Raw genomic sequence first — 288,358 nt, 5'->3', positions numbered from 1 at the left:
TTCCTCAGTGAAGAAACATGAAGCTGCAGAGTTGATGGTTTGAATGAGAGACTAAAGGAAAACAAAGGTATTTTCCTTCAATGCTCACAGGTTTGTGATCCGTCTCAGTGGTCTGATCCTGGAAGTGAGCTCCTCAACCCAAAATAAACACACCTGGCTTTAAAGTGAATAAAGCAGCACTCCTCTGACTGACCTGACCTTCTTTTCACCTCTGAATCTCCCGTCACAGTCATTCTCTGTCACTCTCCGTCTGCTCCCCGTTAACTATCCGCAGTAACCTTTCGTTTTCACGCTCTCACCCTCCAAAAATACTTCCTCTTAACCCTCATCTTCCAAGTAACAATGAATGTGTTTAAAATGCGCTGTTTACACATGCTTAAATGTAGTGTTTGTGAACATGTATCTGAAGCCCTATTAACCAGATGAATCTTACACTTGTTTTGTGTTAAACCGTGGACTAAATGGACTGAGAGTCAACGATTTTGTGTGTGCTGCTGTGCAAAATTCTTCTGGAACATTCTTCATCTCCTCTTTAAAAGCCGTTGATGTGACAGTAGGCCTCTAGGCTGGAGAAGAGGATGTAGAGGAACCACAGACCCAGGAACAGGAGGGTGGTCAGGAGGCGGGACACTTTCGGGCCGCCAAGCTCTCCGCCGATGGAGGGCCGGCGTCTGAACAATAGCACGGACATGCAGATGAACGTGAAGATGGTGAAGAGCGTGACGGAGAACGCCAGTGATCCAGGATCCACCCGGAACTCCTTTCCTTTAATTCTCCAGTACACGGCGGCCACTGACCATGCCACTCCGATCCCCAGGAACACGTTGACTGCGTTGCTGCCAGTGACATTTCCAACCGATGCGTCGGCATGCTGGTCTTGTATGGCAGCCACTTTGCTAGCAAAGGTGTCTGGAGAAGGAAAAGGTGGAAAATGTGAGTCACACACCTTCACACCCCAGAAATTTTTTAAATAGAAAGCAATTAGATGATTCCAAAGAGACAAACAATGACCAAAAAGATACAAAAAACAACTGCAAAGGTACAAAATGATTGACAGAAAGTCAAAGCAACTACAGAGAGATCCAAAATTACTTTAAAGAGGCGCAAAGCTTGTGTCCAGTAAGATGACTGAAAATGATTGAAATGATTCAGAGACACAAAAATGACAAAAAAGTGACTAAAAACAATTAAAAAGATGCAAAATGACAAAGAGACATAAAATGGCCAGAAAGAGCAACAAACCACCTACAAAATCACACAAAAGATACAAATAGATGATTATAAACAGATGCAAAATGATGCAAAATGACTGAAGGACACAAAACAACTACAAAGTTACAAAGTGACACTACATGCACTCATAAATCTGGGTATTCTCCCATAATCCATCCAATACTCAAAACAATCAAATCATCCACGCTCCTTTCTGCCTTTTCTTGCTCTCACACAGTGAAACGGGACATTTACTCACCTGGAATGGAAGTTCCCAGCGCCACAAACACCACGGCGGTCACAGTGTCCCGCAGCCCCACGGTGCAGCCGAAATGCGATGCCAAATCCCCGATGATGGCGGTGAGGAGCCCGATGGCGCTGATGGACACGAAGAAGCAGGCCCAGCCGTTCCAGTACTCTGTTGGCGGGACGCAGGCAAACAGAACCTTCCAGAAGACGGTGAGGAAATGCATGACGTAGTCGTAACAAGATGGAAGGCGCTCCTCACGACCTTCCTCCTCGTCATCATCGCCATCACCTGGAGGAGCCAAACACACAGTGATATTTTTTACAAGTTACAAACAGCACGGAGGTCATACTACTCAGAGTACTCAGGGGTTTGGACACAGTAGTGACCTGGGTTTGAACCGTCACGAGGAAGGACTTTTTGATTCTGTAGGTGATGTGTGGGATTTATGTCCTGCCAGTTTCATGGCGTGGCAGGATATTAATCCCATAAATGTTCTGTTGTAGTCGTAGCTCTCTAACCCTGAAGTGACCAAACTATTATAGCACCTTAAAGGACAGAGCGGTCTTTGACTTTTGCACAGGAATACTTTTAAAAATCTTTATCATACTTTTACTGGGTCCTTTACCTATTACATATTTCTAAATCATCTCTTACTTCATACAAACCCGATTGTCCTTGTTTTGTGGGAAAAAAAATCTTTTATTTAACATAACAAAACACAATGAAATCAAAACCCATCATGGCAAAAACACAACATTTTTCATTATCCACTCCATAACAGGGGCTAATTCCTGTAAAAAGCTATGAAAAGTTGTAATTAATGATATAGGAAACATTTTTATAATAAAAATATCACAGCTACACATGGAAATATGCTTCAAGGAATACAGTTAACTGACTGTCTGCAGAGATCTGTTGCTTCCACTAGATGGTGGCCTTCACTTACAAATCTGACCTCCACCGACCTGACCCTTCATGCCTGAAAAAGGCGGCTATTTAAAATATTAGATTTATTATTTTTATTACACTACAGACTAGAAGCATGCTAATATGTTTTACTGATTGGAGGAGCAGTTTACAGCAACATTTGGTGCTTTGTTTTTAGGGATTGAATTACGTCTAATTCAAGCATCTTTTTCTCCTTTAGCATAATTTAGCTGGAATGTTATTACGGTTTTACATTTCAGTTAAATCACACTGTCACACAGAACTCAATGACAGACTGACAGATTGGTGTTTCCATAAGAACAGATGACTATTTTCCTCAATGTGTTTTTTCTATAAAACATTTACAGATCAATGCCTTTGGAAGTGACACAATAAAACAACAACATTACAAGCTAGCATGTTTTTGCGCATATGACATGCTGTAGATGCTGTCTGAATACAATAAGAGGAAACACACTGGGCTACAGGGACCAGGAGAGGTGGGTGTAGGACTAGACAATAATGATGATTAAACACCTCAGCGACCCGGGGTAGGGTGTTCCCACAGCTCTGCTGCTACTCTGCTCTCTCTGGCTAAGGGCAACGTCTCTGTGATGAATCAGCTGTTTATGTGCTGTTTGTGTGCAAGAAGAGGAATGAATCTTTTCTTATTTATCTGACTAACTTTTGGGGCGAAGATACAATGTAACAAATGCACACTGAGTACATACTGTGTATAAAAACAGATGTAGCTACCAGGTCTGGAAAATAAAGCCATTCTGAATGAAATTCTTTTAAATCACCAGAAAGGTGGGAACTCTTGAGGTTGCAGAAATGAGACTTGTACATGAGCTCCATCACCTTGCTGATGCATTTATGCTCTTAATTGGTAATTTTAGATGACATAAAAAAAAAAACATGAAGGTCATTTTGTAGCTTTTGAGGATAGAGGATAAAGCAGGGTATGCTTCATCATGGGATTTACAAGTCACCCACGTAGGAAGAGGCAGTGTCCCTTAGATTGTAATTCAGATCCACCCCTCCCTTGGCTGATGATGCCACAACGCTAATCAATTGGTGAAGTCACAGTATATCTTTTATATAAAGTCTGTGACCCTGGTATAAGGTCCCGCCTTGGTGAAATCGCCATTTTACCCACAACAATTGAAAAACTGGGAAAACTCTGACACCTCATTATTAAAACAAAACAAAGAGGGCAGACTTCATGTTGCCTGAGTGATTTTGAGCTCACTGCTTTGAGCATTAAAAGTTGATTGGACATCATTCAGGCCAAAAACTAGTCTGAAACTGTAAAAGTTGGGGTCCAATAATCCACCTAGAATATGATGCACCTTGTTGTACATTTTTTTACTTGAGCTCTGGCTTAATGTGGAGATAGTTAACTTGCCAGTGAACACAGACAGGAAGCTGTATTACAGATGATGGTGCTGAACTCTGAACTGCTGTTTAGCTATAGCTGTGTTAAACATCCCTGTAAGCGGGAGCCCAGGGAGGGAACTTCCCCTCCTATTTATCTTTATTAAATCTTACTGTTACCGACCAGGTTGGTAACCATTTAGCATCTTAATTGGGAGGAGTGATTTTCTGTGTATTGTACCAACAGACTGTAACTTGGCTAAATTCTAGTCTAGACATCAAATGAAAAGTAGGCAAACGCCTATGGTTGAAATCAAATGTTCAGTGTTTGCCTTTTGTGCTTTCTTATCAACAGTGAACTAAATGAATAGTTGTATACAGAACTACAATAAGATGAAGCGTTACATTGCCTGTAACTGTTTATTTAATGTCCTTTGCTTCTGGGCTTCATCTGTTGCAGATGACAACTTACAGCAACTGGATTAACAAATCTGACAGGTACTTGCATCAGACAAGTCTACTTAGAGCCCTCGGTGCGACTGAAAAGGTAAAGACAATCTATTTGGTTATGCAGCGAGTAAGAAATGTCTGCGGCTAGATTTCTAAAGGGAGGGGGAGTTACAGTGAAACTACAATTAAAAGAAAATCTTGATAGGAATGAAAAGTTCGGTGGATAATTTTCATTGTTAATTTAAAAAATAAAAAAACTTCTCCTCTTGCCCCTGGGTGGGGTGGTGTTTTTATTTATTAATTTATTTTTAATTCTTCAAGCTTGGGTCCTCTACCAGAGGCCTGGGAGCTTGAGTGTCCTGCGCAGTATCTTTGCTCTTCCTACACTGCAAAAAACGATTTTCAAGAAAGTAAAAAAAAACCCTTGTTTATGGACATTTTTTCTTATTTTTTGTCTAAAAAGAAAATATATTCTTAACAAGCAAGTTTTGCACAAGAAAATAAATCTTATTCTAGGAAAATATGTCTAGCTTTTCCTTAAAAGGATATTTCAGCTCATCTTGAGCTTTATTTACCAGTTACAAGGTATGAAAACGGTTCGGTTGAAATTCCAGAATAAAAACAAGATTATTTTTCTCATTTCAAGAGTAAGGCCACTTAAACAGCTGCTTAGTTTAAGAAATGTATTTATTGACACTAAAGTGTAATAAAACTGCTGTCAAGTTTGACACAACACGGGCACACACTGTCTGGATCATGCTGTATTGCGTTTTGCTCAATCACTGCATCTTCTCCTGAGTTCAATCTGGTGTCTACAGCCGCATCCATTTTTGGCTGGCTTGTTGGCTGGTTTTCGACCACTGGATCAGTCCTGTAGGCCCACATGTTACTCAGACCTCTCACCAATGATGAGGGTTCCCTCCTAGAACTGCAATTGAGATTAATTGACTGGTTAAAGATATTAATTACAAGCTACACTGATAATTTCTAAATAATTCTATTCTGCATTTGATAATTTACTCTAAAATATGTATGTTTTCAGACTGAGTTTAATAAATTGTTACTAATTTAATGCTGATTGACATTTGGCAGCTTAACTGTCATTTAAAAGCTTTAAAAATCCTCAAAAACCTAAACCTGGAAAGCTAAACTTGCAAAATATTGCAAAAACCTTACGATCTGGAGCAAGGAGCATGAGACATGAAAACCTCGGGGGGGGGGGGTGGGGGGGGACACAGATGACAGAGGAGAAAATGCAGACGATCCGACAAAGAACGGAGGGAAGTACACACTAATATATACACACACACAGGGAAACGAGGAGTTGGCAGACAGGTACGAAACACAGCTGACACTAATCAGATGAAAAGAGACCAGGGGGAAGCGCAACAGAATACACGGATGCAGGGCATGGGACTATCAAAGTAAAACAGGAATAAACATGAACATCAAACCATCAGGGACACTTGACTCAAGACAAGGGAGGCACGGAGAACACCTAAACACTGGAAATAATTAACAAATTACCAGGAAACTAACTGAAACAATGAATATTAATAAACACAAACAACCAAGGAGACTCTGGACCATGCCCATCGGTTTATTTAAAACAAAAGTTTAAAAAAAATAAAAAATGCTGTTTTCTCTATTAGGAGAAATTAAACACTCAGAAAGTCTTTATAAATAGATAGCATTGTTGTGGATCATAAGGAATTAGCATTAACATATCTACTGTTAAGCTGTAAAAACAAGTAGGAATGTAATATGAATACTTTATATGATTATTTACAAAGATATCAAAGTATATAGTCAGTCTCACCTTACAGATTTTTGTGTCATAGTCGATCCACTGCATAGTCCATTGCCAAGGTGGTCAGAGTGTGTTCGAAGAATGTGATACCAAAATGAATTGTAAACACGATATTCTTTGACACATCCATCTATGCCACAAACTACACGGAAATCTGGACTATGGCTATGTGCAGAATTAATATGACTCTGTAAGGATTTGAGGGTCAGACCCACAAAAACGAAGCCGATAACACAGCGCCAAATCATTTTGTTTCACTGATCTGTGAACCGTTTTTCCCATAATGCCAAGATGACCAGGATTATTCCATTAAGGGGTAGGAATGGCTATCCTAATTCGCTGCCTTATAACAGCTGTAGTAGGTAATAGTACCGACATGTCAGTATTTACTGAATATACTCTAACCAAATAGTCAAATCTTTAAATATATAGAATTTTATAGATATAAAAGAGCGAACTAAACCATTTCTGTACACAACCCCATACTTCTGAGTTGGTACAGTCCACCTTCGCGCCTCTAGCTTCGTGCCTCAAATTTGGATTGCAGGATTAGTAATATTTTGGGGTACAGTGGTACAGTGTGAAGAAATTAAGGCACGCTATGGAGAAACTGGACGAAATAACAATTGCCACCCTGAAAGGTATGTGACTCTTTTGTTTTTTATATGTTTTGTGTTCTGCTATGTTGCATGTTAAGTCGCTAGCATGGCAGGTTATACTCGGTTGTTAGCTTAGCTTGTGCGGTTAGCGTAGTTGCATTAGCATATTTAAATATGCTAGTGCTATTACACTACGTACATGGATATTTTTGAAAACTGAGATTTTCCGTTTTCGTTTTAAAAAATAATCCCGTCCACAAGTAAACGCAGAAATGAAGGAAAACGCTGCTAGGAGCATGCCAAAGCAACAGGTGGCGATATATTCCCAACCGTGTAGAAATGTTGGCCAATCAGAAGTCTAGAAGCCTCGTGGGAAATAGCAAACAAAGATGGGGCATAGAAGCAGAACCCAGTCCTATGTGTGGAGGGACAGTAACTGTGTGTGTATATGTAAGCATTTAAACCCTGCAGAGAGTACAATTAACAGTAACAGTATTGTAGAAATTAATTTCACCGGAACAATAATGCGGCGCACAGTGTGACGTCAAAAAAGGCGCACACCTTTGACGCTGCGTCTTCTCCGTTTTTCTCGTCCACATGTAAATGCAAAAACTGAGTTTTTGAAAATATCCACCCTGGCAGGCGTTTTTAGAAATCTCCGTTTTCAGTGACCGAAAACGCCGTTTACGTGTGGACGAAAGGTGCAAACGCATACAAAAATCAGCTTTTTCAAAAATACCCGGGTAGGGTAGGTGTGGACCTAGCGTCTGTGAATTTATTCAACAAGTGTGCAAAATGCCATAATTTAATGCCAGTTTTACAGAAATTGTGGGAGTTTCAAATTTCCATTAGTAAAGTTATTTCATTATATACTTTAGCACAGGAAGTTAAAAAAAGAGACATTTATATGTATACACTTATATAATTGATGTATCACAAATATAATACTTTTTCCAGTCAATGGGAGGAAGGTAATTTAGAACCTGTGGAGCAGTCAGGAGGGAATATAATGAAATAGAGTATTGTTTTTAAATGGTAAATATTAAATTATGTTTCTTGTGTATCCTGTGTGTTACCCAAGCAAAGCTGTCAGCTGGCTTGCACATGAGGATAATGCAATGTAGTGATAATTGGAAACTCCTATTGCAGAAGCAAATGTTGGAGAAGACCTGCTCTCATCACTGTCACGAGATGACATCAAAGATCTGTTTCCTGGTCCTGAACATTTCCTCAGGCGTCGGGCTCTATGGCTTGCAGTGCACAAATGTGAAGAAGTAAGTTCTGTCCTATCGTTGTGTGACAAAACTGTGAACACACCAGCTTGTTTTATGCAGTTTCAAGTAATTCCACCAATATTCACTTAGCAGATAGACAGTAGAATCTTCTTTAGTTTTGGTTTAAATCAAGTGGCCTACACATTTATTAAATATACATATTTTTTATTGTTCAACACTTTTCCTAATATTTTGTTGTACTTTCTTTCATGTTTAGAGACCTAGTTCTTGTGCAATTTTATGCGAAATTAGCCCTATGTACACTGTATTTTAGAACAAGACTGCTGCTGAAAAAACGCTAACAACTACTGGAGATGGTCTATGTGTATATATTGTTGAATTTTGCAGTTACTCATGTTTTCACTTTATATATTTTACTGTGGAGTCAGTCAAATATTCTTAAAGTTCAGATCCCCATAACATGTTGATGTTAAGAAAACCTACAAAAAAAGTTGATCTATTTTAAACTGGAATGCAACTCAAAAATTGTGTTTCTTACGGTCTTGTTCTAATCCTCTTTTTTTTTCTGTCATGTAAACTTCAGAAGACCCTGAAGGCTACCTGCGTCAGCGACCCCTGGGTGTCCAGTTCTGCTTGTCTCTGAAGGCAACTGCATGATAGCTGTTGGAAGCACACCGGTGAGCACTTTTGACCGGAAGGATCTTAATGAGGGACTGCTCTATCTGATGGCATATTACTATGCCCTCCACCTCACATATCCAAAGTGCATTTCCACGCTGCTGTCTGTCTTGCAAACTGAAATACTCAAAGACTCCATCCATGACTGAGATTCAACCCCCTCTTACAGGAAGGCTCTTGGTGAGTGGAAGTCATTCATTGAGTGAGTCTCTCAGATGACAGACTCCATCTGCCTTGTTTATCAGACTCAGTGTTAGTCAGTGAGGTTGTTTTTTTTTTTTTCTCTAGAAAAGTTGTTCAAATGGAAAACACATGTTTGTTTGTGTGGTCGTTAAACTTGTTCTTCTAAAATGTTATGTAATATAGGATTTGCAATAGAGCTGGGCGATATAACGATATGTATTGCGAAATAACTTTTTCTCGATAGAAATATTAAACTATTGCGATAGGCCTCATCTCTCTTGTCCTCTAAAAAAAAAAAAAAAAAAGAAAAGAAAAAAAGAACAGCCAATCCAAATTAAGTAGCGCAGAGCCGAACCAATCACAGCCGCAGCGTCGCGTCACGTGACTTGATACGTACAGCACAAGTGCCAAGGCACACATGTGTATTTGTTTTTGCAGCCGGGCTGCCCGGGTAATGGAGGAAATGAGTTTGCCGACTAGAGAAAAATCAACCGAGAGCGTGACCGAAGGTTACCGAAGAAAAAAACGATGATGGTTCCAATGCCGGAGAGCTTGTCGAACGGAAGGGCCACAGAAGTTCTGTAGTGTGAAGGTATTTCGGCTATTTCAAGTCTGACAAAAAACAGAGTAGCGCGCACTGTAAATTGTGCCGAAAGCAAGTCTGGAAAGACAATAAAGCGGTGCATGCTCAGTCTCTGACTGAAAGTGCTAATTCGGCTTTTGTCAGACTAAAGTAACTGTTAAAACTGTTTGAAAAGATAAGCTATACAACAAGGAGAGATTGAGAATTTCCTTTTAGTTCTCAGTTTATTTGATATTGACAAAAGTTAGTCAATTTTGTCTGTTCTTCTGTAAAACAAACTAAGATTTATTTTTAGAATTAAAATTTTGTTTCTAAGTGGAATTGACAATTTAGTTTTGTCTGTTTTGTTTGTTCTGTTTTGAAACTTAAACGCTTTAGCGGCTGCCTTTTGTGTAGTTTGCGATATTTGCCTTTATTTATCTGAAACTGAAGTCTCATGTTCCTTAAGTACATCTACCCTGTTGAACTTCTTATGGGAAATAAATATTTAAATCAAAACAAGCTGCTGATTATTTCACATTTTACTTGTGAGCAAAAATTTAAAAAATTTAAATCTTACAAATATAGTTATTTGGCTTATATCATGATATATATCGTTATCGCCTGAAATGAAAAAAACATATCGTGATATGAAAAAATCTTATATTGCCCAGCTCTAATTTGCAATAGTGATTGTTTTAAGCTTCAGCAAAATTTATTTTTGATACCAGCCATGAGTGTGTTATACTGTTATTATTCATGTTAAGAGTATCTGGAATATGCACTTCTTGTATTGGCCATGTTACACAGTACCCTGCTGAAATGTATAATTTTAGACATGATTCTCCTGGAACAGACCTCAGTGAGTTACTGACCCATTGCTGTGTCAATAAAGCGCAAAAACTAAGAGTGCTTTTGATGTCTTAATTTAAGATAAATTCCCTTATTTTTAGTAGCTTTTTGAAGAGATGGTGTCTTATTCTCAGGAATTTTGGCTGATTATTGTTCTCAGAGTCGAAACATAATTCTTATAGTTAGCTCAATCAAGAAAGAAACAATTCAGTTTTAAGAAGATTTGTCCTATAGTAAGGTGTTTTTTTTTTTTTTTTTTTTTTTACGTGAAAAATCTAAATTAAGGTGTAGAATCTTAAAGTAAGCAAATAATTCTTGAAAACAGCTTGTTCAAGAAAGCATAATACTCATTTTAGGTACAGATTTTCTAAATATAAAAGTGTCTTTTACTTATAATAAGTCACATTTTCTTGAATTAAGCATACATTTTAGACAATTTTGTCTAGTTAAAAGGCATATGTCAGTTAGGATAATTTGCTAGTTTTAAGAATTCTAGTCAAGCAACTTTTGCTTACCCCATTGGCAGATTTTTTTTTTTTGCTCAAAACAAGAAAATTTTGTCAGATTTAAGAATATTTGGCTTGTTTCAAGTATAGCTGTTTTTGCAGTGTAGGACTTTCAGGAAATATACTCTAACATCTATCTTTGACTAGCATCAGGCAAGAAAAACAAGGTTTAAAATGAATTGTTATATCTTTACACCAAATGAGCAATGAACAGAATAAATTATGTAACAGTTTCAGAATTTTCATCATAGAATTACGTTAAAGGAAAAAACAATTACTTGAATGAAGTTTTCAACCAGCTGTTAAGGTTAGCTAACCGTAGCCGCCAGTGCCAGTACTGATGATCAGAGCGCACAAATGCAGCACTTTTTTTCATACTTGACAACACAATAAAACACAAGAAAATCAGAATGTATTTGTGATTTGGATTTTTATTTGATGCTGAATAATATTTTCTTCATGTCAGGTTTTGATTCATTTGAATGAAGTATACTTTAGTCGTTTAGTTTTACTTTGATGCTATAATAGATGTTTTTAAAATTCAGTTAAATTCAAGATTATATAGCATCGCGGCAAAACAACAGTCTCCTCATGGTGCTTTATACTGTAGGGTGAAAACCCTACAGCAGGGGTGGCCGACTCCAGGCCTCGAGAGCTGATGTCCTGCAGGTTTTAGATAACACCCTCGGTCAACACACCTGAATCAAATGATCACTTCATTACCAGGCCTCTGAAGAACTTCAAGAAATGTTGAGGAGGTAATGTAGCCATTTACATCAGCTGTGATGGATCAAGGACACATCTAAAACCTGCAGGACACCGGCTCTTGAGGACTGGAGTTGGCCACCCCTGCCCTACAGTATTAGCAAGAAAAAACCCAACAATCAGAAGATCCCCTTTGAGCAAGCACTCGGCGACAGTGGGGAGGAAAAACTCCCTTTAATAGGAAGAAACCTCCAGCAGAACCCGGCTCAAGAAGGGGCGGCCATCTGCTGCGGCCGGTTGGGGGGGTGAAAAGAAAATATAGGGAGACAAGATGAAGTATACTTCTGATGGCCAAATGCTTCAAGATCTTTAAAGAAGCATGCTAGTGGGGAAAAAAGTCAAGATGGTCATTTAGTCATCACTGCTGCCCTTAAAGCAGCAGCTGAACGGCTTCATTAAAGCTTTTCCCACTGCTCGAAAGAAACTTGCAATTTTAGACTTCATTGGGGGATTGAGTACAACCTCAATAATGATTTCCAGATGAGCCAGAAAAAGTTGAGCAAATGTTGAATCATCTGGTGTAAGAGCAGAATGTACGAACTGATCTAAAGAGCCAAGCTCCTTTCTAAGGGCTTTAGTCATTTTCTTTACAATCTGAAGTTTGTTATTTTCAAGAGCACTCAGATATTCTGAGCTTCTGACGTTATCTAAAACCAGATGTGTAAGACGCCTGGTGATGGCCTTTCTTTTTTCTGTATTCACTGTCTTTCTTGTGTCAAAACTGCATTTCTCGAGGAGACTCGATAACAGAACGGCGCTGAAGTCTTTGGCAATTTTCTCAGCAGCAAAAGGTGATATAAAAAATTCTGAAGGTTCCTCCTGTAAGTTTTTAGAGATTGATGGCTGACTTTGACCTTCTGTAGGCCCAGTGTCAGCGACTGGCTCAGGCTCGGGGCTTTTTTCTGGAGGTAGGTCCTGCTCTAGTACACTCACACAGGAGATGGGTTGATTTTTGTGAGGAGAAACTGGACTTGACTCTGGTTCAGACAGTCTGTCGCTTTCTCTTTGCTCTGTTGGGGTTAGTGCTCGTAAAATCACATCCTGGATGTCTTCCACGGCACCAGAAACTTTGTCACTTTGGACAGTTTCATCCAAAGCAATGCTCGTTGAGAGAGAGTCTCCCAGCGACGGAGCTATTTTTACCACAGGTATGCTAATATCTGTTTGGGACGCATGTGTCATAAACTTCTGAACTGCGGGAAGTGCCGATTTCAGGATACCAGTAGAAACTGTCTGAATTATTTCCGTTATCATGTCAGCCAGTGCTGCTTGGAGATCAGAGTCCCAGACTCCATGTTCAATCGTCCCCCATTGTACTCGGGAGAACCGATCGAAACACTCGCTGACAGCAGGTAAAATATTCTCTGGAGTAATGAGGACAGAGGCTACAGGCTGAAATTCAGCCATTGCGGACTCTCTGTATTTTTCCTCCATGTCTTTGAGTTTGCACTGCATGTCTCTTAGCTTTATGTCTTGTTCTTCCTTCTGTTGAAGGATTTCTCTTTTTTTTTCCAGAACTTCGTAGAGCTTTTCTTGGAGATCCTTATTAATTTCGTGTCCGTTTAAGAGCCCTTCTTGTAACTGATCTATAGTAGCAATATCCGCTTTAAGCTGCTCGGTCAATTTTTCTACACAAGCGTCCAGTGTCTTTTTGGTTTTTCTCAGGGAATAAATCTGTTCTTTGGCTCGACCAAACTTGATTCCCCAGCCTTCATTAATGATCTCTATGTCAGGCTGGCGTTTAATTTGTGCTTCCATTTCTATGCACTTCTCCTGTAGTTGAAGTATCTCTTCTTCAGCTTGCTTAATTTTGTTTTGTAGATTGTATTTTTCTTTCCTCCTTTTCTCTAATGCCCTTCGAATGTATAAGAAACTTTTTCTTTTATTCTTTATTATTTTAGGGCTTTTTACAACTTTTTGCATTTGATCACCAGAGTGAAGAGAGGACAGGGATGCTATTTGTCTTTTTTGGTGTTTTTGTAGACACATGGCTGTATACACTACAGTGACTTTGAAAAGGTTTTTAAATGTTTCTCTGGTGAACGTTTGAAAGCTGTGAAAACACTGACTAGAAATTGCTGCTTCTCAGTCCTATTTAAGGAAAAACTTCAAAGGATTTTAGATTCTAAATTTGACTTTATGACATCATCACTCTAAGCCAAGGAGTGAGGATGTCATACAGAAATGGTCACATGACATTTTGGCTGGCCTTGCCTAAAGGCCGTCCACTGTAGGTGTTTAAACCTTTCCAAAGGGTTGATTCTGTTTTCAGTGATAGAAGCGTTTCGTCACTCATCCAAGGGACGTCTCAGCTGACTGCAGGTTTCCCCCGAGTGTACTGTTTATAAGGGCACAGCTCTCTCAGTTATTGTGCAAGTCTTGCACAATAACTGAAACCAGCCCAGTGAATGAACAGTGGGCTGTGAGGTCAGTTCCTTGATTATTAGTATGCAAAGCAAGACATGTTTGAACATTAAATGTCCTCGTGTTCGGAGGGTTAAGGACATACAGGTAAGCGGTTTTTTTGGGTATGAAATGTAGCATATGTGTATATTATGCACCATGGACTTTTAGCTAGTCTTAGCATTTGATAGCACGGGTATCAAGATGGCGTCAGGCAGCTAACCTAGCCTAGCGCAAGGCCCGCGATACCGGGCGGGGGCAACTGCGCACGGTTTTACCGGCTGTAATGCCAGGTCTGCTGTGTAAATATAGGCAGGCATGTGTGGTGCACTCAGACTTCTCAATCTCAGCTAAAAGCTCATAAAAAGATTTCTACAACCACCAAACACAAGTCAGAGTTTTAATTGGACAACGCGGTGAGTGTCAAATGTATTTCTCGCTTTGCAACTCGTGATTGGTGGGACTGACGTAACGTAACCTTGAATATACAGTGTAAATCAGCGGTCGCCAACCGGTACCGACCCGTGCGTCGTTTGGTACCGCACCACGAGAGTTGAGGCTCAGCATAAAATTGATGGTTTTCAGGGTTTCTTTTTGCTTTTATCGTTAACTCTGTTTCCCTGGGTCTTTTCTTGTGTTGTAGGTGTGTCTTAATTTTAAAGAAATATTTACGCGTTACCATAGCGACCAGAGACCATTAAGGGGCAGAGAGGAGGACGTTATTCTCAATGTTGTTGGAGGACACTGCTAATAAAGTTATACACAGTAAATTCGCGTTTATTGTCATATTTACAAAATACCACAGGTTTTGTCTTGGTCGCATCATTTTATTTCATCATTTTTATTTTATTTATTTATTTGCTAAGGAGTTGCCATTTGGTGTGTAGACTAATGAACAATGCACCTCGTAGGACAAAACATAGTATGCTGTCCTTTTGGTATAGTGTGTACAGTTATCAGTAAATAATAATAATGATAAATAATAATATAATTTAAATTGCCCAAATTAAAAGGTTAAATCCAACCTATACTGCACATGTTCTCTTTAAATGGCTCAACTTAAATACTTGCCGAATATGTCAGGTGAACAAGTGCTTAATATTTATTCATCAAATTTGGCACAAATAGGATATTTACAAACATATTTGCAAATGCAAACATTTTCTATATGCTTTTCAAGGTTCCTTTGTTTTGCTTTCTTAATTGTCTTCAGAGGTTCCTTGTTCCAAACCTGTTTCCCATTTCCTGCTTAGCCCAAGTGTGTCAGTTTGTATTAATTGTCTGTGGTCCTGCCCTCTTCTTGTGTTCTCCCTGCTTTTCAAGATATTTAGTTCCCTTTCATCACGGATATTTATTTCATTTAGCTTATAAAATCGAGGATTTTGTATTTTAGACCCAATGCCTGAAATACATGTAGTTTTAGGTTATTCCTTCTGGTTTGTGAGCCCTGTATTATTTTCCTCCTCTCACAATATGATAGTTTGGCTGGCAGTAATAGGTATGTGTGTTTTAAAGGACAGGGAAACAAAGCTTACAAACTGTAGCTTGTTTCTGAAAGATAATAATAGTTAACTTTCAGGAACAGTTTAGCTTTTGCAGGACATTTGTTGTTTGAACAGTTTGTTACTGATGTTATTCACATTGTAATTTCAGTGTCTATGAGATTTCTCACTGAAATGATATTTACTATTAATTTCAATTCAAGTTATTTTTTCTTTGTGCGCAACGCAGATTTTCTGTGCGCAGAGACCGTGCCAGCAGTGCGCAGTTTGACCCATTTAGCAGAAGCCAGCCTGTTTAAGGCTCTGATATCTATTCTGTATGACTTAAATCAGTTATGACATGGTAGGATTTTCTCACCCAATACAGGAATACTTAATATATCAGTCTACTCTTTATTCTATCAGAAATAGTTATCAGAGCTCGTACACTTTCTTTTTACACATATACGTAAGCATTGAGCCAAATTTAGTAATGCCAACATATTAAAAGAACAATATTTGTCTCTTATGTCTCAGCTATCTTTTACGGCGTGGTCTGCTGGGGCGGCAACATCTCTGCCGGGGACAGGAAGAGACTGAACAGGCTGATTCGAAGGGCCAGCTCTGTTGTAGGATGCCCTCTGGACCCAGTGGAGGTGGTGAGTGACAGGAGAATGTTTGAATGGTTAAGCTTTCATCCCTGTTGGACAACATCTCCCAGCCCATGCAGGAGAATCTGACAGCACTGAGCAGCTCCTTCAGTGGCAGGCTGCGGCACCCACGGAGAGGTTTCGCAGGTCTTTCCTCCCCACTGCTGTCAGACTCTACAACAAAGACTTTTGTAGCTGATCAAACCCACACATGTGCAATAAGACTGCTATAAGTGCAATTCTTTTTCTGACAAAGTTGTACTTTTGTATTTTCTTACTCAGCTGTATATAGCATTTGTATTCTATTTTGTTCTATTGTATATATTATTCTATTTCATTATTTTGTTATAGTTTTACCTTATCTTATTGTATATAGTATTTTATTTTATTTTATTCCATTCCAGTGTTTTCTAATTTCTGCTACATAACTTTGCACTTTTGCTGTAATGAAACAAATTTCCCACCTGTGGGACTAATAAAGGTCATCTTACCTTATCTTATCTTATATATAATACATCTGTATATACACTGTCAAAGATACTGGTCTTTGAGTGAAGACTTAAGTTGATAGGAAATATAAATAACTTCAACTTGAATCTTTACTGAAGCTCAGTATTTGTCACAGAGTTCATGTTCACTGCTGTAATAACTAATAATGATATAATTGATTAAATATAATAATAACTTTAATATTGGCCAGTAAAAAATATATTACTATATTGGAACATAGTGAAGACCAATTATTTAAGAGAATAAAGAGAGGTTAGTTTATTTTGGAGACAAGCTCCACTTATTAAGAAAATTTTAAAAAGGCAGGAACGCTCTTTAGAGGTATGTGGGTGGCTCTTAAAAGAGCCCTTGTGGGGAAGTCACTGGGACTTCAAATAGGCTATTCTTTTGGCTGCCAAGACACTGCTCCCTCTGCCGAGAAGTGGGCCATGAACTTCTCCCTCACCGGGACAACCTCTCTGGAGAAGATGTTGGCTGCTACACGACCCAGGCCTTGCAACGGCCAGAATTAAACCAGGTCTAAATAAAACAAAAAAAAGGACTTTATAAGATAGACCTTTGAGTTAAGGCTGGGCGATATGGCCTAAAATCCATATCACGGTATAATTTGAAGCGTGTGCGCTATATCGCAATATATTCTTTTTTCTGTATAATGTATTTTGCACACTTATGATCCTTTAATTTTCTCAAACATCGACAGTGTGCTTTATGTATGAATTCTGGGTGTGCTTACTGACGTCTAACCGATTTTATGTGGTACACGGCGCGCAGAAATCTGTCAAAAATGTTTTAGTACGACTTTGGTAAACTATGGAGGCGCACCACTTGATGGATTATTGGAGCATTACGGCTGCCGTAGTAAGGAGTCTCGCGGAGTAATCTGGGTCCTAAACTCCGTTAACATCAGGTCCCAAAGTCAAACGAACACAGCGGCGTCACTGAGAGTTAAAACTGTCTTATTTCATCTTTAATAAAATGATCGGCGTTGCTGCTTTACCAGGTGTAACAATTAAATTTAACATCCAGACATCCATGAAATCAGAACTTATTAAATTTAACGGAGTTAGAAGTTAGCAGGAAGTTAGCTCGCTAGTTTCCACCTAAACAGATATGCCATGTTCTGACAGATTTCTGTGTGAATGTGTGCGTGAATGGGTGGATGACTGGATGTGTAAAGCGCTTTGGGGTCCTTAGGGACTAGTAAAGCGCTATACAAATACAGGCCATTTACCATTTTTGAAAAATTGAAAACGTACAGCTCTGCTAATGATGTGCTACGTGACCACTAGCAAAACAGCTACGTTAGCATAACATTAGCACAGTGAAGCTGAAGGATGAACGCTAACTTCTTACCACTCGATAAAAGTTAACGTGAGGAGTTCTGGTGGTTAGGGACAAATGCAGTTGCATGGCAGAATGCTATAAACAGACCAAACTTCAGTCAGGAGAACAACTGAGATGATCCATCCGCAATAGAGGTTAGTCATTAATGTAGCGGGTAAAAGCCACCGAGTGTTCGCTAAGGGCCTCTATATGACTTGTGCAAACTTTCAGGCCCAAAGCTCTTACAGGAAGGAGCCCAGAATAAACGGGACAAGAGGGTCAATATCAGTCAAATATGTCAAAATTTATTATTTTAAAAGAAAACACAAGGGGTTTGTAAAAGGCCTAAAACATCAAAATAGAGAAAAAGTCACTAACGACTGCAGTATAGTTTTATTGGTGCAACCTGCCAGCAATGCAGCTATCACCTGAGGGCTTGCTCTACCCCGGTGGTCCCAGATGCTCGTTACTTTAAAAGAAAGAAATCCACCCCAAATAAATACGAGCCCAACAGAACACTTATCGCATGCACTAAGTGTTTTAGTCCAGGCAATAATCGGTGGCACTAAAATCACTCTTAATAAAACTTGTTCACAGCAAATCCACACGGAGCACCTCTAAAAGACCTAATTCCCCTAAGGTAAGAGCCCAGCTCAGGGATTGCACGTTGCCCGACTAATATTGCACCAGCCCAGTAGAAATAAAAACAAACCCAGCATAAAAAACAAACAGTTTTAAAAGGTGACCCTACTAAAACCAAAAACGCAACAAAAAGAGGAGGAGGGAAAAACAGTGACAAATTCACATGTGCAGCCTGTCCTGCAGGAGGCAATACAATATAAATTAAAGCTGCAAGCAGCGATATGAGGGCCCTCGCACCCCGGCGCGTCGAGCCACGCCCAACACGTACAACCAGCGCTTCCGATCTGATGTCACATTGATGGAATTCATGCATTTAACCACCAGCTAAAATTTCATCTCATTCAACCATTATTATAGTCGTCCCACTAGGTGGCGCTCTAACCATTACTGACAAATGGCATAACAAACATTTCCGAGCTCGAGTCTCATCACGCCTGCGACCTTTGGGAGAGATTGGACATTGTGTTTTTGAGCGACAGCAGGTTACTGCTTTTTGGCGAGTGATTGAAACTCCACGTGCCGCCATGACCACCCCGTTTCCCTGAACGTAAAAAGCTTCGCAATTTAACATCACCAAGGTCTTTAGATTCCACACACAGGAGATCGCGTAAATCTAATGAAATCCCTTGGAGGAGTTCGTCAAAGTATGAGGCCTGAAAAGAGGGGAAAATGTCGCCAAATTTACACATTGATTTTAAAATGGCTGACTTCCTGTTGGATTTGGGATATTGCTCCAAGAGACTTTTTTGTACATCTTGATATCTCCAATAAGCTTGCCAGGTTTCAACCTCATACATAAAACACAGAGCAGGGGCTGTTGTTTTGAAATTTTGTAGGGGGCGCTGTGGAGCCATTTTGCGCTGTTCAAGGAAAATGAACATATAAAAAGAAATCCCTCATCACATTAGAGGTGTGCGCCAATTTTCAAGACTTTTTAAACTTTCCAAGCCCCTCAAAAGCCACTTCATTGGTCATGGTGAACCGCGATGCCACCAGGGTGCGCCGTTCAGTTTAAAGTCACAATTTTCTCACTGAAGCATCACGAGGGACTGATGTTAATATTCACCGCTTTTGAGGTGGCCACGATGAACCTGTGAAAATCAGTACAACAAAATGAAAGACATGACATTTCCTGTTGCCACTAGGTGGCGCTCTACGTATTCCTGACAATGGGCATATCAATCTGTTCAGGGCGGGTCTGACATCATCCCTGTAAAATCTGGTACTGATCAGATTGGATTTCATTGAGTTACACTAATTTGTTTCTTCATGGCGAGACCTCAATGTTCGCCATGCAGCTGGGGTCACACCCTTCAGCGAAAACTCAGTTTTCTCTGTAACCCAAGACCAACTCCTTAAGGCTTTCCTGGAGAAATTTGAGGCTGCAGATGTCACCCATTACAATACTGTACCCCAAAGTGTAAAACATGACATTTCCTGTTCCCACTAGGTGGCGCTGTCCCTGATGTCAAATATGGCAGTTGAAATATGTTCAGGGGTGGAGCCTTATCATATGTGTCCACTTTGGTCAAGGTCGGACAATGTATGACAGAACGAGAGGCAATAAGATTTTCATGGCGAGTCATCGAAATTCGCCGTGGCGCCACGGCCTCACAGTAACCCGAAAACTCAAAAGCTCCGCAATTTAACATGGCCCAGGTGTGTAGTTGAGACTGACCAAATATGAAGCTTGTACGATGAAATTCCAATGAGGAGTTCGCAAAAGTTCGAGGCATGGAAATGGCAAAATTAGAGCCAAAATGTCACCTTCACTTCCAAATGGCGGACTTCCTGTTGGGTTTAGGACATGGCCATAATAGACTTTTATGTGCGTCTCCGAACGTTAGATATGTGTTCCGAGTTTTATACATGTAGGTCATACCCATCTCGGGGGCTCGCGTTTCTCATTTTTCTAGGTGGCGCTACTGAGCCAATTTTCCCTGGACATGTCTACGGACATTAAAATACGTAAATTTTCACCAGACCTGACGAGTCTGCAAAATTTCATGAGTTTTCGAGCATGTTTAGGCCCTCAAAAGGCCGATTCATTTGCCGAAATAATAATAATAATAATAATAATAATAATAATAATAATAATAATAAGAAACAGAGCAGATACAATAGGGCCTTCGCACTTTTGTGCTCGGGCCCTAATTAGATTATAGTGCATAAATATACTTTTTTTAATGTCAAATATATTAAGTTAACATACCTCCAGCAGACAACTGTGTTTGCTGCACACCTGGCTTATCTTGGCTTGTCTTCTAAAAATCACTATTAAAAACATAAAATACAATAAACATCAAATACATTTCAACAAATGTAAAAAAAGAACTAAAAGAAAAACAGCCTGTACCTCGAACCTCTGCTGTAGAGGTTTAAAACAACTGTTTGTGTAGCAGACAATTAAAACTTCTCAGGCTCTTCACCTACTCACACAACCATTGTTCACAGCCGCTCGTCAGTGGGAATGAAGAGCACCTGCTGCTACTTCCTCTTTTATATCCTCCATTGGGTCCCCTGGGTCCTAAAGCCTTCCCCATTACATTAATATGCTGCAACAACATGGGAATAGAGCAGCTGCGAGAGAATTCAGCACTAATGAATCAATGGTAGGGAAGTGAAGGAAACGCAGTTTTTGGCTTTCCCCATATTCCAAAAGTGCTTGTCTCTTTGCTATTACTGTCGCCCGGCATAATTTGCTGATGATGTTGTTTGCAGCCGCTGCAATGTTTTCGACCAAAACAGGCGCAGCTTGATGACACCATCAACATGCGCTATCGCGGTAGAGCGGTATAGTCAAATCTCTACCGTTGGCCAAATTTATATCGTTTCTACCGTATTCCGTTTATACCGCCCACCCCTAATACAGAGTATACAAAGGGATAAATAGAATAAATTGGAATAAGAATACGAATACAAAGGAACAGGGGTTATGCTAAAAATCCAGTATTATTCCAATATTAATCCTAAATCTAAACATGCAGATATGACCTTTATAATAGATCTGAGAGTAAAGTATAATTGGTACAAATTGTCCTCTTTAAAAGGCACTTCAGAATTTGAGTTTATCTCCTCTGTCTTGTTTCAAAGCTTCCATTCTAAGAAATTCAGAGAAAACTTTTTTATTGCAATACAATGTACAGGTCCTGTGGTGATAATACAATATTATAAAGGCAACGCATGCAATGAAAATGCCTTCCTATATCGTGCTTTCGAGGTCTCAGTGGCATAATTCATCACTGTATGCTCCAAAGGTAAAACTGTGTGTTGTGAAATATTTATTCCCACTATACAACTTGTAGTCTGCAGAGGTTATGTCTGACCAATAATTCAGACAAAATAATTACAAAGATCTGTTAGTTTATACTTAAACCACAAAGGAGCTCATTTCAGTATCCAGTCAAAGACTCTTGGTTATAGAAAACTTTAGCAATTTTCTTTAGCAGCTGAATTGAATTCGAAACAAATATCACACACAATGGCCTTCGCTCAGTGTTTTACATTGTTTCAACCACTTTTTTTTAACAGTACACAACATCATTAAATCTCACAGTTTACAAAAAGACTTGTAAAACCTGCTCATTTTCTTGCCAAAGATTTTATAAGAAAATGGATATCTCGAAGCCATAAAACCAGGGCGTATATTAATATAGGGTGTGTCCTTTTAGTTTTATTTTCCTCATAGTTTCTAGAGAAATTTGTTTTAGGATGAACTTTGTTTTTTCTGACAAAGTGTGTTAATCACATTTTTTTTAATGTGAGAACTTTTTTTGGTCAAAATGACTACAATAATAAAACACGTTCGTACAAGCCTCACTGTTCAAATCATACTTAAGTGGTGTGGTCATAGCGTGAATGCCAGGTTATGTAATCGTGTCTGTGTAAACTCTAAATCTCCGGAGCAAAGTCAATGATAACGAATGTTCCAGAAAAATCACCCCGAGGCAGTCTAAGCACCTTCCTCTGCCCTTCCCTCAAACAAATGAACTGATTTAGAATCTGTCCGGGACTTTTGAGACTGAATTAAATGTCTGGAAAGGTCTCTTGTGATTCAAGTTTATTTTCTAATGTTCTCCCAAATGTAGAGTAAGACATATTTCCTAATAAGCTCATGAGAAAACAGCTTCTAAAAATATTTATCTATAACATATTTTTATGCACGTGTGTCAGGCTTAAGGCAACGCACTTCGGAGACTTTCTTTCGGTACTTCTTTTTAATGTTTTTAGAAAACCACCTTCTTCCTCAACATCCAACCGGTGTCAGAAAAATAAGAGCACGACTCACCTTCCGGTATACCTTTTCCAAAATAAAACTGTAACCGACATTAAGTTTAACAACAATCCCAGACAATTAAGAATCTCGAATGCAACGAAAAGATAGGGGTAGAGTAGCTTCCAGTGAGCTTTTTAAATTTTATAATACAGAAAAAGCAAATCGTCGTATTTCTAGCAATTATTATTTCACATGAGTACCCCATATGCACGTTAGGTTAACTGGTGACGCTAAATTAGCTGAATGAATGGTTGCCTGTGTCTCTGTATCGACAGACTGATCACCTGTTTCAGGTAAAAAAGGTAAAAAATGTATAATGGTGGTGGCACACCATTGTTTATTAATTATTAGCTCTAAAGACAAAGGTATTTGTGTGTGTGTGTGTGTGGGGGGGGGGACTCAAAAGTACCATATGCACTTTCATGGCCATGTGAGGCCTGTTCCCTCATTATCACAATAAAAGCAGATAAACAATCTGGGATTGATTCCGAGGGCTGAATTTCCATTTCATAGCTTTTCACTGACAAACTTAATATAAAGTTGAAAGAAATGTTGATGAAAGTGAAGGAGGCCATCAGGTTTCGTCTCCTGTCCAAGCGCCTTCTTTAGTTTGAGAACAACTGTGGAGACACACAGACCAATATCTCCTCTTTGACTCCCATCACCCACTGAAACACAAACATGGGGTGATCAGGATCCAACACCACTGAGCAGAGAACGTTCCATGTACCTGAGGATTTATACGGGTAATCTACGCTGTAGCTACGTTATAGCCACAAAACTCTCTGAAACCCTACGCCAGGGGTCTGCAACCTTTTACACCCAAAGAGCCACTTGGACCCGGTTTCCACGCAAAAGAAAACACTGGGAGCCGCAAATACTTTTTGACATCTAAAATGAAGATAACACTGTATATATATTGTTTTTTGTACCTTTGTGTGAACAACTAAGGTGTGCTGCTTATGAAATCCATGAAGTGCTACAGAGAAAATTACATTTTATTTATGTAATCAACACATTTTGAACTCTTAAAGAAATATAACAAAAGCAAAGACACCCAGCTGAACTAAAATGATCCATGTAGCAAACAAAAACTGTTGTGAGCCGCCTCCCTTATATCTCCTTTGGGCTTTTGGAGCCTTGACCTGACTTTTAAAAAATAATTGGTAAAAAAAAAAGCTCTATGCTGCTGAAAAATTGAAAATAGATATTTGCAAAATTCTGCCTAAATATGTATTTTACCTGGTTAATTCGTGCGGCGGGGGCGTGGTCTGCAGCGCCGCTGCAGGGAAGGCGGACGCACCTGAGCGGCACCCGCAATCACGCCTCGCCGCCTTAAAGTCTGCGCTATCTGTGCTGTTGTGTTGGTGGTGTGTGTCGGGCTGTGAGCTGCGAAGCTACAGCCGGCTGTATGCGTACAGCAACCGCGTGTGAAAAGCGCGTTCATGCAAACATCGTCGGGTCTGCCGTGGTATGTTTACAATGGGACTTCTGCTCCTGAACCTCTGCGCACAGCGTCTGCTAATCGGTGCTGTGCGAAGTCAGTTTACGCAGGACTGTAAGCTGTCATCTGTCGTCTGTGAGGCGTGAGCAGTGTTTGTCTTTAACATAGTTCACGGTGCAGCTGCTGACATAATGTGGATCCGAAGATCCATAATTGGCCTACCCGGGGTTGAAAGTCTCGATAAATGCACGGTGTTTCGGCGGGAATACCGGCTTCCGCGAGTGTGACGCTTATATTGAGCGAGGAAAAAATAATAGAATATAATTTTATATTTATATTTCAATATCACAATAATCTTCCAATTTAGAACTACAAGTTTAAAAGAACTAACATAAATAAAATACACTTCAGCGAAATACTTCTAATTTATTTTCCCAAACCACGCGGAGCCGCACTATAAGGACTAAAGAGCCGCATGCGGCTCCGGAGCCGCGGGTTGCCGACCCCTGGTCTGGCCTAATGTCTGTATAGCTATAAGTCAGCACAGGATTAGGGATAGGAGGCTGCTGAATGAGTGAGCTTTCACCCAGCCAGCAGACTGGTGTTGATGTTACACCAGCCCATCCCATAATTTGTAACAAGAACAAATAGCATTGTTAGCTACTGACACCTGATTGTTTGCATCGTCTGCTGTTTATTAAAGATTCTTCAGGAAGACAGTTTTGGTATCTCAGATTTGTATGCACTACTTTTCATTTGATGTCTAGACTAGAATTTAGCCAAGTTACAGTCTGTTGGTACAATACACAGAAAATCACTCCTCCCAATTAAGATGCTAAATGGTTACCAACCTGGTCGGTAACAGTAAGATTTAATAAAGATAAATAGGAGGGGAAGTTCCCTCCCTGGGCTCCCGCTTACAGGGATGTTTAACACAGCTATAGCTAAACAGCAGTTCAGAGTTCAGCACCATCATCTGTAATACAGCTTCCTGTCTGTGTTCACTGGCAAGTTAACTATCTCCACATTAAGCCAGAGCTCAAGTAAAAAATGTACAACAAGGTGCATCATATTCTAGGTGGATTATTGGACCCCAACTTTTACAGTTTCAGACTAGTTTTTGGCCTGAATGATGTCCAATCAACTTTTAATGCTCAAAGCAGTGAGCTCAAAATCACTCAGGCAACATGAAGTCTGCCCTCTTTGTTTTGTTTTAATAATGAGGTGTCAGAGTTTTCCCAGTTTTTCAATTGTTGTGGGTAAAATGGCGATTTCACCAAGGCGGGACCTTATACCAGGGTCACAGACTTTATATAAAAGATATACTGTGACTTCACCAATTGATTAGCGTTGTGGCATCATCAGCCAAGGGAGGGGTGGATCTGAATTAGAATCTAAGGGACACTGCCTCTTCCTACGTGGGTGACTTGTAAATCCCATGATGAAGCATACCCTGCTTTATCCTCTATCCTCAAAAGCTACAAAATGACCTTCATGTTTTTTTTTTATGTCATCTAAAATTACCAATTAAGAGCATAAATGCATCAGCAAGGTGATGGAGCTCATGTACAAGTCTCATTTCTGCAACCTCAAGAGTTCCCACCTTTCTGGTGATTTAAAAGAATTTCATTCAGAATGGCTTTATTTTCCAGACCTGGTAGCTACATCTGTTTTTATACACAGTATGTACTCAGTGTGCATTTGTTACATTGTATCTTCGCCCCAAAAGTTAGTCAGATAAATAAGAAAAGATTCATTCCTCTTCTTGCACACAAACAGCACATAAACAGCTGATTCATCACAGAGACGTTGCCCTTAGCCAGAGAGAGCAGAGTAGCAGCAGAGCTGTGGGAACACCCTACCCCGGGTCGCTGAGGTGTTTAATCATCATTATTGTCTAGTCCTACACCCACCTCTCCTGGTCCCTGTAGCCCAGTGTGTTTCCTCTTATTGTATTCAGACAGCATCTACAGCATGTCATATGCGCAAAAACATGCTAGCTTGTAATGTTGTTGTTTTATTGTGTCACTTCCAAAGGCATTGATCTGTAAATGTTTTATAGAAAAACACATTGAGGAAAATAGTCATCTGTTCTTATGGAAACACCAATCTGTCAGTCTGTCATTGAGTTCTGTGTGACAGTGTGATTTAACTGAAATGTAAAACCGTAATAACATTCCAGCTAAATTATGCTAAAGGAGAAAAAGATGCTTGAATTAGACGTAATTCAATCCCTAAAAACAAAGCACCAAATGTTGCTGTAAACTGCTCCTCCAATCAGTAAAACATATTAGCATGCTTCTAGTCTGTAGTGTAATAAAAATAATAAATCTAATATTTTAAATAGCCGCCTTTTTCAGGCATGAAGGGTCAGGTCGGTGGAGGTCAGATTTGTAAGTGAAGGCCACCATCTAGTGGAAGCAACAGATCTCTGCAGACAGTCAGTTAACTGTATTCCTTGAAGCATATTTCCATGTGTAGCTGTGATATTTTTATTATAAAAATGTTTCCTATATCATTAATTACAACTTTTCATAGCTTTTTACAGGAATTAGCCCCTGTTATGGAGTGGATAATGAAAAATGTTGTGTTTTTGCCATGATGGGTTTTGATTTCATTGTGTTTTGTTATGTTAAATAAAAGATTTTTTTTCCCACAAAACAAGGACAATCGGGTTTGTATGAAGTAAGAGATGATTTAGAAATATGTAATAGGTAAAGGACCCAGTAAAAGTATGATAAAGATTTTTAAAAGTATTCCTGTGCAAAAGTCAAAGACCGCTCTGTCCTTTAAGGTGCTATAATAGTTTGGTCACTTCAGGGTTAGAGAGCTACGACTACAACAGAACATTTATGGGATTAATATCCTGCCACGCCATGAAACTGGCAGGACATAAATCCCACACATCACCTACAGAATCAAAAAGTCCTTCCTCGTGACGGTTCAAACCCAGGTCACTACTGTGTCCAAACCCCTGAGTACTCTGAGTAGTATGACCTCCGTGCTGTTTGTAACTTGTAAAAAATATCACTGTGTGTTTGGCTCCTCCAGGTGATGGCGATGATGACGAGGAGGAAGGTCGTGAGGAGCGCCTTCCATCTTGTTACGACTACGTCATGCATTTCCTCACCGTCTTCTGGAAGGTTCTGTTTGCCTGCGTCCCGCCAACAGAGTACTGGAACGGCTGGGCCTGCTTCTTCGTGTCCATCAGCGCCATCGGGCTCCTCACCGCCATCATCGGGGATTTGGCATCGCATTTCGGCTGCACCGTGGGGCTGCGGGACACTGTGACCGCCGTGGTGTTTGTGGCGCTGGGAACTTCCATTCCAGGTGAGTAAATGTCCCGTTTCACTGTGTGAGAGCAAGAAAAGGCAGAAAGGAGCGTGGATGATTTGATTGTTTTGAGTATTGGATGGATTATGGGAGAATACCCAGATTTATGAGTGCATGTAGTGTCACTTTGTAACTTTGTAGTTGTTTTGTGTCCTTCAGTCATTTTGCATCATTTTGCATCTGTTTATAATCATCTATTTGTATCTTTTGTGTGATTTTGTAGGTGGTTTGTTGCTCTTTCTGGCCATTTTATGTCTCTTTGTCATTTTGCATCTTTTTAATTGTTTTTAGTCACTTTTTTGTCATTTTTGTGTCTCTGAATCATTTCAATCATTTTCAGTCATCTTACTGGACACAAGCTTTGCGCCTCTTTAAAGTAATTTTGGATCTCTCTGTAGTTGCTTTGACTTTCTGTCAATCATTTTGTACCTTTGCAGTTGTTTTTTGTATCTTTTTGGTCATTGTTTGTCTCTTTGGAATCATCTAATTGCTTTCTATTTAAAAAATTTCTGGGGTGTGAAGGTGTGTGACTCACATTTTCCACCTTTTCCTTCTCCAGACACCTTTGCTAGCAAAGTGGCTGCCATACAAGACCAGCATGCCGACGCATCGGTTGGAAATGTCACTGGCAGCAACGCAGTCAACGTGTTCCTGGGGATCGGAGTGGCATGGTCAGTGGCCGCCGTGTACTGGAGAATTAAAGGAAAGGAGTTCCGGGTGGATCCTGGATCACTGGCGTTCTCCGTCACGCTCTTCACCATCTTCACGTTCATCTGCATGTCCGTGCTATTGTTCAGACGCCGGCCCTCCATCGGCGGAGAGCTTGGCGGCCCGAAAGTGTCCCGCCTCCTGACCACCCTCCTGTTCCTGGGTCTGTGGTTCCTCTACATCCTCTTCTCCAGCCTAGAGGCCTACTGTCACATCAACGGCTTTTAAAGAGGAGATGAAGAATGTTCCAGAAGAATTTTGCACAGCAGCACACACAAAATCGTTGACTCTCAGTCCATTTAGTCCACGGTTTAACACAAAACAAGTGTAAGATTCATCTGGTTAATAGGGCTTCAGATACATGTTCACAAACACTACATTTAAGCATGTGTAAACAGCGCATTTTAAACACATTCATTGTTACTTGGAAGATGAGGGTTAAGAGGAAGTATTTTTGGAGGGTGAGAGCGTGAAAACGAAAGGTTACTGCGGATAGTTAACGGGGAGCAGACGGAGAGTGACAGAGAATGACTGTGACGGGAGATTCAGAGGTGAAAAGAAGGTCAGGTCAGTCAGAGGAGTGCTGCTTTATTCACTTTAAAGCCAGGTGTGTTTATTTTGGGTTGAGGAGCTCACTTCCAGGATCAGACCACTGAGACGGATCACAAACCTGTGAGCATTGAAGGAAAAATACCTTTGTTTTCCTTTAGTCTCTCATTCAAACCATCAACTCTGCAGCTTCATGTTTCTTCACTGAGGAAGTGGAGGAGCACTGCATCAAATAAGGAGTCGAATGTTTACAACAACATTACATTTGTTTACTACTAGAGGTTCTTGTATAGTGGTGATGCTTGTCTAATACGCAGTATAGCTGAAGGTGGCTCTCCACACGCGCTGTAAATAGTACAAACCGTTGTACATATAGAGTGTAGTAATTTCACAGGGCAGGCTGCCACACAAAAGGATGCAGAGACAGAAATGCCAGGTTTCTACTGTCGCTGTCAGCAAAGCTTCGATGATTTTCATTGCACAGGCTGGAACACTGGTAGTTGCAAATATTACAAATGTCAGCGGCTTTAGTTTTAGCGACATGCTAAGTGGAAAATAAAAGTTTTAGCAACCAAAACAAGTAAATAAGAAGCTGCATAAGTGTAACACTGACTAAAAGAACATCTTTGTACTAATCTCTTTACCGGACCACAGCCTCTGACAGGGGCTTGCATATAAAGCTGAAGGATTAGTTTTTGCATGTATAGCCATGTACAGAGCATCTTCACATTATATGTCATGTACATGCTATGAAAAAGGGAATAACCAGCCTAATTATCCACCTGTAAATTACATCCCTGTGTTTTTGTGTCGACTCGGTGAACAGAAACTGTCAGCTAGTCCTTGATGTTAAATCTTCCTGTATAAAACAGAAGAAGCCGTTTGGTCCGGGAGGAACAAAAGGACATTTTCCTCTCCTGAAGGACCAAATATGCGCTCACACACTCCTGATGTGTGCAGTGTCATTTAAAAACTTTGTCTGAGGCAGTCAGATGGGCTGATGAGCTGCAGTCAGCCATCGCTGTGTTACTGTTAGTGGCAGACTCGTCCATTCCTTTATCTTAAGTGACAGCAGCATGGGCAGACAAACATGTACGGGTGGTTAACAAGACTCAACAGTGTTAGTTTACTCTCAAAAATAAAGTCTCTAAAGTTGCTGATTGCCATCATCAGCATCCGGTCTGCAGCGTTTGTTAGGAAAAAGCTAATAATCTACACATTAATTAGGCTGCAGGACTGTAGTCTACAGCACACTAATGCTTTAAGATAGCAAACAAAGAATGCCTTAAGGGAAGCTCAAGTAAAAAATCTAGTATTCAAGATTTCTGCTGTACAAACTGCCCAGGCTGCACTTTATTTAACGTAACTAAAACACTGTGTTGTGCTTATCTTTTCCTCCATCATTCTATAAGTGGTTACTGTGCAATATACGAAGGGAGAACTGTCTCGTGTTTCCACTGGTTCGGATAACACCAGATCCAGGTGGACCCATCATGTTGTCTATTCATGTCTGCTTAGAGCACATGTACCAAACATGTTAAAAATTTACTTTCCTTCTTTATGGAAAGCCAGCGCATCGTTTGTAATAACAAAAAAGAAGGTTCTGATTAAAGACCAGAGGGTCTACCTGAAACGAGGATGTCTACACGGGAGCAGCACAGTCATCATAGTGCCACAGCAGGAAACATGGCTCTGCAAGGCATGCATGTGTTGCTCAGTATTGCATGGCAGACTTGGAACAAATGTTCACAAGCTACTGAAGAAACCGGCTGCTAAATACACCATAAAACACTGGATGGTGTGCGAACACGCTCTAATTCGTTTCGACATTTCCACGCTGGCACTTCAGGGCTACTATGTTCAGCACTGAGATGCATGAAGCAGGAAAGCCAGCGTGTGAAAAATGTCACAACAAACAGCAGTAAGATTGTCTTATAATAATAATAATGACTAGAAGCTTTAATTATTATTATTATTATTATTATTATAACTGCCTAATTTCAGTCCCATTAAATATATTTCTTTGAGGACATTGCATTATAAACCTCTCACCCACAGATGATAAGTGCTATACAAGTGGAACTCTTTATTATTGTTGTTAAACATAATTTGAAAAGGATTTGATTGGTTAACCCTGACTAACTTTGTAAACTTTCTAAAATCCAGTTTTGTATCTTTTTCCTTGCAGATGTAGCCAAGGTAGATTATTTTGTATTTCTAAACAACATTTAGGATAGTTTCAGTGTATAAAGCTGGTATGTAGACTACATGGTGTCTGAATTTAGTGGGTTAGACTTTGATATATTTTCCACAGTGAGAAATCTCCCCTTTAACGGTGTAGTAGTGCATCATAACCAAACTTTAAAGCATCTAATTTACTGAAATAGATGGTCCGCTAACTCATTTGTGTCTTTGTTTTTCATGTATAGTAGATAATTTATATATTTATTTATTTATAGAAGATTATTTCTCTAAGCATAAGATGTGCTGCAGGTCCTTGAGGAGAACAGTTTGGAGTTTATTTGAGCAATTAGGTTTCAATGTGCAATACGAGAAAAGGTTCCGCTGCAGCTTACATTGTTCGAGCTCAGTCCGTGTCTTTTTTTCTGCCGCAGTGTTTGTCATAACCCTCCGCCAGTGTACACTTCTTCATGTCGTCCTTGTGACGGAGGAACTTTGAGTGTAAGTAGCATGTTTACATAAAGAAACAGTGTGGAACATTGCCAGTATAATTGTCAGTCTCAGGCTGTTGTGAGCTGAAGTTTTGTAGATATTAGCCGTGGCTGTGAGGCAGTTTGTTGTGTGTGAGGTTCAAACAATCCCCTGAACAGTAGTTTACTCACTCAAACCACCAGGTGGGACCAACAATAGATATGACACACACACACATGCAGAGGTCTGCTGAACTCTTGTGTAATGACCAGCACCAGCAGGAACAGAGCGAATCACCTCCACAATGTGTGCATTTGTGACCTCGGTGTGGCCCAGGAGCCAAAAACAGAACTGTCTACAATGTCCGGACAATGTTCCATGTTTCCACAAACTTCTGTACTAACTGTCGGCCTTTGGCCTTCGCTGTTCTGTAGCTAGATGTAATGCCCCCACCCCCCAGCTCTTTTCAGCCTCCCCTCCTTACCTGATCCTTCCCAGTGTGCATCCATGTTTGCTTCCCCTCCTGTGTTCCCCTGCACATGCATGATGAAGCCCGGTGTACGTACGTTATAGCAGCATGGTCTACTGTGATGGATGCCTGTAGGTTATTCTGTCGGATCGATTCCCCACAGTAGGATTTCAAAACATCTGAGTCTTCTTGTGAAATAAAGTGAGCAAGTGTGACACGCACAACCACAGCTCGGTTCAGACAGACTGAGCAGAAACACAAACAAGCGCCATTCCTGGAGTCAGTCTCCTCCTCACCTGTTTCTGTAGAAGCTGTGAAAAGAGATCCTGCTGTGCTGGGTCCAGGCTACATCCCAGGTCATCTTTTTGTTTTTTGGTGTATGATATTTCAGTGTCTGTGTTTGTGTTCAGCCTCCTCTCCTCCCCTCCCAGGTCTTGCTCTCTTCAGTGTGTCTCTTTGTGAAGTCGTTTCCTGTGATGATGAAAATTTCTCTCTGCCTGAATCTTTGTAGGGAAATATTGACTGAAATTACTACAATGTCATGTGATAGACATATACATTTATTCGATACTGTAATAAATTAACTGAAGATGATATTTAAGGTTTTCTTTATGAAATGCAAGAAAAAAAAATCTTAGAAAAAAACTCGGTTTTGAATCATGGCATGAGGTGTAACGTGTTCCTGAAAGAAAACGAAGGTCTTTAATCAAGTGAAGTTGACCTTATTTAAATATAGTTTATTTATTTTCAAGGTTCAACGTGTCTGAGTCATTATTTTATAACTGAACAATATAACAATCAAAGTCAGTGATTCATCGAGTCATCCAGCTATCAAACACCTGTAATCTGAAACTTAGAGGACATTTTTCATGTCTCGACTCATAAATACAGTGAAACTTTTTGCAGATTAATAAGTAGTGATGGTCGCCTCACAGTAAGAGGGTCCTGGATTTGAATCAGTGAGCTGGGCCTCTCCCATGTGTACGCACATGAGTACCCCATATGCACGTTAGGTTAACTGGTGACGCTAAATTAGCTGAATGAATGGTTGCCTGTGTCTCTGTATCGACAGACTGATCACCTGTTTCAGGTAAAAAAAGGTAAAAATGTATAATGGTGGTGGCACACCATTGTTTATTAATTATTAGCTCTAAAGACAAAGGTATTTGTGTGTGTGTGTGTGTGTGTGGGGGGGGGGACTCAAAAGTACCATATGCACTTTCATGGCCATGTGAGGCCTGTTCCCTCATTATCACAATAAAAGCAGATAAACAATCTGGGATTGATTCCGAGGGCTGAATTTCCATTTCATAGCTTTTCACTGACAAACTTAATATAAAGTTGAAAGAAATGTTGATGAAAGTGAAGGAGGCCATCAGGTTTCGTCTCCTGTCCAAGCGCCTTCTTTAGTTTGAGAACAACTGTGGAGACACACAGACCAATATCTCCTCTTTGACTCCCATCACCCACTGAAACACAAACATGGGGTGATCAGGATCCAACACCACTGAGCAGAGAACGTTCCATGTACCTGAGGATTTATACGGGTAATCTACGCTGTAGCTACGTTATAGCCACAAAACTCTCTGAAACCCTACGCCAGGGGTCTGCAACCTTTTACACCCAAAGAGCCACTTGGACCCGGTTTCCACGCAAAAGAAAACACTGGGAGCCGCAAATACTTTTTGACATCTAAAATGAAGATAACACTGTATATATATTGTTTTTTGTACCTTTGTGTGAACAACTAAGGTGTGCTGCTTATGAAATCCATGAAGTGCTACAGAGAAAATTACATTTTATTTATGTAATCAACACATTTTGAACTCTTAAAGAAATATAACAAAAGCAAAGACACCCAGCTGAACTAAAATGATCCATGTAGCAAACAAAAACTGTTGTGAGCCGCCTCCCTTATATCTCCTTTGGGCTTTTGGAGCCTTGACCTGACTTTTAAAAAATAATTGGTAAAAAAAAAAGCTCTATGCTGCTGAAAAATTGAAAATAGATATTTGCAAAATTCTGCCTAAATATGTATTTTACCTGGTTAATTCGTGCGGCGGGGGCGTGGTCTGCAGCGCCGCTGCAGGGAAGGCGGACGCACCTGAGCGGCACCCGCAATCACGCCTCACCGCCTTAAAGTCTGCGCTATCTGTGCTGTTGTGTTGGTGGTGTGTGTCGGGCTGTGAGCTGCGAAGCTACAGCCGGCTGTATGCGTACAGCAACCGCGTGTGAAAAGCGCGTTCATGCAAACATCGTCGGGTCTGCCGTGGTATGTTTACAATGGGACTTCTGCTCCTGAACCTCTGCGCACAGCGTCTGCTAATCGGTGCTGTGCGAAGTCAGTTTACGCAGGACTGTAAGCTGTCATCTGTCGTCTGTGAGGCGTGAGCAGTGTTTGTCTTTAACATAGTTCACGGTGCAGCTGCTGACATAATGTGGATCCGAAGATCCATAATTGGCCTACCCGGGGTTGAAAGTCTCGATAAATGCACGGTGTTTCGGTGGGAATACCGGCTTCCGCGAGTGTGACGCTTATATTGAGCGAGGAAAAATAATAGAATATAATTTTATATTTATATTTCAATATCACAATAATCTTCCAATTTAGAACTACAAGTTTAAAAGAACTAACATAAATAAAATACACTTCAGCGAAATACTTCTAATTTATTTTCCCAACCGCGGGTTGCCGACCCCTGGCCTGGATGAACCAGCTCCCCCTGCTGGATTCAATCCAGTTTCAGCAGGCATTCAGTCTGGCTGCCAACGTCACCCTACTAGCTGTCAACATTCGTAATGACAGGCTCATCATGACAGGAAGTGGCATCTACACCCCTTTTTCTGCCACCTACCACCACGCCAGGAAAGGGGACCCAGAGGAGGGCAGGCTGCTGGTGGCCAGAGTGCCAGTTTTGGAGCCACTTGAGGTAAAACAAAGTGCAGCCAAAGAGGTGGAGGCTGGTGGTGGGGAGTCAACAATATCAGCGGCTACAGACTCTGGATACTGCTACCAAGATAGCTGTGATGACCCTCCTCCTCCCTCCTACCCCACCTTCATCTCCTCTATGATGTATGACACATTTACATTTGTCCTCTTAAATGAGACACAAGGCGACATTAAAGTGTGCAACGGCACTTTCTGCTGCCGCCTGCAGTACAGGTGGTTACTGCAAGACCATAAAGAGCTCTATGCTTTCGGCGCACTTGCAGGAACACACACCGTCAACGGACGTTACGCACTGCAGGCAAGAATCACATGAATTTGAATATTTCTAAAAAGGTTAAAACTGACAACTCACTACTTTTATTTGCCACATGTTAAATATCTACAGGTTTGTGCAGTAGTCTGTTGTGCAGGGTTGGATCAGAGCTCTTGTGGACAGGAAGCGGAAGAAGCAGAGTCTAAAATGGACTTCCTGTTGGAGGGGAACTTTGACACCAAATACGTGTACCCATCTATTCTGACAAGCCGAATGTTCCTGGAGCAGCCAGAGAGTCTGGAGAAAGCTGCAGACGGGAGACTGACCATGAAACATTCAAACACGAAGGGTGGCCTGGTCACTGCCTGCCTGTATGGACGAATGTACCACCTGGACAATGAATAAACTTTAGAGGGATCAGGAAAATAAAGTTCAGTGTTATGGTTAAGAGCTGCTCCAACCTTCAGCTGTTACACATTTCTTTTATCTCTTATAAAATAAACCAAAACAAATGTCTTTATTCATCTGTTACTTAATCTTTACAGTACAAACATTCCACCAAGTAGCATTTATCCTCTGTTTGAATGTTGCATATTCCTCAAAAGGCAATATTTAATAGTTTCTCTCTCTCTCACACACACACACACACACACACACACACACACACACACACACACACACACACACACACACAAACAAATCCACACAGTGACAGCCACCTTCTCTTGTCTCCTGTACACAACACAAACATTAAGAAGTTACAGCATTGCAAGTTATCCATTCCTTGGGCTGCTCATTCAGTTCATCAGTTGTACAGTACATTGGTCTTACATCCACCTGCTGTCACAATCTGCTCTCAACGATTCAATCTCCACCTGGAATAAATACGTAGGTTTCAATATTGACTTTCTCTCCTAGGAATCAAGAAGTCGATCCTAATCATGAATGCAGCATTATAAGTGTCCCAGAGTGACAGTCAGTGGCTGCTGTGAAAGCTCAAAGAACTCTGAATAAAATCTCAAGTACAGTAGGGAAAACGCTTCTTCAGCTGGTCCCATAAGATTGTCCCTCAGTTTCTGTATCTTAACAAAGAAAAAAAAAAGCAGTCCTCTGAGCTTTTCTTCACCAGATGCTCCATTAGTAAATGTGAATGAAAAATCTTTGAAAAGATTTAAAACCGTATCCTCAAACAGAAAGAGTTCAACGTAAAAATAAAACCACTGCTTTACATTGAAAAGGACGCTGACCATGTTACTGATCGTACAGTGATGCCGTGGAAAAAAAAAGTGGCAAATTATTCTTTATTTTACCAAATTATTACATTAGTGCATCTTTTCCACTGTGTATGCACCTGAAGGAAGCAAGCATGTGGTTCAGACGAGGATTATTTTTAGATTTGAAGAGACTTACCTAAGAATACTCTGCTTGTATTTACTGCCCTGTCAAGCTTTTGTCAGTGATCTATTAAGGCTCCTGAGTGGCTGGCTAACCTGCCAGTATTGAGGTTCCACTAGTCCTCAGTACGTTTCTGAATCTGAGTCATTCATTTCATCATCTCCGGAGACAGAGGACAGCAGGCGTTCTGGCCTGCAGTAGGAGGCGTGGTCAGGTCTCAGTGGGGCTGGAGTATCAAAGGCCACACCTTTGGAAATGTGGTTTGAGATAGGGTGGTGGTTGATGACTGTTTGAGTAAGCGAGAGAGTGGGCAAAGCTGCTATGGTGACCATGGGTGAGGTGGGCATCATTGAGTTGAGGATGAGGGCCAAGCAGTCAGCTACATCCCGATTGGGAGCACAAGCCAAAGCTGGAGTGTAACCTGGGAATAAAAGGAGGAAAAGGGTTCATAGTACACATTAGAATTACACCTGAAGAGTATGTGTGAGTACAGTGAGATGAAAGCTGACCATTCTCATCCACAGCTAACACACTGGCTCCTTTCACCAGCAGCTCCTGGACCACCACTGTCAATCCCTTCCTGGCTGCTACATGCAAGGGCCTGCAGGTAGAAGAGTGTTACAGTAAGTTCACAGTGGGTTTTGCAGGTTATCCTACTGTTTACAGTAGGTGCAACCTTCAGGTTCTACATACGTCTGCAGAGCAGCGTTGGTGCAGTTAATGAGATTCCTGTCGCTGATTTTCTCCAGAATCAACAAGGCACTTGTCTCGTGACCCTGAGAAGAACAGAGAGTACCAAAGTCATCTGCAGTGACCACATGAGATGTGCAACAATCCTGCCTTTGTCAGTATGTTAAAGAGATGACGTTCTGAGCTTCACATAAACGTTAATCTCGCGCAAAGCTTTAAAAGCTCTTTGTGTGACAGTTACGGACCAGTGCGTGTGTGTGTGGCAAATATTATTGTTCACAATAATATGACATTCTCCAAATTGTGCCTTTAGTGATGCAAGTGAAACATGTGATGATGTGGTTAAATGTGTCTGCCAGATGTGTCCAAAGTGATACATAAATGTTCCAAGGGCCAGGGCCAAAACATACACGTCCCACACATTGCAAAAATATAAAATCTGAATTGTAACTACTTTCAACTTTAAATTTTTAATACTGAATGACTAAAGAACATTTCCTGTCTCTGAATAGCCCTTACCTTGCTGCAAGCCAAATGCAATGCTGTGTTCCTGTCTGCATCTTGCAGTGCCAAGTCTGCCTTAGCACCGCTCACCATCACCTCTGTAACACAACACAACAGTGGAGATAAATACAAGTGAAAGGTTAAGAAATCAGGGACCATTATTTCCACAAGTTTATCCCAGGATCAGTTAGTGTACTGACCCACAGCATTGGTCTGTCCATTTAGAGCTGCCATCATCAGTGGTGTTCTGTGCATGTGGGTGTCAACAACATTTGCCTGAGCTCCATGGCTCAGAAGAAGGGAAACGCACTCCACATGGTCAGAAAAAGCTGCAGCATGAAGAGGAGTCCTGCATCAACATCAACACAGTTATTGTAAATACGTTCCTGCTCACTAAGAACAAATACAAAAAAAAAACCCCTTCCACACAAGATGTTAAGTCTGTCTGCATCTCTTACCTGCCCTTGGAGTCCGTTGCATTCACAATATTTGCACCCAGGGAGTCAATTAACATCTCTGCCACTCCCTCATTATCGTTTATCCTAAAACACATAACGCAGCCTGTCACACACCCTCAGAGCAAATCGATCCTCATAAGCATTCGTGGATACAAACAGACAGAGCCTTACACAGCACAGTGCAGTGGGCTGAATGAGTTCCCTGTAATTTTCCTGAACACCTCCTGATCTAACAACACCTCCACACATGCGTCATACCCTGGAAAACAGAGAAAGACAGATGTAAAAACAGAAGAAAGTACAGTGCTGTGTCTTAACAAAAAAAAACCCCAGGTTGACATGGTTCTCGAACATTTCATGTTGTGTCCCAATACCGTTATAGCAGGCCCAGTGCAGTGGTGTGTAGCCCTTGCTGTCAGTGAGGTGTGTGTGACTGTGTGAAGTGCTGGTGGCCTGCAGCAGGGCACCCAGGGCACCCACACGGCCAGAGGCAGATGCCAGGTGCAGGGCGGAGCGGCCCCGGATGTCCTTTACACTCACGCTGGCTCCCCGCTGGAGAAGGGCCTCTACACATTCCTCCTGGCCTGTCACAGCCTATGTGAAACCTACAGAAAACGCTAGAGAGTATAAATACCATAAGAAATTTTTAAAAAGCATATATTAAAATTGAATATGTGATCTCAGTAGGCACGTGTGCCTATCTCACCCCTCGGTGTAGTGCTGTCCTGCCCCAGCGGTCCTGATTCTCCACACTGGCTCCTTGACTGAGCAGAGAGTACACACAGTCTGTATGTCCGCTCAACACTGCCAACATCAGAGGAGTCCTGAACACAGTGTGGAGATCAGGCACAACTCAGTAAGAATATTTAAGTGATCAGTTGAATCGCCAAAAACAGTAGCCTACAATTTAAATTTTTATTTATTTAAACACACATGCACACACTCACTGTCCGTTGCTGTCTTGTGCATCCACATCAATGTGTTGGTCATTGTTGTTCAACAGCAGGCGCAGGCACTCTGGGTGGCCATTCATAGCTACAGCAAAATGAAATTTTAACTTTAAAAGCCAGAAAATTCCCCCTTTTCACGCGATGGGAAGGCGACTGCCTGCTTATATACCTGCGGTATGTATGGCTGTCTGTTGGTGAATGTAATCCCGAGTCATGGGTGAGGCGCCGTGGTGCAGCAGCAGAGACACACACTCCTGATGACCTCTTGAGCAGGCCAGAATGAGGGGGGTGCATCCCTCTGGGCTACGAACGTCCACATCAAGCAGGGATGACAAGAGCACCTCTAAGGCTCCACAGTGTCCATGATAAGCCTGGACAAAGGGAAAAAGCACACACACACTATGTTAAATGGGGTGAAAGTGGCTTACTAAACTGAATTTTGGTGGTTCAATACCCAGCTCCTCTATCTAACGCTCAAAGGATGAGAGTGTGACATTAAAATTGCTTGAGCGTAGGAGAAAGTGCTTGTATGAGTGTGTGAGTGCTCAGATAGAATAGAAAAGCCCTAAATAAGTACTAATCCTTATTTAATGAATGCAGAGTCGAAGATGGATAGAAAAGAAAACATGCTTTAAAGAATAAATCTTAAAACTCACTGCCAGATGGAGTGGACTAATGGGAGCGTGGCTCTCTGAATCACTCAGCATGTCTGTTCCTGATGTCTCCATTAGCTGAAACAGCAATATTACTCATTTCAGATTCAGGTTTGCACAAATGCCACTGCTGTATGTGCTGGAAGAGGGAGGCAGGAGATGGGGAGGGAAGGAAGGGAGGGGCAAGTGACCCCTCCCTGGGGCCAGCTCCCCCCTGACCCCAGTAGGCACCCCATACTCTGCAACCCGCCAGGGAAAGGGGGCCCAGGCCCATCCGGACCGGGGCCCAGTTCAGCAGCGCCGCCCGGCCCCACAGAGCCCGGGACAGCCCACCCGACCCCACCACAGGGAAAACTGCACCCACCCCGTCATCCACTCATCTTCCAGACTACACAAGACAATAGACGCCCAGGCTGAGATCTTCCTACACCTCTTCTATATCTCCCCCTCCTGCAGAGTGAGTTCCTGAAGAGAGGAGACCTCCTGCAAGATGTAACAGCCTCCCCCACCAGTTGAAGAGCCTCCCAGGTGGCTCGATGCACCGGCAGCACCCTGCGCCAGGGCTGGGCCCCCAGACACCCACCTGCCCGGCAACACACCAACCAGGACCCAAGCCCCCAAGGCCCAGCCAGGGCCCCAGCCCAGAGCCAGAACCCCACGCCCGTCTCGGACCCACCCAGGGGCAGCCAGGCTACCAGGTCAGTAACCCACGTCCGTCAGCACAGACCCTCCCCTAGCCCCGCTGCACGCAGCCACGAGGAAACCGTCATCTAAGAGCCAACAGAGCCCTTAATAGGCCATGACCGCAACCCCGGGTTGAGCCCTCCAAGGAAGATGCTCCTGGGGAATCCCCCGACGCCCCAAGTCTGTCCCTACCCCCACACCAATCATAACAGCGATGGTGGGACCAAACAATGACCCCCCACTAGGTGATGGAGCTGATCAAAGGAGCCCAGAGCAATTGATCTGATGTGGTGGCAGAGGCTGTATCAAGACTAATGTAATCTAATAGATAATTTCTATATTGGATAGAATTAAGATTATTTTGATTTTTCCAGTTCATGAGGACTGTTTTCTTGGCTATGCATAGGGCAGTGAAAACCATATGGGCTATATTCTTTTCTGTAGTGACATTATCTAAGCTGCCCAACAAACACTCTAAAGGGGAAGTTGGGATGTTATATTTCAGACACTTCGATAAGTCTTTACATATCTCGCGCCAAAACTTCTGAACTGGTGGACAGAACCAAAGAACGTGGATATAATTGTCTGGTGAATTGGTTTGGCAGTGTGAGCAGTTGTTGGTAGACGTAAAGCCCATCTTGAACATCCGATGACCTGTATAGTGTACTCTATGTAGTATTTTGTATTGAATTAATTGAAGACTTTGATTTCTAATTAAATGAAAGGTTTTTAAGCATATCTGAGACCAGAAGTTTTGGTCTAAGTTAACTGATAAAGCCGCTTCCTATTTTGCAATAGGAAGTGATATTGATTCATCTGTTTTAGAAAGCATTCTGTATATTTTGGAAAGTAATTATTTTACATGAGCTAAGCACTAACTGTCACGGTTCTGGGTCAGTTTGACCCAGTATTTTGAGTTATGTTTTGGTGTGTTTTTGCATTTTGGATTCTTTTCTTATTGTGGTGCTTTTGATGATGATGATGATGATGATGATGAATCTATGTTTCAGTTATTCTTGTTTGGGGATTAGTACTTAGGTTTTGTGTTCTCATGTTTATTGCAGGTTTAGTTCACTGTCTAGTCTGTCTCTCAGTGTCGTGTCTGCGTCTTTGTTAGTGGTTTCTTGTTTCCTGTTTTATTGTGAAAGTCTATGTCTTATGTCAGTGTGTGCAGCTTTGCTCCTCCTGTCTCGTTCGTCCAATTTCTCCCAGCTGTGTCTCCCTCCTGTTGCCCATTCCCTGATTACCACCCTGTGTATATTAGCCCTGTGTTTTCCTGTGCTCAGTGTCGTGTCATACCCTCAGAATTATGCCTGTGTGTTTCAGTTGTCAGTGTTATTGTCCAGTTCATGTTTTTGGTTATCACCAGCAATAAGCTAAGGTTTTCAGTTTCAACTCAGTCTCAGAGTCCTGCGTTTGGATCCTCACCTCTGTCTGCCCGCACACAGAGCCCTGACACTAAATCAGATAAAAAGTCTGCGAAATCAGAGAGAAACTCTGTGTAAGGCCCAGGTGAGCGATAGATGATAACTAGTGATGGCCAAATGAAGCTTTCTGAAGCATTGAAGCTTGTATTGAAAAACGGTTACTCGAAGCTTTTCAACACAGTCCTCTCCGGTGACATCTTGTGGCCAAAAATATGAAGAGCAGCTTGAATCCACAAAATAAAACCAACTGCTTCATAATGACTGCCCACTCTACAGAGTGGAATTCTGTCTGATATTGGGCTGCTGTTGTGTTGCTTTGAACGGATATTTTTTGGGTGAAAAAAAATGTTGTTTATTTGTTCAGTAAATAATTTTGACCAGTAAAATTTCCTTGTTCAAACATGCACCATGGTGTGGTCTTTCTTTACTTGTGACTTCTTGATGTTGGCAAATAAAATAATTGAAAAATACCATGTTACATATAATATAATAATGTACAACACATTATGGAGTATACTTCTGCTGTGAGGTCCTGGCTCCATGTACTTATCGTTGGACGGATATATTTATAAATAATATTATATTAGGTAAATTTTCTTATACATATTTTTGACCTGGGGGTAGAATTGATTGTGAACTGGGAAGGGAAAATGCTAATGAACTTGCAAATTAAAAACATGATGCATTTAAGGTAACCGTTTTTCATTTTTATTTAAGAAGAGAATTTGTTCCACTGTGCGATGGCCGAACCTGTTTCTCTTCATAGAGATTATTTCTCCAGCCTTAAAGAAAATCCCCTCACATGGAACAGAAGAGGCTGGAGTCCACAGAAACTGGTAGAGATGCAGTTATACAGTCTACCTGGGTCCCACAAACTATCAGCTAAAGAGAATAAATAAATTAAATTGCTGCACAGTTTGCAGACTAATATTTTAAGATTATTTAAAAAATAAAATATATCTTTTTATAACATTAAATATAAACCCATATGAAAAGATATATATATATAAATCTTATAAAGTTTGTATCTGTCTTGTGTGAAACTTGTATGAAAAGCATACAAGAGTGAAAACAGATATAAGATCCCTTGAAAAATTATATAAATGAAACTTGTATATTTTGGATACTTCCTAAAACAATGTATGAAAGTAATGAAAAAGTGGCCACTTTCATGAGTAAATCATATAAGCCTTATATGATTTACTCATGAAGTAGGCCACATCTTATGCAAGTCTTTTATAAGTTTTTTCTATTTATTTTCCATATGGGAAGAGTCAAATGGAAGTCTTTCCTAGTTATTTAATGATATTTATATTATGAAAAGCAGATTTTTGACATTTTCAGTTTTTCCCGTTTTCAGATAAAATAAACACACACAAAACAAAAGCAAACAACAAGAACACAAAGCTGGAAAACCCACCCGATTGACCAAAATCAACTCAAAATACTCCCACACAACAGAACCTCCTCTATTTCTTGCTGGCTCCATATCTCTCAGTAGAAATATCAGTGGTTTACTATCTGTCACCATCGAAACACTCCACAAATCACGCGAATGATTCACTTCCTTATTGTGTGGATGCCCTAAAAGGGCTTCCACACTATTGAGTTCCTGTTTCTCTTTATTCTTTATTCCACCATAATCTAGTTGCTTCCGTACGTTTTTCGGCACTTAACTACTCCCTCAGTTTTCAGCCGATTTTCTCCGTTCAAACTCTAAACTGTTCTGCTCGTTCTGCTAATTCCTGCTATGACTTTTGCTGTTTATTACTATTATACTTTTTAAAATATTACACTTTTTTCCTTTAATTTGTCCCATTGAAATGAATGGAAAACTTCCACAATTCTGCTAAAACTTGCTTGTTTTTGAAACTTAACTACTTCCTCATACTTTCACCTAGAAACTCCATTCAAACTTTAAAATGTTCTCAGATTATTGGGCTATTCCTGTCTGATTCAGCTTTTTCAGATCTTCTACCATTTTAATCTTATACCTCTTTAAGTTTTCAGTTGCAAAATTGTGATTTTTCAGAAAATACATGCGTTGCTATGGTTGCTATGCAATTAACTCAGAGTGAGGGCTGGTCTGTTCTGAATTTTCTCTTCATGTCTGAACAACTTCTTGCTACTCACTCAATTTCCACTCCACCTCCACAAATTATATATCAAAACGTAGGTATTTTTGCTGGCTTTCAGAAAATGTCACTATCATTGTTGTGGGACTTTTTTTTATGCAAATCTTTTTTTGCAAGATTTTTTGCAAATCTCCTCAGAGCAACACAAAGTCTGAAAACTCTCCATAGAAACTCAATAGAGAGTTTCTTCAAAATCAGCGCTGGAATTCTCTAATGACAGGCATTTTCAAATCGTCATATCTCCTTAACGAAACAAAGTTGAGACATGACGCTTGTGCCAATATATCTTCAGACATCCCTGATGCTCACAATTCAAGAATTTTTTCCTCACATATTACCGTTTGGCCATGAATTACACTTGTTTGAGGGTAGGAAATTTGTCCCTCGCTCAGATTTCGTCAGATTTCAAACTCTGGAAATGAGGCACTTTTTTCTCTCGTCATATCTTTTTGATGGATTTCAACAGAGACCTGAAAATTTCCATGACTGTTCACCAAAGCCTGCTGTCTCTTACGGTGAAAGAATGATTTTGATGCTCCATATAGATTTAGAGTTACAAAACATTGTTTGAGGGCAAGTCAAGGCAGTTTTGCTTCGCCTCTACTCAGTTACAGTGTATTACAAGTCATATATCTTCAATAATTTATATTTTATCTCTGAATTATGAAGGCCTGAAGTTTTCCCCATCTCTTCTGAACAAAACGGTGTCAGAATGACCGTTCTAGCCCCTACGGTTAAGAAATTATGGCCATTTGTTCGAGGGGAATCCTGAATGTGAGAAATACACTGAAGAAAACTCATAGCTGTCTCTGTGTCTGTGTGTGTAAGGGCTGATTATAGCAGGTGCAGCTAATTTAACTGACCTAGATATACCAAGCCCAGACTCTTAACAGCCACTGTTCCCTTTAGGCTCTGTGTAGGTGTATGTTTGTGTGTCTGTATCAATATTTCTCCCATGTTAAAGTATTACTCCTCCATAATAGTATTTCTGTTAAATCAAAGTACTTCTACTACATCTTAGTACTTCTGCTCAATCATAGTATTTCTGCTAAATCATAGTATTTTTGCCAAATCATGGTTTTTGTGCCAAAACAAAACATTTCTGTTATGTTATAGTATTACTAATAAGTGGAGGAATTTCTGTCATGTTATAGTATATGTGCTGATTACAGTATATCTGCCAAATCATAGTATTTATCTCGAATCATAGTATTTATGCCAAATTACAGTATTTCTGCTAAAAAGCAGAAATAGTACCTTTTAGCAGAAATTTCTGTCAAAAGATATTAGTTATATTAAAACATAGTATTTCTGCTAAATCATAGTATTTCTGCCAAATCATAGTATTTGTACTAAATCATAGTACTTGTGGCTATTCATAGTACTTGTGCCCAATCGTATTATTTCTGCCATATCATCATATTCGTGTCAAATCATGGTATTTTTCTGCCAAATCATGGTATTTGTGCCAAATTATAGTATTTGTGCCCAATTAAAATTTCTATTATGTTATAGAATTACTACTAAGTCGTAGAATTTCGGTTATGTTATAGTATATCTGCTGAATATAGTATGTGTGCCAAATCATAGTATTTATAGCAAATCATAGTATTTGTGCTAAAACATAGTATTTCTGCCCAATTGTAGTATTTGTGCAAAAACATACTTGTGCAAAATCACAGTATATCTGTTATGTTATAGTATTACTACTAAGGCATAGTATTTCTACCAAATCATAGTTTTTGTACTAAATCATAGTACTTGTGCCTATTCATAGTATTCATACCCTATCATAGTATTTCTGCCAAATCATGGTAGTTTTTTGCCAAATCATGGTATTTGTGCCAAGTTATAGTATTTGTGCCCAAGTAAAATTTTTGTTATGTTATAGTATTACAACTAAGTTGTAGAATTTCTGTTATGTTATAATATATCTGCTGAATATAGTATATGTGCCAAATCATAGTATTTATAGCAAATCATAGTATTTGTGCTAAAACGTTGTATTTCTGCGCAATTATAGTATTTGTGCAAAAACATACCTATGCAAAATCACAGTATATCTGTTATGTTATAGTATTACTACTAAGGCATAGTATTTCTACCAAATCATAGTATTCCTTCAAAATCATAGTATTACTGCAATTTCATAGTATTTGAGCAAAATCGTAGTATATGTGCAAAAACATACTATGTCTGCAAAATCACAGTACATCTGTTATGTTAAAGTGTTACTACTAAGTCACAGTATTTCTGCCAATTCGTAGTATTTGTACTAAATCATGGTACTTGTGCAAATCATACTATTTTTTGCAAATCATAGTATTCGAACCAAAACATAGTATTTGTACAAAATCATAGTATTTCTTCTAAATCATAGTATTTCAATCAAATCTCAGTAGTTGTGCTGAAACGCAGTATTATTGCCAAATCATAGTATTTGTACTGAAACATAGTATTTGTGCCAAAAGAGTATTTCTACTAAATCATGGTACTTGTGCCAAATCATAGTATTTCTGCCACATTGTGCTAGTTGTGCAAAAACATAGACTGTCTGCAAAATCATAGTATATCTATTATGTTATAGTATTATTACTAAGTCGTAGACTCTATTTTGTTATAGTATATCTGCTGAATACAGTATATGTGCCAAATCATAGTATTTATAGCAAATCATAGTATTTCTGCCACATTATAGTATTTGTGTAAAACCAGAATGTCTGCAAAATCATCATATATCTGTGATGTTATAGTATTACTACTAAGGCATAGTATTTCTTCAAAATTATACTATTTTTGCAGAAACATTGTACTTCTGGTAAATCATAGTATTTCTACTAAATAATAGTATTTCTGCCAAATCATAGTATTTGTGCCAAAATATTGTATTTGTACAAAGTCATAATATTTCTTCTAAATCATAGTATTTCAATCAAATCTCAGGAGTTGTGCTAAAACGCAGTATTATTGCCAAATCATAGTATTTGTACCCAAACATATCAGTTCAACTTAGTTAACTCTTCTCAACAGCCCAACACCTCTTCTTCACCCCGTTTCAGCAGAATTGTGAGTTTTTTCACCCCTTTTCAGCACAAATTCCAGCTTTTTCAGGTGTTTTCAACAGAAATATCTTTTTTAGCAGACATTCTGCTGATTCACCTGTTTTCAGTGCAACGTTCTACTTCTTTACCTCTTTTCAGTAGAAATTCTGCTGATTCACCTATTTTAAGCAGAATTTTCAGCCTTTCACCTCTTATCAATACAAATCTCAGTATCTTCTGCTCATTTCAGAGGAAACCTTTTCACCTCTCCTCTTTTCAGTACAAATTTGAACTTCTGTACCCCTTTGAAGCAGAATTTTTGCCTTTTCACCTCTTTTCAGCAAAAGTTTCTGTTTTTTCACTTGTTTTCAGCATAATTTTTCAGTTTCTTTACTGCCATACAATTTTTGCAGCTTTTCATCTTTTTCAGTCATTTTCAGCAGACAGCTTAAGCGTTCCGGCATCCACACAGCATTTTCGCAGGAAATGCAAATTTTTCTAGTAAACCATTGAATCAGATACTGAAGCAGTTAGGTCAGTTAGCTCTGTTCTCTCTCTCTAGTTCTGCATTACCCAGACCACGCCACGTCAAGCTCTACGTTTTATTTTGCTTTTGTCCTTGCCACATTACCAAAGTTTAAGCCTAACCAATAAATATTGTTAAATCACCTGCTGTGTCTGGGTTTCTGCGCCTGAGTCCGGTTTCAGTACAAAACACTCGGTCCTGTGACACTGTCTGCATACTCGCAACACATGAGGCTGGGCATTATCATGCACCAGGCGAAACCAAGGACCGTCTGCTAGGGATGGGAATAGTAGTCCAATTCCTTGGAATCGTTAGTCTGCCTACCTTTCAATGCCGTTTATCTCGAGACCTCAAGAGCCGGTGTCCTGCAAGTTTTTGATGTGTCCTTGATCCATCACAGCTGATTTAAATGTCTAAATTACCTCCTCAATTCTTGAGGTTCTCCAAAAGTCTGTTATGAACAGTGTTGGGAAGGTTACTTTTAAAATGTATTCCACTACAGATTACAGAACACATGCCCCAAAATGTATTTTGTAACATATTCCGTTACGTTACTCAATGAGAGTAACGTATTCTGAATACTTTGGATTACTTAACATAGTATTGTCACACAGTGGAAATTTGTATTTATCTTGTATATTGTTTTTATTCTGATTTTTAGTGGTTATTTATGAGTGTCATTTTATTTGCATGGTTTTATTCTATTTCTATTGCATGGTTTTTAGTGTTTTATGTGACATGGTTTTTATCCACTGTGGACTGGCTACACCTGGGACAAATTAGCTGATAGGTACCACCTGCTGAGGCATGGGTGTGTCCAGAGGTGGCCTATCAGCTGTGTAAAGACCTTTTAAAAGCAGGGCTAGCTGAGCACTGAGAGAGGCCTCAGACTGGAAGGTTAGTGCTAGATGGCCAGCGTGACACGGCGACCCGGCGACCCAGTCCTGACCTCATTGAATGGCAACAGTAGGAGACAACGCGTGTGACTGGCAGCAGGGCAGAGGTTTACCTCTGCCTGCATTTGTGAGTAGGGTCTCTACTGTTTACTGGGTGCAGCTGGATTGGGAGAGGGTCGCCATGGCCATGAGCCGGGCCGCTTCTGGGACCATTGTTCTGGCCCCTATTTGTTATGTTACAGGACACCGACGCAAGGGGAGCTGTGGCGGTGGTCGCATAATGGATTCGGGTGCAGAACGCAAGCCGGGCTGGGAAGTGATGGGCCAGCGGAAGGACAAGAAGATGGGAGGCTCTTTCTTGTCTGCCGAAGACGAGGCTGGCGTGGACTCAGCTCTAAAGAAGGAATTCCCGGCCTGCTGATGGACCCATAATGAACATGTGGCATAATTATAGCAGGGGGCTTTTAATGAATGTAGTAGTTTTACGAGTTTTAGAATTGTTTTATTTAGTTTTAGTAGATAACATTTTATTCCATACATTTTAAGGGTGTTTTTATTTGTGCTCCCTGGCCTAGTAATAAACTGTTTCTGATGAGACCTGCTGCATCTCTGTGCCCGTGGTATCTGACTCGCTTGCTCCCCCTTGTATTTTAAAGAATCTTTCTTTTTAGCGTAAAAAGTCCGCCCGTGTTACATTTGGCGTTGTCGACAGGATACAGGTTTGGGAGCAGCCCACCCAAGGACACTGTACAACGAATAAAAACACAAAAACTGGAAATATACACAGTAATAAGAATAACAGATAAAAGTTAAGAGCATACAGAGGTTTAAACATAAGCAATTTTAAACAGATGAGTTTTGAGGGTGGATTTAAAAAGAGGGAATGAACTAATATTTCTGAGGTCAGGGGGTAAGGAATTCCAAAGTCGAGGGGCAGAGCAACTAAAAGCCCTGCCCCCCATTGTAATCAGACGAGCGGAAGGAACAGAGAGAGAAAGAGAAGATGATGATCTGAGGCACCGGGATGGGAAGTTCATCTGTAGTAAATCAGAGCGGTATGGTGGAGAGAGAGAATGAATAGCCTTAAATGTATAAAGGATTATTTTAAAATGGATGCGAAATTTAACCGGGAGCCAGTGTAGCTGCTTCAGGATTGGGGAGATATGGTGGGTAGAGGAAGTCCTAGTAATAATACGGGCAGCAGAGTTCTGGACACGTTGGAGCTTGTTAATAGATTTTTGTGTAAGGCCAAATAATAATGAATTACAGTAATCAATCTGAGAGATGACAAGATTATGGATGAGAATGGCAGTGGCATGAGGAGTGAGGAAAGGGCGGAGGTGATTGATGTTACGGAGTTGAAAATATGCTGCACGTGTGACATTATTGATATGTGAATTAAAGGATAATGTGCTATCGAGAATGACACCCAAGCTTTTCACAGAGGGAGAGATAGGGACCGACGAATTATAGATAGTGAGAGAGAAATCGTTAATTCTGGATAGCAATCGTTTAGTGCCGACCAGGAGAAGTTCTGATTTATTGCTGTTGAGTTTAAGGAAGTTGGAGGAGAACCAGGAATTGAGTTCAGCTAAGCAGAGGGTGAGAGAGGGTGGAGGAAGAGTAGAATCGGGTTTGGTAGAGAGGTAAAGCTGGGTGTCATCGGCATAGCAGTGGAACTGAATGTTATATTTACGAAAAATGTGTCAGAGTGGAAGAAGGTAAATGATGAAAAGGAGGGGCCCGAGGACAGATCCCTGGGGCACCCCAGTAGATAGAGGAGAAGGCTGAGAAGTGAAGGATTTTAACTGAATGAACTGAGTGCGGTCAGACAGGTATGATTTAAACCAGGCTAATGGAGTATGAGAGAGACCAATAGAAGCTAATTTGCTAAGAAGAATGGGATGAGAGATGGTGTCAAAGGCTGCACTCAGATCAAGAAGAATAAGTATATAGAGGAGACCAGAATCAGCTGCCATAAGAAGATCGTTTGTTATTTTTATAAGAGCAGTTTCGGTGCTATGCAGAGGACGGAAACCAGACTGGAACTGTTTGTAAAGGTTATTATCAGTTAGGTGTAGATGGACTTGTGAAGCAACAATTTGTTCAAGAATTTTTGAAAGGAATGGTAGATTGGAGATAGGGCGAAAATTGTTAAGGTTGTTGGGATCTAGACCTGTTTTTTTCAGGATTGGGGTAATGGCGGCAACTTTGAAAGAAGCAGGAACAGTTCCAGTGGTGAGTGAAGAGTGAATAATAGCAGATATGAGGGGAAGGAGAGGGGGTAAACAGGCTTTGACAAGGACAGTGGGGATAGGATCAAGCTGGCAGGTAGAAGGCTTTGATTTGTGGATGAGATCAGCAATATCAGTTAAAGACGAAGTTGAAAAACAGAGAGGAAGTGAGAAGGGGGTGGAATTAAGACAGAGGAGATACATTGGGCATTAGGGACCAAATCTAGGTGTATTTTATGAATTTTTTCAGTGAAGAATAGCATTAGAGAGTCGCAGATGTTAGATGAATAGAGATGAGCGGGCAGAGAATCAGGTGGCCTGTTAAAGGAGTTGAATAAAAAGAATAGGGTCTTGGTGGAGTTCTCACTTGAACAGACAATGGTAGAATAATAGGCAGATTTGGTTTGACTGATACATTCCTGATAAAACAGAACATGGTTATTAAACATATCCTTATGAATAGTAAGGCCAGTTTTCTTATAAAGACGTTCAAGCCGTCGACCTTTAGCTTTCAATAGTCGGAGTTCAGGTGTGTACCAGGGTGCAGAGCGAGAAAAGAGTACAGTTCTGTTTTTTTGTGGAGCAAGAGAATTCAAAATACTACTGAGTAGGGCTGCACGATTAATCGTTAGAAAATCGCGATCTCAATTCATACTTATGTGCGATCTCATTTCCAAATGACAATGATTTAAAAAAAAAAAAAAGACGACGACGATTGTACCGCATTTTGATCCGGGACGTAATCTGCATGAAAACAAGCGCTCACTCTTCCTGCTCAACAAATGACAAGGGCGGAGCCTTATACCACGTGATACAGAAGCTGTGCCGTGTGATGCTCAAATTGGCAGGGAAAAAACAACGGAGAACATGAGAAAGTGACAGGAGAAAATCCGTCCCGGTCAACCACCCAAACATCAATAACGGGAACCGTATACAGCGTTTCCCCATACACGTCGAACTCCCGCAGGCACAAAGGAATTACGGAGGCTATCACTTATCACCTGACCAAAGACATGGCTCCCATCAACACTGTGCAAAACGAGGGATTTAGGAAAATGATCAACACCCTAGACAAACGCTACACAGTGCCGTCCCGCAACTATTTTTCTATTGTTGCACTACCTGCTCTATACACGCAGTGTCGAGCAACGGTGGAGACGGAATTTCAAGCAGCACAACATTTTGCGACAACCACAAAATGTGAGGCATTTATTGTTTTTATGTTTATTTATTGTTTTTATGTTCAGTCTCAACTGTTACGAAGTTGATGTGCAGTTAATAAGTGCAATAAATATTTATATTGGAAAAGAAAATCGTGAGAGAATCATGATCTCAATTCTAAGCAAAAAAATCGTGATTCTCATTTTATGCAAAATCATGCAGCCCTACTACTGAGGCTATGATTATACTATACTAAATACTAGATCGTCTTGAATAGCCAAATTGTTAGGAGACAAGCAGCTAGAGAGAGCAGAAGGAAGGATATCAAGATTTATATTCTTGATATTCCGGAAAGAAATAATACGAGGATTGTTAATTATAGAGAAAGTTATGTGAACATTAAAGGAGAGAAGTAGATGATCCGAAATTAGCAGCTCGTCAGCTGTGCAGTTGGAGGGGGTAAGTCCAGAACAGCAGACTAGGTCCAAAGTATGGCCCTTAGTGTGGGTAGGGAAGTTTATGTATTGTTTAAGGCTGAAGCTATCAAAGCAGGATAAAAGGTCCTTGGTAAGAGGATGATCGCAGTTATACACATGGACGTTGAAGTCACCGAGCAATATTATATTAGGGGAAACAGTAGCTAGGTTGGTCAGCAGATCAGCAAAGTCACTTATGAAAACAGAAATAAATTTTGGGGGGCGGTAAATGACAGCTATGACAGTTGGAGTGGGTCCTGAAAGTTGACAAACAACAGATTCAAAGGAGCTGTAGGTAGGGACAGACAGCGGCAAAACTTTCCAATTCTCATGATAAATTACCGCGAGGCCACCACCACGGCCGGACTCGCGAGGTTGGCAGGTGTAAACAAACCCCGGGGGGTGGAGTCGTTGAGTTACGAAAAGTCATTGGGCTGTTGCCATGTCTCAGTCAAGCAGAAAAAGTCAAACTTACGGTCTGTTAGGAGATCCTGGATGAGATGTCCTTTGTTCGTAAGCAAACGGATATTAAGCAGGCCGAAGTTGACGGAAGTACTGTCAGACTGGATGAGAGTGTTGGCCGACCTAGGCAGGTTAGCCAAAACATTGTGGTCAACGGACCTGTCGGGGTTCCGTTGAGAGCGACCAGAGGTGGACCAGAAGGACTGAATTGGCTTGGAATTATCCTGATGGAAATACCGACGGGAGCCCCGATGGACGTACTTTCGGCGAGGGAGGAAGGCAATGTCCGTGTGGAGATGAAGAGCAGCCAGTGGTGGGGCAGCCAGGGAGAAGCAGAGCCGGAGGAGCTCATCAGCTGTATACTGATGGAGCCCAGTGCCCAGTCGGTAGATCGATGACATAAAGATCCAGACCCACACAGACAGTGCATAGATCCTGAGAGGCCACATCACGGACAGGAACAGCCGGACAGAGACAGAGACACCGGTGGGCCGCAGAGACAGGAACAGGACAGGAATCCGAGCGACAGAGATGGCGGTGAGTAGCGGCAGCAAGTTGCGCCAGCGTTGACTCAACCGGAAGCAGACTAATAAGACTGATTCAGGACAGACAATTAGTTATTTTAAACTTTTCTAGCAGTCCTTCACAAACAGGGAACAGTCTGTCTATTCTCTCCGTCTGTCAGCTGGTGCTGGCTCTTCCTCCCCCTCTTCCTCACACACTGCTGAGTTTGTCCTGGTGGATCATCAGTGGTGCAAAGCCTCACAGATGATGTGCAGCAGTGGGTCCCTCAGTCTGTCCTCACTCTGGACACTTGCAGTTGTCACACATGGAAATCAAATGTGTGATAAGCTGCAGGATTCAAACACAAATGTAACTTATAAATACATGTTCACACTTTTATTACCCAATCAGAGAGAAAGAAAAGAGAGAGAGTGCAGGACAGACAGACAGGTGACAGTCTCAGGTGTATACACTGCTACAAAACAGCACAAGAGAAGGAGGATTTAGTGTTTGTGTTATTACGAGTGCTAAACAAGAAGAGTTCCCAGATGGTGCAGTGGACACATGTGTGACTCCTGTGATTAAAGCATCTTTCTTTCAGCTTAACGAGTGAACCGTCAGCTCGTTCAAACACACGTTAAAGTCCGTTTGGCTCGACACCACCGAACAGAGGCAGCAATATAACATAGCTAACATTAACAGTGCAGTGAATCCTGCTTGTGCCGTCATATTCAGGACTGCAGAGTAGCATTCACTGACTTTCAGCTTGTTGTGTTTGTGATATATTACTGACTTTAAAAATCTATAAAATCAACACATTCTCTGTAAGACTAAGGTCAACTATTGAATGGCGTATATTTTAAAGTAAAGGCTTTAAAACAAAGTAAACGCTGAAAATATAAACATCACTGATGTCACATAACTTTGCCGACATGTGGCCAACAGTAATGTTTTAATGTTCTTCATTATTAAAAATTTGCACATAAATAAGTGACATAATATTCAGTACTTACTTTTAAAAGTTTACTTTTCGGCTGCACATCAGCCAAAAATTATCCAAACCCACCGCCGCGCCAGGAATTCTGGGATAGGTTGGGCCACAAAGGATACACCGACCCATCCTTCGAATTTGGGGAAATGAAGGACGCATTTGTGGGCTGCATTTGGAGCAGCCTTTGAATTGGGACAGCCTTTGTCGCGTCGCTGTGACGTAATCAGCCTTAAAATGCAGCCTTTAGGGCTGCAGACCCTGAATTGGGATACAGCCCTGATCATTTGATTCAGGGGTGTTGACCCAGGGCGATATCTAAAATCTGCAGGACACTGGCTCTCGAGGCCTGGAGTTGGCCACCCCTGGAGTAGTATGACTAATGTTTTCTCCTGGGTGTAATTAAGTAACGTACTGCATTATTTTTTAAGTTTATTAACTTTGTTACTTTAGTTTTTTTGACTAATGACCCTGACACTGATCACAATAAAGATGGGAAATACCTCCAACAATTAATTTGCATGGATAAAATGACTTTGATATGCTGCTTAGAGATGGTTAGACATCACTGACCTACCACCAAACTAGTCATGCTGAACGATGTTACAGGCAGATTCTCCAGGGTGTGAACATGCTCACGTCTGTGAAAAGCACAGAGCACCAGTGGTGGACCTGCCAATTGTGGAATTCTACGGCAAATAGCAAACAGGTTAGTGGATGTCAGGACCTCAGACGACCCTCAAGAAGCCTGTTTCTGCTTCTGTAATTTGGTCAGTGACATTCACACCAGTGGCCTGCTGGAGGTCATTTTTAGTGCTTATTTCATTTGTTCTTGCACAGAGGAACAGATACTGGTCCTGTTGATGGTGCCCTGTCTGCCTCTCACAGAGTAACTACATGTCTCCTGGAATCTCCTGCATGATCCTGAGACTGTCCTGGGAGACACATCAAACCTTCTGGCCATTGTGTGTCATCCTGGAGTAGTGAATACCTGTGCAACCGCTGCAGGGTCCAGATATGGCAGTGAGCCCGGGCAAATATTGAATCGTGTGTAACTTTGCCAAAACAATGTCGGACTCTGTAGTTTTCTCAGGTCCCCTCCCCAATCAGACCAGGAGTGACATGTTTAGCCGCATGTTCTCCTTAAATTGCTGGCTGTCTGAGTGGTGTCCCAGAAACGATGTGGGCTTCATAGATAATTGGCAAACCTTCTGGAGGAAACCTGGTCTTGTTAGGAGAGACGGCATCCATCCCACTTTGGATGGAGCAGCTCTCATTTCTAGAAATATGGACAAATTTATGAAACCCCCCAAAATATGACTATCCAGAGTTGGGACCAGGAAGCAGAGTTGCAGTCTTACACGCCTCTCTGCAGCTTCTCTCCTCCTGCTACCCCCCCAAAAACCCATCTCCATTGAGACTGTGTCAGCTCCCAAACACACAAAAAACAAACTAAAAACCAGCAATAAACAACTTAAACATAATAAATCACAAAGACAGAACAATACAGTATCCACATCTGAACCAAAGAGTAAAACAGTGACATGTGGATTATTAAATATTAGGTCTCTCTCCTCCAAGTCTCTGTTAGTACATGACTTAATAATTGATCAACAAATCGATTTACTCTGCCTTACAGAAACCTGGTTGCAGCCGGATGAGTATGTTAGTTTAAATGAATCAACACCCCCGAGTTATTCTAACTACCAGAAACCTCGAAGCACAGGCCGAGGGGGCGGTGTGGCAGCAATTTTTCACACCAGCCTATTAATCAACGAAAGACCAAGACAGACTTTTAATTCATTTGAAAGCCTGATGCTTAGCCTCGTCCACCCCAGCTGTAAAACTCAGAAACCAGTCTTACTTCTTATCATCTATCGTCCACCTGGGCCTTACACAGAGTTTCTCTCTGATTTCTCAGACTTTTTATCTGATTTAGTGCTCAGCTCAGATAAAATAATTATTGTGGGTGATTTTAACATCCATGTAGATGCTAAAAATGACAGCCTCAACATGGCATTTAATCTGTTATTAGACTCAATTGGCTTCTCTCAAAATGTAAAAGAACCCACCCACCACTTTAATCACACTCTAGATCTTGTTTTAACATATGGCATAGAAACTGAACATTTAACAGTGTTTCCTGAAAACCCTCTGCTGTCTGATCATTTCCTGATAACATTTACATTTACAATAATTGATTACACAGCAGTGGAGAGTAGACTTTATCACAGTAGATGTCTTTCTGAAAGCGCTGTAACTAAGTTTAAGAATATAATCCACCCACTGTTATCATCTTCAATGCCCTGTACCAACACAGAGCAGAGCAGCTATCTGAACGCTACTCCAACAGAGGTCGATTATCTTGTTAAAAATTTTACCTCCTCACTACGTACGACTCTGGATACTGTAGCTCCGGTGAAAACTAAGGTCTCAAATCCGAAGTACCTGACTCCGTGGTATAATTCTCAAACACGTAGCCTAAAGCAGATAACTCGTAAGCTGGAGAGGAAATGGCGTGTCACAAATTTAGAGGATCATCATTTAGCCTGGAGAACTAGTTTGTTGCTTTATAAGAAAGCGCTCCGCAAAGCCAGAACATCTTACTATTCGTCACTGATTGAAGAAAATAAGAACAACCCCAGGTTTCTCTTCAGCACTGTAGCCAGGCTGACAAAAAGTCAGAGCTCTACTGAGCCAACAATCCCTTTAACGTTAACTAGTAATGACTTCATGAACTTCTTCACAAATAAATTTTTAATCATTAGAGAAAAAATTACCAACAATCATCCCACAGATGTAATATTATCTACAGCTACTCTTAGTACCATTGATGTTAAGTTAGACTCTTTTTCTCCAATTGATCTTTCTGAGTTAACTTCAATAATTAATTCCTCCAAACCATCAATGTGTCTTTTAGACCCCATTCCTACAAAACTGCTCAAAGAAATCCTGCCATTAATTAATTCTTCGATCTTAAATATGATCAACCTATCTCTAATAATCGGCTATGTACCACAGGCCTTCAAGGTGGCTGTAGTTAAACCTTTACTCAAAAAGCCATCTCTAGACCCAGCAGTCTTAGCTAATTACAGGCCAATCTCCAACCTTCTTTCATATCAAAAATCCTTGAAAGAGTAGTTGTCAAACAGCTAACAGATCATCTGCAGAGGAATGGCTTATTTGAAGAGTTTCAGTCAGGTTTCAGAGCTCATCACAGCACAGAAACAGCTTTAGTGAAGGTTACAAATGATCTTCTTATGGCCTCTGACAGTGGACTCATCTCTGTGCTTGTCCTGCTAGACCTCAGTGCAGCGTTCGATACTGTTGACCATAATATCCTATTAGAGTGATTAGAACACGCTGTAGGTATTACAGGTACTGCGCTGCAGTGGTTTGTATTATATCTATCTAATAGACTCCAATTTGTTCAAGTAAATGGAGAGTCCTCTTCACACACTAAGGTCAGTTATGGTGTTCCACAGGGTTCAGTGCTAGGACCAATTCTGTTTACATTATACATGCTTCCCTTAGGCAGCATCATTAGAAGACATAGCATAAATTTTCACTGCTATGCAGATGATACGCAGCTCTATCTATCCATGAAGCCAGGTAACACACACCAATTAGTTAAACTGCAGAAATGTCTTAAAGACATAAAGACCTGGATGGCCGCTAACTTTCTGCTTCTTAATTAAGATAAAACTGAGGTTATTGTACTCGGCCCTGAAAATCTTAGAAATATGGTATCTAACCAGATTCTTACTCTGGATGGCATTACCTTGGCCTCCAGTAATGCTGTGAGGAACCTTGGAGTCATTTTTGACCAGGACATGTCCTTCAATGCACATATTAAACAACTATGTAAGACTGCTTTCTTCCATTTGCGCAACATCTCTAAAATTAGAAATATCCTGTCTCAGAGTGATGCTGAAAAACTAGTTCATGCATTTATTACTTCCAGGCTGGACTATTGTAATTCTTTATTATCAGGATGTCCTAAAAACTTGCTGAAAAGCCTTCAGCTGATCCAAAATGCTGCAGCAAGGGTACTGACAGGGACTAGGAAGAGAGACCATATTTCTCCTGTTTTGGCTTCCCTTCATTGGCTTCCTGTTAAATCCAGAATTGAATTCAAAATCCTGCTCCTCACATACAAGGTCTTAAATAATCAGGCCCCATCTTATCTTAATGACCTTGTAGTGCCATATCACCCTATTAGAGCACTTCGCTCTCGCTCTGCAGGCCTACTTGCTGTTCCTAGAGTATTTAAAAGTAGAATGGGAGGCAGAGCCTTCAGTTTTCAGGCCCCTCTTCTGTGGAACCAGCTTCCAGTTTGGATTCGGGAGACAGACACTTTCTCTACTTTCAAGATTAGGCTTAAAACTTTCCTTTTTGCTAAAGCATATAGTTAGGGCTGGACCAGGTGACCCTGAATCCTCCCTTAGTTATGCTGCAATAGACGTAGGCTGCCGGGGATTCCCATGATGCATTGAGTTTTTCCTTTCCAGTCACCTTTCTCACTCACTATGTGTTAATAGACCTCTCTGCATTGAATCATATCTGTTATTAATCTCTGTGACATCAGTTTTCTGTGGCAGAAACGTGACACATTGGCTTCAGTTTAGTAAACATCTTCCCTCAATGAAAAGGAAACGATGATTAAACTTAATCAATGAAATGGATCAAAATATAATCTCAGCATTAAAACAAAGAAAATAATGATTTGGTTTTTATCTACAATTAAGAAAAAATAAGAGTTAAATATTAGTGCTGTCAAAATTAATGCGTTAACGCAAATTAATCCATGATGGCGGTTAACGCAATTGACGCATCTGGAGTGTGTCTGGAGTGGAGAATGACTCAAAATCCCTGAAATATTTCTGTCAACACATTTCGGGCAGTTTGTCCAAGTAGAGTTACTTTCGCACATGCGCAAAGGGGCAGTTGATCTGGTAGTGACGGGCAGCTGAGCCAATCAACTCAATATGGAAGATGATAAACGCACAAGACAGAAGAGTATTATGCATATTGTGCAAGAAGGAATTTTATTTTTCCACTGAAGCACTTCCAGCTTAAAATATCACATTGACGCGAAGCATATGTTAGTCGGGATTGTTGCTAGGACTTTGGCTAACGCGTCACCCATCTTGCGACAAACCACTCACGGGGCATCGGGGACAGAGTAGTCTACTTCAGACATACAGGGAGTGCAGAATTATTAGGCAAATGAGTATTTTGTCCACATCATCCTCTTCATGCATGTTGTCTTACTCCAAGCTGTATAGGCTCGAAAGCCTACTACCAATTAAGCATATTAGGTGATGTGCATCTCTGTAATGAGAAGGGGTGTGGTCTAATGACATCAACACCCTATATCAGGTGTGCATAATTATTAGGCAACTTCCTTTCCTTTGGCAAAATGGGTCAAAAGAAGGACTTGACAGGCTCAGAAAAGTCAAAAATAGTGAGATATCTTGCAGAGGGATGCAGCAGTCTTAAAATTGCAAAGCTTCTGAAGCGTGATCATCGAACAATCAAGCGTTTCATTCAAAATAGTCAACAGGGTCGCAAGAAGCGTGTGGAAAAACCAAGGCGCAAAATAACTGCCCATGAACTGAGAAAAGTCAAGCGTGCAGCTGCCAAGATGCCACTTGCCACCAGTTTGGCCATATTTCAGAGCTGCAACATCACTGGAGTGCCCAAAAGCACAAGGTGTGCAACACTCAGAGACATGGCCAAGGTAAGAAAGGCTGAAAGACGACCACCACTGAACAAGACACACAAGCTGAAACGTCAAGACTGGGCCAAGAAATATCTCAAGACTGATTTTTCTAAGGTTTTATGGACTGATGAAATGAGAGTGAGTCTTGATGGGCCAGATGGATGGGCCCGTGGCTGGATTGGTAAAGGGCAGAGAGCTCCAGTCCGACTCAGACGCCAGCAAGGTGGAGGTGGAGTACTGGTTTGGGCTGGTATCATCAAAGATGAGCTTGTGGGGCCTTTTCGGGTTGAGGATGGAGTCAAGCTCAACTCCCAGTCCTACTGCCAGTTTCTGGAAGACACCTTCTTCAAGCAGTGGTACAGGAAGAAGTCTGCATCCTTCAAGAAAAACATGATTTTCATGCAGGACAATGCTCCATCACACGCGTCCAAGTACTCCACAGCGTGGCTGGCAAGAAAGGGTATAAAAGAAGAAAAACTAATGACATGGCCTCCTTGTTCACCTGATCTGAACCCCATTGAGAACCTGTGGTCCATCATCAAATGTGAGATTTACAAGGAGGGAAAACAGTACACCTCTCTGAACAGTGTCTGGGAGGCTGTGGTTGCTGCTGCACGCAATGTTGATGGTGAACAGATCAAAACACTGACAGAATCCATGGATGGCAGGCTTTTGAGTGTCCTTGCAAAGAAAGGTGGCTATATTGGTCGCTGATTTGTTTTTGTTTTGTTTTTGAATGTCAGAAATGTATATTTGTGAATGTGGAGATGTTATATTGGTTTCACTGGTAAAAATAAATAATTGAAATGGGTATATATTTGTTTTTTGTTAAGTTGCCTAATAATTATGCACAGTAATAGTCACCTGCACACACAGATATCCCCCTAAAATAGCTAAAACTAAAAACAAACTAAAAACTACTTCCAAAAACATTCAGCTTTGATATTAATGTGTTTTTTGGGTTCATTGAGAACATGGTTGTTGTTCAATAATAAAATTATTCCTCAAAAATACAACTTCCCTAATAATTCTGCACTCCCTGTATGTTTCAATAGATAGTCATTAATTTTTGATTTTTTTTTTTTTTTAAATTCTGTTGTTAGACAAAGAATAGTTAATGGCAACAGCAATGAGCATCGTAGGCAAAAGTATAGTCCATTGAGTTCCTGATGGAAAGCTCTTGGGGTCCTGCTGCTCTTGTACAGTTCTAGGCATTCCAGAATCCATGTGTGGGGCGTTGAGTCATAGGCCTTCTTGTAATCAATCCAAGCAGTGCACAGGTTGGTCAGCCTGGTCTTGCAGTCTCGGGCAACTGCTGTATCTACCAGTAGCTGTGTTTTTCCCGTCTGGTATTCTTGCCAATTCCTTTCTGTGCCCAACTCATGCATTAAGCCATGCCTGACAGGAGCTTCAATGTGGTACTGAGGCTGGTAGTTGGATGGTACTGGTCCTTTCTGGCGGTCTTTACTGATCAGGACTGTCTGACCTTCAGTTAGCCATTCTGGTTCTGTTTGATCCATTAGCAGCCTGTTCATCTGTGCTGCCAGACACTCATGGAATGCAGTCTGCTTCTTCAGCTAGTAGGGGTGAACCATGTCGGGGCCTGGTGCTGTCCATCTCTTCATACTGGAGACCCTTTCTTGGATGTCTTCCATTGTGATGCTTACTGGATCCTCTTCAGGGAGATTGCTGTGGTCTAGTTTTAGATCCACTAGCCACTGAGCATTGCGGTTATGGGCTGGGCCAAGGCTTAAATTATTGCTTGGTAGTATAAAAGGCCTTCGTGTACTTCCTTTTTTGCACCTTTCTGCAACTCTGATAGTTGTCTAACTTCCCTCCTTGTTACCTTGATCTTGACCACTAGTCTCCTTCTCCATGGAGAGTACTGCACCTTGTGGCTGTTGATCTTATAGCAAAGCATCTCACTGATCACTGCTGCTGTGGTGATGGTCTCAGTGATGGTCCCAGTAGGGATTGTCCGTAGTGCTGCATTCACATCTTCTAGTAGACCTTCAGAGATCTTGGTAACCACCTACAGAGTTTCCAGGTTTCCAGTTTTGCCATGATCTCCCTAATGACTTGTCGTCCTGGCTCCCCCTTGCTGTAGCATTTGTGTTGTACCTTGTGTATCTCTAGCTGTGAAAGCAGTTCCTTTTTCCGAATGCTGGAACACTGAGCTACTAGTTGTTTCACCATCAGTCTGGATGCTGGGAATGAAAGACTCCATAGGTCCCATATCCTTTTCATGTAACCTGTTACACCGGGGTTACTTGCCTGGTAGCATTCCAACAGCGCCCTGTTGGCATCTCTTGCCCACTTGTGCCTTCTTGTTCCAGTAGATAAAAGAACTTACTTTAAGGCATCAAAAATGTTTCTTTTGCATTCTTTTTGATAGCAATGGTTAGATACGTACAAGGAAATAAATTTAAAAAACACATCCATTTTAGGAAGCCCTTTATCTTTTTAAACCACTAGGAGCTGTGACACGAGTCAGTAGATGCAGTATTTCTTACTTTTTTTCTCCCTCTCTGCTTTCCTGGATACAAATAAAGATGAATAGAAAGAAGATTTATTTTGTTTCTTTTTTTTAAGAATAAAAATCTGTTCACTCAAACTGACATGTCTTAAAGAAAACTGCCATTAAAGCCATTCATTTAGACTCATTTTTAGACAGATACACAATGATCCATAAAACCAGCCTTGTCAAATGAATTATTTACTGCTGTTGATGAGATGGCGTGGTTTTCCTTTTGTTTTAAATTCTGCGAACTGACTATTAGGTTTTTAGGTAAATGGACTGGTCCTTATATAGTGCTTTTCTACTCTATCTGAGCACTCAAAGCGCTTTACACAACTCGTTCATTCACCCAATCACACCCATTCACACAAGCACTTTTCTAAGTTTTTAGTGCTGTCTAACTAACGTTCATACACACACAGCAACCTGGGGTTAGTATCTCGCCCAAGGATATTTGGCATGCAGACTGGAGCAGACTAGGATCGAACCACCAACCTCCTGGTTAGTAGGTGACCTGCTCTCCCACCTTAGCTAAAATAAGAGATTCATTAGGAACGTAACATCATAATATACTAAAATAATAATAATAATATCCTAACCCTTAATCCTAATCACAACAAATGTTAAAATCTCATTCTATCACTTTGAAAAGTTTTGTGTACATGCACATACAGGCATCAACTTAAAATGATCGACATCAGTTGACAGCTAATTTTAGGAGACTGGTGATTGCTTGGTTGCTAATTTTAATTATAATTTGAAATAATCTGTGAGAAAAAAAAGCAAAAACTGTCTTGTCTCTATTTTTAAGACTCAGGCCCTTGCCATACTATCATTACTTGTTGTTTGATCTTTTTAATTTTTCTTAAAAGTCTCTAACCTTGAAACCATTGGTGCCTTATTTTTTGTGCCTCTTCAGTTTAAATTGATCTTGTTTGAAGTTTATTCCTGTCACAGCTGCTAGATGGCAGCATGACCTAAGAGAGCAGAAACACACTTAAACTCATATTGATATGATTGATGATGATTGATTACAACTTAAACAGTGCTTACAAATTTGATTTATATCTGGGTATTACTGATTGAAAATGTGCTCTGTTTCATTTGGAAAGCTCAATCTTGCAAGAATAACTTGGATTATTTGTTGCACAGATTGGAACCGGTCATTGAGTCTGTGATTCATACAGAAAGTCGTGACATTTAGAGGGCTTGTTACCTGCTCCTGGAGTAAATAGGTGGAACTGGGCTTGTCCTGTGTACAATGGTGATCGGTATGTTAAGCACATTCCAGATGGATGGAATGCAGGGAAAGGAAAACACCACTACCTAACTAAAACAATTCTTCCAGTTAAACCAGTTTATCATGCTTGTTCATGTGTTAATCACTTTTTCAACACAAGTACACCTACAACCTGCTGTTATTTTAGCCAGAATGACTGTATCTGTGTTGCTCCTATGCCTTGTTTAGCAGTCACCTACCTCAAAAAGCAAGGGTTTTTAGGAAAGGTAGAGTGGATAGGCTGGGTGTGGGCATCTAAATGGATGGAGCTGGTAAAGGAAGTCGGGGAGGGAGAACATGCAGAAAGGAGCCGAAACCTGCAGAGGTAGGAAGATCACTAACTTTCAGCTACTAGCCTTTGATTTGAGTTCTTCAGTGCACTGATTGTGTGGTGCTAAACGGAGGATATGTCAGTGTAGTAATGGCTTTACAGCAAGTTTTAAAGCCAAGGTTTTCTGTGGGAGTCATGTCTTAGAACTTACCATTACATACAAGGCAAAAGATCTGAAGTGATTATAAATTAGTATACTGCTATTTCCAGCGTTAGCCTCTTTGACACAACTGGAAATACAGCTGGTCTGTTATTGTGAATTTGTACCTGCCTTTTTTAATTTGGACTTTAATATTTCCAAGGATACCAATATTTGTAATGTTCCATCACTATTCATGTGCTGTTTTAAAAACAGGACTTTGTAAATTCCAGTCATTATGTGGCAAGCAATGATCAAACTTTAATGTTTATTGAAGGGAATTTTTGTCTGTAAAATTTGTGCTGGCATGACAGAACTTTCCCTTGTACTTCCCATTTAGCAACCATTTAGTGGTGTTTTTAATTATTAGGTAACTTGATCTCACACTGTCTTGGTTTTGTTTGCTCTCTCATTTACCTACAGTTCAGCTCAAACACGAGCTGATACGCAGTCCCAGCACATGCCATGGTCCCAGATTGTGGGCACATTGCGAGCCTGGTATGGCTTTACTCCAGTTTTTGTAATTTGGTCAGTCTGCCAAGTGGAGGCACTGCTGCACCCTTCTGTACTGATAGTGGATGTGTGCTGGAGGCTACTCTTTGTGTGCCTTCTGTTGATTTCTCTGGGAGGATGCATCCATGCCCTGAAGTGCTGCCTGCAGCCAGGACAGAGCCAGGTGAGCACAGCCTCCCGGACTGGATCTGCCTTGAACTTGTTTGTGTTTTTATTTTTGTGATATTTATTCACTGACTTTTTCTCAATTCCAGGGAGAGCCTCCAGGGACTGAACAGGAGATTGTGACTGAAATCAGGAATGACCAGTGTTCACGGTGAGGCTTTATTATTGTCACACTTACATCGTCTTTAGTTGGTAGGAATGTTGGGGTTTTTTTGGCAACAGTTTTCTAATAAATTACCCAAAAATTGTGTTGCATCTAGTGTAACATTTTTTGCTCTTTTCTTCAGGATGTACCAGGCAAGAAACCCAGGTGTGAATATTAATCTGATTCTTGCCCTGGCTGACAGCCTGCTGCTGTGTGTGCTGCAGGAACCTCTGCCAGACCCCGATGTTCCCCACATTCAGGCTCTTCTCTCCAGACTCGAGGTAAAACAAAACCAACTTAAGGAAAAAAAATGCACCCCACCCCACCCTGATGCCTCTCTCTCCCTCTCTCTCTCTCTCTCTCTCACACACACACACACACACACACACACACACACACACACACACACTTGCCTCAAGCGATACTTTTCATCTCCTGTGTGTTCAGTTGCTTTTTGCATTTAGATCAGTGTAAAGTCTTTGTTCGTAATATAGATCAGACCCTCCACTCAGGAATACATAGATATTCTAACCGCAGGCAACACATGCCATCACTGAGCTTCTGTCAGTGCCGCTCTGAATTAAGTAGACTAGAATGAGAGAAGAATTTAATGTTTTGTCTCTTTCTGCCTTCCCTGTCTGTCTTTCTTGACAAAACAAACCCATAATACTAAGAATCAGCCTGTCAATCCTCTCTTTTTTTCATGTTAGTCAGTGTCTCACACACTGGAGGCGACTGATGTGGGATCAGAGGTGGGACTGGATGAGGTGGACCAAAGCTCTGTAGTGACAGAGAAACTGAAACTCCTCCACACCTACCTGCAGCAGAGGTGAGCTGCTAGTGTACAAACCATCTGCTTCCATGGAACCATAGTTTAGTTGTATTTATGAGACACTCTTTTTCTGTCTGACAGGAGAGTGTCCCTGCGCGCTCTTGTCCAGGTGCAGGGGGACTTTGAGGCCAGTGTGAAGAACATGCTGCAGGGCTTAGATAACCTCTGGGCTCAGCTGGAGGAGCTGCATACTGGGGTCACACTCTTCAAACAGGAGACCCAAGGCCACATAGATCTGGCCTCTGCTCAGAGAGACACACAGGTAAAGACATGTGGAAACCAGTCAGCAAACTCTGGTATAGTTTACTTTTTTATTTTCACTTTGAAGTTTTTATTTTTAACAGCTGTTGTTAACATTGCTGTTTCCCTTGCCTTTGAGTGTTGTTCATGACATTGTGTGTTTGCCATAGAATTTGTTGTCGGTCTTGGGCGACTACAGGAACAAACTTCTGTCTTGTCAGGTTCATCTGAAGGGCAGCACACAACTACTGCAGGTAAACTCCTCAAGAAAGACAAAAAGAATATGTTATTTCTGTTATTGTTGTCTTCACTCAGAAATTTAATGCACTGTTCCACAGGAGTTAACCTGGGGTCACACTCACATGAGCAACAGTGTGAACAGCAGCAGTGAGTCGGTTTGGCCAGAGCTCTTGCTTCAGTCTAATATTGAGCAGGTACACTAAACTTGAGACAAACAGCTTTAAAAAGGTTTAAAAACTCACCAGGACTAAAAACATGTTTCTTTGTGCAGTTTGACAAGGTGCAGGAGAATTTCACATCTCTGGAACAACAGATCTCTACCTTCCAGGCCCACCTGGAGGGACTCGGAAAAGAAAATCAGGAAAAACATGCCAGGTCCCTCACTCATGCTGACGGGGCACATTTATACTCTGTACCTCCACAGACTTCTTATCATGCCCACAGTAAATTGTCTGTGGAGCACCGTAACTCCACCTCTTCCTCCACGTCTGCTTCCTCGGTGGATACAGGTACAGCCACAAAAACAGACAATACTTTCTCACTGTGCCAGAGGTCGGCACGACATTTCTCTTCCACAATCGGACGACGTCTGCGCATATCTGGAAGGAAGAAGTGATTTGTTAAAAATGTATTTAAACACAGAAGGTTTGCTATTGAGCTAGGGAAGGAATATTCAAATGTTGATCATTTGCTGGTTGCCTTAAATTTTATTATTTATTGCTCTTTGTCATTGCATTGCTTTGACTTGTATGTGCACTTTAACTTAGCTTGCTTTATCTTTTCTTCCTCTTGGATTTAAGAGCAGGCAAGAACAGATTTTCACTGTAAAGCACATTTCAAACACTAGGGGGCACACTTTCATCAGTTATTTCGAGAATAAACAGGTACGACGTGGACATGTACACTGATCTCAGGTTGACTGAGCCCAGTGTGAACCATGTGTGCTGTCAACAAGATAAAAGTATTGGACGCATTCGTTCAAGCATAAACTTAAGTCAGTCAAAAATAGTTTTGAAAATTTGAATTTGGGCCAATATTTCAGGTGTGTTCTGTTATTTTAATGTCACCAGCTGTTCTCTATGTGGTTGAAATGTGATTTTGAAAGTTGTATTGAAGTCTTATCCTGTACAGCTCTGTGAATTTAAGAAGTATGTTTTTTATTGAAGGAGCAGGTTTCAGGTTAAAAACATAACCTAGGGGAGAGGAGGCCAACATGGCAAGTATTTTTATTACTAAAAACTGAGCAACCCTCTAGACCATTTTTAAAAGAAACAAATGTCTTTGATCCAAATTCAGTCACCCTGCAGCACTACACCAAAGGTGATGAAGATGGCATGGTTTTCTCAACCAGATTCCTAACGTTTCAGGCTGGAGCGTGCAGGACTTCTGATGAGAACCTGTTCATCCATGGCCGCAGTTAAGCGCCTGTTGCATGGACTCTGTACAGCATGTGTGACATAGATGTCATTTTGACCATGGACTTTCCTACCATCTGCCAGATCATGCATCTGTCTGATTTTCTCACACTGTGATTGGGAGTGGTGGGGCCGACCCCTGAGGGATCTGGGATGAAAGGAATGTGAACTGAACACTGCAGGATTTGAGCTGTCACAACACCAAAGACACAAACACAGTGTGTGTGTGAACTTTGTTGTAGAGAGATGTAAAGCCTGTGGAAGGAGAGATGCGTGTCTGGTTGTTTGGACTTAAAAGAGACAAGAGTTTGAATTAAAAAAATAAATCGTTATGACATGCCTCATGAGTTTGTATGTAACATTTTCCACTAATCAGTAATGGAAACACAGAACATAACTGTCTTGGATCCTTGGTTGCAATAACAATGACCACATCTGCTTTGAGGTCCAACAGTCAAAAGATGTTTTATTAAGTGATTTAATAAATAAATTAAAGAGGTGAGAAACAGAACTTCAATACAAAATAGTGGGGCACAACCTGGCTGTGTCCAGATAAACTCATACCTCACATTGCTGGCGTGTGATGCCAAGGCCATCAGAGGGATGGCATCTGGGAGAGCAGATGGCATCAGATATCTGCTTGCTGAAAATGCAAGAGTGAGCGAATGAAATTACCACAGGCTTTGTTTAGTTACACTAAAACGTTGATGGCTGGCTTCCTCACAGGCTACTCTGGTCCTGTAGCAGAGGCTATTTCAAAGCCAGCTCAAGTATGTGTTGTTTCAGAAAATATGGTTCATGGCAGAGGTCAATCCCTCGCCTTATCCTGACAATTACTCAAGATCAGGTTTCACTGGTGTACACATAGCACGCATTTGTGCTGATCCCCCCGCTGATGACACCATGCCGTAGTATAAGCAACTGCTATCTGATATCAACAAACTCAAGACCTTGTCAAGAAACTTTCTTAAGATCACAGTTAATTAAACAGTTTAAAATCCACATTAAGTTTCCATTAAGATTTAAAATGGTTGTGTGTGTGGGTGTCTGGTTGGGGTCTTGTTAAGCTTTTATATTAACGGCAGTGACATCCTTGGTAATTTATGCAGACCTACATCTGAAGAGTGCAGCCGTGACATCACTCTGTAATATATCATACATAACGTGTGTGCAAACAAGCAGTTCTTAAGTCATTTTTTTGAACACATGAATACATGAATCATCTTAGTATGTGATTAGATTTAATTTCTAACCCATTTTTAATCTGACTTGACATCATAAACATTTTTAAATCCTGTATATCATTTCATTTTTTTAAAATAGGTTCTATGTTAGAAACAGTTGTTTTCAGGTTTTAGGACTCAATAATGAATAAAAGTATATATTCAGTATGTTGTCAGATATCCCTGATACGGCCATAAGAAGTAGGCTTGAAGTGATCGTGGCCTTGTTTTAGAGAGTGTGCAGGCTGTGGAGGTGCTCCATAGCAGAGTATAAATAACAAATAAGGATTATTTTAACTGTGACTCTATCAAAGCTACTTTAATAATGTCCAAGAATAAAAATATGGAGCTGGAAATCAGAATTATAGTCCATGTATTCTGTGTGTTTTGATTTCTGTAATTTGATATAGCTGTGACATCAGCAAAAACTGCCAAATTAAATATTTTACATATACAAGATACAAGGTAATTTCAAAAAGATGTGTGTTTTCTTTTCAAGTACTGTTTAGTTATGGCAACTATGAACAAACAATAATCTTGGCAAATAACTCTTACGTTTGTTACAGTCAGTAAAATGAATCATTGGTGGTTTGATGCGTATTTTTTTCTCTTATTTTGACTTAAAAATGAGCTTCTAAGTCGAATTTCAGAGTTTGTTCTAAAACACAAAAGCTGTTGCATGGCTTCTATTAGGGCTGAACACAGATAACAGGAGGGCCATGCCACTTTTAATCAGAGTTTGTTGGAAATAGAATGGACAGCTGCACATTGTGACAAAACATCAAAACGAGAGCCACAGATGTACGCAATTAGCAACATGGTAGACATTTGGGGAGCAAAGGTCCATAAACTCACAACTTATTATGGCTGATCTAACATGGCTGGAGGGAAGCCTAAACTCAACAGCATTAATGGGCTCTTAGTTTGGGTTGAAACATTCCACCAACCGGAGTTTAATGTCAAAGAAGGCTTAACTCCTCCTAAAATCTTTCTCAAATCTTTCGTGCCAGTATAATGCCAGCCTGTTCTGATACTACATACCATCCAGTTCAGTGCACTTGTAGCCTATATGTGTGCATGAAGGGGTGTATATGTGCGTGCTGAGTGAGAGGGCGGCACCAATAGCCGGGAGGGAGGGAACAAACGTCACGCTCAACATGTTTCCAATCATTAGGAAATGCACAGCTTCCTGTTTGTGTAAATATTTTCTTATTTTGTTTTTCCAAGCGAGCAGGGTAGAATAATGAAGGCTGACCTCTCTGGCCTCTTGTTTTTTTTAAAAATGTAGCTCACCTGCAGTGCTGACACTGATGACACCGCCGGCTGCAGGGAGCGGATAGTCAGAAAGGGAAGGGACTCGATGGGGGCAGTGCACACCACCAGCTTTTGATACCAGTTAGTAACAGATGTGAGGCCTTTCAATAACGTTTTCATTATTTCACAATAAATTGCATGTACTTACACCACTTGAGCATCATCTCGAAGTATGACTATAAGGTTTTAGTTGTGTAATAAATTTAAAACAAAAAAGTTATTCTGCATTTGGAAGAAAAGATCTGACCAAGGGTAAAAATCTCACAAAGTTATAGGATTATTCCAGATGTTGCTGTCTGCAGCATTAAATATTACATAATAAATCTTTTTAGTTTTTTTAATGGCACTGAAAAACCCCCAGTATGCACTACATCACCTGTCTTTAATCATTTTGTTTTATCTCTGTTGCCAAAGAAACTGATGGTTTGATTTCTCAACAATCCTCCCCAAGAAATAACATTTCTTTGGAAAGGTTACGAGGCATCTGTGGCCAGATGATGCAGTTCTGATGTCCAGATTTTCTTTTTTTTTTTTTTGAACTTTTTTGTCAGTTATCACGAGCTCCTATGTTTAACGAATAACTCTATACTATAATGTAGAGAGTATTTTGTTCTTCACCTTTGATTTTTACAAGATAAGTTATCCTATTTTTTGGATTTTTTTTATAAGACTTCCTTTCTCTGTGTCTTATTTGATGGACTTCTTTTAGGTGGTACAGCTAAAAGAAGTCCATGGTGTGCCATAACTGATAGGAATATTAGAAGCTGGGTTTATTTAACACAAATGCAACACAACAACTCCTTTCCTCTCAGAGTTTGAACCTGTCTCTTTTTTCATCCATACGAGGCACCAATGTGTGAGGCAGCTCTCCGAGGAAAGGCTAAACAAACAGGCTGGCCCAGGCACAAAGAGGCCGCCACTCAGAGCCATGTGGCAGCGAAACCCTCTCAATCCATGTCCCCACCCCCCGAAAGCCGCAATGCTGAACCCCTCACACTCCCACTAGAGCCACACAAACTCCTCCGCATACCCTGCGCATGGAGCCAGGAGGAGAAAAGTTGGAGGAAGGGAGGAGGGAGGGCAAATTCTGATTCCTATTCACCGAATGTCACCACCTTACAAAGGGGACCGCATGACACTGCCACTAAATCAGAGTTAATGGACTCCTTTCTCAGTCCTGTGAACATGACAGGGGGCGTGTGTGTGAGAGTAAGGGGGTGTGGAAGAGGGACAGAGGCTGTGAGGGTGCCTGTTTGCCCCATTGAAGGGGCACATGGGCCAATGAGCCTTGTGTGATATAGTGAAGGTAGTGGAAGTGTGTTTTCCTGGGGCATTAGCAGCTTGTCCAATAGGAAGCTTTGTGTCTCATTCAACACTTCTTTGTTTTAAGCAGTCTATAAGTCAGACAACATGTCGACTCGGTGCTTTCAGTAAATCATTAAAAAGACAAATGTTAATCATATGGTTTGTTTGACTTTTCGGTGCTACTCTTTCGCCACAGCCGATTAGTGTGTAAGACACAAAACAACATAACATCAATCACAGGCCACTTTAACACTAAGCACCTACCTACACAAACCATGTTGGTGTAAAGGCAATCAATCAAACTAAAGTGAAGGTACGGGGCAGAACCATCCACAGGGCTTGTGGGGCGATTGTCAATTTGCATGTGAACACTTATTTCACAATGAGGAGCCAGACTGGGGGACAGCAATTTTGGAGCCGTTTGTTATCTTCCCTATGGGGCAGTACCTAATACAAGTAGCCCCTCCTGCCCCATACCAGGCTCAAAGTGCACGCCTCAGAGGCCAGGGCGAAGACGAGTGAAGATGGCATTGGTGTCACTTGGTAGGCATTCATAACTGCCGAACCCCCCGCCTTTCACTACACAGAGGAGAGGCAGAAAGACAGAAGCGGGGAGACGTGGAGCCCCAGGTAACGACCTCATTAGCGGATAAAAGCAACCTTTCTGTATGACCCCTGACCCCGGGAGTTGCCATGGAGCCTTCCAGTCGATGCATAGTTGAAGCATGCTGGTATTGCGCCCAGCAGGGTAGGGTGAATATTGACTGCTGTGAGAATTATGAAGGTCCCACCCCCGCCTCTCTCATGCTCAAATCCACATTCGACCGCTTCACGATCGTCTGAACTCACTTTTTGGAGCGCATGAGCTGTTCTCTCTTGTTTCCTGCTTTGTTTAAATCGTCTTAATACCAGTCAAAAAGTTAAGCTCATTACATGCTTGAGTTCACCTTTGATGTGTAGGGAGGAAAGGTGTTATAGTTTACATAAGGACAAAATGAAAAGCTTACATGTAACTTTTGCCCTCCTTGTTTCTACTCATCACATTGGACACGGGGAACTTTTAGATGAAATTTAAACTAAAGGTGATTGCTGTGATGGCTCACAAAATCTTGAGCTGTTTCTCTGATTAAATTTGCCTCTCAACTTTATTTTAAAGAGCACTATAAAATTAAAAGGTATCATTTGTATTATTATTGCATTAAAACTGCTTTATGCATAAAACTAAGAGAGACTTCATTGGTGTAGTCATACCTTGGATGATATAACCTGTAGGAGAAAGTGTAACAGTACAGGGTGTGTGCTCATGCGTGTGTTGTGTGTAAGTATCTGCATGCGTGCATGTGTAGTTGTTGAAGAATGGTGGGGAGGGGGTTATATCTTGGTCATGCTGACTGAGTTTTATAAGCTGTGGCTAACCCCACTCCCCACAGCTGACTGAATATTAAATAAACAGAGCCAAGTGGCTGAATTCAGCGGAGTGAGTGCTCAGGCTAGAGAAGCACTATTTCACCAGCGCTGGGCCTCCCCCATGGGGCCCCCACATCAGCCTGTCTTATTCTTGGCAGCTGCAGTGGAGAGAGGCAGCCTATAGGGTGGGTGGATGCGGAGTATTTGGCTTAGTGTACAAGGGGGAGGTGAATGGAAGGAAAAGTTGGAGGGAGTGAAGAAAGAGGGATGTGGGTAAAGAAAACTGGAGGCTGGTGTTTGTTTCTGTGCAGCTGTGGGGATGAAAATCACAACAGCGGCAAGACGAGAGCTGTGAGTTGCGCTGTCACTGGCAACTTGGTGGAATTTGTTCCCCATCAGCTCAAATTTAGAGTATGAATGTAAGGTGGTGTTTCAGTGTCAGCAGGTCAAACATGATCAAACATGCCGGAAACACTGCAGGCCTATATTTAATCCGGTGCTCATGTGTGATGTATCTGAGTTGATGGCATGTGTCAGAACATAAATAGACAACAATACCATCCAGAGGCCTTTCCTCCCATTCCCATTATTTTTCAAAAAAAAAAAATTCAAAAGAAAAATCTGCTGTTCTTTGAGAGCTGCAACAAGAGCCCAACACAGAAAAGCACAGGCATAAATGATGATGACAATGCACAGAAACTAGAGGAAGCTAAAAAAGAGGTAGCCATGGCTGTGCATTGGTCCTGTGCAAAGCCTGTACACAGATCTAAAGAGAGCGTCGTCTCCACATTATAGCTGGGTAAAAAAAATATGTGGAACAGCTGGACTGTGGGCTGGTCTTGCTTGTGTTTGTGCTCTTCTTAATCCTTTAGTTTAGCCCCTGCCACAGGGAAGACCGAAGTCATAACAGAGAAGAAAATAACTTCTTTTTAATGAAGTGAAGCAAACAAAATGTTAAAAGAAACTGTCCACCGCAGCTACTGTTAGTGATTCTCATCCTGCTTTGCTTATTTTTTGGCACTTGACTCTTTTCTTGGTGAAATCCCCAATCACTGTTGTTATTAAGCACACCTGATTTTGTTGCCATGAGGTTTAAAAGGCTGATAGCCAGTCTGTTCCCACTGAGGAGCCTTTAACACCTCACATTAGAAAAATCACATCCGAATACTACCATTAATGATGCCTAAATTCCACTATGGTACTTCAGTTTCAGACTTGCGTTAAATGCTTGTTTTGTGTTGCAGGCAGCTTACAGTGACACTTAAACACCTGTATTTTCCCACTATGGGTGTATAGCACAGAAATATTGTGTAGTTTTTTAAAATGTATTTGACACTTCTCATCTTTAATTGTTATAAAATGCCAATAGGATTACTTTTCACCACTGCCATTACTCACACCCTGCCCTTTTCGCACACATGTTACTGTACTTTGTCCTTTGGGAAACAAAAAACCGACCATCCCAGACTGTGACTTCACCCATTCTAGACACCGAATAAAATGCATTTGATATCAAGCTCCTATTTGATTTATAAAGAGCCTCCACATGAATGCTATCAAGTCACAGCAAGCATCTGGGCAGGTCATGGGAGTCATTTTCTGGATGGAGTGAATCCGCAGGGCTACAGCCTCCCACACCCTGCTCTATAAACACAGCTGTCAGTCTTGTGTCTCCTGTCATTGCCAGCTCCTGTGTTTTATTCTCTCCTCTTTCACATAATTTGAGCTGCACAGCTGAGCAGGCAGAGAGCTCCCAGTCAGCATCCTTCACTGTTGTTGCTGGATGTGGGAGAGTTTTGCTTACATGCTGACTGAACCGATTAAGCGGCAAAGAAATATATTAGGGATGCACCCCTGTGTTTACAGAGCAGGATTCGCCAGGAATGTAGACTACAGCAAAACACTGGCCATCTTTAATGGCTCACGCCAAAAAGCACCCTCGCACGTAGAGCGAGTTCAGCTAATTGAAGCCAGTGCCTGTGTTTTTTTGATGAATTGTTGTCCTCTTCATATTCCTCCCTAAGCGTCCACCCACACTGTGCTTTAGACCTCCCACAGAACACTACAAACATACATTCACATGTATTTGTGGACGCACACACACGTGTACGCACATACTCAGCAGGGCAGGTAAGAGCTGTAGTTACAGAAATGTTGTTTCATCTTGACCTCAGGAAAGCAAAGGCATGAGTACAGCTGAATGGTTTTCAAAGGGTGAATGAAAAATGAAAAAGGGAGCAGGAAGACTGAGAGTGAAAGACAAAGGGAGAAAGTGTGTGTGTGTGTGTAGTGGAGGAAGACGGAGAACGAAAAGAAATACTGAGAAGTAGAAAGATAATGCCTGCTAAAAACTCTCTGTGGACTCCCGTCTGCTTCTCTCTCCTGCAGAACGGTGCAGGTCGGCATTCCCCCTCGCTCTCCTTGTGTGGTCCACAGTTCCAAGTCATTCCCAAACAATCGGCATTAATCCAGAGTATGAGGAGCTGGGAGCACAGTGCTGCCAGACTGCCGGAGCGCACTCACCCTGGCCTGTACTGACACATGCTACACTACACCTCACACACTAATAGACTCATGCACCCTTTGATCAGACATGCTACAGTAGTAAGTTGCATTAAAATGGTAGAGTGGGCTTTCTTAGCATGAATACTATCCCAGAGCAACATCACAAACATACAAGATTTATTTAATAAAAAGTTACAATTCATTAGCACTTTGGCAGAGCTGTTTTTTTTAAAGAATAATTTATTTTTGTTTTCTCCTATAAATGTGGTTTTGGTTATATGCGTGGTTATATATATTGGTTATACAGATTTCCCTACCTTGGATCTAGGTTGTGAGTCAACATGAGCTAGTTTTATGGTAAAATTTAATTCCTTTTAGGGCTCAAACTGTAGTGAAAAAATTTCATAAACACAGAGTAGTATGTTCACTTATTTCTAACCTATATGGTTGCTTGGCTGTTCCTGTGCTCTGCTCAGAATTAACGCATTATTAGCTGCTTATTAAACTGTATTTAGTTCCGAGATGAGCTGACAACGGTGCGCTCACTCACGCACATGGCGTTCAGAAAGCCCCTTAAAAATGTATTTGTTCTTCTGTATGAGCTACCATAATTGCTATAGTTTTGCAGCATGTGTGTTTAAATGCCTTCCTTCTTAAGGGTCATCTTTTTTCTGTTTCCACAGGTTTATTTCGCATCAGGCAAGAACTTAATATTGGCTGTGTATGTCTAACCCCCACAAAAGCTTCGTGTTGACCAGAACTTGCACTGCTCTCAACCCTCCTCCTCACTCACCTGCAGGCCCAGAGATGTGGGATCTGCCAACATTGTGTGCTGCAGCCTGGAATGTACACTGCTGGCAGTACTAAGGGCAAATTGCTGTAATCATCCATTACTCTAATTTAGTAATTTACCTGACTTTACACATTCATCACTTTCATAAAATACTAGGCACATGGATGATGAGGCCCAGCCCCCAATACAGGGCCCACAAAACATCTTAGTCTCACTAGGGGACCAAGCTGGACACCCCCTTTAGCCTCTTACAGCCTAATCACCATCTCTGACCAGCCATTAGTCAGCCAGTTCAGACTGACCCTGACACCATGTCTGCTATCCAAACTCCACCCCACCTTGTTTTTTTTAATCCCACATGCAGAAGGTGGATGTGCTGCTAGGAGGCTGGCTGGCTGGAGTTGTGCTGAGGAACCAGGTCACTAACCCCCTTACGACCATTACTGTAATTAAAGTTGGCATTGTTAATTGTTTTTTGCTGGGCTTAATGAGTTTGGGGGGTGAGGGGGGTGCGGATGTGGCAACGCAATTAGGGAAACTGAAGGAGGGGGGAGGAGGTGAGGGAGTTTTGTGAGAGATGGGGAGTCATTGGGGAAGCCAGGGTGGGGAGAAGGAAGCGGGCGTTGGAGTACAGGATTGAATTGTCAGCCCAGGTTATGATTAGGAGGCACAGATGCGGCCATGTGAGAAATGAATTTCATGGCTGTTGATTCTGCGATTTCTCCTGGAATGTGGGGGTTTGCTGCTGAGAGAGAGAGCTTCTCAGACGGAGGACTAACACTCTTCATGCTCTGACACAACACGACAGAGGCATGAAAAATGAGAGAGGAAATGGATGTGCACAGCAACTAATGATGTTGAAGTTGTGCTTTGATCTCCCTTTTAAATATCATCTGTTCAAAGTGGTGGAAAATGAATTTTTTCATTATGATGCCAAAATGGGTGTCAGAAATCTTTACATATATACTGATTATCTTAAAGCACCTTTGAATTATCATCATTCTCAGTTATTATGAAATCCAATTATTAGTAGTGTTGTGCATCCAAATGCGCTTCTGTGTACACCTTTTATGCCTTACTTTCATTTTCCCGTACATGTGCAGAGCGATGAATACCTGAAGATGCTGACTCAGTTTGATCCATCAGTCAAGGAAAAGGCAATCACAGGAGGAGAGGTTACACTACAAGCCTGACCAGTTAAGTGACAGTTAATCAGGGTGCCACAGATAATTACTCCCTTTGTTTTTGCAGGGATGTGTTGGATCAAAGGTGAGAATCTGAAGAAAATGTGGCAAGTATTTTGTATTCCTCGCTGAGGGAACACAGTGCAAACTTCTTTCTGTTTTGACTTCTAATGTGAGCACACGGTTTCCATTTCTATTTGGAGGGTCAGCATGTGTGACACGAAGGGAGAGCAGGGTGGATGTATGGGAATAGGCTGCCAGGCATAGTTTACTCTGGCCAGCACCAGTCTGGATACCAGCCTTTAGCCAGCTGCCAACCTGCCATTTCTCCATAAGCTTCCCAACCCGCGTAATTACCCGACCTTGCTACCTCTCCCAGGCCAGGGTTTGACGTACTTTACATTTCAGGATTTCTGGGGCTAGACAAGTCGCAGAGATGTTGGCCAGTGAAATTCATTATAATAAAAGCATCATGGTTGAGATTTGTTTGCCCTAGAAGTGAGCAATGGTTGTTATTCAGCTTAGAAGAGCACAAAACATCATAAACGGTAAAATGAGAGATGGGGTTCATCATGGTTCAGTGAGACCAATTAAGACATTTACAGTTATTCCTAATTATACTGGATTTCCCACTACAGCTCACTAGTGTTGGAATAAATGACGCTTGTAATTATTTGTCCTGACCAGGGGAACCAGAGCGTAGAGGTGGGAATTAAGAGTGAAGGGTGAGAGCACTTTGTTACTGACATGATTTTCCTTGTCTCAGCCTATTTTTCACTGAGCCAGCAATGTGCTCCCTAACAGAAAGGGCTTTACAGCCCTGATAATTAGAAGCTATCATGATGAAATAAAAGCTGAACTATAAGCCTAAAAATAGCAGCAAGGTTTGTCAGATATGCTTAAAAGTTAATCTAATTCTGTCCAGTTCATTCTTGCCAGCTAGTGAGTTCAGTTAGAGGTAAACAACCACTGTGTTTTTTCTTTTTTTAACATTTCAACCCAGTTTTTAAGGTGGGCTTTCAGTTTCAGTTCATAGTATAAAGTTTGCTTTTTGAAATGTTAATATATTCTCATATGTGGGGTTTCATCTGAATTTGCTGCAGCTGTGAAATCTGCAGCGGTTTATAAATGTGAGAAGAAGAGAAGAAGAATTTTGAAAAGTCAAAATGTTGACTTCTGGTTATTGGTGGTAGAGTCAGCCTGGGGGTGGTGAGCCTGAGCAACGGGTTCCTGAGGAATGAGGTAGTACACTTACTGTAACAGGGTGTCACAGCGAGAAAAATGTTGTGTCTGTCCGCTGGGGCCATCGCATCATGGAAAAATGAGCACAGAGCTCAGCCTGTGCAGAGCTGGACAGGCAGGTTTTCAGCAGCCTTGTCGGAAATGACTCAGGAAACTCCCAAAAGCATTTGCAGCGCCATCGGTCCTGTCTACAGTCCCACAGTGTGGGAGAATACACAGGTGCAGATTTCACGTGTGTACATGTGTGTTTGTTTGAGCGTGCAGCTGTGCATAGGGCTCTGTTTGTACGTCTCCTGCTGGGTTTGTTAATGAAGGAATGTAATTGGATTTTTTGGGTCGGTGCCGTGGCGTTCAGTAGAGGGCGGTGCCGGTCTGAACCCCCTGAAGAGTGGATAGATGAGGGAGACAAACCTGCAGGTTGGATTACCACTGTGCCCTTTTCTCCCTTGCTCTGTCTTCCCAAGGTAGGGGATTATGGTCTGTATGAGCAGAAAGACTGGCAAGGGAGCATTTCATGAGTTTAGCTTGTTAAGAAAAAGGGCAGATCATGTGAGGCTACACAAATTGTGCTCTGAATGGGAATGCTAAAGGTATAATCTTGCATAGGTCAGCTAGTGCTTTTCAAATTACACCCACAGAGTTCGTGAACTTGCACAAAGTTATTCTGTGCATGCCAAATCAAACTTTTATGATAACAAACTTATGAAACACTTGTGTGACTTGAGTCCATTACAGATGAAAATCAACCATAGCTGGCTGTTCATTTGCTGAACTCTTTACTGCCTTGTACTCTTCCTGTTCAGTGAACTGACTGAATTAAAAAATGGAGGCTGAGCCTGTGAGACATGCCATGACAATGGTAAAAAAGAAGAGGGAGGATCTGCAGATTGTTTTTCTCCAACTAAAGCAGTAAAACAGAGGGAGACATGGAGCGAGGGTGAATACAGGTTCGCCCTCACTCTCACTCATTCCCACCCTCCCTTGTTCCCTTTGCCTCGACTGGGCTATTGTTCGTGGTCCCCAACCTCCTTGTCTTCCGGCTGGGACTGGAGTAGTTCCCGATGGCCGCAAACTGGATTAGGAGCACCCATGGCTCTGGTCATTCTCTGTGGATTTGGGAGTGTTACTGCAGCTTGGCTGGGCTATGGTACTTTAATTACCCTGCCACCAGGGGGCCTCAGAGCAGCCCAGCGGGTATCAAGCAGGGTCTACAGGAAAAGCTTCTGTCTTTACATGGGAATAATCCCCAAGAGCCTCTGATCAGGTCACTTTTTACTAAACACTAACAGCCATTTTTAACCTTGACTGCTAGGCTTGTGAATGCACTACACTTTAAAAACACCTAAAAGCATTTGTGTTTGTTTAGTATTATCCACCTTTAAAATTTCAAAACTACTTAAAATCACTCTAAATGTCATAAACTTAAATTTGCTTTGCATCACTGAACCACAGCAAGGCCAATTTAATAATTAATAATTAATCCATCCATCCATCCATCCTTCCATCCATCCATCCATCCATCTTTGTTTGATTGTTGATTGTTAGAGCCTATCATATCTGTAACAGGGTGAGACACTGGGGTAAGGCCATTAAATTTAGAATAGAATAGAATAGAATAGAATAGAATAGAATAGAATAGAATAGAATTCAACTTTATTGTCATTGCACATGTCACAGGTACAGGGCAACAAAATGCAGTTTGCATCCATCCAGAAGTGCTTTAGCCATGATATAGATATATTACAATATATATTAGCAATAATATAGATATGTAAGTATATTACAGAAATGGGTCTATTATGGTATGTTATAATGTACACGGTATGAAGTATGTTATGAATATGCTATAACTATAAGTATGTACAGGCTGTAGTGAGTACAAGCTATGTACAGGCTATGAACAGGATATAAATATGAAAAAAACTATACAGAAATATGAGATATACAGTTATACAGAAATGTGAACTATGCAAGTTATAAACAGTTGTAGGATTAAAAATTATTGTATGTACAGAATGATTATTTACACAGAACTATACAGTAGTGCAGTTAAGATAAGTGAGATATGTGGATAATTTCTACAGAGGCTATATAAAGTGCTAGTGGTTGTGAGTGGTGGTTCAGTCCATGTTATTATTGTGTGTTTGATCTAAAAAGCTATCTCACTAACACTGCAATCAATTTATGTGGGCCAGATAGCATTCAAGTGTTTTTGTATTTGAGAATCAATGAAAATATATCAATCAGTGTATAGATTGAAGACGTGTAGACTTGTATGTATATACACAGCAGTGGTTTATTGTTTTCTGAGTAACTAGATGAGTGTGCTGCTCCCTGTTTGAAAAAGGAACCTTTCTTTGTGAACGCTGAGATTTTTTCATGTGTCTGTGACGTCCATATCAGACCTGCTGCACCTGCCAATGGCCCACAGACTTCCAATGAACAATCAATAAAGCCAACAATGACGTCAGTACCATGAGACTACAGCTGTAAACTGATTTTACAAATTTCACTCTATGTATTATTTTATGTGATACTGCTAAGAGACTCAAAATGCAACTTTGGGCCAAATGGCTGAGAATGGAATGAGAAAATATAGACTTTAAATGCCAACATCTGGATCTGGCTTAATGTCAGTGTTTGCTCTCTGTGTGTGTGTGCGTGTGTATATTTGTGAGTCTCTGTGGGTGTGATATAGCAGATACAGTGAGTGTGTATTTACTTCTGAAAGAGCAAGGTCTGAAGAGAAGGAGGCAGAGCACAGGCACAGACAAAGGTAGGCCTGTGTAGCCTGTCCACCGAGGTCCTGTGGAAAATTCCCTGTCAGTGCTGTGCCAAGACGCCTGGCCCTGCGAGGCGGGACTCCAGAGGAATGTGAGAGGCAGACATGACCAGGAGAGCCAGCACTTACCCACAGCCAGGGAGGGTAGAACAGGGTTACCCTAAAGTGGTGGTTTAAATTAAGTAAACTAATTTCTCTTTATAATTTAAAAGAAAGTTACAGACTTTATTTTGTGACATTTGTCCATCTCTGATAAGAAAAAATGTATATGTTACTCAAGCAGAGAGCTGCTGATTTACATCTAAATATACAATACGTAAACTCCATGAACACATGTCATTTTGGCTTAGTAACCAAATGCAGTGCAGCTCAGCAGTAACATGTTTGGTGTTCTTGCATGTTTCTGGAAAAGTACCGCAACTCTGTCCTCCTGGAATATACAGTACAGTATGATGTGGAACACAATGCACAGGTATGACCCTGTGGGGATGAAAATATAATACAATTTAAGCTCTATAAAATACAAAGGAAAAGAATGAACAAAACATAACAATGTTTTTTGTTTGCAAATAACTCATCATCTATGCAAAACTATATCTTGTCATGAAGGCTTGAGAATAATTTACTATTCAAGAGAGGAATTAAAGATTTTTTTATGTATGAGGACAGAGAGACAGTGGTCAGGTGTGTGGTAGGCGTGATGGCTGAGAGATGAGTTCAGACAGGAGTCTCCATGGACTATGATGTTTACAGACAACACTGTAATCTGCAGTGAGAGCAAAGTGCAGGTGGAACACAGTCTAGAGAGGTGGAGGTATCCTCTATTGAGAAGATGTCTGAAAGTTAGTAGAAGCAAGACAGAATACATGTGCAAGAACGATACTCTAAACCTGGGCTGGGCTGCCCCATGTGCATTTCATTTTCACATCTTTAAAAAGACTTATGATTCACAAATGACTCACAAACAAGTATAATTTGGATGACCACCGTTTAAAAAAACAGCACAGTGAGTCAGCTCTTGTGTACGTATCTAAATAGTAGTTGCATGTGTTCACTTTTCACAAGGTTGGTGCTTTGATCTCTGGCCCTCTGCTTGAAGGTAAGCCAGAACCATCCTTGGCAGCTCACCTACTATTGGTGTGTGAATGGTGTGAATGAGAGACATGGTAAAGTACTTTTGAAAGGTGATATGTAAGTGAAAGCCTACAAGATGTGATCAAAAGGATCTGGGCACAGGTCCTTAAAATCTAAGTTGATTTAAATTTCACCAAAGTCACATTGAAAGGCATCATGACCAGTTTCCAGCAGCTGCTATTTTTATAATCCTCTAAGTAAACCCTATTCTGATCACTCACACTGTAAACTCCCCAATCTGACCACAGACCACAGCTATGCTAAGAGACAACATTCCCTTTCAAACTGACCCAAATTCCACATGACCTTTCATGGTGGTGATGAGTGCTGGGTCTCCAGGTATGATCAAGTATTTTTCAGCAGTTTTCAGGTGAAGAGTCATTTCCTAACCTGCAAGTGCATGTGCAGGAGCATGTGCATCTTCACTCCCCACCTGCACCACTCACCAGATTTGGTTTCCTGCAACCTTGCCGACTTCCTGAAAATGAAAATCAAGTTGAAGGACTGTTTGGACAGACATCCACCACCTATCACAGAGGCAGAAGTGCAAAAAGACACAACAAGATTTTATCTAAGAGATATAAAAATAGCATCTGCATTGAAAGCAGTCCAAAGTTGCAAAAGAAGATGGCCTGATAAGCGGCAGCAGCCAAATATAAATCAGGTAAGGCCTTTGATTTGTATGGATCTCTACTCAGATCTCTACTACTCACCTGCATAGGAAGAATCATCTTATTTAACTCCAGTTGAAAGAGTTAAGAAATAAACAAAAGGTGAAAGAATTGCTAGTTTAGTTTTGGGTTTATTTGACTTAATTCAGTGTTTAAAAGTAGTTTTCTCGCTTTTCTAAAGCCTAAATATTTTTTTTCATTTTAGCAAATCACATATAAGATAAAACTGTTTCGACTGTAACTTCTGAAATCTCCTTACTTCTTATATTTAGATTATTTTTGCAGTGCAGGTGCCAAAGTAATTTTCTTCTGCTCGATGTGCTTTGTGCACCATTTCTAATGAGCCAGGTAACAATAATTTTAAGACAATTATTGTGAATCCAGTGACTGTAAATGAAGCAGTAAAGCTAGGGATAAGCAAGTGTAAATATCAGGCTTTATGTTGTCCATTTATTTCTGGTAATCTCTTAGAAACTCATATTTGCCTACTCATTAAAACAACTCAGATCCACCAATCGCTTCTACTTCTCTTTCAGTGCAGCCTAATTTTAGGGAGCTGTCCTCAGGCACTTCACCTGGGTGTCTGGCTCAAGGTGTCAGCCTGGGCCAGGTGTCCACTTGTACCCATCACCTCTTTGGTGAGGCATTTCTGACCTCAAGGAAATTGTCAAAATATCCTGCCCCACCTGCACTGGAGGACTTCAACCCCTCCAGCATCCAAACCCCTCCACTGCTGATTGGTAGAAGGTACAATCTGGTAATTGTGAACTTCCAGGAACGGAACTGAATAAATGTTCATCTTCACTAATGAGCGTGAGTTATTGCCATGGATGGACATTAATAATGAATAATGAACAATTATCGAGTCAGCAGGGTAGAGTAGTGATTAGAAAGTCTCTCAAGCAGAAAGCTTGAATTCAATCATGGCTGACAGCTAGACCCCTTGGGGTGCTGTTCTGTTACTGATTTGGTGCTATGATGGCTCCTTAATGAGTGAGAGGCACAAATTGATAAGATTCTTCTTCTGAATTAAAATGGTTGTTATTCATTGTTTGTATATGACCTGGGAATTATGACAGAGATTAGTTTGTATCGAACAGTGATGTAGTGTACGATATTCATTGTGTTGATGGGGCGCAGAGAGGAAATCATCAGGTCTGTGGCTCCAGTGGGGCTACTGAGCCTGCTTCAATCAGGCCTAGGAGCTGCCAGGACCCTTGCATATGGTCCTGCTTAGGGCAGCCCCCAGCTTCTCCCGAGTAACGTAACAGTCGCTTGCTTTTGCTCAGCTTTCTAACACGTCGAAGCTACAGAAGGGAGCAAAGGCAAACTGCTGGGTGTACTTCTGTGCCGTGCTACCAAAGCATGCGTGAAAACAGTCAGGGTTTGGAGGAAACACATGCTCAAATACATAAATAAACACACATATGGAGACTCACATACACAATGGAGAGAGAAAAAGGTCAGTTCAGCCTTGCCCCCACCCTTGTAGACATTCCTGGAGCACCTGCACTCACTTAATATTTTGGCAGGAGTGGAAAAAAAAGCTCTTCTGCTCAGCGCCTGTCATGTTTGTTCACTGAAGGAAACAAGTTTGGTTTTAATTAGAATCCCTGCCAAGAGCTGAGGTAATTGCCACTCTGTATATCTTGCCTCCTTTTTAAAATTTCTTTTCTTTTTTTTGTTGGTTCATATACTTTAAAACAGAGCTCAGTGGAATCCATAGTCTGAAAGAAAAAAAGAAAAACACAACAGCATTTATCTAAGCATGTTTTAAATGCAGTCAGAAGGTGCATCCATGCTTGATATTGAAAATTTAGGAGGAACAAAAGGTCAGCAAATGTAGAGTACATGCAAACCTGGTTTGACATTTTTTTATACAGAACATGGTGTATGTGGGTATAATAATTTGGGCAAAAACTGCCAAATCCCGCCTCCCTATATGTGTATTTCTTTCTCGCTGACTGTTTTTGGCCTCAAACACAGTTTTGTCCCCAAGGGGTCCGGGGTTCCGCTCTTACTTAGCCCTCCCCACCTCCATCCATCCATCTCCCCTTGTTCCCACCTGTAACCCAGCTGTGGCTCTGTGGAGCTCATGAAAATTCCCACCAAATTATTCTAACAAAACACCAACATCTGCTGCTGAGAGACACCCCTTCATTAAACACACATGCACAGTCATTTACATACAGAAAGTCAAGTTTAGTGGTGCATAAACAGTCTTGGTGTATGGTAGCCACAAGCACCATCAGTACACTGCAGGGACACAAATCTTTTTTGACAGCATATACTGTATGAAATATAAATGAACTTTGTGAGAGTAAACAAAAGCAAACACAGACATATTTAACAATAGCTTCTATGAGTGTACTAGACTATAAGTCTAATTTCAGGTATAACATTTCTCCAGTAATATCTATTAATAAACCCCCTGCCTGAATATGTCAACTGAAACAAACAAACATTGTTTGCCCACCTCACAAATTCTGGGAGGGGGCCGACTTCACTGAATCCCATTCATCTGTTTGTAATGTACCGTGGAAGCTATGTCTGCATTTGGTCTGCACACTTCATGATATGGTGCACAAAACTGTGAATAGTTACAAATAATTTGTAACTTGTAATTTGTAACTTTCTCTAATACTAATTATTAGAGATGGCACAATACCACTTCTTTATGTCCAATACCGACATCATAAATTTGAATGTCTGCTGATGCCAATATGAATCCAATATAGTCTACTTTATAATCAATGAAACAGTTTTTTTAATGTCTTGCTGCATTTTGTACAAGTTCGTACTTTTTAATAATAATAATAATAATAATACATTTTATTTAAAAGCGCCTTTCAAAACACCCATGGACACTGTACATAAAAACAGGAAATAAACACAATAATAAAAGAAAGTTTTTCACGTTTTCACTAAAACATCACTACTTCCACGTCTAATTGTCTGTAATGGAGGCGGAGTAAACTGGCGAATGTTCGCGACGCAGGGGGAACAATTTTTGTCGGGGATACCTACCTTGGCACAACACCTGGTTTGGCAGCACATAGCGAGACTCCAGACTTTCAGTGTGAACTTCAGACCTGGGTTATGCCATGTTGCAAGTTTTGTGAGGTGCTTTTGTGATATTTAATGGATCGGATTACATTTTTTTTCTCCCCCATATCCGATTCAGTAATTTAGTTCAGGATCATGCCGATACTGATACTGTACATTGAATCAGTCAATTCCTACTAATTATTAACTGCAAAATGAAAATAAATGACATCAAAGACAGCAAAGAAGTGAAGAATTTAACTGAAAGAGCACACATTATTCATTGAAAAAGTGTAGGATGAACCTTTATCCTATTGCACCTACAAGAGATTAATAATTTACTCAGATTTATTGTGAATCATTGACTGAACAACACAAAACATTTTTACAAAACATTTTTGTAAAATAATAATAATAATGATAATGATAATAAAAATGATGATAATAATAGCATCTTTGAGAAAAGCCCTGGCAATACTAGAAATCATAGTTTTGCGATGTTCAGTCACTGAACCCCGTTAATGTTTTGTTAAGTTTTCTTGTTTTTTTTTGTTTGCTTCCATTTTCTTAGGGGGACTGAATAAATAAATCTCATGCATGGATAGAGAAATGCACAAAACCAGACACCACTTGGTGATGTGATCAGCTGTGAAGCCAGTGAGTTCTTGGATCGCACCTCTTTCAAAAACTATTGTATGGCCACTCATCAGATAAAGTGACCTTAAATGGGGCATTGCAAAAACATTCAAAGATCAGGATTTAGTACTTTAAAATGAAATGTGGGGAACTGTCCTTTGCTTGGCGGTCACAGGATCATCATCTTCATACTTGACTTTCATTTACCATCTCTGGTAAATATGACAGGCTTGTCTTTTATCACACCCTCTGCAGCCAGTCAAAATGTAAAGATTGAGTGGATGTGCTTCAAACCGGAAGACGCTTTTGATTTGTCTGCCTGCCAATACGTGAATGAAATTTGGGAATGTGTTTTCTCTCAGGTTATTCGCGCCGGGGCCTCAGATGACTTGCGCACATGCTGGGGCTTTCAGAGGGGCTTTTATTTTGATTTGCACCAGCAGGGGATGGAATGAAGCCTGCTTGGTCTCTCTCCATCCAAGCCCCTGCGGACCCATTAGAGCTGCGCTCCAGTCCAGAGATGAGACGCCATGGTGCTGATTTACTATTCAGAGGTTATTCATCGCCTGTGGATAAAAAGACAATTGAATTATGCTGTTGGAACAGAAAGACTAGGGCAGAACAGTTCACAGCATACGATCTCTGTGAACTGAGATCAAATGACAAGAGAGCAGGCAGATAGAAAGAGACGTCTGATTCATCTGATTGCTCAAGGCGACTTCCTGTTTCTCTGATCAGGAAGTGCTGTTTGCAGTCAAGGCTGCTAATACTCCCTGAGACGTCAACACAAAACTCAAGGTCAGTGATCAGATCTGAACTTAGACAACATAATCGGGCTCAGGTGTGTCAAGTTCAACCCCACCCCCCCAAAAAATCAGACATTTGCCATCTATAAAATTGATCATAAAATAGAAAATAAATTTATTAAATATTTGTTGTTCATATTTGGTACACAAAAGCTCAAAACCTGAAAGGCTTTAAATTATGGCAGTGTAATTCATTTGAATGAACAGTTTTTTATTTTAATGTTTTCTGGGGCTATTTTGCAGACCTTCCATCCATCTAATTTTTACTGCTTATCTAAGTTCAGATCACAGGGCAGAAGATGTCATTCTACCTTTTTTGCAGATTTTCTGGCAGAATAGCGAGGCCTAGAAGCTAGAAGGCATCTAGGAGGCATCCTGCTCACATACCAGAACCACCATAACTGGCTCCTTTCAGTACAGAGGAGACTTGACACCATAGAGCTGGTATAAAAGATGGAATTTAGCATCTGAATCTAAACTAATCTAATTAGCACCATCACTCAGTCTCGGTCGTTGTGTCCTTGGGCAAGACACTTCACCTACCGCCTACTGGTGTTGGCCAGAAGGGCCGATGGCGCGATATGGCAGCCTCGCTTCTGTCAGTCTGCCCCTGGGCAGCTGTGGCTACAACTGTAGCTTGCCTCCACCAGTGTGTGAATGTGTGTGTGAATGGGTGGATGACTGGGTATGTAAAGCGCTTTGGGGTCCTTAGGCGGGGTTAGTAAAAGCGCTATACAAATACAGGCCATTTACCATTTACCATTTACTAACAACAACTGATGCTTGCTTCTATTTATGTATGTTTTAACATTGACCATGAACACCACAGCCTGCTGAGCATCATCATTACAGCAAAGAGCATCACTGTAAACTTTGTCACAGTACTGTAAAGTAGCTTGTTTAGCCAGCACTACACTGTCTGCTATTTTTGTGCAATATTTGAATAACACAAAACCAGTAATCTTCCATGTTTTACAAAACCATAATTCAGCAAAACATCATTTATGGATCTAACATCTTATTTAAAAATTGTAAAAATGAATTGGTACATTATATGATTATATATTATTATAAGATTTAGGTTTAGCAAATATCACCTGCTGAGGAGTACGTACCTTTGAAAACAATTCCCCATCTTCCTCTCCTTTCCGGTCTTTTTTTTTTACATCTTTCTCCATCTCACTGTCTTAGGTTTAGCTACCAGACACAGCTAACAGACAAACTGCACAGAAACAATTTGTCTGCTAGCTAAATGTAAAAAATTCTACATATGTACATATTTGTCATATTTGTTGAGCAGTTTAAAAATTTGAAATGACCTGTCACCTATCTTTTTTACTCCATTTTGTTCACTCCTCTCCTGTATCACTAGCTAAATGCTAATTACCATGACTGAAATGTATACATCTGTACCAGGAATGCCTCACAGGGATGGGAAAAAAAGTGTGAGCTGTGAATGTAATTATTTTCTTATTACACGTATCTCTATGCTGTCATCTGCAGAATGTGAGAAATTAGCTAATTCACTTGGTAACATGCATTAATCTACCTGCTCACTGACTGAATGTTTAGAATACTGAAAATTGCTGACTTTCTCTAAAAACTGTGGAATTGGGGTGTAAAGCCTAAAGGAACTACCAGGAGAGTATTGTTGTTAATAATGAATATAAACAAACAGTATTCTGTTATTACACGACCTGTTAGACCAACTGAGCACCAACTGATCATTTTTGAGTATTTAATTATATTGTTTCCAGACACAGTGTGGCCTTTACTGTAGACTACAAGCTGGAGATTTGGGATTGGGTAAGTGGGTTCTGAATTACCAAATAAATATGCTTTTGTTTTATTTTAGAAATAACATTGCATACTTTGTTTTTTCTCAAGCTTTTATTTATTTTTTCCGCTACATGTGGTACTGTAGCTATTAGAGAGGAGTGTTTAGACCTGGCAGCTTCTCCATTTCCAAAGACTGTGTGCACACGAGCTTCTTGTTTAAAGGAGATCATGTCATATTTGACAAATGTCCAACATATACAGTTGTTGCTGCTGTAATGAAACAAGGATGCGGTCAGGTCTGAAAAGTCAAAACACTGGTCACACACCCAGCAGTAAAATTGTTTCTTGGATGTTCAGCTTCCTTCCCCTCAGTGACATCATGCTGTCACTGTTGAACTTCCAACTGTACAGCAGTAGAGAACACATTCTTTACCCTTAGTGAGAGTTTAGACAGTTGTTCAATTAGACGATCATCTGCAAGTGATACAAAATAAAAGAGACACTCAATAAAAAAAGAAAATGCCAGGTTGGTGCTTTCTATTAGATCACTTTTAATCACTCCTGCAGAAATGTCTATGCCAGATGAACTGAGGTGTTGGCAGGACATCCCGGTTTTTGAAGGGATGTTTTACCCATTTCCCATCACCTGTTTGGACTCACTGATATTAAATTGAAAATACACATTGAAATCCTGGGAAACACTCAGACTGCAAAAATCTAAAAACATAAACAAATGGAAAAAACGTTGAACAGCACTAAGCTGTGTAACTACAAGTTAAGTCCGCTGGGTGGCCTTTGCGCAGGGGGTGGCCCATCCTGGCATGCTATGAGTGTTGATTGTATACAGTGTGAGTAGCAATTGTAACACCCCGTGCCCTGTTCGCCAAAGGGGAACATAGTTCCCCGTGCACCTCACCTCCTGGGACACAGAAGGTGAGCTGGACATGAGCCTGGATAAACGCAATGGCTGATCCAGCTGGGGTTGTGTCAGGATCGCCTGGGCGGTGGGGACAGGCCTGTCTTTGTCCAACAGGAGCTGCGTGTGGTTCAGTATCTTAAGAGAGTCGTAATCACGTTGGCGATCAGGGTGTTAACAGGCCTCCACAGCTGTCAGAAAGCAATGCACCCTGGGAATGCATGACGAAGGAACCGCTGGCCCTCGATGCGTGGGTTGCAGTATGTGTTAATCTCTGTACACACACAGCATGCATATGTCAATTCATTTCAACAAGGGTAAAATGGGAGGACGCCTCATTTCTTGTCCAAACACACCAACAGCTATGGCAGCACATCAACAGCTTCACCCTGTGTAATTTAAATGTCTTTTGAGATCTATCTGGGACACTGTGTCAAGGCATTCCTCCTTTGAACGAATTCTGAACCACAGAAAATGACTGGATTCAAAAATAAACAACAATGTCAAACAACGATATAATTTAACAACCAAAAAAAAAAGCGCATACCGCAAAACATTGTCAGCTTTAAATCAGCCCAGAAACATTCCCTCTTCCCTGAAGAGACATTTGAAGGCCGTTTGATGGGTAAAGGGTGACCCAAAAATAGCCAGGTGGTGAGACAAGGAGATCTATAGGGCACTGCAGCGAACTCTGCTCATGACCCATGCTCAATACCTTCTGTCTAGGGTCTGATTCATGGGCAGGGGTCAGTCCTTCAGCGTATATATCAGGTTCTCGGTTTGTTGCTTTTAGCAGCTGTTATTGCATTTAGAACACTGAGCTCCCTCCACTGAATCACAGGAATAAACAGAGGAGGGGGACTTTGCCCTCATGGGCCCCAGCGTGGAGACGAACAGGAGACAGGATTGTCACAGTGACGCTAACATACTACAGCCCGGCCCAGGCAGAGATACGTTAACACGAGCCCATGCCAAGCTGTTTCTAGGCTGGCAGTCAGTGCACCACAGGCTAGGTGGTCCACCCTTATTTACCCCTTCAGCTGCACGCACAAGCTTGTTTAAACAAAGTGGGTGCCTTTGCTCGGCTTGTGGACGTCATCAGACCAGGGAGTGTTGATGTGGCCTTTCCCTGGAGCACCCTGGACTGTGTACTCCGGAGAGAGAGAAGAGATGTTGCCAGCTGCAAAAGTCAGACCACAGCAGCCCTTGTCCCAGTTGTTTGACCAGATAACTGTATGCCAAAAAAGATGGTGGAACTGCATCAAAATCTTGGCTCTCTGGCAGCTCTGATTAGCATTTGGATCCTGAAGTCAAACTCACTTGCCAACAATTCAACATTCTTCCACTCCACAGTACTGCCAGCTCCTTCTGTGATCACTTTAGACTCACTCCATCACCTGCTGCCTACTCCATGCAGGTGAACACAGCACTAGAAAGAACAGTTACTTTTTGTATGTTCCAGTGGAGAGTTATGCATTCATCCAAGGGTTAAAGAAAAGTAGGTTTGAAAACTAAATTTCTTGCGGATATATTTTTGACTGTCTGGACAAAATGTTTAACTAAAATGAAAGAAAACCTTAATTATGTTGATTAAAAGGGATGTTCTTTGATAAAGCCTCTCATAGGCAAGATTTCATAAGTGGAAAAAAGCAAATACAGCACCACACAGACAAAAGTTTTTATTAACTTTAAAAACAGTCATAATACAGGAATTAGGTCATTTCACCCCATTCATTCAGTAATAAACTGTTTCTTTTTTCATGTCCCTAAGTTTTGCTACCTCTCTTTACTTCATTGCAGTTTGTTTCTTTTGTTCCTTATTGTTTCCTGCATTTCCTCATCTTGTCCTCATCCCCTATTTTGTCGATGTTTTAGTGTCTTCCTCGTCTTCTTTCACCTGCTGTTTTAATTTGGTTGTTTCCTATCCTTGTGTGTCTCCTGTGTCTTGACTCTCTTTGTCTAGATTCTGCACAACCTCAAAGTCCCCTCCATGGATAATAGCAAGGTGTTCGTTTCATTAGGCACGTCTTCTTCATTCTAAACACATACATTCTGTAATTGTAGCCAAGGAGCCCAGCTTGAACCTCATCTTTCTGCACACTTCAACACAACTCTGTATTATCCAATTATTACTCTACAGACTTCATACATTGCCTGTTGTTTGTTCATGAATAGTGGACTATGGACCAGTGCAATAAGTGAGTTTCTCTTTTCCTGTCTGCCCAGCAGATGTGCAGTTTTATTGGGAAAATAGCTTGCTCCAAATATTCCATTTCTTGTCCTGACCTCCTCAGAAACTGCAATATTTCATTTCACAGCAACTTTCCAGAGAGTGAAACTTTGGATGGAGCTTCTTTGATATGTCTCAGATACCATCTCTTGATTAATGGGCATCTAGTAGCTTCAGTGTCATTTTGTTAGAGAAGCCAGTGATTGTGCATTGTTACTATGAAGTTTAAAGCACTTAGAGAGTTGAAATTGTTTTCAACTGACAATTTCTAATAGAAAATGCTATTCTCATTAGGAAATGAGAATACCTGAATTTTAATTCAATGAAAAAAACTTTTGCAGCTCTGCAAAAAGGTAAAATTGCCCAACCCCCCACCCCCTGTCACTTTTGAAATCAACATTATACAATCAGATCCATAATGTTTTGGACAGTGGCACAACTTCTGTGATGGTTTGTCTGTCCTTGCTGAAGCTCTCTGCCTCATTTATCTGCTGTGCCAGTATGTGTGTTTATGTGTTTGTGTATCTGGGTGTGATGGTTTTTGTGCAGTAGCAGGTCTCAGTGGAGATGTCCCGCCTTCTCCTGCCACACACCTGCAGGTAATCACACACCTGTCTGTGATGAACTTATGAAGAGCCATTACTAAGGAGTGGTCTGTGCTGGATTGTTGAATGACTACAAAACCTGTGGTGCAGAGGTGTGGAGAGAGTGGTGAGCAAGTTGTAAATACTGAATGAGGTGCAGTGGAGAGCACCCTTCTGGAGTACTTTTGTACTGTTAAGCCATTTGAATTAAAGCTAAAAGTCTGCACTTCACTCAGTCTTGATTTAAAATCCATTAGTAAAGTGTACAGAGGCAAAAGTTTGAGAAATGTGCAAAAACCTTTAGACCTAACTGTACATTGTCCAACTTTCCCATACTGTCGTATCACCAGGGAAATCGTCTGATCAGCAGTACCACATGACATATGATAATGCCACACATATAATTTTATATGTACTCTGGATTATGAACACATGGTGTCAATCTGAATAAAAAAGACTATTGAATAAAAGTTAATTCACTGGGCTGATGTGTGGAGTTTCTAGAGACTGGCATGGCCTTCGAGGACAGAGGACTGTACTCTCACGTCATGCTTAAGCCATTTACTGTGGAATTTTACCTACAGACCATCTCCTAATGGCCCACTGCTGTCACTGATACAGGCCACATCCATATCAGTCAAGAGCAGTAGGGTGACTCATTAGTAGTTGCCATGAAGGCCACTTGGCTGCCCACTTTATCATTAATCAAATTCACCATGTCCCTTACTGGCAACCAATAGAGTGTAACAAGCAGTGCTATCTGATTGCTTTGATCAAGCATCTGCCTGTTCTCTATCACCCTTTTGGCCCCCCAAGTGGCCTCGGGTGGGCTAATGTTATGGGCCCAGCTAGGTCCGTTGGGACTGGGTTTGAAAAAGGTGGCTATCTCATATGTCCTCCCCTCCTCCATGCCATTCTTCTGTGTCCCCCCAACCCACCCTGCAGCTTCTCCAGCACATGAAAGCTAACAGAGGGCATGCTGCTCTGATCCCAGCCACTGACATGATTTTTTGATCAATGGCTGGTGCCTCTGAAGGGCCTTTTCCAACACTGCTCCTCTTTCCAGCCTCCTCACCCTTAATAGTAAACCCCCACCCCTCCTCATTCCTCTCACTCTAAAGCTTGGGCAACTCCAAATGTCAGTGATGTTAGTTTAGCCATTGTACACGGCTGGCCGCATCTGAAAGGGTGACTTGTCCCCAGGCCAGCCCCCTACAATGGCCTCCTTTCTCACTCTGACTTGTTCTCAGCATTTTCCCCCCTCCATGAAGAGAGGACTCTCTCTCTGGCTTTCTTAGGTCTTTGGCTCTGCTGAAGATCCTGGTGCCAGAGCTAAACTGGAGGAGAGGGAGCAGGAGATCAAGTGAGAAGGACAGAAAGAGAGAGAGAGAGGGTGTGAAGAAAGGATGGAGGTTGGAGGGTCAGTGGGGATGTGGACCGTGACAGGGCAGTAAGCTGTTTTATAACCAGAATTGTTACAGTGCACTCTGCCAGTAATTACCAGCACAGAGGAACTGCGGTAAATCTGTCTTTCACAGACTGGCTAAGCTTGTTAGTGTGCTTAATCGGACAGGGAAGGAGTTTGTTGTAGTGCTGAAAGCTTTGGCGACTGAGAAAATCTGCGTCCACTTCCTTAATAAAGAGTGACGACAAGAGATGGGGTGTGGAGGTCATTGACAGAGAAAGCCATACATATATGTTGAATTTGCGGATCAGCATGGGTTGAAATTCCGCATCTGTGAAAGATAGAGCGGTACGTAAGGACTGACAGAGAACTGAGGAGCAGGAGAGGAAAAAAGTTCAGAGCCCTTATTTGGGCCCCTTATTTTTTAGGAGGCAAAATTGAGCCCAGATGATTGGTCAGTGGAGACGAGGGAAGTTTTTTGGGAAAAGTCCATGGTGAGTCTGGAGACAGCTGAGAATCCTTAAAGGCAAATCCAGTCCTGTCAAATTTTTCCAATTTATGATATGAGTCTAATATTTAAATATTAAAGCTGTCGGGATCTGCCATGCCATAGTTTACTTCCATGTCTCTTTTAGTGTTTAGGAAACTGTGAGTAAAATCTCACACTGTCTTCAGACAGTTCACTTCATTCAGTGGGACCGTGTAGTTTTATACTCTAAAACATCCTAATGTATTAAGTATACAGACAGTAGCTGCAAAATACATATATATTAGATGATCACTTGATGTTTTACTTGTTCTTCATCTTTGTATATTTAGGAGGCAGATCCAGGTGCAAAGTTTTGACTCACCTGGAGTCATTGTATCTGTTTCCTAGCTACTTTGTAAGCAATCAGAGAGCTTTTAAAATTCATTGCCTTAAGGCAACTTCAGGGCAGCTTGGTCTCAAAGCTTAACTTTCACGATCCAAGTTTGAGTCTTGGATCATGTCTTCAGCTCACAGCCACCACCTCAGTGCTTTCAAACTGAACTGAGCCTACTGACACCACGTTTATTACCGTTTAGTGACATAATTATTGTCATTAAATAGTCTTCCTCATTTCCCTTGAGGGAACGGATCTATTTTTTCATATTAAAAGAGGAAAAAATAATTGCTATATCTTCTTGAGCAGCTGCTTGCTGTGGCTCTGCCAGATGTTCCAAGAGGCGACACACACACAAAGATAGCTTACAACTTTCTCTCAATTAGCTTTTTATTGACACTGAACATCTGGAGCAGAAAAGGCGATGGTGTAGACAAGATGAAGCTTAGACAAGCAGCAAGGCAAACACTGTCACTGGCATTATTTTTAAGGAATGAGGTAATTACTTTGGCCTATATCATGATCATCATTTATGAGCTTTTAATATTTTCAGTCAGTGAGTCTTTTCACTCTCAGCAAAAGAAATGTTGAATGACTTTGTCCTTATATTAACATTTTCCAGTCTGTCATATTTAGAAACCACTTACTATCTTTATTTATTAAGCCAAATTGTTTTTATACCAATGAAAATGAACTGAAAGCCCAAATATTCACGAAATAAGCCAAACCAAAAATCCAGTGGTTGACTTTTTAAAAGTCAACCTTGTGCGCTGCCATCTACTGACGGATTAATGAAGTGCTTGGAGTTTTGCAGTCTCGGGGTCAGGTATTTCCACATCTGGAAGGCACATGGCCTCTAAAACAGATGTATGAGGGGTGAGGGGGTCACCCGGGCCCTTTAATGCAGATTAAAGAAGAAAAGTGATGAACAGCAGAGATGAACAAACGTCTGTAGTGGCTCCAGGGCTGGACAGACTCTGAACAGCATCACTCAGGTGTGCCTCTGACAATGCTACAGCCGACTGAAAGAAAGAAAGAGAAAAATCGGCCTTATGAAATTACAATATGTAGATATTCATGATGTGTGGTAAAATCAGTGCAGAAAGACGAATAGACTTTTGGCTTCTGTTGAGCCTTTGTTCCTTCTGCTTCTTTGCTTCTCGCTTTGCTCAGACATGTTTCTCTCTCCCTCCCCTAAATTCCCTCCTTTCAGAGAGAGGTCACAGGCCAAGGACTGTGACCTACCCTGGGGGTGGGCGAGGGACCTCCCCCTCCCTCTTCCTTTAGAGATACGCTGTGTCTCCCCATCTCTTTATTTTGTATACACCTGAGTCCCTTATGCTCTCTTGGATCAACTGACAGCGCAGAAAGAGCCGCTGTATCCAGTTTCCTGCTCGACTTTAGGTTTTTTTTCTTTCTTTTTTTCTTTTTGGCAAGTTGTGTTGATTTATTGTGTATACAGAAAAAGACAGAAGATGATTCAGAACCAGTCAGTTCATAAGTCAAATTTGTGTGTACTTTTTTTTTAACACTAAAATGAAAAAAAATATACAAAATTTTCTTAAGAAAGATGATGCCACTATAACCTCTTATGATAGAGTAGTTGAGATCTCAGCAGTAACATGGTATGACTGTTTCAATATTGACCTCTCTCCCTCTTCTGGTACCCCCTGCATCTCTTTGGCACTGGGTCTACATTTGTGTTAGCTTAGACCTGCAGGAGAAACATGTTCCACTACACTCCATCTGTCTCCTATGCATTTGGTCCAAAGTAAAGTGTTGCTGGAGCTCTATCTGCTTTTCAAACACGTTTAAAAAACATGCCCCTGCTACACTCCTAGTGCCTCATTTTTGACAAACCAGACGAGCAAAGTTTCTGGAATAAGGCTGGCCCCGACCCAAGCTTGCGTCCTTGCACTGTCTGGATGATCAGTATTCAAGGACTAGTGTGTTTCTGTGTACGTGCTCGAAGCATGTTTTTCTGGTTAAAATGCGAATGTTATTAAAGTGATTTTAAATGTCCCAGTTTTACATTTTTTCTCCATTTATTATTTTTTCTTTGCACTTTTCCACTGTGTTTGTTCAAACTGCAACGATTTATCATTTTTGTGTCTTCTGTAATTTTCATCATTGCCTTCCAAAGCATATTTTTGTCAGATCCACTTTATGCACAGATAAATAAAGCTGAAGACTAATCCAGATATTTCTACAGAAACAGACATGACCGGAGGTGCCTTTGAGTCGTCATAAACTGTTGAACTTGGGTTTGCAAAGTTTTATAAGTGGGATATGAGATTCTGCTCCTCAGCTGGTGGCATTCCTTTCCTCCTCAAATGCAATTGTCTTTTCCCATTTGTCTGTTTTTGTTTTCCCTGTGCTTCCCTCTTATACTCATTTCCTGTTTTGAGCTCCACCAGACTTTTAGCCCCCTCCGCTCCCCCTCCCGTAAGTATGAGAGCATATCTGCTATTTACAGCCCGCAGGGGATACCTGTCATTCTCACTGCCTCATTGTGATAGCTATGGTGACACCCAAATTCCATGAAGTGCACGTCTTGACCTCCACCCACTCCACCATAAAGCTCTGACCTCTCACCTCCGCACCTGGGGATGCAGGTCACAAAACTTATTGCTGTTGATTAGAGGGAGGAGGAGGAGATGCAGGAGGAGACAGAAAAACAGACAGATATAAATCCTTTGTCTGACAATTTTTCAAACTCTCAGTAAAAGTAAATTAAGAATCCTTCCTGAAGTCAAGTGACTCCTTTGAATATAAAGAAGAGTTCTTAAATGTTGTTGAGTGTGTGGTATAACAAACTGGTAACAATCTCCTTTTTTCAACCTGTTTTAGGTATGCAGGTGTTTTTATAAGCTTTCAGGCTTTAGTCCAGTTTAGAAGTAGACCATTGCTGAGGTTATAGAGACAACCTGCAGAAGTAGACACATAAGAAGGTGATAAGAGACTCTTGCGAACTCTTGACCTCCTTTCAAGCACAAAGTTACAGATTTACAGACTGAAACTGAATTTAATCTCTTAGCAAAATAATAAAATGCGAGGACATAATTTAACAACTTTAGTTAACAGTGGAAAATCACACAGCAGCAGGGATTCATTTTCTTCTCATGGTCCAATTTCTGTAGTTTCTAAAAATATTTAATGAGTCTGACTACTTGTAAAACAAGCCGAGTCCACTCTCAGGCACCGTGAAAGTCTGTTGTGTGAAAAGAGAAGAGACCTGCGCTCGTGTGTTAACATTTAAAGTCAGTTGAATTAACCCTCCAGCCTTTCAGGCTGCATTAGTACATAATTACGTGGTTTCACGTTTTCCCCAACTCATACTTACCCATGTAATGGTTTACTTCTGCAAATATTTTAGTCCGCTATATGCAGTGAAGGGGCTACTTGTGAATGGGATGTAATCTGAGAAAAATCCTGGCAGACATGCATAAGTCATTTAGAGAAATGATCTGAGAGAATAATATGTCACAGACAGGAAAGGAAGGGTGATATTAAACTTACTTGGGTGCTGACTTTTTAAACAACTTGTTATAAAATCCACTGTCAGAGTTACTTTTAAGCGTTTTTTCACATTTGACTTCACCCACCTTTAAAAAGCTTTCCACAGTTATCTATCTCTTAATCCCCCGACAAAGCTTTCTGACGTCTTAAAGAGATTCAGGTCTTTACTTTATATGTGGGAGAACAATCTGAGACAATAACTTTGTAAAACCGAGTTTTACAAGTGAGAGTCACACCCTTAAAAGCACCACTGAATTCTGCTTTTTGTCAGTGAAAACATTAGAGTTTATCCTACAACAGAGTTTATCGGCTGTTAAACTCTGATTACTTTTAATGTCGTCAGATTTGTTTATGGTGATATTGTCTCTATTAGGCTTTGTATGATGATGAAAATAAAATGAAATATACAAAACAAGACAAGATGACATCACCATATATAAATTTAATACTGAAAATCTGCACTAATGCAAAGTAAAGGCAAAGCATGTTGACTGATAATCTAGTAAAAATTAGTAGACACAAAAAGCTGGACATAATATAACAATGAGTTTCATGTTGCCATAAAGAGGAACCAAAGCTCTCTTCCTTGTCATTTAACTGCGTGTTAACCCATCTGTTACGTTTATAAACTTTACAGTCCTGACCAGGAGTGCTTTACGAGCTCTTTTCCCTCTGGAACAACCGGTCAGCCTCATGGTCTCGTGGTCTAGATCTAATGAGGCAGACATTATTGTTGGCTGGGAGACTCGAGCGTCAGTCTAAACCTTTGTGCCAAGATGCCATTCTGAGTCCTCTGCTGCTGCTTTCCATTCGACTGCCAGTCTGGCTGCAGAACACCCCTGTGACGCCCACCTGTCCATCACTGTTTGTTTTCCTGTCTTCTGGGCTGTCCACTCTTGGGCTAAACCACACAACCATCTGCCCTCTCCCTGGCTCCCGTCCTCTGAGACATGGATCATGAAAATGTTATTCCAGTGTAAACCTCAGTAGAGCTACTGGAACCCCGATGCTCTGGCACACTCCTGTATTGTCTCAGAGAAGTGTGGAGAGAAAGTATGAAGGGAACTTTACTGTAACAGAGCTTGCCTCCCCAGGATCCTGAAGCCTTCAGGGCGAGCAGGACGTCAGGTCAAAGGCCACCAATTCATCTGCTACAAAAACGCTGAGAACACATGGTCAGACACCAACACCTCCTGTTTCTTTGTCCATGTGTACTTGTTTTACTCCTTGCTACAGTAGCACAGTCTTTCCATTTCTTCACCCGCATGTTTGATTTCTATTCCTCTTTTGTATTTAAGTATTTATAGACTGCTTAAAGTCTTCAGTTAATATCAGTCTTGTTTGCCTTTATAAATGCAAATGCATTTTTTTTTGCTACCACATTGTCAATGTAGACGTTCCTGTGCTTTTTCATATTTATGATAACCAGCATGCTCTTAATTCAAGCAGGCCATGAAATCAAGCACAGCCACAATCAGATCAATCAGATCAGTTGATCTCAATACCCACATCAGCTGATGGCTCAGCTGATACACATCCATGCGTTCAATTGGAAAATCTCTGCTGTTTAAGTTGTTTTAGCTCATCTATAGATTCTGCACATGTGATCTGAGTTTTCTGGCTGTACAGTGTACATGTATCACTGGACGAAAAATAATGATCCAGCAGTATTCATACAAGTTTATAAACCTGCCATGTATCCATAACATTTATGGAGAAAATATGGGGAGATCTGATCTGTCGCAGATATTTATATGGGTCTTATCTGAATATGAATATCACGAAATATTTCGTAGAATGCAAGACAGGTATATTCCAAAGATTTCAGATCTGGCAAAATGTCATCAAAGATTTTTCCAGGAAACTTCGTATATAGTGAAAGAAAATTTGATTACATTATTCTGACTTATCTCTAATACTGACTGAAATACTCTTCTGAAAATATCAAGAGTCAGACATCGATCCTTCCTTGAAGTGATTTCTTGTTTGACAGAAATGCTAACTTACAATTCAACCCTTAAATCTTACCTGACAAGAGACAAAAGAAATAAATCTCTATAATCCCCAAAAGATCAATTTTTATGCATTTTTTTAATCCCACACATATAGGAGCAAATGGAATATCCATGACTCAGTGCATGTATTTCTTTGGACATTTTATTAGCCACTAAATATTGAAATGCAACTAACCATTCTTATGCTGAAGAAAATATTTGAAAAATATTAATTATTTGTGGCAAGTTGTCTAAAAAATAAAATTAATCAGTAAATATAATCAGTAAAATCTTTCTCTCTCTCAGGTGTAGCTGTGGGCTGGTTCCTGCTAGTTCATCTTCGGCCAGAGCTTCCTCACACTGGTTGTCCTTCCACATGTGTTCTGAATCATCTTGTCAAGCTTCTCGTATTCAAAGGCTGGATGGTGTTGTAGAAATCTGCCTACTGTTAACGCCTACATGGTGATAATCAGGCCCCTCCTTGATAACCTTTAGTTGTCGTATTTTGCATTCACTAACCCCGTTTCTCTGCTTGTGTCCTAGTTGCCCATTCTAAGCCTGCTCTTGTTTACTTGCACTCCTGAGGAGGAGTTCAACTCTTACCGCCAGCCAGCTACTCACCTGCCTGCCCATCACCAATTGCCTTGGATACCATCCTGCCCATTTGTAACACTTCCTGTGGTTCAGTTGTGGGAACTGACAAGTAAGACTGTTCAGTCATATAACTGTAATCACAAAATCAGTCTGAATTTACCTCGACTACTTCTGTCTTTGTCTCTTCTCTTTAACAGCGATGCCAGTTGCGTTCTTCTTGTTGCTAGACCGTTCCCCGAAGCTCCAAAGCTCTTTATTCAATAAACACTGTAAAATTGCTGTTAGTGTGCTGAGTCTGTCTTAATCCAGACTTGAAGGTGCATCCAGTGTGTTTTCAGGGTCAGTAGTGAGCTGTTGTATTAAGCGCCTTGAGGCAACCGTTGTTGTGATTTAGCACTATAGAAATAAAACTGAATTGACCTGAACTGAGTCACATTTTAACCTTAAGCCTTTTCTAAATCTTACCAAAGATTTTTGGTACTTCAACCTAAACAAACAGCTACTGAAAGTGAAAGTAAACATGTAAAAACTTAAACTAACCAGTGAGAGAAAAAGTACACATTACCAGTCTTGTGAAAAACCACAACCACTCCATCTGCCTACTTACACATGCTTTAAGACAAACATCAGATGATTATTGCAATCCTTTACCAACCAGCCATCTTAATTACTGCTTCATTGTTTATTACTGGTAAATAAGTGAAAGTTAATTAACTATCAATTTACTGTTTATTAGTGAAGATGATCAAGTATTACAAGAGGACCACGTCTTTCTAATAACGCTAACCGGCCAAAATAACTTTAAGATGAACTCTGAGAGTGATTCGACTCTATAACAACAGCACTCACAGCAAAAATCTGTTCACTTCTACGAAGAACTTTTTGAACCACAAACCTCTCCATCACATCCCTTTCAAACTACCCATTTTTGCAGTGTCTGTGCTCTTCTCTCTTCTCTTGTCTTTGTTTGAAAACAGCTTTCAATTTCCTGGGTAGCTGCCTTCAAAGGGAACGGGAGGGGGTGAGAGGCCGAGCGGGATGCCAGAGGCACAGTGACAGCTGGGAGGCAGGAGACTCTGAGACGAGATCAGAGGGTTTGAGTTTCTGACCGCCACAGACACGCTGTCATTCTGTGAGCTCCTGCCCCTGCTGCTTTCAGACACACACACACATGTGACACATGCACAAGCAACCACAGGCAAAAAAGTTACCAAAACTCTTTTGCATTTAAACACATGCAAATGCAGAAATAGTATGTTGAGAACTGTAAAAAAAGAAACAAACAAGGTGCATACCTATGCACTCCACAGCAAATATGCAGCTGAAACAAGTACATGTAAGCAAAGACAGTTGTTTATTGAAAGCTCACACATAGCAAACTTTCCCAGGAGCACCTGCCCTGACTCGACGCCCTTCATGCCGCAGCCAGAGGTCTTCTCAGGCTGCGGCACAAGTTGCAACATCAAGCTTTTATTCCCAGGTGATGATGTAAGCGCTGAGGGAAGAGCGAAAATAATCGTATTCAATTTGCATAATGTGTTGACTTTGGAACCGATACCATTCTGCTGGAAGGAACGCAGAACCTTTTCATTGGCAGCACTCTCACTCAGCACATTTTAGTGATTAATGCACTCAAACAGACTTGAAACATCTGTCCCACTTTCTCATCTAACTGTCTTTAGCTCCTGCATTTGGCTTTCCCGCTCGATATGGGTTTCAGCACGTCTGCTGTGTCGTGGCTTGGTTGGTTTTTCTTCAAAGCCGGCCAGGTAATGGCTTTTGTGATGCTGCCACCATCTCACAACTATAAAGAGCTTTTGAAGGTTGTGGCGCCACATTACAACAGTATCTCCACTGTATAATCAACCTTTAAAGTGGCCCGGGGAGCTCACTGAGAAGAGAAACAAATTACATCCTGATAGCAGTGGGTAAAGTGATGCCAGCCTGTTTTGTTGCTGCCTGACGTGTGGCCTGGCAACCCCGACCAACCCCTAGAGTAAAGTGACATCAGCAACCACAAAGCACCCATTTGCACACGAGCAGGGAGCGGGAATAAACAGAGGATCTGTTTGAAGAGGTTCACTGATGCTTTCCTAAGTCTCACCTCAAAAACCAGAGTGTTGACTGCTCTCATATTCCAAGTGCATCTCGCACTCAGAAGGAAAAATATGCATGCGCAGTGCAGGCGAGCCTGACACTGAGTATGAAAGGAAGAGTGGAAGAAAATGAGACAGTAGGGACTTGAGCTAGAAAGGGGGAAGACGAAAGAGAGGTGGGTGAGAGAGGGAGAGGCAGAGTGAGGGAGAAAGAGAAGGGGGGAATGGTCTTTGTTAATCCTTCCACATCTGGCTTCTATTAGGATGTGGGGGCCGCTAAAATAATGTTTTTCACCCTACAAGCCTTTCTGTGCTATAAATTACCCACCAGCCACTGTGCCTTCCTGACTGAAACTCCTTCAGTGGGCCAGTTTGCGTTTCTCAGGCAGTCGGCTCGACTCCTCCCCCTCCTCCTTCTTGCTCTAGTCTTCTCTGCTTTCTCCATTTCAAAACTCCCTCTTAACACTCCCGCAGTAAAATCAGGCCTTTCTTCCTGTCAGCCTTCCACACTGTCTGTCTCTCCTGGTCTTTATATCATTGTTGATGCCAGGTATTTAGATATTTCTATCCAGCAGGGCAGTGTTTTGCTCTCTCAGTGACCTTGTGAGCTATCCCAACCCAGTCCTTTAGTTGAGCTAAAAAACCACACGGTTCTTTCTCCTCTTCTTGCGTATGACAGGTTGGAGCACTGCATATAGATTACAGCGTCCAAAGGTGTAAATTGTGAATCATTTTAGTTGAAAGATTCCTAGCCACAGACATTTCACGTTTTGTCTAAGCTAGGTGATTACATTTTTTCTGAAATGCATGTTTGTTCAGCATGTTGATGGTTCGGTTTTCCAACATAAATCTAGGAATCAGCACCGTATTATGATTCTTTCTGTAGCTTATGAGGTCTGTAAGTAAGCTTTATTTGAGGAAACAGAGTACTGTGTATAACCACTTGGCTTATGGTGATGTTTTTAAGTGTTATTTATGGTTTGAGATGCTCTTAAGGCAATGGAAACCAACCTCCCCAAACATCTGACCACACCTGCATATTAACTTTTCAAAACTGACAATGCGACATTCAAAACCACTCCAAGCCCCGTTTTTTTTTCTTAACTATTTCTGTCACTTTAAATGTTTGAAATCCAGTAAACACCAATAATATCTTCCTGGAAAGACCAGACCTGAAAACAAATGTGCTTATGCCCGTTTTTAAGACAGTGTCACATATATGGAAGCGAACCCATGTTTGTATTTTTGCATCCAGAAAACCTGCCACAAAAAAGAGAGCATAAATATTGAATTTTAATGCTGCCTTTGGCAGCATTTTATCAATCTTGGGGACGTCACTGTGATTTAAGAAGTAAGTTTGAGGATGTAATGTTCCTGAATTATATGAATTCGTGATTTCTTTTTCTTTGCCATGGTTTGCATTGTCAACTAAATGTCATAATGCACAGAGCCTGGAGTTCACTGACCGAGATAATCCTATTTCAGCTTTTTCAGCACGACTGACAAATCAAAGGCACATAACAGCCAGAATAGCTTATAGCTGATACCGTGAAATGTTCTCTGAATTCTCCCTTGCAAGTACTGAGAGTTACTAATCACTTCATTAGGTACTTAATTTTTAATTGTTCATGGCATGGATTCAACAAAGTGCTGGAGACATTCGTCAGAGATTTTAGCTCTAACAAGTATTAATATGATGGCAACACTTGGTTGATTTGTAGGCTGCAAATCCATAATGTAAATCTCCCATTCCACCACATCCCAAGGTGCTCTATTGGTTTCATTCTTCCATTCATTCATTTTTTTAGGAACAAGTCTGAGATGATCTGAGCTGACACTGTATTGTACTACCAAAAGCAGCCATTAGAAGATGGGTACTCTGTGCTCATAAAGGGGGACATGGTCAGATACTCTGCCAGACCGTGGCTTTTAAACAATGCTAAGGGTACTAATGGGCTCAAAGTGTGCCAAGATAATATCACCACCGACATAGACTGTTGATACAAAAATGGCATGAATCCATGCTTTCATGTTGTCTACACCAAAACCTTACAATCTGAATGTTGCAACAGAGCTTGAGACTTATCAGACAAGATCTGTCCAATCTTCTTGCGTTTACTTTTGGTGAGCTTTTGGAAATTGCACCCTCAATTTCCTGTTGTTAGCTGACAAGAGAGGCAGCCGATATAGTCTTCTTCTGCTGTCACCCATCTGTTTCAAACTTCAGTGTTTTGTGTGTTCGGAGATGCTCTTATTGTAGGTCCTGTATCTTCTAACAGCTTGAAGCAGTCTGAGAATTCTCTTCAGACCTATGGGATCATCAGCATTTTCATCCAGTGAATTGCTGCCTTTCAAATCCACTTAAATCACGTTTTTTCCCCATTCTGATGCTTGGTTTGAACAAGTCATTTTGACCATGTGTACATGCTTCGATTGTGTTGCTGCTATGCGATTTACTAATGAGATATTTACATTTATGAGAAGTTGAAAACTTCTGGGAGTGCAAGAACATATTATTTCTGCCATGACAACTTCTCAGAACTTTAAATCTTCAGAGGGGTATAAATAACTAGAGAGTCTTGGCATCCAACAAGTCTTCAAACTCGACTTCTTTGTTTCTGTTGGTCCGTATTATGAATCTACGGCACCCTTTAGTCTCTTAGCAATGAGACAGCCAGTTCTGATCTGTTAGGAGCAAAGCACATCACTACCAGGGGTTAACCAGAGTTCAATGTGCAGAAGCGCATAAAATTAGCAGCGGGCCTGCACGTATGGAGTCGGAGACATTAGGTCTAAGGGCCAAGGCAGGGCCGCGTGGAGGAGGGAGAAAGGTTGCTGGAAGAGGTGAAGGGCAGCGGGTCAGTGCCTCTTCACCAGTAACACCAATTAGATAAATAAGAACTGACAGCAGAGGATAAAGGGGAGAGGACTGACTAATGCGCAGATTCAAGAAGCACAAGTGAACTGAGCGAACCTGATTTTTATAGCCATTAGACACCTGTTTGAGGAGGGCAGCTGGTTCTGCCAGGAGGCTGAGGCTTCATCAGGTGGTCCCCTATACCCAGGCACATCTGCTCTGAAACCAGAGCCCAGCAGGCTCTGGCGGCCTTCCTCTTAATGAGCCCGATCACTGTTGAGATGCTTTTAGAGATCAAACTGAGTAAAGTAAACCACAGCCGTTGTGCACTGCTGGTTACTGTTTGCTTTATGTACTTGATTGATAAAAGATCCTGTTATCTATCTGGTTTTTAGTTCACAGAAGAGCCATCACAAAAGAGCAACAATCCCCACCTCACCCTCTAAAATCGCTGCTTCACACCTATTCTGTGAGCATCAGGAAGAGCCATTCAGGAACAGAGAAATGGAGGTATTGTATATCTGTTCGGCATGATTTATGTGCTTCAATTCAGCAACTTTTGGCAGAAACAGCTCAACTTCTTACTGTTTGAAGTCATTCTGAGAAGCAGCAGCATCAAATGGAATATATGGCCAGATTTCAGCACAAGGTAATTCTAGCTGGTCACGGGCTATCATCGAGATGGAGTGAATGTCATCCCCGTGCGGGCATCCACTGTACCAACAGGCTCTTTGTTACATACACACATGGCCTCTCTGTCTCTTCATTCTCTCTCCCTCTGTTACAGTATCACATAATTACCTCGTGCACTTCTGCCAATTCCTCAGATGTTCAAAGGGAGTCACGTCTTTAGTCTGCTTAGATGGGCTGGCCAGAGGATAGACTGTCTGGATCCAGGCCGTCTGGTTCAGTCTTTGTGTCTGTTTTCACAAATAAAATGTAACACTGGCCTTAAAAACAGCTCAGGATCTTAAGGACTGTGATTTATTATGTGACTTGCAGATCTGTTTATCTCATATTGGAAAACTGCAGTTGCTTTGCCTATCAGCTTGCTTGACGCCTGCGTATCCTCAGGCTGTCAGAGTTATCTCAGCTTAGAGCCAGAATGTCTAGATAAGAGATGAGCAATGAGATAGATAGTTTGAAAAGATGAGGGCAACAGACTCCAGCATGTCAATACCTCAATTTGTCCTGTGAAAGCGAAGAAAAGAAAGGACTCGCACAAATGCACTGTATGTCACTCATGCTTAGGATACTTCAACCATCGTCATTTTTCTGTCATGACCCAGTGAAGTATTTGTGTGGACATGGGGTGTGTGAGAGAGTATGAACAGGGAAGGCTTTTCCTCCATGCAGGAGTCTAAAATATCAAAGCCAGAAGGCCGTGGGGAGGTTGAAGAGGGTGGATACAGCAGGAGGGTTTTGAGGTGGCGGGGGTTGGCTTTTGTTCTGACCCCTCCACCAGGATCCCTTGAAAAGATCACCGAGCAGGCCGATTTGTCTCGGCTCTGAGCTCTCCCCTCTGATTGGTTATGGTGGGCAAGCAGATGTTGGAGCTGCGGCAGGGGGTTCGGATGATTCCAGCTCCTCACTCTCACACCGCAGGACAGTCACACAGCACCAGCAGCTCTCAAACGCAACCTGCTGAAGCAGGGGCCCACAGGCTCACTATACACCACTCGCTTGGGTGACTCTCAAAGACAGACAGACACTGTTCACTTCTTCTTCCATGCATCAAAGATGAGCATTAATGCTTCACCCTGAACTGTGTTTGCTTCTGAAATTTATTATGGGTGTTAACTGACCGTGTATGAATCCACTTCAAGGTGCTATGACAAACTAAATATGTTGTCATGGGGTCATAGCTTAACTGCTCTTTGAGAATAGATTACAACTGCATGTGGAGCTTCTGAAGTCCCTTAGTTAATTTTCAGATCTGTTAAGGAACCATCACACTATGAGATTTAACAATCCGCACTACAGCTATACAGCTAGATTGAATTGGATGCATCTTACTGTTCCTACAGAATTGTAGGCTACAACACGAAGCAGCAGTTACTGCACTATTTGTTTCATGCTACAAGCTCCTCCATGTGGTCATAATAACAGCTGAAAAGCACATCACACAAATCAGCTTCTACTGCTACAACTCAAGTAAACTTTGAGTTTTTGTTACATTATCAAACATTTAGTTTTGCATTTATAGTCACGTAGAATCCAAAATTTTCATTTTCAAGTACATCCTTCCCAGGAGTGGATGTCCTATCAAATTCTCCCCAAGATCAGACTGTGCTCTGAGAAATTACAAATTACTCAAGGTCTGATTCTCATACCCTACAGGGCTCAGTTAGTGTGTTAAGTGTTAAAGTTCATGATAACATTCTTCCTCTTCTTCTTCTTTCATCTGCTCCTTTTAGGGGTTGCCACAGCAGATTCTGTCCATACCCTATCCATAACATCCTCTCCTGTCCCACCAACCCTCTATGTGTTCTTTTTTTTATTACATCCATAAATAATCTTTGTGGTTTTCCTATTTTCCTCCTGTCTGGCAGCTCCCCCGTCAACATCCTTTGTCTAATATATCGACTATCCGTCCTCTGCAGATGTCCAAACAATCTCAGACAGTGAAGTTATAAAAAAGACTGGACAAGTCTTGAGAAAGCCTCTTCTCTCTGAAAAGAACATGGCAGCACAACATGTGTTTGCAGAGTTGTATCTTACCAAATCACGAGACTTCTGAAACAATGACCTTTGGAGAGATGAGACCAAAGCGTACATATTTGTCGTTAATGCACAGCAACAAATTTTGGTGAGGTTACCTAACAGCTAAAGATTTGCAGAAACTGGGTCATGCTGTAGGACAGTGATGCCAAGCAGAAGTTAATTTAACTCTATGATAATGATTCATCAGATGCTGCTGAAATCAGTAGCACTTATTAGCAATGTTAGCACCAGCAGCATTCTTTCACTGGATGTTAATGCATCGGTCCACTGGCATGATTACATACTCTGATACACCTTTGATTCAACTGTTGACTGGTTAGTGGGCTGTCATCTGCCTGACTTTCCACCCCCTTATTTTAAACTTACCTTTACACAGAAAGAAGGGTTTTGCCATCGGCATCATGGCGAGTGGCGGAATCCAAATCTTGTTTTTTTTAAAGCTGAGGGTGGAGTCTAAAATATACCAACACCACTACGACTAGATAGGCATACCATTTGTGAATCATGCAGTGCCCCTTTTTTCTCATTGAGCTTTAAAGCGCTGTTATATTTTCCACAATCTACTTGCCGCTTCTTCACTGTTTGGGCATTGAAGTTGACTGGGCCTTGAATATTTATCATAAATCTCAAAGTCAAAGATGCATGAAGCTTTGTGAGCTGCCCCCACAATTATAGAAGCTAATTGATTGCCATATAAATTGTTCACTCTGCTTTAAAACTCTTGAAGTTTTTGTCTATTTCAAAATTCAATTTTAGCACCAATCATATGACCTCCTATGAGCAAGCGCTTTGACAACAGTGGGAAGGAAAAACACCCTTTTAACAGGAAGAAAGGGAGGGAGGGATTATTTTTGAATGGTAATTCATGTTTTAATAATCATTATCAGCTGTGTTCACATACTACTTGATTTTCTTTTCTTCTTTTTTTCCCCCCGCTAATAGAGCTAACTGCCAAAGATGAAACGAAAAGGATGCCTTACGGCTAATACTCTGAGCGAGCCTGGCTTTGAGTGAACTAATTAGAGTGATTAGTGTAGAGATTACTTGTCTGTGTGTCATTTAAGCGATCCTGTTTCCCATCCTAGTAGTTCTGCAGCTCTTTATCTCTATCTTTGGCTTTTCTGCTACAGCAGATAAGAGTCCAGCATGTACATAGTGGTCTTGTGATGCAGAGTCAAATTCAGCAGAAGGCTGAGCAGGCAATATCTTCTGCAATTTGGAGGGGGGGGATAGTAATTGGTCTGCTTTGCATCAACAGACTGATGCTTGCTGAAGGCTCTGGGTCCCCTACAAACCCTTTATGCCAGAGTTAAAGAAGCAGATATGCTATCTGGAAAAATCAGCAGGCTGCTCGCTTGAAAACAGTTCCCATACTTGTCCCTCCTCTGCTTGGCTAAAGATGCGGAATAATTGCCCACTTACTTTGTCTTTTGCTTTTCCCTTTCTCTTCCTGACAATTTTTTTTCACACAAAAACACAAACAAAGGATCATCTTGAGGAACAAACAAAGATGAAAATACTGGCAAATCAAAAAAGGGATAAGTAACCTGGAACAAGTTTAGAATAAAAAATAAACATCTGTAGGTTACATCAGGCTAAGTCTCTGCATGATATCTTTTATTTATAATTTTTATTTTATAATAGAAGGATATATGGATTTAGTTTCTGTCTTTACTCTGTTTAAATGTGCAGTTAGAGCGTTAGCAGGGGTTCATAAAACTCTGCATCTAAATGTGTGCATACATCCAACAAATCAGAACATTTGGAAAGCCAGGGTGTGTGATGATAATCATCCGAGATTTATGGGTCCATGGACTGTGCTGCATTTTCTTACGTAGAAACAAAGCAGATGGAAGGCTAACACGATGGTTTATATTGACAATATGGCCCAGCAAATGGAAAACCTTTCAGCCCAAGCCTGGACAGCTGGCATCGTATTCAGTATGAAGAGCAGAAGTGAAGTTTGGCAGAACATCTTTCATGGCTACAGGAGGAGTTTTATAACTATAATATATATACAAAAACATCTTCAAGGCCTCTGGTGCTTTTTGCTGATGTGTTTAAAGCTGATTTAAGATTCATCCATTGTTATTTTTCTCTGCATGGCATATTTGCTGCTCAAATGTCTGTGTGTTTCCTCCATGTTGCTTTACATGTTTTTGATTTTCCTGCAGCTTCAAATGATGCAGCTAATTCTCAGTGATCTAAAACAGGAAGGCGAACACAGGAAGGAATTTCTGATTGATTGGAATAATGAACAGTTCAGTTTGTCAGAGTTAAAGCCAGAAGGTCAAAGGGCAATGCTTCCCGAAGAACAGAGAGGAGTTGTCTTATCCGCTGAAAATCAGCCTGCTGTGGCTCTGATGTGTGTGCGAGTTTATTCTCTTTGAAGCGCACCGCTCCCGTAGGTGTAGCATGGCGTGACTCAAGAAGAAGAGGGTGAGGAGACCTATGAGGGGAGATGTTCTGGTTGTGGTTATCGGTGTGCTATGCTGGCATCCAGGCAGCACAGCATGTTGGAGAGATAACAAGCCTTTAGGGGGGAGAGTGGGGGGAGAGAGAGAGTCAGACCATCCACCTTTTAATACTATTTGACCAGGCCTCCATCCAGCTTGCGGACAATTGAAGTCTGAGCCAGTAATGCACATCTGTGCCTTATTTTATTGCTGTTCCAATTTTGTCGTGGTATGCGCAGAGGGCAACAAACAAAGCACAGTTTCACCTTGTTCCCATATCCCTGACTGAAATTTTCCCCCTCCCTCCAGTCGCCTTCCTCCTCCCCCCCCATATGGAAACCCATTTGGACACACGTAGCCATGCATTAGGGTGAATGCAAAGTTACAGATCTTATATTGAAGCAGCATTCCACTGGAGCCCCCCATGGGGTACATGACGGGGTTTTACTTAAAAGAAAAAAGGCAGGCGGGGGAGACTTCAAGTCTGAAGAGGATATTAGAAAAATACATTGAAAAAAGTCCCCTCTGGCAATTTTTTTCACTTTCAGGAACAATTTGTACCTTTCCCTCAGAGGGAAAAGTGTGTTCACATGAGAGGGGGCGGGAGGAAGGGATGGATACCGTTTTTCTTTTTCTCTTTTTTTGAGTAGGTCTGAAATGCAGAGGATGTAATGAAAACCAACTGGCAGGCCGTCACTATCTATCTGCCCTGGTCGAGGAGTGCATTGACATGGAGAGGAAAAACAGGCCCTCTCTAATCCAGTCAGGCCTGCGCTTCTCTTTTTCTTCATTAGATTCCTTATTTTCCTTCTATTTTATTTTCAACATAGAACACAGTGCTCATGTCTTTATTTTTGCAAAGCAAGAGAATGTCCTAGAAGCAAGACGATAGCTTCAGCTGATGTGAGCTCATTTGCAACTCGCTGAGGTTATACATTTTTATGTCAGCATCAACTAAATTTGATTCATTGTTTTTCCAAACATAAAGAGCAACACTATGATCATCTTCCCCCTTTTTTTTATCAACATGAACACACATCACCCAGAAGGATTTCAGCTGTGCTTTGAAATATTAAATCTTGGCTATCTGGAAGGTAAACACATCAGACTACACTGGCTGACTCCTGAGTTATGTTGCATCCACCTGGCTGCACAGTGAAAGCCGTCTTTGGATTGATGCTGAATGGTGACCTGCAGCAGGGGGTTCAGTCTGCAAGGCGATAAGAGAGCTCTTTCACACGATGGTGCTTCCTAATCCACCCTGCACAAACCCAAAAACCAAGCCCAATATTAGCTTTTCTGCAGCTGGCCAGTGCAAGTAACGAATATGAGCATGTTTGTCTGATTGTGTGTGTCTTGTTCCTGAGATCTGGAAGGAATGTGGCTATGGATCATGTTCTGATGCAGTTCTGAGAAAATGATAGTTTATATATCTTTATATATATATATAAATCTATTTGATATATTTATATATTCAAAGTTGTGTTATCTGCTTTGTACCATGACTCATGAAATTTGATTAGTTAAACATTTTTTTATTATTTAAAATAGGAAAAAGTAATAAATATGAGTCACTATAGTGTTAAGAGCCCAAGATTTTACACTTATATACACTTGTACACTTATACGTTACATGTATGAAGTTCAGACTCACGTGATTCAGAAAACCACACCATTGAGAAGCTGGAAAACCCACACTTTGGCACTTTTACTTTATTAAAATGATGAATGATGACACTCAGTGAAGTTATCACTGACTCAAGTTGCAAAGTTGCAAAACTCTCCAAAGATGTTAAGTGAGCTTCTTCTATGATTTTAAAATAAAAGTTTTTATGTTAAATGCAGTGATTGCCTGATCAATGACTAGAGAGAGTGAGTTGTCATCTAAAAAAGTCCTATCAAAACTACCAAAGCACTCAAGTGCTCCCTCTGGTATGCTATTTCACTTTTCTAAAAGAAGAGAATTCCTACAACTCCTTTCAACTTTACATCAACTTTCATGTATTAGTGTGAATCTTGCTGATAAAATGACAAATAAAAAGACGTAGCAGTGGAACAGAGCTAAAACAGTGTTAAAACATTAACTTTCACTGACATTTAAAAGCATAGAGACCCCATGTGATGTTAAAATCTGTTTGAGTCAAGCTGAATTGGATTAAACACTTCAGACAAGGTCCTTCTGTGGTGCCCATTTTAGCCGTGAAACATTTACGACTGCCAATCTGTAGTTAAATGTTTGTTAACACACCTTCCACCGTTTTCCTAATCATCAGTCATTAGTAACGTCTAACAGCCTCCCCTCATTAACTGTCCCAGGCTGACAGGTAGAGAGAGCCTTTCATTCCCTCCATATTTATTATGGCCTATTTTAATGAGCACTTTGGACCATCACCTCCACTCTGTGATTTATAGCATTTCTAGCAGAGATCAGAGGGCCTGGCCTGTTTTGTGCCTGTGAAGCTGGCAGCCTTTCCTGAATACTGAGCCAGCTTGGACACTGAGGGGACACAGCTGGGCCCAACATGGCAAGAGGTGTGAACTCCCTGGGCTTAATGAGCTCATGGCTGGACGGGGGCCTCGGAGACTGGCCCTTATATGCACAGAAGAGATAAACTCCATCAATATGTAGTTCCACAATTCCTCACAATCGAAATGGGAATTCTGAATCGAGCTGGAAACTAATCTTTGTGCGTTCACTACAGTGCAGTAGACATGCAGTGGATTTAGTTTACCCTCAAAATGAAAACTGGCCTGACTTTGCCTCTTGTTGAAAGAGGTAAAAAAAAAAAAAAAAAAAAATCTTTAAAGGTTGATCCACCACAGCTAATATCCTCTGCAGCCAAAGAATTTCATTAAGAAAAAATCTAAAATCTCATTATCTCATAAATTTCCCTGACAGCCACATGCTGATAAACAGGCCATTCAGTGGCAAGCAAGTTCTTTATTAAAGCAAATATGTGTGTGCAAGCTCACCATGAGCAGTAAAGAAAATAAACACAAAAATTAGACCAAAAAGGAGTTGCTTAGGTGTGTTTTCGTCATTTAACCAGTTACACCTATTTACAAGTATGAGCTGCTAAGAGCATTAAGACATAGTTTCACATAGGGAAGATTTTTTAACCCATTTCTAAATACACTGCAATACCCTTTAAAATGTAGTTAACATTGCTATATAATAAAAAAAAATGACATGAGCAAAACAAGAAATAACGAGGGTAATGTGGCTGGATTAAAAAATACAAAACATCCAGGGTTCATTACTCTACTCGGTTCAATAATCCAAGAAGGTTAAAAAGAGAGCATCTGTGATGGTGTGCCGGTGCACTAGTGCACATGAAATGAATGACTTCATAAAAGCATCATTAAAGCCATATAACTCTTTCGAGCTACAAGTACTGCCACCTGGCATGTTTTTCAGAGAAAAGTAACAGCCAGCCACTGCCCTGGCCACACCATGGCATTTAAATTACTTACAAAAGACCCATATTGTTTTATCTACATTTCACATATCATCATCATGAAATAAACAAAAGAAAACAAAAGAATCAAATAAAAATTAGTCCTCTTTGAGCTTGGTTGTAACATTTATATAGGTTTTTTTTTTTGGTTTTTTTTAAAAACATTGTTAATCTTAGACATAGTCAAAGATTCTTTTCATCTGAGACCTTATAAAACCTGACTTTTAAAAAGTCGGAATACATTCAATAATGTTAAATCAGAGCAATAGTCAGCTGGGCGGAGGAGTTCAAGGCTGTTGATTTAACTACATGCAGTAACGTCAGCTGAAGCTTATTTTCACAGTCTTGCCGGAGAATATGATTCTCTGAGAGGTCAGGGTCATCTTGGCTGTGCTACTCTGTTGCCCTGACCCTGCAAGTGTATCCAACCTCAAGCACCTGGGATGAGTTAGTCATTATAAAACCATTTCAAAGAGTTGGTGTGATACTTCACCTGTAGCATCAGTTGGTGGTCTGCTGAGTTCTTCTCCTTCTGATCCCAAACTGTCCAGCACTAGCTGTGAAGTGAGCTTGAGCTGCCTGACTCTTCCTAATCGTGTCCCTGAGAGCTTCAACCTGCCCTTTCTCTCTTTTAACCAATTTGTCCCGGATGCTCATTTTTCCTTGATATCTCAGAACAAAACAAAATGCCTCGCCTTGTCTTCTTTGTCATAATATTTGATCTGTTTAAACATCCGCATACACCTTTTCTTCGCGTGACTATGTGATTGCTTCTTGATTGCAATCACATAGTAAAGACCTAGAAAAAGAAGCATGCTCATGAAATAGTGGTGCTGGAAGATGGAGGTGCACGCAGTTTCACACCACCCAACAGATGGCATTATTCAGTGTGTCATTTACATCATCAGCCTGCAGTTTTTCCGATTCATATTTTCATTTCAAACTGCACATTTTATTTTAATGCTGCAACTCAGCAGTGGCTTCGGTCCTTCAGGGCAAGGAGGCAAAATGAGGAAGGATGTCCAGTGGTCTCATGCTGGGCTCAGACATTAATTGTGGGAACACACACGCCATGAAGTATATGCCTCTTTAGAGAGAGGTTTTTATACACCTTTTAAAAGGCTGTAAACTGCCTTTCATTGCCCTGATCAAGAGACCACATGCACAGTGGCAAACTTGCTCGGCCCTAACACACTGACTGTCACCGTGTAGGGTGCAGACAAACCAAATGTGGTGCAGAAAATATAAATTAATTTAACTTCATGGGTGATGGGACTTTTGTTCAGCATGCCTAACTTGAAGCTGGAGCCTTTTCAGACAGCTCTATCTGGCTCTGAGTTGTACTGTCTTTCCAGTGGTCCCCCGGGAACTGCAATTTATGGAGCAGGGAAGAGGGAAGAGAAGCCTGCAGCATGGAGCACATTGTTCACGGATCTAGCTTGTTTAACTGGCATGAGGGAGAGAGAAAGAAGGAGATGGGCTGTAAAAAAATACAGATATCATTATGAAGACATCAGTGTCTCTACTCCACATCTGCCTGAGATTTCCCCACAGCCCATTCTGTTTTGTTTAAAAGTCACTCCTCTGGGGTTTAATTGAACCCAACAAAAAGCCTTGTGTCACTGATTAGATAGGGGTCATCACTGCAATGTGGTTGGAGAGACAAAACATGCATCTATACAGCTACATATATACACAAACACACTAAACAGATCTACAGTAAATCTGAAAACGGGCAGCTATGTACACATACTTTCTTTGTTTACTCTCGGTCGTTTTTCCTGAGGCTCCACAGAGATTATCTGGTGATATTCTGCAGTGATTGTGCGCCTGGCCCCTGCTGTGGGCTGTGAAGCTCCACTTCTGCGAATGCAAACACATGGCAGATGGTATCTTCCTGTTGGTGATGTTTGACCAGTGTGAGGCACAAAAAAATTTAATACTTCTCCTTAGATGAGGGCGCTGTTTTTATCAGAAGAGGCAAGCAAAGAAAAAAAAAAAACAATGAGGGCAGCGGACGGTCTATCACACCCTGACATCCTGTTCTCAGCCTCCATTCTGTTTGTAAAACGCCAGGCTCTTTATCTCTGCTCATATCCTGAAAACAAACAAGCATGAAGGCATAGTGAAATATCCTCTAGAGAATACCACTCAAGGCTTCCAGTGACACCCAAGTGCTCTGTTTGTGGTTTATTTTAGCACCAGTGGGAATGCCGGTCCACTCCAAACGCCACGATGAGGTAAGTTTAAATATCCAAATATTTTGGGCATGTGCTCCACTTAAAGTTGACAAATGTGCTCTGCACTCAGGAATTCATGTTGACAGCTTGATGGATGGTTTCCTTCTTAACAATGCCACTTGGTAGATACTTGCATATTTGCACAGTGACATCTACAATATGCAGCTTACAGACAGGTGACAAGTTAAAGAGAAAAAAAGGTCAACATGTTCCTTCAGAGCAGCTTAAATGTAGTTTGGCATTGATTCTTCAAGTCTTCAAGTAGTGGGATGTAGCAACATTGTTCCAAAAGGTGGTATTGTTTTAATGAGATGTAACAAAATCTCCCTTAGCAGGTCAAGTGGTTTGAGATGTAGAGGCTGCAAAGCAATTCACGCATTTTCATACTTATCAGACAATTCAGTGACCACTCACACCATGTGGATAGGTCCATGGCAATAAACCACTCCCATCAGGTTATAAGAGATCACTCTAAACAGCACCCTTATTTATAATCTGATAAGTGAACTTAATCAAAAATACTTTAATTTGTCACCCATCTGTGTTTACCCCCCTGTTCCTGTCTCTGATAGCTTATAAACAGTGAAAATATGCTTTATTCATTATATGATATAGAAATATTCATTTCCACCTGTTTATGTATGTAGTAGGTGAGACAAAGGTGCAGTTTTTTTGTTTTTTTGGGTTTTTTTATGACAATCAAGCCTCTAATGGAAAGCCTTGAACTACTAAACATTTATTTGGGGGCATTTAGCCTTTATTTTGGAAAACAGAGTAGAGCAGACATGCAGGAAATGGCCTGTGGTAAAACTGAACTGAGGTCCTCGTAAAGCCTTTCTGCACACTGGTAACCCTTACTCTATGAATTAAGAAGGCGTGCTGTCAGTTATTTATCTTTAAGAACACACAAAGGAAACTTTCTGAGCACTTGAATTTAAAATATCGTATCAAATATTTTATGTAATATTAGATTTAAAATTATATAAGCAATTGCTGTACCAAGATAATTATCCTGGCTTGGTCACCTCCTTTCAAAAGGTGTCCTGGCCAGGATGGCAGTAGTTTAACATTACACAGTGTCAGGTGAACACATAAAACTATATTAAAAACAAATCCAAGTCCATTCTTCTATGATAGTTTCTTATTGCACACACATAAACTTGTCCCTTTGTCTATGCTCCATATCAAGAAAATCATGAAAATAAGCCTAGTAGCATTTGCTGAGAGACAACAAGACAGATGAACCAAAAAAGTACAACCTTACCTCCACCAAGGTGGCAGGCCCTCTGCTGAGGTATTACTTCTGCCAGGGACAGACCACAGTCTTGTAATCTAGGATTGTGAGTGACAGAAAAGCCTCACATTATATAACTGACAGGTATGTGGGACAAAAAAAATAATTATCACTGTTGTCCTGAAGAAAACACAACATTTTTTTAATCTAATTAACAATTTTTGTCTAAATTGTTAAATTCTTGGTTATTTCTCCAAGGAAATAACCTCAGATCATAACAGTTTATTGAACCCTTGCACCAGATGCACTCCTCACATAACGAAACAATAGTTCTCATAGAAAAGTCAGTAAAGAAGTCACTTGGCAGAGAAAAAGCATGCTGAATGTGGAATTCAGGCTGAGAGTGTGTGCCTGATGGTTATATGACCAGGCGGGGTGTGAGTGAAAGAGAGTGTGGTGACCTGTAACAGCTCCATGACTCCAGTCTGGGGCTTTAAAATCCACACGCCAGGATCCCGGATTGAACCCACTGCAGATCCCAATACAGTAAAGACGAAGCAGCCCCGATGGGAAACTGATCGTTTATTTAACTGCTCTTATATGCAATAACTAGTGACAGGAAGTCCTTTAAACAGCAGCAGTTACTATTTATGTAGTCCCTTTTTGAAGTAAACACACTTGCTGCCCCTCCTCCTTGCTGTAGACACCCTGCCGTTGAGGAATGCACCCATTCACAAGCTGGTGGCCATCTTGGAAGCTTGCCTCTCACTTCCTGTTTCCATGGCTACACTAGAGCGCTATGGGAGATGATAAGCACTTGCAGGCTCAGGTCCTAATCCTCTTCATCTAGCTCATTTTCTACATCACTTCATGGCATTTGGAATGAGCTGGAAAAGCCAGTTACCCGCAACAAGCATTGCATTTTTACACGGACAGAAGCAAGAGAAGAAAATGCGGTTACTCTCTCTTTTTTTTTTTGCTCTGATCTCAGCTTCTCTGATCTCAGTGCAGATCAAGATCACCAGTGACTATGTATGAGAGTTAAATGAGTCTGGTATACATGTGTTTGTGCAGCTATGGAGCGGTCGTATTCTGATCCGCTCCTCCAGAACTGCATCATAAATCACAAGGTCACCATGAGCCTGTGGGACTGGAGGAAACTTCAACGTTAAACTGGGATGATATTTCACTTCAGCCTCTTCGTGCTGCACTATTCCCCAAATACCCACTACCAAGTCAAGAATGCTTTATCATGACAACGGCACATCAGTGCTGATTTGAAAGCTGGGGATGAGACCGGAACAGCCCGTCTTTGGCTGACAGAGCTCAGTAGACGTGAGTGTAGGCATGGATGGAAGGAGGGATGCTTTAATGACTTTACATGGGTAGACACTGGATATCTTTTGCAGATGCTAATCATTTCACAATGTGAGACACTCATAAAACAATGTAAATAAATAAGTGTGAGTGGAACTATTTAGTCTCAAAAACTCTTTTTTTCTACGGATAACCAAGAAACACTAATGACAACTTTACAGACACACTGTTTGTAAAAATGTGTGGAAATCTGACCTTTTTTTTTTTTTTTACATAAGAAAACTGACTGAACTAGACACCAAGCATATTCCATAGACTTGATAACAAATTTCAAAATGTGAGCTACGCCCTGTAAATGTATTCTTTTTTTTTGGTAATAATTAATGATGTAATCGCTACTATCAGCAATCACATTACACTAAGATAAAAAAAACAGATTCTACAAAACTGATTGGACTGCACTTCACAGTGCAAATGGCCTAATGACCCAAAGCATACCGCAAAAGCAACTCCCGAGTTTCTCGAGGCAAAAAGACCAAGTCTGTCACTTGATGTCAACCCTTTAGAGCAGAGGAGTCTTTTTATTTGCTGAAGATAAAACTGAAGCAGAAAGACTCAAAAACATGTAGCAACCGAAGGAAACTGCAGCAAAGGTCCGGCAGAGCATCTCAGGGATGAAACACAGCATTTGGTGATGTTCATGGGTTCCAGGCTTCAGGCAGTCATTAACTGCAAAGGATTTACTTTGAAGCCTTAACAACAATTACTTTTGAGCCTCTGAAAATGGGGACTTTGTATAAAAATTACTTTGTAAATGAACTGTTTACTTCGTAAACACTTCGTAAACAGTTCATTCAAAATGTTCTGTTACTGTCATATCCTTTTTAAGTATAAAAATAACCTTTGTGTTTAGCCAGTTGTGTTTAGCAGTAGCCGTGTTTATGTGAATGAATATATTTGATGGATTGTGGACAACTTAGGCAAAACAGGGACAGCGTTACAACCTGGAGTCGGACATTTTTACGTCCCGTGTGCTTCTCACAGAGCCATGATATCAGACGGGAGAAAGCTGTAAAGGATGTGCAGGGTCAGCGCAGTGTCAGGGGGGACTCTGGGTTTCTCTACATGGTAAAGCCCAGAGAGATGTGTGAATAAGTGAGATGTTACAGACTGATGAAATTCCCAGAGAGCCCACGATGGATAATGTGATCCCACCACAGTGATGCAGAAAACAGATGGAGAGGGCTGCCTTCAAATTTCTCTTTCACCCTTGTCTTTTACACATCCACGAACACACACAGAACTGTAGCTCATACCCAAACCTTCTGAGAGACACAGTGTACACATATATACACTCATCGCACACACCTGTCTAGGACATGAGATATATGGCTCTCTGAGGGGAAATCCATTGAGTCTATCTTGTAAAATATTGTGATTTTTCTCACTCTAGTATATATTTCTTCACCCGGACAGTTTTCCCTGTCTCATAAAAAGTTTAAAATAAATGTCCTTATGCGCGCTGCTTAGGACAAACATGTCTGTCTTCTACTTAAAGCAACACAGGACTTTTCATCGGGTTGCACTCTAAATTCACAACATCTGTTTTCAAGTAAATTATGTAAATTTTGGTGTCAGATCTGAGGCCTAACAATTAGGCTTTGGTATTTTGTCCCACTGACCAACCAATAAACCCTGACTGGCTCAAACAGGAGATGTTTCTTCTGTTATCTGAAAGTGCCTTTTAATAGCACTGGGCGACAGGCGTCCCTCAGGCCCCTGCTGACAGAGTCAACACAACACACTGCTGCTTTGCAGGTCATAAACACTCTGTTGACAGTGCTTGGAAGCTTATTATCCTCACAGCAAAGGACAACATGCTGAATGTACCAACTCCAAACAGTCCCAGTCTGCAGATTTAGCGCTCAAAGCCTTTGTAAGACAGTCACGTGTCATTTCTCTACCTTTTCAACCTTGGTCAGGCTCAGGAAACTTGATTGCATTAAGTGTAAACTACTGTTTTGCAGTGGCTGTATGCTCATTAAAAAGTAATCTGGAATTGGCTAAATGTGTTGTAATCTATTGGTATTTGGAATAAGCGCTGATGTGAGCCAGGAAACAAGCCACATATCAGTTAAATGTGGGCCAGAGGTCAGAGCTGCTTTGTGTGCTTAATGTTTCTGCTGCTTCTGCGCTCAGTGAGCAGCTATCTGGAGCTGCTGTGGCTCAACAGCGTGGAGCTGGCAGCTTCGTACAGACAAGTGAGTGTATACCCCAGGGGGCCAGAGACAGCCGAACCCTCAGTGCATGAGAAGTGTCTGTGCTGTCAGCTTTGGTTCCCAGCGTGGCCTCTCCTCCTTGGTTGCCCCACCCGCCCCCACCGAGGCCCTCCATGGCCCTTTGTGTGTGGACCGTGCTCCCTGTGGACTAGCCGCTCTCTGGCCTTTCACATGCGACTGTGTCCAATCACCCCGTTTCCCCCCCTCAACATCAGGAGTCTCTGTCTCCATCTCCAACCAGTGGCTGACCCTGAGAGAGAGAGGCTGTCATTAGTGAGATGAATACCTGCCTGAAGGAAAATTAATCATTTGTGGAAAAAAAGATGAGGTAAAAAAAAAAAGAAAAGCGGGTAGCTCTAGCTAATAACATAGACTTCATAAAGGGTTTATAAGGTTCAACAGATTATGGTTATTATTGGTTAATAAATTGTGTATAACTACTTCAAATCCATTATATTATATAAGCAAATAAAGAAACAAGCTTTTGGCTGTGATAAACCCTAATGTGCTTTTGTGATCAACCCTTCCTCTGCCAATTACATTTATTTAATGTTTAAAAGTGATCCAGCTAAAAAAGGTTCTGATGGTCTGAGGAGAGGAGTAGCAGTCTGTAGTCATCAGGATCTGGCTACGTTTAAGCCACTTTCATACATGTACTGCACCCCTGAAATCTTCTAGACATTGCCTGAAGGAGCTGCACATGAGATCACTTGGGCCAGATATTAAACAGACTTTCCAGCTCCTGGTAAAACAACAACAACAATGCAATATCTGATTGAATATGCATGTGAACGGAGCAGATAATTGTGCTGAGACTTTACAGCGAGCACATGTGTGCTGATGTGCATCATATCCTACATCCTGAATGCTCTATGTGGACACCTTGCCTATCTAGAAGCAGTATTTCCAATAAGTGAGAATGCATCAGACACAGATCATGTCTTGTTGTATGCTACATGTGTGAAAGGGCAGATTTAGACAATTTCTGGAGAAATTCGTCATGATTTTAAAGGTAATTTGTGAAAATGACTTATGCTGGGCAAAAATGATTCCTTAACCAAAATAAGGACCTTGTAATGCCAAAATAAGCAATTTAAAGTCTGTTGGAATTTTTAAAAAAACATAAAGGTCAGAACTGTCGAACTCTTGTGAGCGAAAACAGAGGTGTGGCCTCTGTCCTTCATCAGACATCTTCACCACCTCCACCATGTTGTTTTCCCTCGCTCGCTGTGTCAGAGATTTGCTGGTTTGTTGGCTTTGGCCGTGGCCATCTAAAGCCCTGACTGGGTTGACCCAGCCTTGGGTGGACTGGCTCACACCTTCCATTAGAGTCAGCTGTCAGATGGTGAGCTGCACCTGCTGTCTAAAGCAGGGTGGGCCCGCCGCCGCTGCCTCCACCGCCCAGCCAACGCTGGAACACATAATTACTACCTCAAAGATGATTATGCTGTTTACTCATGCCCATACGCACAGCAGATGACTGTTTCACACTCACAGTTCGCTCTCCCCTGCCTCGCTGAGAAGGCGTCTCACCTAGTGATGAGGAAATTGTAGCAGCCAACCAACATTCAGACCATCCAACCAACAGGCCTGATGCCAAAGAATGACCCACAGCTATTAGCTGTTCAAACACCCTCCCTCCCTAATAACTTTGACTCAAGTCAATAGTTCCAGTGAGAGCTGGTTTAGTCTAGAGAGAAATCTGATGAAAGTAAAGACAAACGCTTTTATACGTTTGAGTCCCTGAGACTGAAACACAAGATTAAGACAGAGAGACAGACAGAGATTAAATGAGTATTAAGCAGAAGCATGTTAAATATGTGTGGTTATAGCTTTACACTGTAGCCGTTCTTATTTTACTTTGACATACCAAACAAATACTTCTTACCTATAAATGTGTCTCCTCATCATCTAACACAGACACAGACTCCTCTGTGTGCATAAATCAAACTGAATATTGGTGTTTCTGGAATTGTAAGTAGCATTACATGTGTAGTAGGTTTTCTTGTGGTAATTACCAAGCTGCAGGAGATCAGAGTTTATTGTGCACTATTGAATCCTATCCCTGCTTTTCACTTTATTAAAAAAGGGCCAACTTTTAGCCAAATTAGACCAGGCCAGTTTTTCAAAATATCTGTGCAGTCTTTTAGTAATTTTCGAAATTCATAAATGAAATAAACTGATTGTTTACAGTAAAAAGGTGATATCAGTGCGCATCATTAAGGTGGTATTAAATAGTGGGAGAACGGTGTGGTAACGTCCTGATAACGCTGTCCACGCGTGTGCGCAGACGAGGAAGGAGGAAGTTATTTTCTCGTTAGACTGTAAAACTTGTTAATGCACAGTCTATACAGGGTAACACCCCCCAACCCCTTTGCTATTTCTCTCCCTCCCCTTTTCCAGGAGTCGTATTGAGCGTCGGGGCTGGGACATTCCTGGTTTCACGACCAGCTTCTCCGCTGCCATGATTTGCGGAGCAATTCGACACTGACTTCAAAGATGCGTGTGTGGAAGAGGCAGCGGTAGAGACGGAGACCGAGCACTGCAGAAAGTTACAATAAGACAGACAGACAGAGACAGAGAGAGAGAGCACCAAGTCGGGACTTCTACTGAGAGAAACGGACTCCAGAGAACACTCTCCACCACCGCCGTAACGCGAGTTTCGACCAGGGGGACTTGGCGCACCTTGGCCCCGACGCCTGTGCTGCTTTTACGGGTTTGAAAACTCTCTCTCCCCTCTTCCACTTCTCCGGCTGCTTTCATGTTCCTCAAGCCGTCTCGCACTTTGAGCCCGTTTCTAATGGAGGGCCCGGTACGGATTTGCCAACAGAAGAATGCGTTTTGCTGCTAATTCACCGGACGTCTCGCAGCTTTTGCCCTCCTGCAACAGAGGTAAGAAGGCACGGAGGGGAGGCAGAGAGGGGAGTCCCGGGCTGGCTGCCTGACCGGCTGGCTGGCTGGGAGAGGAGCTGGGGTAGGATTCAGTGCGGAAAGCTCGAGTTTTCAGGAAAAAACAAAAGACATGTTAGGGTAAAAGAGGCAGAGAGCTCCACGGTGCCGATTTGATCCATGTTGTCTTGTTTTCTTAACTTTGAATTTTGGCGGAGAGACCAGCGGCACGGAGTGGCACTGTGGCGAGCGGAGTGTGTGTACGTTTCCATGAATTAAGGGCCCGCACTATAAACCAAGTCTGCTATGACTTTAAATAATTAGGTCTTATGCATAAGATTTGTTTATTGCCTATAATTGTACTGGCAGTACTGAGTATTGAACAAAGTCTGCATTGCTTTGCGTGAAGTAGAAGAATATGATGTTATGGTCCTAAAAGAGCTTGAACAATTCTCTTTTAAATTCTAATGCTGAAGTCAATTCATAAGACTCCTTTAAGCAATTCTTTTGCCTACAGTCATGGTTTGTATTTTGCTTGAACACGCACAGAAGCACTCAGATTAACATTGCTATTCAGCAGTTCTCTTTTATCCTTTATGTATCCCCTGATTTGAAGCAAAAGAAAATCCAAAATATTTGTTTGGTAAACAGTTCTGGCAGCTCCTTGAAGGCAGCTACGCTCGAGTTAACATCCCACAGTTGAAAACAGATGGCCTGCAGGCTCCATTTCTTCTTTGAAAGATGAAAGAACATTTTTAGAAAAAAGGCAAACATGTCACTCCCTTGACACATTGGATTCACCTTGGTAAAAGCTGAAAATGGACTGTCCAGAAGTTATACTTTTATTATAGAGAAGATCCACAGAAAATCTGCTGGAGCTGCCACATTTACCACTGTGCAGAAAAGCTTGGACTAATATTTGAAGTAGTGTGTTTTTTTTCCTCCAAAAACAGAGAGCCTTTATTGTTTCAGATGAATCCCCAGAGGGTGTCATAAACGTTGGTTTGGTAAATCCATGTTAGCATTGCTCAGACACTTGGCAAGTGCACAAATCACTGTGCAAAGCATGCAAAAGCGACTTTACCTGCCTGGCAGACAGAAGGTGTCATTATTTACTCAACCAGGGGCATGCTTTTGACAAAGAGTAAAAACATTAGACACAAAGAGAAATCTTTGAGTATACTGAAGAAAAAAATATGCAGGTGTGCAAACATATGGTCATGAAACAGCCTTCACGTTGCTCAATTCTCCTCGGTTTCATGTTCCTTCTCACTCTTCTAATCTTACAAATAAAAAAAAACAAAACAAAGAAGTAGAAATAAAGACGGCACTGCTTTGAGCTCAAGACTAGTTGTACAAGTGTGGGCATGAACTAATTTTATTCAGGCTATGCACTTCAGGAACTTAAAGATTTATGTTTTCACAGTCCTATGCTGATGTTTGATTGAACTTTAAGATTAACCCAGTTTTCTAAATCATTGCATTTATAAAACGTCCAGCTAAATGTGCATATGAAAATGTAATATGCACCATAAATATTGTAAGTCATAATATGAGATTAAGATTGTTCCTCTGGGTGGAAACATGGAAAGCGGCAGAGTAAAAGTGACGGTAACGTGGTGGCTGCTGATGCCAGATTCATCAACTTCCTCTGTCTGCTGTTCACCCTTATCATCAGAGCTTCACAGCGACTATTGTTACATAGGGGTGACTCTCAGAAAGCTGAACACTTAAAAGTTATCAAGAACAAAGTCTTGAATCCCTCTCGAATGCATGACATCCAGTCAGTGGGACACACATGGCTGCACTCAGATAAAACACTTTCAAGTTCAAACAGTTGCTCACGCATTGTTACGTCGGTGGGGGACAAGAAGACACTTCCGATGGCTTTCAAATCCTTTCAGTGCTTCCCAATATTGGGTGAGCTTTTGACAAGGGCAGAGGGAGATTTGCTCTTTGTGTTCAGGGCGTTCATTTTGAAGGAGAAATCCTTCCTCACGTTTGAGTCTGTTCCAAGAGTTTTTCTTTTTTTAAAAACCAAAAAACTAAGGTGTAACTTTTTCTGCAGCCGCTTTCCCTCATTGTAACCTAATTGACTCTATGATCCTTGCATTGCTTTCCACTCAGTCAGTCCTCTTTGACTGACTACTCCTTTATTCAGACAGCTCGAATGCCAAACGTCTTGTTTATATCTTTGTTTTATGGCAGCAGAAATATGTGTTTACAATCTTTATTGCTCTGTTATTTTTTTTAAATATCGTCTATATGAGGCTCTCCTTTGTGTCCAAACTATATTGCTGTATGGTGTAGTACAAGTTCCTGATTTTAAACTTTCCAGAACAACTTTAATGTATTTAGTACTAGTGACCGTGTTTATCTATAGTAGCTTTGTATTGGGAATGTGACTGAATTGGAGGACAGAGCCTCAGACCCTTTTTTGTGTGTGTGTGTTTGTGTGTGTGTGTGTTTGTTTTCACTGCATGTATTTAGGGAAATTAATAAACCATTAGTGGCTCGGCGCTTATCAGACAGACCTGAACAAAGCACAACGATGCCATTAAGCGAGTTGGAATAATGTTTGAGCCATTAGGGTGCTCGTTAATGATAAACACATGTTGCTGTAGGAGAACTATGTTAAGTGGGCAATTTGGACATAAGCACGTGTAATGATACCAGCTCCGGCACTTATAATGGCTCTCTTGATTTTTCTGATGCAGTACTATATTCTCACAACCACTTATACACCAGCAATGACAAATGATCGCTGAATGTGGTTTTGTTAATGATTAAACCAAAAAGTAAAGTCATATATACAGTGAAATCTTGCAATTCCTGAGATTAAAAAGATTTATTTAATACTCATATGATTAATTTATAAGTTGACTGACAATTAAAGTCATTAAAGAAAATTTAAAAAATAAGTTAAGATCCTAAGATGTTTTTTTTCTCTTACTTCAGGCTCTGGGAAAGTCCAGTGGCCCTTCTCATCATTTTCTCACGATTTTTAAAAGTAATTCTGCTGTTAAAACTAATTGTGAATACGCAGTTTAGTTGTAGATTTGTAGATGAAGGTTTGTCTGAGGTGAGTGTGGAGGAAGAGGGAGACTGGAGTATATTTTGGCCATCTCCCACATTCTCCCCTTTTCTAAGCCGTACAGATTTGAGGCCTGTCAGTAAACCTCAGTTCTGGCTCTAAAGTGAATGGAAGTGAGTTTAAAACCTAAATCACAATGTGGCTTGCTTGTTTATTTGGTTTCGCGCTCTGATCTGTCGTATTATTGCACCATTGGATTCAACCTTTGGCTGAGAAGAATGTTATGAGAGTCATAAAACAGGAGAAAATTTTGTTTTTGGAGCGGTCACGTTAGTTTTCATCTCCTTCACAATATTTTGACTGCTGGAATTAAGACTTATTCATTTTCTAAATCTCTGATTACTAATCCATTTCAGCTTCTTAGTAATAATAATGTAGAATTTATGAAACTGTTTTATGGTTGACGTTAAACCGTACAAGTAACTATTCCCAAACCAAAACCTGGCTTGTTTTAAACTCTTGACATATAGCCCTCCTTTTACTCTCATTGCTCAGGGATTGAGTCATACTGCAGCATTTTTACCATTTTCTATTGCTGCCCTTTACTCTGAGAGCTTCAGCTCCCATTCGTCAAGGGTAGAGTCAGACCTCAGGCCCCATTAGATGGACAGAGGGGAGTTGTGGGCAGCATGCCAAAGAGCCCCCATGTTCAAGGAGCCAGGGGGGTGCTGATTGACAACACCCAGCAGCCATGGGCAGGGGGTCGCTGGGAAAGATGGGCAGGTCAGAGTAAGAGTTTGAGCTCTTGTGACTGCTGGGTTGGTGAGAGCGCCCTGCAGCTGCGGTGCTAACAAAAAAGGCTTTACTTTCCAACTTCAGGTTCCCTCTGTTAATATATTCTGTGGGCTGGCTGTGAGCGGAACTGGCAAGTTGGAATTGAGGTAGCCATATTGGCAAAATCGGTAGCTGTAAGGTGTCGCTTGTGTTTATATGAAGCAGACATAAGTAGCGTTTCTTATCTCCTATGAGCTCACGCTGTCATTATTTTAACTACACTACACACATTTCTCTCTTTGGGACCCCCACCTCCTCCACCCCTCCCTATTTCTTCTATTCCCCCGACTCTGACAGATGATCCAAACACAGCAGCACAGACTCGCCGTACTACGCAAACTTGTTTCTCCTGTAGGTTACAGATGAGCTGCCTGCTTCCTCTGGTACAACTCTTCCGAAATGTCAAAGGTGAGCTGACTGTAACTCAATGTATACGCCAGCTCTCAACAGATCACCCTATTGAGTTTCTAAAAATTCAGAACCTTGAAGGACCTGAAACTGGATAACGACTTTCAGGAGATTTGAGAAATAAAATGAGAAACATCAGGGCATAATTGTTAAGACAAACAAACAGTTTTTGGAGCAGCAGAAACAGATGTTCCAGCCAGCCACTGAAATGCAGCGGAATGAGGCTGCACGGGCTGGAGATAGGCAGGGTGAAGAGGTCTGCTTGTTCTCTGAAAAATGTTTGCATACTGTTAATGTAATGGAAATACAGGCCTTAGCTAAATATATATGTGTCCATGCTTTCAATATGATAAGGGAATGTAAGCCAATACCACACACGTAGCGCTTTAAAGCACAAACGCAGCGTCCAGGCGGCCGCGTAGATTCTGAAAATGCCCCAAGGGCAGGTTGTGCGACACAGTAGGATGAACTTTTTACCATAGGAAAATATAGTTGGGTTAACTCTTATCCATAGCTTGGGGGTGTGAGGTTATATGGAAAGAACAAAAGATGAAAATGGACTAGAATACTTTAATGATCTTGAGCCATGGTTTGAAGTACGTTGCTTTCTCTAGATGCCTTTTATTTATGGGCTCATAATCATCTGAGGAAGTGCCTCTTGGCTTGTGCAGCTACAGTACATGTGTCTTTAGCATGATGCAGAGCACCACATGCATGACAGAGAACAAAATGTTTCCTGGGAAGGCCTGACGTGGCATTGCGCGTGCAGATACCCGATGAAAGCCATCGTCCTGTGTTGTTAATCAGCCCCAGAGAAGATTTCAGGGAGTGAACTTATGAACTGGACTCTTGCTGCACAGTATTTCAGAATATGTTTTTTTCCCTTTTCTTTCTGCATCCTCAGCGTCTTCCTGTTTGCAAGATTAATTTCTTTTCCCCTTCCTGTTACCGACCCCACTAAATACGCCTGCATTAGTCCGCCACCTCGTCGCAGGCTCCAAGAGTTAGCCTTTTCTGCTTGAAACTGCAGAGCGACCGCAGCTTTCTATTTCAAATGTTGAACCAATAAGTCACATCTGACATGGGTTTTCTGCAAACCAGAATGTGTGTGCTGCTGAAAAGCCAGCACAAGGATCAGCAAGACTATATTAAGGCAAAACTAGTGGCTGGCACTCCCCTTCAGCTGACAAACAGGCTTCTTGTTTGAAGGGCTGTTTTCTTCCCAGATCAGAGTGTGAGGCAGTGTGGGTACTGCTGCTGCCTGCCTCCGGGCTTGTGGTTGTGGGTGCCATTTTGGGCCTTCCCTACTCTGAGATGTGAGCCTTTAGAGAACATTGGAACCCCCTATTTATAAAAGATATTCAAAGTGAGTGGAGGAATGTAAGTCAGAGGGATAAAACATAGGGTTGGTCCAGCCTTTTACATTGTTCTGAGAATATTTTAAGATGGGAGCAGACATTCTGCATCCTGCGGAGTATAGTTCTTCCTTGAGATGGATAGATAAAACTCTGTTTTGACTGACTTTAACAAAGTAAAGTAAATCACTGTCACCGTTTCACGACTCTTTCACACAGTAGCAAACACACACGAACCCAGACAAGAAAAAGCAGAGTTGCCATGAGCCACAGTTTTTCTATTTCTGCTGTGTCTTGGTGTTGTCATTGAGGTTGTGTTTCTGTTGGCACTGCTGCAGCACTACATCATCTCCCAAAAGCTTTTCTCACCTCCAGTGCTGCAGCAGTAAGCAGCGGGGACCCTAAACATTTCGGAGAGCTTTTTACAGTTTGACCAGGAGCCAGAAGTGGAAACTCGGATGATGTGAGTGTTGATGTATCGCCACCGAGTTTGTTTTGCGATCATTTGATGGCTGTGCAGCAAAAGAGGAGCGTTACAAGGAGAGACGGATAAACATTTAGACAAACTAAATAAAGCATTTACACACTCTGTTTGGGACTGTATATTTATCTTTGGGTCTTCGAGCTTGTACGTGTAAGGGGGGTGGGGTTGGTTTGTTTGGGTTTTTGCAAGAGATTTGTGGAATCTGTGAAGAAGACTAATTATATTTTAACCTTTTTGCATGTCTTTGTTTTTGTTGTGCCGGCGGCTGGGGAGTTTTTAGCAGATGAGGCTTTCCTCACCCGCAGAGCCCCCTGTCCACACACACACACACCTCTCCAGCATGAATATATTGCCATTACTCTGTTATACTTACAAAGTGCATTTATCATTATGAAAAAATGAAAATGTCTGTGTGTACTTTCTTTCTCACGCCTCTCAAGTGACAAATGAAGAAGAGCTGCTGAGGCAGCCCAGTTCAGTTTTATTTCTGGCCGGTTTTAAATCCTGACTTTGTGAAACTGAGTTTCTTGTTAGTATCTATTTGGACACCTTGTCATTTTGTTTTTGTTGCACATGTTTGAAATTACATTATTTAATGTATGTTTCAGTCTGAAAGTGCTTTTGGTTGGCAGCCAGGGACCTATCAGGAGGAGACTGAACAGAAATTGTTTGTCTGCGTCTTCGCCGCTTGTTGCTGTAGAGACACAGGCAGTGATGGAATCCAGGAGAGCTGGGGAGGGACGGGAGACTACGCTTAGTGGAGAAAGGGTGGGGGCAGCTGGATCGCTGTGTGCCCATGGTTTATAGCCCACACAACAGCATTTAAAACACAGATAGTATCTTGACTCCTACAGAAGAGCTGGACATTTTCAAGTCATTTGGCAAACTTGATCATTTTTCTCCTCCCCTACATCAGCATGTTTTCCCATCATCTCTCTAATCAGGACTGATAGTGGGGAATGTAAATCTGTGGCCTCCTGCCCCTGGTGCCACGGCTGCACAAGCTCCCAGCTCCCCTCTCACTTGCCATGATGAATCAACGTCTTGGCACATGCTGGAGATCAGTGTTATAACACACCCTGCGGGCAAGAAGGCCTTCTTCTGCATTCCTTCTTTCCATCAGAATTACCTTTTCGTCTGAGCAGACGTTCCCCCGTGGGCTGAAAGGCCTGTGAAATCAGTTGGAAGGGCCCAGAGAGCTTAGACAATGGGGTAGGGTTGTTAGTTACATGCGCTTTGCAAAAGGTCTCGAGGTGGCCTTGTATGGTGGCGATACCCAGGGATCTGTTTCCAATGTCCGAGGCGGCTATTGAGTTTCGCCCCTGTGGTTAATCCTGCTGTTCAGGACCTTGGGAAACAACCATACCTCCCTACTTTCCTGTCCCTCCCCCGCACAGATTCCCAGGAAAAACAAGACATTGCAGAACAATCGCCAATTAAGATGGGTCTTACATACTGTACCATTCAGTCTCTATCCCTTCTGTCTCAATCTTTTTACCCCCTCCCTCTTTCTCTCCACTCTCAGCTCTCTGCTTGTTTCCTTGGCCAACAAGCCCGAGGGTAGAATTAGCGCTGTCTCCCAGGTCCCGGCCCTGGCACTTTGGGAGGGTCGGACTTTGGTGAACGGAGGCGTTGTTGGGAGGAGGTGGGGGAACGGGGTGTGTGTCCTTGGTAAACAGGGCTTTGTGGGATGTGACTGTCTGATCCCCAGGGGCCTCTCCTTTCATTGCTCTTCTGTCCCGTACAACAGCACTGTAGTAAGGACCTTGGCGTCAAGACGCTCTGGGACCTGCCTGGCCTCGTCATCACCCTGCACCTCCCGGACTGATGGTTGTCTGTCAGCTACACACAGGCATGAGAGAAACAAGTGTCTCAAAAGTAGCCTGTCCTTGAAGATGTCTGCTGTAGAAAACTCTGTTTAAATCTTTTATTGAGACACCTTCATTAACTTTCTCAGGCTCAGACAAGTGCAGTCGATTTGTCTCATGGATAGACTAAAACCCCTGAGTGTTATTTTCTCCTTCCTTCTCATTGTAAAACAAAAAGGACCCTCCCTTTCTTTCCCTAATTCCCTCAGTTCATTCCAAATCATGTCTGTCTTTTTCTCCCTTACTTTAGCTCACCCCCTTCTGTCTAAGACAGTCCCACTTTTAATAAAATCTCAGTCTTTAATCAGACAGAGTTAGGCCATACCAGAGGCCCAGTGTTTCCACTCATTAGTTTTCTCGGTGGCCCCGGGCTGCCTCCGTGTACTCACCCAGACCAATACAAGAAGCCCATAATGGTCCCTTAGAGTCTGTTCTATGAGTCGGGCCTTCCAAAGTTTCTGGGCTGAGCTGAATGTAGCTCGGCTGAATCATCAGTCAGTTTTGGATGTCTTTATCTGTACGCCTCTATCTGCGAGCCAAATAAAAAAGGAGGAGAAAGAAGTTTGGGCTTGGCCACTTTTCACCTCCTATTGAATGTTTCACCTCTTTAAATCCTACACATCTCCTTTTACTTCTCTTCCAGAGAGCCTTTCTTTTTATTTTTCTCTTATAGCTTTTTCACCCCATTGCCTCTCATCATTCAGTTGTGAATTTATCTCCCATCTCTTGTGTGTGTGTGTGTGTGTGTGTGTGTGTGTGTGTGTGTGTGTGTGTGTGTGTTTTTCTCTGTCTTTTTCTGTGTGTCTGTCATGCTCTCTCTTTGTGGAACTGAGGAATGTGTGTGCTGCAGATCCTCTGTCAGTGAGATGTGGGGCGAGTGCAGACAGGTTTGGGGTATAGCATGTGAATCAGCTTCGGCACACAGGTCAGATTAGACCATCATACCAGAAAAGACTTGCCCCTTCTCTTACACCCCACTGATCTTTTACCCTTGACATCTTTATCTCTAAGCTTCAATCGGTTCTGGTCACCTGTAACAGTTTGCTCTTTCTTAAACTAAACCTTTTGATTTAATGAATTTGTGCTCTTCTACTTTTCATTGTTAGTCATTTATGATAAAAACGTGATATAAAATTAGTGCATTAATGTTGGAGGGCTGCATCATGGTGTCTGTGTTTGTCTGTGAAGCAGAGAGGCCAGGCTCCTGTCTCAGTCAGCAGCACCAGTTGTGACCTGTTCTTCCTCTGCCCTCCAGGTCTTTGATGCTTCGCTGCATTGCTTTTGTCCCTGTTTACCCAATATGACAGGGATATGGGCCAGTCCCACATGGGGGCAGATGGGGCTTTAAGTAGTTCCTGCAGAGAGGGGGCCAAAAAAGAGGTGCAGGTGCTAATCGCCCTAGAACTCAAATCCCTTTCTCTTCCCTGAGGGCAGCCTGTCAGTGTGTTTATTTTCTCCTGTGTCATCACCAGGGATCCTGCTTGTCCTGTGAGGGGGTAGATGGTTTTATTCCTCTGTTTGAATGTCTCCCTTGATAGAAAAATAAAGGTGGTGCCTCTCAGTCATATATCTGTACTGTGGAGTTGTCCGGAAGGGAGTATGACAGATGAAGTAAAAAACACAACACAGAAAACAGAGTTACAAAGTCTCAGGAGATTTCTGTTTTTCTTGCAGTTGCACCGTTAAGCCAAGTGTCAGTCAAAGATTTGCCAAACATACATGGGTCAACCCCCCACACCCAAAAAAATAGGAACTTTTCCACTTGAACTCGCTGACACATCCACCTCATTTTTTATTTTAATAAACTGTCTCTTTTTCGGTGTATCATCTTTCAACGGTGCACAGTTGTTTTTTATGCAGGATGTCACTTCGATTTATAGCTGCTCAATTCTGCCTTGAGAAGGGCCATGCATCCACACCGTGAGTGCAAAAACAGACAGTATCATAAGATCAGATTTTCGGGAAGGAGAGAAAGAAAACGGGAGTACCTTTTCCTTTTAGGTGGTAAAATGTGGAGGAGTGAGATCAACACTCCACCATTAACACTGGAAAAGAAGAAAGGGTCTCAGGCTGATCCGGCTCCAGTTGACAGGGACTTCCCCTTTGTAAAAGGACCCCTCCAACTTTTGTCTGGGCGTCTGGAAATAGGAAATTGGACTTGCCTTTCCATGCAGCCAGTGTTGCCAGCATCAGGACTAGTCTCTGATGAAAGATAAGAGATATCCTCACAGTGTCTGTCTCCACTGAGGAGGCTTCATGGTGGCGGATGTCAGGGGAAAGCCAAAAAGATAAGAAACAGGAATGATGCCCTTGTGTTTCCTCGTTGTGCCAGATCAATAGGGCAGATAGGCAGCTGTGTGTGTGTTTACACAAGGGCATCCATTCAGAACTTTAGTGCCCAACTGGCCCTCCTGATGGGAGGACTGAACAGGTTAAAATAAGAGAGCGAAGGAAAGGTAGCCAGAGGGAAAAAAGCTCCGGTTTCTCACCATACTGTGCCAGTGTGCCCATGCTTGGTTGTGCATTGTTTTAGCACTGTTGTTATTATTGTAATTATATATCATTATTCCGGCAGAGAGAGAAAGATAGTTTCCACTGATGACATGGGGGTAGTGTGCAGGGCCTGTTGCAACTTGTGGGATGGAGAAACGCCAGCCTGCAAAGAAGTTTGATCTGTGTGAAGTAGCATGGACACAGTTAATATGGAGCCTAAAATACAAAGAATACACCGTATGCATCATGGCATGTTTCTAAATCCTTATCTGAAACTCAGTACTTGTAAACTAGCCTATAGGCTAGAGGGTTCATAAAGAATTCATTTTTAAATATTAATTTTTAAGCACTTTATTCTTGTTTTGCTTTAACTATTTAGTCGTGTGTGTGTCTGTGTGCGTAATTGAAACGGAGACAGCTGGAGGTAACCTCTGGGGGCTGTCCCAAAGCCACCAGACACCCGCTGGTTCATCCTCTCACTCTTTCGCTACTCCTGCATAACCTTTGACCTCTGGGTGAGCAGGGGCGTGAGCCTAGAGCTGGAAGAGTTTATTATTTCCTGCCTCTTCTATCCTACTCCTCTCAGGATGCCCTCTGAGAGAGAATGAGAGAGAGCAAGATGAAGAGAGTGGGTATGAATACATCAAGTGAAGGGGGCAAAAGCTCCAGCATTCAGAATGACCTTAAAAAATGCACAGTGTTAACTAATTAGCAATGCATATACATAGTGTTGGCACAATAAATCATTTGACTTGCCATTTGTGGCTTTTATAAGAATTTATGAACCTTTCACCACCATAAAGCTAAAAAGCATCTTCTGATTATATCGAGCCCCACTTTAGATTGCATATAAAATATAGACAGAGGTGCAAGAGTGTCACCTATTGGTCTTAAATGCTGCATTTTAAATGCATACATTAAAGTAGTCACTCTCTTGATGTCTGTAAATGAACAAATTATATATAAAAAAGCAAAACATTCACACCCCGTTGTGTAGTTGTCTCGAAAGGCCACACTATCCATGACAGTAACCACATTCAGAGACTGCTGTTTCGACTGAACCCTTCATAGAAAGTGTTTTTACCCCAGTTAAACATACTTATACATATATACTATACACCAAATACAGAAGATGAAAATGCAAAGAAAATCTGAGGAGGGTGTAAAGTGAGAGTGGGATGGACTCCATTGACCCTTGAATTCCAGCGCTCCTGGGTCAGACCACACCTATCTTCAGACTTGACCTTCACTTTCATCCCAGCTACACTGCTCTTCATTGCAATAACTTACAGAGTTGCTATTGGGTGTTTAACATGACAAGGTAAAATTGTATTAGTTAATCTTCTTACAAAGAAAGCTGCATTGGTTTTAGTTTGGTACAATAGGCCTTTCTCAGTGTAGGAGAAAGTGTAAGCTTGACACATTAATTACAGTTTGCACATTACTAATTGTGCTCCTAATACACACAGCATTACTGTAATTACATGTAAGCACTTCACATCCCTGTGTTTATTTTTTGGCAAAGTAATTAGCAGATTAATTGATGACAGAAATAAATATTCATTCTAGCCCCACGCCAACAGGTCTTTTTCAAGCCCTACTGCACCCTCGAGAGGAGGCTAACCAAATTGACCTGCTTGATTGTCGAGTGGACGAAACAATGTTTTAGTTAGAGAATGAGGGTTAGAAACCTGTTAAGCCTCGCCGCTCCCACCCAGGCATCATGCTTTTAATTTGACCCACCCTTCAGCCTTGGTTGGCCCTTCCGCTAATGTCTGCGAGCCACGAAGCACCAGTGTGAATATCACAGCTGGACAACCATTGTCCCCGCCGGCCTCAGGCTCAAACCCTGGTTAGCAACCAGGAACCTGGGATCAAAGCTTGCCCGGATTACTCTTAGAAAAAGGAGGAGGCGCTGCATTTGGAGGGGGGTCTGGTTGAAAAGGATAGAGGAATGCTCCTAATTACGTCCCCTCCGCTTCTTTTCTGTCTCTCTCTTTGGCTCTTCTCTTGTCTTACCGTGTGTGTCTGGCCTGCACTTCAGGCTACATTGAACCTATGAGGAAGCAACACAGTGTGACAAGAGAGTGATATTAAGAGTGAGGCGACAGTCTCTCCACAGATACTCCATTATCAGGAGATCTCAGCGGTCTTGTGGGAAGAGAAGGAAGCAGAGAGGCTGGACATTCCAGCGTCCACACAGACACTGAAGTGGGTGAGAAGAGGGGTCAGAGGAGAGGGTGGGAGGTGGAGATCAAGGACTGTGTAAAGAGGATGTGTCGTGAAGATTAGAGGGATTGTCGTTCAGGATTCAACGGGAACTTAATTGATTTTTTTTCCCCACCTCTGGTTTCCTCTTCCTTACTTTGCTGTTTGTTTACAAGTTGTCTCTTGCGCTCGCGTTCATGATGCCATGTTTCTCTGCAGAGCTGTGGCGTGATATGTTTTTCTACTCATCTGTGTGTTGCAGGTTTGCTGAACAGACGTGGACGTACTTACTGGACAACACGGCCTCTGGCAGGGGTCAAAGTGCACCATGGACAGTGGCCTAAGGGTCCTCCTGTCCACTGTGCTGTGTCTCAGCCAGTCTTTGCTGATCGCCTGCTCATGTAAGTTGTTGTACAGCTCTATTTACTTTTATTAGCAACAAATAATTTTTTAAAATGGAGAAGATCAGCTTCGAAGCTGAAAAACACAGTGGATGCTGTCCACAAATAAGCAGGTGAAGAAAGCAGTAATTATAGCAGTAATTAAGGCATTTGAGTTGGAGATTAATGAAGCACTAATCAACACACAGATGGTTAATAATAACGGAAACTATTTCTCAGTGTCAGCTGGATGATTTAGAGGAGTGTTCCTGATTCAGCTCCTGATGGCCGTAAATTAACTTGTGCAATTCGAAGTAAAAATTTGGGACATTTTAATTACACATTTTGGTATTCCTTAGTAAAAAACAACCCCCCCCCATTGGTTTGTGTATAATGGGAAATTACTACTGGAATTTAGTGGGGTTAAAGCAGTTCTATTGAAAAAAGGGACAAGTTGTTGGATTATACTTTTTCTAAATAATCGCAAGCATCTTTCTGCCTTTTATGTAAAGAAATAGCAAATACTGCACAGTATATATGAGGACAAATTCATCAGTCAGTCTCTATTGTGTAAGTTTATTAAAACAGCTTTAAAAACAATGAAACAGTTGTAATTTGATTTATAATTTGAGCAAACCTGCCCGTTATTAATTCACATGTCTGAACCTGTTTTTCTCTGCTCTCGTCTTCTCATCAGCTCAATATCCATCTTTCCACTCTGAGCCCGCCTCCTTGGTTCAGAGTCAAGGCTCTGTTGTCCATCTGCAGTGCTCTGTAAGTCCTCCATCAGCGGTGGTCTCCTGGCGCTTCCGAGGCCTTCCCCTGGACCGGGACACTCTGCCTAGTGTGGAGCTTGGCAGTGGCTCCCTCACAATCTCCTCCCTTATGCCCAGTCATGCTGGTGTCTATCAGTGTGTGGCACGCTTAGACCACGGGCCCGCCATCGCCAGCCGCTACACGCGTGTGGCCATAGCAGGTACGGATGCAGAGAATTAGAGTCCTGTGCATGCTCCCGCTCACTTCAAAGCGCAGTGGTGAAGAAAGAGAGGAAATGGCCTTGAGAAAAGGAAGGCTATTTCGTGATTGCTGAACACTTAGAAAGAATGCCGATCCTCAGCTGCCTGCTGCTGAGTGGCGGAGGGGAAGGAAGCAGTAGGAGCTTTTACTCGGGCATCGTTCCAGATGCCTCTTGACCGGTATCCTTAATGAGCTTTGGGCTTTCCTGTGTGCAGCATGTTCCTGCTGGGATGCTTCTTGCTCTTGGACACTATGCTAAGAGGCTGACCTTGCTTTGGAACTGTATCAGGCATGAGTCGAATCACTCACTGCAACAATAAACAAACCAAGTGGTCCAACACAAACAGCTCAGCTCAAGTAGTGCTGATCATCTTCGCCACTGACTGTGCAGATATTCAGAAGATATGAAATGTTTGATATTCTGGACTCAAGGAAAGTTTAACTAAGGCAATTATGTTTTTTCTATTCATGCAGAAATATCAAAATACGAAGATGGCCGACGGCGGTTGTTATCAGTGCAGGAAGGGAGCACTGCTCTTATAGAGTGTCCTCTACCACGTAGCATTCCTCCAGCTATTCCAAGACTGAGGATACAGGGGGAGTGGGTGGACGCTTCAACAGGTATGTTTGAAACTCAGATAAATGTGTAGTTTTTGTAACTGTATATGCTGTTCAATTGTAAAAATACCAATTATGTCAGCCAAAATTTGGGAGTTTTCTTTATTTATTCATGCGATCTAAATAGACTGTAGAATATTTAAAAAGTGCAACACTGCAATACGCTAAATATTATCTATATATACTATCACTTATCAAAGGGAGATAAAGGTGGCTCTCATTTATGAGGCCTTTTGAGTATTTTTGAGCTTTATGAAAATTATTCATTACATGTAAATTTTCATGTGATTTTGTTATATTAGTGCACGGCAGAGTTTTAGATTTAATGGAATCTGGTCAAATGAAATTTCCTTGATTGGTACATATTCATTCTATAATATTCTTATTTTAATAAATAAACCTTTGATTTGATATATTTCACTTTTATTTTACTCAAAATTATTGCTTTGTTTTTATTGATTGCAAAAATAATTTGTTCCAGTGTAGAGACTCTGATAAGAAGAGAAGATTACTTTAAGGGAGTTAAGTAAAGTTTGTTGAAGCCATCTGTGAATATTATTTCCTCAAAACAGACACTTCCATTTGGTCATTAATTTTGAAAATTTATAATTTGCTAAACTGACACAGTCATAAAATAATGTGCACCGTTACGAAGGAATCCATACATTTGTCCCCTTTTGTTCATCTGCTTGTGTTGTGATGCATGCTGGCTGTATACTGTGAAGGCCTTCCTATTACTTAGTCCTTTCCTTCTCTTTTCAGATGACTATTTAATACTTCCATCTGGCAACCTCCAGATTATCTCTGTTTCAGCCCAGCACCAGGGCATGTATAAATGTGGTGCAGTGAACCCTGTTACCAGGGAGACCGTCACACAGTTTCATGGCACTAAGCTGTCCGTCAAATGTAAGTCAGATGATGTTAAATCAAGGAGAAGCGTTTATATGTCTGCTCTGTTATCTCAGACCAACGAAGGTCTTTTTCTTTTTTTGGTTTCTTTAGATTCAGACCCCTCCTCCTCAGTGCAGATCGTTTATCCCAAAACCCCAAAGACTGTTTCGATTGAAAAGTCGCAGCCGCTGACCTTGGAGTGTGTTGTGTCTGGTAGTCCTGCACCTGCAGCTAAGTGGTTTAAGAATGGCAAGGTCATACCGGGGCCTTCTCACCAACGACAGCACAACAATCTGGCCTTTGTTCGGGCGATGAGAAGCGATGAAGGGAGTTACACCTGCGCTGTTGAGACGGAGCAGGGGACTCTCATCAGCGCTAACTATACTGTGAAGGTTCTCGGTAAGAAAAAGACAGTGAGAGAGGAGTGTGAGTGGTGACTGTTTGATGCAGATGTTTAACATTTCGCGCTCACCTTCACAGAGCCTGTTTCCATCATCGAGGGACTGGCGAACCAGCTCACCTCTCTTGGCTCCTCTGCTCGTTTTATCTGTGTAGCCCAAGGAAATCCATCTCCAAACATCACCTGGCTGTTCAATGCAGAGCCCATCACTCCTTCACATCGCTTTCAGATCTCTGGATCCTCACTTGTTGTTTCAGATGTGACACGACAGGATGAGGGAGTTTATCAGTGTCTGCTGGACAATGGCTTTAGCTCAGCGCAGTCCTTTGGAATGCTTACAACTCAAGGAGGTATGTATGATCAGTTATCTCTATCAAACAACAAAAGCTGTACCGGATTGCCTTGTTGATTCATAGGTTGGGAACAACTAAAGGTTGTTTTCTTCTCTCAGGTTTAAGGGCCAATTCATCCCAAAAGCAAACATATTTATTTTTCATTCAGCCTTTAGTGACATTCAGCCGCTAGATTGTTTCGGTGTCTGGTTTTGGAGATTTCTTCAGTAACAGGGTTACGATTTCACTGCTGATATTTTTTTCTTTTAGCACTTTACGCACCACAAGACAAGTGCCATCTGGTCCCATTATATTCGAGAGAGTGCAGAGATTTGACAACCAGTATATCCAAAACTTGCTTAGACTTTTCCCTGGATTTGCATCACAAATGGAGGAGTCTTAGATTAAAGGTGCTCCACACACCTAAAGTTAGAAGTTCCAAAAAATACACTGCATTGTAAATGGTTACAAAAACTTCAGGGTATTGTTAGAAAGGGTTAAGGCATCTTACCAGATGGGATCTCTGTGGGGCCTGTGCATACAGTATCTGCAGGGAGCCCTCGCTTTGTGAGTGTGAATGTATGTGTTTCTCTGAGGACTGGCAGGGGAGGCTTGGCCAAGGCCGCCCTCCTCCTGAGCCTTGAACTGAGCTTGAGCGTGAGAGTGAGCTTTGTGCGCACCATCGGGGATAAGCCCCCGGACGCTGGAATGTAAGGAGTAGCCGTGGAGGGTTATGACGAGGACCAGACCACCCAGCTGTCAACATCATACACAACTGCCTTTTATTTATTAATACATCACAACCATCCCCCTCCTCCTCCTCCTCCTGCAGTCTCCCCCAAGCTTTCCTTCTACTCCAAGGCCCCATTCCTGAGCTCTCCTTGCTATCTGCAGAATGATTAATGCGGCTACATGCAGAACATAGGGAGTACAAGTCACCATCAGGTGGGTTCACTGCAAAACGTTTGCTTCCCTCCTTTCACAAACCGCAGGAATGAATATTTTTTGCTGCAGACCACTTTCATACACAAAACAAGCTGATAATTCAGTTTGTTATCAGGTACCAGGCACCGGAGCTTATCGAATGCTATTACATTCAAACTAAACAGTATTATTGATTTATGTAGCCAGTGATTGTAATTCATCAAAGAAAGAAGTTTGGTTTGACAGCACCCTGTTTTTACCTGCTGATGTGCGTTATTCTATCATGCTGTTGTCTGGGTTTTCATGACCTTTTATGAATTAACATGCAACCTAATCACAAAGTTATCCACTAAAGTCATTATTTGTTGGTTATCAGTCAAGCGACAGAAGATCATTAAGTGCATCACAAGACTTGGTCTTTTTACTGCCTGAAACTTGTGAAACAAGAGGAGTCAAAACACTTTACTCTTTACTGGATCCGTCTTCACAGGAAGGAGGTATCCACAGGTCCTCCAGCAGGCTCTTTCCAGGCTCTTGTCTCTGTCCTTAATCCTTCATGATTTACCACCACATTCACTCCCAGGTGCTCTCCTCTAATGCAATGACCTTTTTCTGGGAAGAACCTGGCAATGCATCTTTGTCTAGGTTTACTAGCACTTGTAATGTACCACTCCTTCCCGTCAGAATGGTGAGGTCGCTGTGTCCTTAATCGCCTCCTCCTCTCTCATTGTGTCAGAGTAGGAGCCCTGGCTGTGGTTAAGCTATGAGTCAGAGCTGTGGAGAGGTGAGAGTGTTGTCGGGCTGAGGGAGGGAACGAACAGGAACGTGTGGAGGGCTGGATGTAGCGCTGAGGGCTGATTCTCTCCGGTATTTTAATGGTTGGTGTGTGGAATGTGTGGCAGCTGGCCACAGTCCCAGGATCAGGTCTAGTGTTACCAGCTCTAGGCCTGTTTGTTTTACAAAGTGAACTGGTCCCACATACACCAAAAACAGCCTGAAACTGGACCCGGGACCCTGCAGTGTGTGTGTGTGCCTCTGCGGTGTTTACCTCCTTGCTCACTTGTTTTGTTTTTTAATATTCAGCTGTGACTCCGTTTGACCTCTGAGATGTGGCTCAAAGTTGAGCAGTCCCAGGTTTTGTGGCTTCTAAATGTCTGTGAAAAAAAAAACAACAGTTCACCTGAACTTTGCCAAGCTAATGTCAGCCATAATAAGACTCCCAGCTTGCATGATTTGCCCAGGTGGACCACTCTGGCTCGGACAAGGATTTAATAAAAAAAAGCAAAGTGTGAAATGATGTAGCACTGTACACATATTTGTTCCTAATGTAAAACTTTCCAGCAAGTTGCCCTTTGTGCACAGGCGGGGCCACTGTGTTAGTCAGCTTTTCTTGGTGCTTTCTCCTCCTCCACGCTGTGCAAAACTGAACAAAGATCCAGGATTTCATTGGAAAAAGTGAATATACACAACACAAAAATGAGATCGACAAATACAGTACTGTTAACGGTTATTTTTTGCATTTCTTTGCCTAATGCCATGAAAGGCATGACGTTCCAAAATCTTATTTTCTGCCTAAAGTATGAGCATATATTTAAAACATCTGTCTTTGTGTCAGTCTTCAAGAATATTTTATATTTTGAGAATTTTGCAGCAAAGATAAGCGTTTCCATCTGCAATGATTTGTATTTGGTGGTATGACTCAGGAAAGTTACACTAAGGCCCCCTACACAGAACAAAGCAGGCATCACTGACAGTAGACTTGACGTTGATTAAGTCTGCACTGAAAAGATGAGTCGCTGTGGTGGTGGGTTGAAAAGCAGCTTGCAGATTGCATGTATAAAAGGGTATCAGCTGAGACTTGAGCTGATGTGGCCTGGTGATGATAAGTTAACAAAGTCTGTTGTGAATCTGACTGATCTTTGATGCGACTGTATCGCATCTCACTTTAATAATCTCTGATCTTCCTCGCTGACAGATTCACAGTCGGGTCCCACTGTTGGTGCGCTGCCTGAAGCTTCACCGTCACTCCACCCGATACAGAGCGACGAGGGCCACGAGCGTCTCCTCACAGAAGACGAAGGAGATCAGATTAACCTGCCGGCTGATAGGAGCGGCGACCGTCCTACTCCAGAGGCACCCATCATCATCAGCCCACCTCAGACTCACAAGCCTGATGTGTATGACCTGGAGTGGAAGGCGGGGCGCGATGGAGGGAATCCCATCAACGCCTATTTTGTTAAATACCGTAAGGTAGGGAAAAATAATTTCTTTTAGTTTTTCTTAAATATTTTGCAGATATTTTACCTGAAAATATGAATATGAATAAGAGGCTGTTCACTTTCCTTCTAAAATATTTGCCTCAGAAATCGTCTCACTCTGACTATAAAACTGCAGCAGTACTAGTTAAACTTTGTTGGCAGGAATCGGTTTTGCTGGAGTTGGAAAATTTGACTGTGGAGCACCTGTGTAAATCACAGCCTTTGTTACTGATGCTGCTCAGGCTTCTAAACTAAACTGAGACTAAATGCGAAGGATTATTAACTATTACTGTCATTTTTAGTCATGCTGTTGTATGTGTCTGTGTGTCAGGTTGATGAAATGGGAACGGTGGTGGGAAGTTGGCACACGGTCCGTGTGCCTGGCAGTGAGAAGACCCTGCGGCTGTCAGAGCTGGAGTCCTTAAGTCTCTATGAGGTGCTGATGGTGGCTCGAAATTCAGCAGGCGAGGGTCAGCCGGCCATGCTCACCTTCCGCACGGGCAAAGGTCAGTCCAGTCACTGGCATATAATGAAGAAAACTCTCAAACACTATTTAATCAGTATCTGCTAATATTCCTGGGAATTGCTGACTGCTGTAAGAAAAAAACTTTACTCTCATTTCCACCAAAGCTACAAAGATTGAGCAATAAATTAAAGGCCATGCTGAGTTAAAGAGGGTCTGGTTGTTTTTGGACATTTTGCACTAACATTAAGCAGACGCTAGAGAATACACTTATCGGACAAGAAACAGAAGCATGTTCTCCGCTGATAGCAGTCTCCTGAGGACAGAAAAATGAGCAAAGCACAATGAATTTTTCATTTAGGGTTGCAAGAAAATTTACTTCAGTTTTTGTGCAGTTATATTAGTTTGAGGAATTTAGCTTGATATTTGTGATTTCTGTAAGGCTAAACAAAGTGCCTTCAACTTTTGGCTTTTGGTATAGAATGAAGAAAAAATGATAAAATCTTACGCAGATCAAAGAAGACAGTTATTGAAATTTTATTATTATATGCAGCCATTTACTCAGTGTAATCATAGAGTATTACCTTACCTGTTCAGGTATTCCAGCAGGTCGTCCAGTCACCATTGTAAACACAATCATAATGATCGGTGTCAGTCATCGTAGACAAGCGTGAGCATGCTTTTTGTCTGTTTAGGAACAAATAAAAGAAGAATGACCGCAAGTATTCCGACACAATAACAATTGTGCTTTACCACAGCAGGGTTACAAAATATTCCCTGGTCAGAAATATGCAAAGCCAGGGATACTGCCAAAAACCACAGATATGATTATATCTTCGGGGTGGTTCATTTACAAAATAGTCCAGGACTATCAAAATGCCAACCTCTGGGCTCCTGTGCCCAGCCTGATGTATATCCAAACTCTACCAGAACAAGAAGAAAAGTAACGTGCATTTTTATGTATCTTCTGTTTACCTCTTCCTGCTTTTAGGAATCCAATTCTGGTAGAGAAATACTAAATCCATAAACTTTTATGCTTCCACGAAGTCTATAAAAATATACAGTCCTTTACAACCGTTACAAGTCACCAAATAGATACAAAGAACTCAAATACCCACAGACAATTTCAAAGGCCTGCCCTAAACTAAGCAACTATGTTTTGAAAACTCTACACTACAAAGTTCTTGCCGGTTTACTTTTAGTCAACAGAAAATGTTATGCAATTTGCAGGTTTTATACGCCCATTTTGTTTCAAACAGATACACCTCCCAGTGTGCAATTTAAAAAACACAGATTTTTATGCAGCCGTAAGCAGACTTTTACAAAGCTGATCTTTGAAGTGTGTCCTCTGGTGGCAGTGCTGATGTTTTTCTTACCTCCAGCTTTTCTTCTTCCTCTCTCAGAGAAGAGCACCTCCCCCAACAAGAATCCCTCCAAGCCTCCCGTCATCTCCGTGCCACCCAAAGCTCCAGAGGACAAAACCCCCAACACGCACTTTGGCGTTGTCATACATGACAGAGGTTGGTGCCGACACAATCGCAGACTGTCTGAAAGGCCCTGCGTTGTTGCTGCAGCTGCTGGACTCTGTGCAGACAATGATTGTGGGATGTTTCTGGGGAAAATTATGGGGCTTTCTGTCATGTAGCTAGTTACTGTGGAGTTCATGACCAGACTGTGTTGAACAGATCGCAGAGCTTAATGTTTAGATGTGGTCTGCTTTGTTTCTTTGTGCCTCAGAGTACAAACAGTCAGATGATAGTTGACACCCCGTAATGACTCTTTGGGAGAGAGATGCTGTGAGATTGCACACAGCTTCAGGGTCAGATATGAGTGTGTGTGTCTGTGTGCGTGCATTTGATTTACTCGCGTCACAAGCAGGCCCTACTTTGCTGAGACTCACATTAATCTTTTCACTAACCCTCTTTTCTTTCTGTCTTACTCGCTCCTGCCTTCTCTAACTCTGTGACTAAGAGGCCAGGCCGTAAGTATACATCCCTCTGTGGCTTCCCTGTGATGTGCGTTCTTTACTTTTTTTCTTTTCCCGTGATCACGTTTGCATGAATTCAGATGCAGTAATGACAGGTATGAGTTTAATTCCTATTTGCTTTTTTCACCAGTTCCAGAGGCTCCTGATCGTCCGACCATCTCCATGGCGACTGAAAGTTCAGCGTACGTCACCTGGATTCCGAGAGCCAATGGCGGCTCTCCGATCACAGCTTTCCGTGTGGAGTACAGACGTGGCCGCAGTGCCGAGTGGGTTGTGGCTGCAGATAACATCTCACCTCTGAAGCTGTCTGTGGAGGTTCGCAATCTGGAGCCTGGTGAGTTTACACATCGTTAACAACTTCTCTCTACAGTCCAGTGATGCAGAAAATGATTGATCTGCCCAGAGGAGACTTTCCTTTTGTAAGGAGATTTGAAAAACAGCACAATTCTTATAAATCACTTTATGCTGCCGTTCGGCTCGCAAAAACTTTACCCCATCACTGACAATGAAATCAACAAGTGATAAACAGCAATTAGATGTTGTTTTTATTTCTTGGTCTATGTTCATTTGTAGTTGTCACTGGTCTGCAAAAATGCTGATGTGTAAAAAAGAGAAAAAGTACTAGTGAGAATAAAATAAAATACCTAAGGATAATTATTAATGAGGTAATAAGGGAAAATAAAAATTTTATGGTCAAAGCAATGAGGACTTCTCAAACTTTATAAACCGGATAAAACAGATCATATCATACATCAGAAATTTTATATATATTATAAATAATATAAAGTTTCAACTATTAACAAGATTTCAGATGCTGTGCCATCAGCTGTTTTTTCCCCTTTCAGTTTCAATACACCAACTAACAGCATCATATGAGTGTTGCCTGCTTAAGAAATCCAACATTAGTTTTTGCTTAGCAACACTGTACTGTAACACTGCTGCTCCTGTTGTATTTCTCACTCAGGATCCACCTATAAGTTTCGGGTGGTAGCCATGAACATGTACGGTGAGAGCCCCCACAGCATTCCCTCAAAGCCGTACCAGGTGCCTCAAACCAGCCCTCCTAAGACAGACCGTCCAGTGGTTGGGCCTCATATTTCATCCACGGATGCTATCAGCGACACCCAGATCATGCTGCGCTGGACTGTGAGTAGTACATCATGGAAATAGTAGTGCCATTTAAACAAGCGCATTTAGTAGGGAAAACTAAGGTAAACTGTCAAAAATTATCAGTGAGTTTTACACAAAGCTGCTGTATTTATAGTAATTGTGTCCACGCAGTATTCTGGTGAATTGACCAAAATCACCATCTAAAGGTTTTTCAGTCGTGTTTGATTATCTGACTACTTTTGTTTCCTTGTAGATTTCCTTTCTGTGGATATGTGTAAAAATCTTGTCATTTCTCATCTGATTAAACAGTGATGTCACAGCCACAGATATGAAATACTGTTAAAATGGAAGCAAGAAAGTATAAAAATGAAATACTAAAGTCAAAGTCTTCTTGTTCTAGAAGCGTTAATATTCTAGTGGCAACTGTTAGGACTCAGCACCTTTATGGAAGTGGCTCTGTTCAGTTATTTGGGCTGGAATTTTAAAGTGAATGAGTAGAGAGCCATAACTTTTCTTTCAGTGGTCACCGGAACTTAAGTCAGATCTGATTAAACGTGCTTAAAAAGTCTGTTGACTTGTGCAAAATGCCATGCCATTGTGGATTTATTTACGCCTAAATACAGGGTGCCGACATGATCAGCATCTCCGGTTCAACCCACTGGAGCGCTGAACAATTGCTGTGGAAATTCACGTTATGTTAGCCAAGAAAAACAACGCGTACCCTTACCTACATGTGTTCTACGATAATGAGTGGAGAATTATGCCCGCCGCAACATGGTCGATGACGTTTTCCACTTTTACTGATGATTCCTGTTCAGGCTCCTATAAGAGCCGTATCGCTTGTAATTTTCTCCAGAGTTAAGTGCGCATTCATCAAAAGGATCTGAATAACTTCCTGTCCCTGCATAACAGTGGAAAAGTTTGGCTGATGAAGTGTCTTTTCCAGGTGGCTCACCTGTGTTTGAACTGATCGTGGTTCTTTTGCAGCCAATCAGACTGTACTGATAGGAGCTCTGTCCCAACAGAAAGAAAGGGAGGCCCTGTCCCTCTGTGTTTTGATTCCTCTGTCTTCAAAGCTGTTTCTCCCTTACAACAGTTTTGGTTGCAGATGGATGTAGATAGTTCCCCACATTTACTTAACCTCAGACAGCCTCATTATTTCCTGAACTTCAGACAGACAGTGCAATCACAATCTAGCTTGCAGTCTTGTACATCTGCTGATAACAAGCCCCGCTATTAGGTGCTGGAAAATTTCCTCTCTTTGTATGATAATTGCTTACCAGATTGCTGTAGTCCAACATAATCTTTTTTCCATCCCCATCCAGTATAGTCCCTCGACTAACAACAACACTCCGATCCAAGGCTTCTACATTTACTACCGGCCCACGGACAGTGACAATGACAGCGACTACAAAAGGGACGTGGTTGAAGGTAAGTGGAACTACATGTTTTAACGCGTGTATGTTTTTCCACTGCATACCGAGTGAGTAACGGTGTAGAGTGTTTGTCGTCAGCTTCCCCCAGTCCTGTTGTAGACGTAAGCTCGTGCTTTACAGATAAACTTGGAAGCGTAATGAATACTGTGTCGAGAGTGGTGTGCATTTCGGCGCTTTGATTTATAGAGAGTGCACTGCTTTCTGAAATCTGTTTTTAATAAATGGTTGCCAGCTAATAGGCCAGAGATGTAATATGAGTCCGACCAGACGAGAGCAGCTCAGGTTGCTGGGTGGAATGCTAACAGTTGAGCTGGGTGCAGGAAGGGAGGGAGGGGCATCCATTCACTCCGCCCGTCTCTCCAGCATCTGAGTATTTGACTTTCCACACCACCAGGGACAAATGTCTGTTTGGGCTTTGTCCCCAGCGAGCAGCTTGTTATTGCACCGAGGTTACAAATTCCAAAAATTCAGTCATTAAAGAGGGAAATTTTTCAGATGTGGAACCTCTGACCGGCTTCCAGTTAATGTCAGATTTTAAGAGCTGAAAAAATGGTAATACCCATCAAAGCCCAGTGTTATAGTGTTATGGTATGCTTATAAAATTACAAATGTAAGTTTGGCAAATAGAGCATCAAATAAGACTGAGCACAAGATTTGGACTAAACAAGAATTTGTCTTATTTTTTGCACTAAAATGTTGCCAGTTATATACCCGAGTTTCAGAAGAGTTGACTGGTTGCCTCATGGTTCAGTGACACTAGAGTAAAAATAGAAATGCACTTATTAAATTGATTTTTTTCACATTTGCATGTAGTTGAGGCCAACCAACTGGTGACCATGAGGTTTAATTCAATTCAATTCAATTTTATTTATATAGCGCCAAATCACAACAAAAGTCGCCTCAAGGCGCTTTATATTGTACAGTAGATAGCACAATAATAAATACAGAGAAAAACCCAACAATCATATGACCCCCTATGAGCAAGCACTTTGGCGACAGTGGGAAGGAAAAACTCCCTTTTAACAGGAAGAAACCTCCGGCAGAACCAGGCTCAGGGAGGGGCGGCCATCTGCTGCGACCGGTTGGGGTGAAAGAAGGAAAACAGGATGAAAGACATGCTGTGGAAGAGAGACAGAGATTAATAACAGATATGATTCGATGCAGAGAGGTCTATTAGCACATAGTGAGTGAGAAAGGTGACTGGAAGGGAAAAACTCAATGCATCATGGGAGTCAGATTTAACTTGCAGTACCCAAAAAACTGACCAATTTTGAAACCATGGCACAATCGCTGCAATCAGTCTCAGACAGACTGGCAAAGGTTTGAAGATAACTGCCGACAATTAGGAAAAATCAATCTTATTTAGACTGTGCCGAGTTGAACATTTTGGATTTCTGTTCAATGTGATTTTCTGTGTATTTAGATGGGAACAGATTTGCAGCAGACAATGACAGATTTGGAATTTTTGCTGATTTATCACAGTTAGTAATCGTGTTAGTCACAAACAGATTGCGTGTAACTGCCAGCTTAACGCCATTCAATTGCAAACCGTTAGCAGACTGATAGCCATCTAAATGCCCTTTTATTGCTGTCTTGATGCACTGAAGTTGCTTTAAGGATGGCAGCTGACTCCCTTCGAAGCAATGATATCAAAGGCAGTTAGTCTGTTCATTGCACATGGTGCAATAATGTTGGTTGTGCCACTGTCTCCATCGATTGTTTTCCTTAGTGTGACTGTAATATTATCCTGGTAACGGGAAATTGCTGACAGGTTGTTGACTGATCTCTTGTCCTGTGTGACTGAGGCCACAGTTGTAGAAATAAAAGGCTGTAGAAGAAATAAGAAATTGGACGTAGTACACCATAACAACACCTATTGATGTGTTAAGTCCCATTTTTTAGTCTTAAGCTAAAGGTTTTGACCTATTATTTCTTTTGAAACTACACTTGATGAGGGAAGGATGGGTCAGATTTAGAATACACTCATGCCATCGCTGCTTGCCGGTCACAAAGGAGACCTGTCCCATGGCATACCCAGCCTTATCCTTATTTTTGACTCTAATTTAGAATTGCTGGCAGAAAGAATAGTTTGTTCATGAGTAAAAGAAAAAATGATTAAATACACTAGAATATATCATGAGTAGAAGACCTTTTCTTGCAACAGTTTCTAGGTCGCTCACTGGCCTAGAGGCGTTTTTGTTACGGTGATGCTGACATTAAATACTGAGATTCTGTAACCCGACTGTGTATGCTTCCTTTCTAAAAAAGTGTTCCCACTCGTAAGAGTTAAAATTACCTCGGGACGTAGGTAGTACATGTGCAGCGATTTATTATACTTGTTATGAAACGAAACATGACAAGTACAGCAGCTTATTTCAGCCTCATTTGTAGGAAATGTGGCATTTCCATGTTGAAGACTGTAGCTGTCTCATCTGTGATTTCAAAGCACATAGTAGTGTGATAGTGTGTAGTAGTGCAGCAGTGGCGTGAGTGTGGAGTGGGAATACTGGAAGCAAGCCAGGACAAACATGAAGCTGCCATATATGGAGCTTGTCTCGAATAAGGCAACTGTCTGGGTCCTGGTGAGACTGTCAGAGAAAGAGACAAGGTTTGGGTGTGAAGCAGAGAGAGGGGGAAAGAACATGACCTGAGCGAGAAACCTGAAGTGAAGGACAATAGGAAGCGAAAAACTGGCTGTGAGTTTAAACAAGTTGTGTCAACACTGACTTGTAGAGGAAGTGATTTCTCACCTTTGTCCCCCTATTTTCCTGCCTTCCCAGGTATAAAAAACTGGCACATGATTGGACATCTCCAACCTGAGACCTCCTATGATATCAAAATGCAGTGCTTTAATGACGGGGGAGAGAGTGAATACAGTAACGTCATGATCTGCGAGACCAGAGGTAAGGAAACACAACGCTGTAATGCAGAAGAAATGACTCACACTTTAACCAAACCTCTAGTTTATCAGAAGTCCAGGCATGTTTCTGCAAAGGCTGTAACTTTAATGATGGGTATGATCACCAAAATTACACAACATAAATGTACTGGGTTTTATGAGCTCAACAACAATGGCTTGCATTTTATGGTTTGGTGCTGTACCTTGTTATTTTCCTTAACGCAAATGGGTAAAAAGTTGTTCCTCATGTCCCCTTCTTCCTCTCCTCTGCAGCACGCCAGTCTCCAGGATCACCCAGCCAGCACCCTATTACCCCATCTGACCCCCATCCTGTGGATACCCCAAGCCCTCCTGGAGGACTGCTCTATGTGATTGTGGGCTCTGTTTTAACAGTGATGGTGTTCATCCTGGTGTCCTTTATTATCATCTGTCTGTGGAGGAATCGTCAACAGAACAACATGCACAGTGAGTTTACTAGTTAGCCTAAAATCTATACGTAAACATTGCTCAGTGTATGAAAAGCAAACTTTTTCTCATAGCATGCTCCATGTTACACTGCTGCTCACTGCAAGATGAACAGCAAGCATGCAAGAGTTAACTCATTTTTGAGAATAGCTGGCCCCAAGACAGCTTGTGAAACATATTCCAAGTGTTCATTCCAAGTGCATATACAGATCCCACAGTGCCTGCAAAAGAGTTGGCCATTGTTAGATCAGCTCTTTATCAGACCCGCTGGATCTGTAAATAGCTGAAATTTTGTAGCTTAAAGATTTTGTAGACTGGGGTCACTGGTTTCCACCTTTTATGTAAGTATGAGGGTCACATATTATTCATCGGACTTCATCAACATCTTAGTTGATCAAACAGTTGGGCACATGATACCTGTTACAATATGATATTTGAATTATGTCACCAGTGCTGAAATGCTTGTTTGGTTGCTTGTCTGGGGGGCTGTAAACATCAAAACTGGCAAAGCCATGCATACAACCCCAATTCCAAGAAAGCTGGGATGCTGAGTAAAATGTAAATAAAAGCAGTGATTTTCAGATCTTGCAAACCTATATTTAATTCACAATAGAACACAGAAAACGTATGTTTAAACTGAGACATATTAGTATGTCGTGAAAAATATGAGCTCATTGAGAATTTGAGGGCAGCAACACATCTCGAAAACTTTGGGACATGGGCAACAAAAGGGTGGAAATGTTAATGTTACTAAAAGGAAACAGCTGGAAGAACATTTTGAAAATAATTGTTACTTAGCAACAGGTCAGTAACGTGATTGGGTATAAAAAGAGCATCTTAGACGAGGCAGATAGGCAGAGATTCACCAAGTCGTGTCTACAATTTTGAACAATGTCAAAATAATATAAAATTGTGAAGACTATGCTAAATAATCTAGACTAAATAATATAACCAAAAGACTCTTGATGCCTGTGATTTTCAAGCGCTCAAGTGGAGCTGTATTGAAAACTGGAAATCACTACGTGTGCTCAGGAACGCTTCCAGAAATCATTGTCTTTGCCATCCACCAAAAATGCCACCATCACCAAGTGGAAAACTGTTCTGTGGTCAGACCAATCAAAGATTTTTAAATCATTTTATTTTGTTTTTATTTACAGCTTTCTTGGAATTGTAGTTGTAAAGTTTTCCGTCTATTTAAGCAATCTCCAAAGCTATTCCAACTGATGCCCTAAAATAATTTTTCAAGCTAAACTTGCTCCAGAGCTGAAACTGGTCTTGTTCCTATCTTGATTGTAGCCTCTCTTGCTGCAGAGTTTGATTCTCCCGGCTACCTGTACCAGTCACCAGAGTTGAATGGCCACGTGCTCGACTACACCACGCTGCCTGGCAACAGTCGCGTTAATGGGGGTATCCACGGTGGCTATGGACACAGTGGCCAGATGTTACCCCAAGGATGCCATCACCTCCACCACAAACTCCCGAATGGCTTGGCACTGCTCAACGGCTCTGGGAATCTGTACACACCAGGTCCACCGCATGGCCACAACGGCACCCTGCCGCATAGCACGCGGGACTGCGAGCACTCACACCCTCACCACCATCATAATGTGAGTGCTGAGGTTGTGGCACCACAAAATACTCCAAAACTTTGACTAAAAACTATATTTCTCGTGTTGTCCATGATGTTTTAAATGGTGGTATTTTACATGCACAGGTACAAATTCAGTTCAGTGTGGCTTAATCTGGTGTTTGTGTCTCCCTGTCAGGGTGGAAGCATGTACACAGCTCTTCCCCAAACAGAGTCTTCTGATTGTATGAGCTGTCAGAACCTCTGCAACAACAACAGGTGACAGAGCATAATCTAACTCTTAAGCAAGGTGTTTGTATGGGTTTTTGATTCGTTTTACACTTGGCAGGTGAACTGAAACTGGACTGTTCTCAATGGGCTTTGTAATACCAGTTATATAGCCTTTTTCTTAAATACTTATGTCCCTGTACTCTTTGCTTACGTCTTCTCTTTTTTCTCCAATGAAAATATGACATCCCTTTTTAAGATTATTTACTTTTAATTGCAGTGATCAGTGTGGAAAATCAAGTGAAACAAGCAAGCAAACAAGTGAAAAAAATCTGGAAATGGAAATTATTGGGATTTCAAATTAACGTTGTTTACTTCAAATTGGGCCTAAAAATACACATCGGTCATATTTCTACTAAGATATCGCTGAGAAGTGCTCAAGAGCCCCTTTTGAGATCCAAACACACACACGGACACATTTGCCTTCCTTTTAGTCCTGTTTATGTATTTAAGGGTCCCCAGCATCACAGTTTACCCTGTGTGCACCCAGCCAGCAGACCTAATGAGTCCTGTGTTTATTTACCTCCGGCTGCTGGGAAAAGAGGGGGGTGTGGTCACAATCCAATCATGTCCCGATTGAGGGAAGCTGAGTTCGGAAAAACAGGGACAACTTTGCTGCGTGCAACTCTCTGCTTTTGGGAACTTCACTGAAGAGCAAAACCACAATGTGTCACAGTTACTTAGAGGCTGTGTGGCCTGTAATCTCTGATGAAAACAGTTTTTGAAGCACTATGAGAGCGCTCCAGTTGTGTTAGAGCTGTCATTGTTTTGTGGACTAGTAATATTAATTCAGGGTTTTTCTGTGTCTGGTGGAAAACCTTCAGAGAGAAAGAATGAGCATGTAAAGCACTCATAAGAGCTCTCAGAGAGTGAGCACTCAGCAACGCACGGGCATTAATGAATGTTTCCCTTCCATCTCTGTTTGTCTCTGACCAGATGTTACAACAAGACCAATGGCACTTTCTCCAGTGGCACGCTCCCTCTAATGCATCGCGTGGCGACGTGCCAGCAGGACGGGCTGGAGATGGTGCCTCTGGGCCAGGTTTCATCACAGTGCCGCGGCCACGATAGCCACACGCATTCTGTGGACCAGGAGGCCAACACAGGATACCGATCAGATGAGCACAAAGAGTCTTCGCCCTCACAGCATTCCTGCTGTCTGATCAGCAACAATGAAAACTATCTACCAGACAACACTGGTGAGACACATTTTTCCAGAAAAAAAAGTTTAAAAGTCTTTCCATGTATTTTGTCTTCCATTTCTTCTCACTGCACCTATTATGCAATGAAAGTTATTTCCAAGCTTCTCACATGATTACAGATAATTTAATTAAATTTGCTATCAGTCGAATAATGAGGCTATAGATCAAGATGTAGGCGGGGACAACCTTGTCGCCTTAACGTTATGTAGCTGTTATGATATCCCTGTCTCATTATTTTCCTTGATCATAACTCAAGAAGTGGGTGAAAGAGTGAGTCACTATTGCAAAGTGGAAGAGTTTAAGGAACCGCGTCAACTCGACCACAAAGTTTTAGACCATGTAAGAGTCGTTGCAGAGTGGGGTCGCTGAGTGCTGAGGCACTTAGAGTGTAAAAGTCACCAACAATCTGCTGACTCAATAACTGCAGAGCTCCAAAGCTTCTCTGCCCATCAGTGCAAAAACTGTGCAGCAGAAGGTTCGTGGCATTGATTTTCATGGCCGAGTGGATGCAATATGAAGGTGACCCAGTACTTACAGTGCTGGTAGGCTGATGTTTTCTACACATTTCCTAGTGGGAAAAAGATCCCATATCTATCTTTTAACAAGTAAAAATATCGGTCTGTTGCTTTAAGAAATTAGAGCATTAAGTTAAAACATTTACTTCTAGACGCTCACGGTTCAGCACTGTTGCATTGCTAGTCGATTTTTATATCACTGCCAATCCTGATGTTGTATGCAGACAAACTATGCGGCGTCACCACAAATTACACTGTGGGCCTCTCCAGAATCTCTGCTTGTCTTTTTTAATATAAAGAGTAAACCAAAGCCTCTCGCTCTCTCTCGCTCTCTCTCGCTCTGTGTGCAGCTGGGGAGGAGCCGGAGTGTGTGGACACGGAGGGGCCTGTGGTGCGCTGGGAGAGTCTTGGCCTGCCAGACTTGGACTGTGACGAAAAGCCTGGGTGGATCTCCAGCAGCAGCCTGGCGGGAGAGCTTATCCAGCCTGGCCCGCAGGAGGCCTGAACATAGCCCACACACAAGCACTCTCTCCCACAGTTTGGAAGTTTAGAGAAAACAGACAGAGAGACTGAACGAGAGCTGTGGAAGTATCAAGAGTGGAAAAAAGGAAGACCGGCGAGCGATGGGATAGTCAGAGACACTGCATGTTATGGTGACAAGGACACTAAAGTGTTGATTGGACTGAGCTGAGATGAGCAATGTGGGGAAAAAAGAGGGACTACAAGAGACCGAGAGCGCAGTCAGACGAAGAGAAGCGAAAAGACATAAAAGATCAAAAACTCTTTAGATGACTTATTTATTTTTTGTAGTAGTAAAATATTATTTCATATGAATGTATCTGTTTTAAAGAAAAAAAGTTTGTCTTTTATATTATTTATGCCTTTTGAATGAGAAATACTTTTTATTTTTTGTTGTGTTGTGTCCCTATGTGTTCCACTCAAGTGTGGAGATTAGCAGTTGTCTGTGTAAAGTTTTGTAATAATATAAAAAAAAAGAGGGAGAGTCAACAACAACCTTTTTCAATGTCTTTCCTGACCTCCTTCATGTGCAGCAGCCGATGAATGATTGCCGTAGTGAATTTCCCCGCCTCGATCCAAAGCCATCGATATTTCTGGCAGGCCTTTGATGTGGCTCTGTGATGGGCTGTTCCACTGCAGTGACCCCTGAACGGGGTGAACGCTCCCTGCACTGTTCAGATTAAGGCTGATGCGCTTTGCTTCACTGACTGTTTGATCAGTCATCACTTTACACAAAATCCAGTTAACTTTGAGAGCTCTGTTGACCTGCTGACTGCAATCTATTAGAGAAATTGAGTAGTTACATTAAAACTGAGCTGTTAAGTGTGAGCAGCCTAGATAACTTTGCAATGCATCAGTGCAAATGCTCGGCCACAGGCAGAATGTTTCTACGAACAGCAGGAAATACTCTGTGCAAAGAAATCTTAAATCCTCTCATCAGTGCGGCATCGCTAGTTCTAAAAACGAAGCGTCAACCTCTTTAGAAAGAAAACAGTTTTTAATGTCTTATTTTGCAGGGGGAAAAATGGCCATAACAAAATCAACACAGTGTTATTAAGTCTGTAAAGTGAGTTATTGTGTTAGCCTGCAGAAATGTCTCAAAGACGAAAGAATGAAACGAAACTTACTGCATGGCCAGGTATCATAAAGGGCTAAGAAGGAGAATGTAGCCAGTTTTCTTTACACCAAAACTTTCAAGACATTACCTGACACAGTTACCTGTATGACCCAGTCAACAGCTGGTATTTAACCAGCACAAAGTCTATGTGACATCAGATTGTGCTGATGTCTGAATTTCTAGGTTAAAGGTTCGGTGCAGTTATTTGCTAGAAGTAACAAACATCTAGACCTGATTATTCTAATGCTTCTCATGATTGAAAGGGCATTATAATATTTTGTGTCACCAGTGAACTGAATCTTTTACTGGCTTTTGTCGAGTTCTGGGTACCAGAATCTGCTGCTGCAGAGTAAAAAAAAAAAAAAAAACCAGAGTGAGAAAAACATGACAGACAGTGAGAAAAGCACCAAATACAGGAAACCAGCAAATCAATTGTGAAAAGTTGCTGTGTGATGTTCCTGCGGTGCAGATAACTCATTCATAAAACACTTGTACAATATTCTCCTCAAGTTTCAGCCTGTGTTGCCCAAATCCATTTTCTAAAGGCTTAAAACCTCTATTGGTTTTAAAATAATCTTCATGGTGTGTTGGCTGATTGAAGTTGATAGGGTTGCAGCAGGCGGATGACGGGGCTGGCTGTGCTTCACTGAGGATGACTGCGGTGCAGGCTTTCCATGCTTGGTGCCTGTCTGCCTGTGATTTTTGCCAGAGTTGGCTGCCAGTCCTCAGGCCCTGGCTCGCATGGCATTTCTCCTCCCACTCATGGTATACGGGATATTCCTGGCTCCTGGATTTGCTCGCCTACTGCTGAGGCGTGGCGCAGCATCTTCCGGCTGTTATTTTTATTTTTGATGGAGGTTGTTGTGCCATTAAGGCAGCCAGAGTCCATTAAGCTGACTTGAGTTTAACTCGGTTGTTTCCTAAGAAGACTCTGTAGAAGTTTTGGCAGCCCTGAAACTCTAGTTATTTAAATGTACACTGATTTAATTGTGTGAAAGAGAAAAAAGTACCTAATGGCCCCAAACTAGCCATTACATAAGCAGACTCAAGTTTCCTCTTAGCATTTATTTTATGTCCATACAGTGTCTATTGTTGCTGTTTGGAAAGAAAAAAGAGAGCAAAACAATGGGTAGGAAATGAAGCTGGAAATGAAGGAGAAATTATCCGGGGAGGGAGAGGGGATGCTGACAGAAGCAGCCTGGGATGATGAGGAAAAGATAAGGAGAGGGTTGTCTCTAAATGAGCTGCTTCTCCATCTCCCACGTCTGTCAGTCGGCACTCTCTCCCAGCCCTGTCCTGCACCCTCTACCCACACAGCTACACCCCTTCATTAAGGAGCCCATGGGAACAAGAAAGCTTATTGTCCGCCCTGGAATTTTTGCCCCTTGCTGCAGAGCGGACCTGTTAACGCCAGCCTCTCTTCCCTCCGCCCACCATTCTTCCTCTCTCCCCTCTTCAGCACACCCTGAATGAATGCGATTCTTATGAATCGGGCAGTGTGCTGTTAACTCGGTTGATTCAGCCACGGGCGGTTTTATCCTTGAGATGTCACAAACCACAAGTGAAGCGTGTTGTTGTTGGATGAAGTCCAGCGGTGTTCCAGCGGGGCCCCTGCGAAGGATGAGCTCATGTGCAGAATGCTTTAAGACTAATAATCAAAGTCTCCCTCGAGGATATCTGGTCTTTATTTGCAGTCAGCCTTTGTAGCACACAAAAATGCTGCAACGTTTTCATTTTTGCGCTTTCATGCTGTTGGAGCAGCTGGCTGATTATTGGCTGACTGCACCTGTTGGATATAATTAGGGGAAAAATACTCTTAATCTTTATTTAACCTCCATTCCCTTAACTGCCCCCTTTTTCTTGGTATATTTGCAATTTCTTTGATCGGACTGATCAGGATCCATAATGAATGTGCTGATGATACCTTGTGTTGACATGAGCTGATCTTCAGAGTCAACAGTATTAACAAGTAAGAAGAAATTCACCCTAGATGAAAAATAAATGAGGGCACCAGTGCAGAAAGATAAGTAGCGATATGTTTATTTTACGAATTAATTATTTAGGAGAAAACTTGTTCTATGTGCAAGCGTTTCTGTCATTGCTAAAAGGCTAAAACGTTTATTCAGTTTGCAGCCTTGAGCGATGTGCTTTAAAATGATGAAGTGTGTCAGTCTGCTCTGCCGCCGTCTCTCAGTCTGTTGATAGCAACAACACACAGAGGTTATCTAACGAGCGTTCTGTACTTAAGGAAGGAATAACAACGCAGGATGGTGGTTATTGGAGTTCAACTGAAGATTTCATGAACAGCATATGTCACTGAAGAAAAGAACAAGTATAATGAGTCATGTACAGTGCACAAAACAAAACCCAGATGGCTTTAATAATCAAGAAAATGCAAGAGTGGAGAAACACTGAAATGAAAACCACAACCTCAGGTCTACATGGTGTCACGCGTTGTAAGTTTATATGGCTTAAAAGATTGCAGGAGGCAATAGTGCGGTCTTTCACTGATCAAAGTGTTTGAGTGTGTTTCAGCCCAAACTGGTGTTTTCCCTGTATTGGAAGATGAAGTAGGTTAGTCTGGATTATATACACAGCAAAGTTTCTTTATTAAAAATACACAAAGATATTTATCTCGATTCACCAGGACGTCATTTATAAACAGGAATAATAAAGATGATGTTTATAAAGGGAACACATTTTGAGGTACATGTGAAGGACATGACTTTCAAAAAGTCCCTCTTTTTTTTCAAAATATGAATCAAACTTCTACAAACCATAACAAGTTTCAAACTTCACACCTTCAACATAGATTTCTGGAAAAGCACTTGCAATCTTTAAGGCCAAGCTTTCTCAGGTTTTCTCAGATATGAAAAAGTAAAAGTTTATATTTGAAAACTGTTGAAGTTGTAGTTGTGTAGAATTGCTGCAAGTTCCCTTTAAAAGTGAAATTGTCTTCACCTGTATTTAAGAGCAAAACTCCTCTCTAAGAACTCAAACTCTGGGAGAAATTACATCAAAACTATTTGCGTTATTAAATATTAGGGAACATATTGGGGGGAATTTGCATGAAGACATACACAATGAAATTAGCTGATTTGTAAACAAAAGAAAATCAGCTGTCCTCTACATCCAGTCGAGTGAAGTAAAACGTTATCCTGGCCCCTTCGTCTGTATCATACAAAGCCTGGCAGGTGTACGTCCCGGCTGCTTCACTCTGAAGCTCCTCTATGACTAAAGCCGAGGTGTTCACGGGCACGTGCATGCGACCCAAGTTGCTGGACTGAGACTGAACCTTCGGGCCTTGTCCATAGTTATAAGCCAAAGCTATATTATTATCGCTTCCTGGTTTGGTGAAGCCCCAGATGAAGATGGTTGGCATAATGGAGCCACAGTCCAAGGTGACCGAGCCTCCCACAGTTGCATTGGTATGGGAACGGATGTATTCCACCTCCTCGGGGTCAAATATCTCCAGACCTGCAACACAAGACAGGCAGAGTCAGTTACCTGCCTGTGACTGTGTGCAAAGAAAAGCTCTTATTTCTTTTCTGAAGTAGACCAAAGCAACATTATTGACAGATTTATGCATTAATTGGTGTCCTTGGAAAACTTTTTCAAGACCTCACAGTTCGTTGCAAAGGAATTGTGTCAGCATAAACAACACATAATTAAACACTTACAGTTTAATGCCTCTGGCCTACTTGATAGATCACATTTTATGATATCTCCGCCTGAGCTTAGCAATTTGACAAAATAATGATACCGGTGTGTGATAAAGAGAAATTCTCCTTGCCTCAACTCGCCTCCACCTGAACATTTTAAGCTTTAAGTACAATGAGCCTTTACCGTGTAGCGGAAGAGCCATCCAGCAGAGGAGAATGCAGAGATAAGGCATCATCCTCGGTCTCTCTGCGGTGCCACAAAGTTTCATCTGGAAATCTCAAGCCAGGGGGCTATTTAAAGCCTATCACAGTGCTGATAGTGTGTCCCCTCTCCACTCTACACTGCTGTACACACTGAGAGTGACTGAGCGAGGCAGGGGGACTGACAGGGAGATTTCTTTCAAACTACACTGGATTCCCTTTAAATTATTCATCAATGCTTCCACCTCCCCAGTGTCGCTCCATTTTGCCTGTCTCTCCAGCTCTCCACTCATGACTGGGCTAATGGCTGGACCTGAGAGTAAAAGGTGTAGGGTGTCACGGTGATGCCATCTCTTCATATATTATTGAATAAACCGGTGCAGATAGCCTTTTCAGAAATTCCATCACCTCCAGCGTGAAATGGAAACGAGGGTCTAGCAAGGTCAGAAAGTCGCTAGCTCCCATCACAACGAGTTATTATTTACCCTATGAGAAGCACGCAACCTGAATAAATCACTACTCATTCACGCCATCTTCCTCATGACTTTGTAAAAAGCATTGTGTCATCCAGTCTTTGACTCATGGAAGCAGTATACCCTTAAAAATGCATGTTTTTCCATTATTCATGTATGGATATTAGTCCAAAAATCCTTAGACTGCTTGTTCAAGTAGGACGCTCATTCACTTATCTTTGTTGTTACAAAAATAGTCTGTGTTTGGACTAGATTTGGGAGGAGACAAACGTGAATATCATTAGCAGAGCCACCCAGCAGCTTCCAGTAAAAGCAAACTGTGTTTCTCAGAGCATCTGGCTAATGTTTGGGCCTGCAAGCTGCAGCAGTAGAGGCTGAAGCTGCACTCCATAAAACTGCTCTAACTGTGCACAGCTCCAGACTAGGCTGTGGAGAAAGCTCTAATTACTAAGGGCTTCATCTTTAACTCTTTTTTAGAGGGGAAAGGGGGGCTAAATTTAGAAAGTGTCTGGAAAACAAACAGATATAAAACAAATGCATTTTGCGAGGACTTTAACCCCTTAATGCCCCGTGTATCTTATTTGATACATACAGTTTTTTGAAATATCTACATCACAAAAATTTGTGATGAGTTCACTTTCTTGGAAACCTTTTAACATGGAGCTAACTTTTAGCTAACTCCGTCTGTGTATCCACCATACCTCATCCGTGTGTTTCCCTGCTGCCCAACCCTCATCTGTTTTCTGCTGGCTGTTATTCGTGTTCAGGTTTGTGTTTCTGTTCAGGGTCAGTAGTTTAGTTTTCCCAGTATAGTTTAGTTCTCCGTTCACCATTTTGTCCATCTCTTTTGTTGTGTTTGCCTTAGTGGCACCAGCCATTATTTTTAGCCAACCTGGTTGTCCATTTTAAGATAAAGCCTCTTCTCATCCCACAATCTGGTATTCATCTTCTTTTATGTTGCGGCTATGAGCCGGGTCGTAACAAGGTGTTCACATATTTTTACTTACATACCACTTCTATTTAAATATTATTATATCATATTAACCTCTTATAACTCAGCCAAAATCACAGGATAAAAGAGCAATTTCCAGTCACTGAAGAGGAAAGAGTGATCGGGCTGAAAGCTCTGGGAACAACTTAGTAAGTCAAACTTGTACAAAATGGGGGGTAATTTATATTGTATCTGATCATCATAAAATAGACTTCAGATAAGAAATGAACTTATTTGGCACGCCAAAAGTCTCGGCCTGTGCCAGTGCAGCTCCGGTCACACCACTGCCCTGCAGCTGCTATGAGCTGTATGTCCAAGTTATGACAAAAGAGAGAAGAAGTGTGAGTTGTCATTAATGAGACTAGCAAGTCCTGTTCCGCTGGCGAAAGAGCTGACCAAATTCTTTACTGGTGAAGCACATCCTTTCCAAGCACTGTAGTCCTGCATACGAGGAGCTGCCACATCTGCTGGCTGCCTGCCTGATTTGCTGCCTGGCTGCTTGCATATTTTTTGAAAAATGGATAAGAAAAAGACCAGGCGACTGGAAAATGTGAGTCATTTTAAAAGCAAAATGTTTTTTGGAAGGTGGTTGTTGTGGGGGGTGACCTTGGTGGGGAGTTAGTGATGAAGGCTTCTTATCTGGACCCTCTTAGCCCTGTAAAAGCTTTCAGGTGCAGTGCCCCATTGAGCAGATCCGGCCAGGCCGAGCTCTTGCAACTTTTTTTTTGTTCTTGGCAGAAGATGAGAGAAGAAAATCAGACTCAGATAACTGAGACTATAGAGGGGTCTGTGTAACACTTTACTGCCACCCCAACATGTCCCACCCTCCCAGACTGTGAGATCTTGGCAATAATGCACTTTATGAGACAGCAGAGCTAGCAAAACAGGTGGGTTCCTTGAGTGTGCCCTATGATTAGATCAGTCATTACCACTGGCATTGTTTAAATCAAAGATAACCTCTCATTGTAGAGGACCACCTGTGCTGGAATGTGTTACTAAAGCTAAACAGAAGACGATTCAGTCGCTGGATGAGAAAAAAGGTCTGGCCTGGCTTACAGTAAGGAGTGTGTGTTTTCACTTATTTAATGATTCCTTTATTTTCCTATTTGATAAAAAAGCGCAGTGCAACCACTGTGTTTATTTTTTCAGAGCGTTACCCAGTTTTTATTAATGTGAACTTCCTCCTATTTCTAAGTGTAACTGTCTTCTGTTACTCATTGTCCTCAGACTTGAGTCTCACGCTGGCTGCAGCTGGCAGGTTTCCTCCTCCCCGCTTTTTCTTCTCTTGACGGTTGGGTCATGGACCACACATTGAGGAGGTGGAGCGAGACTGTTGTATTACTCTAGTAGACAGGCTAACATATATTAGCCACCCTACCATATATGTCTTCTCTATCATCATCTATCTGCCAGGCAAGCAGAGTGAAGAGGTAAGCCAAGTTTTGCAGAGGTTTGCGCTCGTAAAACACAGAAGCCCATCCCTCATGACCTCTATTTCCCTCCTGGCTGGCTTCTCATTTGTCTAGTCTTAGACTTCACCATTCCTCTGCAGAGGGCTCCCTGTTGGGCCTTCACCTGAATCACTGAGCAGAGCACAGCACAGCTGACTGGCCTTGGAACGAGGGCAGCAGGAAGGGTCCTCTCCACAACTGAGCCCCAAGAGTGCACAAACACAAAATGTCATCTTAAATCTGCAGTTCTGCAGTTATCCATTTGTTTCCATGCTGCTATCCAAGTTAAGCTTGGTAAGTAGCAAAACAGATCACTAACTCTAGATTCAAATACACAAGAATACTGAAATGATCAAATATTACAACCAATTAAAATGAGTACAAGGTAGAGAATAAACCACATCCATAAAACAGCTGTTCACTGTAGTTAAAAAAAAAAAAGCTTAATTGCTTCCTTGCTGAGAGGTCGATGAGAAGATTGATACCTCTCTGTGTACAGCTATTTCCAGGAGCTGATTAGTTAATCGCCGAGTCTTGAAGTGCAAATTTAGGGAGCTACCATATAATTGAGGGCTGCACAAAAACCAAAAAACAAACAAAAAAACTGTTCTAGTAAGTCTTTGCAATGTGTCTCTTATGAGCTTGCTTTTACTTTCATACTTTTTTGAAGTCTTAGCAAGAGCCTATTTCTAGACCCCAGCGTTATTTATCACCATTAGAGAAGTTTGTTTTGAATAGCAGAACAGTTGAAACTGAAGAAGAATGGTCTTGTTTTGATTACAGTTTCAAGTGAATGAGGATGTCTACAGATGTACACTTTCCTTGTGGGATGCATAAAATATTGAATCTCACTAGCTCGCTAATACATTTCGCCTTGACAGCACCGTGGCTTTATGTTAAGTTACCAGTCTGTAGCTCTGGACCCAAGTAAATAATCTTCCAAACACTTAAAAAATGCATGTAAATGTTTAACCAGCATTTTAAAGCTGCACAAAGTAAAATAACAAGGCCCAGAGGTACATTTGACTTTGAACCAAGCCAGATATTTTGCATGTCTGAAATGATTCATCTTTTAATCAGTCCCATAACTGCTGGGTGGATAGATAAAGCTGAATGAGTAACCCAGAAACTTCTTTTTATTTTTGATGCATGCAAAGACTGATGTCATGGTGAGACATTGTTAGACAGATTAAAGGTTAGCTGTAAATAACACAAATGTTAACTGATGAAAACAAAGACACTAAATCTGACTTCAGTCAAGACTAACATAGTCAAAAGAAAGTTTTCAGTCATTTTTATTTTAAGGCCTGTATTTTATGGTGGATTCTTCGGAAGCATACCTGGATGGCCCTAACACTTGCTGGAGCAGAAGAGACTGGCTACATGTAGTCTGGAAATGAATTTGAACAATTTGAAGCTACAAACTAATGCACGACACTCAGGCATAATGCATAATCCTTTTTCTCAGTTCTGGGATTATGTTGTCAAGCATTACTCACTGTACACTTCTACATTTGCACACACACAATTCCAGGGATGATGTCAACTAACACTAGAGTAATACTTTAATATTAGATGCTCTACCTTGTGGTAGAGCCACAATTGGCCATTTTGTTAATGTGTACCAGTAACTTTGTAAGACTACCAGTAATGCCTCCCAAATATAGAACAAAGTAAGCATCATGATAACAGATATGACATTGAGGGTTGCTCCTAAATGTAGAGGTTGTAGAGTAAGCGGAAACTGCAGGCAGGCTAAAACAACTTAAACAGTGTCCTCTAAAGGAGATTTACAAAGATGATGCACTAAATAGCTGAACATCACTGATGTGGGCTGGCATTCAGATCAACTGCCATCCATTGATTTTTTTAACCTGCGATTAATTCTTTTAAACAAATGTTATTTGGGTGGCCTTCAAGTAGACTGAACTATTAAGATTGCAAAACAACATAACTTGTTGAAACGATTTACTTGAAACAAGTGTGGTTCTCTTGAGACTAGTGGAAAGATCTGCTTATTCTGCCTCGTTTCAAAATGTTTACACACACTGAGTCCTGTAACAGGAGAACCAACTCTGGATTGAACAGAAGTAGTTTCATTCCAGTGACAGAGGAAACCAGACTCAGCCAAACACTAAAAACTGTCTGGCTGAGGCCATTTTTTACAGTGTGCTGGTCTGAGTGGTGCTTGAAACGTGCTAAGTTGGGTATGAAAATCGCAGAACTACAGTGATCCATGTCTTTGGTCCATGTCAGGGAACGTGTGCAAAGTCCTCGAGTAGTTGACCTGGAAAGAGCCAGATGGGGATTGGGATTTAAGGACCATAGAGGCCTTCTGCAAACAACATGTGGAAAGGCTTTGGTGGCTAATGTAGCGTGGAGTATTTATGTACTGAGCAAAGACTTGACCACTGTCCATCAGGATACAAGGAGCAGATATGCCACATTCATCCGTGACCTCAGCAACCATTTCCACAAGACCACCTCATCCAGACCAGCTTCCCTCCACCACCCCTTCTCCTGCTTTTCTCCCCACGGGACACTCATGCTGCTCCTGGTTCAGCTGTTTATTGTACAGTAGCTCAAACCCACAATCCTCTCTGAGCAGGTGGTCTGCCATAGGCCTCTTTGTTTTCCAGAGTCTCCCATGGCAGCTGAGGCCATAGAATAGAAGACACATGCAATAATCTAGATCTATGGGGTTTTAAAAAATGTTTGGTTTCATTAATTTAGTTTGAATGTCATCGTAGATGAGATGAATGAGGCCGACACAGTGCTTTATTCACTGAGTATTCTTTTTTTTGTGGTTTGACAAAGCTACTTTATTTTGTAATGCCTATAGGGTAATACTGCAGGCAGAAGTAAAGCAGCAAGGTCAGTTTTAATGCTGCCACAAAAAATATTAAATGCATTTATTGTAAAATAGATAACAAACTGATTTAATCATGGATAATGTAATATGTTACTAATATTTTTAAAAACAGTCGTCAAGAATAACCTGCTAGAGCTGAAATTTAAGACATTTGGAAGATTTTTTTGAAAAAGGATAAAAATAAGAGAAACAAAATAATTTTCACAAGATGCTAAACTATCAGATGACTTAGTGATTTAAATGATTACCTTCCACTTTGTTTATTTTCTTTACCTTTTCCTATATTTAACATATTTGTGCTAAACTAGAACTGGCATGACTACAAATGATTATTTGTAAACTCAAATGACTTAATGCACATTAGATGCAAAAAATACTGAGATTTGTGGGAAGATGACACTTAAAAAAATGTGCCTTATCATAGAGAGTTCAGTAAGGAGCGTGAAACCTCTGAATTACCAATACCAGGAAACCATTAGTTTCTGCATACAGTCAAGAAATAAGCCAGCACATAGCATTTTATACTACAGCGTAGTGCAGAGGATACTTATCCCATCTCCAGCAATAATGTTAAAGGCTTCACTAAATGAATACGGTCCTATTTATAATGACTATCACATATATTTTACCCAGTGATGTTTTAACTTAAAGTATAAACCATTTGGACATTTTCACTGTTTATAAAGAAGCTGAATCAATCTGAAAGTTGGTAAGAACACGGTTCGAAAACCGCAAACTATCGCATGCTTTCCAAAATAATTTGCAGTAATTATAAGATGCAGTGAGATGTTCCGTGGCTTTGGGCAGAACTTCCTTTTTCTTCAGAGACAGATGACATACATCACTGTTATTCCCTTGTTCAAACCGATTATACTGCAGCATTTGGGGATCACTTTGTATCATTATCCAATTTTTAACCAGATGTACAACAGTAAATTATCAGTTTCTTTCAGCAGAATGTGAAACAGCAATATGGCATGTTAATGTGTCCACTGAGCCAAAAATTAACTTAAAACTGCTTTGAACATAACAGTAAAATTGCTATTTTGTTTGCAGTGGGGTAATGAAGTTGTCAAAAGTTGTTTAACTCCATGGTTTTTCAGCAAAAATATACCCTGTGTAATTTACAAGCACACCACTAATTTGGGCAAACAGGGGTGTGAACGTGCATGATGGTGGTTGGCACGATGCTAGCTTATTCAAGACTGGCAGAACTCACAGCTGGAAAGGAAGTCTGATAGTTCCTCCGTGTTGGTCAGGCTCCCATATGAGGTCAATTAGTATTCACACTGAATTAGTTTCTTCTACTTATAGATGTACGATTTACATGACATTACAAATATCTATAATTTCATGACATTAAAAGTTTCTATACTCTCTAACATCAAATGCAAATGTTGCTGCACCCAAATTCACGGTTTAATTTATATCTAAGAACTCCAGAAGCTGCTGAGATGTTGTAAAAACCAAGATCTTGAGCCTGTGGGTGGTTCTAGAGGAGATATCAGGCTATGTTCACAGTCGGCAGAAAGGGGTGGTGTGGTGAGTTAATCTTCTGGTGATGATGAAAATCTATACATTTGATCTCAATCCCCCAATTTCATATATTTTATATCAGGAACAAAGTGTTGTGCAGACCAACAAAACTGTCTTCATCCCTTTTTATGAGTCACTTAAAACAGATATGTCTTAAACTATGTGTCAAAAACATGTTTTAATCTAGTGAAATGTATTTGGAAATGGATAAAAATGATCAATGAGTTTGGGAGTTTTTTTCTGCTGCTTTTTTTGGCTACATCTATCCATTTTTTTCTACTTATTCATATTTTGGGAGCTGGAGCCTATCCCAGCTTCCATAGTGAAACAGGCAGGATACACTGTGGATAGATCACCACTCTGCTACAGGTCTGACACAGAGAGACAGACAATCATTTACACCTACATAGGATCACCAGTTAGCCTAACCCCACGATTGTCTTTAAACTACTGGAGGAAACCATAATGCAGAAAAGAACCCACACAAACATGATGATAACATTCAAACACCACAGTCCTACCAAATGACTCAAACCCAAGATCTTCTTGCTGTGAGGTATTTGTGCTCATCACTCCACCAACATACCATGTTTTATGTCTTGATGCATGCTCAATCATCCAGGTAAGTAAATCTCCAAAAGTTGATTCTGTTCATCTGGACGTAGCGTTTTGTGGGAGAAACGTTTTGTCACTCATCCAAGTGACTTCTTCAGTCTCAGCTGACTGCAGGTTTCCCCAACCTTATAAACAGTACATTTGCATAATGACTGAAACCAGCCCACAGAAGGAACAATGGGCTGGGAGGTCAATTACTTAATCTTAATTATGCAAATGACCATTGATCAACAATCACTGATCAAAGCCCACTGATCAATGGCCATGTTCATAAGACTGGGGAAACCTGCAGTCAGCTGAGACTGAAGAAGTCACTTGGATGAGTGACGAAACGTTTCTCCCACAAAACGCTACGTCCAGATGAACAGAATCAACTTTTGGAGATACCATGTTTTATCTTGAACTTCATTAAGCTCTGCACCATATGTCACTTTTCTCTCAGACGCCATGCACAAACCACTGAGTTTCATTAACTACCATTGTTATGAATGCCATACCAAGCTTTAAAAACCATTAAAGTGACCTTGAATGAGTGAATATATGATGAAGCATGTGTTGTAATAAGGTGGGAGGATACGCTGCTGGTTGTGGAATAATCAAACACGTTTGTATCTATATTTCTGGTTCACTCAAATGTGTGTACCATACCTGGTACAGCTTACAAGAAAGTCTGTGTGGTGTGTTTATTGTAGTATTACAATTACAATACTGCTAGTAGTCATTATATAATTCAGCATAGGTTTGAGATGAAAATATATCCATGCAAGCTCCTAAAGCTAACTTTGTTCATCGCACTTAAAAGTAGAAAATGTATCGTTTTAATTAATTTCACTGGTAGTTTTACTCCAGCTCAGCACACAATGACACTGAATTGTATTTGCATTGGGAAAACTTCTTATCTTAAACAAAGCATGTTTAATATACAGTGGCCTTTATTGCTGGCTTGATGGTCATTCTCAGTCTCTGACAGCTTGTTGTAACAATCTGTGCAGAGGTTTTTCTTCCTCTTTTTTTTTTTTAAACGTACATGTTAAAACCCACCAACAAAAAGGCTTCTTGTCCTATTCTTGTACCTTCAGTTGTTTTACAAACTTCATGAATGGATATTTGCTCATTTTTAAGTGGGGCCTGCTGTTTATATGGAAGCAGTCGCTGAAGGCTTTTAGGTGGGCACTGGCCTGAACCTTTTACCCCTGTCTGTCTTTCTCTCATTATTTGGATCAGCAATTTTAAGTATGAGGTGTCCAAGTTTGACATCCACACTGAAGGACAGACCAAGTACAGAACAGCTTTCAGACATAACCACATCTTGTTTGTTTGTCAAGTGTGTCCTAGAAGAACAGAAGGAAGTCAGAGCAAATGTCTGATATGAAGCCATGCTCTGTTTTTCCACAAGCTGTTTTTCCACAGCTTTAAACCACAGACAGTGTCACCAGTGTACAAAGCTTTCATTCATGCACAGATTGGCAACAAAAACAAACATCAACAAAGGTTCAAAAAAATCCACAGTGCAGCCTTTTTCAGTTTAAGAGAGTGATGCATATCTGCTAAAAGTTGTATCTCGCTCATGTAGATTTCTCCACTAACTGCATACTTTTTGTAAGGTAAAGACATTAAAGCATTAAGCTTTTTTTCAAAAACAAACTTGAACCCTGGAGTGCCTTCGCCATCTGGAAGCAGTAGAGTGCTTGTCTTAAAGATAAAAATGATATGAATTGCTGCTGGCAACTCAAATGTCCAGTCTGGGATCAATTACATAGACAGGATCCAGGGAAAGACGAGGGAGCACAGATTCTATATCATGGCTGGGCCCAGCATAGGCATGTAACCCACATACACCCACATGCAAACACACACATGCTTAAAAAAAACTGCTGTGTGACCCGCAGCTTGTGCGCACAGTTCCCTGTGCCTGGTTATGGATTGGCTGAGACCGCATGCTGCCACATTCCCGCCCCACTCGCACACTGCATTTAACAAGCGACTGGCAGTTCCAGATGAGGCCACTCTCGGCCAGCTGCTCTGTCATGTGGGCTGGGGCAAAGATTTCTTCAAGGATCAATAGAATAAACTTGTCTCTTTCACGGCCCTGTGTAGTTTCATACTGTGGATCAAACTCAAACAAACAACAAATTATTCAATTTTAAGCATTATTTTCCAACTTTATGTTCACTGCCCAGATTTCTCTAACATGTCTGTATCCAAAATTCAGCACCACAAACACATCTGCCCAGCAGTCTCAGTGAAATGCATTGTGGGATTTTTAACACAGAGGAAGGGAGGAGGGTTGTAATGGAATGAATATGAATAGCACAAAGTAAAAACAGGCCAACCAGGAGGAGAGAATGGGAGAAAGACAAAAGGATTTAATAGGATCCAGACTGGTTTGAGCTCTCACTGTTTCAAAGGAACACGCTGCCATGTGTACATATACACATGCCATGATTCTTTAAGGCCTGAGCAGACAGGACCAGGCGTTCACAGCTTTACAGAAGGTCACGGCAACACGTCCAGTCTCCATAACCCTTTTTAGGGTCAAGCTTCAATTCACACAGAGTGAGGGGCCTCACCTCATGTGGCCCCTTTAAACTTCATAGGCACAGCCTGCTCTGTGTCTCCCAATACCCTCACGAATGTAAATACACTCAACTGCAACTACAGTCAATTTTTACACATTAGTACAGTGACGGATTTCTAGGTCTCTTTCGGATACAATATTCACTCAGATTATTTTGAATGTATTAAATATATTGGATTTATTACTTTAAACACTTAAAAAGACAGTTCCTAATTATTTCCTGCAATGATTTTTTTTCCCCTGTCCCATCGCACTGAAAGGACGGATCCTTCTATAATTTTATTCCAAGTTTTAATAACAAGTATTTGTTTAGAATAGAATAGAATAGAATAGAATAGAATAGAATAGAATAGAATAATCCTTTAATTATCCCACAAGGGGAAATTTGGTTGTATCAGCAGTAAAAAAACACACATATACAAAAAGAACAGGACACAGAACAGAAAACAAACAAAACCCCCACAATTTTTACATATTTACATCATGGACAATAGTTACCAGAGCAGAGTACAGTACAGTTGTTAAAATTAGCGCACAGATAGTGTGCAAACAGAGCAGGATACTGAAAGATGTTTAAATAGTTAAGAATATTTAGAATAATTACAAAAGTGCAGATTGTGTATTGTACCTGTGCATTAAAAAGTAGACATGTTTCTTTAATACTTTTAATTCTACCTATGCTACATAGATTATTCATAATTAATTAAAGAGGTAATTAATGCTTGTGAATGAATGCTTACAATTAAATGCATAAATAGTGCTCTTACTCAAGATCAGATCATTTTGTGCACTTTGCATTACAGATGTAATTCCACACGCAGTGAAAAACAAAAATATACATATTTAAATAGCCTTTAAAAAAAAGCCTGGAACCTAACTTCTTATTATGTTTTCTTTCTTCTTTAGTTTTTCTTTTCAGTGAACCATACAATACTTGTGTAGGGTGAATGGTGTCACTGCAGGAAGAGAATGGTGAATGAAATGGTGATTAAAATTCATCAGAGTAACTTTACTGCCATCTACTGTTGGATCTTTTTCTCCCACAGTGAAAGTTAGTCTGCAAATTTTGTCTAGTTTCATGTTGAAACCTGAGCAGTGAAGCATCCCTCTGGCCACCAGTGTGAAAACTTAAAAAAGCACCTATTTTTACAATATGTTGGAAATTTTGTTACTAGCAGCTTGTTGCAAAAACACATATTTTCCCCCAAATTTCTTTAGCTGAAGCTATGAAAAATACGAGTGAAAAATAGTGATTTTGAACCAACAAGGTGATTTTTAGCTCAAAAATGGACATATCTTGGCCAAAAAAGAGAAAGAGAATAGAAGTGGCAGGCCTAAAAACCATTTACAGCACATGAACAGTATATGAAAGTTATGCCCTTAAGAACTACAGGGGGAGAAACGATCCGACACAGGTCCTGAGAGGTGCATCTGGCACTTCAGCTGATTCATCTACTGTTCATTAAAGCCTCATTAGAAAATGTTTCAGAACAAGGGTGAGTGTCAACCATTTTTAAGGAAAGGAAACAGGGAGAAAAGGCTGAGGTAAGACAAATTACAGAAGAAAATCAGTGGCAAAGGGTCATAAAGAGGGATGGAAGCAACTTTTAAATTTTCAGTGCAAATATTAGTCAGTATGTTCAGAGAACATCAGGAGAAAGGTACAACAGTGAATATCTACAGCCACCTGTAAAACAAGCTGGAGCCTCTGTAATGGTTTAGGGCTGCATTTCAGTCAGTGCTGTTGGGGATCTTGTCAAAACTTGAAATGATGCAGAAATGTGGATGCAGAAAATTACTGTTCAATTTTAATTCACCATCTGAAAACATCTGGAAAGCATATAATTGACAGCGGTTACATTTTTAACAATGACAAACACGCAGTCATGGACTGGACTCCCCAGAGCTCAGACCTCAACATTAGTGAAGCAGGATCTTCTTTACAGAGAACAGAACAAAAGGGAGCCAACATCCAAAGAAGAGCTTTGGAACGTCCTTCAAGAAGCCTGGGGAATGATATCGGAAGACTACTGAAAGAAATAAGAAGAAAGATTGTAAAAAGAGAGTTCAGTTGACGAATAAAGGTGGTCAAACCAAACATTGATGCTCAAGCTTGTTAGAATTGTATAAACTCTTTTTTTAAATCTTATATACTTTATTTCCATTTATGTTTGCAGGTTTCAATAAATCACTGCACCTGTTTCCCATTTTGACACTGCTGCCACTGAGCATTTCCAGCTCACCAGATATAACAGCCTATATCCAAAGAATCATGGGTATATAGCAATGCGGGGTCAGCACTCTTAGGTTGTTCAATGAGCTTCAGGAGCCCCTTCAGGAACATATTTTCCCTCAGTTTTTTAGGTGATTTTAAACAATCTAGGTATGAGCTGTTCACAGCTGAACATTTTCTGAACTTTCTTTGAGAGTAAGATATCAAATAACCAAAAGGTTATGTGTTTGTATTTAGTTTTGCTTATACTTTCTCATTAAAGTATCTGCGTTTGTTTAAAACCACCTTATTCAATCTAGTCCCAAGGAGACATTTGTCAGTCTGTTGGTATGCTTAACAAACATTACTTACTAAACATCACCTTGGTCCTTCCTGGGCTTAATCCAAAAGCTGCAGAAAAGTAGTCACATGAGTATTTAGATGTACCAACAACCTTGATCATAATACAAACAAGACTTTGGAGATTAGAGGTCTTTGACAAAAACCCAAATGCCCATTTCCCCCTGGTAATAAACCACAATCCCTTGCACTCACAAGGGAGTCAATTATATACATTAGATCCCTAGAGAATAGATGAATAAAAACATTTCCAAAACAGAAAGCTCAACACGTCCCAGTTTCCAACCTAGGACCTATCACTGCTTAATTTAGCTCTCTCTATGTATCTTTTCTCCTTTTCCTGTCATTTCTGTGTCTTCTGGCTGCCCTCCACCAAAAAACTGCAGGATTTTTTCAAAAATAGAATAGAGTTTATTTATTTTGAACATGTACATATAAATTGAAAGTAAAAGAGAGATGAAAACATGATTGTTGCTGACTTTGCCCATCTGGGAATCCACCTGTTTCAGATACCAGTGCTGTGCATCAGTTGCTGTGCCAGCCGCCATGGCAACCACTTACAGCCCCAATTACATTTACACTCCAGCCAAAATACACACACACCACTGTCAGACTGTTAGAGTGAGTGAACACAAAAACAAATCTGTGTATGGCTGCTGACTATTATTCAAGCTGTTTCCCAGTGTCAGCCACTGATGCAAAACTTAGCTGTGGGCTTCACTGCATTTTCAAATAGAACCTTATCTGTTAGAGATATTTAGAATTAAGATCAATGTATGGCAGGAGGCATATGCCAAAACAGCTGCAGTATTTTCATCCATGCATCCCAAAATTTTATGCTACACGACCCTCCTGGCACAACTGTCCCCATTTATCCAGGCTTAGGACTGGAACTAGGAGTGCACTGGCTTGTGGTCCCCCGTGGTGAGGGTTACCCCTCTCCCTCAGATACACTAATAAGGGCTCATTTGAATCATTGTTTGAACTATCATGCATGTCTTTGGGGTCTTGGAGGAAACAGGAACACCTGGAGGAAATCCATGCAAACACAGAGAGAAAAGCATCAAACCCCAAATCTTTCACTGTGAGGTCACAACACTAACCACAGCACCACAGTTTCACTTTCAGCAATGTTTTTGAGAAATTTGTTTTGAGAAGGGTAGTGTGTTTTTTTTCTGGCATGTTTAGACTATCTACACTATATTAAAAGTGATGATTTATGCATGCATAATACAGGAAACAGCAAAATTCATTAAGTTGTGGGTATACATTTCAACATACGTACATTATGCAAAAACATTTATTGCATAAACAATAGTTCCTTTTATGTGAACTTGTTATAAAAGACAACCTGTATGATATTTTTGGTTAAGAGCCCATGAATCAAATAGGTCTTTCTGTTGAATACCTGGTGTTCACAGATGTGCTCTGTTTTACCTCTGAAAGCATCAGCAGAGACCGTAGGTGAGGGACATGACTCCTTACATGCCTACACACAATGGCAGGGTAGCGTTTTGTCACCACAGAAACCATTAGTTTCTTGGCAACATTTCGATCCTCTCTAGCTGAGTTTAAAATCAAATCTAATGACGGCATTTCAGCACTTGAGTGAAATAAGAATGTTGGCGAGCAAAGTGCTGGTAATGGCTTTGGCAGCATATAAAAAGATATACTGTCTGTGTGAAGGGGAAAATGATATTGCACAGAAAACTTTGGCTTTTTAGGTTTCAAATAATAATAATGGAAAAGAAAAAAAAACTGCAGCGCTTTCTAGCAGCTGCTCATTTGTGTTTCACAACTAGACCTTTAGGCTCGAGACGTGTCATATGTAATGGTCTCGGATGATAAGCGTTAAAAGGATAGCATGCATCATCACCATCATAAATGTCAACCTATTAAAGTAAAGTAACATTCCTGGCGTGCAGCAGCAGTCGAGCCACTAGTTGTTTACCCATATTAGTAATTCACCCACTCAGACTGACCTCTGCACCTCCCAAACTGATGCCATTTTTAATTAGTCATTATTAAGTAACTGCTCAGCCTAAGGAAATGCAGAGGGATCTTCTCGACTGCTAGATGCTTTAAGCCGCTCTATGTAAAGATCCTCGTTTTGTCATCATTATCACTGTTATTTTTGTTTCAAGATCCTTTATTTGTAATATAATGCGATAGAAGGTTCCCCCTTAAATACATCTCCCTGCTTATTTTTCTCTGTAGCGCCATCACATTCCCTAAGGGTAAACCAATTTACATTCTTGTTTTGCTCTTCAGATCCATGCCAGTTTCCATGACAACATAGTTTCACTTTTTCATCCTCTCTGTCTTACTCCCTCAGTCTCTCTCCTCTCTCTCTCTCTCTCTCATTTCCCACTGCTCCTTTCTTATGTTCTCTTGACCTTCCTCCAATGTTTTTTTTTCTTTCTCTCTAAATACCAGCACCCAAATTCCTCCTCTCCTCTCGCTTGCTCACCTAATTGAGCTCATTCCTCTGCTTGCCATATACAAGCAGAGAATAATGGACTCAGATAAAACATGTCTCATGGGGGGGAAGGGGGATGAATTCAGAGCATCTTTTTTACATTTTCATCATAATATACAAACGCAGCATGCTCTGCCTGAAGGCTGTTAAACATCTTTGGGCTGGTGGTGCCTGGAGATTAAAATGAACTGAATTAAAAACAATGTGCAGCAGAGGTTTTTCTTTTTTTCGTTAATTAATAAATTACACTTGCTTGACTCAAAGAGAATAGGAAGGAAAGAATGATGCCACTATCAAATGACTAAATTACTTGATTTCATTACAAATCTACTTTTTTATTTGTAATAGAATGAAAAAAATGTGGAATTTACCAAGTGGCATAATCAAAAACCTCCAGCTATTTGATTTCTCAGTGCTGACAACAGGTGTGACGGTACTTCTTCGTCTGATTAATGCCAGACCTTTCTGTCTTGTCTGGAAAGAGAAGGTCAAGCAGAAGATGGTGAGCCTCTAGCACACCAGTGTGCCACCTTTCACTCCACGTCTGCCGGTGTGGGAGTCACAACAGGTCAATTTTTCTTTTTTTAATTTGTGATTATTTTCTTCATCTCCATTCTGATTCCAGTCCACTACCAATCTGTTTTTGTCCACTTAGTCTTGGTTAGTCCTTCCTCTGGGATTTTTTTGTGCGTCATTTCTAACATTCAACTAGTTGTCTTTTAAAACCAAGGTAGGATTTCTTACTCAGCCTCAGAATGACAGTATTTATTCTTGCATTGCTAGTTGCTTAAAAGAGAGGCAACTGTCGATGGTGCAGTTTCAGTGAATGCAGTAAATCTGGACAAGGAAATTGTGTGATGTGCTCTGCTCCTGAACAATGTCTCTTGATTGTGGCACTTAGTTCGGGTGAGGTTTGGCAGCAACCATCACGGTGAAATTGTGGATGCCTTTGGTGCTCCTGGATATAACCCCCTATTTTCTTGATGAAAGTACCTGAAGTCCAATCTCAGTTTAGCAAGGCTTTCGGGAAGAAATGCCTCGAAGTTCACCTGAGGCAGTTTTACCAAGCCTATTTCTGCTACCCAAACCACTAGAGGGAGCATTCAACTGAAAAAAGATGAAGGGTTTAACAGTGCAACAACTGGATCCTCACTCTGAGCAACTTTATAATGGTTCTCCCAAACATGCAGTTACCAACATCGCTTTCTAAATGTTTATGCTGTGGGTGGCTGAAATCAGAGTTTTCTACTGCACGATGGTGTTCATTAGAAAAGTGGTGTGGGAGCTGAAATGGTGATTTCCAAGACGGCATAGGTCTTATCAAAAGGAAATAAAACACTTAACTGATTGAGTGATTCTTGGATTTCAACGCTTGGTGCACTTGAAATCTGTAAATCAAAATTTTATTTCAGGGATCTTACATCAGTATCATCTCGAATTAATATAAATATTCAGATAATCTGAAGAGAATTTGAAGCAATCCACCCTCGGACAGCACAGAAGTCCAGAAGTCCAGCGTGACATATCAGCATAGTGACATACGGATGCCCGTGTGGCCACACTAATTATTGTCAGCGACTGGGAGTGATATGGACTCGAAGAGAAATGCAACGTCCTGCCCTTCTACATCTTGAATAGTGGGAGTCATGAACCGCTGCAAGGTGACGCGTCCTCTGATTTCCACCGAAACTTCAACCTAGACACGGCGTGTTATTAATCATCACCCGAAACGCCGTCAAACTGCACCAGCTCCTTTTCCTATCAAACAGCAGGATCGGGACCATCTTGCGCAGTGTTACGGCGGACGGAGCAAGCGGTGGCGGCGGCGGCGGCCACTCCGGGGAATGTCGATTGGCCGTCAGTCCTGACATCGGCCTCTTCTGATCTCAGACAGCAGCCAAATGGGGTAGAGTACACAGCATTTCAAAACACTGTCACTGCCGAGACATGCTAGCTGTTCGCACATATTTCGGAGCTGTCTTCGTAACGTGTGGACCCGCATAACTTTCCCTTCCTTTTAGGAAGTCTTCGGGTCGCTAGCAAGCCAATAACAAAGTTCAAATCCCATTAGCTAGCACTGGTTCGCTTGCAGATGTGTGCTACGGCAACGTCAGCTTACGAGCAAGTAGCCTAGCGAAGACATGAATTAGCATGCTAAGTTAGCCCGTGGACCTGGCTGGCGCAGCAAGTCTCCACTCAGGAGCTCTGGCTGGGGTTCACATCAGGGGCATGTGTCCTTAAATTCTCCTAACAAGAATGCAGTGCTTGGCCAACTTTATGTTTCACTGGTCCCCGTGTGCCGATGGGGACACTTTAATCCAGATGTGTAAATTACCAATATTAGCTTGACCGCTAGCTAATCTGAGAGTCTAAGCCAAAGCTGCATTTGAATGGTTTTTGTGCTAAACAGCTAAACCGTGTTCAGTGGGTGACAGGCTGCGTAACGATACCTGTCACTTAAACACAGGCTCAGCGGGGGCATGTAGAGCACGACATGCCGCTAATATCCCCGCTGCTCAACTATTACTGTCTGTCACTTTACTGTTACCCCAGTCAGCGTTATTTTAATTTAGGAAAATGACCATTGTTTTAAAATGTTTTTACTTTAATGGGGACGCTTGCTGCGCTGTGATTCAGTTACACAACGGCTACAGAAGCGTGTTATAACAAGATTTGTATATTAATGCAATTACAACAGGCGTGCCATGGTAAAAACACAACGGCAATTCTAGTTTTATAGCTACTTGCGTTGATGCGGGTGCCAAGTGTTTGCACAATTGTTTAGGGACACACTATTTACCCCTCACCTGTTTATCTTCACCTCTCTCTCTCTATATATATATATCTGCATATATCACATATATTTCTGTATGCATGTGTGCTTGATCTCAAGTATAAAACTCATAGCATCCCATGGTCCTGCCAGTTCAGCCTGTTGAATATGGGGTGACAGTAAAGCAGTTACTTCATACTAAAGCTTTTCTCTTTTTGGTACTTAGCCTCTGCTCATGTGTGCACGGGCGCTTCATGCTGTGTGTGTATCTACAATATCCTGGTGAGCTATATATAGCACCTAACAGAGTTTGCAACTTGATCCGAATTGTCTTTCAGGGCTTCAGTACCCTCTGTGTTTCTTTCCATTGGAAGTGAAACATCTCTCAGCATCTTTTCTTTTCCTTTTAAAAAAAAAATCTTTATATGTCTTTACCTGAAGATTAGTCCACAGCCTACCTGTAGACCTTCATTGACTCCAGCCTGTTTTTTTTTTTTGTTTTTAAATGTGTTTTGTCCTTTGGGGCTGTCTAAATGAGGCTGTAGTGGATAATGATGGAAACCTTGTGCAAGGCAATTAATCCACTATGTAAGGGCATAATGGGCGAAATATTATTGGTGTTGTTTTTCACTACATGCGCAGCGATTGACAAAATACATGGACATTTTGGTACTCGTGCACACTTAGAAGCACATGCATAAAACAAGTGACAGCGCCAGTGATGATTTGGCAGTCTTTCTGTAACAGTAGAAAGGACAGAAAGCATAAGTAAGCATGTATGCATTCATTGATTATATCCTAGGCATGAATGAAAAGTCTATTTCCTGTCTCCCTTTTAGTCCAGAGTTGTTTGAATGAATGCGTTCAAGCAGACACAGATTTGGTGAGCTGCTGACAAAGTGTTTCTTATCTGGTTAGGTGATCTGAGAACTTTGGGGTGAGTTACAGGGAGCACTGCGAAGGTGAGCTATGAAAGAATAATGTGACATTGAGAACGTTTCCACACCACTGAATATACTAAGACACTTTAGTACTAGAATCTATAGACTAGTGGGGGAAAAACTGGGCAAATCCTCAGTCTAAGTGAAAGTGCACTACGACTCAGGCATGTAGTTCACGTTGATGTCACAGAGCTGTTGTTTCTGTGCCTTTCTCTGTGCTTATCGTTTGCATGTTTTGCATACAGTCCCGTCAGTGGATCATACTGACCAGTGTGCGCTGGTTCTCAAAGCTCTCAAATGACATCAATACCCTTTGCTCACACCAGGCACACTCAGAGCTGTGCATTCAGGCTCTTTAACTTTAGTTTGTCTGGTCAGGTGAAAACAATGCCATTTGAACTCTGCACAGCATAACAACAGTGAGTGTGAAGGTGTTAGTCCTTTCCTGGGATGCCGCTTAGATGAGACAGTGAAATTTGAAGCAACTACAGGTTAGATGATTTAAATGGTATTGTCGCATTGATGCAGAAACATAGTTTATAAGGCCAGTGATATTCTGGATGATTTAAAGAGGAAGATTTTTTTTTAATCAAGCTAAATATTTGTGATACAAAACCAATTGCAGAAGTGCTCCCACGCTTCATCATTGCTGAGCTTACATGCTTCCTTTTCCAATCACTCCTGAACTTTAGCCAGATCCAACATTTACTATAATTTAGAAAGCAAAAGCCAAACATGTGCAAAAGCTTAGATGATCTGGAGGTAATTTCCCACCTTGAGTCCAGTATTTACACATCAGCTTGTTTAATCCAGGTGGACTTTCCTCTGGGTTTTCTTTCTTTCTTTCTTCTCTTGCTTCTACCTCTGACCAGCTAAAGGTTGTAGTGATAAGATTTTTAATGTTTCTCTCATTCTAGAACTTCTGTGTACCAATTTAGTTAAAGGGTAAATTGTTAAGGTCATGTTTTGTTTAGTGTATACTTTTGGTTCATTGCTTTTTTGGGAATAAATCCTCAAATCTCCAGAGGGACACCAGTTGGCTTTGAGTTCTGTTACCATCCATTCATCCATTTTCTGTTGTTTATCCAAGTTTGGGTTTTTGGGGGCAGTAGTCTAAACAAAGATGCCCAGACCTCCCTCTCCTAGGCCACCTCTCTTTCTGCTTTTCTGGGAGGACATCAAGACTGTTGCATCAGAGAAACGCAATCAATCCAGGGTGTCCTGGGTTTTTCCCGAGTCTTCTCCTTCTCACCTAATAGGTGACTAGGGGCCATTCTACTCAGATTCCCAAAACACCTCAACTGTCTCCTTTCAGTGTAGATGAGTAGCAGTCTACTACCTGCCTGCCTTTTTTCTGAATGACTGAACTCTTCTCCGGGTAAATCTCATCATCAAGATGGTGAGTGTAAGGGTTGTGTGGAGCTCCATGCGACTGCTCTGACTCGTCCACCGAGACTTTATCTTTCAATGCACCACCGGCTTTCCAGGTGGTGGAGGTCAAAGAAGTATATCAGTAATGACATGTCTCCATCAGTCTGTGTCTTTGTCTGCCACAAAGTGCAATCCTTCAGACACCCTTAAAAGGAATTCAACAGATCTAAAAAGTTAGATGTTATTGTATGTTGTATGATATTTGTTGCATAAAACTTATTTTCATTTAGACCATCTTTGACCTGCATGGACAAACATTGTGTCTGGCCATCCTCTCCTGTGCAGACTGGGAAATGTGTGTTCAGCTAGACACTGAATGGCTTCTGTCCCTCAGTCTTCCATTTCCAGCTGCTTCTGTGCTGTAATGCCTGCCTTCTGTCTGTACTGAGGCTGCAGTTCAGCCTTTTTCTTTGCTCCAGTTGGCCTTCTTCCCAGAATGTGCTGGAAAGGATACAACCCTTGACCCTCTGTACAAAATGAGCCCAGAATTTCCTTATCCGTGAGCTGAGGAAAAACTGCGAATTGAAAACCATGAAAAGATTTCCAAACTGTGAAGGTCTTTGTCAGATCTACGTGTGAAATGTTTACATTTCCAGGCATTAACAGCTCAGACTACACGTGAATCAAGCATGTGAAATATCCACCCTGTCTCTGGCACATTATCTCAGGTCATCCTTCCTGTTGTCACTGTTCAGTTAGGCCTATTATATCAAAAGGCAGCAATGCTGCATAGCAGGGGATTGCTAACAAATACTCCACCTACCTCAAAATTATCACCAGCCAATCCATGAAAGTAATCTTTCTATAATTGTAATACACAGAAAACAGTTCTGCGTTCACAGATTAAGAAAATGAAACTTGATCTTTATTTTAGAAATTGACCAAAAGCTTAAAATAGCAGAGACTACCTCTCTTATCCCCACATGAATTTAGCTTTCTTCAAAACATTAACCAAATGTTCTAGAGTTTTATAAGTTAGTTGTACACAGTAGGCTGTTATTTGAAAGCCATCTATCATCCAGTAACTTGGTTTTCCATTGAATAGATGATACCTGTTAATGTTCTTTAGATGTGCTAATCCATTAACTGCTAAACTATTCAAACTCTAAAGCTTTGTTTTGGAGTTTTCCAATCTTAGTGCTGCAGAAATCCTTCGGGGTGTGTGTGTGTGTGTGTGTGTGTGTGTGTGTGTGTAACTAGGTGCATGTATTGTTATACATTTGCACATGTTTATCTGTACACATAAGGGAGACAAGTTAAAGGAAAGACTTGAACTGTTGCATTCCTTGTATTGATAGTATTCTGTAGAATAATTGTCCTTGTAGAAAGTGGCTCTGCAAAGCAATACAACATATTCAGAGGATTCACCTTTACCCTATGATGAAACATTCCTATGCTGATGGGAGTGGCTTTTTCCTGGATGACATTACCCTCCTTCAGAGAGCATCATGTTCATGGGTTTAGCATTGAAAATAATGTAAATCACTTCATTTGGCCTTTGCAGTCAGCAGACCTCAGTCCAATTGAATGCTTATGGAAGATCTTTGTATTACCACTGCTATCATCAAGAGGGAAGAAGTATCTTTTGGAAGAATTGTCTTGCATCACTGCAGTAGAGTTCCAGAGACTTTAAGAATCAATGTCAATATGCACCAGAGCTCTTTTTGCAGCATGTGGTGGCTAAACATTTTATTTAAAACCCATATGTTTTTTGTTTTTTGCCCCATATAATTCGTTGCTTGTTACATCACCATAAGTTAGAAAACAAAAGGGGAAGTGTTTGTCTTCAGACAACTTCCGTTGAAGTGAACAGTTTTTTTTTTTTTGTAGCCTTTGCACTATTGCAGGACCTTTGCTCTGCACATGGTTAGTCTATATTTATACTGTGCTGTGACATGTTTTGTTTCCATGGCAATCTGCCACAACAGTGGCTGTCACCTGTGCGCTGTCCCACAATGCACTGCAGTTTACTGCTAGAAGTACTATAAGCAGAGTGACAGTTGAGAATGCAGCACTGAATAGCACAGAGTTAAAATCTGTGGATGAACTTTTTCCACATGTAAACACGTCTATTTTTTTTCCCTTTTAATCAAAGGTTACACAAGCAGTATCCTCATTTTTTTTTTTAACAGGCGATAAGGGCAGGAGGAGGAATGGAAAGACTCTTGCAGCAAAGACTATAAACAGAAAGAAACGCATACCAATATCGTTGAATGTGGTCAGTAATTCATAAATGGGGAGTTCATGAATTATTGGGGAGAACTCTAAACAGAAATTCCAGAAATGCAGTGTACATTTATCCCCGTTTCCTCCAGGCAAACTTCTGAACAAGTTCCATTTGTTCCTTTTTTGCATGCATTGCCATATGGCAAAAATATGGTCTCCAAAAATAGGAAATGTGACTTTACTGCCTCTGTGCAGAACACACTCAGATCAGCGACATCACCACCACATTTTTTCTTTAAATTTTTGAACATTGTCAGTAGTTTCCCTGATGATATGCTGCCATTTTTTTTTTCATCATCAGATATGGATAGTGGTTTCCACTTAAATAACATTTTAATGTTTGAGAGGTAATATGTGTTTGAACACATTTTTAAATTGGTTTGTATTGCAGCAGAAGCTTGCGAAATTGGAAATGTCATTCACTAGAGAAAGTTTAAAGGCTGTGATTAAACATGTACTGATCGCTGTCACTCAGAAGTAGTTCGACATTACTGGTCACACTTGGTTTTTCTTTAGTGAAAATTGGCAGGAACTTGATGGCTGATTCAACATATTTAAGCCTAGGAGAGCACTTGTCATCATCCCTGTTAATTTTCTAAAGTTGCATGGCTTGCAGATCAATTTGGCTGCTGGAGGCTGACAAAGCATTGCCTTTCAGCTTTGTGTCGTCCCTTTGATTGTCTTTTTTCTTTTTCCATTTAATTGTCCAACATTTAATAGGAGTATCAGTTGTGATAGGTGGAAGATGACTCCAAAAGGCATCAAGTAAAAAAGAAAATATACTTTGCAAAATTTTAGAGAAGCGGTTTTTTTTTAAGTTTTTTTTTTTTATTGTGCACAATCTTGAATGGGTACCCCTTTCATTCTCAGTCTGTGACGATGTTTACAAAGATTTCCATTCTTACATGGTTTGTTAAAGCTATGGCTTTTTCACAGTTGCCATTAGTGAAGGCCAGTTTTATAAATTTAATGACTTCTCAAATCATTATTTGAGGAATCAGCAGCTTACCCTCCTTTAAGTAGTTGTCCAAACACTGAAGGAAAAAAAAAGAACTCCTGAAAATTAATGTGATTCATAACCACAAACCAGGAGAAAGCAGTAAGAAGATAGCTTGGTGGATTCTTTGTGTCGTCCAGAATGGATTCTTGCTGCCAAAGGGGATGTTAACAGGCCATTTGGCACACTGTTACAATGGTGAGTGCCCATATTAAACTATTTATTATAACCAAAGTTTAATATAATGAAGTCATCATATGTAGAAGTAATCCTATGAGCCAAAAGCTTGGATTTCAGACTGCTCCAAATACTCCATGTATTGGTTCTTCTTTGGTTTTTCTTCTACTATTGGAAGTGTATGATATAAAAGAGAGTAAATATGATGAAAAGGTTACCTTAGGCTGAACGCGATAGTCCCTCCCATCTGCTGTTCAAACCTTCCATTTTTGAGAGGTAGCCAACCAAAAGTTTAATGAGAATTAAAATTGCGGCTTGGTTGAGAGCTTAGGCGAATTGATGACCTGCAGAGCAGGATAAATAAATAGTACTTTTGATGTGTCAATAATGCAAAACTATTCTAGTAACTTAATCTTATGCATTTTGGAAATCCTATACTTTGCTATCCATAGTAACACTTTATATATTATCTGTATCTGTAAAAATTTTTTTCCTCTTTTTATATCAATGTTACTATTTCAAACATCATCACAGTATGTCCCAGTCAAACTGTTCCTGCACACCCACCTTCACTGTAATCATTGGGTGTCATAGTTATTTACATATTCTCAAATAAATGCCTTCAAGGCTGTCTGGGTTATGTCACTTTTAATAAAATTTTTCACGGCCCGTTAGAGCTCACTGGTAGATTCACCAATAGAAATCCTGTAAAAGAGACGGCGTGTCTAACTCTAGGGAAAGCGGTTAGTGGTGATAAGGGTGACAATTTGGGCCTTGTTTACAACCTTTGTGTATGGAGTTGTGCATGTTGGAGCCACATTAACCCACATTTGTAACACACATTTAACTTAAAAGCACCATCTCCAGCAGAGCATGCCAACATACAAAAAAATACTTTAAATCCACTTACTGTAAAGGAATATGCACAGATGATTAGATTTAGTCTGTATTTTGGTGAGAATTTATTTGAAGAGAGAATCTATCATTAGTCCACAATCCTCAGGAGAAGCCACAGTAATCATTTCCACTTCCAACAGAGTTACTGACATGATTCTTACAACTTGCATTTATAGTTTATAACCTCCACTTTTCTAGACCTTAGCCAGTATACCATGCAAGGCAAGGTTTTAAGTTGGATTAGTCCTTCACAGAAGCGATGTTATGTGAAGTCACACAGGTTGTGTTAGCCGTGACCTTGCTGTAAGGTGGAGCACAGAGCGGCAAATCACATTAAACTTGGTTTCCTTCTCGTAGACTACATTTTGACTGGCTCCAAGTGCAAATGCAGTTTGTTAAACAGCTAATGTCTAAAAAGTCAGTTGAACTGTATGTGCTCATGCCTCACACACATTATTCATTCATTAGTACTGTTAAACACTTTGGCCTCTGTGTTTACTGCTGGTGATCAACAGAGCACCACTGTGTATTCGTATTTTGTTCTCTCCGTGACCTTGCAGGGCTGCACATGGGTAAAGATTGTGTTGAGGCTCTCTGCCAGACTCTCCAAGAAATGGCTAACGTTATTGAAAGGGTTGTATTTTAACCCAGTCATCTTTTCCTAAGCCCAGCCTTGTGTTTTTATTGCCTAATCTGGAATAAACTAAAACTGAAATCTGTTGGAGCAAAAGTTTGTAGAATTTGCAGAACAGTGACAACAGTGTCCTTTGTGGCCGCTTGCAGTGGTGTGTTAAATCTTCTGGGCACGTGAACACAATGGGTGAAAAGTAGTCTAATACAGCTGACCAACTGCTGATACAGCAAACGCAAGGATCTAAGTAAAAACCAGCATTTTTACTGTCTGCAGTAAACGGGCAAGTCAGTTTAACAGAAACTAGTGTTGGCATCTGTTTTACTGAACTGATAACATAAAACTATCTCTTCTGACACGCAGCTAAATCGCTGATGAAATGAGATGACTTGTCTGGAGCAAAAAGTACTAAGCTGACAGCTAACAACCAAACATGAAGCGGGACACAGCAGTCACAGCAGTTTGACTGTAAAATATTTCACTGATGCTAAAATGTTAAACTATGCTGAGCTCATACAGTAAAGCCAAGTTTAAGCTTTTCCTTTTTTTAATTTATTTTTTTTAGACATTGCAGATCTAATTGATTGTGCAGTGATCAAAAGTAGTCTGCAGCTACAAAGACTTGTGACCTACACTAGCTTTAGTTATATACACAGTACATTACCTCTGATTGCTATATACTCTGAAAAACTCATGTTATGCTGAAATTTAGGGTGGAAGTACAGCAAAGAGCATCTGATAAAAGAATAAATAAATAAATAAATGCTGAAAAATAGAATATAGCAAGCCTTTTCTACACTCAGAGTCAAATTCCTTTTGGCAAATATATTCAAAACATTCAGCAAACCTCGAGCCTTAACTGAGAGAAATGATGTTTGTTTCCTTTGATGTCTGAAAGAATGTAAGAGCATATGTGTGAGTGTGATGGCCTGCGTTATGTGCATTGATCTTGCCTATATTGGCTTTACATGTAAACATCATGTGTTGGATTTTAAAACTCATTGAATTATTCCCCTAACTTGTTTGGAGCACAAATTGGACGCAGCTGGACAAGATCCAATTTTCAAACTGAATTTGCTTCTCAAACAAGTTGTGCAAATGTCAAATGGGGAACATTTTATTCCTTACCACATTAGACCTCGCTTTTGCATAAGCACATGTCCAGCTGACACTTGCCTTTAAAAGCAGCAGCAACTGAAGGAACATGTTAAATCTAAATTGCATTAATAAGAAAGACAGTAAGCCAAACAGCATGAGGAAATTAATGTGATAATGCCGCTGTTTTTATTTTATTTCTCTGCTGCATATGTGTGCATGAAAACAAATCTTTTTTAATGTTTATAAAAGTGAGGAATGTTAGCAATGGAAAAAATGTTGGCTTGTGCACAAGACAAACTTTTATGAACTGGAGCATGCTCCTGAGGATTAAGTTTTAAAGTGGGCTAGAATGAGCTGCTACTCCAAGTTGGTAACTGGTAGTGTATGTGCTCATAATACAAAGCTACACCAAGAGATTTACAGTGTATGACTGAGGTTGATACCGTACATCATTGAATGTTATTTAACATTTCGTTTTTGGAAAATTGAACGATCTCCATTTAATCAACAGTTGTCAATTGAACTTGTTTGTCTTAAGCAGATACTTCAAGTTCACTCGGTAAATATTGTTCACATGAGTATAAATCCTTTAACTGTACACACCCTGCTCTGCTTGGCGCAAGACAATAACTTTTGTTCTCGCAACCAAAGGCAACAGTCTTTACAGTAAAGTTATTATCTCATCTGTCTTGCTCGGAAACAATGGCATGCTGTGTCATAGGCTGCAGTATGCATTGCAGGACTTCATGGATATCTGTAACTTTAAACAAGAGATGATCATCATTGACATTTACGAAGTAATCCCCCCTGGCTGCTCTCATGTACATTTCCTATGCTGGGGATAAAACATAAGAGCTGTTTATAACATTTTACTCAATCTATTTGCATACACAAGCAACTGCTAAATATTATGAACACATTACTTTGATGCAAATCGGCACTATAAATGACTTCCTCTATTAACCACAGTACGAGGACAGGTTAAACAAAAGCTGAAATTTATAGCTTTTATGGAGGTAGGTTGGTTGGCAGTATTGCAGTATCACAGAGTGCATTAGTTGAAACAACGCTGGGATCTTCAGAGTTTTGGAACGCTGGCATATTTGAAAAGAGGCAGTTCAAATATAGACACACTTCCTGTCAGTCTCCATCAGTCCACTGAGTGAGCATTTCATTTAAATAGCTGCCTAGACAGACTTAGTTGTTGACATTCTTGGATGACTGAACAGAATTGTTTATGAATAGCAGAATTTCTAAGTTGGGTGAATGATTTGGATATTTAGACGCCGAAAGAATTTATTTGATTGTGTGTACCAAATTGTTATTTTCTCTGTAAATGACTGCTGTATTTTATGGAAAGTGTAAAATGAGTACTAATATGCCGTTTTTGTTTTGTTTTTTTATAACATTAGAAAGGAAAGTGTATGTACTTGTGTGTAATCTTGAGTCATTGAGGAGCAACTACCAAGCTGAAACCCCGTGCACGGTCACAGCATTAGCTTTTGCATGTGCTAACTATGAAGTTGGCAGGGCCCTCTAACTATTTATACTGCCATGCAACAGAGTCATTTTTAACATATGTTGCAGCATCTCCCTCAATATAATCAGGGAATCTCTGAGCTGATGCCTGCTTATGCTTAATTTTGCGAACCAATTTTTTTGAACCAAGAAATATTAATTTAGTTCTCTGTATTAATTCTTTCATGAGAGCTTGACTGTTGCATCACAAAAACAGAAACTACATCATGACGATGTGTCTCATTTTATTGTATGCAAACAGTGCGTACTATAAAACCATATATTTTTTTTATTTATTTATTTTTTTTTATTGTCTGTGTGTTTCTCCCTGTCAGTCAGCTCATTAAGAATCGATCCAGAAATTTCTCTTATGTGGACAGGCAACACGTATAAATATAGTTTCGTAAATCTTGATCTGCAAGTGTTATTTTTTCATTTAAGTCATGACTCTTCAAAAGGCTGAGCATTGATGGCTTTCACTGAGTGAAAGTGGTAAATAGAGTTTTAATATGTGTACTATGTTAACTTTATTTGGTCAACTGACTTTTATATAGTTTGTGGATCTATGATTGTAAATCTGTGCTAAATATCTTAAAATTGAATTTTCCAACACTTTTTGCAGTCAGCCAATGAAGTACTCAGGCCTGTAAACCCCCCCATCCCCCCATCCCCACCTCCAACCACCACTTCAAAAGCTGCACAAATTCAAACACACAAATTCAGATATATATGCCTTAGTAAATGACAGCACACTACACTGCTAGCACACAGCACAAATGCAAGGATAAGGTGCATAAGGTGCATTGTGGTGGTTATTTCTGCATTAGTTTCTTATTTTTTGGGGGGCTGTGTAATTGGTCAGTATGGCTGATTTATTAGTTTGGTAATGTGCAATTTATAAAGAAGCACTCCCCGGTTACATAACGAGCTAGAGGCTAGAGTATATTGGTGTATATACATTTCCAGAGTGTGTCAGCATGTTCTTTAGCACACTTAAGACTTGAATCTTAATTGAATGTATAATGAAACTCCATTATCTCTGCTCTTACTCCTTATGGAAAGCTGAGTCTTATCCAATTTCAACTTGGGTGTGAAATTTATCAACATCTTTCATTAAAGGGCCAATATTTTAGAATTTGAGATGCATATGACAACACCATATTTGAAAACACCAGAAATAACTGTAGGAGACCGTATTTGATCAGGAAAGCCACAGTCTGTGTGACCAGATGGAGAGCTATAATCTTGTCAACATGAACAGAAAAGCTAGACAGCTAGATAGAATTTTCAAACCTGACAGAAATTAAATGAATAGGGACCCGAGAGGGAAAGGGATATTACCTTTTGATTTTTACTGTCTTTATTTCATTAATTGCACAGCAGTCAGGTTGATCTGATTTATTGCACTTTTCAAATGTCACCATAATTAAGTACTTTATCATATCTCAAGCTTGACTTTTAAAAAATATTATGCTTGTGTGGTGAGGTCACCATGTAATCAATGCAGATGACACCAATTAAAGTCAGTGTTTGAACTTTGGAGTGTTGGATTATAACCCCATTTCCAAAAATGTAGAAATGCTTTATGAAATGTAAATAATAGAATGCAATGATTCACAATGTCAGAACATTTTTAGACATTATTTCTATTATTATTTATTTATTTGCATAATAGATACTAATTTGGAATTGACTCAAAATCTGGATCAGGACACCAAACGACTAGATAAGTTGAGAAGTGATTAAAAAAAAAAAAAAAAAAAGGTTGAGATCTTTATCATTAAAAGACTCAGAGAACCAAAGCCTGAAAACTAATATTGACAATATTGAATAGCTATGATGTTCAGGTCTTCATGCTGTGCTGTTAATATCACCAGTCACTTTGTGTGAGGTACACCTCAATAGTACAGGGTTGGACCCCTGACCCCTGTATAAAGAAGTTGCTGGAAATATTTCTCTTGAGAATGTTTAGTTTTTTGTGGTCCATATTGATTTGAATACAGTTAACTCATTACCATGTCATTTCATGAAGTCAAGAAGCAAGTTTGAGATTATTTGAGCTTTGTCAAATGGTTTGTATCCTGTTGGAAGCAGGAAGATTGGTACATTGTGGTCATAAAGGGATGGGCATTGTCAGCAACAATACTCAGGTAGGCTATAGAATTTAAACAATGCTCAGCTGGTACTCATCAATCGGTGTTCCAAGAAGATATCCCCCACACCATTACACCACCACTACCAGTCTGAACAAGTTATACATGGCAGAAAGGATTCTTGCTTTCATGTTGTTTACAAATTCTAATCCCACCTTTTGAATGTTACAGTAGAATTCAACACTCGTCCTATTACACAATGTTTTTCCAGTCTTCTATTGACCAGTTTTGGTGAGCCCAAGCTCACATTGCAGTCTCATTTCCTATTCATAGCTGACAGGAGTGGCACCTGGTGTAGTCCTTCCAGATCTGATGCATGTTCCGAGATGCTGTTCTGCATGCCTTGGTTGTAACGAGTGGTTATTTGAGTTACTGTTGCCTTCCTGTTGACTAGAAGCAATCTGGCCCTTCCCCTCTGACCTCTGGTATCAACAAGGCATTTACATTCAGAGAACTGCCTCCCTCTTAATAGTTTCTCTTCTTATGACCCTTCTTTATAAACTCATGCATGCATGTAAATCCCAGTAGATGAGCATTTTCCAAAACAATCAGACCAACCAATTAACTACAGTCAGTATTATTATATGCACAGGAATGTAAAATCATTGTATGCATGCATACACTGAACCCTTAACAATATGTAAAATTGTGAGGCTGTTTTTGCTTCAGTCCAAATTGCTTTCTGAGATTTGCTGAAACATGCACCACGTGTATATGAAAAAAAACAAAACAACCCCCAAAAAAAGGGTCCTGGCAGGTCAAAAACCCCCAAAACAAAACACATAGCAGCCACAAGGGTTACCACTTTGGTAGGAAGCTTTAATTGGTCTTGCGGTAATATAAGACCACATTAATAACATGATTTTCACTTCACCTATGTTGCTTTGTTTTTTTTGTGTGTTTTGGAGAGGAGATGCATGCCAGTCTGCTGCGTAAAACGGAGAACAAACGAGAGACGCAGAGCACAGTAGCAGTACAAAGAGTGCGTACTGCCACTGTGCCCATTTTTGAAGATTCGAGTTGAGCTTTTCCACCATTGCTATGTTTGTTGCAAAAAACCCCAAATGTGATGTATACTAAACATGTATTTTGTAAATCTTGGGATTTAAACTTAATAGACATAAACTTTTAGTCATTGTGACCCCAAATGAGTGACTGAGCCTATAAACTCAGCTGGGAAGTGTTTACAGAGGTCAAGAAAGCAGTTTTCCCTGTAGATGTCCACAGGACCATCTTTTTGCAACCAGTTATCGCCATCTGATGCTCTTCAAATAGACAAGAGGTTTAAGGCGCTTCAGCATTGGCTTCATTTTTCCAACCATGAAGCTACATCCATGTTTTATACGGTCTATGATACATACTCAATCTGAGCTGAAATGAAATGAGTACGGATGTACAACTTGAGGTTTTTCCATGTTGTTAAACTGCTCATCTGCTGCTTGTATTTTATAGAGTTTCTTTCACTAACTTTGACACGTTAGCCCCACCCCACAACCTAACAAGGTTGGTTTCTTAGCTTTTTTTATGGCTGTTCACTGTAGTTTCTATGTGAAAGTGCTCAGCCTTTCTTGACAGCTTAATAGTTAATAATCTGACTTTGACCATACAGTATCAAGAGCAACAGATGGACATGTTAATAAGGTTAAAAACTTGATAGCATCTGTGCCACATATGCTATCAAGAAATAATCTGTAATAGTGATGTGAACTTGTTATTTTAGAATTTAAAGGCTTCAAATGGACAACTTTTCTGTTTTCTTTTTACATCATATTTTTATTTTGTTTGTTTTTGATTGTGTTCTCCTGTTGGTAATACATTGAAAAACTTTGAAGCCTCAATCAATTTATTATAGCGTAACCATGTAACAGAATGTAAACTCAATTCTCTCCATTCAGTCTGAGACAGGCTTCATTTTCAAGCAGCCACTCACAAGCAACATTACAGTAGACATCCATATATGTTGCAAGAAGTGGCGGATAATGGCAGCATGAGGCTGAACTGTTTACAGTGTTCAAGTGAGACACAAGATTTACTTCAGTGACTCTTCAATTCTTCCACTTTTTCCAGTTTAAGCTGCACCCTTATTGCCTTGATTCCCCTCAACATGCCAGCAGTAGCATAAATGACAGAGTTGGCTTGATAACCACTAGACGGGTATTCATTTTAGCTGGCTCTTTCTTTTCATAAGTGTCCACTTGAAGGTCAGCCTGTCACCATATGATTAGTCTGCCTCCCCTTTGTGTTGCACAAAGCAGTGAGTCATACTTTGTCAACAGTTGCAACGTCTGACTGTCCCTGTTTGAGTTAATGAATGATGAAATCCTCAGCCAGTGAACAAGGCACCCTCCTGTGCTGACTTGAGCCAGTGTTGGTTAATGACTAATGGGAGCATTGTGTTTACCATTACCTGTGAAGGTGAGTGAGTGCTACAGATGGTTCTTTTGGAGCGGAACAGCTGACCTGATTGACTAGGATTGTGTCATCAGTCAGAAGTGTTTACACGGGATCTGCCTGATGTCAGCCAAAGATCTGGCCTAGATGTTTGTTTTAAACAGAGTTTGATAACTTTTTTTTTTTTTACTTTTTTTTTTTTTGGACCAGCTAATGTTGAAACCTGCAAATATTGAAGAACTAATGCTTTTATGGTATCTTTTATGGGATGAGCTCAGTCTGCTTGTTTAGAGCTAGTTTTTAGAATGCATAAAATATTTTTCACCAAAAACAGCTCACCGCAGTAGCAAATATTAAAAACAGAAACTTGAGGTTATGGACATAGGCAAAAGGGTGCCAGCTTGCAGCAGCAGATTTGATTTGAAGTCCTCCATTACTAATATTTAGCTTCATTCTTGCTTGGGGAAAGGCTGTTGTTATACCTTAACCTTTTCTGTAAAGAAAATAATTGAAAGTCTAGGATTAGGGCCTCATTACCTGGGATCTTTGGTCACTCTAAATTACATTAAAGCAAAGGTAGATAGTACTGATGATGTCTTGAGATTTGGTTGGGCGTCTAAATAGTCCAAAAATAAAATCTGTTAGTATCGAGTAGTTATTTTATCTGTTTTGTGCTTCAAGTGTGAAACAGGAATGAGTGTGTCTAAGTGAGGGAAACAGGGTTTTTGCTAAACAGCATTGTATGTGGTGGAGTTTTTGCGGTTTGCAAAGTGTTTGGTGGAGGGCGGGACCTTAAGCACTGCTACTGAGCTACTTCTGAGTTTCGGGTCCCTCCCCCAGCTCAAACTCAGTTTTGCACTCTTTGCCTTAAAGAGACAGTTACCTCAGTGTGTTTTTGGCCTTGCTCTGTTATCAGTCTTTGGCTTTTTCTCTCTCTTCTGTCTCCTGACGTTGACTTTGACCCACAGGTTGAGGACACATAACTAACAGTGTTAGCTGTAAAGGTCGCCCTCTGCCTCTGCTGATGATATTCCTCTGTTACTGTCCCCTAGGTCTATGTGTGGTCAGTGAAGCATCCTGAAAACCAGCATGGCGATGTGTCAGCTGAGTGTCTAGGTGAGATGAGGTGAGTGAACACGGCTTAAGTTTGGTTTAAAGACCTAACCCAGAACCAGCCTCTGAAATACTGATCACTATGATTTTTTTCTTTTCTCCATCAGTGTCGCCTGTAAGCAATGTGACTCCACTGACTAACAGCCCAGCAGTTCTCCTTACCAGACCTTCACCTCAATCACCAGCCTTTCAAATGCACCCAGACAATAAACTGGCCAGTCATGGCAAGCAGGTCACCGGTGACAGCCGATCCCAAATACCCAGCGTAAATCAGCAGGCGCAGCAGCAGCAGCCAGGATCTGCTACCCACCTGGGTTCAAAGGGCATTGGTTCTGGCAACCATGGAGTCAAAACCAGCCAGTTGTCCCTGAGCAACCCTGGGCTCAAAGTTGGCAGCCAATCAGTGAGTGGCACTGGAGGGATGCTGAAAACCAAAACCAAGCGGGATCGAAGCGTCTCCATTGACTCTGGTGAATTAAGAAATGCTGTTCCTCCAGTCCTGGAGACAGATGCCAAAGGGGGTAAGACATGTATCAATATATAGAGGGTGCTCTTTAGTGAGTGCTGTTTTCTTCTAATTATGCATAAGTTCATTTCCTTTACGTCCCTATCAGCCAGATCTTTACCCGAAATACCAGATTACGTGCATTCACCTCCTCCACAGCAGGAAGTGAATACAAGGACTCCGAGGACAGAAGAACTTGTTTTCTCTCATGCTGAAATGCCCTGACCTTTCACTGAAGCATCAGAATTTCCCCCTGGCTTTTGATTGTTTTCGCCATGCCTTCACAGCAGTGACGTGTCTCAGATGAAAAAACATCTGGGGTTTCTGTAGTGCTCTGAGAGCAAGAAAGCTCATGTGGTTGTGACAACTTAGTAATAGTAGAGAGGATACTATTAAAACAGGAGGTGATGAGTGTAAATATTTTTGTTCATGTGGTTCAGTACAAAGTGCTTGATTTGCATTTGTTTGCTAGTGCTATTTTAAGAGTTCATCATGTGTTTTGTGAAACTCATCTGGGCTTCCTGTGCATTACTCGAACCTTACACATGCACACATACACAAACACCACACACACATGCACAGAACCAAAATTGTCTTATCAAAGTTAATGATTTGCATTATGGGAACTTGCTTTTTGACCCCAAAAAGGGTGGGGAGTCCCCACAGTATGAATATGCAAACACAATAATGTATCAATACATTAATAATTAACACAAACACACATAAAAACACTCAGGGATGAAGTGTGGTTCCAGTACACAGAACAGCAGAGGCTAAGAGGAAATAATGAAAGATTGGGTGGATTCATTCAGACCCACAGTATTGATCCATAGCACTACTGCAATATTATGCTTTGACAATTTGACAGTTCATCAAGTGATGTTTTTTTTATAAGACGCAAGTTTCCTAACCATAGTAGCTGTATTTTGATTACTTTGATAGCTACTTTGGTGAGTGGCCACTTCACATGGGATATGCCATAAGAATTATTAAGATGCAACTATGTGGGACAGATTAGTTTTAAGAGGTGAGCACAGTGTAATTAGATGCTAGATCTTGTTTCAGTTTTGGGTATAACTTTAACCAATTTCTGATGCTTTCTGATGTGGAAGCAGCAAAGTAGCCACAGCTCCTGCTGTAAAAACTCAATAAAGTCACAGATTCTGTCATTGCTGTAAAGACTTAAGTGTGAAGTTAGACATTTGTAACACTTTTTTTTCTTAAAGGAGTAGTTTAGATGCTTTCTAGAGATTAGCTCGGCTGGTGTTAGACTGTGAAATTAGAAGCGTGAGCCTCAAGGCGAACGATACACTCATGTTGATACTTTTTAGAGCATTCTCTCAAACTGTGATGTTTATTGTTGAGCAACTTAAGATGCATAATACACACATGATCATAATCTTGTGCGAGTCTTCCAGTTAATTCAGTGGCATGGGTTTAGACTTGCACCATTCTGAAAGTGGTACATGAAGATTGTGGAAAATTGCAGTTGTGATTCTTAAAGAAAAGTGGCCGACCGAATGGTGATGAAACTGACTCTTGTGTGCTATCAGGTTATCAGAGAGGAGTCCATGTCTGCACAGGGACTTTAGTAAGGTATTGTGCCAATGTGTGCCACTAGAGCGGCTTAAGTCGGCTTCAGCATTGATTCTTTGCAATTCTGCTGTAGGAGTAAAACAGTGCTTTTCCAAAAGATGTTTCTCCACTGTTCTGTTGATGGTGGTGAACAGAACTAACACTAACATTTAAGTTTTTCCCTTTAATTTGTCATCATTTATGCATTCACACACACACACACACACACACACACACACACACACACACACACACACACACACACACACACACATTAAGATTCATTTGGTTATCCTACATGTGTTATATTAGCCAGACCTTGAAATATGCAGTGAAAAACTGCCTCACTAACTGTTTTTCTTAGATAAACCTGTAACTACTACTTTGAAAAAAGGTAGCAGTCCTCCCTCTGCTGTTGGGTTGTCTGTACTGTCATTGCAATTTCCTTTTTCACTTTAACTTTATAGGGTTGAGTTTGGGTAACCACAGACCTATGCTTATTTGGAAGTAGTTTGCTCTGAAGTCAAAAAGATGATCAATGAATTGTCATAGGGCTTATCTGGAAGCATGTGTAATTGTGTTTTTTGGCTCATATGTTTTTTACAAGCAACACGTAATAGTATGAAAAATGTTTGCCCCCTTCCTGATTTCCTATTTTTGTTTTGTATGTTTATCACACTTAAATGTTTCAGATCATCAAACAAATTTAAATATTAGACAAAGATAACACAAGTAAACACAAAATGTGGTTTCTGAATTAAAATGTTTATTATTAAGGGGGACAAATCCAAACCTACATGGTCCTGTGTGAAAAAGTGATTGCCCCTTAACCTTATAACTGGTTGGGCCACCTTTAGCAGCAACAACTCCACTCAAATGTTTGTGATAACTGGCAGTGAGTCTTTTACCGTGTTGTGGAGGAATTTTTGCAGAATTGTTGTAATTCAGCCACATCGGTGGGTTTCTGCATGAACCACCTTTTTAATGTCATGCTACAGCATCTCAATCAGATTCAGGCCAGGACTTTGACTAGACTACTCAAAAGTGTATTTTTTGTTTTTCTTAAGCCGTTAAGACAGTGGTGGGGGAACTCCAGGCCACAAGGGCCGGTGTCCTGCAGGTTTTAGATGTGTTCTTGATCCAACACAGCTGATTTAAATGGCTAAATGACCTCCTCAACATGTCTTGAAGTTCTCCAGAGGCCTGCTAATGAACTAATCATCTGATTCAGGTGTGTTGACCCAGGGTGAGATCTAGAACCGGCCACCGGCCCTTGAGGCCTGGAGTTCCTCACCCCTGCATTAAGAGGTGGACATGCTGGTGTGTTTTGAATCATTGTCCTGCTGCAGAACCCAAGTGTGCTTCAGCTTGAGGTCATAAACAGATGGCTGGACATTCTCCTTCAAGATGTTTTGTTGGTATGGTGTTCCTTTTCTGAAATGCTGTGTTAATTTTACACCAGATGTAATGGGACTCAAACCTTCATCGCTCCACAGAATATTTTCAGAAGTCACGGGGATCATGCAGATGTGAGATGAGCCTTGTGTTCTTTTTGGTCTGTAGAGGTTTTCTTCTTGAACTCTCCCATGGATGCCATTTCTGCCTAGTCTCTTTCTTACTGTTGAATCATGAACGCTGATATTAACAGAGACATGTTCTGGGTTCTTTTGTGACCTCTTGGGTGAGTTGTCGATGTGCTTTTGTAATAATGTTGGTAGGCCGGACACTCCTGGGAAAGTTCACCACTGTTCCAAGTTTTCTCCCTTTGTGTATAATGGCTGGAGTCCCAAAGCCTTAGAAATGGCTTTGTAACCCTTTCCTGATGGATAGATGTCAGTTACTTTGTTTATCACGTGTTTCTTTAGATAGTGACATGATGTGCTGCTTTTTGAGATCTTTTAGCGTACTTTATTTTGTCAGACAGGTTCTATTTATGTGATTTCCTGATTCAATAAGTGTGCCTGTAATCAGGCCTGAATGTGTTTAGTGAAACGGAACTGAACTTTCCAAAAAATGTAGATAATCACAGTTAATTCAAGATTTAACAAGAGCAGTAGTTACTTTTTGAAAGAGAACCAGGTAGGTTTGGATGACTTTTCTCCCTTAATCAATGAAATCATCATTTAAAAACCGCATTCTATATTTACTCTGGTTATCTTCATCTAATATTAAAATGTGTTTGATGATCTGAAACATAAGTGTGACACATATGCAAAATGCTAGGAAATCAGGAGGGGGGCAAACGCTTTTTCAAACCACTGTAGATGAGATGAATAAAGTTGGCACACAGTTACATAAAAAGCATGATGTACATACAGCCAAAATGCCAGTGAAATGTTTACCTGCAAGTTATTTTGATAAGCCAACTCTGTAATATTTTTTTTTATTGGTTTATTTTTTATATAAAGTCTTTGGCGCAGAATCCGGTGCCACTAATTCAGATGTGCATTGTGAAAGTATCAGTCAAAGCAAAGCAGGGAATTCTAAAGATGCTCCCAGGCCAAAAGGGATATAATCCAGTGTATTTTCAGTATCTTGTGTTCTTGTTCCAGATGGACATGCCTGGAATACCTTGTGAGGTGTTCGGGTGCTGTTCCTATCAGATCCCAGAACCACCACATAGTTCAGTATTTACAACATTTTAAACTTTGCACAAGCAAAAAGACTTCATATGCTTCTTATGATATTTTTCCACCTTAGAGAATGAATGAGAATGAACAGGTATGTGCAGCTTCTGGCAAGAGCAGCTGAAGCATTTCTGCAGAAGTGATTTAACCTTCTGGAGTTAACAATCGTGCCGGCGCAAATCACATGACTGATTTAAGATGGCATAGCAGCAATACGCAGCCATTTCAACTTGCATGGAAAGCTCAGACTTCAACCTATATACCAGTTGTTTTTTTTTTCAATCCTAACAGTCCATTTATGTGGATTTTATTAACAGTTTGATGTATATAAGGCCTACACCACAAAAATGAATTGAAGCCACCAAAATAATCGTGCTTATGTTTATGTTGTGGATACATTTTAATGTAAATAATATACAAGAGTTTGAGATGGTTTAACAGCGTCATTATCACATCTTAAAATATGTATAATGATGGACACAAAACCAAAAATAATCTACATCACATTTAGTGCTATATTTTAAATCTCAAAGGATATTTGGGTTTCGGGTATTTGTTTTCGTTTAATATTGCAAAACAACATTTGCTAGCAATGGTTGGTGCTGCTCTCCCAAAGGATTAGAGTTAGGGTTGGCACATATGGTTACATTAACCTCAGAGGATTAAACATGGTCAAATTAATTCATGATTCACTTTATAATTTTTCCAGTTTTTACTAAAACGTACCTCACAGATGCATACCATAGCTCTAGTTAAAAATAATCCCTAATTAACATGTTCTACATTTTACTCACAACTTCATGGTGTAGCCAGTTTACCATTCTCTGACCATATTATGATTTTTAAAGTGAGTCTGCCATTAGAGATGCTGTTCTGAGCTCTAAGTTGGAGTCCTGTGAACTTCCAGCAGGTAAAGCACATTGCATGTGAACAGACCAAGTTAGTTAGTTAATTAACTTGTGATTCTGGAAAATACATTTGTGGGTTTAGACCGTTAGTTGTAACAGTAAAGAGGAAATTGTATAACAGATGCATGAATGTGGATGTGTCTGTCTGTCTATCCTCTAGAGGGTGTTATGCGCAGCAAGCGGCGCTGTGTTCTGGAAAAGAAACAGCCGTACAGTGGAGATGAATGGTGCTCTGGACCTGACACAGAGGAAGATGAAGACAAGCCACACACTACAGCCCACCGTGAGTGTGAATACCTCAACACAGTGGTGAAACACACTGTCATTTGCTTTTGTCTAAATATGGAAATAGTGTTACTGTGACCACAACAGTGGACCCCCCGCCCCCATCCAGCACGTCTGTTTTATTTTCTCTGAGGTTCAACTGATAAATTATCTTTTGCTGTTGGAGTTCCTGCACGCACAAAACACTGTGAAATAGAGATGTCTGCTTAGAATGCCACACTATCCCCTCCACTGATTGGACTATATGTGTTTTAGTGCCCTCTGGTGGTGATTTCTAGTAGCCACATGGATTTGCTGGTATTTAAATAAAAATCCAAGCTATTTTAGAGAAAATAAACCACTGTGTGTGTGTTTTTGTTTTTTGTTTGTTTTTTAATTATTTATGTATTTGATTTTTTTATGTTTTTTCTAAGGGGAGCGAGGGCTGGCTGGTCCTATCCAGGGACGCGCTGATCGCTTGACTTCGGGATCCATGCCCGAATCTGGAGGTCCAGCAATGGGATGTGGGGTGGGACCAGGGCTAAAAGCAGATCCCCCTCAGGCTTCACAGCAAGTGGTCTATGTTTTCACAACCAGCCTTGCCAACAGGTGAGAAATATTTGCAGGTCAATGATTCAAATGGAGATTAAGATTATCAGCTTCTAACAGTGGCCATTTTATTTTTTTGACAGTGCTGCAGAGGCAGTAATGAAAGGGCAGGCTGATTCCATCCTTCTGTTTCACCAGCAAAACGTTACACATTCAAAGTTGGAGCAGGTCAGTCATCTCTTTTTCTTTTTTTTTCTGCTAAACTGATTAAACCACATGGGAGTAAAAGTGTTTTCCACATTAAAGACCACAGGTGCAAACTATGTGGGAAGGGTAATTTGTTTAGTTATTTTAATCTCGGATGCCTCTCTGTTCCTGTTTCTGTCTGTCACTTCTTAGGACTGCTTTAAAAAAATACTTAGAAGGGTATGTAGTGCTATTAATTGTCTGGCACCGACAAACAGAAAACTGCAGGTGCAGCGATGAATACTAGTAGTGTGTCTATCTCTAGAAGACAGACACACCTAGTAGTAGTTGCCCATTTCATACATGAAGGCCAGATAATGTAGGCTATACGAGCAGGAGACAGCCACATCAAAGTGACAAAGTTCACATATAGAAAATAATTTAGCCTGATGATCACACTACTAATGAAAATATATGAAAAGCAATTGCGACTGCAGGAATAGCATTTTAAAAGTTCAGCCTTGTGTTCTTTGTCCTTTTCTCTGCCACAGGGCCACCCATCAGGGAAGCTTTCTAATTTATCTGAGAAGCTAAATACCAGTAGCTCACCACCTACAGGCACCCCCAAATCCCAAAGTGGAACTCCACGGCCAGCCTCTGCAGGTATTGGGGGTCCGATGCATACTGCAGGGACACCATCATCAGCAGGACACTCTGATAACGAATCCCCTCAGACCAGACCTGGCGGAGCTTCCAGCAATAACAGCATTGTCACTCATAGGTCAGAGGGAGGAAGCGTGGTAGCACTTGCTGGCGCAGACCCAGGAACTGGAAATGGGAAAGGTACAGGGGGTATGCCTCTTCCTGTTTCTAGTGTCTCTCCCTCGGGAAGTCCTTCCATCCTAGCTACGCACCTACAGAGTGATACAGTACAGAGGGGTGGCCAAGGAAACACAGATGGTCTTTCCAAAGAGCAACTGGAACACAGGGAGCGCTCTCTGCAGACGTTGAGAGACATAGAGAGGCTGCTTTTGCGCAGTGGATCAGGTGGAGGCTCTGGAGACCCTGCAAGCTCTAACAACAATGCTCTTAATAACTCATCCAATCCAAATAATAATAATACTGATAGGGGTGGCATTCTCGAGGAAGGTAACAGCGGTACTAATAACTCTGGAAATTGTGGTAGTGGTAATATGTTATCATCAGCCTTGGTTCCAATGGGCGATATGAAGAAATATGAAGAACCCCTGCAGTCAATAATTTCTCATACACAATCCATTGGTGGACCTGCCCTTGACAGCCCTCAAATGGACTCTCATCATAACTTGCCACAACCTCCACATCACCATCTGTCTTCACCTGGGGATGACATGGGTCCTTTACTTGGACAAGAAGGACTGACCCAAGAGCAAATGGCCTGGAGGAAACTTCAAGAAGAATTCTACCAGGAGAAGAGGCGACAACAGGAAATGCACCCTTCTGCACATCCCCAAAACTTTAGAATCATGAGTGACATGGGCATGCCTATGATGATGAGAGGACCCCCTCCTCCATACCACAGCAAGCCTGGAGATCAACAATGGGGTCCTGCCAATATGATGGGAGGTGGAATGGGTGGAAATGGACGAATGATAGAAATGCAAGAGGGACCCCGTGGCCCAAGGTTTCTTGGACCGAGAGGGCCGCCTGGAGGGGGCTTCCCTGGTAGTCCAGGAGGAGTTTTATCAATGGAAGGTCTAGGACCCCACAGGCCCTCACGCCCAGGCATGATTTGGCTAGATGATATGCCCAATAATATAAGTGGTGGAAGTCCCTTCCATGGATGCTACCCTGGCGGGCCGCCACAACACTTGCAAGGTGACTCGGAGCATCTGCTAACACGCGAGGAGCTGTTTCGCATCATGGACAAACGGCACATGCAAGGTGCTTCCAGGTTTGAACTTGATAGATTGGCTAAACCGCAACAGCATGGCAACATGGGCTCAAGAATTATGGATAATCTTGGGGGCCCAGATCTTCCCAATTTAGGAATGGGCCGTGGTCAACCCTCCGGTCGAGGTGATCCCATGGACTTTCCTGGTTCACGTGATATTATGGGCTCTCCTGGAGGGGGTCCTCCGATGAGAGAGTTAGTAGACTCTCCTCTGGGGAGCCACATGGCAATGAACATGAACCCACAAATTCATGTTCAGCAGCAACAGCAGATGATGTCTCAGAAGCTCAGAGGAGGCCATGGAGGAGGGCCTCTAGTGGAGATGTTTGGCACTGGAGAGATTTCACGAATTAGGGCTTCTCAAAATGGAAGAGGAGGAAATAAAGGAATGATCCCTGGACCTGAAGGCCCTTATCAGTTTCCAAACCAAGGTCCTTTTTCTGGAGGTCAGATGGAAGGACCGTATCTTCAACAAAGTGGCCCAGAGATGTTTGGGCCTGATCATCAAGGACCTAATCAAATGGGAAGTACATCACGTCTTAGTCATATGCCGATGGGCGGAGGCCTTAGGGGTGCAGACCTTGGTTCTAGGCAAACCTCTGACCTGTCAGTAAATGTTAACCCTCTGACATCTCCTTCAGTGCCTCCTCCTCATCAACTAAAGTCTCCATCCCTCAATCAAGAGCCATCTCCTCTTATACCTTCCCCCTCTGCTCCAGGGCTGAAGTCACCATCACAGGTTTCTTCTGTTGGGCATCATCCCCCTCTTCCACCTGCATCTGGTGCTGGGACTCCTTCGTCTTCTTCCATGAAGTCTCCCCAAGTAATGGGATCTTCCAGCCTTGGGATGCACTCTCCGTCTGCCTCTCCTGCACGACTGAAGTCCCCCGCCTTGGCTTCAAGCTCTCCAGGGTGGACGTCTCCTAAACCACCACTTCCGAGTCCGGGTGGTCCAGCCAGTGGAAAGATGGTGGGCAATGGAGGATGTGGGTCCACTGAAACAGGTAGACTCCAATCCACGCTCAAAACAAACCTCAGAGATGCCAAATTGGCTTCTCTGAGGTTTATGATATTCCTTGTCTTGCTGTCAGATTACTGAATTTTTCATTGTTCTTTTTGCAGGCCAATCACTTCCCCCTAGGAGTTCAAGCTCTACCCCTATTTCCCAGCCAGGCTCAATGAATCCTAGTATGCCATTTACGTCCTCTCCCGATGTCCCAACATCTCAGAATCCATTATCTCTTATCATGTCTCAAATGTCCAAGTACGCAATTCCCAGTTCAACTCCTCTCTACCATGATGCAATCAAAACAATTGCTACTTCTGATGATGAGATGCTACCAGATCGTCCTCTTCTATCTGGTGTCAGCATCGGAGGTATGGAATATATCATTAAATACCTTCTACAGTTGAACAGTACACTAAGGTTTTGCTTAAATTGTGCTGATGTAAGGTAATTTGTCTATGCCATTACAGGAAAAACATAAAAAAGGCATAAGTATTGTCAGCTTAATTATTCATGTTATAGTAGTGCGTTTTTTGAATAAAATAATGCTCCAGTTAATACTTTTTAATTTTAATGAGTTAAGAAAACTTTTTTTTTTTTTTTTTTTTTATATCACCAGGAAATATGGGTAATCCCCAGACGTCACAGATTGGTCCTCACAGTGACCCCCAAAGCCCGATGGGTATTGTAAACCAAGGTCAGCAGCACCTGTCCCATGATTCCTCAGCACCTGTCCTTTCTTCCCCAAACCAAATGGGCATGCCTGCCATGAATTCTGCCATGATGGGAGGAGGAGCACCTGAGGGAATGGGGCCCTGCAATGTGTCGCCTATACCCCAGACAACAGGGTTTCCCCGCATGCAGCCACCACCACATGGGCCCATGCACTCACCTATTGGAGGCATGTCACAGAATTTCGCTCAGTCTAATGAAGATATTCTACCACATCAGCAGTTACATCTTCTTAGCAAAGGTCATCCTCACCAACGCCCCCCTCACCCACCAGACTCTTTTCCCTCACTTCCCATAGGTGAAGGACCTGATCTAAGTGAAGTCATACGCCCCACTCACACAGGGATTCCTGAGTTTGATCTCTCCCGCATCATTCCTTCCGATAAGCCGAGTAGCACTCTTCAGTATTTCCCTAAGAGTGAGCCACATCAGAATCCACATCAAGGGATGCCATCCCAGCAGCCACAGCAGCTCCTTAAACAGCTGTCTTCTTCTGGGCCTCCGCATAGCAGTGGCCCTTCGTCTAACCCCCACTTGGCAAGCCTACAGAATATGATGGCTGAACAGCAGCTACCACCTCACCCCTCACATGGTGGAATACGCCAGAGCATGGGCATTCCTCAGGTGGTCTCCAGGGGTATGGTTTCTACTGGGGGCATGGGCCCCATGTGTCCCCCTGGTCATATGATGGGAAGGACAGGGCTGATGCCCCAACAGCAACTCCAGCAACAACAAGCCATGATGGCCAACAGCCTTCTCCACCATCCCTCCAATGCATATGGACCTGGCATGATGCCTTCTCAGCAGCACCAACAAAATCTGATGGCACAGCAGAATATTATGATGATGCAGGCTAAGCAGCGAAGCATGTCAATTGCAGGGGAACCCTTTGGACCCCAGGGCCCGCTAATGTCCCCTCAGGGTCCCATGATGGCCCCACCTCATCCACAGTCTGGTATGATGGGCCCACAGTCTCTCAGACAGCGGGGAATGTCTCTGGACAGTTCCATTGGCTATGGTCCCGGAGGTATGACCAATATGCCATTCTGATCCAGCTCGATAAAAAGTTCTTTAAAAAAAAAAATGTGTTCACTGGGTTACCCTCCCATTGTGTCCAGAATTTTTCATTGTTATTCTTTTAGTGGTTTTGAAAAGGAGGAATTAAAAAAAAAAAAAAAAAAAAAAAAAGAGAGAGAAAAAGGATTACAACTGATTAAAAATGAAATCACTGTAACACTGTTCAATAACAAGTTTGAAGCCATTTTATAAAAACTGTAAAATGTGTATATTTCAGAAATGTGTGTATTTGTTGTGGGAACAGCGCAGCAGTCAGGAGAGGAGTGCCTCAAATTTCTATTTGTTTTAATATCATTGATTTATTTTCTCCAACTACCAAACTGTTGTGCAAAGGAATTATATATATATATATATATATATATAATAATATATATACTTGCTGTATATAAGATGCAATTTGTGATTGTTTGCAGTTGTTCTGTATAACTGTGTTTTAATAGGAGTTTAAAAAAGAATAATAAGGATCTCTAACATGGTTTTGTTCTGGTTCTTGTGTTGTCAATTCTTGTAATTTGATAACACTCACAAGGGAACACGGGTGTTGTATAATATATAAAATAAAATCTTTATTGGATTAGCAGTAGCTACAAAACAACACAAGGCTATTTTTTGGCCAGCTTTACAACTTTTTTTGAGTGGAAAATAAAAAAACAAAACAAAATACACTAAAAGTAGCAATGAGTATTGTATTATAAGATGACTATACAGAGGGGCATTTTCAGGGCATGTACACATGGACTAGAGGACTTTATTACATGAGCACTGTGCTGTTGGTGGTTGCTCCATCAGAAATTGATACCCGACTGTGGCCATGGACTCTGAGGAAAGGCAGGCAGATACGTCTGCAGCCCAGTTTACAAAGCAGATGTATCATCTCATTGCGAAATCGCACTCCAACAAATGCATACAAGAAAGGGTTCAGGCAACAGTGTGAGATACCCAGGCTCTTTGTCACTTCAAGCACTTGCAGCATTATTTCTCTTGATTGACAGTCGTCGTCCACGATCACACTCTGTTGTCGCAGTGTATATATGATCAAGCTGACGTTATATGGCAGCCAACAGAAGCAAAACACAAGTGTGACAAGCAAAGATATTCGAATGGCTCCTTTTTTTGCTTCACTTTTCTGGCTGTTGCACAGAGTAATTACTAGTGCTGTGTAGCAGTAGCTCATGATAACCAGAGATAAGAAAAAACACAAATGATGAAAGACACTGTTGGCCAAAACCCAGTTGCTTGCGTGTGTACTATAACTGTAGTGGTAACAGACCAGGAAAGGTCCGTCTGTCGAATTTTTCTGTATCACTGAGGCAAATACGGCATTCGGTAATGCCAAACACAAACAGATGAGCCACATAATCATACAAGTTAGGTGCACTGTTCTTGGAAGGCGACTTTGCATACTGGGAATTGCATGAACAATTGCCAAATACCGATCAAATCCAATGCAAGCTAAAAGGACGCTGCCACAAAGGAGGTTCAGATTCTTCAAGAACTCATTCAGTTTGCACATAAAATTTCCAAAAATCCAGCCGGTGGCGCTGTCGGCCACATCGAAGGGAATTGTAAACAAAAGCATGAGATCAGCCAGGGCAAGATGCAGTAGATAGATCTCTGTGATGCGGAGCTGGCGCCATCGTGTCACCAGGACTGTTATCATCAGGCCATTCCCTGCCACACCCAGGAGAAAGATCACAGTGTACAGCACAGGCAGGAACTGGCCATAAAAACTCTGCAGGACCACTTCATTTTCACACTGGTAGTCATCGGTGAAGTTGTAGTACTCGGTGTAGTTGTAGTCATAGGTCAAGTTATCGAGTTCCTCAGGTGACCGCTTGAAAATACAAGAGAGGATTACTTTTAATCATCAAATGTCAAATGAAGATTCCCAGTTGTATGTAGTATATGTGATAGTGATCAGACTAATAGTTTTGTTTCACGATGAAGCGAAATAAGACTCATTACAGGATTGTGAACAGACTCATTTATGTAATGATCAAATACTTCTTTTTTTCCACTGCAGTTTTCTCAGTCTAATGTTTAGGCAGGAAACACTGAATAGACCAGATTGTTTTCACTTCCCTCTCATGATGACTCAGAAGGCATTTCAAGCTAAATGTGACAAATGTGATTCAACCGTAGCTAATCATATTTAAAAAAAAAAAAAAAAAAAAAAAAAAATAGTAGCTGGTACAAACACAACTTAAATAACTAGCTGAAAGTCTTGTAGAATGTGCCGTTTCTCAGTGGTTAATCAAATGTTATTAAATATGGAAAGAAGTCTGGGGGAAATATATCTTCAGAAATATCATGAGAAATGCAAAATATGTGTAATAATCATAACACCGTTACACCAAAAGCAGCATCCTATTCAAATGTAATGTTAACTGTACTGCTGGACTGAAAAAAAAAGTCCCGTATAAATATTTTTATGATATATTACAGATATGATTCTTCCTTTTGATGAAATGTCAGATTTTCATAAAGAAAACTTCTCTATTGTAATAATTACACGTCTATTTTCTATTGCGAGTAACGTAGACTAATAAAAGGATTGTGACTGTATTAAGAAATAACATAACAAACATACAGGTTTTATTTTAACTTCAATTTCCTTTTTCCTCCAAATCTGTATGTCATCAAATGTGTATTAATAGAAAATTACATCATTCATTCTTTTTCCATACAGGAAGTATCACAGTATAATTCTGTCTTTATTGTTTAACTGGTCAGTATACATATATTATATAATATATTTATATAATATATATACATATATTATATAAATATAATATATGTATATATATTATATAAATATATATTTCTGCACCCAGTTTAAGTAAATCACATCTGTGAGGTCAAATGGTTGAATTACATCTCTGAACGTTTTAAGAATGTAAAACTCCCAGCTGAGCCTTAGTCAGCAGCTACATGTTGCTCATTACATTTAAAATCTCTTGTTTTAAACTAAAACCCGAGTTTAAAACTGAGGCTGAGGCTTGGAAAATGAAGGTACAGCATTATGTTAATGTCTTATATGAGACTGTCAGCTTCATAACGATTAACTAGGAGTTACAGAATATGTGACCGGATAGTAAATAACAATAGAGCTTACGTATTCCTTTATGGTTGTGTATAAAAAAAACCAATAAAACAAACAAACAAAAAGTTCTCAATTTAAATATTTAGACAGAATTTCCCATTATACGCGCTACTACAACAAAACTCTGCTGAGTGCTGTCATACAGAATATTTGCACTAACTTTCCATTCATGTCACCATTTCTTATTTTAAGTCTTACCTCAAATGCTATAACAGTCATTGTTGAAGCCATGGAGATAAATCTTGGCCCCTTGAATGCATGTGTCACACTGCCGTACTGAAATATGCTTGCACTTCCTGACAGTGCTGGCTGGCTCTATTCGCTATGCTAATGTCTTTTTTTTCTTCTTTTTTTTGGGTTCATGGGCGTCTCTGGAAGGCAAGACACAAAAACAAATCCAAGCTTTAGACCGTGTTATCTATATTAATCACACAAGAGCAGTAATGCAATTCCAAGTAACTGCGCTCCTATATTCTAGCTTTTGACCAGCATGTTGCAACTGCACTCAACTGAACAGAATTATTTCAGCACACTTACAGTTAAGCCCATAATTATTCATACCCCTGGCAAATTTTGACTTAAAGTTACTTTTATTCAACTAGCAAGTTATTTTTTGACTGGAAATGACACGGGCGTCTCACAAAAGATAATAAGATGATGTACAAGACGCATCATTGTGGAAAAAAATATTTCTCAGCTTTTATTTACATTTGAGCAAAAAGTATCATGTCCAGAATTATTCATACCCTTCACAAACTGTCACAGTCTCTGGGAAAATCCAAAGTTCCATACCATTCCAAATAGTCAAAGCTGTTCTAAAGCATCCTGATTACCCTGATTAATTGGAAATAGCTGTTTTAATCAACTCAACAGGTGAAAAACAGCAGCTCTCTGCAGGTGGTCTGTGGACAGTCATGGCTAAGACAAAGGAACTCAGTGAGGACCTGCAGCTGTGCATTGTGGCTGCTCACAAGTGAGGAATGGGCTACAAGGCCATATCCAAATGTTTTCAAGTTCCAGTGGCTACAGTGCAAAGTATTATTAAAAAATACAAGATGTTCCGCACTGTGGAAAATCTCAGAGGACGTTGTCGGAAGCCAAAAGTGACACCTGTGCTGGCCAGGAGAATAGTGAGAGAGGTGAAAAAGAATCCAAGGATCACCACCAAGGCCATTCTGGTGAATCTGGGCTCTGCTGGTGGCAATGTCTCAAGGCAGACAGTCCAACGGACACTGTTGGGTTCCACGGATGCAGACCAAGGAAAAAGCCACTTCTCCAGGCACTTCTAAGGCATGCAAAAGCTCATTTGGCCTTTGCAAATGCTCATCTGGACAAAGAAGAAGATTTCTGGTCTTCAGTGTTATGGTCAGATGAAACAAAAATTGAATTATTTGGTCACAATGATGTTGCCTTCATTTCGCATAAAAATGGAGAAGCCTTCAACCCAAAGAACACCATCCCCACTGTCAAACATGGTGGTGGGAACCTAATGCTTTGGGGGTGTTTTTTAGCCAATGGACCAGGGAACCTAATCACAGTAAACAGCACCATGAAAAAAGAGCAATACATGAAGATTCTCAACAACAACATCAGGCAGTCTGCAGAAAAACTTGGCCTTGGGAACCAGTGGACAGTTTAGCACGACAATGACCCAAAACATACAGCAAACGTGGTGAAGAAATGGTTAGCAGACAACAACATTAACGTTTTGCAGTGGCCTAGCCAGAGTCCCGACTTGAAACCAATTGAGAATCTGTGGAGGGAGCTAAAGATCAGGGTGATGGCAAGAAGACCCTCCAACCTGAAAGATTTGGAGCTCATTGCTAAAGATGAATGGGCAAAAATGCCTGTGGAGACATGCAACAAGCTGGTCTGCAATTATAGGAAGCGTTTGATTGCTGTAATAGCCAATAAAGGCTTTTTTCTATTGATTATTGAGAAGGGTATGAATAATTCTGGACATGATACTTTTTGCTAAAATATAAATAAAACCTGAGAAATATTTTTTTCCACAATGATGCCTCTTGTACATCGTCTTATTATCTTTGGGGAGACACCTGTGTCATTTCTGCTCAAAAAAGAACTTGCTTGTTGAACAAAAGTAACTTTAAGTCAAAATTTGGCAGGGGTATGAATAATTATGGGCTTAACTGTATATACATCCTTTCTCTAAATTTTTTAATGAGTTTGGAAACATCATCCAGCTCGGTCATTTGTACCAGATTTATGTTTTTATTGACAAAATTACTGACAACACAATATAAAGCGCCTTAAATTGCGATTTGGTGCCATATAAATAAAATTGAATTGAATTTTTATGCAAATGTCATGGTCCAGTTTACGGTTAATATTAACAAGCAGGATGGTGACTGCAAAGATTGAAAGACCTTGCCATAAAAGCTACTTACAGCTTCAGCATCACCTTAACCACCATTTTCTAAATTTAGCTCTAAAAGTAGCCACAATCTCACATTTGAGACAGGGCTTTGGAAACAAGGCTCACAAACAGAAGCATACGAGGCAGACTGCACGCTCAGTTCAAAGCAGCAGCCCCTGAATGAATGTTCTTCAGCCTTTTAAAGACACAGGTGTGCCCAATCAGTTGCTGATTGGTGTGCCATCCCTCAGCTGGTCTGATAGAAGGAAGGCTGGCTCACTTCTTCCAAAGCCAGGGGGCATAACAAGCAGGATGGTGACTGCACAGGTTGAAAGACCTTGCCATAAAAGCTACTTACAGCTTCAGCATCACCTTAACCACCATTTTCTAAATTTAGCTCTAAAAGTAGCCACAATCTCACATTTGAGACAGGGCTTTGGAAACAAGGCTCACAAACAGAAGCATACGAGGCAGACTGCACGCTCAGTTCAAAGCAGCAGCCCCTGAATGAATGTTCTTCAGCCTTTTAAAGACACAGGTGTGCCCAATCAGTTGCTGATTGGTCTGGCATCCCTCAGCTGGTCTGATAGAAGGAAGGCTGGCTCACTTCTTCCAAAGCCAGGGGGCATAACAAGCAGGATGGTGACTGCACAGGTTGAAAGACCTTGCCATAAAAGCTACTTACACCTTCAGCATCACCTTAACCACAAATGTCAACAGGAAATGTGATTGTGGCTACTTTAAAACAAACAAACAAACAAAACAATCTCACACTTGAGACAGGGCTTTAGAAACAAGGCTCACAGACAGAAGCATACGAGGCAGACTGCACGCTCAGTTCAAAGCAGCAGCCCCTGAATGAATGTTCTTCAGCCTTTTAAAGACACAGGTGTGCCCAATCAGTTGCTGATTGGTCTGCCATCCCTCAGCTGGTCTGATAGACGGAAGGCTGGCTCACTTCTTCCAAAGCCAGGGGTCATAACAAGCAGGATGGTGACTGTACAGGTTGAAAGACCTTGCCATAAAAGCTACTTACAGCTTCAGCATCACCTTAACCACAAATATCAACAGGAAATGTGATTGCTTTTTTTTTTTTGTCTACTTTAAATTAAAAAAACAAATCTGTGGGTTAATCAAATAAGGCTATCTGAGTAAGGTTATTTAATGATGTAAACATAAAATACTATAAAAGAAAACTAACAGTAAAAACTAACTATAAATAACAGTAAAACATATATTTGATAGAGACATGCATTGTTCTTTGAAAGATCAAAGAACAATCAGTCGTCTTTTGGTTTAGACCCTACACATGATTATTTTTTAAATTTATCATCTGTTTTGATAGAAAAAGAAGTGGGGGTGGGGGCCATGGACATGGTTTCTGTGGTAAATGTGAATGTGGAAGTACAGTGCATACATGCCTAACAGCTGACAGGATGCCTCTCCACACAAGTGATCAAAGTCAGGGTGATTAAAATGACTTATTTGTGATTTCCGTTCATGTCTGCTTTGCTACAGATGCAGAATTTCTCCAAAACAGGAAAGTACATTCTTGCTGCAAAAACAAGAACAAGAGCGACGAGACTCTGCATGAGAAAAACAACTAGTGTGGGCTGTAGCCAGCAGCAACACTGCAAATCTGTGCCTTTTACAGTTTGTGCTCTGAACCAGCCTTGCATTTGAGCCCTCTATACACAACAAAACATCCCCTTTAGCTCTCCACCAAACTAAGGAGCCATTCAGTTTTTCTGGGGTTTCCCCCTAACATACGTTTTATATTTTTTCTGATCCATATAAATAGTTTGTGTTTTTGTCCAGTTCAGTTATGATATACTGAACTGATTAAAGTATATTATAAATGAACTAGACCAAATAAATTATTGGTTATTATAACCATTTATTATAAACGTTTAAATATGAAATAACTAATAAAAAGCATAGTGTCCGCAGTGAAGTCTGTCCAAAAGTTACAGGTCTGAGTCACGAAATCCACCGATAACAGTACGTTTCTGTATAAACAGGAGAAAGAGTGAGACAGTCAGCTAAGCTTCAGCTCAGAATTTATTAACAGATACTGAAATACTTTCTGCTCTCAGATATTGTATCCTTACATAAAGATAATCACTTTTGACAATAAAATACAGAATTTCATAACTCTCAACTACCTGATACATTCATAATACACAAGGCCACAAGTGTAAAGAAATCTGTTCACTGCAAAAAAAAAAAAACACAAAAAACCCCCAACCCACCATATACACAAAGTATTAAGCCATCTCTCATTTCTTTATATTTTACTAGGACTGCAGTGATTTATTGAAATGTGCAAATATAGATAGAAACACAGTATATAAGGTGATTCTAACAAAAAAAAGTCATTGTTTGGTATGACCACCTTTGTGTGTTTAATTACAAGCAAACATGTAATTAATTTCTTTACAAGCTCACTGTAGCCCTAATCAGAGCCTCCCCTTTATTTCAGAGATGGGAGTAAATACTCATTTATACTATATACACTATAAAGACAAAAGAGGCGTAACAATATTATTGAAAATTTGAACCAAAACCCCTCTGATTTTCAGTCCAGTTCTTGTGTAATTTGGCATACCTCAGCCTTTTCTCCATGTCTCCTTTCCTTAAAATGGTCACTTGACAGCCGCCCCTATACTGAGACCATTTTTTATAATGCTTCAGTGAACAGTAGATGGATCAGCAGGAGGGACAGATGCATGTCTCAAGTTCTATGATGGGACTTTACTGAATCTTTTTTCAGATACTGTTCATTCACCTTAGCTTTTTTTTTTTTGGCCTGCCACTTCTTTTGTCCTCCACTTTCATCAATTTTTTAGAAAATACTGCACACCATGCCAAGATTTCATCTAATAGCTCTTTGGCAATCACATTATTGGGGCAAAAATTATGTGCAGAAATGTGTTATGTTTGGCATTTTTTATAGATTCAGCCAATGACTGTAGAAAACATTTTATACAGTCACTGTATTCAACTAAAGAAACAAATGGCAATAAATTTTAATGAGTTTATTCATTTTTGGGGGTTTTTTTAAGGGCTGCTAATAATGAAATGCCAGAAGATACATTTCAAACTGGTTCTTTTTAAAAATTTTCTGTGATGTGTAGACACAACCCTGGCTCATCCCTTGAGTTATCTGTGGCTTGAATGATTCATAGATCAGTGTTAAGTGAACAAATGAAATTCCTCTGAAAATAGCCAGATACAAAGATTGGACTGAAAATGATTGACAAAGCCGCGAGTGTCCAATGGAGGGAAGGAAAAAAAAAAAAAACTTGAGAAAGCTTGGAGAACTGTTGCTCAAGACTGACATAAAAATTCCAAGTCTGGCTTCTTGAAAGACACAGCGCTGTACAACACTAAACAAGGACATTTCTGGAGAAATTATGGTGTTGAAGTTCCTTTTGTCAGACTTAATCTGTGGCTGACTGCTAAAAAGTTGGAGGTAATAGTTTGGATATGGATATGAAGTGAATGATCTTGGAAAATAAGTTTGGTTTCAACACTGAGTTTATTTTTCAAAAGAATCCTGTCGATGAGAAGTGGATTTCTTCTCTGCTTTAATGATGATCCAGGAAAATATGCAGATTGACTCAATTTGTCTGAAAGAACGCAGAACTTGGAGCTGATTATTCTGATTATTTAGGAGGCAGGTACCTACCAATCCAAAGCAGACAGAATCACCACTGAAATTTCAATTGATGAAGACCCTGGGGTGGAGAGTGGGTGAGACCAACCTATGCACACTATGCAACAACTTCACTAAATGCCCATAGAGATAAAACCTGAGATATACGCCTTTGTTCAACAGAAAAATAAGTCGAACCTAATGGAAATATGTCCAAAGCACAGCTGCTTAGACCACCCAACAGCTAGTTGGAGAGATGGCCCCCCAAATCACAAACTGGGAAGTTCACCTGTGAGATCACTTTGTGAAAGGACCTGAAGTCCAAAAACAAACACTCAGTGCAAAGGGATTTGGGAAGGTGGTCAAACGTTGAGAAATTTGCCATACATGGAGAGAAATGGCAAAAAGAAACGACTGAGAAAATTAACAAGAAAGCAAAACTGAAGCAAAAAGTCCAAATATAACAGCTGATAATGCTCAAGACACAAGCATGCACTACTGTGGACATGGAAATGGAAAGGATGTGAAGGCAGCAATAGCACAGGCTGTTTTCTGTATGTGGCTGAAAATGCCTAACATGTTGCTGTATGAAGCACAAAAATCAGCAAGAGAAAGTTAAGTTGGGTTAAGGATTGTCTTGAAAAACAGGAAACTAGGGGTATCTGACTTATGGTGGGTGATGAGAAGGGGAAGGAGGGGGATGTGAAAATAAGACATGCACGTGCAATGAATGCAAGGCTGGTAACAGTCTCTCACATTGCTGCTAAAACGGAAAAAGCTGAGGGGCATATTACTGCCAAAGACCGAATTCATCTGGTGTTTACAAACCCTCGCCACAATGACTTCTCTGGGTTGCAGGACAACATGTTGACTTTTTAGTAAACCTGTAAACAGACTAAGTGGTAGATCCATAAAATCTGCAGGACCAGGAGACTTTCCAATGACTGAACAACGCAAAAGAGATTTACAAAGACAATGAGTATGAATCTTTCAAACATGCATTTCTGCTGTCACCATGCTGTCCTGTCAACTTGTAGGGCTGTGATTTGATGTGTAAACTTGTTGACCGTCATTGTGTCAGGGAAAAATAGCTTGATTATGACCCGAGTGAGTAAAATGTGGCTATTGTTAAATACAACTTGAATTTGCTTTCACATTGGAGTGGAAACTCCAACAGACTGCTGTGTTTGCATTTCATGATAAACAGGCGATGTTTCCACAACAGCATACACACAGACACTACAAGTGAAATCACATGTGTCTGAGAGAGCTGATGAACAGATTGAGAAAAAATAAACTGTACAGAGAGAGGCAGAAAACTGAAAAGATATGAATATAAAAGTATGTATCAGATAAAAAAAACAAAAAAAAAACAAATGTGCAGTCAGAGTAATTTTCACTGATAAATGCCAAGGTTTTTACAGTATCCATGACACCAGTACACATCCTTCTTTTTCAAAAGCTGAACAAGATATTCAAGATGATGCTCAACAGTGCAGTGGAAAATAAAATAAAATAAAAATCTCTCTATTTAATCTCTCCTGAAGGGCTGACACTGTGACAATATGTTGTTGGTTTAATGATCTGTTTTCCTTCTAAGCAGGCCTGCGAGACCGACTGTTGAAATTCCTCACTGAGAACGGTCACAAGGTGACGTGCTTCAGAGAAAGTCACCTATGCGGAGGCACGTCCCTCTCTCCCAAAAAACCACAAGCAAATGTGGCGGCGCAAAGGAGGAAGAGCCCATTAAGGTAACTGGATGGAGGTGACAACGCCACCTGGGGAGGAAAGTTACACCCCAGGAGAGATTACAATAGCCAGTGCAAATGTAACAGTTACAAAAGGCACACAGGCGTGTTATTAACAAGCAGAGGTGAGGCAGGTCAACTTCATAAAACAAAGTTTGAGACAATAACTGCAAATACAGAGCTGCAGAAAAGAAACTTCTAAGGTAGCAGGGCTGGCAATACAGAACTGTCAATCAAGACACTTCATTAACAAACATTAATTAAAAGAACAAGGTTCACTGCAACGATGCGGCCCTAGTTAAAATAGCACATGAGTAAAATAATTAAACAAAGTGGTGGAGACCAGCCACTTGGGGAGGCAACCTACAGGGAGGAGTGCCCAAGGGTGCCACCAATTACTCACCCGTGGACTCTCTGCAATCCTCACTGCCACTTAAATGATGCATTATACCTCTTTTCCAGTGTGTACACTCACATGCATCAGAGGGAATTCCACCACACATGCCTAGCCCCCACAACAAGTGGCCGTGCCTTGAAGCGAGATCGATCAACTGCAGATCAGACAACAAACGACGGAGGCTCCAGAAAAGTGCAATCAAACGATGAGTTTATTGACAACGGAGAACAACCATCAGCATATGGCTTGTTTGCTCTGATAAAAATACACTGGGTTCTGGTTTTATAGCATAGAGGATCACACCTCCACATACACGTCAATACAGGTCAAAAATACATCATGTCCAGTCATTGTTTACAGACAAGGGTACATCTTGTACATCTCTAATAACTATAAACAGACATATAACTTCTCTTTTTGATAACACCTTCCTTTTAAAGGTAATGACTTCAAGCTTCAGGGCCTCTAAGGGCTAATAATTGACCCTCGTCCTCAATCTCTAAGTAGACTGAACTGCAGCAGGTCTCAAATAAGAAGCAGAAGACACTTGGGCCTTCGCTCAGGCCTGCTACTAGATTTATGTGTATTGTAAGCATGCATGCAATTAACCTTCTATGTTCTCATCTTCCCTCAACATGTATCACCTGGACACTCTCACCAGTGAAGCTTAAAACCCTCTTGGATGGAACATCAACTCTAAACAAGCACAGATATGCAATGTGTATAAAATGATCATAACTACACCTGTAAATAGAAAGGTCAATGTGATGACAAACATATTCAATGCAATATGAACCCTGTAAGAAATATTACTGATAAAATAATACTGTAGAACATGTTATTAATGCATTTATCATAAGGAAGATTATATGATAGCAATAAAAGAATCTCTGAATCCCAACAGCCTCCACTAAAGCAAAATAAAAAAAACCCTATAAATTAAGAGAAAGCACAAATTTCAGTAAACGAGATACAAAAGAAACAGGAACCAACACACACAAAACCAAAAAAAGACAACTCCTTTTAATAGGATATAACAAACAGTTAACACTAAAACACCATAAAACAAAGAACCAGTCAATGCCAGTCAGTAAACTACAGCAAAGCAACAACAAGGCTGCAACAACACAGCAGCAGTGCGTAGGCCTGTAACACAAGAAAGAACACAGTCATCCAGGCTCCACCCTACTATTCTATAAGCCAAATTACCCATGAGGATCCAACTTACCACCCTTTAACGGTTACACAGATTAAGCAGTTGCCAGGGGAAATGAATCCGATCTGCAATACTTAAAAACAGCCTGTGATCTTTGCCACCTTCAAGAGGAACGAGTGCAAGTTGCCAGGGATCAGGAGTAGATCACATCTGCTCCTGATTAACCAGTATCTGATTACCAGCTAAGGGAGGGCTGAATGTTCATGCTGCGTTCACAGAGATCATGCATGAACCAAACATCTACCAAATCTAATCCGCTACACAAAAAAACAAAACAAAACAATGCTTTTTCTTGGTATGAAGTCATATTGCTGCCAGTGGATACCCAATTATGCCGTGCGAGAGGCTCTACTGTCAGCAGTGATAAAAGGGAGGGGATTGAATGCACATAACAGACACAATGGACTAATGATGCAGACAAAGCTTTCACTGACTTAATACTGCAGACCTCCATTACTTTACAATTATGAAATCCCGACAAACTGTTCACCCAGGAAGCAGACAAAAAGGGTGGATACATGACCTCTGTTTTGCTAAAGAAGCATAGAAAAAGACAAAGACCAATAGCATTTTTCTCATTCTCACTGGAATTATTAGCAGCAGATCTTCCTCTTTCTATTAGAACAGCTCAAAAAGGTAGTACTGACTTGACATGACCATGCGGGTTGCTCATGCTTTTAGTACTAAACTGTGTCACTGAGAAAAAAATACACATTTATCAGCTGCTTGTTGGTCAAGATAAGTAAAAAAAAAAAGACCTTTAACAAGAAGGTAACCAACAGCAATGTACACACTATATTACTGGAAATCCCAAATGTCAGGGTTAAAAGTTGCCCTTTATTGAACTCAGCTTCACTTCTCACCACAGATGCAGATGCCGAACCACACGATTACAGAGAAGTTGTTTCTAAAATCTATTCAGCAGAACTAACCTGACATGGAGTGGTCACAGAACATGACATCTTAGCATCAGGCACAGGACCGTCTCACTCTTCAGCTCAAGCTGCTGAGCTTGTGGGATTAACATGAGCGTGTGAAATCGCTAAGGGTCAAAGACTCACCATTTCTATCGATTAAAGCCATGCATTTGGGGTGGTGCATGATTTCAGCACTTTATGGAAACAGTGACAGTTTATAACAGTCTCTGGGGAGTGGATTGCACATACTGAGCTTGTAGCTGCATTGCTGGATGCCCTATTGTTCCCCAAGATTATAGCTGTTTGTACATGTGAAACTCACACTTACTCAAAAGACTCCCCATCCCCAGGCAGCTCTACGGCAGATGTGGCAGCGACGACAGCAGCTAAACAGACTGTGAAACCAGACCACAGCATTAACATCAAAACCACACAAACTCCATCTCTTAACACGAATTTACAGGCTACCATGCATATCGATACTCTGTTTCACCCACGAGGGATAAACGATGGCATGCATGCAGCACCTGTTTAACCAGGTTGTCAAATGTGCTGAAAAGTTCAGCACGTTTTTTTTTATTAATATGGAAGCTGTTGGTGTGACATTTCTCATCCCTCTTACACACGGTAAACATCCAGATGACTCACCAACGTCACAAACATGAGAAATGTTTGTTTTTCAGTCATTCAAGGTGATCCTTAAGAGCAGAGTATTTGCTAGAAAAGTGTGTGGGATTTTTGGCTTTGCACATGTACATTCATTCCTAACAATACTGCAGCTGGTTCTTTTACAAAAGAAATGACTAAATTTGAAAATCTGATAAATTTAAAGAGAAATGGTAAGAAGAGAAATGGTAAATGAAAGTTCTATGACTGAGCATTTGCTAGAGGTTTTTGAAAAATGAAAAGCATTATTAGTCTCCCTCATAGCAGGAGTGTTGGTAGCACTGGCTCTCTTAAAACTGTGTGAACAACTGAATAATAGCATTTCATGAATGAGCTGGATACTTTCCTACCATAATTGTGAAAAAAATAATGTAAAAAGAAATTACAGTTTTGTAAAAAAAACAAAAAAACAAAAACAAAAAAACCCAACAAAACAAAACTGAAAAACGTGTAAAATTTTAAATCTCTATGTCGCACTCATCAGCTAAGGCTGTCTCACTTTCTGTTTCACACTGTCTTGACTCAAACCCACCGGAGTGCAAGCACTGGCATTTTTGGAAGTTGTTTTTATATTATTATTATTATGTTTTACATACAGATATTATGCTAGAAGTGATTAAATATAATAAAAAAGTGGAATTGTAAATTTGTTGAAAAGTGTTCAAATTATGTATCTTCTATCCACGGTTAGTACAGTGTGTGATTGTAACCTTCATGGACAAAGACCTACCTATTAGCTGTGTTTGAGGTCAGGAGGCACTTTAATGCTTTAATACGTGTGGCAGTCCCAAGACGTTGTTCTATAAATCTGTGGTCTTTTTTGTGGTCACATAAGGAAGATTAAAAAGATATTGTTTCGGTATTTCTCCAAAAGTCCTCAACAAAAGTTTGGGACATTTACATCTTCACATCCAGATCTCTGCAGATCAAAAAGTAGACATCTGTTGGCTTTCAGGTAGACTTTGCTTGAAAGAAGATGAATTTCCCATCCATGGTTAATTACTCCCATCTAGCCATCACAGTATCTTGAATGGAGTTGGATTTTGTTGCAGTAAAATTCAAATAATTTAAGAACAATAAAATGGACGTGTGAAAATATTTAAGACCACTCATCTCACTGCTACACCTGTCGGTTTGAGGAAGAATAATAACTATAATTGTAAAGAATTTAGCCGACAACAACAAGCTGAGTTTGTTTGCTTTGCACCAAATATGATTACATGCTGCAAGACTGCAGGTATCAGAATAACCATTTGGGTAATTAAGTAAAGCACTGTTAACTTTATACACAAGCAGGGCACCTGAGCTAAGGTCTGCACTGTTTTATCGTTTAAAGAGCCGCATTTTAACAGGACTACGACCATGTAAAAAACAAAAACAAAAAACTTATATAAAGTAATAACACAACACATGAAAATCAGCCTTTTGGAGTCTGTTTAGAAGGCAGTATGGAAAATGTAACTGTTACAGCTTGCTAGTCAAAAGCATGTTCTCCAAAACCCTACACTGCCACCCTTTGGCTTATACCTAAAATATTGTGCCACAGCAAAATGATGTCACAGATATCAATTTACACTCGTTATGAGTCACAGTGTCCTCCGCACACAAAATAAACACAAAATAAACTGAGCATCAAAAAAGTTTACATCATCTAATGCGGCATTAGTTTTATGTGTGGCACACAAGAAAAGAAAGACGAAGAGTGTAGAACAGAGGCCTCTGGTTGGTAAACTTTAATGTTCTCCCTAACCAACACATTATTACAGGATATCTTCAGTGTCTGTACAACAGGGGGCAGTGATGCACCAAAACACATGGATGATGCTACACCCACACCTATGCCTTACTGTACAGACAAATATCTATCATTAAAAAAATATTTATTTGATTTCTGTATGATCTTTTCTCCCTGACCATAACACCCACAACATTGTCTGACTGTAACAGGTGGGAGATTTAAGCCCAAACTTAAAGGTAGAAAGGTTGTGTGTTTCCCAAACAGAAACTGGGATCTTGAGGAGGGCCTGATAACTGAATGCTCTGCATCCCATTCTACTTTTGGAAACCACTATGAACAAAACAAATGTCTGCACTCTGATATTATACTGAGATCATATGCTGTTGGTATGCTGGGATTGTGTTAAGAATGGCATCTAGCATAAAAATCTGTCAAATCAAATATCTGGAGCTGTGGCAACTTGTGACTAGGGGAGCAGTTAAAAGTAACTTCATCTGTGTTGTTTGTGATAGAATGGTGCATGAAGATCCACGATGATGTTTGTGAGAAGAAGCATTTTACATTCAGTTATATATAAAAGGGACCCAAAGAAGAGATGCTAATATGTGAAGCTATGATCTCTCTTTTTAATCTTTGTTTGCACTCTCTCTGTAACATTTTAGATCAACTGAAGGCTTTTCAGAAAGCTTTTAGGTCAGCCTGGTGACACTGAATTACAATAGTGCAACCTAAAGGTTACAAATAGATGAGTTTTAGAGCACTCTGAGAAATGATGAAACATTCTGTTAAAATCACATTAAAAATCACATTAAACGTAATTTAAAAAAAAAAAACCTCACACACAAAATAAACTGAGCAACAACAGCAACAACAACACACACACACAGCTGCTGATGCTGCATTAATTAAGCCAGAATCAACAACCACACAGGAATCACTGAGAGTGTATAGAAGTTTAAACCGCTTAACATGACACCGAGGAGAGTCGAAGTAGCTTCGTTTTATACAATTTTTGAACAGCAATAACATTCACAACCCAACTCACAACACAGCTGCAGTGTTTGCATGTGCATGAATATGAGGCGCAGAGAGCACGGATGGTAAACAGTATCAACAGAGACCATGTGGCTGCACCGGCCGCGTTGGAACCATCGCAGATAGATAAAATATTTAAATGTTAGAGAGGATTATTTTAGGAGGAGACCTCACAGCTCCTTGATTTGAAATGAAATCAGCTGATTCGTTGGATGGGGGCGGGTTCAAATACGGGTGGAAGCCATCTTGGACGTTTGCTTGACTCTGACGAGACTCGTTGGTAGTTAGCTAAAGATTGCTCACAAATACCGCATACGGCACCGGCTATTTCAATAGCTCAAGGTAAACGTCCTTATAATGAATCTCCTTCAATTCACGAATAGATCATTGCTTTAGGTTCAGCTGTTATTTCTTGTAGATAACACTAGGCTTTAGGGTTTATTATTTTACCGTCGCTAGCCTTGCTAGCTTGCTAGCAGACCTAGCATGGCAATCTCATTGCAGCTAAAGTTAATGCTGGTTGATGGCGGATAGCCAGTCAGTTTTGTTATTGGGCTGACATTTGAAATGGTCAGCTGAGTTAATCGTGTAACATTGACTGGAACAAATGTATATGAATTCGGCATTGTGGTGTTGATTAACGTGAAAAGATGATTAAAATTAATGTACCAGAAAGTCATGTCTGTAACTAGCCTACTCCTCCTTCGAGGGTAGATTTTTTTTTTTTTTTAATTAAACGAGTACACTAATCACCGTTGGACCATTAGTTAAAGTATGCATCCCGTAGAAATCACACGCAGCACATTCTTATCTAACTGTACACTTAATTTGCCAATGCTCTTTAATTTATCAAGGCCGGTTATTCATTGTTTGCGAAGCTAAATAACATTCGCTGTCAGCGCTGTGTCGGCTAACTTTTGACATTAGGCCAGCCGTCTAGTGTTTCTGCTGTCCGCTAGCAAAATGGTGACTTTATAAGTCTCACCAAACCCGAGGACTGCATGCTGGGGAGCCGTTATTCCACCGATGTTTCTATTTTTCGATGGGTATGCCATTTCTAACGCTGTCTTGTGTATTTTAGGTTTGGACAGCCCCGAGGAAGGACACAGCGGCCCAGTTTAGCTAATCAAGATGGCTAGCTGAACAGTCGGCCAATGCTTGAACGCTAGCGAAGCCCTCTTGGAGTATTATTTTCCAGATAACGTTGACAAAATAAATCTATGCTAAGCCCTAATTTAATTTCCATGCATAGAAGTCTTATAAAAAACGAGAAGAGGAATTTGTTTCTGGACACTTGATGTCACAAAAGACATTGTTGAAGAGTAAAGGATTTAGTATTTACCTTTAGTTGATTAAGATTTAAAAAGGCGAGGGCAGTTTTTACGTTTTGAGTGGACTCACTTCATCTGGAAACTGTTAAAGGTTTCATTGCTATTGGAATAAAGTTGAGCCAAGTCAACATGAGCACCGCCAGGACGGAGAACCCAGTGATTCTGGGCTTGCCCAACCAGAATGGACAGCTTAGAGGCTCAGTGAAGCCTGCTGGAGCACCAGGTGGAGGTGGAGGAGGGCCGCAGCAGCTTAACCAGATGAAAGGCACAATCAACAATGGAAACTCCCAGCCAGCCCCTACAACAAATGCTGTCATCAAGTAAGTTATTTAATACTAAAATTAAACAATTTTGACTTAACATTACAACTACTACTGTCAGTTAATTTTGATACTGCTTGTTAATAATAATTCTGGCCTCCACAGGCCTGGAGATGACTGGAAGAAAAATTTGAAATTGCCCCCAAAGGACATGAGGATGAAAACTTCGGTTGGTAACACAGTTCTCCTTTTGACCTGGAAGCTTATATATTCTATTATTCATTTATTTTTTGGGCCGTGAATAAAAAAAAAGAAAAAAAGAAATTGAGTGCTGTTTAATAAACTCATTTTTATACAAGCCTACAATCACTGTTATATTAATATATGTATTCCACATAAGCTGTCAAAGTACTCTTCTTCATATACAATCATTCTGTGACAATTACAGGATGTGACTGCAACTAAAGGCAATGAGTTTGAAGATTATTGCCTAAAGAGGGAGCTGCTTATGGGAATCTTTGAGATGGGCTGGGAAAAGCCATCTCCAATCCAGGTATGTTAAGATGGCTTTGATTTGACGGCTGAACAGAAGGCATGTTTGTGCATAAGTGCATACTTTGACACTTACAGAATAGATTTGTCTGTCCTTTTATGCACTACAGTTCTTTGACATTGACACGTGATCAGTGTTAAATGTAGTCAACAGTTTTTAGTTGACTATTAAAGGTTTAATGTAACAGTTTAAATCTTCAAACCTGTGAAAATTGCTATGCCTGCAGTATGGCTCAGGAGCATTGTAGTACCTATTAGGTTGTTTAGGTAGTGCCTGTTAGGATGAGTCCTAATAACTCGGGTGAACCCTCTTGGACATACCATAATATTTCTTATTACTTAGTGGATTGACTGACACACAATGTTTGTACATTTGTTGTACCCAGGTTATGCATTTCAACTTTGATTTCATCAGTTATTTTTTATTTTATTTTATTTTTTTAATTAAGATTGGCTTGTTTGTTTTTTCTGTGGCATTTTTGCCTTTATTCGAAAGTGGAACAGTGAAGATGGTAAGGTAAGGAAAGTGGGGAGAGACTTGAACCCAGGCAGCTTCACTAAGCTATGTGACATGTGGCGCCCATCTCCTCAGTTGTCTTTATGCACTTTCATGAGTTTAACATCTTTAGTAGCTCGTTTGGCAAATTTGGTTTATTACACTTCATTTTTAAGCTTTAGAATCTCTCTGGGCTGCACAGAATAAGTTTCAGTTTCTCAGCACTTATCCATCAGAAGGAACGATGTAAACAAAGTATGCTAATGTGTGGTGGCCTCTTTCAGATAGGCAAACTGCAGGGTGGGTGGATGCGTGTATGGGCTGTTAGTAGACAAAGGAAATGGAACTTGAAAAATTAACATTTTACCTTCCACTCAGAAAATTTGTAATACATGTTTGCACTTGAATAAATTCATTAGGTGTGTGATGTGACTGAAGCAAAAAGTATTCTCTCTGTATTTATCTCTTTGTCTGCAGGAGGAGAGCATCCCCATTGCACTGTCAGGAAGAGATATTTTGGCCAGAGCCAAGAATGGCACGGGAAAGAGTGGAGCCTACCTCATTCCCTTACTTGAACGCATTGACCTGAAGAAGGACTGCATACAAGGTGAGAGAGCTCATTTTCAACCAGTTGTTTGTTTTGTTTTGTTTTTTGTAAATGTTGAATTTTAGCTTGCCTCATTTGAAAGTCATTAAGTGGGTTGTTAAAAAAGGGGGGGGGGGGGATGAGATGGGGAAAATGAAATCTGTATGCCCTTGCTAAACCTCGACACATAATGAGCCTTTACTAATGATTAGGCCGAATCAGTGATACCAAAAAGCGACTACTGAAATTTAACTAGAAATGCAGAAGTCATCAACATTTACATATTTTCTTTCTAATGCCAACTTTAATATTACTTAGGATAACAGGAGAAACAAACTGTAGTTATATAAACAGTTGATATATTTTGACATTTGCTGTTCAGTGTTTCCAAAATAAAATGTCAACTATATATACACTCTGTAAATTCTGCACAACAGTGCTGCTGAAACAGCAACAGACTCACATTTTAACTAAAAACATTTTAAATTGCAAAACACATCGTGCTACACATGCGATTCCTAAATGTCAGCTTCTCTTCCAGAGTTTTCTGCTTCAAGAGCAGAAAATCAGATCCTCATCCAAATGCATTATTTTGCTCAAGGCTATGTTTCCTGTTATTGATGGTCTAGTCTGTTTTGCTCTATTTAACATGTAACTAAATTTTTTTTTCTCTCTTTTCTGAAGTCTGTTTTTGACTACGTTATGAATACAGTGTCTGATAAAGACATGTAAACATCTTTTTTTTGTTGATTCATTGTTTCTTCATAAAAATGAAAGTGGTGGGACAAACTCTGACACAATGTAGCAGTACAATTGTAGTTGATCCTACTCTTGATTACTTGCAAATGTTTAATAAAATGATAATAAATAAGTCTTCTCTTTTTCCAGCTTTGGTCATAGTGCCCACCAGAGAACTGGCTCTGCAAGTAAGCCAAATATGTATCCAGGTCAGCAAACACATGGGTGGTGTGAAGGTCATGGCAACCACAGGTGGAACCAATCTCCGTGATGACATCATGAGGCTTGATGAAACTGGTAACCTTTCATGCATAACATCAGTTATTACAGTCTTATGTTTTACTGTATATCTTATATCTCTTATTTATTTACTTTTTTTTTTTTTGTTGGTTTCAGTGTTATTATATGGAGGGTATTAGCCAGGAGCAAGATTTAGGAAAATTGGAAATTCGTCTAACAATACAACAGTTAGTGAAGACAATTGACTTGCATTAATGTAATGCGTCCCCCTCCCAGTAAACAACAAATCTTTAAGTGAGTTGTACTGGCAAATTTTACCAAACCAACTAAGACTAAAACTCGATCTGTATTTAAAAAAGAAAAAAATAATAATAATTTGTTTTGCAAATTTTAAGTTTAGTTTTTTTCATTTAACTAAGGTTTTTTCCCCCTCCTCCCTCAGCTACTCTTCTTTTAAGTTTAGCTTTAGTCAGCGGTAAATACTCTTGGTGGGAGTCAACATGATTATTTCATACTGAAGTCTGTGTGCGTCTGTGCAATCTCCTGCATGGATTTCCTCACACAGTCTCAAATCAGGGGTGATCTGGATCGTCTGCTTTACTGTCTCTTTCAGTGAAGATTATTTTAGAAGATGTAAATTGAAATATTCCTGGATCTTTGGTACATCTCTATTTGAATCCTAAATGTAGGTATTGTATACTATATGATTGCTACCAAAGCTCATTTGATGGGAGTAAATGAAAATCCTCATCTATACTTAAAAAAAAAAAAAAAAATGAAAAAAAAGAGGGCATCAAAGGAAGGCATAAGAGATCTGCAAAGGAGAGAAGATGAAAATTAAGCCAGACTGTGCTTATCAAGTTTTTGCCTGATCTTATCTGTAGTCAATGAAAGAAAGAGGAGAGAGAGAGAGAAAAAAATAAAAATAAAAAAAATAATAGACCCCGTAAACAAACGCACACATTTCGCAGACAGTCAATGCTGATGCCTGAAATGTTAACTAATGAAAACACATGTACTGTTCTGATTACTGTCAAATGCATATTGATTTTTCGTTAAAGTTGTCAATATAGCATTTGTTGAACATTCCTCAGCGGCTGAATATCAGCAATATGATAATCATGATCATTTACCATCATTCCTCCACTGAAATGTGGACACTTAAATTCTGATAACGCTGCCATTCTCAGAAAATGTGGTAGACCTTTTTTAATTATTGTTACCTTTTGCTTTGTATTTTGCAGTACATGTGGTCATTGCCACACCTGGAAGGATTTTAGACCTCATCAAGAAAGGAGTGGCCAAAGTTGGTCAAGTGCAGATGATTGTTCTAGATGAAGTGAGTGAAGCTGTTTACTTTTATTAGACCTTTTTCTAAATAAGTGCATTTTGATCATTTGGGCAGTCAGGTGATGGAGCTAAATGTCTTTTTCTCCCATCTCCTGTTCAAAAGGCTGACAAGCTCCTGTCTCAGGACTTTGTGGTCATGATGGAGGAGATCCTGGGCTTTTTGCCCAAGCAGAGGCAGATTTTGCTTTATTCTGCAACCTTCCCTCTCAGCGTGCAGAAGTTCATGGTACATTGTGTTTCCTTATTTATGAACTTGTGATTTCAAATAAGCTTAAAAATGTTACAACCTGCATTTCAACCTGTATATAATCATTTCTATGTATTATGTATTTTTGTAGAATTCGCACTTGCAGAAACCCTATGAAATCAACCTAATGGAGGAGCTTACACTGAAGGGTGTGACTCAGTATTATGCTTATGTAACTGAAAGGCAAAAAGTCCATTGCCTCAACACCTTGTTTTCCAGGGTGAGTTTTGCCTCTCTGCACTTGTCAATAATAAAAAACTTAAGTCGGAACAGTGTAATGAACATGCAATTGTTTACTTATTTATTTTGCTTCATTTATTTTTAGCTCCAGATCAACCAGTCCATAATCTTCTGCAACTCGTCTCAGAGAGTGGAACTCCTTGCCAAGAAGATCTCCCAGCTTGGTTATTCATGTTTCTACATTCATGCAAAGATGAGACAGGTCAGCTCAAAGTACTGCCCCAGAAGAGCTTGTTCACCAAAATGCACAATTGATTTTTGCAAGAACTGCTGTTCACTCCAACGTCCTGTTTATGGAGCGTTGGCACTGCCAGTCCCCAGACTCACTACATGATAAAAAATATAACCGTTACTGCACAAACAGATTTTCCACTGCTTTACTTGTCATTTGTTTTTGCAAGTTATGAATACCTGAGATGACAGCTTAGTTACTCAACATATGTGCTTATACCACACCTAACATGCTTTACATCAGTTGTGGATGAGTGTTATGAGAGTAAAAAGGCATGCATTATCTCTGTAATCTCTCTGTATGTAATGCAATGATGCCTTCAAGTGAATGAATGTGCTTCTAAATGCACTTTTTAAAATCCGTTTTCCAGGAACATCGTAACCGTGTATTCCACGACTTCAGAAATGGCCTGTGCCGGAATCTAGTCTGCACTGGTAGGTGTGTGTGTGTGTGCGTGTGCATGTGCCGCATTTTACCAGTAGGAGTTGAAAAAAATCGAGATAGGAGGGTGGTGGTTCTTCATCTTTGTTTGTAGTGACTGATTTGCAGAAGCCCATTTTCTTTAATGTTCTATCCTGCATGGTTTGATCTTTATTCCTTTTCCCCTCTAGACCTCTTCACAAGAGGAATTGACATTCAAGCTGTGAATGTTGTGATCAATTTTGATTTTCCTAAGCTGGGAGAAACGTACCTTCATCGCATCGGTAGATCTGGTAAGGGCCATGACTCGGGCTGTTTTCATCCTTTGTTTTGACTGTTTCACCCTTGTCTGTAATATAAATGCATTTTATGCAGCAAATAATGTTAAAGCAATTATTTAAGCTCTTGACTACTATAATTTCCAGGCCGCTTTGGACACCTGGGTCTAGCTATCAACCTCATCACATACGACGATCGCTTCAACCTGAAAGGGATTGAGGAACAGCTTGGAACAGAAATAAAGCCCATCCCTGGCATCATTGACAAGAGCCTATACGTGGCAGAGTACCACAGTGAGAGTGGCGAAGAAGTCAAGCCATGAGCCAGTGAGTACACAGATATGCGACCAGCTGGTTTATAGATGGTCGAAAGATAATTTCTCCTGTGATTTAATCTTTTTCATCCTGCCGGTTCGAATAAGTTTTACAAACGAGCTGATGGCTATGAACTGTTGCAGAGCTAGTGCTTTGCTGCTTGGTATGCTGGATACTTCGGCACCTTGCTGACACAACTAAATGCAATTTAGCCATGATTACTGTCATTACCTGGACTGTGCTTTTCTTGTTGCTCTAAGTGAACATATATCCTGTGAGGAAGGTCTGTTACTTTTATTTTTGAAGATAGCAAAAGAAATCTGCAGAGGTGTTTCAATATAATATAGTATATATTTGCAGTGTGAAAAATGGTGGGTATTCAAATCGTCAATTGTGCTATGTCACTGCATAACGGCAGTGGACTCTTATGCAGAGTATCAGTGTGTCAGCCATAATTGCAGTCGAATTCTCTAAATACTAAAAAGATACTTCAGTGTTTCCTTTATCACCTCCTTCAGCAGAGGACACATTGAAGTGATCACTTAGACAGCAGGGCAGATCATGTGAGTGAAGTGCGGAAGTGCGTTTTCTGTTTGCTGCTGCTTCAACAGGCGGTTAAAGCCACATGTGAACTATGAACATTAATGTTGCTGTAATAAAGGCTTATCAAGCTGATACCATGTTTAATAAAAAAAAAAACGCACCAAGAAATTACATAAGTGCTATAAATCAATCATGAGCTGTAGCCATTGTTGCATTGCCAACATTTTAGGGTTTATGTTACGTTTTTTTCCCTTGGTCAGCTGGGATAAGTTGCATTGAACATTCAGATAGGAATATATTGGTTAGGAATGAGATGCATGTCTTAGTCCCAAGTTTATGTGCTGTTGTCTTAATTCCTTATAAATTCTGCTTCAAACCTTGCTATGATCTTATGGAGTTCCTGAGATCAAGGAAAAGTAGCTAGGAAAAAGGAGGAGGGTTTTTTTTGTTTTGTTTTGTTTTTTGTGTACAGTGTTTCCAGGTAACAGAAGGTGAAATGTCTTTAACATCCTTAATATATCCTTGTAGAAGTTGGATATCTGCTAATGACACCTGAGCTGATACATTTACACAGGTAGTTTCCAGCAAATCTGTCTTGATTTTGATGATGATAATGTGTAGAATACAGTTTTTCTCTGGGGAAATGCTAACATTTGTAGTATTCTGAGTGGTGTTAGTGGGGGTTTTGTTGAACAGTCTGGTCTAATGTGATTTTTCTTTTTTCTTTTCTAGAGACCGGTCCATCCTCCACTCCCCTCTGTATTCTCCTTCATCCCCCACATCTTTGGATTTTTTTTCTTTTTTTTTTAAATGTACAGTTGCTGTATGTCTTCCTTTTTTGGATGCCACCATTAGGAATGCGTGCTTTGATTGAATGTGTTTTTGGAAGAACTCATCTGCCTTTTTAAGGCTCTTTGCTGCACCACCACACCCTGAAGACATGGGCACCACGAGGAAAGAATGGGACCAAGTCAGAAACGTTATCAGTGCACATTGTGATGATTCATATCCACCACTGACACAAAGCCAGCACCAACAGAGCGATAGGACACCCTCCATTCTCCACTTTTAAGTTCGGAAGTTTTATCCAATTTATATCAAGTGCCTTAAACAGTTCAGCTCGTTCTAAAGTAATAACCCCTCATTATCGGTCATCTCTCTCCACTCCATGCCACATGTTTCTGTTCACCTAATTGAAAATTTGTTACACTAATTTAATGTCTGATAAAATAGGTGAATTCATGCCTGTCTTTGGTTGGGTCATCCATTCGCAGCGACTGGAGATGATTGGAGGCAGACTGGTCTGAATTATCTTTTTGCTGGCTAAGCTGAACTTGAGTCTGGCTGATAAATGAGGACAAACTTGGATTTCCATGGACAGAGATGCTGGATTTTTTGTTTTTTGTTTTTCCCTTTCTCCAAGATGCAGCCAGACTGTCAGTCATTGGTGAAAAAACTTGTGCTTCTGAGAGACCCAAACTCTTTCCTCTGTCTTCAGCATCAGAACACTAAAAATGAATAAGCAGCCTTGCAACACCATGAGACATGAGGATTCCTGTTTTGGTGGAGTTTATTTGGAGCGAATGCCTGACATGTATTTTTTTTTTATTTTTTCTCTCCCTCCTTTCTTCTTCTTTGGTCGGTCTTTTGTCGTCCTGTGTTTCACCTTCCTATGGATGGCCATACTTAATTCTGTGAGACGTGCAGCCGGCGTTTGGGGTGCACCTTACACTTTGTGTATATACCTTCATTTTAAGATTGTTTTAAACAAGTTGAAAAGGCTGCCTGACAAACTGAAAAGCCATCCGCCCCTTCCCTCTTGTTAGCACTGGAGATGGTTTCCCGAACTGCCAGTTTGTTTGATCTGCAATATTGGCCTGTGAATTTATTTATAATTTTAGAAATTGCAGAATTTATCAGAATCGAAAACATTTAAATGGCGTAGTTCATAAAATGTTTTTAGAGACAGTTATTGCTGAAAATCTTTTTAGCCCATCCATATTTGTTGGAATGTTTCTTCAAAGATGCACTTAACTGTTTAAATTGTTGCCCTTGTTCTTTTGCTTCCAGTGTTAACAAGTGCGAGTCTTGACAGATGGCTTTCCGAAGCTTGTGCATTTGAGTAATGAATTCTTTGTCGCCAGCCTTGACTTGCGAAACTCTTGAAACACTCTTAAGATCTCTTATACTGAGTGCTGGTGTTGGAAAAGAAAATATTCTATTACTTACTACTCGCTGCAGTGCAGCTGAATTGGCAGATAATTTGTTTTGTGGCGATGGTATTAGCTGTTACGTTGATTTATGCCCCATTTAAGCACAGCTACATTACTTCCTAATATTGAGGGACGGGCAGGAAGTCCCCCCCCCCCCCCTTCTGCAGAACGTTGGCCGACTGCATCAAAACGAACCATCTGAAATCTAAAATGTAGCAGGAACAAATTCTGTGCTTTGCAAGTTGGCTGGCTTTTGTAAAACCAGCTAACAAAAGATACTTTAAAAACTAACATGCGCAAGTTGATCAGCACTTAAAACACAGATGGTTCATGCAGCTACACTTACTGCACTACTTTTTACACACTAGATGTCCACTTGGGAGTAAAGTGCATGCTAGTGCAGGGAGGGGGAATGAACAAGATGGGTTAGAAAATTACTTTTTGTCAGACTGCTTGTTTAAGACATAACTTGGGCATCCCAGCCTGCTGAGTTTATGGCTAATTTCTCTGCCCTATATTGCTTTATGTTTTGGGTTTTGGGGCTTTACCTCTGCATTTTATATGCAACGTTGACAACCTTAAATTTGCATTGAGGTCCTCTGATCACTTTGTTCAGCTGAAACCTTTCTGTAACTGAGGTGTTCCCTTTAATATGGCGAGATGCTCTCTTAACTGTTTTAACCAATGGGAAGTATTGCTCATTTAATTTCAGCTCATTTCAAAAGATAAGTGTAGCAGAGATGATTAGTTACCCGTGTATTTCTCATTGGTTAGACTCTGATCCCTGTTCTCACACTTCTGCTGTTGTCCCAGAAATACTTGCACATCTAAACTGATAATTAGGCTGTTTGTTTTTTGGGGGGTGGGGGGAATTTTTCTTAAAGTCAAAATTAAATTTGAGCATTAGTGGAGTCGACAGGGATCTGTTTGTGCAGGCACTTGGCAGCTGTCTGTTTCTTATCAGCCCACTGGCAGTAATTGACGCAGCAAAATGCTTTGAGGCTAAAATTGACGACCCTTCGAGGTTCAGCGTATGGCTGCCTTCATGTGGGAGCTAGCTTTACTGCCAGTGGCTGTCATGGAGAACCTTAACGACTGAGACAAGAGCATCTTTCCCCAGATTGGGCATCTAATTGGTTACTAAAATTGTCTCTTTCGTTAAGGTCTTTTTTTTTTTTTTTCTTTTTTTAAATTTGGGAGGAGGTTGAATTGGTGCGCCTGCTGCCCTGATGCATAAGTTCGTCCTCTTGATTGTTGTGACACATTAATAACACAGCTTTTGTGTACAATTTGGCCATCCCATCTCTCGACTGTCAAGAGAAAACGATAGGAGTCCTTTTTAGGATTTCTTTCTGAATTGATGCATCAGTAAAATATGTGGGGTGGGGCCTGTGGGTACTTCAGAAACAGGATATCTAAAGATCCAAAGTTTAGGTAATGGGTACGAAAAGGTTTGAAAGAGTTACCCCGCTTTTTTCTTTTCAAAATGAAATGTTCAATGGAGTACACTTTTCATTAAAAAGGCTCCAAATTTCAGTGAAATTCTTTATTTTGAATTTGGTTGCTTAATTGGCAGATTTTTCAGTGATGCAAGATGTCATGAATATTACTGGATTGGATTAAAAGTTGTGTTCAATAAAGCTCACTGAAATTTATTGTGTCTGAAGTCTTTGTTTTTTTTCCTCCAAATATATTACAAATTCAACTCGGACACTGCTGCTCGCCTGACTAATGGGTGTTTCAAAGCTTGGCGCCACTAATGTAGCAGCTGTCCTCTTCAGATCTTGTGTCTTTATATAAACTTTGACCTGGAGGCATTTCTCTTATGACAGTTCTCTTATAGCACTCTTGCTTGTACTTTGGCGTCACTTGACTTTACAGCTCAACATGTGCAACTTCGAAGCGTTTTGCTTCTTGTCTTTGGGTCTCTTCGCTAGTGTAAAGGGAGCTGTTCCTCCACCGTGTGACAGGTATGGATTATTTTAATATAAATATGAATATATGAGTGTTTTTGTTTTGTTTTGTTTTTGTTTTTGTTTTTTTTGTTTTTTAAATACAAAAGTTCTGGTTTTTGTCTCGTGTGTAAGGGGACAGGGAAGTCTCCATAATACTACAAGAGATTTGTCATTTCCTGGTCTAGGAAAAGAACTAGAGGAACCTTACGCCAATCCTAAATCTACAAATTTGATTTAAAATTACTGCAAAGATTTAAATCTAAACTACTGAAAGTGCTCCCTTTAACTGCTTGCTGCGTTTCATCTGGGCAGTGATGACATCACTACAGACTAGGGTTGCCAACTGTCCTGTTTTAGCCGAAGCATCCCCTATAATGAACAAATTAGTTTGTCCCTTAGTCAATGTAACGCTTAAGGTAGAATATTACCTGCAATGTTGCATACAGTCCATCTTTGCGCCCAGCCGGTTGTGCATTATCCTTCCGACACGCCAGAGTGTCGCTTATTTGATAGGTTGCCAACTTTTTAACTTACTACAGACGGCTGTTTGACAGGTTTCAGGTTTTTTGGGGGGTGTTTGCAACCATACTACTAAGCTGTAGGCCCACCTTTGCCCTCTCCATGATATATTTATATTTTATGGATTTAGTGCTTCCCCACAGGACTTTAATAGCAACTGAGTGTATTGCTCTAATACAGACATGGCCTTCATGATACAGTTAATAATTTACACCCCTTTTATTTCAGTGAAATATACTGCACCGGGTCCATCTTGCACCAGGTCCAAGAAGCGAAACTGTTTGGCGATGATAAGCATTTTGTTGACATGAAGCTGAGGTCGGCTCCTGGTAAGTCGGTCTGTTTTTAAAAAATTAAAAAAAAAATTCAAGGCTCTGAATCATGTGCTTTCCTGTGTTGCTTCTCGCTCCCTGCAGATGATGTTTTGTCGGCCTTTCGCAACCTTTCAAGCAAATTTCCAAATACATCCATCCCGCCTGTGAAACTGCGGGAGTTTCTCAATACAAGCTTTGATCAACCAGGGACTGAGTTTGAGTCATGGACTCCGCCAGACTGGCATGAGAAGTGAGATCCAGTGTTTAGCTTTGCTGCTCAGATTATGCCGTGTTTTTAACTGTACCCACATGACATGACTTGGATTTGCAGGCCAAACTTCCTGAGTGGGATAGCAGATGATAAACTACGCGAGTGGGCAGAAAAGATCCACGGTCTGTGGAAGTCTCTTGGCAGAAAGGTGATGAGTAGCAAACTAACACGACTTTAATATCCAACCAACCTTCCTCACAAATTTTATGCTTTTGTTTTATCCGTTTTTTCAGTTTCTTCTTGAGTTTTAGGAAATATTGATGCACTATTTCCTCTAGTTTTGTTTTGCTGTTGGATCCACCTCTAACCTACGCTTCAGTCCAAACATTTTAAATTAAATATGATTTCCCATCCAGATCCATTCTGATGTTAAAGATCACCCAGAGCTCTACTCTCAGATTTACACCCCACATCCTGTTGTTGTGCCAGGGGGGCGCTTCAGGGAGCTCTACTACTGGTGAGTGAACAATGAAGCCTTTCACCAAGCTGTCTGGCAGCTGTGGTAGAGTATCACAAGGTCAGAGAGAGAGGAGATCACAGGAAGTCCCAGGCAGGGGTCTATGCTGATAGCCCACCTACGTGCCATACCCAGAAAGTGATGCGAGTCTCTGTGTCCAACAGGGACTCCTACTGGGTCATCAACGGGCTCCTGCTGTCAGAGATGACAGATACAGCCCATGGGATGATCCAAAACTTCCTCTACCTTGTCAACAGGTAAGCCTTTAAAACTTCTTTCATCATTTAGAGCACTTAAAAACATGTCCACCTCGCTGCAGGTAGTGTACCGTGCAAATTTTCAATAATAAGTCATTTAGTAACCCAAGTTGTGCACTTTGGAAATGGAGCTCTCAGGGGATATTCAAGATTTGTGGAATAAAAGAATTTTTTTCCCCTCCTTACCCTCCTACAGATATGGCTTTGTTCCAAATGGTGGGCGGATTTACTATGAAAGGCGCAGTCAGCCTCCATTCCTCACTCTAATGGTGGAGAGCTACTATCAAGCAACCAAGGATAAAGAGTTCCTCAGGTGATATTTAGCCCCAGCTGACGTCCTGCCAGACACATTATCATTCTTTAGCTGCCTTCTGCCTCTTTCAGCATATTAAACATCAGCACCTCCGTGCTCGTGCCTCTCTGTGCCTCCGGTGTTTTGTTGTTCCTACCATACTTAATTAGAATGTGACACTTTAAGTTTTGTGTTTAAGGATATTAAGCAATGTGAAAAGTATTGTGAATTAAAAAGCACCTCCTGCTGTCTTTACAATCGGTTTAGAGCGGCTTTACCAGTTCTGGAGGTGGAGTACCAATTCTGGATGCAGAACCGTTCTGTGGATCTAGCATTAAATGGGAAAGAGCATGTACTGAACCGGTATTATGTAGAGGTGGGCTTGCCCAGGTATGTTTAAAAGAAGTTTACTTGGTATAAATAACAAATGGATATTTACGTTGTGGGACTATAGTTCATGTCCTCACCTACAACAACCATGTCTGTCTTTCTAGGCCTGAATCTTATACGGATGATCTGGAATTAGCTGAGGGACTCACTGATGGTAATGGCCTATTAGTGTTCATGGGATATATTGCACTCTGATGGGCATTTTATTCCAGTTGAGAAAGTGGGAAAAGGGATAATGTTATATTCCCAGAGATTCGAGGATCATCTGTGCAAAACAAATTTGCTCTGAAAGTACCTGAGTATCATGCTGTAATGAATATTTAATGTTAAAACCCATTCATTCACTGAAAAACTTTACCACACTTAAAAGAGAACCTGTTTGAAGGGAAAATACTGGAGCTATATATTTAAGACTAAGTTACTTTCTCCTCCTTAAACAAGTGTTTTTTTTTTTTTAATCGCCAAAGCTTCTGAAAAAAGTGCTAGAAAACAAACATGGCTCAACATGAGGCTGCATATTTAATGAATAAGTACCACAGTTTAGATGCTGATTTGTTGCGGCTCTACTGGTGTTTTTTTTTTTTCTTTCCCTCAGGCAAGAAAGAGCAGCTGTGGATGGATCTGAATGCGGGTGCAGAGTCTGGTTGGGACTTTACTTCCCGTTGGTATACAGCTGATGGCGGCGACAATAGTGGCACCCTGAGAGACACGCGCACCAGTCAGATCCTGCCCGCTGACCTCAACGCTTTGCTGTGCCGCAACGAGAAAACTCTTGCGTCGTTTCATCGGCTGCTCGGTGAGCCATTTTAACCTTGAAACTAACTTGGGCGTGTGCGTGGCTTTTAATTCCTAACTGGTGTTACATAAGGGTGATGTGTTACTTCCTGACAGGTGATAGTGACTCAGCTGCAGTATACGACCAGGCTGCAGCGCGGAGGCTGGAGGCGATAGAGTCTGTGCTTTGGGATGCTGAGAGGGGAGCCTGGTTTGACTACAACCTGATGACACGCTCCAAAAACTTTGAGTTTTATCCCTCCAACCTGGGACCAATTTGGGCACAGTGTTATTCTCAGCCCGAGATGGGAGAGAAGGCGGTACAATATCTGAAGGTTGGTTGATATTCTCCTGGAAGAATGGATCATTTTGCCTGTTTGGTTCATCAAAACTAGAAAAGATACACATTTACCTCAAATTAGTTTCCTCAAGAAAGTGCAACTCTTGAATAATTTTGTTGTTGCTGTTATCAAAGAACTGACATATAAAACCAGAAAGAGATGATCCCATCATGCCATTTAAAATATATTTATCCTACTACATTTGTAAAAATATCAACCAGATGTCCAACATGACTAGTCCCCTCCTCTGATGGCAAACTGAGCATTTAAATACTCGGCTCATGAGCTTCTTGACAGTCGCTGAGGGAGCAGAAACATTTAGATTTTTAGCCATGAACTCTTTTCAGAAGCCAGCTTCCAGCAGGATGTAACGTGCTTTTATAAATCATGCTCAGCCAAACCAGCAGATGGCACAAACGCACTACAGAGCTTTCATCTATGCACACTCTTGCTTTGTAATGTCTGTACAGGGGAGTGGAGCTCTCCAGTTTCCCAATGGAGTTCCAACATCACTGAGAGAGTCTGGGCAGCAGTGGGACTATCCTAATGCGTGGCCACCTCTGCAGCACATGCTTATCGATGGTAGGCACCATGAACTTCATCTGCCAACCCACAGTGACGATTCAGCACTTAACAGAACATCCTGTTCTATTGTCAGTGGGTAATTATTTCTTAAAATGAACAGCAAATTCTAAACATAGGCTCAGCTCTGCACAGTGGATTTCTAGAATACAGTTTCTAGGACTATTGATTATCTGTAACCGATAAAACATTCTCATCAGGTCTGCTCAGCGGCTCATCTGTAGCTTTGGATTATAAGCATCCTCAGCTGATTTAGGCAATTTTCAGTAAATAGTTGAACACATGGTAAAGGTGCGCCATCCAAATGGTCCAATTAGACCTAGAGGATGACCTTGGAAAGTGTGCAAACTGCAGTATAGGATGGCTTGGGGGGTTTTTTTTCTGTTTTTTGGGGGGGCGGGGAGGAAGACACGTTGTGCTGAAAGTGGTTAAAAATGATTCATGTCATTAGAGTGGTGTCTGTGCTGTTAAAATCATCCATCAGTCTGAGTCATCCTTAGTTTTACCGTCTTGTTGCTCAAAGCCATAACCAATAACTTTCCATACCACACTGAAGCGAGATGGCTGAACTGAGAAGCCGAGCCGTCCTGACCCATGTCTGATTTATGATAGCGGTGTTTCTTTGTGAAGACTGAATATGGAAAAATTGAGATCTGTTGTTAAAATTACACCTATTTTTCTTAAGAACATTTTCATAATGTACTAGTATTTCTTAGACGAGGAGAAAAAATTGAGGTGTTTTTAAAAAAAAATTTTTTATGACTTATTATGCAGCAGCTTTACTGATCTAGCCTCCTTGAGATCAAACGGTGTTGGTAATAGAAATAATAATGGCTGCTTGTAGCACGTTGACTAAATTCAGTGCAATAAACGTTTGGTTATAATTGAGTGTTTTTATGCACATCAGACACGGTGTGCAAAATGTCCTTCCTTTGGGTCTCTCTCTGTCATTCATATATGTATATATGTGCGTGTATATATGTCTTCATCACCTGAAATGCATGCTCGGCAGCACTGAAATCAGGCGTCTGATGGGACCAGTAAAGACAGCTGCACTACTGGGTCATATACCTTTCCTTGGTTTGTCTACTACTCCCTTTAATTGTTTGCATTACTGTTGAATTACCTCAGTGCATTAATTAAACAAAAACAAAGCCATGTATAACCAATCATCAAGGAGGATAATGGTATAAAAGTGACACTGTATTTTACTTTTCCCTGCTAATTCTAGTAAAAATCCCACCTGAGATGCAAACAATGTCCAAAAGATGGTACTAAAGTCAACACATCCCATGTGACTTAATCAGAAAGAGGCTCATTTAGAAGTGAGGCCTGATTCATAGTATCTGAATATGCTGTTTACCTCCAGAATATTAGTGTGCATGTAAATGTAGCTATCGTTTAATTCCACATTAGCTGGCAACATAAAGATGAAACATAACAAACATTTAATATATTTATGCTTTGAGCAGCTTAAACAGTTTTTTAATTTTTTAAAAACCCTGTTGTACTTCCAGGTTTTTCCAAGCTACCTTCAGAGGATGCTAAAAAACTCGCATTCGATTTGGCCCAGCGCTGGATCAAGACAAACTGGCTGGCATACATTAAGTATGAAGCCATGTTTGAAAAGGTGAGTTTTTGAAGGCTTCAGCACTTCGGAGCTCATGTTGCAGTGTGATAACACAGCTGGCTCAGAATGTGCAATTTTCTTCCTCCTGACAGTACGATGTGAACGGAGATGGAAAACCTGGTGGTGGAGGAGAATATGAAGTTCAGGTATTTCCCTTTCATGTGTTGACAGTGTAAAACTAATGTGCTTATAGTCACACAAGTCTTTCTAATTTCATGCAAAGCTCTGAAAATTCCTCTTCTCTCCTGTTTAACTTGAACACATTTACATGCTCATGCACACACTCTCACTCCTCCTCTTCTTTGTAACATTGTTTTGATAGAAAATACTAAGAATACTAAGAAATCCAATGGATGCATTTCCTGTATTTATTCTGTTGTAGTTTGCTGGTTTAGTGAACATATAAATACCCCTTATGCTGTGCTGTGTTGCCCTGTTCTGTAGCTGGGGTTTGGTTGGACCAATGGCGTGGCGCTGCAGCTCCTAGACCAATATGGGGCGACTCTCACCTCAGGAGGGAGACGTGTCTGTTCTGGCCTCCTGCTGCCCCTGGTCATCTTAGCTAGGATCATGCTTCAGTGAGTCAGAGGTGTCAGAAGGACCCGAGTGAAGGTTGGATTTTTATTATTCCTGGTTTCACCCCTGCTACTGACAGACTTTAAACGCAAATTGACAATGAGACTTAAGCGCCTATTACACGCCTTCTAGACATTTTACAATCCCGATAACTTGCAAGGAACCAGCTATGATTTATTGTAACTAAGGATTACATTGCTGAATATTTTCGTATTTAACCTCAGAGCTAAGTGATGCATGGTGTTATCAGAAGGCGCAGATCATTTCGGCATTTCTGGCCTCTCTCCAGCGATGCAGGCTGTTGCTCGCTGCTGCTTAGATTACAACATTAACTTGTCCTAGATATTGAACTGACATTACAAACGGCTTTTTCACCTAATTCAGTTATAAAGTTTATTGCTGTACTGTAGCTCAACTCCCACAGAGCCCCTTTATTTGCATGTAAACTGAAGTTGGAATGGAAATGAGTCCATGTGAGAAATAAAATGTGGTCTGCTTGCATTAAATATTTTTAAACCATCACAATGCTTTAATTCATTTTTTTTACAAGTCACCCAATAAATGTTAGATGACAGTTTTAATATATGAAATTATAAATGCATGGTTGGGGGACTAAATGTTGTTTTTTTTGTTTGTTTTTTTAATAGATGTATTATTAAAGTGTGGGGGAATACATTTTCCTACACATCTACCAGCTGTGCATTAGAAAATAACTGAATGTTAGAATGACCTTTGCTCCTTTTTGAATATGCACAGTAAAAGTGAATATGTCAACAAAGCAAGACAACAAAACAGAAAGCAGTGGAATTACATACATGCACTGTTTTCAGTGTATCCCTGGTGCATTTAAAAGGCTATTTAAATCCACCATGGGAACACGAGAATGCATCGCTAACAATGCGAGCTACTATTTAGAGAACTAATTAAATGTCTCTTGCAGTGGGGAAAAAACCCAATGGTCTGTTAATTGTTTCTTTAATATGACAATTTAAAAGAATGCAACTTTCCTTTGTTGTCTGAACTGTTTTGCTGTATTTTGCCAGAAGAACCACAGTACAGTTAAATATTTAACATTAAAATCATTTAGTTTGCCATCATGGGTTTTTGTTTAAATGAGGCTTTAAATTTGGCCTCGTTTAGACAATAAAAAATCTTAAACCCTGCAGAGGCATTGTACTCTGCTGAATATAACTTCAAACAAAAACTGTCAATAATTGAAGAAGAAACAAAGACAAATCAACATTTTTTTTCTTGGTCTGATTGTACCAAGGAATTTATTCTGTTTTTGCCATTTCTGCCTACATCTATGGTGACATCCTGGTCAAGCATGAAATTAAGTCTATATAGATATTCAAATGGTTGTCAAAAAAGTAATGAGAAATTTGCTTTTTTAAAGAAGAAATTGCATCCTCCTTTGGTGTGAAGATGTGAGCCCTAAGCAGGGATTTCACCTCATCTCTCTCCTTAGCATGAGTGAACACAACAGATTGACTGCAATTTAAATAGGCAAAAGGCCAATAGGTGCAGTAGTCCGTGCAACCCCAAAGATCACACTGTAGTAATGTCCTATTGTGGGTCTCAATCTACAAGGCATATAGCTGGCAGCTTTTTTTTTTATATATATATAACTCCTGTGCATGACTGCGACACCCATACAGTGGCAACCATGCGTACTGTGCTGTGTTTAGAGATGTTTAAGCAGCAGGCAGCAGTCATTGTGTTTTCAGCCCTTGCTGACAGCAGTAACTCAAGTAGAACCTGCTCTATTTGATAACTCCCACATTATCATGCTGTTTTAGCAGAAATGTGTTGTGCTCAGTTAATGAGATCGAGCTCTAAAGTGTGAAAGAAGTCGTCCGGCAGTTAAGTGGCAATGATGTGACAAGGCGTTGCGTTTGTGTGCACACAAGCATGTGCATTTAATTACGTAAGTACCTGAGGACATTATTTTAAGAAGCCCACTTGTTGGGTGGTGCATGAATTGCAAAGTACCGGTGACAACTGCATTACGTGTTGTTGTGGAAGCAAAGGTCAGAGTGTCTTCTTGTCAGCAGTCATCCAGTAACAACCCCTGTGTACAAAAACAGCATACTAACTTTGCTTAAAGTTCACATTTTTTAATCAATCTGATACATTTTTGTGACGTTTTTACCTGATGCAGAAAAGGTGCATTTAAAGCCATGTGATGGATTTGGGGATTTTTTTTTGTTTTTTATTTTAAATTCCACATGTAATCCCATTAATCTTCTCTACTGTATGCACCTCTGGCCTTGGATATGTTAATAGTACTAGTGGCACAGAAGCAGCTCCCGATTTCCATAATGAGAATAAGATGCAGGGTGATATGCAAAAATGTGTGAAATCTTATCAAATGGCAGCGAAGGTGGGGGGATAAAATAGGTAGGCATGGCAGACAATAGAGGTAGATGTGTCTGCGTGGCTTTGAATGGAAGCCCGTGCTTCAGCGCTGCCTCCTGGCTCAGCTTTCACTAGCCTCTACAGCACACATCACAGACTGCACGTTATCCACTGAGTCCTCATGGTGCCACTCTGTGCTGCAGAACCCTGCTTTGCACTGCCAGGATAATCCCCACCCTACCTACTTACATCCCTGCAATCTGTGAAGACCCACAGTGGAGATGTGCTGGGAGGGAGGCTGTCTGTCCTCTGATGGTGAATCAAAGAGCCAGACGTGGTTCCTTGGCCACCACTGACTCCTATTCAACATGCTCTAATCAATCACTCATTTGAGGGATCACGCCTGTCTTTCTGTGTAATATTACCTTAATTATGACTGCGGCCTCCACAAGAAATGTTGTCTCCAGCTTAGTAGCTAAACTGTTTGTAGAGGAAAGCAACTCCTTGACCTCTAAACTGGAAAGATTGGCTAACTTGGAGGCATTATACAGATGGAGAAGGGACAGCTTAGTAATATTGATTCTGTACTGTCCGGCTATCTGACTTTTTATAATCAATAACTCTGGAGGAATCGTTTCTATAGAATTTCTCCTGCATGAGATTTTAACATTCAGTCTAATAGTAGAAGAGCTTCTAGTGGGAGACTTTAAGGTCTTGGCTCATCTACAGTGTTGAATCTAGTGAGGAATTTTTCAACAAGTGAGAGCTCAAAATAATTTGACCTTCCTTGTGAATTCCATAAATTTTAATAAAAGCCTGCTTGTTGGCTCACACACATTTGTTGTTAGTGCAGCTGCAGATATGTTCTGGTTTACTTACAACAGGTTATGTTTACGGCCACATCTAGAACTACAGCCAACTGGCCAAAATTTTATTGGCTGTTTAAAAACTTAGTGTTGAATTAATATCAAAATATCTAAACTAAATATGCATAAATAACTTACTGGTATAAAAAATATTCAGCTATGTCTCCAGTATTGTGTGGGTGTGGTTAGAATGGATTTAATCAGCAAAGCTGGCAACACAAGCAAACAGCTCCACATCTGTCACTGCATGTTGATCCAGATGTAGCTAAAGAGATGGGCATACGGAAGCATGTAACTGAGTTTTGCACATTTAAAATGGGTAAGAAAATCCTGCTTGAATTTAAAGAAAAGTCAGTAAAAAATCTTATGAATTTGGAAAATTTGGTTATAAAATAGAACTGTACACAAACAGATTTTTGATAAATTCGTGGAAGGACTCAGTGAACTCTTAAAGCACAGCTTGTGTTTGTGCTTTAACTGCCTCTTTTTTCCAGTAACTTTCCAGACATCTCAGAAGGATAAATGCATTTCTTTTCCATTGGATGCCCCCTCCCTCCCTCCTTCTCTCCTATCCAAAACACTTAGGACCTTTGTCCCAATGTGCCACTGTGAGGTAGTAGAGCTCTTTGCTGTAGTGGATGCCTTGTTTACCCAGCTATGCCCTTTGATTCTGGTAGCCATGCAATCAATATGGACCCCACAAAAGCCTCTCAGTATTTGTAGAGTGGCGCAGAGTCCTTACCTCCTAACTGACCATTTTTACCCGGAACTTACAGTAGGAAAAAAAAAATCTAATCCCACACTCCATAAGCATATAGAATCTTTTTCCATCATGCTCATTTTTCCATCACCCAGCTGAGTGAGGTGTCAGTATGATTACTGGCTCAGATCAATAGTCTGCTGTTGTTGAGGACTTGAATTGTTCGATTTGGACTGCATGCTCTTCACTCTGAGAGGGAGACGCTTTTGTTTTGATGGAGTTGAGAGTGATCGTGCATTTTGTACGTGGTAAGGGTGTAAGGTCATCACATTTCTGCTTTCAGAGTACTTTCACCCGGAGATGAAAGCAGTGTTGTGCTAACTGGGGCTGCGTGACGGCAGAAGGTACTGTGTGACAACACAAGCTGAGGCTTTTTTTTTTTTCTGTACACAGTGGGTTTGACTGCATGGTAGCTCCATCGTGGGATGCAAACAAGTCAGTCAAACAGCCAAGCAGGGGAGCCATGCCTGGAGAGGGGGTGAGCCAGAATCAGGAGGGAATGGAAATCAAGGGAGTGAAAGAGAGCACATGAGGAGCTCTGCTTATTACAGCTGCACAGATGGTGCAGCAGATGAGATGGGAGGGATAGATGGATAGATGAGGAATGAAAGTAAGACAGGGAAAGGGAGAAATGGCAGCAAAGCACGTGCTTGACAGTGTACATAAGGAGCTCCCAATTGGAAGACTTCCAAGGGAAATACTTAAATATTTATTGTGCTGTGGCCAGTTGGAAACTTTCTTTCTAACTCCAATTCGTCAGCAAGAAAAATGGCCGAGGAAACGCTGGTGAAATATTAATTTCATTGCTGAGAAGCACAGCACTAAAGGTAGAAGGTATAGAGTGGCATACGGTGTAACATCCTGAGGGGGAGGGGAGGGGGATGCCAGGGTTCAAACTCCACAGACGAGGAAGGGTCGAAGTAGTGCGGACACATGGGCAGTGGAGGAAGAGAAGGAAGGAAATTAAATTATTGGGAGGAGGATTTAGTGAAGCCCATGACTCTGCAACTGCAGGGGAGAAATATTTGAATAGCCCAGATTTTGTGCTTTGCAAGCTATTATTCCACACGCAGTCAATATTCATCCTGTCTGTCTCCCAGAGATAAATGGCGAAGTAATAAGAGCAAAAAGACATTTCACACGTGTATTTAAAAAGAGGTATTAAACCAGCAATAATGCTTCACACTACTCTACTTTCCCGCTTTTGATTGATTTTATACATTCAAATTTAGACCCAGCACAGTCTGGATAAGTATTATTAAAGCAGATTTGATTCTAAATTATATGTCAATCAGCAGTGAAAAAAGATGTGTGATTGTGCTTCTTTTACAGCATGGACATAAATATACAGTATGCGTTTCAGTAATCAGAGAATGCTCACAATTCATGATCTCAGCTCACTGGAAGTGGGGGAAAAACTGAGCTTCTGGCACCTACTGTGTTACTCCTGATTCCCTTATTTTTTTCTTAGCACCAAGTGTTCCTTCAGCATACATATGCTCGCTGGAATATTACTGAACGTATATCTGGTATATAGCACTTACAAGCATGCATAAATTCACAGTAGACACTCTGCTGCAAGTAATTAAACTACGTACATGACACTTCCAAACGCATCTGTGTGGCAAAATTAGAATGCTACATGTATATTTTACATACAAAGTATGTTATGATTATTGGTGTGAATTGGTCCTCCTTAAAAAATATAAACACAATCTACAAAGCCCACTGCACCTGAGCTACCATAGTTAAACTACTGCTTAAACCCTGATGATAATGTCTTTCTTCAATTGCCTGTTATTAATTATCACATGCAGTTGAGTTATTATCCAAACCCTTGCTAATAGAAGTGAAACCACTGTACAGTTTGTAATGAATTACCACCAAAATGGCTTAATTAAAGGAAGATGCACCTTCATAAGACTTGCACATCCTGGGAAATCATTTGAACACTAATGCACACTTCATAAAGTTACCAAATGAAGAGGTTTATTATTAAACTATATAACATATGGGTTATTAGATGAGATATTCCCCCTCAGTGCTCCAGGCAATTTTTTTGACCATTTTGTGTCAAGTTCTTTATGTGGAATTGATGCTCTTGAATGGAAAACAAAAGGAATCACTGTTTCTTTTAGGGAAATGACATTAATGCATTTCTTTTAAAAGCATAAGCATCTGTGGGACGCTGCTGTAGCTCACCTGGTTGAGCACGTGACCTACAGGTCACAGCAGGAGTCTGAGTCTGCACTCTGCCCCTGACCATTTGACTATACTCTCAAATAAATAAGCATTAAACACACAGCAGCAGACACGGGTGAAGGCTCTGTTAACTAGAAGAATTTTCAAACATAACATTTAGGGCTTGATGATAGTTAGATTATAGATTATACTTAATTAATGCATTGTTATTCCATTTTAGCAGTCTGCAGTGATAGTCTGGATCCTTTTAAAATGTTTGAACTGAGATGTTTAGATTCAGTAAATAAAGTTGATAGAACAGCAAATACTTCAAATTTGCAGCTGAATGCTGAAGAGAGAAAGTTTTGACTGACTGATTGATGTTTACACTTTCAAGCTACAACCTGAAAATAACATTCGGTTGAAATTAATTCATCTGAAATCATGCTGACAATGTTGATTAAACACATCAATTTACACCATGAATAATAGTAATCTTCACACTCTGACACAGCATATGTTCAAATCTAGTTTCTACAGGTCCTGACTCACAACGAAGTGATTCATTTTTATTTACTGATACATGACACGTACATTATTTCTACATTACATGATAGAAACACAATTTCTTGGAGATTGTGAAATTGAGATTATGGGATCAGAGGTTCTGCCAGGCTCTCCTGAACATGGCCGTTACTATTCACCTAATTAATGACTGACTTTTCACTTGGAAGGTTAAAGTTCTCTAATCTGGAACTTCATAATTGATAATAACAATAGAGTACCATTAATTGGCCTCCCATTGAATTTATATTGTAGGAAGGAGCCGCCTCGTCACTTTCATCACTTACCAAAAAACTGAAAAATGCCCAAAAGCTGGAGTAGGGTGAGATGCACCATCAACACACTACGGAACCCAGAACTAAGTTTTTATAGTCTGTTGAACTGAAAAAGTGAGCCTTTAATGAGACAACAGTGGATAAAAACAGCAGGAAGAATGGAAAAGGAAGACAAAAATAAGTGTCAGAACAAATTCAGAAACTCAGCATGCCTTCCTGTGCAGCAGCAAGTATTTTGTCGCTGATAAGTCAAATATGCAAATGTCAGTTTTAGGTTACTATGTTGTTTTGGAAGTTAAATGGAACCATTTTGAAAGTATGAAGCTTGTGCCAAAGTTGAATATGGATTATTAAGAAAGCTGTGTGTTTGCAGTCACATGCACTGAAGGAGTAATCATTTTAAAACATGCAGAAAAATACTAAAAACACAATCGTGTGTAGAATTTCCTATTAAATTAAAACTCTCATGTGCGAGTGTGGTGTGGGGTAACTGAAATGACCCTTTGGTGACCTAAGACGACCCTCGTAGTGGTGGTGGTCTTTTCACGAGGGTTGGATGGACCCAGAGCAAAACCTCCTGAGAGGCACGCTGAGCAGCTCCTGGAGCTCAATTCCACTTTGGCTCATTACGCGCACAGGAGGTGGTGGATGTGAGTCACAGAACTGCAGCGTAGATCTGACGGAGAAAAACCGGAGCTGGTTGACAGCAGGTTTGACAAAATCTCATTGGTTGAGAGTAAATAGCAGGAACGGCGAGAGCAAACAGGACCAATTATTTGCACAGATTTTTATGTCTAAACATGCAAAACAAAAGTGGTCTTTCTGATTTAGTCTGGTTTGCTACCATCTGATTTATGATTCCAACACATATGAGCATACAGCATACCTGTGTACACATCCCTTATTTTTTGTCTTAGGCTGCACATTGTAATACCCATTCCAGTCGTGTTGATCAGTATGCAGTTGCTCCTCTCTTTCTATTGTACCTGTTTATGAACAAACTAGATATCTGTAGTCGAGTGCAAGCTGTGTCATCCTGTGATTAACATGCACACATTGGCAAATTCTGTATTTGATGATGAAGCTAATTCATTCTCTCTGCATAAACAAAACAAAGGAGGCTCTTTCTGCCACTCTCTCCCTTTCGTATCACCTTATTAGGAATGTGCAACATCTGAATATTCACGAAGGTCAGGTCAAGACCATATTTGTGCACTGGAGACCTGTTACGTCCCATTGGAAAGGAATAATAAAAAGAAACCAATTTCCTCTTTTGTCAAAGCCGTGTGAACCATGTAATCAGCAAATCCTTCCAGAACAGCCTTCAGGAGGGAAAGAAAAGAGGATTTCATTTTAAGGAAATATTGGAGCTTCACAGCTTTTATTGTGTTTGACTGTCATCTATTCTAAATGGAAAATTTGCTGGGTCTTATGATATATTATACCCCAGCGTGCCATTCACTGCTGCATCTTGGTGATTTTTTTTTTCTCTTTTTGTCTTGGCCACAAGGAAATAGCCCTTGGTTCATTTCATCTACTTTAATATCTGATATGCAGATGCAGATTTAAAAAAAAGAAAAGAAGCTATTTTCTTATCAGCTGTCATCTTGTCAATTTAAAAAGTCAGCAGAAAGGAGGTGAGCAAAAATGACTTTTAATAATTAACAGCATGTGATGGCAAAGATTCTGCGTTAGTGTTCAAGGCAAGCATTTCTCGGTGGGTGTGGGCTCGAGAATTGGTGCAAACCTTGTCCCAGGTGTTGTTCTACCAGATGGGCTTAGGATGCAATGATAATATATTCCCCAAGCGTTGGCTCTGCCTTTGAAAAATGCTGGTGCTGGGAGAAGATGGCCTTATGCTGTTTGAAAGGCAAGCCGCAGGGGGGACAGATGCTCTGATATTCCAGCAGGAGTGTAGCTGCGGGGCCTCATGGTTGTTCTCTGCCTAGCAGGGGGAAGATCGTTTGAGTCCCGCCTACGCGGCTCAGCGGGAGAAGCCGGGGAAAATGGCAGGCGGTGAGCAGCGGCATGCTTCTCAGGTCACGTTGCTGAATTTACCAATGAGGGCAAGACGGGAAGAACTGATCACAGCCTGTACTACATAATTCAGACAATGTTAGGGGGTGTGTGTGTTACTCAGCACTTTCAAATGTACAATAAACGCAAATGGTTTTTGGCTTTTGACCCTTCAAAACAACAACAAAGTAATTAGTTTCATTAGAGGCCAGTTAGATCTGAGGAGACATGAAGAGGCGGAATGGAAACTCAAGCCTATTAATTAGTTTACCACTGCTGACACTGTGAATCTCTTAATTGCTTAACAAAGTAAAATTCTCAGTGGAATAGATCTTCTCAGTAGTTCATATTTTACTAAAGCACACAGGTCCAACTTGGGAAAACCGCCCGTCCAGAGTGAGCTTTTCCCTCACATCACATAATTATACAGAGTTCAAAGTCTCGTTTCTTGTAATAGTTTCACAATATTGGTCCCAGTTCATCTCTTTTGAAGTATCAAGTTTAATTTCCATTATGTTACAATAAATGAGCCAGGATTTGAAAAGTGAAGGAAAAATGTTCAAATGTGTCTATGACTAGCATCAGATCAGTGCGCGCAAATTTAATCCGCTGAAGGATTTTCAGAATCAGCTGTCACTAATCAAGTTAGACAGCTTCTCGGGGCCTGTAAATCTCAGTCTCGGGGAAAAACGGACCGATTGTGGTTATGGAACTGCACGCGGCCGCTTAGGCAGAAGACGAGCCACAGTGAGAGAAACCATTTTCTGAGACAGCACCTAAATACAGGTTGTCAAAAGAATAATGTGAGCGCCTTAGAAATGGGCACCAAGGTGAGCTGTTAGGTTGCACGCCAATTAGCAAAATGTATTAGCTAGAGAGAAAGTGTGACAGGGGCAGTCAGGGCAGTTTTTTTAATGCATATTGGAAGGACTGCATTACAACTTGTTGATTCTTGGCAGTGTTTAGCCTTTTTTGGTATTAGAAGCAGGTTGGTCTTGAGAGGCATTAAACTGGTGCATATTTGTGCAGATGGGACACATGTGGATTCAGGATTTGTGTTCATACTGTCTGCTGTGTATGAAGCAGAAATCTCCAGTGTTTAAAAAGGGATGTGACAGCTGTGCCGATATATGTAGCTGCTGACTGTCTGCTTGGCTTCACCTCGGCTAATTTGAGTCATTAAAGTTTACCTCTTAGAGCATTTATTGAATTAAACTCTGCTCCAATAACTGGTCCAAGAAGTCTGTGCTTCAGTTTTGATGAATTCAAAGTAAAAAGAACAAAACAAGTACGTAAAAATTGTCAGCCTTTGATATGACAGTCAAAACTGAGCTCAGGTGCATCCCGTTTCTACTGATCATCTGTCAGATGGTTGTACAACTTTACTGGAGTCCACCTGTGGTAAACTTAGTTGACATAATCCAGAAAAGCGTTCACGTGTGTGTATAAAGGTCCCATGATTGGCAGTGCATGTCAGAGCATAAATCAAGCCATGAAGTCCAAGTCTGTAATCAGGCCTGTCTCAAAGAGTGGCCAGAAAAAGAGCATGCTTTATTTTTCCCAAGCAGGACAAATTCCGAGCATGAGCCTTCTGTCCATGCTTCAGCACCAACAGTGGTCTATGAGCAGTGAAGAGCAAAAACTAAAGTTTAGGTGCTCGAGTTTCCAGAGGCGCACACACACCTGTCAGTAAGAATTTATAAATGAGACAACAATGAATGTTTCCTAATCCTGATCTATCAAAATGCTAACAGGAGCTGAAGTTGTTGTTTCTTGCTTCTAGCTGTTTGAGTTTATTACACTGCAACTTCATAGGATCCACGTATGATTCACAACTTTGATACAAAGAGGATCAGTCAGGAACAGGAATCCAAAATCAACTAAAACTGAGTTTTAAAACTAAAATATTTGTAAGCAGCAGGTAGAACAATGTTTGTTCTGGTATTAGTAAAGATTAGTCTGTATATGTGTGATGATTACTGTATTATTATAGTTCACATGCATCATGCATGCAAACTATCATCTGTTGTGACCTTGTTACTGTTTAAATAAAGTTGCCATAATTGGTATTGCACTATAAATGCACTGCCAAAGCACCCAAGTATAAAATACACAGTGATTAATATAAATAACTAAAATATTTATATATTATTTGTACACAGTATTTAGATGCATCATATGTAGCTGTTTGCTAAAAACAGCAGCAATCACTACATGCAAATGTGATTTTTGTGAACAACGCAGACTATAGACTATAGACTGCTGTTAATTAACAAATTACTTGGAGTTTTATTGTGTTGCAGGACAAATGGCTTTACACAAATATTTCCCCCCTCTTAAATATATATGGCACCTCTGGGCGACTCAAAATCTGCTGGCGGTACACTGTCTATGGCAGTGTACCGCCATCATTAAAGCCAAACTCAAATTGCATCAAAGAACATGGGTATTGAGTTGGGATTTACAGATATTGCTTCTATGGTAGGATTGTTTCTAATGTGGATTTAGGGCTTGAATGATCTCTTACATTGACTGACAATGGAGACTGAAGGCAAAACATTTCCCAAAACCATCTGCAGCATATTCTAAATCCTCCTCAAGTGGGCAGAGCACTCAGTTCAAGGTGAAAGTCAGGCGATTGCAATCGCACCCGTTTGGTTTCCAGGAGAAAATAGAGGCAGCTCTTAGAGAAGACACGTCCCCGTATTGTTCCTTTCTGGCCTCGCTGAATTGCGAAGAGGCCTTGGACACAGCTACTGAGTTTATCACTCTTAATGAGAGACTCTGCAGTAGGCCACACTCCATTACACATGGGCCAGATGATAAATTACATCGCCTTCCATGACTCCATGACCCCAAGGGATGTTTAATTAATCAGTGGCTGGACATGGCCACCATTAGTCGAAGGAACAGCAGCCAGGGCTGCCCTGGACACATTCTCACTCCCACACATCATTATTTGGCTATCTTTTCAGCTACCTCACCTTGAAGCCAGGTGTGAATGTACAGAATCTGAAGAGAGAAAGAAGGAGAGAGGAGGAGGGACACAACCTCAAGGGGGTTTATACCAAGACTAACTGCTACCCAAATGTGAAACAAGCTCAGCTTTTAATCAGGTTAGAATATGAATAAGTGAGTGTCACAGATTAACAGGGAGGAGGAGGGGGTGCAGAGAAAGCGTTGCTACACAGGTAGAGCAGCTGCTCCCTGAGTGGGATCCAGAGAGCCCCATGAGGGATCCTGGAGGGGGAATCCAGGAGGTTTCTGGCTAAATTAGGAATTAAATTCGATTCACTGGAAATCATCACAATTAGAGCAAAATGTATTAGACTATTCTAATGTGGTTTCATTACCATGCCTGTTATTTCCCCATTAATGGTGATGACAGTAATTTAGCGGTAAAGGAACAACACACTTACAGACAGCCAAAAGTCAGCAAACACCTGTGAACACGTGTTCAATGCAGTTTCCCAATGCAGGTTTTCTTTCAGCAGAACAGTTACTTTACTGCATCCTTGTTCATTATTTTCATTGTTCGTAATTCAAATGTTTTTTTATTCAGTTTGTTTTCCCTCCCTTTTCTTACATATCAATTGTTTTACCATTTCAGTCTTAAAGATGTCAGAAAACTTTAAGTCAACGCAAAAGCTATCTTACAAAGCTTGGCTAGTTTTGTCCAACCAGCACTCAAGACTTTCAGTCTAAACAGAGAAGCTGGCATCAGTACCAATTTAGCCGACTTCAGTTGGGTGACTGATCATTTAATCAGCTGCTCAGTTCAGCACAAAGCTGCGTAATTCTCCTGTAGGTCAGGACAAAAGAAGTTTTATAGTAGACAATTACAAACCATTCCTTTTAATCTATTGCATATTTTCTCTATTATTATAAAAGATTTCTGCCAAAAAGTTCAGAAATAGAGCAAATTTTAAGAACTTTACCCATTTTGAAACTTTTGGCGTCTCGGCTTTGTAATCCCTATGCGTGGAGTCTGTTTTTATCATGAATTCTACATGTATGTGCAGAAAATGACTTGAAAGAATACTTTAAATAGTAAAGTGGCTGTAGCGCAGGAGGTAGAGCAGGTCATCTGCTAATTAGAAGGTTGGTGGTTGGATCCCTGGCTGCTACTTTGAGCAGAACCAGTGCATTTATCTTAGGTTTCATTTGAATGTTTTGCTAATACTTGATCTGACCCCCTTTTGCCTTCAACACTTTTGTCCTTATTGAGATAATTGAGCATCAGAAAGTTGCAGATTTGTTGGCTGCACATCCACGACGGGTCTCTCCCATCCACCACATCCCAAACGTGCTCTGTTGGATTAAATTCTGGTAACTGTGGAGGCCAGCTGAGTGCAGTGAACTCATTGTCATGTTTAAGAAACTAGTTAGACGTGATCTGAGGCTCGACACATGGTGCATTATCTTGTTTGAAGCAGCCATCAGAAGACACTGTGGTTATAAAGGGTGTGGTGTGGCCATCAGCACTTGAGTAGGCTGTGGATACTAAATTACGCTCAGTTTGTACTAGGGAGCCCAAAGTGTTACTGAACTATTGATCTGAGGCAAGATCCATGCAAGGCTTTCATGTTGTTCTTCACAGCAGGCAACATTTTCTCATCTTCTATTGTCCAGTTTTGGTGAGCCCATTCGAATCACAGCCTCAGCTTCCTGGCTTTAGCTGACAGGAGTGGTGTCATGCGATCGTTTGCTACTGTAGCCCATCTGCTACAAGGTTCAACATGTTGAGTGTTCATTGATGCTCTCCTGCATACCATGATTTTAATGAGTGGCTATCTGAGTTACTGTTCCCTACCTATCAACTCAAAGCATCTGGCTATTCTCCTCAGATCTCTCACATCAAAATCAAGGTATGAACACCCAGGAATCTCTGCTGAATTCATATTATTCCCTCTGTAAAACCTATAAACGGGTGTGTGGAAAGATCCCAGTAGTAGTAGTTTGGATGCACAGTTTGAAATTCAGCAGGTTGTGTTGAGCATGTCTACACGCCTAATTGCTTTGGGGTGCTGCCATGTGATTGACTGATATTTTCATTAATGAGCAGTTGAATCTAAGGAGTGAAGTGTATTTAAGGACCATCTAGTGCAGAGGTTCCCAAAGTGTGGGGCCCGCCCCCTAGGGGGGGGCGCGGTATGAAAAGAAAAAAAAAAAAAAGGAAGCTTGGACACTGCTAGCATAATGGACAGGTTTTTGACGGGGCTCCCACACAAACGCAAAGCAGGAGATGAAGCATCGCCAAACATGTTTCCAAACCAACTTCCTTCCAAGCCAAAGACTAGAAAATATAGTGAAGCATATCTTCCCTTTGGCTTCACCTGCACAAGTGCCAAGGTAGGTCTCCCCTGCAAAATTAGTTTCCCTGCGTCGGGAGCACTCGCTGTGCTCTCCAAATCATGGACAAACAGTATCCCACATTCTTGATTTTTAGTTCACAAACACTTCTTATAATGACTACTCCTGACATTTTGGACATGTTAGCTCTTTATACAGTAAAGTTACAGTGGGATACAAATAATATCAGGCTGATCCTTCCGTAATTTGTTCCCTCCGGTTCAAATCACGGACAAACAGTATCCCACAGCTGTTTTTGTTTTTGAACCCATTTTGCACAGAGAGGCATTTTTTGAAAAATGTATTGACAGCAATGTTGAAAATTTCCAAAAATGTTGAAAATTATTACACAGGAAAAAAAAAAAACAACTACACGTAAAAAAATGACGCCTCTGCCTTTCTAAATGGAGGGACAGTAACTGCGTGTGTATATGTAAGCGTGTAAAACCTGAAGATAGTCAGATTAACAGTATTTTGTCTCTATCTGCCATTCTGCAATTCATCTCATGTAAACAATAACGTGGCGCACAGCGTGACGTGAAAAGAGGCACATACCTTTGACGTTGCGTGACAAACTCTGTATTCCTCGTCCACACATAAACGCAAAAAAGGACTTTTAAATAATCTCCGTTTTCGGTGAATCGCAACGCCGTTTACGTGTTGACGAAAAGCCCAAACGCATAGAAACAGCTGAGTTTTCAAAAATATCCGTGTAGGTGTGGACGCAGCGTAAAAGAGTTAGCAGTATATTTTATTACTACCTGTAATTTATTGCCGTTTACTTGTATTTGCTTAATTGTTTACTAAATGTTTGAGGTGTGAAATAAACCGCAATGGAGTTTGTAAACAAAATATGGGTGTGTGTGTTTGGAGGATGTGTTTGTGCGCGGGGGTTGGGTTAGGTGGTGGTGGTGGGGGGGCGCGGGAACCACTGATCTAGTGAGTGTATGATAATATGAGAAAGAAATGCTGACTTGATGGATAATACAGCTCAAGCAGGTTTCGAGTTCTATGGAAATGAAAAACAATGAAATATTATAAAAAGACAATTATATCTGAACCCTGACCTGCAAAGTGGTTGGTTCTACTATAAAGTATTTATGTAGTGATTAAGCTTAAACATGCATGATCCCACTTAATTAAACCTAGAGGCCTCCCAGTGACCCTACGGTGTCTTTGACCACTGCGGCAAAAATAAAATATCATTGAAATCTTTGTTTCGCTTATAACTAACATACTGAGCTGTCCTGAAAGGCGACTGTTTGCCGTGCTCATAGAAAGCTCATTCACATGTCTCTCATTCTGAGTGCTTTTAGATAATGGGCTGATTTTTAATAGAGTTGTCCTTGTCTTGGCAATAATTTTAATAATTGAAGTGTCACAGCTGTTGGGCTGACGAAGGTCTCACTTTGTTTATTTTTGGATTAATTTTTATCCTGAACACAGCTTAGCGACACACATAATAAAAACGTTCCTTCGAATAATTGCCAGGATTTTTCTCCATTCTTCCTTCACAAGTATCAAAACAGCTCTTTCTGTTACATGTAGATTCTGATCTGGCAGCCTTCAATACCGCACTAAAAATTCATCACACTCAACAACTTGAGTGACACATTTTCCTCTTTCTGCCCAGAGACCCTCAGCATCTCCTGGCGCTGTTGTTTGAGGTTGCCTCGCTCTGTTCTTCTCTGAGTGCTACACATTTATCTGTACCAAACAGTGGCTTGTATTCCCATGAATCTGTGATTTGATAGTAGCAAATGGCTGGATGCATATTCCTTCGTTCCATTTATATTGCAATGAGGAGAATTATGACAGGGTGAAGAGGCTTTTTGCCTTTGAATTTCACTTTGGATGTTTGAAGTTGCTTTTTATATAAATTTAAATGTAAATTTTTCTTGGAAAGGTCACAATAAGTGACTGAAATATGTAAGCTCAAGGCTGACAATTGGTTATTGCATTTCAAATGGGCTTCCTTTCTAGGCAAAGTAACACACTTACTGAGCTCATATATCGCCGTGGATGTTGGATTAGGGTGATAAAGACACTTCTGCAGAGCTCCATTTTAATAAACGGATGCAGGGAAAAAAAATCACATACCGATCTGCTGCACATTCTGGATATGGGGTGATCCATTCACCATCACTATCTAATTTCTGAATAACACAGAGCTAAAAACCGTTTTGACCACATAGTTGCAGACTGTGGCTGAAGTATTAGTTCCAGCCTCTGTGTGGCACTGTTTGCTCATTGTATCACACTCAGGCATTTCAAGTTTAGCCAGCTCTGCATGGATAGCCCTCCTGGCTCCTCTGGTTGTCTCATCTGCTCTCTACATGCTGAGCATCTTCCAATCTGGCCCCAAGTGTTGGAGAGACTGGTGCTCTCAGTGTCAGCTCTCCTCAGGATTGTCAGAAGTCCTCTGTCAAATCCCCCTACCGGCTGGCCCTGCAGGCTCCAAGGAAATTAACCAGGAGAAGAGACTGGGGAGGGGCGATACTCTTTGTGCTCTAACAGTATTCCTGTTGGTAAAAGACTTACACTGTGATCTTTGCTTGTGGTCATTTTATTTGGGGAATGTGAAGGGAAGCTGAGGAGTGAAATTTAGGTCTCTCTGTGGCTTTCTGGCAACTGACAAGCAGCTCTCTTTACTTCTTAGTCTTTTTCCTGGTGTAGTTTTCTCAGAGTAACTGAACTTGAACCTTACATGAACATTCACACCAGGCAAGAAAAAAGAATTACCTTGTTTTTTTTTTGCTCACAGGCCGAAACAGCTTTCAGAATCACAAATTCAAGAGCAAAGTTTGACCTTTTGGATTAAAAATAACCTCCAAACCCGTGCTGGATACCAGCCAAAGTGGCTGAGAGGTAAATAAAATTCAGCCAGCAACTTCACTAGCAGTTGCTTTGAGTTTATCGCACACTGATTAAAGAAAGCAACCTGCCGACTGTGACTTTAAACAAATCTCGTAAAGATGAAAGAAAATACAGTTTTCAAATTTGGCTCACATACTTTGTTTTAATGTGCTGCTGAATTGCAAATGTTGACTCAGTGCAGCCACAGAGGAGTTGTGACACGGCTGTTGCAAAAAAAGTGCACAGCATCACTTCCAAAGACAGCAGCGTTGTAAAAGCTACAAACTATGACTCATAGCATACCTGCTCAGAAGAATACAAACTGTGTGGCTAAAAACAAGCATCCTCTTTCTCCAGAATGGCAAAAACAAACAGCTCATGGTATGTGGTTGTGCTTTTTTAATTTTTCGTAGGTCAGTACAGGCAACGTGCCAGTGAAAGAATATTTGGCAACATCAAATTATATGCGCTAATAACATCAGATAGTTATTTTTAGACATTTTCTGGCTGTAAGCAGTTTCTCAGCTTATAAATGACTTTACAGTAAAATGTCAGTTTATTAGCTAAACAGTAATGCTGTGCATTACAACGGATTCTATCCAAATGAAGGTCTGGACGTTTTACAGCCCAAACCATGGCAAAGACAAAGAGCCAGTTTATGGTTGCTGCATTCAAGTGTTCACAAGGATCCTTGTTTTTGTGTGCATGTTCAGTAAAAGACACAAGGCGCTGCACTGATTCATCAAACCTTCAGGATTGCGTCTGAAAATAGCGATGATGCTTTTCACCTCTTGCCTATGCTTCTGGATATCTGGCACTGATGCACTGTATTCTGTGTTCTTGTTTTTATTTATTTATTTTTTAGGTATAGCTGTTATTTGGGGCTAAATGGTTGTTTAGTGCAATTTTTAGCCATAAATCAGATTAAGTTGACATCTCAAAGCACTTTATATTGGAAGACCACAACATTGCATTGTACATGGAAACCAACAATTCCCCCTTTAACCACTATGTTAAAGGAAAAAAACTCTTCTAAAAGCACAAACATCACATATAATAGGCTTGGGGCGAGTGGCCATCTGTAACAATTAGTGGAAGGTGAGGTGGAAAAAGGAGGAATACAATGAGAGAAAAAAACGACCGATGAAAAAACTATATGCATAGAAATACATGAACAGAGAAACAGCTTTAGTCTCAGGGTTACAGTGACCTTGACCTGTCCCTGATTTTGCTGCTGCAGGTTCATGATACACTTTCTATAAACCTGATCAAAAAGTAAAGTTTTTAGACTAATTTTAAAAGTAGCAAAACTGTCTGTGTCACAAACTGTGAGCTGGTTCCACAGGTCAGGAGACTACCTGCTAAGGGCTCTGGCTCCCATTGTACTTCACCACAAGTAAGCCTACACTCTTACAGCAGAGTGCTCCTTCAGGATAATAATGTACTATAAAGGTCTATAAGACATGATAGAGAGTGATCACTGAGGACTTTAAGGAGGACTTTAAAGGGAGCGAATGATGAAAATATGAGATATATATAATCTTTGAAGTTGTTGTTAGTACACTCCACTGAAGGCTTTTCAGAGAACTGCTAAGAAATCCCAAGGAAGGAAATACTATAGTGCAGCCTACAAATAAGCAATAGTCATAATGTTTGTAGTTAGTTTAGCCATTTAGCATGATAATGTACTTTAATTTCATATGAGCTGTTGGTTGTTAGCAGCTATGCTTTTATAATATGATATTTGATAATAAACCAGTGTACTGGATACATTGAATTTCTAACATTAAACTAATTAAATTGCAATTAAACCCCAGGAGTCAACAATGGTCTCTGCAGCAAATGTAGATGGTTAATCATCCATTTGCTGTCGAAATGTTTCACTTGGTGCCAGAACTGAACACAATTGTTAATATCAATGTTAACCTGGAGAGAAGTCAAAGAGCTAAAATCAGTCTTGTTGGGAGAATGAATATCCAATGGCATGGGAAACTACCTGTTAAGATACAGTGGGAGAAATAATGATTTGACCCAGTGTTTAATTTGTAAGTTTGCTCACTTACAAAGAAATGAACAGTCTCTATTTGTTATGACAGTTTCTTTTTATTGGAGAGAAACTGAATATCAACCAAAAATCCTGGGAAAAAAACTCCCAGATTTGCATGTCATTCAGTGAATTGAATATTTGATACCCAAGAAAAACATGGTTTAGTACTTGGTGGTTAGTCATCAGGTTTGCACATATCTCACATCTCAGGAGGGATTTTGTCCCAATCTTCTAGTTTCATAGCTGCCACTTGGCAACTTGAAGCTTCAGCTCTCTGCACAGATTCTCTATAGGACCGAGATCAGGAGACTGACTAGGCCACTTCATGACCCCTAATGTTTTTCTTCTTTATCCCATTCTTGCCTTGGTGTTATGTTTTCCTTGGTGGTATGTTTTGGGTCATTGCCACACTGGAAGACCCTTTCATGGCCCATGCTTAGTGTTCTGGCTGAGGGAAGGAGTTTCTCATCCAAGATTTCACAGTACATGACCCCTCAATGTAGTGAAATCACATACTCTTAGCAGAAAAACAGCCCCAAAGCATAATATTTCCACCTCTGTGCTTGACTGTGGGGATTGGGGATGGTCATTTTGTATTTCTTGCATTTTCTTCTATTGCACCAACAGTTGTTGTCTTCTCACTAAGCTTCTTATTGAGGATCTTCTATCCCCATTCCAGCCAGTCTGGATTGAGCAGGTCTACAATTTTATCAGTGATGTCCTTTGGCAGCTTCTCGGTCTTGCCCATGGGAGTAGAGAGGTCAGAAAAGAAGAAATTGCTTCTGTGTGCTTTCCTATACACATAATGAGTTGAAATCAGGAGTGATACTGATTGTTAGTTATGTTCCACATGAGCACCCAGCCAGTCTGTGTGAGCTAAAATTCTTGCTGGGTTGTAGGGAATCAAATACTTATTTCACTTAATGACATGGATATCAGTTTATAAATTATATGTAATGTGTTTATTCAGGAGTTTTGGGTGATATTCTTTCTCTTCATTAAAAAGAAACTACCATAACAATTAGAGACTGTTCATTTCTCTCTAAGTGAGCAAACTTCAAATTCTGCAGGGGATAAAATAATTAAAGGTTAAGAAACACACACACACACACACACACACACACACACACGAATCAACATTCTTTGGGCCATATAGTGTCACTTTTACTCTGCATATGATGAGACTATAACACTATGAGGTCTCCGACAAAAGATATGCTCTAGAATTGCACAGTAACTAAATGCATTAAAATGATGTTTTAGTGCATTCTTGCCCTGCTGGATTCATATTCAGATGTGACTACACAGGGGGTAAAAGCTTTTGACAGAGTTTCTCTTAAGGATAATTACAGTGACAGTGTAAGATCTCGGATAATAAGCCCTTTTACCAAAGTACAGCTTAACAAAAGCAGTTGCTAATGCATTTTGTACAAGCAATTCTCTTGGTGGAAAATAAGAAGAATTTCAATGTGCGGATAAAAGTGAATCACTGCCAGCCAGTGTGTATTCCACCATGCCCCCCCCCACGCGACTTCAGAATGAATTCTGAATAGATGTTTGTCCATATGTATGCTTCCTAATGCAGGGCTCTTATATCCAGCTGTTAAGAGGCTCTTTTTCACTGATTCTAATGAAGACGAATTTTGATAAGGAAGATGAGGAGAGGCGAGCGAGATGGGGAACGAATGGGTTTGATCTTGAAGTGGGGAAAGGGCGTAGGGGCCCTCAGGGCCTCTCCTTCTTAAAAAGGTGCTTGTAGCCTCCAGGGAAGATGCTCGCTCTCTCCCTCCCTTTTTTCTCTCGCTCTCTGCGTGTCTTCATCCTCATCTCTCACCACCCCCGCAACTCGAGATCAATTATGATTGACAAGTGCTCTGATTCAGAACTTGTTTAAATTGCTTGATGTAGATATCAGCACACTCACCTCTCAACCACTCTCCGTAATAAACCTCACCTCCCATCTTCCTTATTATTCCTATATCCCATTGTTAGCCCAGTCTGGTACCATGTAGAGTACCTGAAGGGTGGGTGCTTTCACTCGAGTCCTTGCAGCATATTTTGTAGTCTAATATCAAGAGGACTTTCAGTGACTTGTGCTTTTGTTACCCAGTTCAAGTGAGGGTGCTATTTTCGCTCCAGGTGAGAAAAAAACGAAGATATTTTTCACAATGCAATCTTGTTCTCCAAGGTACTTGATGCAGAGCCGTAAACTGATAAATTTAATCTTAAAGAACTTCTTCAGGCGTATCCATTTGTTGTTTTCAGAAACATGCCAGAAAATGGATTATCCCTGCCATCTCTTTTTAGTTGCTGTAGCAGATAACACAACACAACATCTCAGTTATTATTCAGCCTCAAACAGCCGTCTGTGCTTGGAATTTGCCTAAGCTATCCCAAATGAGCACGATGATGAGATCTGTGTACAAAGTAATGTGCACACCATCAGGTCTAACACAACAACTAAGCTGGATTTTCATCAAATCACAGGCAGCTGGTTCCCCTGAGACTCAGAAATCGGCACCAAATTAAATAGCTTAATTTGAAATAAAACATTAAATCAAGATCAGCTGCAGAGGCGTCGACTCTCGCTGAAGACAATATTTGAGAAGCCTGCTCAGCTCTGTAACAAGTATGGCCGTGGTCCTTATCCAGGCATGGGGTCATTTTTATTGACAACTGATGTTTTTATCACATTGGTCCAGACTAATCATTTTATACAGACATTCATGCTCCTCAGGGAATAAAGACTAGTATCACGAGAGAAAATGTCATGTGAGTTTAAGAATTGCCCCCCCTCCTCCTCAAAATAGGTAATACACATGATGTGAAGTAGCCGGCATTGTTGCATCACAAGAAGAGGGTCCTGCTGTGTGGAGCTTGCATATTCTCTGAGTATTTGTATGGATATTCTCCAGGAGCTTTGGTTTCTCTCGCCTTAAAGAAACCCATGCTTGCTAAATGCTTCTAATCCTGAGCTGAAAAGTTTCCCTGCCTAGTTTGGATAAATTTTAAATTAAGACATTTTCTCAGGTTTGGTTAATTTTAATGTGCTTGACTGGAATTTATTTTGCTTGTTGAGATCAGTGTTAGACCTGATCTCAACAACATGATCACATCTGTACTCTGAGGAGGTAGCCTGCTTATTAGTGGGCTAGCATGCTACTGACATTGATGATCTGTATAGCTGAGAAGATGGAAACAGTGACCTGGCCTTCCTCCCACATCCTGCCTACTCCTGAGGATTCCCCGGGGTGTTATGGATGGTATACCGAAGCGCAAACACAGTGTGAATAAAGAAATGAATACATTTAAAGAAAAAAGGTTGGGGTTATCATCTTATTAATATATACAAATACATTACTTAGCTGGTATATAGTACGTTTTCTTAACCTCTTAACTTACTAACTGAAGTAACTGCATTCATAAAAACATTTTTAAGACAATGGATACTGTGGCTGCAGCCACAATGGTGTCGCTGTAGCTCAGGAGGAAGAACACATCATGTACTAATCGGAAGGTTTAGTAGTTTGATCTGGCTGGCTGCTCCAGACTGCATGCAAAAGTATCCTTGGGCAAGATGCTGAACCCAAGTTGCTCTCCGATGCATCCACTGGAGTGTGAATTTTTGATAGAAAGCACTTAGGCATAGAAAAAAGTGCTTATATAAATGTGTATGAATTTATAAATGAGGCATGTTTATAATACTTCATAGTGAAGACAGGTTATCTGTTTGTTGAAAGTCTAAGATTTAATCAACTTATATTAACATTAATATAAAAATAAACATATTACAACTAGTAACAATCATCTTAATATGATAGCTTGTGTTTTCATGGCATCAGTTTTAAACAAAGCAAGCACTTTAGTCTTGCATGTGTGATATAATTTTCTTTTAAATGATTTTGTCTTTGAATTTCATCAAGATATTAGTATAATGTGTGTGTTTAATTTGCAGTTTGACTTTTCTTTTTTTGAGAGAAAGACTGAGGAGTAGGTTATTGCATATTTGAAATAATCAACTTATGTGATATACTTAAGCAAAAGAACTTTGATTTTCAGGAACATGTTTTGACAGCCATTCAGTGGTTTGTCATGCAATTTGCTATAGTTTCTTGAGAAAAAAATGATAAAAGCTTCGAGTGTTGTGTGCTGCAAACGGGTAACAGTTTAATTTCTGACAAGCAACCCACACAAACGAATTATCCATCGGTGTTAACTGTGTTTTGTGTTTCGTGCTGATAATTACATTTTTATCCAATTTACATGTTAAGGCTAAAAATTAAAAGCAAGATGTTTGTATCTTCACCAAAGATGTGAAAGATGGACACAGCCTTCAGCTACAGCTGAAAAGTGAAGCCCCTGTGGAAGTGCTGTGCACCTCTATTCTTTATAGTAGCAAGCAGGGGGTAAAAAAAGTCCAGTTGTCTATGGAAAAATGCTGTCCAGCTCCCTTCACCTCAATAAACCCTTTTCTGATTGGTTCTTGGTCTCAGTGTCATATATTACTGAATACAACATGAGGTTTATATTGTCTCCATTAGAACCAAAAAGTAGGAGAAAGCAGGCTACGAAGAAAGCAGGAACCTTTTTTGACAGCTAGAAATGGCAGGTGCTCTTCTGGAAATGCCCAGCTGAGAGCTGCAGTGCTTGAAGGTGCTTATTATTTTTATTTTTTTGCTAAGATGCTTTGGTTGCTATGATACAGAATATTCGCAGAGGTAATGCAGTCTGCAATTATCTGACTCTAGCTGACTGCTGCTTGAATGGTCGACCAAAGACAAATGGATTATTTTCTCATATTAATCTGGTTGTATATGAAGTCACTTATTCAACACTCATACAAGTCACAGTCAGTCAGTCTACTATTCTTTGTCCCTACTGGTTAAAAAGTGATAGTGAAAACTGCAGCGCTTTAAATAAAGATAAAGATTTTCAGTTGTTAGCAAATAAAAAAAAGGGTGCAGCACACAGCATGCAAACACTCTGTGCCTATTCACACTTGATTGCAAAAGCCAAAAAAGGCATGCCAAGACTTAAAGGGAAATTATCTAAATTGATTGACAATTTGCCACCGTATGAGCATGTACGGTCTGGGTTTCTCAGTCAAATCCACTCTTTGCTTATTATGTTTAAATACCAACATGGTTACTGGTCAGAAGCTCAAGGCTTTGGCATGTTGTGACTATTTTTATACTTAAATGGAAGACCCTCCCATTGCTATGCTTTCCTAACTATCACTGGCTAGCTTAGTGTTCCTCAGTGGTCCTGACTATAAACAAACTCCAGGCCCTCTATCAACATGCCATATAGAGCCATACTCTATATTGACGGTCATACAATTTCAGTCGTACAGAATTCTCTCTGAACTGATCACTGTGAAATTAACAGTGATAACTCCTGCTAATGCTCCTTTCCGAAGGCCCAGTGAATGTCTTTCTGTCTGTACACTTCATTATTCCCCATTCCCACTGCTTTGAATGTGTGCTCATGTTACTGGAAGGGATTTCATGGGGAAATAAGCCTGAGAACCCCCCAAAATTAGGCCAAACAAAAGCACAAAGCTCTCCGCTGGGGATACAGTTAAAAGTGCTGACAGTTTCCTTCTTTCTTAAATGAGACTCATCATAGTGGTTTCAAACAGAAATGCCCAAACAAAGCTTTGCAATTAGGGTATTTCTTGGTTTACAGAGGATCTGGATCCTTTCAACATGACATCCGCAAATTTGAATAACACTGACGAACCTTTTTTGCATCGGTACAGCCATTTCTCTTCTGCCTCACAATACATATCAGCCTATTCAGGCATAGTTAATGGTCATATTTGTAGAAAAGCCATGAATCCATCAAGTTTAAACAGCTTTTTCAATGAGGGAAAAAAAATTCTTATCAGTGAAGTTGCAACTGGACCCATAGCGTCAGACTCGAAAAGGACAGTGCATTTGTTAATATTAATATCAATATTCCCCATAATCTTTGTGGAGCTGTGAGTGTGAATTGAGGGCTGGCTGATTGGTTTTCATTTTTAACAAGGGCTGTGGAGAGGCAATTTAATTTCTTCTTCTCTCTGCCTCCTGGGAGACTATATACTTTTTTTTTTGCGCTTTCCTCTCCAAAAAATGTCAACATGACTTTGTCAGCACTAAGCACATTCTCTGCTGTGACAGATATCACCTGACCCCAATTTATGAAAGGCACAGAAGAGACACATTCCTGCAGCACAATATGAATATATTATCATCCCACATTGCCCTGTGTTCGGGATTTGAGAATTATATTTGAAGGATTTGTCGGAAATCCAAACAGCCTTCACTTAAATAAGACAAAAGTAGTCTATATGGATGCAAAAAGGTGGACAAACAGTTGTCTGTGCGCCTGGTCAGACAAACCGTACTGTAACCTGGATCAAAAAGACGGGACAAAATGCACATCTAAAGATAAATTCATTAAGCTTTTATTTCCAGAGAATGAAACAGCAAGATACCATCTCCTTCCTGACACTCCTGACATCTGTATGGGGTTTCTGTCTCTCTTTTTCAACACAGCAGTCAGCCTTGAGTTCAAAAGCAGCCTATCTTCTTGATAGTGCAATGTCATTATGGCACAGATATTAGCTCTGTATGGATAGATCTCAGCTCCTTTCAGCTAAGCAAGGCAAACAGCAGTTACAGAGCAACCTTCTTTCTCCCTGTAATGGTGCTCTCCGCCACTTGGAGAGCAGAGCCTGGGTAATGCTTATTGAACTCTTTTCTCAACAACAGCCATAAAAGCAGACAACGCTGGCTGTGGAATGAAACCTCGATTAGGCAAATCTATACGTTACATAAACATACGCTGCACGTGCGCGCACACAAAAACTTGCACACACATCTGAACATCTGAAGCGTCTGCAAAGGTTTGATTGTGAGTGAATACGTGCGCACACATGCATGCACGCAAATACACACTCGCCCGCTGCATTCAAAAGACATCTGCCATCATGTGACCACGAGGCATTCAGATGCTACCCTCCAATGAATATAAAGTATAAACACTCCTCCAAATTCTCCACCCCTGGCCTCTATTTCATGCCATTATCTTGGCATAATAAACACATTAGCTTCTCCCTACCCAATTCCTGCTCCTAAGATGAATCTTTCCCCACTACATAAAATAATTTGCCAACATTATATGTGATGATGAATAATTCATGAGGGTTCACGGAGAGTTTCAGACCCATCTGAGTCCTGGAGGAGGCAGCGCTGATAGACACCCAGGTTCTACAGATGGACCGCCTATCGGGGAAGAAAGTGGAGGATTTACTGAAAAAGTCTTCCTTTGAAAATGATATACCGTCCCCTGTACTCAGTATGAAGGCCACTTATTCACCCAGGCATGAGGGCCTTTCAAATGAAGATGCAATATCACTTGATCTATTCAGTTGTTATAATTGCTTCAAGTACAATGACTTCTAAGTTGAACAGTCTTTGTTTCTTTGTTTCCCATATTCCAAAAATATACTTAACCTAAGCAAATTTGCAACTGCACCCACTAAACTTTGCTTATTAACACAGGAGCTTGCCAAACTTTGCTCTGCAAGTACTTTTCATTTAAGTGTCATTGCTTTCCCAAACACTCAAATTAATGCTTCAAGAATAAGTTTTGTCTGCCTGCCTCCATGGTTGTGAGCTCATTACAGTTAGGCATATAAATCACTCGTTCTGGGTTCAGGAATAAATCACATGTACACTCTTTCTCTCTCTATTGTTCTCCCCCATGTCCTCTGTGTTTTGGTCATTCATTTAAATTACATCTGTATGACTGAATTCATTTCCATTATTGATAGCAACACCAGGTCAACAAAGGCGCCTATGCAAAACAACAGCAGACAGTTTGAAGGGAAAACCCAGTGGAACATCCCATGTTCCAGCCCATTCTCATTCCCAGGGCATCATGTACAGCTGCTTTGTCAAAGCATTTGGCACCTCGCTGATAAGGGGGACTTGTCCTTTGGTGACTGTACTGTAGCACACCATGTTTAGACAGCAGTGAAATGGGTCTCATTTTTCAACATGCAACTCATGTGGGTTACAGTTGTGAAGGGGCATATTTTAACTCAAACCACAATTGTTTCCTGAACCTCACTAAGAAGTTGTTGTTGCATAAACCTCGGCGCTAAAAATCTTGGCAGGCTTTTAGTGCCAAATCCTTGCCAAATACATCTAAGTGCCAAAACCTCAGCAAGGGGTTTTAAATGCATAAACCTAACCAAGAAGAGAAAGTAAAAGTAAAGTGGAAACGTAAAGTTCCCAAATGAGACACGAACTGCTGACAAACGTGTGACTTAAGACCCGCAGGCTTAAGACTGTGACTTTGAAGCTAAAAAGATCCACATTTCTTTAGACCTGCTCTTTCAAGCACTCTTTGCTCTTTGTTGGCACTCATGGGTTGGACCTGTTTTATCACACCTTTTTCTTCATTAAAAATACACTTCCAAATGGAAAATGTATGTATATATTCTTTAAATGTGTTAGCCATGACTTGTTTTTACATTTTGGTGTTCTTCTCGTAGTTACGCTGCAACAGGCCTAGGCTGCAGGGATGATGATGCACTGAATGTTTCTTCACCACTCACTTTATGTTTATTTACCACTCTGCATTTAATCATTAGTTATTATTAATCTGTGGCTCTCTTCCACAGCATCTTTTTTGTCCCGTCTTCCTCCCCTCACTCCCAACTGGTTGCAGCAGATGGCTTCTCCTCATTGAGCCTTTTTTCCTTCCTGTTAAAAGGGAGTTTTTCCTTCCCACTGTAACCACATGCTTGCTAAAAAGGTGTTGTTTGATTGTTGTGGTTTTCTTGGTATTATTGTTTGGTCTTTACCTTACAATGTATAGTTAAAGACCTATACATTGTATAGGTCTTTACTTATACAATGTATAGGTAAATGACTGTTGTTGTAATTTGGCACGATTTAAATAAAATTGAATGGAACTGATATCGATATAAATGTAAAACAAAACAAAACAAAAATTTTTACATGGTTTATAAATGAATAGACACATTGCAAAAAAGAATTATGGAACTTTTTCTTACTATCTTTGCTTTTAAATACAACAATAAATAACACAAATTCTGAAGCTATTGTACATTACAAGCTATTGCCGATATCAGGACGGACAATTTCATAGCAAGTTGACTGATGTCAAAACGCCCTTCATACATGATTACAGGCTACACACATGCAGTGAGTCACATCCAAAATCTCATATAATGGAAGACACAAAGCGTGAGATAGACAAAGAAAGTGGACCAAAAGCAAAACTGAGGATTTAGATTGAAATTGTTCACTTTACTCTCTGCAAGCCTTCAAAAAAAGGACAACCTACTCTCCCCGCATTCACTGATTTGCCAATTCTGCCTCAGTAGAAATTGCCTTGAGGTCAGCTCCTTGTTTTCTTCCTTTATGCCTGTGTGTAACAGCAGTGCCTTCAATACACCACAAAATACAGTAATTTCATTACTTTTGTTCATTTTCTTTGTAAAATGATCAATGCTGGGTTTAGAAAGGGTTAGGAAATGCGGTGCAATTCATACTGCTCTAAAAACCAAGACAAGAACAGCTGTGACAAAGAAGTCGAAGTAAAAAAAAGACATTAGCTATATACTTTTATTTGAAATGTCTGTGCTTGTAAAATACTTATATAATCCTCTTAACAATCTTGGTATTGAATGGAGAGTTACTAGTACTACTACTACAAAATCTGCATTCAGCTCTTTGGCTCTTTGCTTTCCACAGCACAAATTTGCAGTACTCCAAACCTTTTCTTCCATCTATGATGTGACAAGAAGATATCAAGTCAATAACAATTATATGTTTTTGCTGTTTTTCTGCCTCCTGGTGGACAAAAAAGCTTGTTGTGTAATTCATTTGACTATGTTGCCTTGCTTCCTCACCTCTTCTCTTCTCCTATGACCCAGAAAACAGCCCTCCTTTGTCATTACAATCTATCTTTCAATGCCTCAAATGGACAATGGGGAGAAGAGGAGCAAGCAGACTTGCCAGTTAGCTTAACCTATTTCCACACAGGAACTGTGGCTATAGATCTGTGAAATGGTGACTAGAGACTACTTTAACTGACTACTGGTGAGAAACCAACTTTTAATACTAATTAAAAGCAGTATTAGTATTACTAGTGTTTATATCGGACGGGTCTTGGGATGAATGTTTCATAGCTTTGAGGTGAGTGATTACTAATGTGAGTGCAGGATATACTGTGATTGACAGGGTAGTAAATACATAAGAGAGCTCTTCCTGCTAAAAGGGAGATTTTCCTTTCCTCTGTCACCAAGTGCTTGCTCAAAGGAGGTCGTCTGATTATTTGAGTTTTTCCTCTGTTACTGTAGGATCTTTACCTTACAATATAAATCACCTTGAATCAACTGTTTGAGTTGAACTGAATACTTTTCTTGCAGCTCCCTCTCTTTCACATACTCTCTGGGAGGAGTTAGGATGGATGGGTGGATGGATAGATGGAAGGATGGGTGGATGGATGGACATTGACTCAAAAAGCTGGATGGGATATCTGGGACAATGAGGTGATCCATTCAGATCTGTAATTATAGCTCCATTCAGCAGCAACAGCTAGCAGTAGAGCTAATGCATCATGAAGGAAGCCAACAGCAGAATGTCAGCATTTTAGATACTTTTCACACCAGCAGCTTCTGTTTGTATGTTTACAAAAGCTTTTACTTAAGTGCAAACTGTGGACAAAGTGAGCTGACATAACTGAAAGGGTCCAACAACAACGTGCTTTCTCTCTCCCTGTAGGTCGCTTCCTCGTTTACTTGCAGTCTCCCCATTTTCGGTCAGAGACCTCAACTGAGAAGCGAGATAGATGCGGGCTCGGTGTAACAGTTGTTGTTAAGCTTTCATTATACATACATACAGTAAGGTAACATAACTTGCTGTTGTCAACACTGCTAAATACTATTTCACTACTATTGTCACTTCAGCTGTCTCCTGTCAGCTTCACACCTGTGTGTGAGGGAGAAAAAGGAGAAACTACTATGACTCTAAATGACAGCAGTTGGCAGACTAATGACTGTCGCTTTGAGGCACTGATATCAGACAAGTGCTAATAAATTAGATAGAAAACCATCACAAGATTATTTATTTTCTCACTGTACTTTTCCTTTTATATATGTTTTCACAAATTATATGAAACATTGTTACATTTTTACTTCGCAATGCTCTGTCTCATGCCCACAGTGAGGGATCCTTAAAATAACACTTAAAGGAGACAGCTCAGCATAAAGACCAGGTAGCGATAGGGTATAGCTTGCAGACTGGTGCAATAGGTCATGTGACTGAACGAAAACCTTTCCTGAATGCAACATATGTTTTAGTCTTTACGAGTCCTAAAAAGAAACGATCCAAGATTTTTGGCACAGTTTTATTCATTGGCACTTTCTTTGGAAATTACTGCCAGTATGTGTCACAGCATACAGCATACATGCAGAGATGGTCACAAAGAAGAGAGTCTGTGTTTTATAGATAGAAACAGACTCACGGGTTGCCTTTTTCAGCCTTTATCCTTTTCACACTCTGCAAATTGACTTGCTCACATTAGTCTACTGCACAAAAATAATATCTATGCCTTACTTTAGTTGGTGTTTGCTTAGCAACCGTTCTGACCACTTGTAGAGTTTAGCAGCTACTATGGGGCCTATTCATGTAATTGTAGCAGTAGGCAGTAGTCAGCTGTGAGGCAGCTCTTTTATTTATTTTAGTGATGCTGTGCAGTGCTTGTCCATTTTATTACCTCCATACACTGGATAATAAACTTTATTACATGTGCAGCACCATACTGAGCCTCCATTATGTATTTCTCTGCACTGCTATGTTATCCAAGTTTTTTTTTAAGCTATAATGTCAAATTTCCAGAAAAAAAAATCAAATTTTTCTGTGTCTGGATTAGACGACTGCTTGCTGTTAGTATTCAACAAAAACCAGGTAAGTCACTGACACACTTTTATCAAAGAGTTAGGCAAAACTTCTGATTGTGCTTTAATGACGTGACCAAGCTTCTATCAGAAAAGGGCTGAAATTTCATTATAAGATATTCTGATGTGGCTGTGGCATCACTGATTAAGGAGGACAGAATGTGATAAGCAGTAATGGGCTGTCAGTGTATTATCTAGTGTCAAGAAAAGGTGATGTAGGTGTAGGAAGGAGCAGCAGGAGACAGGAAAGAGAAAGGGCCGTATCATATTGAAGAAAAGTGCTGCTGACAGTTCCATGTTTTCCTGAAGCCAATAATGTTTTAAAATGATTTTATGAAGCAAAACAGATAAAACAGAGAGCAAAAACGATTTTTAATAACCAAGCTAAGGTTTGACTTTACCCAAAACCTCTAGTTGGTAATTCACTAAGGAGGAAAAAATAACAGCCTGAGCAAATATCCTTCTTTTATTTACCTCTCATTTACCAGAGCACTTCTCTCTAGCTTTAGTTGACTGATGGAAGAAATCCCCCAATTTTTCATCTGCACAGTGAACTCTGATATTTCACTGCTTACATTTGAGAGATGCTTTCTTGATGGGTCAATACACAAACCCTCCTGGCAACCTATTTGTGATGGGACTGCAAACAATTAATCTGGTTGACTGCAAGCTAAATCAAAACTAAAAGAATAAACGAAAATAAAAGAATGCTTTATTTTTCTCTTCAAACAACAACATGTACAGTTAAATTTGTGATGATTTTATGTGCACATTTTTTATTATATTTAAAGTCATCAATTTTTGTGCTTAGCTGAAAATTAGTACACAGGTGCCAAACCTGTGTTTATAAAAAAGATAATACATTAACATTGACATGCTTACTGTATACAGCTTCAGAGCATTTTAAAGACCAAACGTGATTTACTTAACTGAGGATATTCTAAGGAGTCTTTATGTTCACAAAAATTTAGTTCCTCTAACCAGGAAGAAAAGAAGAAGCAAAAACAGAATATTATTATTGCATGCAAGTTAATGCAAATTAATACAATGATACAAACGACTGAGAGGAGAGGTGTGAAAATGTAGTAGCAGTGAAAATCTGATGAACAGTGCTAAAAGTGAAGGTGCAATGTGGGTAAATGGAACATCTTAGGGATGTACCGATGAAATGATGCGTCACTATTCATGTTTAAAACAACAGTTACCTAACTCTAACCCACGCTAATGTTTTTTTGTTTGCTGTTTAATTGTATTTGTTATTCATGTTCGTCTTTGTACCAGAGAATCAAAGAAATTCTCGTATTGTTTTTTATTATATTCTCATTCTTTTCAGCTCTCCATCACAGTAAATACGAGCATTTAGCCAGCATAATATTCATTTGACACAACAGATAAACAAATATTGGTGTGGGCCTGGAAATTATACATGATTTGCAGTCTTTGTTAGTTTGACTTTATTTTTGTATTGTAAGAGTAAAGATGGAAAGCTTGATATGACTGACTCTGAGGTCTTCAGGATTTCTCTTTGCAATGACAATGATATTCCATATTAGTATAAGTAAAAAAGTAACTGTAAGCCACATGACCCCATAAAACACATGCATCTGTAAACAGCTGATGTGCCAATCTAGTGTCATCAAACAGACACCAAATAATAGTGACAACCAATAAATGGGAAGTCTTAGTAATCTTCCCCACAACTGACGTTATGGATTTTCTGTACAAATTAATTATTCTTAGTCTCCTGGATTAGCCTCAATTATTGTCATAAGTTGTTTTCTTTCTCTTGCATTCATTATACTGAAGTTTCAGCTTAATCGACTTGGCAGTGCACACACACAAGAATCTTACCGCCCACGTAAAATTTATTCAGGTTGGTTAAAATGGTCTGAATAATATGCATGGTGTTTTTTGTCTATTAAGTTAGTGATCACAGCTCAAGTTTAAGCATAAAAAGTCAAGCCATAAGCAAATCCATGCACTGTAGCTACTGACACCAGGTAGAACCTGTTCAAAGAGAATAATTCTCACCACCACTGAGGCAGATCAAGCCTTCTGGCTCCAAACATGACAGCAAAGCAAGAGATTGAAGTTGAGAAGATAAAGAAACCAGTCCAGGTCCAAATAAAGTAACATCTCCAATCCCTTCAGTTGTTTAAATAAAGTGTAATCACTGTTATGTGTTTTCACTTGAGGCCAAGTAGTGCTAACTCAGGCTAATTCCTGCTCTGTTTGATCAAAGCCAGTGTGGTACCCCATGGTATCCCACATGGCTTAAAGCAAGAATGAGTCTGAGCTGTTGAATTAAAATTCAGTAAAGCTATAGGACTGGCTGCTATAGTATCTGTAAGGCTTTCCATTTTCACTCTCACTGCATGCTTATATGTCTGCACAGCGGATTTATCTTGATATGCCTTTATTAAGAGTTTATCGGTGCAATGCAAGTAAAGTCTCCATAGCTGTGACATTAGCATTAAAATTATGTGAAATCCATTTCTGAAATTAAAACCAAGCTCAAGCTGTTATCAGATGCAGAACCTGTCAGCTTTCCATCTCAGTATGTTGCAGATACTCATAGATTTGTTCAAATATGGCTAAATATCCCATTTCTGGCTGAGCTTCTGAGCTTTGATCAAAGCAATAGCTGACATGTAAGCAGCAACATTTTGTCATATTTTGGCAAAACGATGAGAATTTGGAACATACTGAGCATACAGATGGACAACACAGGAGTGGATTATGAGTGGCTATGGAAGTTTTAAATGGTGAATTTAATACATTGGGAAAACCTTCTATCACTGTCTGGTGTACTGGCCAAAATGACATTAAGGGATTTGAAAGTATTTTATATGGCTTCTGTATCCTTGTGCACTCTATGAGGTTTTTGTAAAGAGAGAAGGCTGATGAACAGAAGGCCATCAGGGGGAGATGATTACAGGCCTGCGTCATCCATTAAGTCTGTGTTATTTTTATTTAGTTACATTTATATATATATATATATATATATATATGTGTGTGTGTGTGTGTGTGTGTGTGTGTGTGTGTGTGTGTGTGTGTGTGTACGTGTGTGTCTTTCAGGTAAAGCAGAGTCGTGCAATGGCTCTGTGGTAAAGTTTATTGTACAAGAAGAAGCAGTCCATTCAAAAGAACTACTTCCATCAGCTTTTATTGCATCGTTTCTTTATTGACAAGGGCAGAAAAATTACACCACTTTCCCCCACAGCATTGACTGATTTTTTTTTCTTTTTTTTAAATGGAAATTTAAAATGTGCACTAAAGCAGGAAATGTAATCAAGTGACAGGATCAAATGTGAAGTATTGGTTTTGCAACATGTGTTGCCTGGAAGAAACATAAAAGATGGTTCAATAAAGACAGAGCCCCACAAAACACTGTTCACAAATACAAAGAAAAAGTGCAGAACCTCCCCACTCCCTCCCAAAAAAACAAGTGTGTGCAGAATGGAGCAGAGTTAAACTAGTTTGAATGCTACCGACGTCTGAACCACTGGCTATTTCTTCACATGAAATATTTCCCCATGTACACTAAACTGCATGTACCCTGGAAATAACAAGTCTTACTGGTGGTACTGTGCAAGCTCACAGTAATGGAAGTACACACAAGACGCATAAAACCCATTAACACATTACATGAACATGGAGCTGAAAACAACTGAGCAAGCAGAACAACACAGTCGATCTGCTGAACATGTTTTATGAGACACGGAAAAAAAAGACACCTTCAGTGTATCTGAATTTGTTTGTACCATTACCATTTGGGAATTCAGTGAGGATTATGAACATATTAGTGTAGTATGTCTGCTGGACATTGCAGCTCCCTTTCACTGCAGCAGCTAGCTGTGTTGTTCTATAATTAGATTTCCAAACCACAGTACCCCTGAGAAAGTGTAAACTGCTTGCATGAAATGGATGAAGTAGAGCTGTTCGAATACAGCTAGGTTTTTGTTTTCCAAAAAATTGTTGTCTTTTTAATCCTTTAAATACTAGAGTGTCAAAATTTGTGTCTACTGATCAGCCGCTTCTTATATTTCCTGTTTATGGACAGCCCTGTATGAAGTTTTTTGAAAGCTGTTTTCTTTTTTTGGTAAGTAACATCCCTCATGTGCTTTTCCTTCCTTCATGACCTTTATCACCAGATGTGTCTCTGCTCATTTTGAGTCCTGCAGCCCTCGGTGTAAAGACTGCACAGTAGAGGTGCATGAGTAGAACAGAAATCTTTTCTTTAATGCCCTAACAATTTGAGTTTGGTATTTATAATGTGCATGTAACTTAGATCGCTGGTTTTAAAACTCGTGTTACACACAACCTGTCGAGGCATCTTGTGCAAGAAAAGAACATTTATGCTGCTCTGTGCAAAAACACAAATGCACCATTTTAGCATGTTGGTCGATGGGAATTCTGATATGTTGTGACACAGCTGAGTATTTTAAGTATGACTGCTGTTAGTAAGCTCCCTGCTTGGGTAAATAACCAGAGTTTCTCACAATAGAATAGAAAAAATCCAAATGACACAGTGGTCATCAAGTAAAAGTACAATTAAGCCAACTAAGAAAATGTGATGATATACTGTATTATAGGGAGACTGCAATGTAATATTTCTTCAGCTGCTCTGAAATACATCCAAAGCAAAAGCACCCTCAGACTATTCAGCACAGAGAGCAGGAAAAACTTCTTTTTCTAACAGAAGGATGAAAAGAGCGGTCAGAAGAAACAAATAGTTAACCTTGAAAGACTTCTAGCTCAGAGGATTGTAAAAAGCAAGAAAACACAGTTGGAGAAGAACTATTGAATAGTTTGAGGTTATATTTGGGGCAGACCAATAAGTTTAAAACAGTGTCTTTTTTCAAATTACACAGTAAGGAAGACATTTCAAGATCTTTTGGTGTCTGTGCTTTGGGATATTGTATTCCCATAAACAACTTTCTGTTCAGCTGGAAGGATCACCAGATGTAGCTAATGATCGCTTCTTGCCTGCATACAAATGTGTGTGTGTGAGTGAATGAACATTGGGCGAGGAATTACTCAAACCTGCTGAATTCAGTCAAAACAGAAGCCAGACTGAGCTGTGAAAAATGTGTGTCACTGTGTAGGTGGGTAAGACAGGTCGCAGGAGTGGTGCTATAGCAAGAATAAAGCCTGTCAACCAGAATGTTGTCGCAGTGCACTTTACGATATTCTCCACTGCCAGAGATTCACTCAAATGCAGTTTAGAGCTCTTAACTATATCTCAGAGGACTAAGAAATGGCACAGTGACAGACACACACTGTGTGCTAATTTCAAGTAAGTTATTGTTAATTGCAAATGTAAATAATGACCTATGATGAACTGTGCAGTACAAAATATACGGACAAAATTTGGGGCAGCACAGTGGTTAGCACAGTTGTCTCACAGCAAAAAGGTCCGGAGTTCAATCCCACCATCAGGCTGGGGTTTTTCTGTGTGGTGTTTGCGTGGGTTCTCTCCTGGTACTCCAGCTTCCTCCCACAGTCCAAAGACATGCAGTTAGTGGGGATAGGTTAATTGGTAATTCTAAATTGCCCATAGGCAGGCTATCTCTCTGTGTTAGCCCTGCGACAGACTGGCCACCTGTCCAGGGTGTACCCTGCCTCTCGCCCAAAGACAGCTGGGATAGGCTCCAGCTCCCCCGTGACCCTGAAAAAGATAAGCGGAAGAGAATGGATGGATGTTTTGGAAAAAACAAAAGGCTTTAACAGCCACAGTGTTGGGTGGGCACTACTGAAACTATTCAATGCCCCCCCAGTATATAATTATTCAACCATAAAAGCTCACTCTCACACTCACACTGTGTAAAACACTGAGAAACAACAAAATCCAAAGTTTCCTGAGTGTGACAAACAATTTCAATTAAAACTCAGCATCCGTAAATGGAAGGACAGACAATCCACGGCCCTCGCTGATGACACATAAGCACCACAGATAGTCCATCCAGAATCAGGAATGTGCATTCGAGGAGGCCCATCAACAGCGCCACAGAGAGATTCTACAGGCTGAAAATAACTGTGGATCAGGAGGAGCAATCAGAGGGCTGCATGTTGTGTGAAGACAAGTGGGGGGCTGATTACCTCCAGTTGGTTTGCCCTGGAAAACTGATGCCAAATCAGTTTTTCAAGTTGCACCTTGGACAAACATGCTGCAAAGGTTTTACCTGTTGGAAAGCATTCATGGAGCCGTTCCACAGTGGATGAGTTCTGGCACTGAATTCATTCTAATAATTTGAAAGGTTGACAGCTGTGTTTGCACATCCTCAGAAGAACCTTGCATTTGTGAGATTTGTCATGTATAAACCCAAGGTCGGAAATTTTACTTTAGTTTTATTGCAAAATTAAGCCAAATTAATCAAACAAAAAGCAAATCAAACAAGTAAAAAAGGGGAAGCTTATGTTTTTAGTAAATCCAAGATTCATGTATGCCTTGTAATGTAAATCGGGCCAACTAAGTGAAAAAAAGGAAAAAAACAAACAAACAAACAAAGCAAGATTTGAACCAGAAGACTGAACAGGGAAAAATTTTACATCCTCTTTACTATTTTTATTCATAACCTGCATTCTGTTCCTCAAATGTCAACCTGATATACTTGCAATTTAAAAAATGAATGTTTGGAATTTCAAATACATGGGTTAAAATAAAAATCTCTCTGTCTGGCTGCACAGCTTTTGTATGTATTGATGGGAACATTACAGGGTTCAGCAGAGGCTGAGAAGTTAAGTAGCTGAGCAAGTAAATTCTGATACCACTGCCCCCTTTATTGACTGCTCTGGGCATCCAGCTGTATATGTACTAGAAGCATTACTCAAACCAAAACAGCTTGACTACAGCTTGATGTACTTCCCAGATCGATGATGGTGATGTCTAGTTTTGGATAGTTTCCTCCAGAAGTTGAGGGACAGAGACATTAGCCGGGATAATCAGTGCACTGAGATGCAATAACTGTTTGGACTGCATTCTGAGGCAACTAATCACAAGGAGATTGTGTCTAGTGTCAAAGTGCATTTGCATCAGTGTTGGTTAATAATGTGCATGTTTTACTCTCTTTTACCTTTGAAACTCACTTGGCCTCTTAGACCATCTGGCACTAATCTGCTAATCATTCTGAATCCAAACTCAACTAAACAGCATTTGCTTGGCCATATGCGAAGGAAATATGTTACATACGCAAAAATAAACTCATCTTACTGACATTATAGACATACATTTTTCCAGCCTCAGATTTCTGTTCCTGCACTCTAATGGTGAGCCATTCATGTTCTTGCTCACAATAAGGCAATTTCACTTTATCCTACTGACTGCTTTTCATTGTGACAACAACTAAAATCCATTTTTTTTTATTTAAATGATGCATCATGACAGCCTCTCTACGGACCAGATGACTGTTCTTGATAAAACAGTTTCTCGTTGACTGCATCTGAAAAGTTCTGGCTGTAAAGGACTGCAATTAATGATTGACAGAAACAGCCGCTTTGGCTCCTAACCCTGATAGAAAACACGGTTCAAAAGTTTGACTCCTGTGTGCCCACTTCAAACTTCCATGTATTTTTCAATTTTCTCTGTAGCGAGTAAATATCAGGGGTGTCAAACTGGAAGTGTAAGGGTAACCTGAGGGCACAGTGGTCCTATCTGGCAACACACAGAGCCCAGCGTGACACTGTCTCAGTCCACAGGAGCTAAAGGCTGATTGATGGTAAGAGCTTCTCCCCCTGATAGAAGGAAAAGACCAGAGACCAGTAGGGTAAAAAAAGGAAAAAGGACAGATATTGAGCGTGAAATGAGCACAAAAGTCTCATTAAAAATCTCCATGTGGCTTGCCGATGTTTAACTTTATGACAGACATTAGATCTCTGCGCGGTGGAGATACATACTGAAGAAGTTGGCGGGGAAATACACCTTTAACTAAATCAGTCGGACAGGTAGAAGATTAGGTGTAGCTGTAGCTCTTGTGTGTGAAGTTTCCCTGTCAGCCTTTCCTGGAGACGGAGGAGCAGCATGTGGCCCTGTGTGATACAGGCAGAGGCTGTCGGGGGTCCAGTAGCAGGTGACCTATGCATCCCTCCTCTGCTGGGGCCTGTTTATGTACTGCTCCCTTTTTTATCACACCTAACCACAGGCCTAATTAACAGGCTTTTCAACAGAGTCCAGGGTCCATCCAACAAGGTGTGCTGTACATTAATACCCTACCACCACTAACCAGAGTCCCTCAGAACCATGCCAATTAATCCTAATATAATTAGAAAGTGGTGAAGTTCAGAGAGTCAGATATTTATATCAGCTTTCCTCCTAGTCATCGCTGCCACAGAGTTATCTGCTGGAGGTTCTGTTTGATATGAGACTCACAGATTATTGTTTGGCATTGATTCAAGGATATGTCTGCCGTTAAATGATGAAGCACATTAAGTTATTATTATTATTTATTTATTTATTTTTTGGTGAAGGTAGAGTTAAGTACGGGCGGAACAAGGTTGGAGGAGAATTAGTGGGATGCCAAACCAGCTGTGCTATTTATGTAATTTACAGCATTTGCTTCCTGTTATTAAAGCTCGGGAGCCCCTGTGCATTTTTTATTAATCTTCTATGTTGTGAAGGCTCGCACTGCAAGTTTACTATCAGCCTTTTTGCACAGCCTCTGACTTTTAAGCTCACACTGCAGAGATTAACTGATGAACCATGACGTGGTCCTCACATTAAAAATAAGCACGGTCAGGTTTGTCCATTTATAATTACAAAAAATTTACTTCAGGCACTTCTGCATATCCAATGACAGCAAATCAGGTAGAAAAACAGCCCAAGTAGAATCAGCTAGGAGCTTCCAGTTTTGAAAGAAATCTGGATTTTGCCAGTGGTATATTTTCTAAGTGCACAGGGGTCCGAGGGGACTTGTGGCCACTACACTTTCCAAGCACACTATAGAAAGTAGCACAGCAAAAAACAACTAGGGGTTAGCAGTGTTTGCAGCTGTTCATAAGGAAATCCTCAAGGGAGTATAATCCCTACCCGAAATGAGAGAATATCAGCTTGGATTTGCAGATGCAATCTCAGGCAGATTGTACATATGGCTTGAAACTGACTAAAACAAAAGAAAGAAAGATGGAATTATTATCTGATAAATACTTTAGTATTGAATGTAGATTTACACAAAAATGCTGGAGCTTTACTTCTTGAGGCACAAAAGCCATTCGCATTCTCACTGCATTTTGAAACCATATCACCGGTCTGCCCTTTTGCAGTCACCGACCTTTTCACACGATGCACACTGTGGCAAGATCAGAGGCGTCTCTCGCTGAGTGCTGGAGAGGCTCGATTTGGGACAACGTGTTTCCAAGAAGTGAAAGAAAAAAGTTTTCTCCAACGTGTAGACAAAGTATCTAGAAGCGAACCACATTTTTCCCATCAGACCCTCTAATCCCTTGTACTGTCTTCTCCATCTATTTGACATGAGCCTGCTCCATTAGTAGGATTTTAAGCCCTAGGCAAGATTTAAACACAGAGCAGGTTTTGAACAGGATGTTGGTTTAAGCAGTGCGCTCATTCTCTTCGCTCTCAGCAGAAAGTCTCACTGTGCTGGCATAAAGGCTGTGACCTATTTTAGCTCACACAGCTCCAGTCCTTTAAAGGGTGTGTCTAAATGTCACGCCAAATCAATCAGCAGAAATAACTGTTGAGTGTTGCCAGCAGAAATTTTATGACCCTTAAGGCTTAAAAAGCGAAAAAGAAACACACTGCACAACTGTACATGGCTACTTGATGGAGAGGTGGCCCTGTAAAGACTGAATAAAACATTTGCAGTCTGCATTGCTTTCATTTTATTGAGCATCTGTGTCCCTGGGTCAGACGTGTGCATTCAGCTACACTGCTGTCTGCCACCTTGCCCGTTTTAATGCCACAGTACAAGGGATGAGTCATATGTTTTTGCAATCCATGCTCACACCAACACCTGGTTAGGTAACCTTGTAACACATTATTATCACTGGGTCTGTATAAGAGCCTTACTCACGCACTGGTATAGGTTTATAGGAAACAATAATTGTCACAGCTTTTAAATATTATCATTTTAAAGCATATCTCTGGTTCAGATAGTTGAGACAAAACATACCCATAAACTAAATTCCAGAATTTTAAATAGACTAAAATTGGCAAAACTGTCAAATGAAGCAACCGCGTCAACAGAATATTTGGTAGCAGACCTTTCAGTTCATTTTCAAAGCCTTTTCTTAAGAACTGAAAGCATATTTCATGTGAAATATAAATATTTTTACTCTTACATCCAGATTGTGTGTCACTATTTCAGCTTCTTTAGTTGGGAGCCCTGCAGGTTGTTTGTGTCGATAACACCCCTTACAGCTCTTGAGGTGCCGTTTGCACTTCAGCTGCAATCTCCTGCTTGCCTCGACCCGTTGTCTCACCACCTACCTCGACCAGAGCTGTCACCCACATTTCACTCTCACCAAGCTGTTTCCTCCCATCTCTCCAAAGCCTCCTGTCCCACAAGTCATTTATCACCCTGTTTGGACAACTCACCCCCGCTCTTCCCCCTCCTGTAGCAAAAGCATGATTTCTAATTAAACCTTCTAACTGGGAGGTTAAGAGCCAATTTCATGCACCTTACTCTTGATAAATAGGCAGTAGCCCATTCACTCCTTTAGCCCTTTCCCTATCTGTTGTGCCCAGGCTACTCTAGCCTTGCCAGTCTTCAGCCTGCTTGATTCCTCCGAGTTCCACTTCTCCCATATAAGTTTCTTCAGTAATAACATCAATTATTCATCGTTCTTCAGAAATGTCATTAATGGTGAGTCAATGGGTGGGGGGGCAATGAAGTGAAAAGACACCCGTATAGACCATTTATTACTGAAATAATTCTAATAAGCATAATAAGAAGCATATCAATTCAAACCCCTTCCAACCACATTTATGAGCTCCCAGGTCGAAGTTCTAAAACTGTTCTGCAACAGTTCAGATTTTCTTCAGGGATTGTGCTCAAACATTAATTATTTGGCTGTTATAAGAATCATCGATTCCCTCGATGGAATGTAAAACATGATAAAAAAAAAAAAGCTACTCATTTACTAAAGGTAGAAGAATAGGCAGAAGCATTGATTAGGGTCTTTGTCAAATAGTCATGCCTGAAGGCTCTGTTGGACTGGGGATTAATTACCATCTTTGCTCAGGAAAAGGAAACATTGATCTGAGTGAATGAAGAAAAAGAGGATTAATGACAGGCAGCTTTATGTTGATTAAGATTAAGTAGGACAGAAAAAAACTGATTTCAATGTCTGACACAGAGTGATATGATTGGTGTTTTCAATTAGAAGGCTACGCCCAAATTATGTGCTAAACTGTCTGGGTACTTTTTTCATTACTGATCAGTTATGTTTACAATCCCGAATTGTATTTCCTTTAGATATTCCCATATATTATATCAACTTTCTTCACTGGTTGAGAAAATTCCTAGTTCTTAAGCTACATAATCCATTTAACAAGATTAAAAGTCTACAGCCACTTTCAGCACCTATGTCAAAGGGAAAGTACGTTGATTTAAACACCTGTCATCAGGTCTTAGGAGCGCTGCTGCATATGTTAGAAAAGAAGAAAGAAGCTGTTGGATAAGAGAAAGAAAAACTCAGTAGCACACTCCCCTAAGCTGCAAGCTAGCAGGCTAAGGCTACATTAAGGCCTCTTTGCATAAAACACTCAAATCTCTGACTTCTCTGACTTTTAACATTTAGAGGTTAAATTGCACTGAGGGTAATACAGGTAATATAGGTCTGATGTGGCATAAAAAGCTAATGTCTCTGGGTATTCTATATTTCTTTTCAGACCTTTTTAAACTACAGGCAGACAGTTTTATAGCAGCTGGTGCATTTTCTTGACACTGATGTTGTCTAGCTTTTTGGTGTCTGAGGCTGCTCATGTTATAAAAATGATATAATAAGTTATCTCAGAATTTCAGCACTTTTTATGTATTAGGGTAAAGACCATAGATTATGATAGATTACTGAGCATTTGGGGGAGTGGGAAGAAAGCCTTGCATATAACGGGACAAAACCTCTGGCAGAGTCGAGCTAATGGACAGTGAGAAATATGACAATAAAACAAAACACATGAAGAAAACAGAGCAAATTTCCCTGTAATCCTTCAAATAATTAAGGTACCACATTCACATTTTCGATTTTCCACCATGTGAATGTTTTTTCCTTTGGAGTAGCCTCGACCAACCTGCGGAGACACTCTCAGAAATGAAAACAGTGAATGCCACATAATTAGTAATATCAGCCACCAGAGTTTGGCACAAATCTGAATGATCCTTTAAGCTTATTTATTTTAACATATCACATATATGAGCGCACCATCCACTTATTTTTCGCTGCAACTTCCCCACAGAGATCAATACAATTTAATCTCATCCCATCTTATTAAGATTTAGTCTCACAGTACACTTAGCGCGCACAGAGATAATTAAGGAGGCTACACGCCACCCTGCAAGATGCTCGCCTAATTAAGAGCAAGCCAACATTCAAATTTTGCTGACACATCATTTCCCTTTTTACATATAATTAGATTTGGTAATTTTTGAAGTTCTTGAGGATTAAACATAAACATCTACTAAAAGTATTCATTGTGAGGTCGGGACTTCACGTTTGCTTCAAACTGTTTTAAGGTCGGACGAACGGTTTAGCTGATTTAGGAAAGCTAAAGCTTCTTTCTCTTCAACCGAGGCTGAAGCTGGGATAGAGGTACATTTTCAGTGCCATATGTCTATCAGAAGGATTAAGCCAAAGCAATGAAGCAGACTTTGATGAAACGGAGCACTGACAGGAAAGAGAAATCACTAAATTTGGTGCAGATCACTTTAAAAGTGCTAGGCAGGCTTTAGCTTTTCCTGGTTGGATGCACTCTCTGAGTGCCTTTTAATTTCCAAATGTTTTGTTAAAAACAATCACCTGTGCCTTATTAGGAAGAGATCTCTCGTCAGCAACACTTTTTAATTTAAACTTCACACCACAGCCCTGTGCAAATACAAGGTGTTGACTGAGTAGCCTCACCTCTAATTTTAAATAAACGAGAAGTTCTGTTCACGCATTCTAGGTAATAATTAACAGGATGTCCTTATTTTATAATAAAACCTAATCATTTGTGCTACTTTTGTCAGAGGTTTTCACCGCTTTTTATTTTTTCCATCTGTGAATAATTATTGTAACCCTAGAAAACATTCCATACAATGAAACCCATTTAAAGCACTCCAGAAATTGTATGCATGTCAACCTAGAATTGAAGCTTACATGCTTTTCTGTATAAGTCCTCTCCTGAGTGCTCAGCTGTAAAAGCGAAGTCCTTTTCACAGCGCTGTCATGGGAAAAGTGATGAGTTACAAACAACAGATAATGACGGAGCCCATTTCGAAGGATAAATTCTAAATCTGTCATCAGAGCGAGAGAAGCTGAAATTTACACATTCAAATTTATAGAGATTCCTATTACCAGATATTCAATCACCATTTTGTACTGTGTGGTCTTTGGTTTTTCACTGTGAAGGAAGTGAAATCCAATTTACTTTCTCTGTAGCTGTGTAAACACAAACAGGGTGAGAAAAAATTACCCAAATAAAAATAAATAAATAAATAGGATTAGAAAAAATAGATGAGACATAATATTTGCTTTGGAATAAAAAGCAAAAGTGGCAGCCAAAGCAATGCAAGAGGACTGCACTTTATATATGCTGTGTCTAATGGAAAGGCAGTGCTGCTACTACCAAAAGCTTTGACCACTGCTGAAAGAGTAGTTTTGTTTGTTCCAGCACACATCTACCCTCAATCTGCCTGATACAAAAAAAAGCTAGCTGCATTCAGCATCACCCTTTGAGAGCCCCTTTACTTTAGTGTTCCTGGGATAAACATTCATTCACATGCTTGATCTCTGTGTCGTTCTCCAAGTGAGTCACAAGGTCAGCCAGAACTGTGTATTTTAAAGAGCCTGTCAGAGGTAGAAATGGCCATTTAAGCAGACAGTGCGGTGAGAGTCACTGTAATAATGTAATATACAATAGCTGGTATTGAAAGGAACTGCAACCTGCTTGTTTTCGGTCACTTCACGTTGACATGCCCTCCTTAACCGAACATTAACCATTTGATTTTTGACCTAAAACACTGACCAATCAGCATCAAACCTTCTTTAAGTATATACTTCACAGTAATGGTGTTTACATTCTTTCTCAGTTACTTTGAAATAGCAATGGGAAGGTTGACCTCATTTCATGATTAAATATAACACGAAATGTTGTGTTTATGTTATTGCAGTGTGACAGAGAGCTGAGGTCATGGTGAAGCAGAAGGTTTGCAGTAAAGAGAGCTTTGCT

At 40.7% G+C, this 288,358-nt stretch overlaps 10 protein-coding genes and 3 long non-coding RNA genes across 26 annotated transcripts; 7 read left to right on the top strand and 6 right to left on the bottom strand.

Annotated features, from left to right (window-relative positions):
- Positions 1 to 76: 76 nt before the first annotated feature.
- On the bottom strand, positions 77 to 1,784 carry LOC109204952 (sodium/calcium exchanger 2-like; the record flags this gene model as incomplete). Its single annotated transcript, XM_025898299.1, has 2 exons — positions 77 to 909; positions 1,472 to 1,784. Coding segments are annotated over 2 exons (690 nt in total), but the record flags the coding sequence as incomplete, so codon positions are not given.
- A 3,103-nt stretch (positions 1,785 to 4,887) lies between these two features.
- LOC112842159 (uncharacterized) lies at positions 4,888 to 6,202 on the bottom strand. Its single transcript, XR_003213848.1, has 2 exons — positions 6,036 to 6,202; positions 4,888 to 5,144 (listed from the first exon to the last, which is right to left on the bottom strand). It is a non-coding gene; the product is annotated as an uncharacterized LOC112842159 (long non-coding RNA).
- An 11,790-nt stretch (positions 6,203 to 17,992) lies between these two features.
- LOC109205040 (uncharacterized) lies at positions 17,993 to 20,956 on the bottom strand. The gene is made up of 3 exons (XR_002064505.2): positions 20,772 to 20,956; positions 20,628 to 20,689; positions 17,993 to 18,592 (listed from the first exon to the last, which is right to left on the bottom strand). It is a non-coding gene; the product is annotated as an uncharacterized LOC109205040 (long non-coding RNA).
- Positions 20,957 to 27,152: 6,196 nt separating this feature from the next.
- Positions 27,153 to 29,622, top strand: LOC109204953 (sodium/calcium exchanger 2-like; the record flags this gene model as incomplete). Its single annotated transcript, XM_025898298.1, has 2 exons — positions 27,153 to 27,465; positions 28,028 to 29,622. Coding segments are annotated over 2 exons (690 nt in total), but the record flags the coding sequence as incomplete, so codon positions are not given.
- Positions 29,623 to 34,536: 4,914 nt separating this feature from the next.
- On the top strand, positions 34,537 to 35,569 carry LOC109204954 (biotinidase-like; the record flags this gene model as incomplete). The annotated part of the gene is made up of 2 exons (XM_019367210.2): positions 34,537 to 35,094; positions 35,182 to 35,569. Coding segments are annotated over 2 exons (831 nt in total), but the record flags the coding sequence as incomplete, so codon positions are not given.
- An 849-nt stretch (positions 35,570 to 36,418) lies between these two features.
- LOC109194655 (serine/threonine-protein phosphatase 6 regulatory ankyrin repeat subunit A-like) lies at positions 36,419 to 39,811 on the bottom strand. Its single transcript, XM_025898297.1, has 12 exons — positions 39,703 to 39,811; positions 39,216 to 39,417; positions 39,044 to 39,131; positions 38,803 to 38,920; positions 38,471 to 38,690; positions 38,268 to 38,355; positions 38,097 to 38,180; positions 37,839 to 37,987; positions 37,654 to 37,736; positions 37,138 to 37,220; positions 36,954 to 37,045; positions 36,419 to 36,865 (listed from the first exon to the last, which is right to left on the bottom strand). The coding sequence occupies exons 1-12, from the start codon at positions 39,772 to 39,774 to the stop codon at positions 36,567 to 36,569; spliced, it is 1,578 nt and encodes a 525-aa protein (XP_025754082.1). The 5' UTR covers positions 39,775 to 39,811; the 3' UTR covers positions 36,419 to 36,566.
- Positions 39,812 to 63,804: 23,993 nt separating this feature from the next.
- On the top strand, positions 63,805 to 68,207 carry si:ch211-151h10.2 (uncharacterized). 2 transcript variants are annotated; one of them, XM_005455095.4, is made up of 9 exons: positions 63,805 to 64,080; positions 64,649 to 64,901; positions 64,993 to 65,054; positions 65,191 to 65,329; positions 65,759 to 65,877; positions 65,962 to 66,142; positions 66,291 to 66,374; positions 66,459 to 66,554; positions 66,632 to 68,207. In XM_005455095.4, exons 1-9 carry the CDS (start codon positions 63,932 to 63,934, stop codon positions 66,974 to 66,976), a joined length of 1,428 nt encoding a protein of 475 aa, XP_005455152.1. In that variant the 5' UTR covers positions 63,805 to 63,931; the 3' UTR covers positions 66,977 to 68,207. The 2 variants fall into 2 exon arrangements, with proteins under 2 accessions (XP_005455152.1, XP_019222708.1); XM_019367163.2 differs by lacking the exon at positions 64,649 to 64,901 and having other exon boundaries at positions 63,921 to 64,080.
- A 47,372-nt stretch (positions 68,208 to 115,579) lies between these two features.
- On the bottom strand, positions 115,580 to 119,502 carry LOC106098588 (uncharacterized). 2 transcript variants are annotated; one of them, XR_001224870.3, is made up of 5 exons: positions 119,233 to 119,502; positions 118,802 to 118,869; positions 117,241 to 117,395; positions 117,051 to 117,160; positions 115,580 to 116,744 (listed from the first exon to the last, which is right to left on the bottom strand). It is a non-coding gene; the product is annotated as an uncharacterized LOC106098588 (long non-coding RNA). The 2 variants fall into 2 exon arrangements; XR_003213940.1 differs by having other exon boundaries at positions 117,051 to 117,395.
- Positions 119,503 to 124,742: 5,240 nt separating this feature from the next.
- Positions 124,743 to 157,602, top strand: cdon (cell adhesion associated, oncogene regulated). 2 transcript variants are annotated; one of them, XM_013274392.3, is made up of 19 exons: positions 124,743 to 125,259; positions 138,203 to 138,341; positions 139,018 to 139,296; positions 139,812 to 139,958; positions 140,718 to 140,861; positions 140,958 to 141,245; positions 141,327 to 141,596; positions 144,478 to 144,752; positions 145,092 to 145,266; positions 146,627 to 146,743; positions 147,341 to 147,544; positions 148,175 to 148,356; positions 149,646 to 149,751; positions 152,537 to 152,659; positions 152,929 to 153,120; positions 154,417 to 154,727; positions 154,887 to 154,966; positions 155,912 to 156,174; positions 157,043 to 157,602. In XM_013274392.3, exons 2-19 carry the CDS (start codon positions 138,269 to 138,271, stop codon positions 157,195 to 157,197), a joined length of 3,384 nt encoding a protein of 1,127 aa, XP_013129846.1. In that variant the 5' UTR covers positions 124,743 to 125,259; positions 138,203 to 138,268; the 3' UTR covers positions 157,198 to 157,602. The 2 variants fall into 2 exon arrangements, with proteins under 2 accessions (XP_013129846.1, XP_005455151.1); XM_005455094.4 differs by having other exon boundaries at positions 124,747 to 125,259; positions 154,432 to 154,727.
- On the bottom strand, positions 157,551 to 221,034 carry cxcr5 (chemokine (C-X-C motif) receptor 5). 9 transcript variants are annotated; one of them, XM_025897826.1, is made up of 3 exons: positions 220,898 to 221,034; positions 210,768 to 210,940; positions 208,008 to 209,300 (listed from the first exon to the last, which is right to left on the bottom strand). In XM_025897826.1, exons 2-3 carry the CDS (start codon positions 210,798 to 210,800, stop codon positions 208,218 to 208,220), a joined length of 1,116 nt encoding a protein of 371 aa, XP_025753611.1. In that variant the 5' UTR covers positions 210,801 to 210,940; positions 220,898 to 221,034; the 3' UTR covers positions 208,008 to 208,217. The 9 variants fall into 9 exon arrangements, with proteins under 9 accessions (XP_025753613.1, XP_025753612.1, XP_025753611.1 ...); XM_003450207.5 differs by lacking the exon at positions 220,898 to 221,034 and adding an exon at positions 219,978 to 220,125; XM_005455090.4 differs by lacking the exon at positions 220,898 to 221,034 and adding an exon at positions 213,983 to 213,998.
- Positions 179,328 to 207,592, top strand: bcl9l (bcl9 like). Of its 2 annotated transcripts, XM_005455092.4 has the most exons (9): positions 179,328 to 179,664; positions 196,044 to 196,117; positions 196,212 to 196,625; positions 201,880 to 202,002; positions 202,418 to 202,592; positions 202,676 to 202,760; positions 203,270 to 205,655; positions 205,774 to 206,028; positions 206,277 to 207,592. In XM_005455092.4, the coding sequence occupies exons 3-9, from the start codon at positions 196,298 to 196,300 to the stop codon at positions 207,437 to 207,439; spliced, it is 4,515 nt and encodes a 1,504-aa protein (XP_005455149.1). In that variant the 5' UTR covers positions 179,328 to 179,664; positions 196,044 to 196,117; positions 196,212 to 196,297; the 3' UTR covers positions 207,440 to 207,592. The 2 variants fall into 2 exon arrangements, with proteins under 2 accessions (XP_005455149.1, XP_019223276.1); XM_019367731.2 differs by lacking the exons at positions 179,328 to 179,664; positions 196,044 to 196,117; positions 196,212 to 196,625 and adding an exon at positions 199,489 to 199,602.
- A 3,475-nt stretch (positions 221,035 to 224,509) lies between the features above and the next one.
- ddx6 (DEAD (Asp-Glu-Ala-Asp) box helicase 6) lies at positions 224,510 to 236,017 on the top strand. Of its 2 annotated transcripts, XR_266574.4 has the most exons (15): positions 224,510 to 224,663; positions 225,403 to 225,972; positions 226,078 to 226,141; positions 226,361 to 226,465; positions 227,438 to 227,567; positions 228,435 to 228,581; positions 229,769 to 229,863; positions 229,978 to 230,100; positions 230,213 to 230,341; positions 230,447 to 230,563; positions 230,964 to 231,027; positions 231,205 to 231,306; positions 231,439 to 231,618; positions 232,678 to 232,723; positions 232,882 to 236,017. XR_266574.4 is itself a non-coding variant. In XM_003450164.5 (14 exons), exons 2-13 carry the CDS (start codon positions 225,782 to 225,784, stop codon positions 231,612 to 231,614), a joined length of 1,443 nt encoding a protein of 480 aa, XP_003450212.1. In that variant the 5' UTR covers positions 224,510 to 224,663; positions 225,403 to 225,781; the 3' UTR covers positions 231,615 to 231,618; positions 232,882 to 236,017. The 2 variants fall into 2 exon arrangements, 1 of the variants encoding a protein (XP_003450212.1); XM_003450164.5 differs by lacking the exon at positions 232,678 to 232,723.
- Positions 236,018 to 236,083: 66 nt separating this feature from the next.
- Positions 236,084 to 243,242, top strand: treh (trehalase (brush-border membrane glycoprotein)). Its single transcript, XM_013274379.2, has 15 exons — positions 236,084 to 236,332; positions 237,065 to 237,165; positions 237,253 to 237,400; positions 237,482 to 237,569; positions 237,778 to 237,878; positions 238,043 to 238,135; positions 238,332 to 238,448; positions 238,695 to 238,817; positions 238,922 to 238,971; positions 239,413 to 239,613; positions 239,709 to 239,926; positions 240,403 to 240,514; positions 242,032 to 242,144; positions 242,237 to 242,290; positions 242,589 to 243,242. Exons 1-15 carry the CDS (start codon positions 236,250 to 236,252, stop codon positions 242,724 to 242,726), a joined length of 1,740 nt encoding a protein of 579 aa, XP_013129833.1. The 5' UTR covers positions 236,084 to 236,249; the 3' UTR covers positions 242,727 to 243,242.
- Positions 243,243 to 288,358: the final 45,116 nt, after the last annotated feature.

The sequence above is a fragment of the Oreochromis niloticus genome, linkage group LG14, assembly GCF_001858045.2.
Source record: "Oreochromis niloticus isolate F11D_XX linkage group LG14, O_niloticus_UMD_NMBU, whole genome shotgun sequence".
Classification (NCBI taxonomy): Eukaryota; Metazoa; Chordata; class Actinopteri; order Cichliformes; family Cichlidae; genus Oreochromis; species Oreochromis niloticus.
This window is presented reverse-complemented; position numbering and strand designations above follow the sequence as displayed.

Excerpts from the sequence above, each read along its gene's own strand:
- LOC109194655 (XM_025898297.1), bottom strand. The coding sequence starts at position 39,774 with ATGGAGACATCAGGAACAGACATGCTGAGTGATTCAGAGAGCCACGCT. Across the intron at positions 38,691-38,802 it reads GGACAGCACTACACCGAGGG|GCTGTGACAGGCCAGGAGGA; the intron begins GTGAGATAGGCA and ends GGTTTCACATAG. Across the intron at positions 37,988-38,096 it reads GCAACGGACTCCAAGGGCAG|GACTCCTCTTCATGCTGCAG; the intron begins GTAAGAGATGCA and ends ATGTTGATGCAG.
- si:ch211-151h10.2 (XM_005455095.4), top strand. The coding sequence starts at position 63,932 with ATGCCTTGTTTAGCAGTCACCTACCTCAAAAAGCAAGGGTTTTTAGGA. Across the intron at positions 64,902-64,992 it reads TGCAGCCAGGACAGAGCCAG|GGAGAGCCTCCAGGGACTGA; the intron begins GTGAGCACAGCC and ends TCTCAATTCCAG. Across the intron at positions 65,330-65,758 it reads CTCTTCTCTCCAGACTCGAG|TCAGTGTCTCACACACTGGA; the intron begins GTAAAACAAAAC and ends TTTTCATGTTAG.
- cxcr5 (XM_025897826.1), bottom strand. The coding sequence starts at position 210,800 with ATGGCTTCAACAATGACTGTTATAGCATTTGAG. Across the intron at positions 209,301-210,767 it reads TGACTGTTATAGCATTTGAG|CGGTCACCTGAGGAACTCGA; the intron begins GTAAGACTTAAA and ends TGTATTTTCAAG.
- cdon (XM_013274392.3), top strand. The coding sequence starts at position 138,269 with ATGGACAGTGGCCTAAGGGTCCTCCTGTCCACTGTGCTGTGTCTCAGC. Across the intron at positions 138,342-139,017 it reads TTTGCTGATCGCCTGCTCAT|CTCAATATCCATCTTTCCAC; the intron begins GTAAGTTGTTGT and ends TCTTCTCATCAG. Across the intron at positions 139,297-139,811 it reads CACGCGTGTGGCCATAGCAG|AAATATCAAAATACGAAGAT; the intron begins GTACGGATGCAG and ends CTATTCATGCAG.
- bcl9l (XM_005455092.4), top strand. The coding sequence starts at position 196,298 with ATGCACCCAGACAATAAACTGGCCAGTCATGGCAAGCAGGTCACCGGT. Across the intron at positions 196,626-201,879 it reads GGAGACAGATGCCAAAGGGG|AGGGTGTTATGCGCAGCAAG; the intron begins GTAAGACATGTA and ends TCTATCCTCTAG. Across the intron at positions 206,029-206,276 it reads ATCTGGTGTCAGCATCGGAG|GAAATATGGGTAATCCCCAG; the intron begins GTATGGAATATA and ends TTATATCACCAG.
- treh (XM_013274379.2), top strand. The coding sequence starts at position 236,250 with ATGTGCAACTTCGAAGCGTTTTGCTTCTTGTCTTTGGGTCTCTTCGCT. Across the intron at positions 236,333-237,064 it reads GTTCCTCCACCGTGTGACAG|TGAAATATACTGCACCGGGT; the intron begins GTATGGATTATT and ends CTTTTATTTCAG. Across the intron at positions 238,449-238,694 it reads AAGGATAAAGAGTTCCTCAG|AGCGGCTTTACCAGTTCTGG; the intron begins GTGATATTTAGC and ends CAATCGGTTTAG.
- ddx6 (XM_003450164.5), top strand. The coding sequence starts at position 225,782 with ATGAGCACCGCCAGGACGGAGAACCCAGTGATTCTGGGCTTGCCCAAC. Across the intron at positions 228,582-229,768 it reads CATGAGGCTTGATGAAACTG|TACATGTGGTCATTGCCACA; the intron begins GTAACCTTTCAT and ends TGTATTTTGCAG. Across the intron at positions 230,342-230,446 it reads TCAACACCTTGTTTTCCAGG|CTCCAGATCAACCAGTCCAT; the intron begins GTGAGTTTTGCC and ends ATTTATTTTTAG.